General features: G+C 34.8%; 1 long non-coding RNA gene across 1 annotated transcript; it reads left to right on the top strand.

The window, feature by feature from the left end:
* Positions 1-55,663: 55,663 nt before the first annotated feature.
* On the top strand, positions 55,664-204,206 carry LOC307176663. The gene is made up of 6 exons (XR_013824860.1): positions 55,664-55,798; positions 100,202-100,301; positions 190,623-190,707; positions 194,930-195,030; positions 201,084-201,367; positions 204,129-204,206. It is a non-coding gene; the product is annotated as an uncharacterized lncRNA (long non-coding RNA).
* Positions 204,207-288,358: the final 84,152 nt, after the last annotated feature.

The following is a 288,358-nucleotide window of genomic DNA, read 5'->3' as shown; positions in this document are numbered from 1 at the left end:
AGTCAGGCAACTCTAGAAGCACTGTGGTTATTGAAGGGGTATCAGCAAAAAGTGATTAGGGCATTATGTAATAGTTGTGGTAAGAAAGATCAAGGGACTCTGTGCATGAATGAACTGTAGTGAAAATGTGGAGCACAGAATGACTATAGGCATCAGGCTTAAATGACCAGTGGATGGCTGTGCCTCATGCTATGATAGATAATGCAATTTAAAGAGAACAAAGAGGAGTTCCAATTTGGGGTTTGGGAGAGAGGATTAATTATTTTTTGGAAAGCTGGCTTTAATTGTCCGTTAGTGTTTAGATGAAGTTACTTTGCACTTATTTGGTAGGAGGTTGGCTATGTAGATCTGTAGTTTTGATGAAAGCTTTAACTGCACATATAGATTGCGGCTATCCACTGATGTGATATTTAAAGCAGGATTGGTGCAGAGTCAGGTCACTTTGGTAAGGAATACTAGGTGGCTTCCATTCTGATAAATCAGGTGCAGGTTCTGAGTGTCAAGCTTTTATTTGCTGTGTGTGTGATTCAATTGTCTTAATGTCTTATTTGTTGTTGATTTTGTTTTGTTGTTTGTTTTGTTTTGTTTTGCGGTACGCGGGCCTCTCGCTGTCGTGGCCTCTCCCATTGCGGAGCACAGGCTCCGGACGCGCAGGCTCAGCGGCCATGGCTCACGGGCCCAGCCGCTCTGCGGCATGTGGGATCTTCCCAGACCAGGGCACGAACCCGTGTTCCCTGCATCGGCAGGTGGACTCTCAACCACTGCGCCACCAGGGAAGCCCTGTTAATGTTTTTTAAAACAAGAGTTAAAGGAGTCTTAACTACTTTGCTCCATGTTTTTGTAAATATATGAGTATTTTAAGCAGTTTCAGCTACTCCATTAAGGGGTTGTGGAGAGATCACACAGAACGATAAGGGCAGGGTGGTGAGGGGGCATTACTACCATTAAAAGGCAAGAAGAAATAAAAAAGTCTGTGACAATCATCAAGGAAAAGAAGCTAGAAACTATGAGGAAAGTCACTATATATACATAAAGCATATTGCTGGAGAGCTCTGAAATTTTATAAAGGTAAAGCCAAAATTGCACAGGCATTATATTGCAAAAATGTTATAATTTATCTCATTCCTCAGATATTTGTATCTGGTATGATGTTGGTTCAAGTTCAAGTTCAAGCCACAGAAGGTGTAAAGAGAAAATCTGATTCATTTCCCATAAACACAGCCCTTCCTTCTAACACAATGTCTATCACCCATGCTTGCACAACGTACACACACATACACACACATATACACACATGCACAGAGCAACAGCAAGGAGATAAAACTATGTAATAAGGTGGATTGGTACAGCATGAACTGACCATTCACAGCTGCTCTTAAGAGGTTGATTGCTGTTTTATAACTTTCTTCTTCCCCTTCCCCTCTTTCTTCTCCTCTTTTCCTTTTCTTCTTCCTCTTCCTCCTCCATCTTCTCTTTCTCTTCCCTTTCCTCTGTTTTATCTTTTCTTTATCATTGGAAGAGATGAAGGAATGAAGTCTAAGTAATTACAAGCCAAAGCTTGGATATCTGAATATTAAAACCCAAAGCTCAAATGACAAGAACTGACGATAAAGAGACTCAATATTCTCTAAATTGAGTACTAAGAAGCTCTGCTGTGTTTTTGAAATAATAAATTTCCTCCAACTCCCTCCCGCCCCCTCAGAGACTCTGAAGCTCTTAGTGCCCCAATTCAGGCCAGGTTTTCATGTATAACACTAAACTAAAGCAACTTCTGGAACCAGAAGGGTCGCTTCTCTCTTATCAAACCAACCTTATGCATATGCTAAAGCCTGATTATTGCACACATAGAATCATAGACCTTGAAGACATATAACTATTATATTGGATCATTCATAACTATATGATAAATTCTTCTGCTTATTTATTATCATATTGATTTTACTACATAATATACAATTTTTATTTTAATAAATATTGAGTATAAATAAAAATAATTCTCAAGTTTCCCTTGTGATCTCTTAGTCCCTCCATTTTAAAAGAAACTATTTTGCCCTAAGCACCTTGTTTCAAAATTTCCATAGGTTAACATTTTAAAATAATAGAAAAAATGAATACTGTCGCTCATCAGTTCCTTTATGGTAAAATTCTGCTTACTATGTTGCCATACCAGCAACTACAAAATTTTGATTAATGATAAAAAACTTATTTCCTTTTTTTGATTTGTATTAATATATTTGCTAGCTTTCAATTTTCCATTTTTCAGGACAATGCCTCAAGCATTAATACATTATTCAGCTTTATATCTTCAAGTATAAAGTTTTGCTACCACCATTTTCCTAAATATATAGTTAACTCTCAAATATTCACTCAAATATAAAGAGCAGTGAGGTGTGCAATGCAATGTTTTAAATAATATTAAACACCTGACTAGGAAAGCTTTTCCATTTATATTTAATTTATGTATATTTTTCTATTTCTGCATGTTCACTCCAAACAAATAACAAGTAATCCACACTGAAGAACTAATAGAAAATTTATTATACTCTATCCAGTTTTCTGTTGCTCTTCTTTACTCAGCTCCTATCCAAATGCAATTTTACATAGAAAATCAGCTATTTTCTCTCAGTCTAGTGCAAAGTTCTCTCTTTTTTTTTTTTTTTTTTTTTGCGGTACGCGGGCCTCTCACTGTTATGGCCTCTCCCGCTGCGGAGCACAGGCTCCGGACGCGCAGGCTCAGCGGCCATGGCTCACGGGCTCAGCCGCTCCGCGGCATGTGGGATTTTCCTGGACCGGGGCACGAACCCGTGTCCCCTGCATCGGCAGGCGGACTCTCAACCACTGCGCCACCAGGGAAGCCCCAAAGTTCTCTCTTTTAAGAATGTTCTCTAGGGCTAGTTATAAAGAGCTGTTAAGTTCAGGAAATAAACTGAGCAAATCAAAAAGTCAAGATGTTTTAAAAGCATTAAGTGAGTAACATAGATATTAAGAAATTCAGTGTTTCAGTAGAAATGCTTTGTCATACTTAAAAATAGACCATGTATCCCTAAATGCATAAAATCCACATGGAAATTTAACTCCACATTTCCAGACTATTCCAATGGGCAAACTGCAGGAAATATGCTACATAGCTTCAAAAGCAAGGTGCACGCTGAGTCAAAAGTTAGTGAGATTCAATTCTAGAATATAAAAGATACAGAGCCAAAAACCAATAAAATGTATGATACATTTTACTGTTATGTTTCCCAAGATAGTTTGCACCAACTATGAGTCCACTTGCTGTATCTATAAAAGTCTGCCAGTAGGGCTCTCCCTTGCACTATAATTTGGAAACAAAGAATTTAATTAATTTAAATAAATTTTCTTGGAAGAAATGTCAACCTTGAAATCCCTAACAAACCTAAATACATTGAATTCCCAACGCAAATGACTGATGCTTACAACCTTACACTTGCTTGTGCCATTTCTTTATGATCAAATCCTTATTAATCCACTAGTGTTGTTATTTAACATTGAAAGCTATCACTGTTGTTAGTTTAAAAAGAATAAAACGTGCAAAAATGTACATTACAAAAGTTTATAGCATTGATTAAGTGAGCACTGAAGAGAATGCTCATATTTACTTTGAGCTATTGATCGTTTGGGCAAATTCTTATTTTTCGTTATAAAATTGAAAACTTTGCCATAAACTGTTTGTGTTTTGCCTTTTTTAAATAAATAAAGTAATGGGATCAATGGTTCTTTTATGACAAAATGATTACTCATGGGTATAGATCCCTGTGTAATACATGATAATAAGAATATAAACAGGTATACCTCAGTTCTTACGCTTTGCTTTATTGCCCTTTGCAGATATGTCATTTTTTACAAAGTGAAGTTTTGTGGCAACCCTGCACTGAGAAAGTCTATTGGCACCATTTTTCCAACAGTGTTTGCTCACTTCGTGTCTGTGTGTCGCATTTTGTTCATTCTCACAATATTTCAGATTTTTTCATTACTATTATGTTTGTTATGGTGATTTGTGATCAGTGATCTTTGATGTTACTATTGTAATTGTTTTGGGGTGCCACGAGACTCTCCCATATAAGATGGTGAACTTAATCTATAAATGTGTGTGTTCTGACTGCTCTAACAACCAGCTATTACCCCATCTCTCTCTCTTTCCTCTGGCCTCCCTATTTCCTGAAACATGAAGATACTGAAATTAGGCCAATTAATAACCCTACGATGGCCTCTAAGTGTTCAAGTGAAAGGAAGAGTTGCACATTTCTCAGCTTAAATCAGAAGCTAGAAAAGATAAAGCTTTGTGAGAAAGGCAGGTTGTGAATGCAAAGGAAAAGTTCTTGAAGGCAATTCAAAGTGCTACTTCAGTGAACACACAAATGATAAGAAAGCAAAGCAGCCTAATTGCTGATATGGAGAAAGTTTTAGTGGTCTGAGTAGAAGATCAAACCAGCCACAACATTCCCTTAAGACAAAGCCTCATCCAGAGCAAATTTCTAACTCTCTTCAATTCTGTGAAGGCTGAGAAAGGTGAGGAAGCTGCAGAAGAAAAGTCTGAAGCTAGCAGAGGTTGGTTAATGAGGTTTAAGGAGGAAAGTCATCTCCATAACATAAAAATGCAAGGTGAAGCAGCAAGTGCTGATGTAGAAGCTGCAGCAAGTTATCCTGAAGATCAAGCTAAGATAATTAATGAAGGGGACTACACTAAACAAAAGATTTTCAATGTAGACAAAACAGCCTTCTCTTGGAAGAAGATGCCATCTAGGGCTTACAGAGTTACAAAGGAGAATTCAATGCCTGGCTTTGAAGTTTCAAAGGACAGGCTGACTTTCTTGTTAGGGGCTAATGCAACTGGTGACTTTAAGTTGAAACCAATGTTTACTTACCATTCTAAAAATCTGAGAGCCTTTAAGAATTATGCTCAATCTACTCTGCCTATGTTCTATAAAAGGAACAACAAAGCCTGGATGACAGCATGTCTTCTTACAACATGGTTTACTGAATATTGAGCCCACTGTTGAGACCTACTGCTCAAAAAAAGAAAAATAAAAAGGGCTTCCCTGGTGGTGCAGTGGTTAAGAATCGACTTGCCAATGCAGGGGACACGGTTTCGATCCCTGGTCTGGGAAGATCCCACATGCTACGGAGCAACTAAGCCCGTGCGCCAAAACTACTGAGCCTGTGCTCTATAGCACGCAAGCCACAACTACTGAGGCTGAGTGCTACAACCACTGAAGCCCTTGTGTCTAGAGCCCGTGCTCTGCAACACGAGAAGCCACCACAATAAGAAGCCCGTGCACCGCAAAACAGAGTAGCCCCCTCTCGCGGCAACTAGAGAAAGCCCGCATGCAGCAACGAAGACCCAATGCAGCCAAAAATAAATAAATAAATAAATTTTAAAAAAGAAAAAAAAAAGGGCCCCTTTCAAAATATTACTCACTGCTAATGTACTTGGTCACCCAAGAGCTCTGATGGAGATACACAGTGAGATTAATATTGTTTTCATGCCTGCTTACACAACTTCCTTTCTGTAGCCAATGGATCAAGGAGTGATTTTGATTTCCAAGTTTCATTGTTTAAGAAATATATTTTGTAAGGCTAGATCTGCAATAGAGAGTGATTATTCTGATGGATCAGGATAAAATAAATTAAAAACCTTCTAAAACAGATTCACCTTTTTAGATGCCATTAAGGACATTCATGATTCGTGGGAAGAGGTCAAAATGTCAACAGTAACAGGAGTTTGGAAGAAGTGATTCCAACCCTCAGGGATGACTCTGAGGTGTTCAGGACTTCCGTGGAGTGGAGGAAGTAACTGCAGATGTTGTAGAAATAGCAAGAGAATTAAAATTAAAAGTGGAGCCTGAAGATGTGACTGAATTGCTGCCATCTCATGATAAAACTTCCACAGATGAGGAGTTGCTTCTTATGGATGAGCAAAGAAAATGGTTTCTTGAGATGAAATCTACTCTTGGTTAAGATGCTGTCAAGATTGTTGAAATGAGAACAATGGATATAGAATAGTACATAAATTTAGTTGATCAAACAGTGGCAGGGTCTGAAAGTACTGACTCCAATTTTTTGTGGGTTTTTTTGGGCTGCACTGTGTCTTCGTTGCTGCACAGGGGCTTTCTCTAGTCGTGGTGAGCCGGAGTTACTCTTCATTGCGATGCGCAGGCTTCTCATTGCGGTGGCTTCTCTTGTTGCAGAGCATGGGCTCTACGTGTGCAGGCTTTAGTAGTTGTGGCACGTGGGCTCAGTAGTTGTGGCTCACAGGCTCTAGAGCGCAGGCTCAGTAGTTGTGGCACATGGGCTTAGTTGCTCCACGGCATGTGGGATCTTCCCGGACCAGGGATCGAACCCATGTCCCCTGCATTGGCAGGCGGATTCTTTACCACTGCGCCACCAGGGAAGTCTCTTGACTCCAATTTTAAAAGAAGTTCTACAGTGGGTAAAATGCCATCAAACAGCATTGCGTGGTACAGAGAAGTCGTTTGTGAAAGAAAGAGTCAATGGATGAGGCACACTTCATTGCCTTACTTCAAGAAATTGCCACAGTCACCACAATCTTCAACAAACACCACCCTCACCAGTCAACAGTCATCAAATCAAGCTAAGACCCACCATCAGCCAAAAGGTCGTGACTCACTGAAGGCTCAGATGGTGGTTAGCATTTTTTAGCAATAAAGTATTTTTAATTAAGGTACGTATATTGTTTTTTAGAAATAATGCTATTGCACACTTAATAGAATACAGCATAGTATAAACATTACTTTTACATTCATGGGAAACCAAACTTTTTTGTGACTTGCTTTAATGCAAAATTTGCTTTTATTGAGGTGGTCTGGAACCAACTTGCAATATCTGCAAGGTATGCCTGAATTATAAAATAAAGTCTGCCATTAAACTCTAAATAATCTTGTTATTTGACTATTATCTCCTTAGAGTCATTCTAACTGCATAAAGCTTTGTGGCCTTACATGGGTTTTTATTACTTCCTATAGTTGCAGAGAGTTTCTCCTTGTTAAAATTTATTATTATTATTTTTTATATTTCACCTTTTGAGCCCAATCACTTGGTTAACTTTTTAGATATTATAACTCCATTATTTCCTAGAATGAAAAATATTTATTTGGTGTCAGAATAATACAGAGTCATTTCTATATTTTTACCTATGTAGTTAATTATAAATTTGTCTCAACAGTCCTGGTTGAATACACTATTAAGGCTAGATGTTGTCATGAACAAACTGATAGATTATTTACCTAAAATTCAAATGGGTGCTTGAGGTCCTAAAGGACAGGAACATATCATGATAAAGGAGCCTAAGAGGTTATCGACCTATGACCAGACATTTATATGGTATCAATATATTCTGGTTAATGAAAGATGCTATCAACACCAGTGGATGTATGAAGGAAAGTCGTAGATTTTTCAGGGCAGATTAATAATGTTATTCAGGATATATATGATTAGAAACGACCCTATTGCCGGGATTTTTATGTAGTAGACATTTTAACTGTAGTCCACATGGGCAATATATGGTGGCAAATCAATGTGTCTTTGTTTCCATCTGTGTTGTCTCCGGACTGTTTATCAACTCTGCCACCAAGAGCCTGATCACATTTAGGAAAATGAGGCTGTAGTAAAAAAATGTCCTCTTTTATGTGGGTAATATGTTTCTGCACTACAGATTCACTGTGGCGCTAAGAATCAGCTTGATTATAGAAAAATAAATCACTCTCAAATATGCTGAAATTAAGACAATTACAGTTATATACATCCTTTTAATCAAAATAGGCAAATACAATAAATTTAAGCAAATGTGTACTCAAATGATATAATATAAATGGGCAATAAATAATTATATTAAATAAACATTTATAATAATAACGTATGGGCCTTCCTTGAAGATTAAGTTTTTAAACTTTGAGCAAAATGAATAATTTGAAGTTGTAACTTGCTTAGAATGTTTAGGATAGGTAATCACAGATCAGTCATGTATTTGGATGGAATTTGCAGTGCTCCTCTCTATTGCATAAAGTGGACTCAGGTACCAGAGAATAGGATGAAAGGCAATGATCCAGTGTCCTTTATACTAGATCTCACAGTCACCTCCCTTCCCCCCATTGTAATCATTTTAATCTCCGCATCTTAACAATAATGTATGACTCAGTAAGGATTACCCAACCATTGAATTTTTCTGCTTAAGAATTTCATCATGATTGGGCTAATGACTATGCTAAGATAAATGAACAGATTATAAAAGTGGCAGCAGGGCTTCCCTGGTGGCGCAGTGGTAGAGAGTCCGCCTGCCGATGCAGGGGACACGGGTTCGTGCCCCGGTCCGAGAGGATCCCACATGCCGCGGAGTGGCTGGGCCCGTGAGCCATGGCCGCTGAGGCTGCGCGTCCAGAACCTGTGCTCTGCAACGGGAGAGGCCACAGCAGTGAGAGGCCCGCGTACCACAAAAAAAAAAAAAAAAAAAAAAAAGTGGCAGCAGTTCACACAAGAGGCCCATATCAGCTTCAAGAGTTAGAGACTGTCCCATAGCACGCAAATTTCAGTATGTAAGGAAATCTTAAGTAGGAAGATTATTCATTATCTTTTCAGACACCCCTGCCTGTTCCCTAGAAATGTCTACCTTAGGCTGATAAAACATCTAAATTTTTACTTTTTAAAATTATATATGTCTTTACTGTTCATACAGTTGCCTCTGGCCACATGTTGCTATCTAAATTATTCAATGAATCAAAATGAAATGAAATTAAAAATTCAGTTCCTTTGTCATACTAGGCTACTTTCAAGGGTACAATAGCTACATGCAGCTAGTGCTACCATATTGAACAATGCTGATATGGAAGAATTATTTTATATGAAGTCTTTTCATACTTTTTTCTTCCACTTTAGTTGAGATAACTGACATAAAGCACTGTATAAGTTTAAGGTATACAGCATAATAATTTGAGTTATATACATTATGAATGATTACCACAAAAAGTTTACTGAGCATCCATCATCTCGTATACATACAAAATAAAAGAAAAAGAAAAAAATATTTTCCTTGTGATGAGAACTCTTAGGATTTCCTCTTTTAACAACTTTCATATATATATATATATATATATATACACCATACACCAGTGTTAGTTGTATTAATCATGTTGTACATTACATCCCTAGTACTTACTTATCTTATAGCTGGAAGTCTGTACCTTTTTGACCACCTTCATCCAGTTCCCCCTCTCCCTGCTCCTGCCTTCTTATACTGTTTTTATAGTTCCCCTTCATCTTTACTTTTTCAGCTTAAGCCTCGTGCTTTTTTTTTTTTTTTTTGGCTATTTCTTTTCCCCTCAACTATCAGCAGCTCATTTATAAATATATTTCTCATAAACCACTGACAACTTGAATACCTCATAGGGAGTTCAAATGAACACCTCTACAACCCTGGAATGCTTCTAGTCTTTGTTATCTCAGTCAGTGGAAACATCATTCATACAGTTGCTCCAGCTATAATCTTCAGTAACATTCTTTATTGCTCACTTTCCCTCTATTGAGAAGTCCTATCATTTCTATTCTCAAATATGAGGTCTATCCTTCCTAATGTCTACATAAGCCACCATCAGGTCTGAATGAATATGACAGCTTCTTTTTTGATCTCCCTGCTTGTACTCTCATCCTCTAAACCATTTTTCTTTGCATATTAGCTCTGGTAAATATTAAAGATAAAAGAGTCATAACCTGCATGATCCTTGTGCCCTGTATAATCCATTGTTTATGACCTTTGAAGCAGATTACATAATGCCTTTAATAAAACCTATGAAATCTTCTACTTGCAGTAAGCATACCATAGTGGTTAAGAAAGAAGGCTGTAAGTAAGTGTAAGTAAGTAAGTCTGCTAGTTTAGGATCCTGACTCACAGGCTTACTCATGATGCGGTTTTAAACAATTTACTTAAACTGTGTTTCATTTCCTCATTGTTAAATACAGATAGGAATAGTTCCTTTCTCAAAAGACTGTGTGAGGGATACACAAATTAATTCACATGCAGCACTTAGAATGGTTCCTGGCACACAGTAATTGCTCAGTAAATGTTTAATATTATTCTTTCTGGACTGAAAAAAAACAGCATAAACTGGACTCTACCTTCTCTGCTTCCTCTTACTTTCTTGCTCATTCACTGCATTCCAGACTCAATGCATACTCTCTGTTTAATTTTTCTAAGCTGCTGCATTTTTTCCTAGTTCTGGATTTTCACTCAGAGCCTGAAATGCTCTTCCCTGTGTTTTCCATGCTGGCAAGGCTGTTTCTCAGCCTTGTTTGGCTGACTGTCACCTTCTAAATAACTGTCCCCCAAACCTCTGGGTTTCCATCTGTCAGGCCCTATAATTTTATTTCAATTGATTGCTTCCTAATCATTATTAGTATGTTTAATTATTTGTCTATCTTCTTGTTAATTGTCTGCTGTTTTCTCTTGTTCACATCTAGTCCTGGATGCCTCTTATATAAGAGATAACAATAAAAATGCATTGAACTGCTCAATGCAAGCATAAATTAATGACTACTTATTAACCTAACACTTTAAGTATACCACGACCAGAACACAAGAGAGTGGTACTAAAAACATTTCAGTCATTCTTCATATTATTTTTGTATAGTAACACTTAAAATAACAGTTCTTGAGTATTCACTCATAGTGAGTTTATTCTGAGTCAAAATCTCTTTTTCACACACATGTAGCCAACTCTTGGATTTGAGGTTCGATATCTTTTTTATAAGGAAATATTGCTACTGATCATCTCATGAGAGTCAAACTATTGACGTAATGCATAAACTTGGTAATTGTATTCAGAATACAATATTTGATATCCCTCCTAGGTCTTTGTGTAGTACATTAATTGCCAAGTGAATGCCAATGCTTTGTTTCAATAGATAGGCAAGAAGTAACCTGTTAGCATCACAAATCTGAGAATCTGGTAATAAACAGATAGTATTAGTGTATAAGTCCTCATTCTCCCACCCTGAATTGATGATACCTGGGTTCATAAGGCAGTGTCAACCTCATATATCTACCCACTTGCAGGCAAAACCTAGAATGAGTAGATTCTAGAAAATCAATCACTGGTTTGCAGAACAGGTCTAAATTAGGCTGCTCATTACATAGAAACAAGAAAATGAGTTCTACCTCTCTAGGCTCAACCAGGTCCAAGAGGTGATATGATGAAAATTAATGAATTATCGATCCTTTGCCATCTCAACCCCAACTATCAGTATAAATACCCATGTGAATTGTCAGATGTGTGATTTCTCCTGTGTGGAGTTGAGAGTAAGTGTTCACATTCACCTTGGTCTTTTCAGGGAACAGAGCAGAATGGCATTGGATATGTGAGGAGGGGTAGTTAAGGCTTCTCTTCTTGCGTTATTTAAAGTCATTCTTAAATATCTTCCCTAATTCAGAAAAATGCTCCTTCTCTCACGACAGTTTACCCTACCATTTTTTCTCTGAAACAATTCTTTCAGATACTCATATGAGAATAAATTAGGTCTTATCTGAGATGATTTTTTAAAAGCAAGGATTTATGTAAAGATTGCAAACAGCTAAAGATAACTAACTCTTAGCAAAATTAAAAACTCTTTAGTAGAACAGTGAAAATGTTACTAAATAGAGAAAGAGAGAGGTGTGGAAGGAGATCGATGGCTATGAATTCACATTATTCAGATAAAATAAACTATTAAATTTATTTTTAAGGAAATATTTACTGAGAAGTGTTTGAAAATAGTGTGCTATAAACACTGTGATAGATATGAATATGAATAAAACATGTCCCCAACTTCAATGAAATGAGTCTAGTACAAAAGTACAGAAACAGAACGAACACCATCTTATTATATTCCATGTTCTCATTTAATGCTAAATGTATATTTATTGTAATTCTAATAATAGCTGAGAAAAATTATCCTCAGATCAAGTAACTGATTTATTCAAAATCCCATTTGAAGTGAAAATATGGAAACAGAAGTTGAACCCATATGTGCCTGGCTCTAAGGCATATGTTCTCAGTAATGCATCACATAACTATCCAGGAAAGCAAGGTCCATATATCTACCAGGTAAAAGCATTAAGACATATAAACAGATATTTAGAGTACAAGATAAGCACAAGGAAAAACCTATTTGTCTTCAGAGAGAACAGAGAAAACTTGGCACCATGATGATTGAAAAAGGTTTATGAGTTGCTGATTGGCAGAACGGACAATGAAGGATACTTGGAATTTTAATAGGTAGAACTGAAAAGAAAGCCATTTTGGGGGAGTTGGGGGAAGTTCACTGGGAAAGAAACATTCCTTCCTTAAAAATACTCTAGACATTCTTTGTGAGGAATGTTTTAATAACAAGTTTTTTGTGAGATGGTGATTTTATGCTTAGGTGAAAGTCATTTGTCTCTACGGTGGTACTGCTTGAGTAATAAATAAATGATGCAAAAATCAATGGCTGAATCTCATACAGTTATTTCATATAATTGCTGATCAGACAGAAAACTAACACCTGCCTGGTAGATTTACCTTTTGATATGTGTCATATTCCTCTATTTTTTAAGTTTTGGAAGGCAAATGGTTTAACTAATTCTGTACAGAAATACCTATTGTAGTGTAGGTTTCTGCACTATTAATAGAAGTGGATAATCTAGTTTTCAGGTTTAGAATTTAATATCTTGAATAGTGGAGAAATATGATTAAGTGTATAAAAGGGTGTTTGTTCATTAGAGGTAAAGGAGTAGGCTTATATTAAAAAAATTTTCCAGATCTCAAATTCAATACCAACTTTAGAACTTGCTTTTCTCATTTGATAAACTGGTCATTCTTTCAAGTTAATTGTAGACGTGTAGATTTCTATATTGAATGAATGACAATTAACTTATTCATTCTTGAACTGATGTGGACATTAATATTTATGTCTGTTTAACAATTCAAAACAGTGATGTAATATATAGCCTTATGACCATGTCCTTAAATATTGGTGTGGGGTAGTGTAGTGACAGGATAAATCTCCAAAAGAAAAACTGTCACTCAAAACCTGCTTTATGTCTTAGGTTATAAAAGATCTTGCTAGATTTCTCTTGAAATTAACAATCACTCTTAGCTCTTGATATCAGTATGTATGTTGCTCTCTGAATCTTTACAAATATTGGATATTATCACTCTGCAAATAACGTTTGTATTCTTATGAACGAAAGGTAAGCTATATAATTTTTGCTTGTTATAATATGCCGATCATAACTTCTAGAGAAATAAGACATCTTTCCTCTTTCATGAGGTGGGGTGCACACTTGTTTTCCTCTGTACATTGTTTATACATTTGTATTAAACATTGTTTATTGTGTTGTTTATATTTTTTGTATTAATGTGTAAAAATACTGATTTTTTATTAACCCTTTATGATGTATATAATGGGTTGTGATTATTGTTTAATCTTCTCTTTTGAATTTAATTATGATTTAGTTTGGCTCATAGAAATGTTTGATTTTCATATGGTCTATACATGCATCTTTTCCTTCTGGGCTTCTATAGTTTTACTCTTGCTTGTGGAGGTGAGTTCATCCCAACACTACTGAATATCCTTCCAATTTTTCAGTGATTAACATTTCATGTTTAAAGCTTTATCCACCAGGTATGAATTTATGTATACAGCAAAGTAGGGATTTACTTGGGTTTTCCTCCAGATGAGGGACAGTTTTGCCTGGACCACTTATTAAATTGACCATCTTTTTTTCATTGAATTAATTATTCCTTTTTTGTTTTATTCATGCTATGTGTTTAGTTTCTATAATCACATGGACTTAGCCTGTATGTTTTGTTCTGCTGTCTCTTCAAGTTCACTACCAACTGCTTTAACTATAAAGGCATTTAAAAATTTTTAAATGCGTGTGAGTCAAGTACACCTTTACTATTATTCTTCCAATATTTTCCAAGATATTCAGACATTTTCCATTCCATAGTAACCTGAAAGCAATTTTATCCAGTTTTCAAAATATTCCATTCTGTTATTGATTGGAATTACATTTCAAGTTTATATTAATTATCGAAAGGTTGACATGTAAATGTTCTCATCTGGCAGCCTGACATCTCTCCACACTTTCAGGTCCCATTTTTTGTCTTTAATTAAGACCACAGATTTTTGTTCACATTGGACTCATACTTAATTCTTTAACATGCTTTTAGTTACTATTGAGAAGAAGATAAATTTCTATTCATAATTGGCATATAGAAAAGCTAGTATTTGTTGGTAGTATGGGGAAAGCTACTATGTGTGATACAACCATCTCAGATTCTCTTTATATTTGTGGTTTTTTAAATTGTTTATTGTAGGTTTTAGATATTCAGAATTATTTTCTTCACATAATGGCATTTCTTCTTTTCAATCTATATATTGGCTATGTTTTAAAAAATCTTATTATATTAACCATGAGAAAATCAAAAAGAAATAGTTTTGAATAATAATGACTAAGGTGCACCTCTGACTCTCCTCTTATTTTAATGGAGAAATGGCTCAGTTTTGTCCAAATGTTTGTTATTTACTGCTGTGTAAGCCTAATGATAATTAAGTGGTTTCTTGCTTTTTCCATTTGCCTTAGACATTATATTACATTTCACTCCTAAATTTTATCAAATATTTTGTATTGATAACATTGTTTGTTCATGTAATGAATTATGTTACTAGGATCTTAATTTTGGTCTGAATGTTGGGGAAAGGGGGGAATAAGTTTTCACAGTGCCTTATTTTGAATCTCTACTGGATTCAATTCTTAATGTTTTATATATAACATTTGTATGTGAATTTATATTAATTTTATTTGAAAATTTTCATTTTATTTTACTAAATTTTTATATTAATGTTAGGTTCAGAAAATAATTGCAAATGCTTATATTTTTCCATTATCCAGACTATTGTAAATGAACAGAAATTATCTGCTATCCAAAGGAAGCATTTACTTTATCAATAGAATTTGGAAACTTTTTAAATGGCTAATCTATTATTATCCTTTTTCTTTCATGATTATTTCTCAGTTCGTGTTTTGTAACATTTTATAGGTACATTTGGGTATACTACATTTTACTAGAAAATTACTGATTGCCACTAGATTTCAAATAGACTGACAGAATTACAACAAATTTTCTTTGAAATTCATTTTACTATCATTTCGATTTCTTATTTGTGGTTATATCTTCCTTACTAATTTTTATTTATATTTTAGTATTTCTCAATACTAAATACATTTTTATCTCTATTATTGATATTTTCCAAGAATTGGGTTTAGCTTTATTCTTCTTTATTACTATGTGTGTTTTTTTTTCAGTTTCATTAATTTTATAATTAACAATTCCCACATTCTATTGTTTTTGGGTTAATTTTATTTTTCTTTCTTACAGATCTTGCTGTCATATGAAGTACTCTACTTTTAACTAACTTTTGGATAAGTTGCAGTATTGATTTTTATTTTGTCTCTTTAGTAATCATTTGGAATCATTTTATGAAACTTTCAAAGTAATGAATTTCTCCTTTTAATAATCTATGCTTTTAAAATGTATTATATTCCTTTCGATCATACACATACTTTAGTTTTGTAATTTATTTTTGTTTCTTCTTGCTTTTTCAAAAATATATACATACATATATACTCTAAAAAGTGTGCCCAAAATATTTTTTTAATTTAATGCACATTTAGGCAATATTTTATATAAAAACAGCAGGTGAGAAGAGTTGAGAGATTTGTTTTTGGTGGTTTCCTCCTGGATTTGACTTTCAATTCAACCTTTTAATACTCCATGTGCTAACTTCCTCATGAGTAAATTGTATTTATTAACATTACCTAACTCTTAAAACTTATGTGAATATCACATCATCTAAGTGTTTAATACTTACCTCATAAAAATAAACCTGATGTGAGTGTTCAATAATATAAGCTAATATGACATAAACTGAAAATCATGAGAGAATATTTTTAACCAACAAATTTAAACTCCTAGGTAAAACAGACAATTTTCTAGGAAGATATAAATTTTTAAAATTAATTCAAGATAAACTGGCTACTTGTTATAAAACAATAAAAATAAACTTTAAAAAACAAAGATATGTTAGGAATGATATCTATAAAACCACCAAATTTCATAGTAGGTTGTTCCAAAATTCAAGAAATAGAAAATTTTTATTTTATATAAAGACTTTCTGAGTCTAATATTACCTTGATATTGGAATCTTCTTTATATATACCTATCTTTGAAAAGTCATAGAATTCTACAGTGTATTATTTTAAAATGTCTCTGTTTTTGAAATAATCATGCTCCCATCTTGGACTTCAAAGTATTTAATTGGACTTCATAACAATGATAATAGGATTAATTTGATGCTCAGAATAAAAGTGTATTCATAATAAAGTATACTCATAATAGTAAAATTCTGTTTATTCCAAATTCTATTTTATATTTCTTAATCTCCAATCAATTTTTTAGTAAGAACAAATATCTAAAAACAGAAGAAGTACTTTTCTTTGACAAACAGGGTTCTGGGTCCTCAAATACAAAGAATTTGAAGGACTAAACCCACTTTTATTAACCTTCTGGAGTGTATTTCATTGTGTAACTTTTAATGTCTATATTTCATATTTGTGACTTTTCTCTCCCTTATTAGACCATCAGTTTCTTGGAAAGATAAATCATGTAAGACGCTACCTTGATTTTATGAGAAATGCAAATATAAAATGTTCTGCTAAATAAACAATGTAGTTTTAAAAGTATGAGATCAGATTATTAGAACAAGTTTCTCAGTGTAATGACTTCCATATTTGTAATCATCTTCAAGTAATTCAAGCTCGTTAAACTTCAAAAGTCCCAACTTCAAAATTTTCTTCTGATTCAAATAGGCTTCCCTTTTCATTCAATTATAATACCTCTGGAATGACTTTTTCATTGCTGCCTTTGAATGTTATCTTTGTTTTTGTGAGCAATTTTGTTTGCCTATTTCACAGCTTATAATCAATTTTCAACATTTTTTAGTGAGATATTTATCTTTTAACTTCCATTAGTAGTACATTTCATCCAATTTAAAATAGATGATTGGTTATTCACCATTCTTTCCAAACCCTCTCTCAATCATCAGTAGAGAAGTAAACCCCAAATCTGAAATGGAGTAATAAACAGAGAGAGATAAATGATGATAGATAGATAGATAACAGACAGATAATGAATTCTGAATTTTGAAATCACACAAATTATTACCATGTTGTTTAGGAGAAGTACAAATTTGTTTGTCAAAAAAAGTTGATTTTTCTTGAAAATATTCCTCTTTAATGTGCAAACAAATTTTCAGGAGATCTTGTTTAAATGCTTTGACTTTTTTTCAAAGTAAGTGAAACACATGATTATATGCTCATATGGTTAAAATTCAAAGCCATGTTAACCAATGTGTGGTTCTTGAAACAGCATCATCATTACCTTCTGGGAACTTATGAAAATACAGACTTTCCTTCACTTACATAGAAAGAGTAAACATATAAAGCCTTAAGTGAATGTCATTGAAATCATTATTAATCTGTGCAAAAGTGCTGTTTTTTCTTTTTCATCTTATACATTCTTAATTGTATCAACGTAATTTATACATGTTTCATTTTGTTCCATAATTACTACAAATAGTTCTAACTTGCTTCTTCTTGACTCTCAATCATTTGTGTCACATTCAACTTCCATAATCACATCAACTCTTGCCCAACAAACTTTCAGTGATTCTCTATTGTTTACTGAATTAAGCTGTGAAGATACCTCACTTAAAATGGAGTGGGGAAGCCCTGAAGGGAAGACTTTTTCACCTAGGAATTCTATCTCCTGCTTTTAAGAAAAGAAAGAAAGATCCCTCCCTACCCCAGTGACAACGCCCTAACCACTACTTGAAGACAATGAGAAATGGCAACAAATTCTAACTCTTGTTCTGCTCCAATAAAATTTAAAACAACCCTCTCCAATTTCCTCCTAATACCTTATAAAAGCTGATCTTCTCTTTGTTTCTTCGGACTTGCCTGTGGTTTGCCATAGCTTGCTTGTGCTGGGTTACAATTCCTCTGCCATTCCTGAATAAACTCAATTTTGCATTTTTATAATTTGTCAATTATTTTACTTAAGGGTGACAAAACCAAGCTCCTTTGTTTTCTATTTAAGGTTTGCCATTATACACTCCTCAGCTTTTCCTTTTAACATTGTAGGTTATTACTTCTTCATATAAATTCTATATTCCTTGTAATCTGACTGGTCTTTGTTCCTCAAACATGTATTATAATTTCCTAGCTTATTGCCTAATTGTTCAAAATGTTTTAAGGACACAAAAATGGCTTTAAATTTGTATTTGGGTTTGTCTCCTATTCTACAAAAACATTATACCTCAAAGCACTGAGGTATCTTTCAAATAAAAGTGATTTCCATATATTATAAGGAACTGTGAAAAATCAGAAAAATATAGAAAGATAATAATAGGGAATAATTTCATTTTTAACTAGAGTCAAACACCTACATGCAAACTATAGTCAACTTACATTGTATATAAAGAAAGAATGTAGCAAGGGAATTGACATATGTAGTATACATCAGAGTTAAATATTAATTCATATGAGTTTCTAAATGGTAAACATCCATAGCAAATGCAAAAGACAAGAAAACAGGGAGGAAAATGGGTTTTAAACCATTTGGAATTATTTCTTTCATGACATATTCTGTTCTCACATGTACTAATTCAGATTAACATTTTTTTTTCTGTATAAGTGTGACTACGTTTTTTCCACTCCTTTAAGAGATGGGATGAGCTTGTCTAGTAAAATATACTTCATTCCCATCCTTCCAACATTCATGCATTGCACATTGGCCCCTTATCTCCTTTTGTATGCCAGATTCGGATTTTCATACCTCAGCTAGTGAAAGAACATTTTGAGCTATTATATGTTGCTGCCTGCTGGCTGTAACAATTCAGTTTTGTCAAGATCACCAACTTAGTATATGAGTATATGTGTATTTTTGAATGACATATCATTCTTCTCATATAACTTTATACAATGAGTGGGAAATGAAGACAAATATAAAATTATAATATCAGCCTGAAAAGCATGTTTTTTTTATCTTTGATAAAAGTAGAATTTGTGGAAGAAAAATAATAACATGGAAATATGATAGATTATTTGGAAAATATATTATTCTAGACCTTAAAGGAAATTTCAGGGAGGATGCTAATTACTGATTATTGACATTACTTATACACTTACACAAGTGTTCATCTCCTCAGTATATACTTCCACAGTGCACGAGGTTACTTTAATAACAATTTGCTTTTAAATATTTTAAGACTTGAAGAAATTGATTTCTTTTAACAATCTAAGCATGGTTTTGATATCTGGGGTAGCCTAAAAGCTATTTCATTAATAAATATTTCTGCATAAAATATAGCATTTTTCTTACATTTATTTTTGATCTTTGAATTTAGGGAAATCTAATTTACTTGTCTTTTTACTGTGTGCTTTCTAATTGACTAAACATAAATACAACCAAACTTTCATTCATGTTATGCTTTATACTTTCAAAAATCTTTATATAACCTAGTCAGTCAACTGAACATTCTGTTAATATGTAGTCAAAGGCATTTTAATATTGCTGAGCCCCCATAACTGTATATTTGCAAATGCTGGAAGTTCCTTATGACCTTTGTGAAAATTATAAAAATGATTATAAATGCCTGAACAGCTAGACAAAACAAACAGCACCGTGTAGTCCAGGAGTGTGATGTATAAGCCACAGAACATCTGTGCTATCAATGTTTAAATCCATATGAAATCTGCCTTCGTGCAGCAAGGACCCAGTAAGACTAAACACATAATGGTGGTTTTGTGGAACGTGTTGGTCCTAATGCAAGGAAATTCTATCTGAATGTAGTAGGAATCACGACAGATCCACAAAGTCCTGATTGGTGTATAATGCCATTCAGGTATATTATGACTTGTTTAGGTTTCTGTGTGGAGATAATTGCGTTTAAAACAAACAAAAACCATCAGTATATTTTTAAGTTGATCTCAAGTAGCTTATTTTTACATCATATTAAAGAATCTTAAATACATGTATATAACTTTAATGATATCTGAAGTACTCACCATATTAGCTTTTTTTCCCCGTTTCTTATAAATCACCTCTTTGTATGCTTTAGCACGTTCGTAAATTAAGAAGTTAACTCATAGTAAGTAGGGAGTTTTTCAATGCTTCACCCCACTTTTTTTTAACTCAGTATTTCTTAAATATTAAATTGTTACATGTTAAAAATATGATACTGGATCTGCAAGTTAGGAGATAGTTTCACATATAAAACATATTGTTAATGAGAAGGAAGGATTTTGCTGCTCACATTTAACTGTTCTGTGTAAAACTGCATTAGATTTTCCAAAGGTGCCTGACTCTTTCTTAAAGCAGGAGTATGTGAATTAACAGCTAAGAATCATCTTTTGTAAGAACTTTTAGATATAGATATTCTTAAACATTATTCATATAAGCATTAAAGAAAAGCTCATATAAATAATAGCCACAGTGAGCAATGAACATTGCTAGAGAAAAACACAGAAAGTTCTCTGTCTTTTAATTTCATGAAAGCAAGTTAAAAATAACATTAATTCAATAAAATATGCAAGTCCATGCTAAGCTTATTACATAATTTACGTTTATAATAAATTTTTAAGAAGCACTTATTATCTAATTTTTATCATCATAAAACTGAGTCTTAAAAAGGTAAGTAATTCACGGGAGGTGGCACAGCTAGAAGTGGTGAGGCTGTGGTGGGAACCCAAGGCGTCTCACTGTAATACTCTAAACCATGTGTTCTGCTGAATGTTAGGCAGCTAATAATGCCTATTCTCAGGACTGCACTTACCTTTTTCTTTCAACACATTTTCATGCATAGAAAATGCTGTTCCATTGTTTTCTGATTTTGAATTGAAACATAAATAACACAGGAGAAATTTTTCACACTATTTCCAATTGTACTTCTCACATAGAGACTGACAGAAGGAAGTCATTTTATCACATTATGATCAGTCACACTTGCAAATGCCATTTGAAGTGTCAAAGGGAAAAACTCTGCTCTTTCTGCTGTTTTCCTGGATGACTTATCTGTCATTTAATTTTAAAAAGCAAATATATTGACATATAATGGCATTACTGTTTACATATAAGCATAACAGAAAATATGAATCGACATCTTTCTTCCTCACATGATTTAAGTCATACTATCCTCAATTAAAATTTCAAAATCTACCATATATACTGCAATGAACTTGTATAATTTAGACACTTTAATTGATTTTAACTGTAGTTTTCTCTTTTATTTGCATGAGTGAAACAAAAGAAAAATCTGGGGCTTGGAGAGTAGGAAATGGATTAAAAAAATAAATACCTGTATCTCCATTTAATTTCCTGGTAAATATATTTTGGCAATTTTCCCCTACAGAACAGAATTTAAAATGTATACACTCAAAATATGATTATTTCAAAAGCACTGAGATTCGTGATAGAAGGGAAAGGTTTTTAAATGACTACAAGTTCATGATCCTCAGCAACCCCATTAAATTCCTGTGAAAGTTTTAGGAGCCAAAGAATAGACAACTGGACCATATGCCAAATTCACTATTCTCACTGTACCTGTGTATGCATATGCATGTGCACGTGTTTTTGCTTTCTGAGAACATAGCAGCTCTGCTGAACTATATTCCTCTTTTTCATTCTAAGGGAGGCTTAAATTCATGTGGACTCCATAACGGTTGCCATGATATTCTTATAATTGCCTTGTTCTTCATTTCTTACAGTAAAAGGGGCAAACAGTGATCACTACAGGACTAAATCATTGTGTTGGTTAGTGAAACTACTTCCAAAGTATTTTAGTTATTCCTCCCAAGGTACTCTTACTTTAACTCACAATATTAATTGGTTCAATGTAATTCAATTTAACAAATCTACAGAGTGCTTTCTGTGTGCAAAAGAGGCTTGACTGTAGCCTGATTTTCTTCCACACAAATAATCAGCTCTAAGAAATATATCTAATTTTCACGTTGATATTCTGTAAATTATTATTTAAATGTAAAGGATTATTCCATGTTTTTTGGAATATAAGACATGTCTTGTACTGGATTACAATTCTATGTTATTTTCTAGAATTAATGTTCATTTTCTTCAGCTTCTAAACTGTACTAAACTGGTTCTCTTGACACATTTTAAAAATGTTTGCCTAGAGAAGAAAACACAAATTGGACATTGTACTAAATTGATTTTTCCAACTTTAAGGAACCTCATTCCTGTTTCAGAACATTTTTACTTCCTAATTGTGGATGACTTTAGGCTTGGGTCAAACCAACACTTCTGTCTGATTGGAGAAGTATCCTAGAAAAGCCTCACCATCTAATTCATTCTACACCCACCATATACATACATTCCTAAACATTTCTCTCTCAGACCCAAACATACATCTTCATTTCCTATCATGTTTTTTGGATTTAGACACTCAAGACAACCATTTCCATGGAAATTATGAGTGCCAAGTCACTGAGATTATTCCATGCAGATGTGAGCAGGGACCTAAGGTAATTTGTCAGAAACTCGCTCATGCTTAGTGGAGAAAGTTTTCCCTGATAACTGTCTACGTAGTCAGGCCTACTTGGGGAAGTCAGTCATACCTCTGCATAAGTGTGAGTATTCAGAGGAAGAGAGAGTTACTGAAAAGATTAATGGGGACATAACAGAAAGAGTGAAGACATCTATATTGGGTAGAGGAATGGAGCCACTGGGCAGAAAATACGAGGATACTATATCCAACCCTGGCTCCCAATAGCTGTCACTTTGGGTAATCGACAAAGGCCTCTGAGAATATTGCACAGGGTGTTTATATATATAAACCTTAAGTCCCTCCCAATTCTTAACATTTTATTTTCTAAATATATCTCTGCTTCTGTTCCACCTTAAGAAATAATAGCAAGGAAGGCAGAGAAGGGAGAAAATTGTCCATCATTGATCCTGATTATACTATAACTACCAGCATGGAATTTTAATAGTAAGGATGAAAGAAATCACAGCAGATGTTGTGGCATAAATAAAGGAGAGAGAAAAAAGGAAAAGTTCTTTAAACACTCAAACATAAACTCATTGCTATATCTCAAGGCACCACCCATAGCATCTTCTTTTTAAATGTCATCATGGGGAGACTCATAGGTTTCTACTTTTCTACACAGTTGGGGATTGTAGAGAAAATATTTATTTGGGCAAAGTTAATTTTACACATGTAATACCATCTGCTGTCTGTACTGTATATTTTTTGCTCATTCTGAAATGGCTGTGATGTTGTCATGGTGTCTGCAGGTACAGAAAGAAATAAACCACCCATACCCCTAACCACTATTCTCCTTCATTTGTCCTTCCCTTTGAAAACCACAGGGCCATAAAAATATGATTTTCAGAACTGGAATGAAAGATCAGAAGTGATTTTTTTATTATAATGGTAACAACATCCCTGCAAAGTGAGCACTGCCTGGTTGTCATTCTTTGTTGCGTAGAGCCCAGGGTCCAACAATCTGTACTCTGTCCTTCAGAAGATGATTCATCTAATCATTCATTACTGCCTCTTACACTCCTGAAACTCACAAGTATATCATAATCAGTGCTGATTCATTTTATATGTCAATTTAATGGTCTAAGGGATGCCCGGGTAGCTGGTAAAACGTTATTTCTGGGTATGTCTGTGAGGGTGTTTCTGGAAGAGATTAGCATTTGAATCAGTAGACTGAATAAAGAGATTCCCCTCACCAATGTGGATTCCCCTTGTCATCCAATCCACTGGGCACAAAATGGAACAAAAAGGCAAAGGAAGGGTGAAATTTCTCTCTTTTTTGAGTTGGCATACCCTCCCATAGTGGAGTTCCTGATTCTTTCTTTGGCCCTCAGGCTCCAGGACTTACACCAGTGACCCTCTCTGCTTTTCAGGCTTTTAGACTAGGACTGAGTTATATTGTACCTTCCTGTTTCCTAGTTCTCAGCTTTCAGACAGCATATCCTAGGATTTCTTAGGGTCCATAACCACAGAAGCCAATTCCTAAATTAAATTTCCTGTTACATATTTCTATATATAGCCTATTGGTTCTATTTTTCTGGAGAACCTTGCCAATCAGGTTATTAAGAAAGTCACCTTGAAAAATCACATAACCAGCATTCTGATAACAGGATGTTGAAATGGGTGATGTGTTCTCTCAAAGAGCACAGACATGAACTTTACTGCACTTATATTAAAACATCTATGTTCTGTTCTCAAAGGACACTCAGAAACTCTCCAAACCCTGCTTTCTAGGAAAGTCTGGATTGACATTTGTTATTGTGAGAGTAATATACTTTCTTTTATTTGTCTTAATCCCATGGTTTACACATTTGAAGAGTTCACACCTGGGAAGAGAAAAGAGGGTGCTTGGTGAACAACCCAGGCAGTCTTTCTGCTTGTCTGTCTAGCTGCTAGGAAGAGGAGAAAAGTTCTCTTCCAAACAGTGCAGGGAGGAAAGTCCTGAGGCCTTCAGATGCCTGGAACCCCGTTAAACAGCCAGCGCGCGAACCTGCATCATCTGTCACCTGTTGGCAAGGCTGGAGCCCAGCCCCACTGAGACCCCAGCTCTACCCCTGTGAACACAGTTTCCACTACCAGTGCTTATCTCTCTGGGAGACTCCCAGCCTGTCCCCCAAGCCCATGAATTGGTATTTATTTTTGTCCTTTGCTTGATGACTTTTAATTATAGTACTATTGAATTTGGGGGAGTCTATACTTTACTTGTTTATAATTTTTTCCCCTCCTGGTGGAAGCCATAAAAATGTACCACTCAAACCCCATTAGGGATAGGATGTGGCTAACTGACAGTACCAGCTGTCACCCTTGGGATCAAGCACCATATTTCTGCTCAGGTCCCACTACCTGAGATTACTCCCAGCCAATGCCTGGGCAGGGTCCCTGTGGGAGTGCTGGCCCACTCCTGTAGCGCTAACAGGAAGTGCTCTAACAGGTAGCCCTGGCTGCGAACTCTTCACCGTCATGGCAGAAACTGTGCTGAGATGCTGTAACTGCAAGATCCTCTTCCCCTACCCTGTCCTGTCACAGGCCAGCCCTGTATTATAGTCTGCAGGCTCTCTCTGCCAAGGCCTGCTTCCTCTGTTCTCTCCTTCACAGCCAGTTCCCCTAGTAAGTTGCTTGCATTTCTAATCCTGTCTTGGCATCTGCTTCTTGGAGAATCCCAACTGATGGATTCCCTAATCCTGAAAAGCAGTTGATATGGGTCGTCAAAAAGAGAAGAAAATCAACACATACAGAATCAGGTTTAAAAAAAGAAAATGTGAGAGACAGATCTGAAAGACCAAGGAGATATATAGATACTGACCAAGGAGACTCTGGCTAATAAACAATTACAAACCAGTAAAATATTTTAAATGGAAACCATACAAATATTTTTAAAGTATAACTTTCCAATTTCACTCTGAATTTTCTGGCATTTGGGGAAAATGATAAATATAATAAATTATACAGATTTCATATCTGGTTTAAAAGTTTGGCCTCAGCTACAGCCACTTGCCAGTGCCACCCCCTCCTTCCTTTGAGAAACTGTCCCCCCACTTCCTTCTCCCTCCACAGAGCCATGTTTGATTAGCAGCTACTTTTTCTTTCATGACCCTACTCTCTGGGCTGCAGTAACAGGCTGATATATAGATACATGCTCACCACTCTGGACACAGCGAGTGGTTCTGCTACACATGTGACCCAAGACTTGCCAACCAGTGATCTTGCCTAAGATTGTTCAACTATGACTGGAAGGAAGGAGTCCTCTTTGTTCTTCTTCTGGGGCTCTGCAGTTGTGAATGAAAACGCTGTCATAGAGAATGATTAACTAAAATAATAAGATCGGTAACTTGAAAACGACAGAGGTGAGAGATTGAGTGCAGATGGTACTAGAATCATTGATTGCAGTAATTCCTAAGGCTATCTCCAGCCCCGTTCTTGCTGTGGTTTGGCTATGCTATTCAATTAATTAAACATTTTGCTTAAGGCATCCTGAGTTGATGCTCAGTTGCTTGTAAATAAAGAGACTTACCTAGTGTAGTTCTCATTCTAATTCCTTGATATTACTTTCTTCACAGTGTCTCTCTAACTGACATTAAGTGCATTATATCATAGTAAGCACTGTAGACATTTGACAGAATATGACTCTTGCACTTCAGTGGAATATAAAATTAGTTTGTTTCATTGGTTTTAAACATTTTGTCTTCTATTTTATTTTATTTATTAGTTAAGTGCTTAATAAACTTCATTTTTAGAATAGTTTTAGCTTTACAAAAATGTTGCAAGAATTTTACAAAGAATTCTCGTACATGCCACACCTCATTTCTCCTATTGTTAACATCGCTACAGTATATTTGTCAAATTAATGAAATGATGTTGGTACACTGTTACTACCTAAAGTCAATACTGTATTCATATTTCCTCATTTTTTTCCGTTGATGTCTGTATGTGACCCAGAACCACATCTAGATTTCACCACGTTACTTTTAGTAATCATAACTCTTTAGGTTGATTTCTGTTTGTTGTGACAGTTTCTCAAATCTTCCTTGTTTTTTGATGACTTTGGCAGTTTTCAGGAATACTGATCAGGTATCTTCTAGAATACCCTCAATTGGGATTGATCTGATGCTTTTCTCATACTGAGACTATGATTATGGGGTTTGGGGAAGAAGACCACAGAGGAGAAGTGCCATCCTCCTGGCATCATATAAAGGGTATATGCTACTGACATGCATTACAACTGTTGTTAACCTTGACCACCTTGCTAAGGGCGTCTTTGTCAGGTTTCTCTACTATAAAGTTACTCCCCACTCTTTACAAACAGCACCCCTTAGAATGAAGTCACTATGCCCAGACCACACTTAAGGGCTTAAGAGTTATATCCCACCTTCATAGAGTATAATTTTTCTGCACTAGAAATTTTCCCATGCTGCCTCATTTATTTAGTTAATAATTTATTTATATCAGTATAGACTCACAAATACTAATTGTATACACTGGATTATAATTCAATACTATGCTATTTATTTTGTTTCTCAAAACTGTTCCAACATTGGTCATTGGGAGCTGCTTCAGGTTGCCACATGTGTCACTTTTACATGCCCCCATCATTTCGTTTTCTCTGAGCACTTCCTTATTTCTTGGCACTGCAAGATACTCCAGGATCATCTTGTATGTTCCCTGTCCCTGGTCTAAAATCAGCCACTTTTTTCTATTATTTGAAAATGGTATTAGAAACCAAGATCTGTGTGCTGGGGTAGACTCATTTTAATCATTTTAAAGCAAAGCACAAAAAGTTAGTATAAATAGTTAGTATAAATATTACAGATAGGTAGCTAAACATATTAACAGTTAGATGTGCACAGATATATATGTTTAATAAATCAGAGGTTACTGAGACAAAATGTAATTGTTGATATCTTATAAATGGGAACATTTATTATCATAACATATAACTCAATCTCATCTCTGATTTTCTGTTTTCTCCATTAGTTCACCCATTGTTTTTTACACTTCTGGCTTTTCTGTCTAGGTAACCTCAAATTAATAGTCTTTGTTTCTCTCTTAGTTTACAGTGACTCACCTGTAGTAGGTTAGTAAACATTTTGAAAGAGAGGCTAGCCCTGTATGTGTACAAGCCCTTTCATAGAGTTAAATGTCACAACATTGAAGCAGAGATATTTTGGTAATCATTTACCCTGTTCAGAGTTCTTCCTTTTTCTCCCTTTTCTTTGCTTTTGTTTTTAATATTTTATTTTGTTTTAATTTATTTCATGACCCTTAGCTGCATCTTCAATTTTATCTTTTAGTTAGGTTTGACGTCGCAATATGGTTAATATAAATATAGAATCAAACCCACAGGGTTTGTCCTTTATTTTTTTAATTATTACAACATGTAGTAGCAGTTCCAAAGTTGGGGTCATCCCATTCCAATCATGATCCCCATGGATGATAACATTCATTTAGGCATTAAGTTTCAAGAAAAGGCATTAAATTCAATTTAATTTTACCCTATCCCTTAAGGAAAACTGCATTCTCACAGAATATTGAAAATCCTACTCACTTTGTTCAACAATTTAATATGTATGTGACAAGATGGCTTTACTGCAGATCTACGGCTCTGCTGACTATTATGTTCATAAAACCCTCTTCCATTTCTTCAGGCTGTTATTTATTTTCTGACCAAATAAGTCATGATCAGATTTTTTTTTCTAAAATGCATATTGTACATCCTCTGCATCTCATTTCCTGAAATTTAACTCTAATATATTTTATATTTAACTTTGATGCAGTCTGTATAACTTCAGTTTTATGTAATTTTTCATTAATATTATCTATTATTTTTATGTTCAGTTTGGTCTTTCATGTCTCAGTTGTCAAAAGGTAATTTGGACCTATTTTGTGATGGTTCTCTTGTCTAGTTAAAGTAGGAGAAATGGCTTCTACTGAGATATAAAGAGTGTTTATACAATGGAGTTTAAGGAAGAGGATTTTTGATGTGCAGACTTCTCACCAGCCTTACCACAAACTGGCCTTAAATCTTACTTGCCCTTTTCTTTTCAGTGTGCTTCAGAGCTCTGCACCACATGAATCTCCTATAATAGGTATCCAGAGTTGGTTGGTTCTTATAGGTCTTTATCTTCTCTTACCATTCTTTCAGGGATTGTGGGTAGAGAATTCAGGGAGCCTCTCCTTGAGTTTCTGGCCATATAGGAACAGGAAGGCAACAAGCCAAATATGTTGTCCAGTAGAAGGAGAAATTTACCCGATTTCACTCCAGATATTTAAAGGATTATGGCCAATGAGGATTTAAAGATGGAGAAATGTCTTTGCTTCCATGATATGAGTTCTCATAAATTTTATCTCTCATCTGCTGAATATGCTTAAGAAGGAGAGGCAAATATTACAGTAATTTTTAGAACTGTTTATTGGCGTCCTGGAAAGAGGACCCCATTTACTCTGTAGTCTAACTTTTACACTTTTAATGTTTGGTTTTCAAACATATATTCAGGGGCACTTTTATTGCAAATGAGGGAGAGTCTGCATCTGACTGAGGGCATTTTATTTGTTTTCACTTTACTCAGCATCAGTGCTCTTGAAACATGTTTGCCAGTGAGCATGATAGTGGATTATCTATCAATTTCATTGGTATCTTCCTACTCAAACTTTTTCATGTTACTTTAATCAAACTAATTCATCATCCAACTTTCCTTTGATGATCCCAGAGATCTGTATCTGTATATACGAGCATTACATCTTTTCGGACTGATTTTTCCCCATGTTCAGTGTAAGTATTATAACCTCTGTTGGGTTTGATCTAGCTAAATTCTGTATCTTAAATTGAATTTTCAGTTATTTCTAGGAGAACTGAGATTTCACACTGATCAGCACTGCTGAGAGTGAAATCAAAGTAAAGAAAATTCCTAAAGAATTATTATGATATGATATATTCATAGACTCTATTGAATACTGAAAGTGTTACATTAAATTTTATTTTATTGTGATTTATAGAACTACTTGCACCTTTAATGAAGTGTAGCCACAATTCAGGATTTATCAGTTTCATGTGGCAGTTAAATCTATATGTGGCGGGTGGGAGTGTGTTAATGGTCTCCTAAATCAATAGTCGCAACATCCTGTCTAAAAGAGCAGGAAAAATGTTAGGGAAACCATCTAGATTTCAGGTAGTAAGGGCAGGTTATATTTGGGAAGCAGAGTACAATATAACAGAGGACCCAATATGAAAATATTCAACATCAAGGAATCTGATGCAAGACAGTGGTGTCCAATCCGGCAAGTAAAACATAAGATATATTATTATAAGTGCAGAAAAACTGTTATTTGTCATTCATTTTGTCTTCCTACAGATAACTACGAGTTAGTATTTGGGAATGAACTTCAATTTCTAGAGAATGAATTGGAGAAAGCAAGATAGGAAACAAGTTCTGGGAAAGGACTGGGGAACTGGACAGGTTACTAGAATCAGAATGCAGAATCAGGACACCACTGTGGACCAGGGCATGTGGGAGAGATTTACTCATTGTTACTTAAGTGAAAGTGCTTGGTCAATACAACGCATGTATTAAATTAATTAGGGAATCAGTAGTTTGAATTGGTCTTTCTCACACTGTTTCAGAGATTTGACAAGGGCACTATTGGGTCCAACTACAGAACACTGTAGTTACTGTCAGGATGTGGCATTGTTAGTGAACTGAACGGAGAATTTTGCTCGAGAACAATCCCTGTTCATAGCGTGAATGTTCAGTAGTTATTGTAAATTGGATTACCCAACTTCTCTCCATTCTGAAAATGATGAAAATGGGTCCTTTGACTTCTAAAGCCTTGATGAGGAGTAGTCTATAACCTATTGGAAAGGAATTGAGATCTGTTCTATTATTAAAAAAATGATAAAAATATTTCTTACTAGCAAAGGCCAAAACACTAGGGGAAGAGCATAGTGGTGGTTTATTACCTAAAAACAGAATATATAACTTGAGCGAAATTTTGTGGAAGTGCTTGAAGGTAATGCAAATGATTATCTGGCTTAGAAAAGACATTCTTAATAATAGTGGGTATTTCTACATGAAAAACAATCCATTCTCAGATGCTTTTGAGTCATTTCATGTATTCTATAGGCAACTTGTACTTTCTAGACTTTATAAGAATCAGTCATTTCTACTTAATGTTTTTCTGCATAATTTGACTTGGTTGAAAAAGATAAATTCATAGAAGTGAAAAGTGTTACAGTGAAAATGTCCCTGAAAAAAAAGTTTTCCCATGCCTTTATGGGAAAGGCTCGCATACCACTGAGCCTTCAAAAAAAATTATAATAGAAGAGGGAAAAATGTTTAAGTGATATGCTGAAGGAATTGTGAATTCATATGCAGAAGAGTTAGGTCTGAAATTCACACACCTTGATATTCTGTGCACTGTCTAGTGTTCTCATTGATATGGTCTTTGATTTCCTACCTTTTGTTAGTAATATTAGAATAATGAAATGTTTAAAAAATTTCTGGAGTATCTAAAATAGCAATGATGTTTCTTTTAAAGTTATATTTCAATAATTTCTGAAAGTAATATTTGAAATGACATCAATAGAGACATAAATGATATGGTCCTCTTTAATTCCTTTATCATAATAGAAATACTAAAATACTGCCACTCTAAAATAGTGCCCCTGTAAGTTAAATGTTATTTTTTCTTGTATTTAAAAGTATATGAAATATTTTTCCATAAACTGAGCACAAATTAGTGAACACTCTCCAAGATGGCCCTCACTTCTGTCATTAATAGCAAGTTTGGGGGTTCCTAATATCACCCTCAGTTTTGGTAATTTTTTAGAGGGGCTCACAGAACTCACTGAAAGCTATTATGTTCATGGTTATAATTTACTACAGTGAAAATACACAGATCAAAATCAGTCAAGGGAAGAGATACATGTGGAGGAGGATTCCAAAAGTGCAACATTCAGTTTTGCTCTTTCCATAGAGTTGTGGACAACATTAACTCCTCTTAGCAATGATGCATGGCCATATGCACAGAGCACTGCCAACCAGGGAAGTCCTCTCAAGCCTTGGTGTCCTGAGTCTTTATTGGGTTCTCTCAGGTAGACATGGTGGACAGCCCACAAGACTGACCCTGGCCCCCAGCCCCTCTGGAGTTACTGAGTTGATACTTTGTCCCTCAAATCCTCCCACCATAAATCACATTGTTAGATTAGCTGGCATGGCCCAAGGATCCTGGCAAACAAAGACACTTTTATTAGGCAGGACATTCCAAGGCCATAGAGTTTACGTATCAGGAACCAAGGGCAAAGGTCAGACTTCTCTTTGGGCAAGGTTAAATTATTTACTACACACTGAAAAATGTGGGGTTTTTTTTGTTTTTTTCTCTTACATGAAAAATCACTTATGGGCTTCCCTGGTGGCGCAGTGGTTGACAGTCTGCCTGCCGATGCAGGGGACACGGGTTCGTGCCCCGGTCCGGGAAGATCCCACATGCCGCGGAGCTGCTGGGCCCGTGAGCCATGGCCGCTGAGCCTGGGCGTTTGGAGCCTGTGCTCCGCAACGGGAGAGGCCACAACAGTGAGGGGCCCGCTCACCGCAAAAAAAAAAAGCTTTTTTAAAATTAGGAGAAAATAGATACCTGAAAATGCTAGAATAGACACATGATCAGGGATAAACATATCGGTTATCAAAATGAATTTTGTAGCTTTAATTAGCTGACTGGGCACAGGTATTTTTCTGGTCTCTTGTATTGTTATAACAGAAAATTAAGGATCCTCAAAGAAAGAAAGGAGTGAACAGCATCAAAGCCTAACGCAAAATTGAAAAACAAAAATCTAGAATTAAGCTCCTGAAGAATTACAGTAGATGCAGGCAACTAACAGAAAAATAAAATAATAAACTAAATACTTAGGATGTTTATGCCATTAACCACCCACCACCTCATTGTTTTACCCACTTCTTGGAAACTCTTCTCAACTCCATACATTATTTTACAAAGTTAACTCTTCTTCAAGTTAAAAATAAAATTCCTACAAGGAAGCCCTGTCTGATCCTTAAATATTCAGGTAATTTTATTACAACAGCTATACACAAACACACTGTCCTGGAATATATATTAATGAACATACATATATACGCATACGTGTGTGTGTATACACACATACATACACAGAGATATGTATATATGTGTGTTTATACATGCATATGCATATACACACAGAAAGTATATATATGTGTGTATATATATACATATACACATGTATACATGCACACTAGAGAGATGTATATATGTGTATATATGTGCCTGTCATCTCTCACTAACACTGTGCTTTAGCTTTTTAGTCCTTATTGCAAACTGCAGTTGAATATTACTGATCTAATTGTTTCTTCAGGTAAAATCCTCAGGGGCGGAACTATAGTAATCTTGATCATTTTCTTCCTGGCAAGTAGCACAGTGGCTGGTCAATGATGAGCTTCGAATTAATATTTGTTAAAGGTAATATTTGTTGAAAGAATAAATACGTATTATATGTTAAAGTAGTAAAATGTAATGGTAAATCACTTAAGAACCTAGAAAACTGATACCTAGATTTACAGTATGTAAACTGTAAGTCAAATATCAGAGAGGACAATTATGAACTCTTTCAAGAAGATCAGTAATCAGGGGGTTTCCCTGGTGGCGCAGTGGTTGAGAGTCTGCCTGCTGATGCAGGGGACACAGGTTCGTGCCCTGGTGCGGGAAGATCCCACATGCTGCGGAGCGGCTGGGCCCGTGAGCCATGGCCGCTGGGCCTGTGCGTCCAGAGCCTGTGCTCCGCAACAGGAGAGGCCGCAACAGTGAGAGGCCCGCGTACCGCAAAAAAAAAAAAAAAGATCAGTAATCAGACAAGAGAAAATTCAGATAAAATGTCATTGGATGTAGGCATTTTGAGCTTATAAGCAATCTCTAAAAATGCAGCAATTGTAGTTAGAAAGATATTGTTGTGGAAGTATAATCACTAAAGCCAACATGTAATAAATAAGCTACTGTCAGCACCAAAGTCAGCCTTCAATATTGGCTTTGTGGTGCTGGAGCTGGGATCTTGGATACCTCTAATTAGGGTTTGCGAACAATGAGTGCTCGAAGGAGGTTCTGTGGATGGAAGAGAAAGAAAGGATTTGTCCTGCCTGGATTCTAATTGGGGGATTCTTCTCGGCTTCCAGTTCACATGAGCATCACCCCAATATAGCCTGTTCACCCCTGCAGCAAGTATTTCGTTTTGTAGCAGCAGCTGAATCCAGTTACCAGTTTTCCCAAAATGTGCCATACCAGCTTTGTAGCTGGTATGCAACAAACAACTAAGCACAGCCCCCTCCCACAGGGCCCTCCTCCAAGCTCAGGTCCCGCAACACCAGCGGAACAGCTACTCCAACCTCAGAGGTCTTAACTTTCATCTCTGCAGACAAACTCTTCAAGTTTTTAAGTTTTAATAACTCCAACATCTTTCCTTGGTTCCCCTAGCCCTAGGGGTGATAGTTACTTTCTACAGCTGCTACCTCCACACTACATTGGAGTTTTCTGTCTACCTTTTTAGCTTTATACCTAGGTAAAAATTTCTACATCAAGTTCTCTCAGTTACAATAACTGGGTAACTTCAGTTCTTTGATGGAACTCTGATAGAGGGGGAGTATGTATTGAGGAAATAAGTAGAGACTGAATATAGTTTGATAGAAGTGACTTGACAAGGAGAAGAGAGACAGGCTTGACTTAAAATAATTGATGTAAGGCATAGGGAAGATCTGAGGATGTATGGGGACAGAAAGGAAATGCTAGTGGAATGAGAAAGCTTGAGAACTGATGAGGGGGAATGAATGAGGCTGGGGGAATTAATGAGGCTGAAGGCCCCAGAGGCAATAGAAGTCATTTAGTTTAATGGATAAAAAGATGTCATTAGTCTGAAAACAGAGGAAAGTGACATATTCCTTATAAGCAGGAAAAAAAAAAAAACCTCAGGTAAAAAGCAGTTTAATGTTATAGGAAAGTTTTCAAGGGAGAAAGAAAAACACAGGGATAAAAGAGAGAGAGAGAGATTGAGAAATTTAATTCTCATTAAACAAGGTGGTGAACATCTGCCAAAATTAATAAAACAAAGGAATCTGAAAGAGAAGTAAACATTTGGATAGCCAGGTGTGGTCATCAACAGCCAAAATTATAATAGTTTAAATTATATTAGCCAGGACACTTTCAGTTTCAAGTAAAAGAGACCCAATTTGATCAAAAACAATGATAAAACAATAAACTTATTGGTTGAATGTTAGAGTAGCTTTTAAGTTAAAGGGAAAGTCTTGGGAACTTATGATCTAGGGAAACTCACAGGTCAACAAGGGTTAGAACACCGACACAGACACCATTATTCTTCTTATTTTCTATGTCATTTATTTATGCTTCTCTCTGACTCCTGGCTCCATTTACTCTATCTCTGTGATAAGCTTTGTTCATCCAGCAGGAAACATGGCCACAGGAAGCTCCAAGGTCATATGTCTCTTTTCCAGATATAAAAGAGACAACTATTTCAATGTAAGAAACCCAAGTAAAAGATGGCAGGTAGCCTGCCTGACTGAGGTATATGACCTTCAGCAATCACTCTGCCTTGGGATGAGGTTGAGTGATAGCTCAGTTTGGGTCAATGGCCCATGATGTGGAAATGTAGGAAAATTGCAATTCCCACTGAAAACATCCATTGATGGTGTACTAGTTTCTAATGGTTGTGAAACAAATGACCACAAACTTGGTCCTTAAAACAACACAAATTCATTATCTCATAGTCTTTGTAGCTCAGAATTTCAGGTACTGTCAAGCTAGGTTATCTGCACAGGATCTTAGCACTGACAGCAAAGTGCCAGCTAAGCCTCAATGCTCCACTGGAGCTCAGGGTCTTCCCCTAATCTCTGTTTGTGCTTGTTTGTCTTCAAGAATCCAGTTCCTTGCAGGTGTAGGAATGAAATTCCTGTTTTCTTGCTGGCTGTCAGCTGTGGGCCACTCTCCACTTCTAGAGGCCACAATTAGGTCCTAGATATGTGGCCTCTCCCATAGGCAGTTTACAATATGGTTGTTTGATTGTTTCTAGGCTAGCAGGAGAATAACTCAACAATGCTTTACCTTCTTTTCAAGAGCTCACAGGAGTAACTTAGGCATATTTAGAAGAGTCTTTCATTTGATTAACTTAAAGTCAACTGAGTAGGGATCTTGATTAAATCTAAAAAACCCTTTTCCATATTCTACTGATTAATCATGAGAGTAATAGTCCATCATTTTCTGTGGTGCCACCCACATTGAAGAGGAGGATATACAGAACACATACATCAGGGGGTGGGAACCCTGGGGGCCATCTTCGAATTCTGCCTACTAGAGTCCAACTCCTGGCCTCCAATGATTCATGTCACTCCCACAAGCAAATTCATTCACCCCCATTCATATTCATTCACCCCCACTCCCAACACCCCCAAAGAGTCTCATCCTATTATAACGTAAGCTGAAAGTCTAAGCTGTCATCATCTAAATCATCTAAATCAGCTGTGGATGAGGCAGCTCCATGTAATTCATTAGGTACAGCTGCTAGGCACAAGCGCTCTCCATCTGTGGGCATGTGAAACTAAAGAGACAGATTATATGTTCTCAACTATCCTAATGTACAATAGCAGGACAGACATAGATTAACAGTTACACACATTCTGGTTCCAAAAGGTGGGAAAAGGAAAGTAAGAAGGACTATTGGTACGAGTCAGTTGTGAAATCCAGCCAGGAAAACCCAACAGTGTCATCATTAGGTTCAAAGGCATGGGAGTAATTATCCATAGCCTTTGCTGTAGGTCTCTGAGCTCTTGACTCCACTTTTCCTTCCTTTTTCATGGAAGGCAGCACGTGTTTGAGGCTTAGTTCTACTTGTGTTCTTCTCCTTAGAAATTTGGGAGTCCAACAGCTTATTTTTTAAAACTGAGATATAACTGACATATAACAGTACGTTAGTTTAAGGTGTACAACTTATTGATTTGATACCTTACATACTGCAATATGATTACCACCATAGTGTTAGCTAACACCTCTATCACATCACACTATTGGTGTTTTGTGGTGAGAAAAATTAAGATCTAATATCTTAACACCTTTGAAGTTTATAATATGGTTTTGTTGAATACAATCACTATACTGTGCATTCAATCTCCAGAACTTATCTACTAGTTGCAAGTCTGTACTCTTAAACAATATAACTCAATAACAAAAAACAAACAATCCAATTTAAAATAAATGGGCAGAGGAACTGAATAGTCATTTTTCCACAGAAGACATCTACGTGGCCAACAGATGCATGGAAAGATGCTCAACAGCATTAATCACCAAGGAAATGAAAATCAAAACCACAATAAGACATTACCTCACACCTGTCAGAATGGCTATCATGAAGAAGGCAAGAAATCACAAGTGTTGGAAAGGATGTGGAGAAAACGGGAACCCTTATGCACTGCTGGTAGAAATGCAAATTGGTGCAGACACTGGAAAACAGTATGCAAAAATTAAAAATAAAACTACCATATGGTCAAACTTCTGGGTATATATGCAAAGGGAATGCAAACAAGATATTGAAAAGATATCTGAATATATTACAGCATTATTCACCATAGGCAAGATATGGGAACAACACAAGTGTCCATCAAAAAATAAAGACAATGTGGTATATATAGATACAATGGAGTATTATTCAGCCAAAAGCTTACTTTAATTTCATCTTTATTCTGTCCTTTCAGTCTAAGCTGGTATTTCTGCTAGAACAATTTTTCTCAAAAGCTTTCTGGATCTTGTATGAATTTCACCAGGTTTTGCTCCATTAGTCAGAGGCATACTTATGAGACTTTCTGAGATAATCTCTTCACTATCTTTGCTTTTTAGTGGATGGTTGAGGTACAACACACTTAAGCTTCCTAGAGAACCTCTAGTTTGAGAGGATTTGTAAAGCACATCCTTAATCGCTTGAAAAGTCCCTTTATGTTATTGAATACTTTGAGTTTTGGTCTTTCTGAGATGTTAGCAAAAGGTTATATAGTGACACATCAGCTTTTTCTCTATGGTGAATTTCTAGTAGCCATTTCTGAATTTTAGAATCTTCTGCCATTCAAAGAAATTAGAAGTTTCAAAATCATACATCCCTGGCTCCTTTTTAACAGCTCTTGCCTCAATTTATATCTCCCCTCATGCATTTTATTCTAAGTAGCAAGAAGAAACCAAATAGCACCACTGACACTTTGGTTAGAAATTTCTTTTTTTAAAACCAAAAATTATAATTTATTTTTTAATAATGTATTTATTTTCTGATCTTGATGGAAATTTATTTTTTTCAGTTTTACTGAGATATAATTGATATACAGCACTAAGTTTAAGGTATACAGCATACTGATTAGACTTACATATACTGTGAACTGATTACAACAGTAAGTTTAATTAACATCAATCATCTCATATAGATACAAAAAAAAGAAAAAAAAATCCTTACCATGAGAACTCTTAGGATTTACTCTCTTAACAACTTCCAAATATCCCTTACAGCTGCCTTAACTATAGTCATCATGTTTTACATTATATCCCTAGTAGAATCTCTTTACCTACCTTAGTTCATCACTTCAAAATTCTTCTTTCAACATGAGTGCAGTTTTGCTAAGTTCTCTGCCACTACATGATAAGGATACCCCTTCTTCAAATTCCAATAACATGTTTTTGACTTCAATTTGAGCCTTCTCAGGCAGCATCCTTAGAGCACCAATTTCTACTAGTAGTCTGTTCAAGCAATATAGGCTTTCTCTCTTATGCTCATCAAAATTATTCTACTCCCCACCTATTGTCTGATTCCAAAGCTGCTCCCAAATTTTAAGTGTTTGTATTAGCAGCACCCCACTTCCAAAATACCAACATTTGTATTAGTTTTATTTTAATGTTAAAACAAATTACCACAAATTTATCAGCTTAAATGAACACAAAATTATTGTCCCAGTATCTGTAGATCAGAAGTTCCAAGAATAACATAATTGGGTTGTCTTTTTAGGACCTCATGAAACAGAAATCAAAGTGCCAGCTGGGGTACTTTTCTCATCTGGAACTTTGGGTCCTCATCAAATTTCATTCAGATGAATGGCAAAATTCAGTTCCTTGTGGCATTAGCACTGAGATCCCTATCTTGCCACCTTTTGGCTCCTAGAGGATTCTAGAGGCTTCCTTCCGATCTTAGCCTTGGGGCCTCCTCCATAGGTAGTTTACAACATACATGATTATTTGCTTTCTTTCAGGCCTACAGGAGATCTTTTCAATGATACCTCATCGTCATCTTCGTTTAAAGATCTCACCTGGGTAGGTCAGGGCTACCCTCAAAGTCAATGGCTTAGTGACCTAATTATGTAAGTGATATCCCGTTATACTCACTGCTCTCACCCACACTGAAGGGGAGGGAATTATTAGAATGGGAATATTGGGGGCCTTCTTAGAACTCTTCCTACCCAGATGGAGACAGAAGCAATTTTTCACACCCTCCCTTCCAAGAGCATTACTGCTTCCTTAAGTGGGGATTTTATTGTAAAGTCAATATTATTGATATCTATTAAATGCCTGTTCTTTACCCCAGTCATTTTCAACTAAACAAATGGCCCTATCCAGTTTATTGGTCCAGACCAAAAAAAGTCACTCTCAATACCTCTCTTTTTCTCACATCCACTATGTCATATGTTAACAGGCCCTGTCTTCAACTCCTAATCCAAACAGCAGCAGCATCCCTCATGGCACTTGCAGTAGCAGGAAGGTCTACTGCTTCTACTCCGGACTCCTTACAATCTACTCTTCATACTGTAGCCAGTATTATCTTCTGAAACCACTCCCATGTATATTAAAATATAATCAGATCATGTAAATAAATTAAATTTTTTAAGTAAACATTTTCAATTACTATCAGTTGAACTCAGAATAATACAAAGTCCAAACTATGTATCATGTTCCACAAGTCAGTATATGGTCTAATCCCTGTCTACATAATCTCCAATGTCATCTCTTATCACTCTCCCCACCCAATTCATTCACCCATTTCCAGTCACATTTTTCATTTCTGCATTAGGATATTTTTTCTTTCAGTTTTATTGAGATATAATTTACACACAGCACTGTATAAGTTTAAGGTGACAACATAATGATCTGACTTATATACATCATGAAACAATTACCACAATAGGCTTAGTGAACATCCATCATCTCATATAGATATAACACTAAAGAAATAGAAAAAAAGAATTGTTTTTCCTTGTGATGAAAACTCTTAGGATTTACTCACTTAACAACTTTCATCTGTGACATACAGCAATATTAATTATCTTTATCAAGTTTTATATTACATCCCTAGTACTTACTTACCTTATAACTGGAAGTCTGTACCTTTTGACTACCTTCATCTAATCCTCCCCCACCCCCGGCCTATGGTAGTCAAAAACCTGATCTCTTTTTCTATGAGTTTTTGCTTTTTTTTTTTTTTTGCAGTACATGGGCCTCTCACTGTTGTGGCCTCTACCGTTGTGGAGCACAGGCTCCGGACGCGCAGGCTCAGCGACCATGGCTCACGGGCCCAGCCGCTCCGCGGCATGTGGGATCCTCCCGGACCGGGGCACGAACCTGCGGCCCCTGCATCGGCAGGCGGACCCTCAACCACTGCGCCACCAGGGAAGCCCTTTTTTTTAAGTATAATTGACCTACAACAATATGCTAGCTCCTGGCACACACCATAGTGCTTTAATATTCTACACAGTTCAAAATGATCACCATGATAAGCTAATTGTCATTTGTCACCAAATATATTACATCATTATTAACTATATTCCCTACACTGTACATTTCATGCCTGTGACTTTTTTTTTGGTAACAAAGTTTGGAAGTCTTAATCTCCTTCACCTGTTTCTCTCTTCTCCCCTGCCCCCTCCCTGTGGCAACCATCTGATTGTTTTCTGTATCTATGACTGTTTGTTTAGTTATGTTTATTCGTTTGTTTTGTTTTTTAGATTCTACGTATAAGTGAAATTATACAGTATTTGTTTTTCTCTGACTTCACTTAGCTTAATACCCTCTAGGTCCATCTATGTTGTTGCAAATGGCAAGATTTCATTTTTTAAGGCTAAGTGATATTCATATATATATCACATCTTATTTATCCATTCGTCTATTGATGAGCACTTTGGTTGCTTCCTTATGTTGGCTGTTGTAAATAATGCTGCAATGATACAGGGGTGCATATTTTTCTTTTCATATAAAAACTCACCACCTTGATACTGGCATGACTTTTTTTTAAAATCATTCTATTTTGTTCTCTGACCATTCTACCTAAATTGCAAACTCTCATTTACACTCTTTCTGATACAAGTAACTAGCATTTATTTTGTCTTGCCTCTTTCTGAAAAAAATAATTCTTCTCTATATGTCCCTAACTTCTACTCTCACTTTCAATGTTACCTCTATTCCCACAGAGGGCTCAGTTCATCCCTGCACCTGGTGTCTCACCCTATCTCAAGGAGCCAATGTTTGCTTCAGCTCTGGCTCTCAAGATTTCAGTCCACACTGAGACTCTGCCCCTCACATGAGTTGAACTATTCAGTCCTCTTTGAGGGGAAGCGGGTAATGATGGAAGCAGTGCAATGGTAATGCTAAGATAAACCTCAGGAAAAATTAGATAATGAAATGTTAACACAACTTTTTGTCTAATATGTAAACTAAGCCTCAGATATGTTATATGAAAGTTGTTTGTCTCTGTTATTTCTATGATTTTTGTGACCCAGAATTAGTTTTACTTTTAGCTTGTCACATTGTTAAACTTCATTTAATTTAGGGGATTATGCTGCATATATTTAAATGCACATATTTTATTTACATTGCTAAAATTACTTTTAGCAACCTGAGGTAGTTTCAAAATTTATGTAAGTAAATGTTTACGCTTAAATACAGTAAAAATGCTTACAAACTTTTTAAGGTAAATGTATTCAAAGGGATTAAGAAAAGTAATTTACACTTATTTAAATACACATTGCAAGATAAGTTTTTATTCAAATGGAGAAGCACTCTAATAAAATACTTGATCAATATTCCATAGACCATTATGTTACTTACAGATTCTTATGATGAATTTCTGTAAATGCAATAGGAAGTTGTCGGTATGTGTGGAAGTACGTGTACATAAAAGTATTAATGTAGATCACAGAGGTTTAAAACACAATCTGATTTCAAGTCTTGTTTTTGAATACAAGTCACAGAGTGTACTAGCTGTGTAGCTCTTAAAAAGTTACTTTTCCTTTTTAGACTTCAGTTTTCTCATCTGTTAGATAGAAATAATAATGTCTAAAACAGAATTTTGTGGAGATTAGACTTATGTGATGTCCTTTACTAGCACTGTTCACATAGTAAATTCATAGTAAGCATATAATCAGGCATATAATTATAACAGAGTAATGGTTTGGAAGCAGTTAGTTTTCTATTGATGCCACAACAAATTATCACACATTTAGCATCTTAAAACAACACACGTTTACTATCTTGTAGTTCTCTATGTCAGAAGCCTAACAGGTTTCTCTAGGCTAAAATACATATGTTGGGAAGATAGAATTACTTCCTAGAGGCTCTAGGAGAGAATCTATTTCCTTACTTATTTGAGTTGTTGACAGAATTCAGTTCACTGAGGCTGTAGGATGGAGGTCCCCATTTCCCTCTCAGCTGAGTTTTGCTCTCTGCTTCTAGAAGCTGCCTATATTTCTTGGTTCATGGCCCTTTCCTCTATTCCCCTTTCAATCTCTTCTACCTCTTCTGCCGCATCTCTTTGACCCACTCTTCTGCCTTCCTCTAACACTTGTAAAGGCCCACATGATTACATTGGGTCCGCCTAGATAATCCAGAATATTTTGCATGTTTTAAGCTCTTTAACCTTGATTCCATTTGTAAGGTCTTTTTTTTTTTTTTTTCATTTATATTAACACATTCTCAGGTTCTAGGGATTAGAATGTAGAGATCTTTAGGTGGGCATTATTCTGCCTGTCATAGTCAACATTCTTTAAGAATGCTGCAAAGGTGTTTTATACAAAATCTGACTTAAAATATCAGTTTAAAATATTTTCCAACTTTCCATATCTCTAATAACTAACTTTGTACTCAGTTATAGAATCATGTACACACAAGCATCACTGGAGATTGACTACATTAATACTAAGCAATGAACAATATATAATTTAGTATCAGAATTAAAACACATATTAGAAGATTCAAACACACACATATATTCACATCCATCCATCCATGCTTAAAATTAATATACAGATCTAAGTACAAGATGATTTTTAACTCTTTCAGCCTCATCTGGGAATCAACGTTTCTCTTCTTGAGGGATGTGAGCAAGGGTAACTTCACAATTCTATTTGCATCTGATATTTATTGTTCTCTTTTGTTTCTTGGTTCTAAATTTTGACATGTTTATTTGTCTCAAATCAGTCTTCATCAGTAATCATTTTCCTTTTACAGCAAATGTTTTACCAAGTTTTCTCAATGTATTTGCCTATACTTATAAGAAATTCAGGTGCTGGCTATAGGTTCTTCATCATCTGATTTTCTAGAGCTCTGACTATATCCCCCCTTTTTTCCCCTATTATCTGATGCACAATATCATCTTATCTGGAAACTTAAAGGGGGATATTTCTTTCTCTCAGTTTTGATAAAACTGTGTGTGTGCCTGTCACAACTGCCTTTGACCTCAAAGGAAAAATTTCATCTTCGTACTCCAATGCCAAGAGGGGAGTTATAAAGATTGACCTAGTTTTAGGGGAAAGCAAACAACATCTAGGCTAAGTCATACCTGGAGAGTATTTCACAAAGTGCAGAAAACATTTATTCTATCTATGTATAACTGTTTTGTCCCAGAATTTAACACTCCTGCTGACTGCAGCCATCTGGGTGTTGCAGTTTCACTGTCCTATGTGCACTTCTGTATTCTGCTGTCCTTCATGGTTGTAGATTTTTACAAATGTAATCCTGGCCTAGAGAAGCATGCCCTATCTAGCAGCTTTCAATAGCTAATGATTATAGGGAGAAATAAATAACATGAGCTAAATGCTTTTTTAAATGACTATTCACTATTTATACACTCTATTTTATTGCTATGGAGTGGATAAATTCAACTAAAACATTAATTTAGTACTTACTGATCTCAGCTTCTTATGGGCCTGTGATTTAACTCAGAACTTATTTTTTTCTTCATTTCTTTTGTAAATTCCAAAATTGATATAAGCATTTAAAAATTAAAGAACAGTGTTGAAAAACTTCTCCTAATCCCTAATCCTATTTCTTGGAAATCATGATATTTGATAATTTCTGTTATTTATTCTTCTGGTAATCACCATTTTAATTGTAAGTAATATGTTTACAATTTCCTATCTATCAACATCAAGCCTATCTTTTTACACTCTACTACAAGAGATGAGATAGGTAGCTGACCTGCATAATCTTCTCTTCCCACTTGCCCATTACTTCCAATCTTTGTTAGATTTATTTTTATTTTGTTTTTCCTTTTTATCACTCTTATAAATCTGAATACTGTGTTACAATGTAAATTGAACCATCAAGTTTACATAGTATATTTTTACTTCTCTTTATATGAAATGCTACAACTAGCACTGCTGTATCTCTCCAACCTCTCCGCCCCTCTTCCTCTCAGCTCCTGAATGACATCATTTCTTTCACAATGTCAGTATTTATAACATTTACATTTCATTACATGGCTATAATTCTTTCATACTCTGTCTTTGATTCTAAAAAACAAAAGGTCATAAACACTTTTTATTACAATGTAGTGATGTAAATATTACCTGCTGAATAACAGTATTATTGGACTTATAGAGGACACAAAATCAGCTTTCTCTAAAACTTACTCGTTCTAAGGAGATTAGTTTAATCACTTTTTAAATATTGTATTAACTGCATAAAGCCAGGTAACCTTTTAATTTCCTTCACATCTAGACCACAAGTTATATTGCCAAATTTTTTCCATAACATTTTTCATTTCTATTGTTGACTGAAGCATGTAAGGCTTTCTTCACCACATCTCTGAGATCATCAAGTCGTTTTGTTCTACTAATTATTAAATAGTGAATTTTAGATTGATTGCACTCTAAATCTGTTGTAAAATGTCATCCAAAGATTTGTTTTTAAGACACTGCTGGATGAGATATATAGTATCTTCAGTGTAAATTGTAAAAAAAAACCCAAACAAACAAAAAACACTCTTCATAGATTTGTTTGGCTGTGTTTACTTATTTTTCAATTTCAGTTGTTAATTTGTTGTCTTTTTCCTCCCTGGAGAATTAGGCTTGAGATCACAAAGGACCAGAAGATGGGTGGGATGGTGTCTGTCATTACAACACTGAATGAGAAACACTATTTTATATTCTAGAATTGGTCCGCAAGCAAAAACCCCAGCTGCCCAAGGAGAGCTACTGGGGAGAAGTGTACCAGGGTACTGAACAGACTGTTTTTAGAAGAGAGCTCCCTGTCTAATTTCCAGATTGGCGTAGAAACTGAGCCCCTTAGTGGTGGTGAAATCTCTTTGTATCTACCTTTCTGTATAGAAAATGACAAATGTTTCAAATGCCAAAATTTTGCGAGCTAATAGATGAAATTTTGAGAATTGCTCCAGTCATTTTCTGATTATAGCTCAGAAAGCTCTCAGATTCTAGCAACAGTTATTATTAGTCTAAATTTTTTATGTATTTCATGAGATACATCTTTTCCGAGTTGTCACAGATATATTATGATAATTTAGTAGAAACATGTTAAGGGTTGCTAACCCCACACCATTTCCCCAATTTTAAATGTTTCCATTTTTAAAAGTATTTTTGATTTATATAAAAATATTGTGTATATCTTCAAATTTTGAAGGGGTGTTATTCTTCTCTGGTGTGAGGTGAATAACTGTGAATGAGGTCTTTTATCATGAAGACTGCAAGGTCAGTCATGACTCATCCCTCTAATGATAATGTCCAGTAGCAAAACACTGTCTACAAAGGAGAATTTCATGCTTTTATATTTCCACTTAAATTAAAAGTAGAACTGTACCTAAGGCTAGAATCTATTATCTAAGAAGAACTACCAAAGTAAAGAAATGGCAGGTATTAAAAATAACTTGTGTGCAAAATGATGTTTGAAGTTTATGGCAAAGTTTATAGCAGTGATGCTCCTTGATTTGGGGACTTTATATATACTGCCTATTGCATTTAAAAGTTTTTAATGCATTCTAATATGTAGAAAATGTTTTTAAAGTGTTATACTTTTTACTAATTTGTGTATGAGCATTTATTCCCTGCAATGCTACACTGTATAAACAGTTCCCAAAACATACTCAGATTTATTGGACAGAATCTGGGTTCTGCTGTAAATATGTGAAAAACTATGCTTCCTATTAGCCCATATTATATTCAGCAAAATAAATAGAAATTAACATGCAGTGCTTTTGTAATAAATGACTGTTTTCATTAATATAAATTGAGAAGACATTTATAAAACTGCCTATTAGAGTATCTGTAAGAGAGCTGGTGCTTAATAACTGCCTTACCTTATGCTACTATAATGAAAAGAAGAAACACTTTCAATCAGAGCAATAAAATTTTGCACCAGGAAAAGAACTTTGTTTCATCCAATCAGAGTTTTTAGCCTCAGGCAAAGTAAACATAGCAATAAATCTTTATTTAGTTCATCTATCTGCAAAAACAGCATTATGTACTTAAAAGTTCTTAGAAGGAAATCTGTAATGACTTAACAGAATGCAGCACGTTTTCTGGGCTGAATCCATAAGTAATAAACTGCAGGAATTTATAGAGTTTGAAATTACACATCAAACTTTTCTTAAGAGTAAGTTGCATAGAACAGCAGTAACCTATCATTTATATTTTACTATTTACAACCTAAATATTCTATGCTACATTTGGTAGTTACACATTATCCTTCTACTGAAACTCTTCACTCCACTAAATTATAACAGTTCTCCAAAACAAACTGAAGTGTGATAATGAGTTTGTTATTTGTACCTTACAGTTCAATAGCTGTGGAATAAAAATAAGAAGGATTTCTTGTTTGCTTAAGGTAGATTTTTAGAATATACAAAAATACTTTTGTGAAATTTAAGACCATTTATTTGAATTGCATGGATAGAAACAATTTAAACGTAAATTTTCTTAAGGTAAATGATCAGTATTTTTTCAAGCATGTAATGAGATTGCACTTCTGTCCTCATTTTATGATTAATACATAAGTTGGTTTTAAATATTTAAACTAAATATACAAATTGCTTGTTTATAACAGTTCAGTAGCTGTTTTTAAGTCAAGGATATTTTTCAAGTAACACATCTAAATGTTTCAGACAATTCAAATTCTGGATTGTGGATGAAGCCTCATTTGAATTCAAAGAAAAGAGATTTTCAATTTATAAGGGAGATTATTCTTTTCCATTTTATTTCCGACAAAACAGGAGCAATAACTTTTTTGAAGCAAAATTAGTGCTTTAAACTAAGAAGTTTTAACTACAGAAATGATTAATCAATTAACATTTGGATATGCTAAAAAGTACTCAATAATTTAACATGACAGTGTGCCACTCTGGCATATTGATTATTTTGAATTAAAGTTATTTAAGAAACAGCTGGTACAAGAAGGACACTCTGACCTTCCTTTATCCCCCTGAAAGCGGAAATAAATCTCCCTTGTGAAAGATACCCTCCCTATACCAGAAGGGTAGAAGGCATCCTTATCACCAGGGACAGGGAATTTAGGGCTGAGAAGGCTATATAAATAAACATGCTACTTCTTCACTAATTTACTATCCCGAGCCCAAACTTTTGTCTTGTCAATTATTCACAAATTTAGTGTTTCTTTGTCTAAAAGGTATACAAGCCACCTGCTTTGGTTACTTCTTTTGAGTCTCATATATTTGGGGGTCCCGTACATATGAAATTAAATTTGTTTTTCTCTTGTTAATGTTTTATGTCAATTTAATTGTTAGACCAATCAAAGAACCTTGCTGAGAAGAAAGGAAAAGTTTTTCTCCCCTACAAATATCACAATGTATACTACTTATAAATTTGTGGTTTGGAAACGATAATAATATTATATTTTATACAACTTTCCTTTTAAAAAGGTGTTATTTTCTACCAATTTTAAAGGCAAAGAGCTACAAATGGTCCTGTTGTTCTATCTGTTCCTATTAGTAATAATATTTTTGGAAATGGAGAATAGCATGGGGTGTGGCATTTCACTGTATGTAATAAAGTGTGCAGTTTTAGATCTATATCTCCTCCATTTTTTCATATTTAAAATATCTGAAGACCTGGTTTTTAAAGTTCCCTTCTTAAAATATCAGAAAGAGAAATGCTTCTCGACTTTATGGATAGGGTCAGAACAGCCCAGAATCACCCTTCATTTTTGAAAATTGTTTAAAGGAATCAGCAATTCTACTATTTTTAACTTGTCTCAGATTCAGAATCATAAAAAGTTATTATGAGGAAAACAGGAAGGACATTTTAGATAGGAAGCTCTCTTTTGATTTTCTTACCACCAGTAGCAACTTCACTAATAAAGGTTTTTCCATCTTTATGACTATAACCGTTAAATTTACTTTTGCTCCTTATTCAGTACAGTTCTATGCACTCCATGCACCTTTCCTCCCGCATCCTCCTACCCACACCTGGATATCACTGCCTAGGGAAGTAGATATCTGGTCCATACAGAAATGGCATCAGATTTTATTACAGTGTGAAAAATCTCGTCACAATCATGGTTACAGAGGTCAGCTCTGAACAGTTATATCATTAACTTCTCCATCCGGCTTTTTGCAATATTTGGGTTGCTGTCATTTCTCAGTTGCAAGTAGATCCAATGCTTGATAGAGTGTTCATCTTTCCAGAGCTACCTCAATTTATATTTTAATGAAATACTTCGAAGTAAAAAGTAGAAGTTTCTCAAATGACAGTTTCTAGTAACCCAAGACTGTAGCTACACTCCATGTACTGGAAAACTAGAAATCACCTGAGTTTAACTGTATCAATCTTTTGTCTCCCTCTCAACTCATTCTTTATTCTCTTACAATTCTTCTTGTGATAATCTATCTCCATTTACAGAAGCCTGGTTTTCACCTACATCAAATGCTTTTTAATATTTCTGACACATAATATATCTCCATGCATTATGAATTTATATTTAAAACACATACAATTGTATGAATAAACTATATAACAAACACAAAATACTTATTTTTGTAATACAAAGGATACATACAATGTAAACAATTGGAAAGATATGCTGTATATTACTGTCGAAAATTCCACAAATTTCTACCCTTGATAGCATCCTTCACCAACATGACATCTTAAGAATATTCTGGGCCTGCTGAATAAAGGTGCCCTCTATGTAGAGCTGGATGAACTCCAGGTAGTTTATATGCTGTTGTCGGCAGAGTATATAGATTTATACATCATCCCTTATTTTGACAGTGTGCTAATATGGAGTTGAGCCAACATACAGACCTTGCACTGTACATGTGGCTCTGCCCCTTGAGGGGCTGGGACACCCTACACCACTGTGCTTGTACCTCAGACAATAAAAATATGCAAGAGAGAAGACTGTAAAAGTTGTAAGCTTTATTCAGGAATATTTCACAGCAGACTAGAAATTCTATAATATTTGAGTCTCCTATTTGAGTGGTTTGAGGTCAAGTCTGACTTTAGTGAAATTCCTGGTGAGAGGAACTCTCAAATAACTTAGCTTTTTCCTTCATCTTACTCTCCTTCTCTTGGTCACCATACCTTGACTGCCAACCCTACTTCAGCAATATGCAGATTGCTGTTGAATACTGTTTTCCACAAGCAATTCACCTTAAAGAAGTTGTTAATAAGAACAATGTACATTTATTTTTTAAAGATAAGAAATAAAAAATAGAAGGAGCTTCTTGTATGTCTTCATAGGATTGTAAGTCATTATCATTAGCCTAGGATATGACTTTGAGTTTTCTTGTATGGAATGCTGATTCCATTAATGTAGGAACCTAATCCAGAACACTGACTTGCTGTATTGTAACTCAAAGGTGACCACTGGGCTTCCCTGGTGGTGCAGTGGTTAAGATCTGCCTGCCAATGCAGGAGACACGGGTTCGAGCCCTGGTTTGGGAAGATCCCACATGCCGCGGGGTAACTAAGCCCTTGCGCCACAACTGCTGAGCCTGTGCTCTAGACCCGGTGAGCCACAACTACTGAAGCTCGCAGTCTTAGAGCCTGGGCTCTGCAACAAGAGAAAGCACCGTAATGAGAAGCCCACGCACTGCAACAAAGATCCAACACAGCCAAAAATAAATAAATTTAAAAAAAAAAAGGTGACCACTGAATGAAACCTAATACCAATTTATTGATTTACATTGAAAAATAAATGAAAATTAAATGAAAAATAAATGAAAAATAGCAAATACAGTGTGGAGCATTATTTTCCTAGACTATGATGTGAAGAGTGTACTCTCTCAGGATATAAGAAAGAAGCTCTGCTTCTTACCAAATAAAGCTAATATAAAATTCTTGGTGAATATAAAGTCATGCTAAAGAGAAATGGACAATCCTAATAAATACTAATAAGTTTACCATCCATATATTCATTTACTATGCAAAATTAACTAAGCACCTAAAAGGTGGAAGGCACACTACCTAATGCTACGAATATACTGGTTAAAAAAAGACTTTTTATGAATCCTAAATGAATAATGGCAGATCATAAAATTCTCTATCCTTTTTATTGCTAATGATTATGGCACATTCTAAACACCTTAAGGTTATCAATCTTAAATTATAAACATATAACATATTGCATATTTTTAACTTTTTATTTTTTTAAATTTTTTTAAAATTTATTTTTATTTTATTTATTTATTTATTTTTGGCTGCATTGGGTCTTTGTTGCTGCGCATGGGCTTTCTCTAGTTGCGGCGAGCGGGGGCTACTCTTTGTTGTGGTGCGCAGGCTTCTCACTGCGGTGGCTTCTCTTGTTGCAGAGCATGGGCTCTACGTGTGCAGGCTCCAGTAGTTGTGGCTCACAGGCTCTAGAGTGCAGGCTCAGTAGTTGTGGCACACGGGCTTAGGTGCTCCGCGGCATGTGGGATCATCCCGGACCAGGGCTTGAATCCATGTCCCCTGTGTTGGCAGGAAGATTCTTAACCACTGCACCACTAGGGAAGTCCCTTAACTTTTTAATTTGAAATAATTATAGATTCACAGGAAGTTGTAAAAATAGTAAAGAGATAGTGTACTATTAACCCAGTTTTTCCCAGTTGGTGACATCTTATGTAAATACAGTTGACAAACATTCTCTCATTGATCAAACTCTAGCCAGGCTCTTCTGAGCCTTCTTCTCTACTAGGCCTCAATCCTGGCCTATAAAGACTTGAACAAACACTAGATTCTAACAGAGAAAGGCCTCATCGCTAGGTTGACCATAGTCTCTCATAAAATGCCTGCCTGAGCAAACTCAAGGTTGCCAAAAGAAATTACTGTTTCTTCCAGTCAACAGCTGAAGGTAGGGCCCCTGTCTCCCAGTCTCTGTGGGAAGATAGGAGCCTAACTTTGATAAGGATCAGTTAGGAAACCCAAATGTGTTTCACAGGGACTAACCCCCATTTCCAGAGTTTTGTAATTTTTCACTTTCCTGACTCTACTGAGCCCCTGTTCATCTCCCTCCATAATCCTTCATTTTCTCTTTAAAATACCCAGTCATTTATGAAAAGAACAAAAATTCAGTTCATGCTGTACTCTTTTCCCTATTGCAATAGTATACACTAATTAAAATCTGTCCTCACCATCTTAACTAGTATCCAGATTTGTCCATCTTTGACATAGTCAAAACCAGAAAAGTGACATTGGTACAATCCACAGACCTTATTCAGATTTCACCAGTTTTACCTGCGCTTGTGTGTGTGTGTGTGTGTGTGTGTATGTTGGAGTGTGTGTGTGTGTGAGTGCATGCACACACTTGTAGTTTGATGTAATTTATACCACACTCAAGATACAGAACTGTTCTATCACGACAAGATCCCTCTTGCTACCTTTTCATAGTTTATACCTTTCATTCACATCTCCTTCCAGCCTATCCTTATAATTTTGCCATTTAAAAGAATGTCACATAAATGCAATCACACAATACATATTCTTTTTGAGTAAGGCTTTTTTTTCTTTCAGCAAAATTCCTTTGAGATTACTCTAAATTGTTCTGGGTACAAACAGTTAGTTCCTGATTATTGTCAAATAGTGTTTCATGATATGGATGCACCCCAGTTTGTTTAAACATTAATCCAGTGAAGGACATTTTGGTTGTTTTCAGTTTGTGGCTATTACAAATAAAGTGTCACATGCAGGTTTTTGTATCAATGTAAGTTTTCTCTGGGATAAAAGGCTAGTAGTGAGATTGTTGTCATATGTTAAGAGCATTTTTAGTTTCCATTGTTTTTTTTTAAAAACTGCCAAAATATTTTCCGGAGTGGTTGTGCCATTTTACATTCTCACCACCAATGTATGAGAAATCGTTTCTCTCTATCCTTACCACCATTTGGTGACATATTGCATTTTACTGTGGAGTAATTAGCTTATCTTGGTGAGACAGGTCATATTAACAGCACATTATATTACTGGAGTAGATATTTATATAAATGATAAATTTAAGGTACTCAAATTTGCAAATATAGTATATTTAAGTAAAAAATGTTATTTTTCACATTGTAATGTGTTGCTGCATATGCTTTTGACATAATTGGCAGAACACAGACAAAATCTGCAGAACTGCATGAGAAGGAATAAAACTGCTGTTATTTGGAAAGTTTATAATGAAATGTCATAGTATCAATAATGGAAGAATACTAAGCTAAGAGATAATACTAAAGTAAGTTATAAATTTGGTTGGATAGGGAAGCATTTGACAATTATTCATCTTTGACAGTTTAAGAATTCCTTAGCTAATAGTCAAAGTGCATTAAGTAGTCCACAATGCGGTTTCCACCAATGACGCTTTTCTCTTTCACTTTGCCTTTTGGAAGTTTTCAAGTCCTACTGCTGCTTAAACACTTAATTCATTTCAACATTTTGTGTGTTCAGTTACTGTGAAATGCTACAGTCAACTAAGAATATATTGGCCTATACTTTTTCATTAATTTTTATGTGACAAAATGGGTATGTGTACATATATTGTTGAATATTACATATGATAGCATATGTATGTGTATATCTATACCTATATGTATAATGTACATACATTCATATGTGTATGTGTACATTTTTTCCTCAATAAAAATAGTCAAGATATATTGGGCACTTTTTATGTACTAGGCATTGTTATACAACTTAACAGGCATACTATCCCATTAATTACCAAACCATCATACAATATATTTTAAAGTGAAGACTCAGACTTGCTAAGTTTGAACCTAGAGGCTACATTATTATCCACTACATGAGAGTCTATTAACTTCAACAGGGAGAGAGAGAGAGAGAGAGAGAGAGACAGGGAGAAAGAAAACAGATCTGAATAAATTAGACACTAAGTTCAAAGGCGTATTAAATTGAACCATTTAAAAAGCCTTGCAGCTTTGATAGATTGGTTGACATCCCCTCCACCTCCAAACTCACACACACTTTGAATGATTTTCTGAACAGAATCTAAAAGACTTTTATAGTGCTTCTTGAAAGCATTTACACTTGTGGTTCCTCTATATTATTTATCATTATAGATTCTGGTTATTTATAAAAACTTGATGATAAAAATCTACTGCCCCAAATTCCTTTCAAACTTCTTGAATTTCTATGCATAAATCCAGACTAGTACATTACATAATTCTTTATTTTTCAGTGAAACTATATATAGCTTCAGCTTTTCCTTATTTAACTCTCCTGACTCTACTGATTACAAATTATATATTTACATTTATTCATCTGTGTGAAAGACAAGAGGAATAGTGTTTCTTTTATAACGGCATCTAAGTCAATCATTATTTCCAGTTACTCCATTTATTACTATTTACACAAATTAATGTTGGCATATTATATGTGGAAAACAGTGTGTCTCTTAATTTATCTAGAAGGTCATATTTTTATTCCCTAAATTGCAATCATTGGTTTTAATTTTAAAAAGAGAGAGGTCAAGAAATCGGATTGTTTACACCAAATGTCATTCATTAATTGGTTTCTTCAATACTGTGGGAAGTCAGTGTAACCAATGCAGTAGCCTTAATTTTAAGGCTAAAAGAGAACAGATCAAGAAACATATTGACTCTAGTTAATAACCCTGTATCGTACACTTGAAATTTGCTAAGCAAGTTGATCTTCAGTGTTCTTACCTCACACACACACACACACACACACACACACACACACACAAATATAACTCTGTGACGTGATGGACATGTTACGTTAATTAGCTTGATTAGGTATATGTTACGTTAATTAGCTTGATTATTCACAATGTATACCTGTACCAAAGCGTCACATTGTACACCTTAAATACATGCAATTTTATTTGACAAGTATACCTCAATAAAGCTGGGGAAACACTATGCCCTATGTTGTGACTCTGAAGGGACTTCTCAGGTTCCTGGTGTTCACCCGCTTGTGGAATCCCATGACCGCCCTCAAAGCTGAGCCTTAGGACCCGGTTTCCTTTCCCGCCGGAGGTTTTCCCGCCAGAACCCTGTGGGCAGTTAACTTGCCTTGAATTGGAAAACGGTCTGCATTTACACCTGTAAATTTATTCACCCTTTTACTGTCTAACACGTTTTGGAACGCAGTTCTCAACCCTTTAAGAAATGAAAACGGATTTTGGTTTCCTACCTTCGCGTGAGAACCTTCGGCCCAGGCGCCGGAAGTCCCGGCTAGGAGCGCGGGTCTCAGCCTGCGGCGCGTTGGGAGCGGGAAGCGGGCGGGCGCCGAGCCCTGAGAGGAGCCGGGTGTCCTCAGCTCACACCGTGTCCCTGTCTGCGGCTCGGTCTGTCGGTGGAGGACACGCCCCAGCAGTCCCGGTCCGTCATCTCAGGAGCATCTCCGCTCCACCTCGGAGCCGAACTAAAAGCCTTCCCCGGGGCCGGCTGAGGCTGTGGTGACCAAAGCTGTGATGGCTGAGGCTGAACGGCCACCAGCAGGCGACGCCACGGAAGAGCGGCACCCACTGGCCCTCGCGGACCTGCTGCCCCTCAAGGTTCAGGTCCAGGAAGTGGACGCAGCACTTCCGGGGAAGGAAGCTTCCAGGCGCGCGGGGTGTGGCGTTTTTTCCGAGCGCCCAGCCTCTGCGCAGGCAGCGTTCTCTGTGAGGCGCCAGGCCGGCAGCACCGGAGGGAGCGCTTGGTGGCTGCTTGGCTTGCTTATTAACCGTGGGCTGTAGCAAAGCGACGGACGCTGCTCAGTGCTAATACGTTACCTCAGACTCCATCTTGCTAGCAGACTGCTCTAGAAAATCTTGGGGGCCTTAAAGAAGCGGTGGCCCTGTGGGGAAAGACCATGTGGCCAGGAAGTGTGGGCTGCCTTCGGGAAAGGCTGGTGGCCTCCAGGAGCTAAGGGCTCACTATCGGCGGAAGGTGCCTCCAGTCAGTAGGCGGCAAGAAAGTGGGGCCTGGGCTTCCCTGGTGGCGCAGTGGTTAAGAATCCGCCTGCCAATTCAGGGGACACGAGTTCGAGCTTTGGTCCGGGAAGTTCCCACATGCCGCAGGGCAACTAAGCCTGTGTACCACAACTACTGAGCCTGCGCTTTAGAGCCCGTGAGCCACAACTATGGAAGCCCATACGCCTAGAGCCCGTGCTCCGCAACCAGAGAAGCCACCACAATCAGAAGCCTGTGCTCCTTAACAAAGAGTAGCCCCCGCTCACCGCAGCTAGAGAAAGCCTATGCACAGCAATGAAGACCCAACGCAGCCAAAAATAAATAATTTAAAAAAAAAGAAAAAAAAGAAGCTAGGGCCAGCCATCTCCATGAGTCTGGGAGTGGACTCGTCTAACCATGGAGCCACAGTTGGGAGGTTACCTCGATTGCAGCTTTGTGAGACCCTAAGCAGAAGACGCAGGTAAGCCTTGCCTGGCCGGCTGATCTGCAGAAATTGTAAGATAATAAATGTCTGCTGTTCGCAGTTGCTGAGTTTTTGGTAATTTGTTATGCCAGAATAGAAAACTAATATAAAACTGATTTCAGGCGGAAAATGGAAAGGCAACTTTCTAAAATACTGTGTAGCATGTATCCTCAATGACAGGTTTCAGTGAAGGAAAAGAGGTTTAAAAGAAGTAATCGACACCTTAGTTGCTATCAAATTACTCTCACATAAGAGAATCATGGAAAATCAACCTGGGAGAGATGACACATCTTCAGCCCAACCAGGAAAGAGAAGCAGGTTTTAATAGCTAATTGACAAACCATTTCTTGCCTTTATAAGGAGTTAGTTTCAGAAGCAAGAGAAATTTCTAAATTTCCCTCAGTAAGGGAAATTGCAAGAGCTGTTGGGTACCTCGTTACAAATTTTAATAGGAGTTACTAGTTCAAATGCCCCATTGTGGCCATGAAATAAATAAATGAGATGTGGCAAGAATAAATGCTTATGCAATCATTATGTCAAGAAGGGATTCTGTTAACTAGGGTGTGTGTGTCCTACTAGGTAGCTTTTGTTCAGCCTGTGGCCAGCAGTTGCTGTGTGGGATTCTCTGCTTTTAGCTGGGTTTTCCAGCCTTTTAGGAGATTTCAGAAGCATGTGTTTGTAAATATCAAATAAAATATATAGTTTAAAAGTATACTTAAAACTGTTTTAAGTAGAGTTCTAAAGTTAAAAACAGAGTTCTAAAGTTGCTCCAAGATTTCTGGCCCCTAATAAACACACACGTCTTACAAAACAAAAACAAAAACAACAACTAACTTAGTTTTAGTCTACTTTGCTAGCAGCTTTGTTTTTAGATATTTGACTATAGAGAGACCCCATATCTCATAAAGCTTATTAATCCCCTTTGGACCATTGAGCACTTTTTTTTTTCAGTTAATTTAAGCTAATAAAAAGGAAAAAACAAAAACAGTTCACCCATTTCTTCCACCTCCTTTGCTTCTGGTACCCACCAGTCTTTTCTCTGTATCCATGAGTATGGTTTATTTATTTATTTATTTATTTATTTATTTATTTTTAAGATTCCACATATGAGAGAGATCATCCATAATTTGTCTTCTCTTATTTCACTTAGCGTAATGCCCTTGTCGCAAATGGCAGATTTTATCATTAACGGGTGTTAAATCATACTAGTTTTTTGTATTTATTGAAGTAATTGGGTTTTTTCCCCATTTTTCTGTTTCTGTGTTGAATTAAATGATTTTTACTCTTGCATTCTCTTGGTATACACGGCATTTGGTCATGATGCATATATTATTCTTTTTATGTATAGATAGATTCAATTTGATAATATATTGGTTAAGATTTTCGACTGTGATTATGAGAGAGGTTGCCTCTGATTGTTGTTCTTTTGATATCCTAGTAAGATTTTGGAATTGAGAATTTGCTGACCTCATAAAACCAAGTGAGAAGGAAATATATATGTGTGTGTGTCTTTGTGTACATGTACAAAAACTGTGGTTTTATATATACATAAAATTTGGCAGAGAAAACATCTGGGATTTGATAACTTGTAAATATTTTAATCACATATTTGTATTTTAGTTGATATGGAACTATTCAGTTTTTCTATTTTTTATTCTGTTTGGAATGTTTTCTCATTTTTATTTCCCGGGCCTAAAATCTGTGACAGCCAAAATTGGTGATCAGCTTCTTAGCTCATGATTAGATATTTTGTGCTGGACTTTCCAGCTTCCACTTAAATTTGGCAGGTGCTTTGAAAGAATTTCTTTGCCACATTCTCTCTTGAGCTCTAAATGAAAAAAAATAAAATAAAAAAAATTCTACCTTATGTTAAAAGGGTGTATTGTTTACAGAGAGTTTTTCAGTAGCAAATTTAGTTGGAATGTGTCTATATTTCTACCCTGAAGCTACCTTGGCTTAAACTAATTTTGGCTGATGTTAAATTGAGGGAGGAAAGACTAATTTGATATACCTCTGCCCCCTGCCACTTTGGTTTTGTTTTTTAATCCTGGGAGGAGAGTGACTACCTGTCCATGTCCCACACGGATAACTTTGCTGCATAAGCATTCCCAAACTTCCTTACTCAAAAGTTGTTTATTTGTAAGAGCTTTGCTCTCATAGTCAAGTGAACCATAGATTCCAGCCATGTGGAGTGACAACGGAAGATCAAATAAATAATGAATAAATCCTAGTAGGTTCCATCATGGATACCTGCCAAGGAATAAGAGTTAGATGTTCACTTTTTTTCACTGCCTTAGCACTATGGAAGATCCCAGGATTATATGGGACCCATAAAAGAGAGAGGGTAGGCTACATAGACTGATGAACTCTCAAATTGACTGAGATTAATTTTTTGCCAACTGACAATGTAAAGATTAAAGAAAAGAGTTTAAGTTATATTTTTGAATGCGGGAGTTTGAAGGAGAGATTTGTATCCACTCTACACACACATACACACACACACTTGATTTTTCTTATGAATATTGAATATAGTATTCATATCTTTTTTTAAATGTATCATGTTTCCATTTGCGTTTTGGTACATATATATCTACTTTATTCATTTGAAATGCTTCGAAGTATTTTATAGCATAGGTAGAGTATAATTTATCTAACCATCTCCGTAGGGATGGGTACTAGGAGCATTTCCTCTTTTTGTATCAAAAACAATATTGTGAGATCCTTAGTAACTATTCCTTTTACTTCTGTGGGAAAAGTGAATAACTGGCCAAAGAGAATATGCATTTATCACTGTAAGATAGCCTAGTAGATTCAATAAACAACTCATGATTGCTTTCCAAAATTTCTTGAAGACATTCATTTTTACTTATTTTTCTGTAGTCAAAAATAAGCTACGTGAAATCCAAACCAAGTTATATATGGGTGTAATTGTTTTAAATTTCAGTCTGCCTAAATAATATAAGGGGGAACGTTTATATTTTCAGGTACTGTGCTCTTTTTTAATAGCTTGTTTTTGGTCTTTTTTTTATTATTGAGTTTTAAAATTAAGGTTACTAATAAGCCCATCAGTAAATGGAGTTCCCTAATGACAGATTTTTATTCATAATAATGTTTTTCCCTGGTCATTATACTAATTACATATCCTTTTATTTTTCATTGAGATCTTTAGCAGCCTAAATAATACTTCCTAAGGAGATAGATTGACTGTGAACAACTTGAACAATAAGTTCTCAGCACAAACACTTAATTTGACTTTAGTAAAAATTTATAGTGTAAAAGGAATACTTATAAATGACAGCTATCTAATGTTTCAGATGCTTCCTCCTGCATCACTGTGCACATCAAGACTATGACTAACTCAAATTTAACTGAATATTTGTAAGATGATGATGTATTTTACACAAGAATAATTTCCACTTGATTATCAACTTGACAAGTAAATATTAGACCTAAAATGAGCATTGGTATATGGTGAAGTGGCTAGTAAAAGTGCCTGCAGTTAGAGTGGTAAAATATTTTCACATATCTTTCAGAATTTTTATGAAATGTTTATATTAAATATGTAGCAATTTTCATTAGGATATTTTCATGCAGTGTTATAAATGTTTTGTTTTGGAATATTTTGCTAAAACTTCCATCTCCCTTTATACACCTCTTTTTTCTGTGTTTTTTTAATATAATTAAACAGTATGAAAATGCCATTCGTGAGATCCAGTTGTAATATGAATGGAGATAACATTTGAAAAGATAATATAATGCATGATTTATTTATTTTGTTCTTTCAAAGCTGTTTAAGGATCACTTACAATAACAGTTACTATGGCAGAGCAAGAATAATGTTAGGTTGAAACAGAGGCCATGTCTCCTTTGCTCCCAGCAAATACAATTCACCAAATTTTATAAGAAATAAACCTGCTGTCATGCAACAGCTTGTGAGAATAAGAATGTATAGTAATGATTAATATTAAATACTGTATGGGAAGTTAAAAAAAAAATTCTGACTCCTATGCCAGCCAGAATTTTATGTGTTGGTGACAGATCAATTTCTGTATCAGTAAACAAGTGGAATGCTCCTTATTGTGCAATGGTGTCACATTCTTTTAGCTTATATAGTTGCTATGTAAAATTTTGAGAATGAGTATCAAATATTTGGAACTGGGATTGGAGGCTGAATGAGGAGAAAACATGAGGACTGTTTGGGACTGACCTATAGAGGTCTTGGTTAAGGCTCCTGAGAAGTCCAGCTAAGGCTGCAAGGCTAAAGCATTTCTCATGTGAACAGAGTATTATTTCTGTTTTCTATAATACCTCATTTTAGTTTCAGATTGAAAGGAAAACAGTGAAGAAAATCTTTGATATTTTCTGAAGGGAAGAAGTGTGTAAAATATGTAAGTTGGACAACGAAGTAAAAAAGAGAATTCAAAAGTAAACCTAAGGACAGGAAGTGCCAACACCCAAATTTATAAACGTTGGGAGCAGAACTTTTTGTTTCATAATTCATTATCACCAGAAAAGTACAGGCAGTACAGGCAGTATACCAGGATATGCAAATAGAAGCCTCATGATGAACTCATTTCTGTGGAAATGGCTACTATAAAATATTTAGCTCATAGATGGAAAATTCTGTAAAAATTAGCAATTCAAGCCTGAAGACCTGGAGAGAACAAAAACCTGAAGCTATTCTTTTATTCTTTTTTCTTTCTTCAATTTGACCTCATTATTCCTTCACCTTTCCAAAAATTATTTGCTATTTTCTCAGACTTACAATAGTAAGTATGTACAGATGAAAACATGAGGCCTTCAGAATGTTTAAGGCCTCAAGACTCATGAAATAGATGTGTAAAAATTAAACTTTTTTAAAGTAATGGGAATTCGATGTTTGACCTATTTTCTAAACTTTTTTAATAGGGAAGAGAAGTTAGCCAAGTGAACAAGGTTAAGACCCTGAACAGAAAAATGCTTTAATATTTTATTCCCAATTCCTATGCAGCACCAAGATATGTGATGGGCCATATGACCCACATGATTAAGGGGTTGATTTTATGCAGATTATTGTATAGGAAGATGATCATTAATGAGGAAAGTCTCAAAGAAAAGGAAGAGGGTTTGGGGTTTTGTAGAGGCAGATAAAGGAATCATATTTTAATTTATAGGAGTTGTGAGCACGAATGGACAGTAAGTCATACTGTGAAGGGCGGTTCTTCTGAGATTAGCTCCTTCTTCAACGCGAAAGTGTGTGTGTTGGATGGGGTCAGGAGTTCTTAAGCATCACTCATCTCTGGGAACATAGAGCCCAGGTTAAATTCCACATTCATTTTATATGACCTCTGTTCAACAGCAAAAGTACTTTTAACTGCATTGTCTGTTGTTTTGTTCAGTATCCACTGAATAAGGTCCCAAGTGATAAATTCCTTTTAAAAGTCATTTCTAAGAAATAATACTAATTATCCTGAGGAATTGATTTTTTTCCTTTTATTATGTAATGGAAATTATATGAAACCAATATAGTTTTGTCTGTAGCTAATCTGAGAGCTAAATTGAATACTCAATTACAGTGACTATATATATATGTCCGATAGTATGTATTGTTCTCCATTATTTCCATAGTATTATTCATAAGTACTCTGTATTAGCAGTTTTATTGTTTGAATGTATTTTTTACCATCACCCATATCTTTTTGGAAGGAAACAACATAGAAGCACTACTCATAGCTCAATGAAAACTAGGGCTAATCAGCTCCTTTTTGTTGCTTCCTTAAAGCTTAACTCATATTTGTTGAAATAATTTATTTATGAAATATAAAGAATTTTGAATTGGGTCTGTAGGGGGGCCACGATAGCAGAACAAGAATTATGTAACTTTTGGTGACAATGGCTATATAGGAATTACCAGAGTGAAGAGGTATTTGGCAAAGGAAGATAAGATAAATGGTTAGGGAATAAATGAATAATTCCAAAAACCATATTATCTCAATGATACACAAAATCAGTGCTTATATCAAAACTCCTCAGAAATAATTGTGAAGTCTCCTTTTGCACTATTGTCATAGTCTGGGCTCTCATCACTTGTCTAAGAGATTGGGAATGTCAAAAGTAAGAACTTGAAAATGACTCAGAGACAACTTATTTGGGTAATTGGCATTCCTTCTACTAATCCTCTTATTACATTTCTGTACATTTTTATACTTCACCTTTTCATATCATAGCAACAAGTAAATATTCATTGAGAAGAGAAAAGTAATTGATGACTTGATTACCTGCTCTATACCAAATAACATTTATATACATTATCTCTTTAGGTTATGATATCTGTGAGATCACACTGTTCATAGCAGTGCTACTAAAATTGTGGCCTGACATTATTTGGAAACTAATTGAAAATATATATTATGAGGTCCTATCCCAGATCAAAAAAAATCAGTCTCTGGAATCTGTAGCTTAACAACCTATCCAGGTGATTCTTATAAAACTAAAATTTGAAAAACTCTGATTTATGCCATTGTACTGAAAAGAAAAGGGTCAGAAATAATAAGCAATCAGCCCGATGTCATACAGCTAGTGAGTTGTAGAATGGGAGTGGGTACTGAAATGATCAGGCTCCCTCTTTTCATCAGATGCTCCTGTATCTTTACTTCACTAATTCATAAATCATTTCTGTAACCAGCCTGCCTGCTCAGTCTCTCTCATTTCACCTTTTCTTTGACCTCATCAGCCCCATCAAAATATTGATCTCCCTACTTCCTCCTTATTGAACAGAACTTCTAATTTTACTTCCTTCTCTTTGAAGTTTAGATCCATGGTGAGTCATTTCAACTGCTTTCTAATTTCCTAACCTCGCTTACTTGATTTTCCTTGTGTGATACCTCATTGGTGAAACTCCCAAGTCATGTATACCTGAATATCAGCAGATATTCTGAGTGCACCTGGGCAGCTTGACAATGCTGGGGGTAATTAATACTACTTGCAGCATAGGATCCATAATGATCACCAGCCACAACTAGATCTCAGCAATGCCACATGTTACTCAGTTTTTCTCTGTTGATTCTCCATTATAGTTTTCACAATGTCTGTTTTAATTTTCTGTACTTGTCTCAAATTGTGCTGACTCTGCCACACTCTTTCTCTCGAGACATGACTTTGCCTGTTTCTCAGATGAAATAGAGACAATTATATAGCGACATCTTCACATCTTAAATGCACCGACCTAAATAAATTTGTACCATACGCTGTCTCTCTCCTTTCACAGTGGAAAAGGGATGCAGTTTCTTCATCTTCTCTTAACTTTTTATTTTATACTATCACCATTTAAGTAAATTTAAGGCTTTCTTATATCATAAAACTTAGCTCAGTAAATAACACTGCCCATCACTCAATTGCATAATCCAGAGTTCTAGGAATTATATTGGATTCCTCATTTTACATTCATTCATTTAATAAACATATATTAAACTATATGTTCAACATACTGTTCTTATAAATATCTGTGTAGTGTTTCTTTTCTACTTACTCCTAATCAGTTTCCATGTATCCACCTTGTCACCGTTAATTTTTTTTCCTATCTGCCTCTAGAGTGGAAAGAAAAAATAAAATTCATCATTACATTCCATTTTGAATGTCATTTTATTTCCTCTGAGAACAAGTATATATCCTTGGAAGAGCTTGAGTGTCTGGTTTTGACTGCCTTTTTAGATTTGAAACTCTCTCCCTTTCTTTCTTCCATCCAACTTGGAATCCATTCTTTAAATTCAACACGTTCTTTATTTGCCTCTAGATCCTTAACTGTTTGTTTCTTCTGTTTGAACCCTCCCATAATTCATTGCTACCAAACCTTTTCGTTGTCATCTTTGTACTGTCTCATAAGGAGGACAAAGGCTCGTGTCCATATGGTATACTACCAAATCAGACTTGTGGTTCATTTCAAAGGATGCATCGTATGTCAAGGTATATTCAGTGTTTATAGTCTCTGTATTAAAAGATAATTTTCAAAAGAAGGTGTCATATGAATATAAAATATAGATTTGTTTAGGATTTTATTTAATAAATTATTAAGATGATGTTTTAACCAGGTTAATGGAGACTCCAAAGAACAGACACATTTATTGTTCAGGAATTTCAAAATGAATGTGCATATGGAAGCAATGAAGGATGTTTACATGGTGCTGCAGGGAAGTCAATTGAATAGACTGAATTGGAAAGAATTTTGCATATCAGCAGTAATATTTTTTCACTGCTGTCACATACCTACAACTTACAGAGTTGTAAAATAGCTCCAAAGAAAGGAAAGCTTAGAATTGAATAGCCTTGAAGAGTGTATTGTGCAGTGCACATGGAAGCAAAAATTTTTCTCTGCACCCAGTATATTGTCAAATCCAAAGAGATAGATAAGCTGTCTGCTTTGTCCACAAAATATTTTCCTAGAATCTATTAAAGTATCTACCTTATAATAGATATAAAATTGTTCATTAAAAATTAGATTATCTCCCCTAAATTTTCAACTATAGACCATACCTCTTTTTTGAGATTTAAGCCAAAATATCTAACTCCTCCAGTAGATAGTCCATCTGCATACACACAGGCATCTCAAACATGGCAATATCAAAACATATCATATTTTCATGAAACTACATATTTCTTCAGTATTCCAGAGCAGTTAATGATTTTGTGGCCTAGACTGAGTTAACAATTCAACAAAGTATCTAGATTCCCAAGATTAAAATCTATATGTCATCCTGGAACTATGTACCTGGCATCTCAGACATACAGATATAGTTAATTTATAAGTTATTTTCAATTTATAGACTTAATACTTTTATATCATATCACCCAGCATTTATATCTTAATAACTGTGAAACTCCTATCTATATGTGACACATGATTCTGTGATTTTCCACTTTTCACATCTTATAACATCAGACATCCTATTGACCTGTTAAGCTCCATCTCAGTACTCTCCTCTGTGAAGACTGTCTTCTGTCAACTCCATCTTACAATCCATTCTTCAATCCCTTCCAGAGTAAGGAGAACTGCTTATTTCAACCTTTGTGCTACCACAATATTTAGCACTTGATACATTCCTCTACTATGATACTTCACATGCTTCACTGGAATTATTTTGATAAAAGTCTGTCTTATTAATCTGTAATATTTGAGGAGATAGAAAACGTCTTATTAATCTGTAATATTTGAGGAGATAGAAAACGTACACCTTTTATCTTTGAAACTCAGTTTGCTAACACTAAATAAATCAACAAAATAATGAATAATATACAAATAAACCAATTCCTCTTCCTTTTAAAAAAGAGAACTGGGCTTCCCTGGTGGCGCAGTGGTTGAGAGTCCACCTGCCGATGCAGGGGACACGGGTTCGTGCCCCAGTCCGGGAGGATCCCACATGCCGCAGAGCAGCTGGGCCTGTGAGCCACGGCCGGCCGCTGAGCCTGCGCGTCCGGAGCCTGTGCTCCGCAACGGGAGAGGCCACGGCAGTGAGAGGCCCGCGTACCGAAAATAAATAAATAAATAAATAAATAAATAAATAAATAAATAAATAAATAAGAGAACTATCTAGATTCACCTTCTGTTGGAGAATAAAAGTCTCCTTCAGGACAATATACGAGGGGGAAGATAAAAATTCAACTAAATTTCTTGAGGTTTCAAAAGCATTTTCAATCTCAAAAACCATAATGGTGAAAGAAATACATGTATGGGGTTCAAGGTTGTAATTGGTGCCAAACCATGACCAACAGCTTTTTGCTTAAAATGGATATCATAAATGTTTCAATCACTGTGGAATAGAAGACATCAAAGGAGATTTTGTCTGGAAATGCTGCTTTCTAAACAGCATAGTCATGTAATTTGTTTTTCTTTTTCAACAAAGTAGTGTCAAATTGCAGTGTAATAGCTCAGCATGGAGACATCTCCAATGGTGAATTTCACCAGGGTTATGGAGTCAGAGCTATAAGAACTAGCAGATGACTTTGGCTCCTCCTAACTCATTTCTCTTAGAAATTGTGGAAAGATTGCAGAGTATAAACAAATTTTACAGAAAATGAAACACTCTCTGAGGCAGAATGACAGGATTTATTTGTATATTATAAAAAAGAAACTAAACTTTTCTAACAAGTTGCCTTTTCCTCATAGCCCTGACCTCTGACCTGCACATAGCACAGTTTGATCTTGTTCTTTTTGTCTTTTTCTCCATTATCTTTGCTGTTACAGTCAAGTACCTACTTCATCCATGTGAGTTTTTAGTAGGAGCATAGGTTTTGTACATTCAGAAATTTTTTTAGAGTGGTCAGAGATGGAATAAGAAATCCTATTTCTAACTAGTTCAGTATTTTATGGAGTATGTAGCACAAAACATTAGTATTGTGAGATTTCAATATTTGGGAGTAAATTTTTGATAAAATTAATCAGATTCCTTTTTTAAAGGTTATTTTTTTCAGGTTATTTAATATAATGTGCTTTCCAAGTCTCCATGGGAGCAAAGAGCACAACTCTCTTTTCAGTCACATTTGATGATGCAGCCCTTTTCTTAAGAATCAATTCCAGACAAACATAGTTTATAGAATGTAATAGGAAATGATACTCTACTCATATAATCTTGTTTTGGAAACAAACATAATCAAAACGCATCTCGGGCTTCCCTGGTGGCGCAGTGGTTGAGAGTCTGCCTGCTGATGCAGGGGACACGGGTTCGTGCCCCGGTCCGGGAGGATCCCACATGCCGCGGAGCGGCTGGGCCCGTGAGCCATGGCCACTGAGGCTGTTCATCCGGAGCCTGTGCTCCGCAACGGGAGAGGCCACAACAGTGAGAGGCCCGCGTACCTCAAAAAAAACAAAAAACAAACGAAAAAATAACGCATCTCATCTTTTAGTATTTAATAATGATGACTTCCTCTCATTTTTTCACCTTCTGTAATTTTTATTTTTAGAAATGTATCTAACAAAAGGATAAATATGATACGTAGTACTCTATAAACATAGACACACACAAATATATTTTTCTATTGTTCATGGTTATTCTTAATCTTGGCCAGGCTTATTTTTCTATAGACTTGCCCAAAGACTTTGGAACTCGCCTTTCTCGTGGTCTGAGCAATGAACGCACAATTGGTCGGTGATCAGATACGAAGTACACTTTGGAGAACGTTAGAAAAAATATATATTAATTTATTTTAATATAGATAGAGGATAGAAAAAAGCAAATAAGAGGGCAGACAATTTTAATAGCTTTTAATTTATTTTTTACTCCGTGCCATTGGCTGCACTAGGGACATAACTAATAGGTATCATTTATTTTCCACAAGAACCCTAGGACAAGGAAATCACCATTACCTCCATGTCATAGATGAGGAGACTTAAAATTCTATAGTTAGGTATTTGACTATAATTTCCCAGCAAGCAACAGAGCAGGACCAGGACTGAGGCAAACTGACCCTGGAGCCCACATTCTCTGGTAATCAGTGGCTGCGTTGTCCCACATCAGCCTTCATTATGCAATGCTTAAAGGCAGGAGTGATTGCTTTAGGACTTCAGCAATGAGCAAGGTTTTGTAGAGGTCCAAGTCAGTGGAAAACCACAGAAGAGATGAGAGAAGATGCCTGCTGCTCACTTCATTGCCACTATCCTTGATATGAGGAAAGGAAGCTCTCCTGAGTTACCAGTTTGTTTCCATGCCCTGCTGAGGAGGAATCCTTGACATATGGAATGCAGTTTCAGTGGAGATGAGAGTAACATAGAGTCCCTATTCTATGAGACTTGGGGTGTCCTGTTAATAACCTCATCTCTCAGGCCATTGGGACATTACCAAAACTATGAAAGCTTTCCATTTTTTTCATCTTTTCTACGGGGCTGCCCCAGTACCCTCACAGAGACCTAAGGAGTACTTGTTCCACCCCTAAAGGTGAAGGGATAATGGTGTGGCAGACATCCCAACCAGTCCTAGGAGCTTGATAATGGTTTTGACAAACAAGTTCCAAGAGGAAATCAGACCAACATTCAAAATACTTTGTACACACTCTCCAACAAGGATATACCAATTGTCTAACCATTCCAAAAGAGAAGTTGGTTTCTATACAAATTGCCTCGTTTATATTTTTTTAAAGTTCAGGCTTTTTAAAAAAACAAAGACCTATAATGGCTCATTAGTCATGAATACTAAACATTCTCAAATTTGATATCTTAAAATGTCGACTTTTGAGACCAGTATTTCCCCAATCTCCATTCTCTCTCTTTAACTTTGTTCCCTGGAAAAATTCTCAGAACAGTACTGTTGCCTCCACTGCTTTTTCTTCCAGTCTGAACTTAACTCTTTGTTATTTTTTCTCCTACTAATTTTCTGAAACTACTGTCTTTGAGAGCTCAATTCACCAATGACCTCCTAATTAACAAATTCAGCAGTCTCTTCTAAGTCCTTACTTGACTAGACCTCTCCATAGCAATCAAAATCACAGACCACTTGTTCCTTCTTGAAAAGCTCTTATAACTGGAAGAAGAAAATGACTCTCTCTTCCCCATAGAGAGATAGGGGAGAAGAATGGCCCTTGGCTAAGAATTTAATCAAGTACATATAAGAAGTAATTTCAAAGCCTCCACCTGGTCTTAGTGTAGCTAAGGTAGCATGCTGTAGAGATTTATGGGTCAGCATTAGCCAATTTATTATTCCAGGTAGATCTGAAATAGCACATTTGAAAAGGGGGTGTGGTTTGGAAAGATGAAGGAGAGGAAGCATCATGGCAATGCATAATAAGGAGGCCATACTGACTCCATTACAGTTATGTGAACTTGTAAGTTACGAAGTAATTGGGAAAGAGTTTATTTTTTCCTCTATAGAGTTAGCACTGTTCTAGAGGAATATGTATGTGTATAGGCGCATATGAGAGTGAGATTTTCAACATGTAATAGTCGGAAAATTGGAGGAACAGAATGTTTGTGATGCCATCTGAATTTTGGAAAACAACTTAAGGGTACAATGTTAAAGTGCCTAGGGCCCCTCTTGGTTTGCATGAAGGAATCCTGTGAAAAATAGATAATTCCCTAGTAGTCCATTTAGGCCTACTTGTTATTCTAACCTGACTATGACTAGGATAGTGACATTTAATCTGAGAGGAGGTCAACCTTTGTAGATTGACTGTGGAAGGAGTAATTTTTGCTAAAACCAATGTAAAAAAGCAATGGAAACATCAACAAAGATGCCAAATGTGTTTGGTTTATGTATCTGTCTCTCCTCTCTCAACATTGGAAATTTAGCATGTTGCCTGCTAAACTGGAAATGGGCATTCTAGACCACTTGTAGTTACCCTAATGAATTCATAAAAATGTAACTATAAAAGACCAACAAAGTCCTCTTTTTTTTTCTTCATGGTAAACCTTGAAAATGTGAGCAATAAAAAGATTTACGTGATTTTCTACTTGCCCACCCCACACATTTGGTTCTTAGCCAGTTAAGCATCAGGGGCCAGCCACTGTGGACAGCATCACCAGGGGCCCCTTGCTCACTGGATTCTGATTAAGTTTAACAAATAGAAAGCACTAACATGAGATTAGAAGGCGAGAGTAAAGACAGATTCTTCATTCTTCTTTGCTTTGAGTATACTTTTTTCTCTGTGCTGCTGCTTCTCTCCGCAACGGGAGCTGGGGAGCCCTTCCTCCACTAGTTTAAGTTCTCACTGAGGAGTTTTAAAGTATTTTCTGTCCTCCTCCCTTCAAGTGTACAGATAGTAATGGCTCCCTAACATTGTTAGTATCTGGATGTCTCACTGTATCTTATTTGCTTCTTTAACCCTGCCTGTAACTCTTAATCAATCTCTTTATATTAATTATATGAAGCAATTTTTATTTTCTTCCACGGCTGTCACCAATCCACATTGTGTCCTTGTTTTTGATGGTGTGAGTTTTTATTTTTTAATTCTTGCTATTTTGTTTTGTTTTGGTTTTATGGCCTTGGTTTAGTATCTCTAGTCTACACTGTATCCTTGATTGTCAAGGACATTGTATTCAGTTTGTCCTTCTCATCCCTTTCATCCTCCTTCCTCCACTTTAAAAGTGGTTTTCACCAGAAATTATTTTAATGTTATGTTATATGAATACCCCCACAGGGTTAAAATGAGTGACAATAGCTCATAAATAGATCAAAGTACTCCCTCCCAGGTAATATCCTAATATGTCTACTGAGCAGTGGTATTGTGCTGGGAAGAGCCCTGCAATTTAAGAAAGAAGATCAGCACCTGACCTGAGTTCTGTCTTTGATTATCTCATATTGCAAAGACCTATTAAACGCCTAAACTTTTATGTTAAGAACAAGCACTTGTTGATCTGAGATCTCAAAAATGATTAATCACCTTAACTTAAAGTATACTTTGAATGGATAATACATAGCAGAATAAGGACATTGTGAGGATAGAGCAGGTAGTTTCTAACCACTAAAAAACATTTGTGGAAAATTCTAAAGACACAACAAAAGAATTGTTAGAACTAATAAATGAATTCAGTAAAGTTGCAGTATACAAAATCAACATACAAAATCCTTGTGTTTTTATATACAACAACAAACTATCCACAAAGGCAAATGAGAAAATAATCATATTCACACATAACAATGAAAAGAATAAAATACCTAGGAATAGACTTAACCAAAGAGGTAAAAGACTTGTAACTAAAAATTGTAAGCATTAATAAAGGATATTCAAGAAGACACAGGTAAATGGAAAGACATCCCATGTTTATGGATTGGAAGAATTAATACTATTAAAATGTCCTTAACTACCCAAAACTATCTACAGACTCAGTGCAATCCTTATGAAAATCTCAAACAATAGCATTCTTTATAGAAATAGAGAAAACAATCCTAGAGTTCATATGGAACTACAAATGACCCAAATAGCCAAAGCAATCTTGAGGAAGAAAAAACATAGCCACAGGCATCACACTTCCTGATTTCAAAATACATTGCAAAACCAAGTAATAAAAACAATATAGCACTAGACCAATGGAACAGAACAGAGAGCTCAGGAATAAATCCATGAATTTTCTTTAAATTGGTATTCAACAAGGGTGTCAAAAGTACACATGAGGGAAAAATAATCTATTCAGTAAATTGTGCTGGAAAAATTGGACATTCACATGCAGAAGAATTAACTTGGATCATTGTCTCACGCCCATATATATAAACATAACTAGTTTTATTGGACTTTGCTTTATTGTGCTTCACAGATACTGTGTTTTTTACAATTGAAGGTTTGTGGCAACCCTCCATCATGTAAGTCTGTTGGCACCATTTTCCAACAGTGTTTGCTTACTTCGTACCTCTATGTCACATTTTGGCAATTCTTGCAATATTTCAAACTTTTTTGTTATTAATATATTTGTTATGGTGATCTGTGATCAGTGATTTTTGATGTTACTACTATGACTTACTGAGGGCTCAGATGTTTTACCAATAAAGTATTTTTAAATTAAGGTATGTACATTGTTTTTTAGACATAATGCTGTTACACACTTAATAGACCATAGTACAGTGTAAGCATAACTTTTGTGTGCACTGGGAAAGCAAAAAATCTGTGTGACTTTTTTTATTGCAATATTTGCTTTATTGTGATCATCTGAAACTGAACCTGCATTATCTCGGAGGTATGCATGTACAAATGTAAATCAGCTCAAAATGTTGATTAATGATTTCAATGTAAGACCTGAAACCATAAAACTGCTAGGAAGAAACATAGGGAAAATGCTTCTTGACATTGGTCTGGGAAATAGCTTTTTGGATGTGATCCCAAAAACATAGGTAACAAAAGTAAAAATAGACAAATGGGGCTACATTAAACTGAAAAGCTTATGCACAGCAAAGAAAACAATCAACAGAGTGAAAAGGCAACCTATAGAATGGTGGGAAATTTTGGGTTGGCCAAAAAGTTCGTTCGGGCTTTTCCATAGCATCTTACAGAAAAACCCGACTGAACTTTTTGGCCACCCCAATATTTGCAAGCCATACATCTGATAAGGGCTTAATATCAAAAATATGTAAGGAAGTCACACAACTCAACAGCAAAAAAAAAAAAAAAAAAAAAAAAAAATTCAATTAAAAATGGGCAAAGGATCTGAATATACTTTTCTTAAAAGAAGACATACAAATGAACAGCAGGTTTATTAAAAGGTGCTCAACATTGCTAATCATCAGGGAAATGCAAGTCAAAGCAATAATGAGCTATCATGTCACACCTGTTAAGATCGTTGTTATCAAAAAGACAAGTGATGTTAGTGAGGATGTGGAGAAAAGGGAACACTTGTACACTGCTGATAGGAATGTAAATTGCCATTATAGAAAACAGTACTAAAGTTCCTCAAAAAATTAAAATAGCAGTACCATATGATCAGGTAATCCCACTTCTTGGTATTCATCCAAAGGAAATGAAATCAGTATTTAAGATACTTGCGCTCTATTGTTCCTTGCAGTATTATTCACAGTAGCCAGGGTGTGGAAACAATCTAAATGTTTGTTGACAGATACATTTCTAAATAAAATGGTATTTCTATATCTTTACCTTCTTGCCAACACTTATTGTGTTATCATATGTACATATATGTTTATATGTTTATAAATGTATACACACAGAATATTATTCAGTCTTTAAAAACAAGGAAATTCTGGCATTTGTGACAACATGGATGAACCTAGAGAATATTATGCTAAGTGAAATAAGTTGAACACAGAAAGGCAAACACTTTATGATCTCACTTATATGTGGAATCTAATATAGTCAGACTCAGAAGCAGAGACCAGAAAGGTAGTTACCAGGGTCTGGGGGGGAGGGGGAAATGGGGGGGATGCTGGCCGAAGGTTACAGTGATTTATTTATGTAAGATTTGGGCTTCCCTGGTGGCACAGTGGTTGAGAGTCTGCTTGCCGATGCAGAGGACACGGGTTTGTGCCCCCACATGCCGCGGAGCGGCTGGGCCCGTGAGCCATGGCCGCTGAGCCTGTGCGTCCGGAGCCTGCGCTCCACAACGGGAGAGGCCACAACAGTGAGAGGCCCGTGTACGGAAAAAAAAAAAAAAATAAAGATTAATATGTTCTGGAGATCAAATATATAGTATAGAGTAGGAACCCTAACAATACTGTATTATATACTTGACATTTGCTAAGAGGGTAGATCTTAAGTGCTCTCACCACACACACACAAATAACTACCTGAAGTGATGGATATTTAATTAGCTTGCTTGTGGTGATCATTTATTTCACAATGTGTACATGTATCAAAACATCAAATTGTATACCTAAATGTATACACATTTTTTGTCAATTAGCCCTCAGTAAACTAGAAAAAATGAGCATATGATTTCGTTTTATTATTTCCTTTTGTGTTAGACTTTATTTTCATTCTATTTCCATGCAGTGATTTTTTTTTTTGAGGAATTTGACTAACACAGCTTACACTACAGTGTCTATTACTTAGTCGTTACCTAAATATGTGTGAAATTGAATTAAACTTTGTGCAGATTGTTTTAAATTGAAGAACATATGTTCTGTAATTCCTAGCATGAAATTCTCAGGGACCAACTGTTTATTTGTCACACTACTAAGTATATTGATAGATTGATACCATATGCTCAAATTGCACTACCCTTAGATAAAACAGTAAACCTTGTTAATATCTCTGGAATTACCCAGGAAATTTGGGAATAATAAAAAGCTCATTCATTTCAGATTTTTAATCAGTACAATTTAATGTTTAATCAAATTTTTAATATTCAAAAATTCATATCATGCAGGCATACTAAATCTGTTTTGTGAGTGCTGTGACTTATTTGGAAAATATTAAAGGCTAAATTGTACACATAGGGTGAACTTTATTTTCTAATATCTCAAAATAGTTTAAGTGAAGGAAATAAATGCATATAAATCATAATGAGCTCATATAAAATGGTGTTGTCTTATTAATACTGAAGAAATTCTCATATGCTCCCTCTAACATAATTGAAGTATATGAGCATTAGAGCCACAGCTAGCTTTTGTAGTATTGATATTTGCTCAACTATCAATGTGTAATTTTGTTCTGTCAGAGAGTGTATCATCATATTATGAGACTCCATTGTTCTTGAGTCAGTAGAGTTTATTTTAGATGGAAAATAAATTTAATCACATTTTTACCTAGTTTGTTGTATTTCTTTGCTGCTCTTGTTGATAAAGGTTGATAGTGAAACAGTTAAGTAAACAGAAAGTTTCTAAGAAGAAGCACTGAAGTGCATATGATCTAACATAATGTGCTTCACAGAAACTAGAAATTGGATTAATACTGCTTGCTCATGCTTGAAGCACAGAAAATTGCTCAAAGGCAGGTAGATGGAGAGTGAAAATCTAAAAATAAAATTCCCAGTGGAAATGAGGATTTTCACAGTTTAGACTGGATGATTCTAGGATATGAGTCTCAAGACACAGAAGAAAACCTTACAAGCAGGATATTTAAGAATAGTATAAATTGCATATATATATGTATATATGTATATAAGTTATATATATATATATATAGTGCGCACGCGTGTGTGTGTGTGTGGGTGGGTGGATGGGTGGAGAGAGAGAGATAAGAGAGAGACTGAGAGAGATGCTATGAGAATCTGAAAAACAACAAAAGTAAAACTATTTTTCGTTTGTAGCCAAGTGTTATTATTTATCCATCATACCTATGATTTCTTATATAGACTTCTACCAATAGACTTTCAAAATTTAGCCTACTGTTATCTTAATTAAAAAATGCAATGGACCTCGGCATCATTTTTGTTTATTTTTCTTTAATAATATCTAGATGGGGATATATTCTCCTTATGGTTTATACTTATTAACTTCTGGAAAGCTCAGGTGTCTAACTGCTGCAATTACAATATCTACAGATAAATCAGCTCAACTGTACATAATGTGATGAATTATCACAGTAATTATGAAAAAAAGGATGAATTCTGAATTAAAATAAGTCTAAAAATATTGCATTGTGCATAGCATTGAAATAAATTCCTAACCAGAAAATGTGTTAAGTAATCAGGTTTAATACATATCTTTTACCATAAGGAAAAATGTATAAAACTAGTGGTTTTTATTGTCAGCGTAGTCATATACTATCTAGTAATTTAGTATAAATACAAGAACTAAATATGCCTGTTTATTAAGAATGCATCTATTATGTTTTCCTCTGTTTAATTCTAGAAATTCTGCCTACATCATAAGCAAATAATGTTTAAAGTGATAAGACTTAACTATCTCTTTTTCTCTAGTGAAAAAAGAGAAAATGTTTAAAAATATTATTGTCTCCTTCATAACCAACACCAACACACATAGTACACAATTTCATAATTTCCTGATAATTTATAATGTCTTTATTTCAATAAACCTTAAATACATGAACTACAATATCAATACAAACTCTTTATTCTGGAAGGGATTCTTAGACTATATGTCATGATTCTTCCATATTAGACTTAGGTGGAGGAGGTAACCAACTTGAAAGGGGTTAAGCTTTTTTCTTTCACAGTTTATGAAATTTGACTACATTGATGTATTTTCTGCTTGTCTATCCAATGGTTCTATAAGTTAGCTTTAAAGAAAATTATAAAGTGACTTCTTTTTCTTTAGACTAGAAAGAAAAAAGCTCTGGAGTGATTCAGTAATGTGCTTAAACTTTGAAGACTAGAGAAATCTCAGGCATGCCAAAAGATTGCTTCTTCTGTACAACCTCACCATGAATTTGCTGGGTGACCTTCGCTGTTACCCAACACCTTACCCATAAGTGGAGAGGATCAGTGATGTTGCAGGGCCCTTCTCAGGCTATAAATACATTTTTAGAGAAAGGATTGTGACAGCTGTTCTTCATTTTCACTGATAAGAAAGCAAAAATACAAAAGAAAAAGAAAATCGACCTACATTTCAGGAAGGTTTAGTATATCAAGAAAAGGTAAGAACTTGAATGAACTCTAGGAATCAGTGATGGCAGTGACCTAATGGCAGGTCCTTTTGGAAAAATAGAAATCCTTTAAACAATCGTATATGCCCATCTCAATGAGAGTTTAGAATCAAGTTAGTTTTGTCATAGATACATAAGATAGAAAATTAACATTTCAATTTTTATGAAACTAATATATAAACATCATGCTAACTGACATATATTAGGGAAGAACTGTCTTCAATATCAACATTATGAATTCATAAATAATTTCAGGGGATAATCCAATTTATTTTTAAGTCCTGGCATGAATCTCTGTACACCAGTAAATAGAAGCTGTATACCAAAGAATATATCCCACAGAGTGTATAGCCATGGTTGACATGTTTCCCCATTTACATTAAAAATATCTGTATGCTTTTCTTCCTCATTCTAACATCTCCTAAATTTGTCAATCTCCTAAACATAGTACTAACAATAAATTAGAATACAGGACTACAGTTTGATTGTTAAACATTCCACTAAGAATAAATAAACTGATCTTATTCTTTTCCAAGGAATTTTCACTTCCTCCCATTTTTAGAAGTGGAAGTATTTCTGCTTGAGCAAAATAAATAAATATATTTAAACACAGGAGAAAATAAAGATGTCAACAGAAGTTTCTTGGAATTGTCATAGTGTTCAAAACAAACCATTTTAATTCTGAAGTAAAACAAAAAGAACTTTCAACTTAAGAAGGAAAAGACCTTAATTACATACATTTGAAAACTCTTGTAACTATGAGTGAATGCTCCTAGTGTGCCAAATGACTGAGTCAGACTATTCTAAAGTCAGACTATTCTAAGATTATATCGTTTAGTTTGATTGAACATACCATAAATCACCTTAAGAAAATTTAAAGAAAAATTAGCAGTCTTATTTCATTAAAAAAATCATATACTTAAAATATTTTTAAGACAATTTTAATCAGTAATAACACCTTTTTAGGATTTATAAACATTTTTTTCTTTAAGAATAGTTACTCATTTTTTAAAGATAATATCAGTGTTCTGCATCTATTTTATCTGAATATGATTTATATCTATTATTATTTTTAATTTCTGCATTTTATTCATCTAGAGTTCTCAAGGACACTTATAAATTCTCACAAGTGTTAAATTATTAGTGGGAAAAAACACCCTAATACTACCATAATTTTATGCTGCAAAATTATTACAGTGTTTTGCATACTTTAAATGCCTTATGGATAGTATTTTTATTTTTGCTGATTTGAAAGAATAAAGCAGTGCCTTCCACTTAACCAAAAGAAAGATTTCCTTTACACTTGGTATTTAGAGCACAGGTACATGGCCAGAAATAAGGGAAAGTGGCTTGGTAGGGCATTGACTGCCTCATGGTTTACAAACTTAAAGGGAGAGTGACAGAACTGCCTTAGATATATGGGATTTTAGAATTGCTCATAAAATTAAGTTTATTGATTTGAATAGCTTGGTTAGAAGGGACTGTAGATCAGAAGCCTCACGTGGAATCAATCAGGCTAGAAGGAGAAAGAACACTGCAAGTATAACCTGGAATGCTTATCCTTTAGAGGTACCTGGAAGAATAGAAATTTAATAGGCAACGAAAAATGGAGCTTAAGGAATTATTTAATACAGGAAGCATGTGATTTACAGCATATAATATCCTCTGAGCGTCACTGTAAACCTGCTCCAGATTGTAAAAGAGCAAGCAAGTCAGAGCCACAGAGGAGAGCACAGCAACAGGGGTGCAGAGGGCAAAGTGGAGAGATTAATGCATAGAGGATTGGTGCCAACCAGCACTCACCAGCCTGAGAGGCTTGTCTGCTCACCCGCTGAGGCAGGTGGGGGCTGGGAGCTGAGGCTCGGGTGTCGGAAGTCAGATCCCAGGGAGAGGATTGGGGTTGGCTGCATGAACACAGCCTGAAGGGGGCTAGTGCGCCACAGCTAGCAGGGAAGGAATCCAGGAAAAAGTCTGGAACTACTTAAGAGTCAAGAGACCATTGTTTTGGGGTGCGCGAGGAGAGGTGATTCAGAGCACCGCCTAAATGAGCTTCAGAGACGGGTGCAGGCCACAGCTATCAGCGTGGACAACAGAGATGGGCATGAAATGCTAATGCTGCTGCTGCAGCCACCAAGAATCCTGTGTGCAAGCAAAGGTCACTATCCACACCTTCCTTCTGGGGAGCCTGTGCAGCCTGCCACTACCAGGGTCCCGTCACCCAGGGTCAGCCTCCCCAGGAGAACACAAGGCATGCCTCAGGCTGTTGCAACGTCACGCCTGCCTCCATGGCAGCAGGCTCAACACGCATTCCGTACCCCTCCCTCCCCCAAGCCTGAGTGAGCCAGAGCTCCCTAATCAACCACTGCTTTAACCCCCTTCTGTCTGGGTGAAGAAGAGATGTTAGAGGACAACCTACATGCAGAGGCGGGGCCAAATCCAAAGCTGAACCCCAGGTGCTATGTGAACAAAGAAGAGAAAGGGAAATTTCTCCATGCAGCCTCAGGAGCAGCGGATTAAATCTCCAAAATCAACTTGATGTACCCTGCATCTGTGGAACACCTACATAGGCAACGAATCATCCCAAAATTGAGGTGGTGGACTTTGGGAGCAACTGTAGACTTGGGGTTTGCTGTATGCGACTGACTAGTTTCTGATTTATATGGTTATCTTAGTTTAGTTATTAGCTCCTGTTATCATTGGCAGATTTGTTTATTGGTTACTATCTTCTTTTTTCTCTTTAAAATTTAATAATTAAAAAAATTATTTTATTATTAAAAAATTTATTTTATTAAAAAAATTTAATAAAATTAAAAATTAAATTTTTAAAAAATTTAATTTTTAAATTAAAAAAATTAAAAAAATTAAAAAAATTAATTAAATTAAAAAAATTAAAAAAATTAAAAAATTATTAAAAAAATTTATTTTTAAATTAAAAAAATTATTTTATTATTCTTTTCCTTTTTCTTTCTTTCCTTTTTTTTCTCCCTTTTATTCTGAGACGTGTGGCTGACAGGGTCTTGGTGCTCCGGCCAGGTGTCAGGCCTGAGCCTCTGAGGTGGGAGAGCTGAGTTCAGGATATTGGACTACCAGAGACCTCCTGACCCACGTAATATCAGTCAGTGAGAGCTCTCCCAGAATCTCCATCTCAATGCTAAGACCCAGCGCCACTCAATGACCAGCAAGTTCCAGTGCTGGACACCCCATGCCAAACAACTAACAAGTCAGGAACACAACCCCACCCATTAGCAGAGAGGCTGCCTAAAGTCATACTAATTTCACAGACACCCCAAAACACAAAACTGGACGCCATCCTGCCCACCAGAAAGACAAGATCCAGCCTCATCCACCAGAACACAAGCACCAGTCCCCCCCACCAGGAAGCCTGCACAAGCCACTGAACCAACCTTACCCACTGGGGGCAGACACAAGAAAACAACAGGAACAACAAATCTGCAGCCTGCAAAAAGGAAACCCCAAACACAGTAAGTTAAGCAAAATGAGAAGATAGAGAGATACTCAGCAGATGAAGCAGCAAGGTAAAAATCCACCAGGCCAAACAAATGAAGAGGAAATAGGCAGTTTATCTGAAAAAGAATTCAGAGTAGTGATAGTAAAGATGATCCAAAATCTTGGAGATAGAATGGAGAAAATAAAAGAAACGTATAACAAAGGCCCAGAAGAACTAAACAGCAAGCAGAGAATGATGGACAACATACTAAATGAAGTTAAAAATTCTCTAGAAGGAATGAATAGCAGAATAACTGAGGCAGAAGAACGGATAAGTGTCCTGGAAGATAAAATAGTGGAAATAACTACCGCAAAGCAGAATAAAGAAAAAAGAATGAAAAGAATTGAGGACAGTCTCAGAAAACTCCGGGAAAACATTAAATGCACCACCACTCGAATTATAGGCGTCCCTGAAGAAGAAGAGAACAAGAAAGGGACTGAGAAAATATTTGAAGAGATTATTGAAGTTGAAAACTTCAATAGGAATAGGAAGTTGAAATAGGAAGTTGAAGTTCAACTTCAATAGGAAGTTGAAACTTCCCTAATATGGGAAAGGAAATAGCCACCCAAATCCAGGAAGTGCAGAGAGTCCCATACAGGATAAATCCAAGGAGAAAAGTGCCAAGACACATATTACTCAAACTATCAAAAATTAAAAACAAAGAAAAAATATTAAAAGCAGCAAGGGAAGAGCAACAAATAACATACAAGGGAATCCCCATAAGGTTAACAGCTGATCTTTCAGCAGAAACTCTGCAAGACAGCAGGGAGTGGCAGGACATATTTAAAGTGATAAAAGGGAAAAACCTACAACCAGTATTACTCTACCCAGCAAGGATATCATTTAGATTCGACAGAGAAGTTAAAACTTTTACAGACAAGCAAAAGCTAAGAGAATTTAAACCAACTTTACAACAAATGCTAAAGGAACTTCTCTAGGCAAGTAACACAAGAGAAAGAAAAGCCCTACAAAAACAAACCCAAAACAGTTAAGAAAATGGTAATAGGAATATACGTATTGATAGTTACCTTAAATATAAATGGATTAATGCTACATCAAAAGACATAGATTGGCTGAATGGATACAGAAAGAAGCCCCATACATGTGCTGTCTACAAGAGACCCACTTCAGACCTAGGGACACATACAGACTGAAAGTGAGGGGATGGAAAAAGCTGTTCCATGCCAACAGAAATCAAAAGAAAGCTGGAGTAGCAAGTCGCCTATCAGATAAAATAGACTTTAAAATAAAGACTATTACAAGAGAAAAATAAGGACACTACATACTCATCAAGGGATCGATCCAAGAAGAAGATATAACAATTGTAAATATTTATGCACCCAACATAGGAGCACCTCAATACATAAGGCAAATGCTAACAGCCATAAAAGGGGAAATCAACAGTAACACAATCATAGTAGGCGACTTTAACACCCCACTTTCACCAATGGATGGATCAACCAAAATGAAAATAAATAAGGAAACACAAACTTTAAATGTTACATTAAACAAGATTGACTTAATTGATACTTATAGGACATTCCATCAAAAAACAACAGAATACACTTTCTTCTGAAGTGCTCATGGAACATTCTCCAGGATCATATCTTGGGTCACAAATCAAGCCGTGGTAAATTTAAGAAAATTGAAATCATATCAACTATCTTTTCCAACCACAATGCTATGAGACTATATATCAAACTATAAAAATACAAACACATAGAGGCTAAACAATATGCTACTAAATAACCAAGAAATCACTGAAGAAATCAAAGAGGAAATCAAAAAATACCTAGAAACAAATGACAATTAAAACACGACAGCCCAAAACCTCTGGGATGCAGCAAAAGCATTTCTAAGAAGGAAGTTTATAGCAATAAAATTCTACCTCAAGAAACAAGAAAAAATCTCAAATAAACCTAACCTTACACCTAAAGCAATTAGAGAAAGAACAAAAAAAACCCCAAAGTTAGGGTTTCCCTGGTGGCGCAGTGGTTGGGGGTCCGCCTGCCGATGCGGGGGACACGGGTTCGTGCCCCGGTCCAGGAGGATCCCGCATGCCGCGGAGCGGGTGCGCCCGTGGGCCGTGGGTGCTGGGCCTGCGCGTCCGGAGCCATTGCTCCGCAATGGGGGGGGCCGCAGCGGTGGGGGGCCCGCGTGCCGCAAAAAAAAAAAAAAAAAAAAACCCAAAGTTAACAGAAGGAAAGAAATCAAAAAGATCAGATCAGAAATAAATGAAAAAGGAATGAAAGAAACAATAGCAAATATCAATAAAACTAAAAGCTGGTTCTTTGAGAAGAAAAACAAAATTGAAAAGCCGTTAACTACACTCATCAAGAAAAAAAGGGAGAAGATTCCAAATCAACAGAATTAGAAATGAAAAAGGAGAAGTAACAACAGACCCTGCAGAAATACAAAGGTTCATGAGAGATTACTACAAGCAACAATATGCTAATAAAATGGACAACCTGGAAAAAATGGACAAACTCTTAGAAAAGCACAACCTTCCAAGACTGAACCAGGAAGAAATAGAAAATATAAACAGACCAATCTCAAGCACTGAAATTGAAACTGTGATTAAAAATCTTCCAACAAACAAAAGCTGAGGACGAGATGTATTCACAGGCAAATTCTATCAAACATTTAGAGAAGATCTAACACCTATCCTTCTCAAACTCTTCCAAAATATAGCAGAGGGAGGAACACTCCCAAACTCATTCTACGATACCACCATCACCCTGATACCAAAACCAGACAAAGATGTTACAAAAAAAAGAAAACTACAGGCCAGTATCACTGATGAATATAACATGGAGAAATCCTCAAGAAAATACTAGCAAACAGAAGCCAGCAGCACATTAAAAGGATCATACACCATGATCAAGTGGGGCTTATCCCAGGAATGCAAAAATTTTTCAATATATGCAAATCATTCAGTGTGATACACCATGTTAACAAATTGAAGGAGAAAAACCATATGATCATTTCAATAGATGCAGAAAAAGCTTTCAACAAAATTCAACACCCATTTATGATAAAAACCCTCCAGAAAGTAGGCATAGAGGGAACTTAACCTCAGCAAAATAAAGGCCATATATGACAAACCCACAGCCAGCATCATTCTTAGTGGTGAAAAACTGAAACCATTTCCACTAAGATCAGGAACAAGACAAGGTGGCCCACCCTCACCAATAGTATTCAACATAGTTCTGGAAGTTTTAGCCACAGCAATGAGAGAAGAAAAATAAATAAAGGGAATCTAAATCAGAAAAGAAGTAAAACTGTCACTGTTTGCAGAGGACATACTATACATAGAGAATCCTAAAGATGCTACCAGAAAACTACTAGAGCTAATCAATGAATTTGGTAAATTAGCAGGATACAAATCAACGCACAGAACTCTCTTGCATTCCTATACACTAATGATGAAAAATCTGAAAGAGAAATTAAGGAAACACTCCCATTTACCATTGCTAACAAAAAGAATAAAATACCTAGGAATAAACCTACCTAAGGAGACAAAAGACCTGTATGCAGAAAACTGTAAGACACTGATGAAAGAAATTAAAGATAATACAAACAGATGGAGAGATATACCATGTTCTTGGATTGAAAGAATCAAAATTGTGAAAATGACTATACTGCCCAGAGCATTCTACAGATTCAATTCAATCCCTCTCAAACTACCACTGACGTTTTTCACAGAACTAGAACAAAATATTATACAATTTGTATGGAAACACAAAGGACCCCGATAGCCAAAGCAATCTTGAGAAAGAAAAATGGAGCTGGAGGAATCAGGCTCCTGAACTTCAGACTATACTAGAAAGCTGCAGTAATCAAGACAGTATTGTACTGGCAAAAAAACCATAAATATAGATCAACGGAACAAGATAGAAAGCTGAGATAAATGAAAGTCAAATGAAAAAAGAAGCAGCATACTGAAAAATAAATGAACGTATGGAATTCTAAATTATATATCAAGTTCAACATTAGAGTTAATTTTATAAAGTAAAGCAAATCAATTACCAATCAAACCAATTAACATACTCATACATCAAAAAAATAATAAAACACCTTCTATGCATGAGATGTTGTGCTGAATACAGAGGTTATGGGTGGAAAGACAGTTTTAAGGAAAGAAGGAGATCAGAAGTTTTCCAAAAAATTATATATAATCTCTTGAAGTTGTGGCAGTTCTCACATTGTCTTTTACTTCACTATCAATACTGTGTTTTTTTTCAGGGAAGAAGCTTTCACTTTTAATTTTATATTTGCTAAATGAAGCATAAAAAGGCATGCCCAATTAGTTACTTAATAAATATCTTTATTTTACAGCTTTGTTGAGATTTTATATATATATATATATGTATATATATATACACATATATATATATCATAAATTTCCCCAATTTAAAATGTGTAGTTGAGTGATTTTTAGTATTTTCAAGGTTTGCAACCATCATCACAATCTAGTTTTAGAATATTTTCATCACCTAACCCCCCAAATCTCATAAACATTAGCAGCCACACTTTATTCCAGTTTCCCACCCTGCACCCTTGCCACCCCAGACCCTACTCCTCATCGCAGCCCCAGGCAACCACTAATAAGCTTTCTCTCTTTGTATTTGCTTAATCTGATATTTTACATAAATGGAATCATTCAATATTGTGACTGGCTTCTTTCACTTAGCATAGTGTTTTCAAGGTTCTTCCGTATTGTAACATGTATTAACGCTTCATTCTTTTCCTCTGCTAAATGATATTCCAGTTTATGGATATATCACGTATGTTTATCCATGAATAGGTAATCACTTTGATTGCTTTTACATTTTCACGATGAATTCATTTACCAGATTTTGTGTAGACTTAGGTTTTCATTTCTCTTGGGTCTATATTTAAGGGTCGGATTGCTGGTTTTTATGGTAACTATATTTAACTTTTTGAGGAACTGCCAAGCAATTTTCCAAATGGCTGTGCCATTTCATATTCTGCTAGCAACATATCAAGTTTCCAATTTCTCCACATCTTCATCAACACTTATTATTGTCTGTCTCTTTTCTTTTAGGCATCCTAGTGCATAGTAAGTAGTGTCTCATTGTAGTTTTGATTTGCATTTTCCTAATGATTAATGAGGTTGAGCATCTTTTCATACATTTATTGCCTAATTGTGTACTTTTTGAGCAACGTCTATTCAAATTCTTTACCCATTTGGTCACTTGATGTTGGAAGAGGTTATCTAGGATATATGACTGCCAGTTGACCTGATAACTGGACCCAGGCATTTGGAGGTTTCTTACCCCTCCTCTGTCCCAGGAATGTACATTTTGCCCAATGTTCCCATACTAGGAGCTACTTCAAGGATGCAGCCTTGAGAGAGAAATGTGTTACTGAGATCATCTGGACTGTATAGTGACTGAACCCCATTTTGGCCTATATAAACTTCTAAGATTCTGGCAGGGAGATGTGGAGAGCTACTCTTCTTACTTCCACCCAAGAGAAGCCTCATATGTAAGTTCCCTTGCTTATTAAAATTGCTGCCTACCAATCTGGAGTGGTCTGTCTCTTTCTCTGGTTTCTCCTTGCCCTCTGTGTATGGGCCAGTTTCGAATTTCATCCCTGGAACTCCTGAGGTTGTGAACCAACACTTTACTAATTATTGTTGAGTTGTAAGATTGTCTGGATACAAGGCCCTTGTCAGATATTTGATTGGAAAATGTTGTCTCTCATTTTGCAATCTGACTTTTCACTTTCTTAATGTTTTTTGGTGCACAAAGTTTTTAATTTTGATTAAATCCAAATTATCTATTTTATTTCTATGCCAGTTGTGCTTTTAGTGTATGTGGAATTTATGAGACCATTGCCTAACCCAAGGTCATGAAGATTTACTCTGATGTTTTCTTCTGTGAATTTTATTTTAACTTTAAGTTTAGATCTGGGACCATTTTTGAGTTAATATTTGTGTATGGTTTAAAGAAGGCATCCAAATTCATTCTTTGAACGTGGATATTCAGTTGTCCTATCACTTTGTGTGAAAAGACTGTTCATCCTCCATTGCATAGTCTTGGCACCTTTGTTGACTATCAATTGACCATAAATATAAAAACTTCTGTAACCTCAATTCTATTCCATTGTTCTATTGTATATTCTTATACCAGTACCATACAGCCTTGATTAGTATAATTTGTTGTATGTTTGTATGATTTTGTGTACTTGAGGAGAATGTATATTTTGCTATTGTAGAGTTGAGTGTTCTATAAATGTCTGTTAGATCTAGTTCTATAAATGTCTGCTATTGTAGGGTGCAGTGTTCTATAAATGTCTGTTAGATCTATATAATATTGCTCAAGTCTTCTATTTCTTTGTTGAGCTTTTCCTTAGTTATTATTCCTTTTGTTATTGAAAGTGGGGTATTGAAGTCTCCAACTGTTACTGTTTAATGGTTGGTTCGTGTAGCCCACCCCCCAGCTGAGCTCAGCTCTCTGAGTTAAATTTTCAAAAAATCACCACAGTCTGAGAATAGAGATTTTGTAGGAAATTGCAAGTTCAGACAAAATATTGACTGTGTTCTGGGTGTGGTGCTTTTAAGGGAGCTCCAAAAGAGGTCAAATCTCTCCATTGCCTGAAATGTTGACCTTAAGCTACTATGCCACTGAGCTGGAGAAAGAAAGTGATTTTTCACTGTTTTAGGGAGAGATGGAAAAGTTCCTGAGGTCTTCACTCTGCCATTCCAGAACTATATGTAAGATTATTGAACAATACTAACATTTATGAGGAGAAAGTTCTTTTAATTCTTCAGTGGAGCAAATCAGTCTTGATTCCATATTTTGTAGGGTTCTCTAGGAGGATTTAAGGTAATTATAGTTACATTTAGGGAGCAGTAAATAGATACATCTTTTGAAAAAGCTATTATTTATTTTACAGAACCAAACCTTCAGGGTGATTGTACCTTGGAGGGTCATCTTAGTCCATTTTAGCTTCAACTTATAGTTCTAAAACCCAAATGGAGCAGAATATATAGAGATAGTTCAACTCAGACGAACTGATTTAAACTAACAAATCTGAAGAAAAGTGTAAAGTGCAAATATTAATATAATTTACATTGGTCAATATACCTTATAGAGGAGCCTAAATATTCAAATCATCAATATAGCTTGTGAGTTCCTAAAAGTATATCCAAAAATATAGTTATAATACTGTTTGATTAACAAGAGAAATAATAACTCTTAACAATATTAAAAATAAAGGTTATATCACTTTTTATGTCTAGGTACTATACTACATTTTTTTCTATTATCCTGTTGTATTCTCCCAAATCTTCACATAATGTTTATAATAATTATTGCCACTTATAGAAAAAGGGAACTGAAGAGTCAGAGAGATTAAAAAACTCTCCTGTGTAGTTAGATATTTGATAGCCTACTAGTGATTGAAACCCTAATTTGCCTTTCTTTGGCTAATAGTATCCACTTCAATTTGCTGTTTTTAGAGGACCATGTCTGGCAAATACACATACACTTGTATTAAGGAAACCTTTCTCCTAAAAAGAGCCTGGTAAATACTCCATTCACGTTCTCTCATCTCTAAATGGCCCATCTTTCTAAATTTCTAGGCATCAGTCAATGCCACCAGTGAAAGCTTTTTCTCCTTCATATGCTACATCCAAAAAAATCAGCGAATATTTTAAATTTTACCTTCTCGATGTATTTTTCTGTACCATAGTAATCCATTTTTATCATTACTACCCAAGTACAGGCCTTCAACATTTCTTGCCTGGATCACCTTATTCAATTCCCTAATTGATTTCTTTTCTAAGCATATTTGACTTGTTTAGTCCACCCTTTACATTGTAGCCATTGTCATCTTTCTATAATGCAAATTTGACACTTAAATCTTTAGTTGTAATACTTCAGTGCCCCCTTCTATCCCAAAAGGAGTCATAAACACATAGATTATGATCTCAGCATCATCTGGGAGAGTACGTAAGAATTATCAGGGTAATCACCTGAAGAAATGCTCCTATCACATTGCCAAATACATGATGGAGATTCAAAAAGTATTTGTAGAATAAACAAATGAATGCGTGAATGAATGAATGAGTAAATGAACACCAAAGTAAAAGAAGATGAAGTAGTTGGAAGAAGTAGAAATGCTTCAGCCCTTTCCTGGATAATGCCGTGGTCAAGGAAGTGAGAAAATCATGACATGATCTTTACACAGAAATGTTACTGGGGTTATTTCCTTCCTTTTTGTTTTTTCCTGCATTTCTAAATTTTTTTCTCAAAATATCCTCTTGGAGATTGGAAAAAAAAAAAAATAGGCAAACAGGTCTTCTACTTCTGGCCAAGATGGAATATGAGGGACAAGATACATACTACTGTATGAACCAACTTAAAAAAATGCAAAAACACTTGAAACAACAACCTTCAAGACACTGAACATCAGGCAACAAAGGGCAGTGAGACTGAAAGAAAGGAAACCTACAAGGTGAGTACTACAGTTGTCCTAGCTGACAGCATTGAGAGAGCCATAAGGTGGCTTCCAGGCCATAGGTGAAGTGGAGGAGGATCCAGCAAAGCTTGGCATATTCCCTGAGCTAAACAGGTGGAGTTAGCCAGGGACACTAAAGTGGCTAGAGTTCATAAAACAGAATTGTGAAGAGAAGAGAGCTACATGAGAGAAAATTCTGGATCTGCATAGCATCCTCTTCAAGTACTCAGCAGAGTACTGGTCAGAGCAGGCAAGTGAGGGCACTCAGTGATGACTTACCCTACCAGGGACGTTTAACTTCTTCACTATTAACTTCTGATTACCCCAGTGGAGAATTTTTGGTAGAAGACTAGAATTTTGTTAAGATGTTCCCCTCTGTTGACTCAATATTTCTTGGTCAGTATGTTGTTGTTTTTTTGTACCCTGGATTCAATTTAAGATTTTAATATTGGCTTATAGAATCTGAAAGTGTGCTAATGAAAGAAATTCCACACTTTACCTTCCCACTATGCTTAAAGCTACTACCATATTTTTATAAGTACCATAAAGTAAATGTCCAGTTATTTTCTTGCACAAGATAAGCAAAATTTTGTGTTTTCCTGAGTGAGAAGATGAAACATTACCATTTCATGAAATTTTCAAAATTAATAATTAGTCTTATGCTACTAAAATTTACATATAATACCTGTAATTAAATGCTGATGAATAAAATTTAATATAAAATGCTCTTTCATTGATAGTATACTTCATGATTTTAAGCTCAATTTTTACCTGTATTAAAGTGAAAGGTATCTTCTAAGTAAATAGTGTAAAATAAAGTAGATTATAATAAACATTTATTGATATATAAGATAGTATTTATTTTTATTTTTTTTGTGGTATGCGGGCCTCTCACTGTTGTGGCCTCTCCCGTTGCAGAGCACAGGCTCCAGGCACGCAGGCTCAGCAGCCATGGCTCACGGGCCCAGCCGCTCCACGGCATGTGGGATTTTCCCGGACCAGGGCACGAACCCATGTCCCCTGCCTCGGCAGGCGGACTCTCAACCACTGCGCCACCGGGGAAGCCCATAAGATAGTATTTTTTAAAACAGAAAAAGTGGCATTACTCCCATGCTTTCTCTTTAATTAGAGATATAACATGTCATTTTGAGAGATTATGTGTGAAATAAATGTAAAATATGTAATTTTATTATACTGATTTGAATTTAAAAGAAAATTTTTTCTTAAAATTGTAAAATCATGTGAACCTTAATAACATGTTAAACTATTGCTTTTTTAACAAATCCATCCATATATTTCAAAACAAACTTTTTTTTTTTTTTTGCCGTACGCGGGCCTCTCACCGTCGTGGCCTCTCCCGTTGCGGAGCACAGGCTCCGGACGCGCAGGCTCAGCGGCCATGGCTCACTGGGCCTAGCCGCTCCGCGGCATGTGGGATTTTCCTGGACCGGGGCACGAACCCGTGTCCCCTGCATCGGCAGGCGGACTGTCAACCACTGCGCCACCAGGGAAGCCCCAAAACAAACATATTTTTAAATTCCAATATCAAGTTCAAAATATTAATGAGTTCTTGGTAGCTGTGATAGTGTTCAAACTCAAACTTATTTTTAAAGAAAATATATTAAAATGTTTTTAATATGATTTTCAGGAAGAGTAAAACATATAGATCATGAAACCTGCTGAGAAGCTTGTGTTGTGCTGAATATATAACAATATATTTAGTGTACTACTGCTTCGGTGTCATTAATGGTACTCTAGAATATGTAAGATTTAGAGTGTCTTCTTAAGTCCTTAACTTACTACCAGGCAGTGCCTTGGGCCACAGGGAGATAAAAATCCCCTTGGTGATACTGCAAATGTCACTAAGAACCCTCCTATTTTAAGAAATCCATTACAGAATTCCAAATACTTAAGTTGAAAATGGTAAGAAAGGAAATCAAGGAAAAAAGTAAATGAAATTGTTGAATGTCTTTGGCTGACCTTATATAATGTACACAATGCAACCAAATACTATAAGGGCTGGAGAAGTGATAAATGATGAAGGGAAAATGAGATGAAACTGAGGATGACGTCCATGGGTAAAATGCATGCCATTAAGACCAACCAACTGTGATGATTAAAATTTTGATAGCAATTTGATCCTAGCATTGTAAAGACAAAGACAAAAGATCTACATGAATAGTTACATGATTCACCATGTTCATTACTTTCCTATTGCTACTTTAACAAATTACCACAAACTTAATGGTTTAAAATAACACAAATGTATTGTCTTACAGTCAGGGAAGTCAGAAGTCCCAAATGGGTTTTACTGCTCTGAACAAAGTATTGGCAGGGCTGAAATCCTTTTGGAGGCTCTAGGGAAAAATCCACATTCTTATCATTTTCAGCTTCTAAAACTGCGATCCTTGCTCAGGGCCCCTTTCTTGAACATCTTCAAAGCCATCAGTATAGCATCTTCAAATCTCTCTCTGTCCCTTTGCTTCTGGGATAATCTCTCTTTCTTCTCTTTCATGGTCATATTTCCCTCTGTGTCTCTCTTACAAGGACCCACTGGGATAATGCAGGAAAGTCTCCTCAACTCAGAATTTTTACTCACATCTTTAAGATCCCCTCTGCTATATCAGGTAATATGTACAGGTTCTAGGAATTAGAATCTAGATATCATTGGGGGTCATTATTCAGCTTACAACAATTCCAAAACAAAATCATTTACTCAAGAGAAAAAAAGATTACATTTTTGCCATTCTACATAAGGAAGACATGATAAAAAATATAATGATCTCTGACAGGGAAATCATCCAAAGAATAAAATCCAAATGATAGCATTGACTTCTTTTCTAAAGTCATTTTATGGTACAATGACTATAGAATATTAAAGAAAACTGTAGTTGTTTCTTTTTTTCACTTTTATATTATCTAAAATTTAATTCGTTAAAAACCTTTTGGTTCACTTTTATTTTAATTAGCTGTGTGGTATTATTTATATGTAGGGAACATTATATAGAGCTGCTTATTTTTCCCTGGAAAAAATATATACCAAAAAATTTATTTATAGCAAAACTTTGAGGTGCTTAAACATAATTAACAAAGCATTAACTATAATAAAAAAGATTTAAATGTAATCTTTATTTTTAACAACTTTATTGGAGTATAATCGCTTTACAACGTTCTGTTAGTTTCTGCTGTATAACAAAGTGAATCAGCTATACATATAAATATATCCCCATATCCCCTCCCTCTTGCATCTCCCTCCCACCCTCTGAATCCCACAACTCTAGGTGGTCACAAAGCACCGAGCTGATCTCCCCGTGCGATGCAGGTGCTTCCCACTAGCTATCTCTTTTACATTTGGTAATGTATATATGTCAATGCCTCTCTCTCACTTAGTCCCAACTTACCCTTCCCCCTCCCCGTATCCTCAAGTCCATCTAGGTCTTTATTCCTGTCTTGCCCCTAGGTTCATCAGAACATATTTTCTTATTTTTTTTTAGATTCCATATATATGTGTTAGCATACAGTATTTGTTTTTCTCTTTCTGACTTACTTGAGTCTGTATGACAGATTCTAGGTCCATCCACCTCACTACAAATAACTCAATTTCGTTTCTTTTTATGGCTGAGTAACATTTCATTGTATATATGTGCCACATCTTCTTTATCCATTCATCTGTTGATGGTTCCATGTCCTGGCTATTGTAAGTAGTGCTGCAATGAACATTGTGGTACATGACACTTTTTGAATTATGGTTATCTCAGGGTATATGCCCAGTAGTGGGATTGCTGGGTCATATGGTAGTTCTCTTTTTTGTTTTTTAAGGAACCTCCATACTGCTCTCCATAGTGGCTGTATCAACTTATATCCCCACCGACAGTGCAAGATGGTTCCCTTTTATCCACACCTTCTCCAGCATTTATTGTTTCTAGATTTTTTGATAATGGCCCTTCTGACTAGTGTGAGGTGATACCTCATTGTACTTTTGATTTGCATTTCTCTAATGATTAGTGATGTTGATAATCCTTTCATGTGTTTGTTGGAAATCTGTATATCTTTGGAGAAATGTCTGTTTAGATCTTCTGCCCATTTTTGGATTGGGTTGTTTGTTTTTTTGATATTGAGCTGCATGAGCTGCTTGTATATTTTGGAGATTAATCCTTTCTCAGTTGCTTCGTTTGCAGATATTTTCTCCCATTCTGAGGGTCGTCTTTTTGTCTTGTTTATGGTTTCCTTTGCTGTGCAAAAGCTTTTAAGTTTCATTAGGTCCCATTTGTTTATTTTTGTTTTTATTTCCATTTCTCTAAGAGGTGGGTCAAAAAGGATCTTGCTGTGATTTATGTCATAGAGTGTTCTGCCTATGTTTTCCTCTAAGAGTTTTACAGTGTCTGGCCTTACATTTAGGTCCTTAATCCATTTAGAGTTTACTTTTGTTTATGGTGTTAAGGAGTGTTCCAATTTCATTCTTTATCATGTAAAAAGCTGTCCAGTTTTCCCATCACCACTTATTGAAGAGTCTGTCTTTTCTCCATTGTATATTCTTGCCTCCTTTATCAAAGATAAGGTGACCATATGTGCATGGGTTTATCTCGGGCTTTCTATCCTGTTCCATTGATCTATATTTCTGGGGTTTCTTTTGCCAGTACTATACTGTCTTGATGACTGTAGCTTTGTAGTATAGTCTGAAGTCAGGGAAGCTGATTCCTCCAGCTCCATTTTTCTTTCTCAAGATTGCTTTGGCTATTGGGGGTCTTTTGTGTTTCCATACAAATTGTACAGTTTTTTGTTCTACTTCTGTGAAAAATGTCATTGGTAGTTTGAGAGGGATTGCATTGAATCTCTAGATTGCTCTGGGTAGTATAGTCATTTTCACAATTTTGATTCTTCCAAACCAAGAACATGGTATATCTCTCCATCTGTTTGTATCATCTTAAATTTCTTTCATCAGTGGCTTATAGTTTTCTTCAAACAGGTCTTTTGTCTCCTTAGGTAGGTTTATTCCTAGGTATTTTATTCTATTTGTTTCAATGGTAAATGGGAGTGTTTCCTTAATTTCTCTTTCAGATGTTTTATCATTAGTGTATAGGAATGCAAGAGATTTCTGTGCATTAATTTTGTATCCTGCTACTTTACCAAATTCATTGATGAGCTCTAGTAGTTTTCTGGTAGCAGCTTCAGGATTCTCTATGTATAGTGTCATGTCATCCGCAAACAGTGACAGCTTTGCTTCTCCTTTTCCGATTTGGATTCCTTTTATTCATTTTTCTTCTCTGATTGCTTTGGCTAAAACTTCCAAAACTATGTTGAATAATAGTGGTGAGAGTGGGCAACCTTGTCTTGTTCTTGATCTTAGTGGAAATGGTTTCAGGTTTTCACCATTGAGAACGACGTTCGCTGTGGGTTTGTCATATATGGCCTTTATTATGTTGAGGTAAGTTCCTTCTGTGCCTACTCTCTGGAGAGTTTTTATCATAAATGGGTGTTGAATTTTGTCAAAAGCTTTTTCTGCATCTATTGAGATTATCATATGGTTTTTATCCTTCAGTTTGTTAATATGATGTATCACATTGATTGATTTGTATATATTGAAGAATCCTTGCATTCCTGGGATAAACCCCACTTGATCAGGGTGTATGATCCTTTTAATGTGCTGTTGGATCTGTATGGTAGTATTTTGTTGAGGATATTTGCATCTTTGTTCAGCAGTGATATTGGCCTGTAGTTTTCTTTTTTTGTAACATCTTTGTCTGGTTCTGGTATCAGCATGGCGGTGGCCTCGTAGAATGAGTGTTCCTCCCTCTGATATATTTTGGAAGAGTTTGAGAAGGATAGATGTTAACTCTTTTCTAAATGTTTGATAGAATTCGCCTGTGAAGCCAACCAGTCCTGGGCTTTTGTTTGCTAGAAAATTTTCAATCCCAGTTTCAATTTCAGTGCTTGTGTTTAGTCTGTTTATATTTTCTATTTCCTCCTGGTTGTCTCAGAAGATTGTGCTCTTCTAAGAATTTGTCCATTTCTTCCAGATTGTCCATTTTATTGGCATATAGTTGCTTGTAGTAATCTCTCATGATTCTTTGTATTTCTGCAATGTCAGTTGTTACTTCTCCTTTTTCATTTCTAATTCTGTTGATTTTGAGTCTTCCTTTTTTTCTTGATGAGTCTGGCTAATGGTTTATCAATTTTGTTTACCTTCTCAAAGAACCAGCTTTTAGTTTTATTTATCTTTGCTATTGTTTCCTTCATTTCTTTTTCATTTGTTTCTGATCTGATCTTTATGATTTCTTTACTTCTGGTAACTTTGGGGTTTTTTTGTTCTTTTTCTCTAATTGCTTTAGGTGTAAGGTTAGCTTGTTTATTTGAGATTTTTCTTGTTTCTTGAGGTAGGATTGTATTGCTATAAAATTCCCTCTTAGACTGGTTTTGCTGCATCCCGTAAGTTTTGGATCGTGATGTTTTCATCGTCATTTGTTTCTAGGTATTTTTTAATTTCCTCTTTGATTTCTTTTTTTGATTTCCTCTTTGATTTCTTCAGTGATCTGTTGATTTTTTAGTAGTGTATTGCTTAGCCTCCATGTGTTTGTATTTTTTACAGTTTATTTCCTGTAATTGATATCTAGTCTCATAGCATTGTGGTTGGAAAAGATACTTGATACAATTTCAATTTTCTTAGATTTACCAAGGCTTGGTCTGTGATCCAAGATATGATCTATGCTGGAGAATGTTCCAAGAGCACTTGAGAAGAAAGTTTATTCTGTTGTTTTTGGATGGAATGTCCTCTAAATATCAATGACGTCCATCTTGTTTTATTTGTCATTTAAAGCTTTTGTTTCCTTATTTATTTTCATTTTGGATGATCTGTCCATTGGAGAAAGTGGGGTGTTAAAGTCCCCTACTATTATTGTGTTACTGTCGATTTCCCCTTTTATGGCTGTTAGCATTTGCCTTGTGTTTTGAGGTGCTCCTCTGTTGGGTGCATAAATATTTACAATTGTTATGTCTTCTTGGATTGATCCCTTGATCATTTTGCAATGTCCTTCTTTGTCTCTTGTAATAGTCTTTATTTTAAAGTCCATTTTGTTTGATATGAGCATTGCTAGTTCAGGTTTCTTTTGATTTCCATTTGCATGGGATATCTTTTTCCATCCCCTTACTTTCAGTCTGTATGTGTCTCTAGGTCTGAAGTGTGTCTCTGGTAGCAGCATACATAGAGGACAGGTCTTGTTTTTGTATCCATTCAGCCAGTCTGTGTCTTTTGGTTGGAGCATTTAATCCATTTACATTTAAGGTAATTATTGATATGTATATTCCTATTACCATTTTCTTAATTGTTTTGTTTTTGTAGGTTTTTTTTCCTTCCCTTGTGTTCCCTGCCTAGAGAAACTCCTTTAGCATTGTTGTAAAGCTGGTTTTGTTGTGCTGAATTCTCTTAGCTTTTGCTTGGCTAAAGGTTTTAATTTCTCTGTCAAATCTGAATGAAATCCTTGCTGGGCAGAGTAATCTTGATTGTAGGTTTAAATATGTCCTGCCACTCCCTTTTAGCTTGCAGAGTTTCTGCTGAAAGATCAACTGTTAACCTTATCTGGATTCCTTTGTATGTTATTTGTTGCTTTTCCCATGCGCTTTTAGTATTTTTTCTTTGTATTTCATTTTTAATAGTTTGATTAATATATGTCCTGGCATGTTTCTCCTTGGATTTATCCTCTATTGGACTCTCTGTGCCTCCTGGAATTTGGTGGCTATTCCCTTTCTCATGTTTGCAAAGTTTTCAACTATAGTCTCTTCAAATATTTTCTCATACCCTTTTTCTCTTCTTCTTCTGGGACTCCTATAACTCGAATGTTGGTATGTTTAATGTTGTCCCAGAAGTTTCTGAGACTGTCCTCAATTCTTTTCATTCTTTATTCTTTATTCTGCTCTGCAGTAGTTATTTCCACTATTTTATCTTTGAGGTCACGTATCCGTTCTTTTGCCTCAGTTATTCTGCTATTGATTCTTTCTAGAGAATTTTTAATTTCATTTATTGTGTTATTCATCATTGTTTGTTTGCTCTTTACTTCTTCTAGGTCCTTGTTAAACATTTCTTTTATTTTCTCCATTCTATTTACAAGATTTTGCATCATCTTTACTATCATTACTCTGAATTCTTTTTCAGGTAGACTGCCTATTTTCTCTTCATTTGTTTGGTCTGGTGGGTTTTTACCTTGCTCCTTCATCTGCTGCATATTTCTCTGACTTCACTTTTTTCTTGACTTCCTGTGTTTGGAGTCTCCTTTTCACAGACTGCAGGTTCGTAGTTCCCATTGTTTTTAGTGTTTGCCCCCAGTGGGTAAGGTTGGTTTAGTGGCTTGTGGAGGCTTCTTGGTGTAGGCGAATGGCACCTGTGTTCTGGTGGGTTAGGCTGGATCTTGTGTTTCTGGTGGGCAGGGCTGCATCTGGTGGTGTGTGTTGGGTATCTATGAACTTAGTATTACTTTAGGCAGCCTCTCTGCTAATGGGTGGGGTTGTGTTCCTGTCTTGCTAGTTGATTGGCATGGGGCATTCAGCACTGGAGCTTGCTGGCCATTGGGTGGAACCGGGTCTTAGCTTTGAGACAGAGATCTCTGGGGAAGCTCTCGCCAATTGATATTACCTGGGGCCGGGAGGTCTCTGGTGGTTCAGTGTCCTGAGCGCGGCTCTCCCACTTCAGAGGCTCAGGCCTGACTCCAGGCCAGAGCACCAAGACCCTGTCAGCCACATGGCTCAGAGGAAAAGGGAGAAAAAAAGAAATAAAAAATTTTTTTAATAATAATAATAAAATTAAATTTTAAAAATAAAATAAGTAATATAAAAAGATTAAAAAATTATTAAAATTAAAAAGCAATAAAAAAGAAGAGAGCAACCAAACCAATAAACAAATCCACCAATGATAACAAGTGCTAAAAGTTTTACTAAGATAAACATAAAAATCAGAAAAAAATCAGTCGCACACAGCAAACTCCAAGTCTACAGTTGCTCCCAAAGTCCACTGCCTTAATTTTGGGTTGATTCATTATCTATTCAGGTATTCCACAGATGCAGGGTACCTCAAGTTGATTGTGGGGATTTAATTCACTGCTACTGAGGCTGCATGGAGAATTTTCCATTTCTCTTCTTTATTGGCACAGCTCCTGTGGTTCAGCTTTGGTTTTGGCCCCACCTCTGCGTGTAGGTTGCCCTCAGGCTTCTGCTCCTGCCCAGACAGGTGGGGTTTAAAGCAGTGACTGATTAGGTGGCTCTGACTCACTCATGCTGGCAGGAGGGTAGGGTACGGTAGTTATAATTGTAATGCAGGGGGAGCCTGTGGTGGCAGAGGCCGGTGTGACGTTGCGACAGCCTGAGGCACGCACAGTGTGTTCTCCTGAGGAAGTTATCCCTGGATCATGGGACCCTGGCAGTGGCGTGCTGCACAGGCTCCAGGAGGGGGGGTTCGGGAGGAGGAGGGTGTGTGGATAGTGACCTCTGCTTGCACAGAGGATTCTTGGTGGCTGCAGCAGCTGTATTAGCAGTTCACGCCCATCTCTGGTGTCAGAGCTGATGGCCGCGGCTTGCGCCCATCTCTGGAGCTCGTTTAGGCGGTACTCTGCCTTCTGTGGGCAGACAGAGAAGGAATTGCCTCTCCTCACGCACTCTGAAACAATGGTCTCTTGTCTCTTAGGCAGGTCTGGAGTTTTTCCCAGACTCCCTCCTGGCTAGCTGTGACACCCAAGCCCCCTTCAGGCTGTGTTCACGCAGCCAACCACAGTCCTCTTCCTGGGGCCTGACCTCCGAAGCTAGAGCCTCAGCTCAGCTCCCAGCCCCCACCCGCGCCGGTAGGTGAGCAGACAAGCCTCCCAGGCTGGTGAGTGCTGGTCGGCACCGATCCTCTGTGTGGGAATCTCTCCGCTTTGTCCTCCGCACCCCTGTTGCTGCGCTGTCCTCTGTGGCTCCAAAACTACCGCCCCCCGCTCCCACTCCCTGTCTCTGCCAGTGAAGAGGCTTCCTAGTGTGTGGAAACTTTTCCTCCTTCACAGCTCCCTCCCCAAGGTGTAGGTCCCATCCGTATTCTTTTGTCTCGGTTTTTTCTTTTCTCTTTTGCCCTACCCAGGTACGTGGGCAATTTCTTGCCTTTTGGGAGGTCTGAGGTCTTCTGCCAGCGTTCAGTAGGTGTTCTGTAGGAGTTGTTCCACGTGTAGATGTACTTTTGATGTGTTTGTGGGGAGGAAGGTGATCTCCGTGTCTTACTCCTCCTCCATCTTGAAGGTCAAAAACGGTAGTTTTAAAAAGTCATACTAAAGGTTTCAATCTTGATAAATTATTCTCTTCTGTTTTGGCTTAATTCAAAGATAGATTTTGATGAATTCTTCCAGAAAAATTATGTGTACTATAGTAGAGAAGATATAAAGTGTTCTGTCCAAAACTATGGCCATATACTTTTAACCTTGGAATGGATGCTTAGTTAAATCTAATTTAATAATACTTACTTTTTCTGACTGTCAATATAATAGGCATTCTACCGAGATATATAAAAGTAAATAGCTGTATTTATTACAACACTGTAAAAGCAGAAGATCATAGAAAAAAGGACAAAAACATTTATCTAATAAGCTAAAATACAGTTAGATATACATTATGAATGCATTATAAATGTAAAGAGAATATTTTCCCCATAAAAATCTGACCTGTATGCTCTGTAAAAACAATAAGTGAGGAATATGAGTCACATTGGATGTGCTTATGACAATTGCAGAATGTTTCCAAAGCCTGGAAAAATAGGAAGTAATTCGTTTATTGTTTTCCATTCATTTTATGTGGGATTCTTTGACTCTATAAAAGCTATATTCTCCTCTGCTTGATGTGTACAAATGTCTTGAAACCAGTACACCCTAAGGCCAAGGCCTATTTCCCCCCAAATCTAAATAATAATGTAATATGCCCACAATTCGAGATTCTTCAGGCATCCTATGTATTTTGCACATAGATATATTACTGTAGAAGATCTTTGCATTCTCACTTCTCTGCAATGAAATTAAAACCCAGCATTTTTTAAAAAATAAATTTATTTATTTATTTATTTATTTATGACTGCATTGGGTCTTCGTTGCTGCAAGCAGGCTTTCTCTAGTTCCGGCAAGCGGGGGCTGCTCTTCGTTGTGGTGCCTAGGCTTCTCATTGCGGTGGCTTCTCTTGTTCCGGAGCTTGGGCCCTAGGCACACGGGCTTCAGTAGTTGTGGCATGCGGGCTCTGTAGTTGTGGCTCACGGGCTCTAGAGTGCAGGCTCAGTAGTTGTTGTGCACAGGCTTAGTTGCTCTGTGGCATGTGGGAGCTTCCCAGACCAGGGATTGAACCCGTGTCCCCTGCATTGACAGGAGGATTCTTAACCCCTGAGCCACCAGGGAAGTCCCCAGCATTTTATTTTATTTTATTTATTTTAATTTATTTTTTTGACTGTGTTGGGTCTTCATTGCTACACACAGGCTTTTCTCTAGTTGCACTGAGCAGGCCTCTCATTGCGGTGGCCCCTCCTTGTTGTGGAGCATGGGCTCTAGGCACACGGGCTTCAGTAGCTGTGGCTCATGGGTGCCAGAGCACAGGCTTAGTAGCTGTGGCACATGGGCCAAGTTGCTCTGCAGCATGTGGGATCCTCCCCGACCAAGGCTTGAACCCATGTCCCCTGCATTGTCAGGCAGAATCTCAACCACTGTGGCACCAGGGAAGTCCCCCAGAATTTTAAATGAGACAAAATAGACAAGCTTGATTCAACAAAGATTATGCAGAATACTAGTCATATTTATTTTTACACTTAAGTCTATACTTAAGGAAGAGCTATATTTTACATAAAGCTATATTTAAGGAAGAGGCCTCTGTCTTCCATACAAAGATTGACAAACAAGTGTATAATTGTATGACTTCATTCATTAGATCATCACTGTTCTAACAATTTGTTATAAAAAGTGAAAATGATAGGCAAGGATCCCTTCATTTCTGTAGCTTATATCTTACTGAGTGATTCAGAGGAAGTAAACAAAATTAATATTTTTTGTTATTAAAATAACTGCCGTGAAGAGAGTGGGTCAAGAAACTAGACATGAGATGAGGAGCATAACTTTGGGGTTAAAACTTAAAACACTCTGGAGAAGGTAGATTTCATTGAGACGGTGATTCAAGCAAAATTATTGCAAATATTTTGGAATTATGGAGAGAAAGACGCAATGCCTGGTGTTGAGAAATAACAAGGAGACCAGTGTCGCTGGGCTGAGTGAGGATTGTAGAAGATTGTTTAAATTAAAATGTAAGTTTTAAGATAAGCATATATCATTTTTGATTTCACTCCTTGGCCATATTATCTGTGTATCTGCAGGCTATTCAGTTTTAAATACCATCCCTCTGCCTTTCTGCTCAGTTACTTTCAGTTTCTATGTGAAAAGAAGTTGTGTCCTAAATAAACATGTTCGTGTCCCCAACAGGTAGCATAGTGCCTGATGAAAAATATACCTTCAATAAATAGGAGCTGATGGATGGAATGGATGAAAATATAGAAACTTATCACCAAAAACTCGAATCAAGGTAAATAATTTTTCAATTTGTTTTTCACCAACGGGTTGTTTAGTTAGAATAGCCATGTTCTTTCTACATCCTAAATATAAGCAGAGTCCATTATGTTTTTTCCCATTGGAGTGAAATTTATATAAACTTGAGATTACTTAAATATGTTTAGTTTATTGGAACACTTCTGAAAGGGAAAGTACTATGGGCTGGTTGCCTAAGGGTTAGTGATTATACTTTTACATCAAAGTATTTTCTGCCATGGTTCATCAAATTAAAAGCCAAGTTCAGTAACTCATAAGAAAATGCAATCCCTTTCTGAAGCTTCTTTCTTTTGAAGATTTTATAGATAAAGTAGCATTTTTTTCCTTTTGCCCATTGCCAAGTGCCAATTCTATAATATTTGTATTCAGTAAACTTACTCTTTTTATAAAATATTTTATATCACACAATAAATTAGTTACTCATGTATATTCAACATTGAAAAAAGCTTAAATGTTTATCACAACTTCTGGCTAGAGTAACTTCTACTAATAAGTGAAACAGTAAAATATTTTATCTCATAATTGCCAAAAATTTAACCTTCTCTAGTTCTTTGGCAAACTGCTCCAAAGCCAAAATTATATAAAACCCACAGTTTAGGCAGCATCATATAAGAAAAAGAACAAGTAAGTTAAACTCAGAAAAAGTAGTATTCCTGTGTTTGCTCAGCTAAAGTTCTCTGTTTGAAACTGGGGAAATTATTTAATATGGTTATATCTCTATTTCCTTAATGAAAAATGACAGTCATGAGAATCAATATATTGGGATGTTTCATAGACTAGGATGACAAAAGTGATTATGTAGCATGTTTTAAACTTCTAATAATGCATTTTCTGACCATGCTTCTATAAACTAGATCAGTTTGGAAGCTACTTACATGAACTTGAATATCTTAATATATATTAAGCAATTCACTTTTTCTTACACTAGTTTAGTACATTAGTATTCTTATGTTAGTTTAGAGAGTTAAGTACTCATTGGCAATCCACCCAGTTGTTAGAAAACTTTATTACTGTGCTTTCTTGTTTTGTATTTTGACAAATCCTATAGTATTTGGATATAATGTTGCCCACGATAAATGATAATGCATTAGTTAGGCATATGATAATTAAAATCACAAACATACACAACAAAATTGTAGTATGTTTGAAGGTTTAGAGTACCAAAACAAGGAATTTTCAAATATAGAACTAATTAAAATGAAGAAGCACATCCACTCTCATGTATTACATTTATCCTCCTGATCATTTGCTGGATTAATTTATTTTTGAGTGGGGGTTGAGGGCCACTGAGTAGGAAAAGTATAAGATAGGAGATGCTGGGCATTAATTTCTGACCACCAAACAATAAATATATTGGGTTATGTTGTGTGAGAGTTCGTGTGTTAAGAGAACTATCCATGGTATTCATGTAGAATATTATTTAAATCTTTATGATAGAATATATTTTAATAGAATGATGATCTTGCTCATTTTCTAAAATAGGTAATAAGCTCCTTATGGTATTTTTTCATTCTTACCTTTTATTTCCACTATTAATGATTAATCAGCGGAGTTTCACATATAATGTCATGTGCATAATATAAATACAACTCTGTAATAATGTTCTGAAAGAGCCTTTTCAGGAAACGACAAATATGAAATAGTTACTCAAAAAACATTATCACTTTACAGTATATCAAATAGATTTCTGAGTGCTGAGCAAGCAAACATACACAGATGCAGAAACAAAAACAAAAACAAATGAATGGAACTTATAAAGAGTGGTAACAAAAACATTTAGCATGCATTTGTTTGCTTATCAAATGACCACTTCTGTTATTTCACTTATTTTTAATTTCATTTAATCAAAATACTTCTTCAAATTAAATGTTGGGTAAATCTCCATTTAATATATTTTATCAGAAATCATTTTTTCTTTTAGTAAATTTTATAAAGTACTTTCGCTTTGCTAAGTTCTACATTGAACTCTGGAGAACAAGAATGTACATGATAAATATGGCCTTTTCTCATGTGCAAAAGCAGTGAGGCAAGATAAATACTATAGTTTGGGGAACTGGAAGTCGTTCTGGTACTGGAGTATAATATGCAAGAAAGTTTGGAGAGGAAGGAAAGGGCCAGATCCTGAAGAGTTGTTTTACACACTTCAGAGAATTTGAGTTTAAATATTCCAGGCAGTGGAATAAAGTGCTAATTGTTTGCTTTTGTACATGGAAGTGATTTTAGGTATCGGTAAAAACTTTTGGTGTAGAATTAAGCAATTCTGTGTGTGGTGAACAGAATATGCACTCTAAAGGCATTTTTCAGTGCCTAAGATCTGGATATACCTTGTACCAAGATAATGGAAAATGATTGCCCTGAAGCATGATGCAAAAGCACTGAGTATGTGGAAAATACTTAGGTAGTGTGTTTTCTTTACCCATCTGTGAAAATGCTAACAAGAAAGGTGTAAGTGTAAATTATGTAGGAGTATTTCACATATAATGTGGGGCTTGAGTAATATATTTTATTAAGTACCAAGAAAAATAAGTCAGTAGGATTTGTTTTATACTGATTTTTAATGATGGTTATTTACATAACTCTTTATAAACATACATTTAAGCTATTTTTTCTATACAACATATGCATGATAAATTTTTATTTAAGTTTGCTACTGCAATTAATACATATATTTTCTTGGGTGAGGGAATAAAAAATGTATATTTTATTTTGCATTAGCAACTAGATGCTAAAATGCCAGGGTTTAATAATTAGCACAGAACTTATTGCTGTACTTTGTATTCCTTCAACTGTCTTTAGATGGTCTGTTTCTGCCTCTCTTTCATTTATTTAATCCCTTGTTATATTAATCCTTTAAATTTCCTTTGATAATTATGACAGAACTTTAGGTCACACATCCTTTTTTGATCAATACGTTTTGGAATTTTCCTTTTCACGTTATCTTCAGATTATTTGTCTTCCAAGTTTATTTTATACTATCTAAAACATATTTCCCGTTAACTTGCAATCACATCATGATACAAACTAAAATGACAGCAGTTTCCAAAGTACTTTGTAGTAGTTTACATAAATCTACTATTTTGAGTTTTTAAAACAACACAGATTGTTCCTTCTGCATTAATAATGAAACAGAAATTCAGGACCTTCAAGTGAATAACCTAAATAATCTGATAGAGGAACAGCTAAAAGTTCTCGATTCCATTCTTTACCAAATGTTTACTTGTTGATTTTAATGTATAGATGAGTTGGTTGATGGTTTTTTTTCTCTCCAAAGCCTTTTGCTCCCTCAAAAGGTAAATGTTTGCAACTATTGAGGAAGGTCAGAAAATATTGTGCAAGCACTAAAGGCAGTCACAATTTGAGAAATAGTAATATTGGTGAAACACATACACACAGCTTCATAAATTCTAGTGCTATTTCAAAAAATAATAAAAATAGTAATCAGTAGAGTTATAGCTTATTCTAAATTTACATAAATACAAACATTGTTTCAGTGCAGATGACAAAATGCCTGACAAGTATTAAAGTGTGTAAATTCAGTGAATGCTATGAAACTATATCGTAAATAAATGGGTTTACAATGTGTAAAATTATGAAAGAAACTTTTATATTTAGGAAAATTGTTTATTTTAGTAATTTTGGAATTTTTAATATGTAAATTGTATAGCATAATGTACATATAAGATGGGATTCAAATGCAGTATTTTAAATAGGAAAATTATAATATTTTGAATTATGCTAATAATATATGAATGCTCCAGCAATTTTCTAGGTATATTCTAGTTGCCTTAACAAAAAAATAAGCTTATACTGTATAATCACACACAAAACCCATGAAGTATACATTTTTTTCATCTCATAATTTATAGCAGAGAAAATTCATGCATTTTCTATATATATAAAACATATAGTTATAACATGCATTTTTTAGTGGTTTAAAAATCTGTGCTAAGTTTTTTTATTATGCAGTATGTATTCAATATATAATATGAGCTTTCAATTCAAAATCTGATACCTAGAATATTTACAAAATATTGGTTTTGTGTTAGAATGTGAAAGTCAGAGATATAAATTTGCACATTTTGTTTAGAAACTATCACTTAAAATGTTAAATATGTGTCTAGTCTTCAATCACATTAAAGATACATTTTAGCTGAAAGCAGAGACTAAACAATTGGCTCCTAAGGGGATCTTCTTAATGACTCTGCAGATCCTAAAGTCAGGAATAGTGCTATAGACTCTAAATATTATAAAAAAAAAGAACACTTCCGTCTATTATTCACCTATAACTCCCTTTTCCTCAAAACTTCAAGCAAGTTCTTTATTATAGGGCATTAAATTCATATACTAGGGTAATTTTAGGAAATCATTGGAGTAAGATTTTTTTTTGCAGTTGAAAATTGTCAAGTCTTGTTCAGTTATTTTACCATCTGTCCTTCTATTTTGACCTACTCTGTTGGTCATTTGGGCTCTGTTGAAAATCTTTCAGGAAGGCATCATAGTCCTATCCAGATGGGTGTCAGCTTGAAAATCCCAACTGCAGCTGTGTTCAAACAGACCATGACACATACTGTTGACAAGTCCCCTCTTTTATAAATTTCATGGCATGTTGATGACTCTGACTAGAGCAGCTGCTCTTTGGCTTATACTTTTGTGAAAGATAATAAGTTTCACATTATTCATTATTATTCATGACTTAAAAGTATTCTTCTAATGTTCTAAATACTTTTATAAATCAGGCATCTTAATTTCTACAATGTTGGCTTCCAAAATTTTTCTTTCTAAACATGTGGATCTTATATCATTTATTTTATAACTTTTGATAATTTTAAGTTAACAAAATATGCCAAAAATATTTTATATTTCTATGTGAAATTCAAATCTGCGGATATGGAATTCATTTTTAAATACTCACTTGGTTTAAGAATATTTACTTAATATTTAAAGATTACATTAGTCTGTTGTGAAAAATTGATTCCAAGGAATATATCATTAACACTTAATTGTGATGATCAATCAACAAATGTATAGTGAGTGTTTCATAGTTATCTAGCACTATCTTAGGTATGTAGTTAGGTTAAAAGTATCACTTTATTTGTAATTTAGTTAGGAAGACAAGAGTAACAATAATACAAAAGAAAATAACTCTGAGCAGCATATATTAAGTTCTAAATTGTATGGTACAAAGAATAAAAGAAATAATGAGAAAGTATGGTGATGTAACTTCTAAAAATTTCTTTCACCTGTGTGTCTTTTTAAATTAATTTTTATTGGAGTATAGTTGATTTACAATGTTGTGTTAGTTTCTGCTGTACAGCAAAGTGAATCAGTTATACATATACATATATCCACTCTTTTTTAGATTCTGTTCCCATATAGTTCATTACAGAGTATTAAGTAGAGTTTCCTGTGCTATGCAGTAGGTTCTTATTAGTTATCTATTTTATATATAGTAGTGTGTATATGTCAATCCCAATCTCTCAATTTATCTCCCCACCACCACTTTCCCTTTTGGTAACCATAAGTTTGTTTTCTACCTCTGTGACTCTATTTCTGTTTTGTAAATAGATTCATTTGTACCATTTTTTCAGATTCCACATATAAGCGATATGATATGTGTCTTTGTCTGACTTACTTTACTCAATATGACAATCTCTGGGTCCATCCATGTCGCTGTAAATGGCATTATTTCATTCTTTTTTATAGCTGTGTAACATTCCATTGTGTATACGTACCACATCTTCTTTATCCATTCCTCCGTCGATGGACATTTAGGTTGCTTCTATGTCCTGGCTATTGTAAATAGTGCTGCAATGAGCATTGGGGTACATGTATCTTTTTGAATTATCATTTTTTTCGGATATATGCCCAGGAGTGAGATTGCTGAAGCTCAATATCAAAAAAACAGACAACCCAATTAAAAAAATGGGTGGAAGATCTAAACAGACATTTCTCCAGAGAAGACATATGGATGGACAAGAGGCACATGAAAAGATGCTCAACATCACTAATTATTAGGGAAGTGCAAATCAAAACTACAATGAGGTATCACCTCACACCCATCAGAATGGCCATCATTAAAAAGTATACAAACAATAAATGCTGGAGAGGGTGTGGAGAAAAGGGAACCCTCCTACACTGTTGGTGGGAATGTAAATTGGTACAGCCACTATGGAGAACAGTATAGAGGTTCCTTAAAAAACTAAAAATAGAGCTACCATATGATCCAGCAATCCCACTCCTGGGCATATACCCAGAGAAAACAATAACATGTGTATGTATCTTTTTTAGTCCCACCATATTTTGCTTCATTATATTAGTTTTGATTTAACAGTTATCTTCCTTGATAAATGATATATTCTTTAAGATGGGACATTTTCTTTTTCATCATAGCAAATGTCAAAAATGATCTGTAAGAACTGATTGTCCCTCATGCCTTCAGCTGCTTTCATTAGAATTTCATAGGACAATGGCAGAATGTAGTCATGGAAATGAGCATCAAAGACAAGAAGAGGCATGAGAAGTAAGGGAGCAGTCTATCCAAGTTCTGAAAACAAAGAAGCAAACCCAGACAGATTGGTTCTGAATGTGAAAACAGGGATCAGACATGAGCTTAGATGGGAGAGTTATTGTCACAAAAGTTGGAACATATCCAAGATAGAGTCAGAATTAGAATAGATCAAAAACAAGATATTACACGTGAAATTAAGAAGTAAGACTATGGAATGAATCTGTGTTGTATCTAATCCCTGCTTTACTTAACAGCGTTTAGAAAGTCACCTGCATTTCTGAACATATGTTTGCCCATCTCTAAATGAGATTATAATATTTTTATCAAATGGTTTTGATGTAAGAATTAAATATGATATGAATGTAATGGACAAGGAACTAAAACTAAAATTATGGAAGTGAACATGTGGTAGCTAGAAATAAAGAAACAAATTACAGCAGGATGCCAGACTCTTGCATGAAAGTCACTGAGAATTTTTTAAAAAGTCCCTGTAATCAGCAGGTCCATGGAGAATGCACTGAATAAACAGGTGCTTGACACATTATAGTTGATTAATATTTGTTAGATAATAATTAAACAAATGAATAGTAGAACTGACTGCCATAAAAGTTTTCATAAGAAATAGAATATTATCCTGTTTCAAATCACTCCAGATGATATGCAAATGTTGAAAGTATTCCTGATGTTTGCTAGTTTTGCTGTGTTTGTTTTATTTTGAGTTATCCAGATATATAGACATGTCTTGGGCAGATTATTGAATGGAAGTTATGGTAGCTTAAATATCTCCTGCATCATATCTATTTCATGCACTACATATTAAAGTTCACAAGTTATGAGTGACTTTTCCAGTCCTTAACACCCAATGCACATTGGGTCTCCATATTAAATTTTCAGAACTTGATGAAGGATGTTATCAAATTCATTGTATTTTATGGACAAATGTTCATTATTTCCAAAACTTGAAATGACCCTAGCAAGTAGAATTCCTTTTTCCAGCTCGGTAGAAGATGTATATTTGTTAAGGCAAGAGAGAGATGGACTTCAAGTCTAACATGGAAGATCTCTATAGTACCTACACACTATCAGTGTATATTTTCTAATATTTTTATATTAGAGAGTGTCCTGCATATTTCACATCAGGTATCCATTCATACATCCTGAATTGCAAATGTTCAAATACATTTTTCTCTTGTGGGTTACTTTTGTAGGTTCTTTGGAACTTTGTTATCTGGGAGCTAAACTTACTGTTTGTTGTTAATTCCCCTGTAGATCATATATGTCTCCCTCATGTCCTGATCTGAGATCAACCCTTCCTTTTGATGCCCCTTTTCCAAAGCCAGTCCTCTTGGGTAGGGTTTTTCAAAAAATTTCTAACTTGAGTTCTTTCCAGAGGACCTAGATAAGCCCACAGAAAACACATAGCTTTGCCCCATGTTGGTCATCTCACATTAACTCTCCCATCTCTGTTACAGGGAGATGAAACTGGCCTCTGATTTTCAGAATTTCCCAGGAAAGAGTCAGGCATAGGATTCTTTGATTTTTCTGTCTCTAACTTCAGAGAGTTAGAAATTTAGGTGAAAGAAAAGAACACAATGTTTTACAACCCCTCCACCCCCAGCCTCCAAGGTCTGGAGCTCTTTAAAAAGTATCCTGATCATCTTCTGACCAGTGACCTATATATATAGGCTAAATTTTGTTATTTGTGTAAGAGATAGAACTGATGATCTTTGAGCAACTCTTATGAATAAGTCCTTCTAATAACTTTCTTTAAAATATACTTTTCGTTGACTCCTCTCTATATTTAATCTGCTTCTTAAATATTCTTCATATCTGTCGACTTCTCTTCACTCCATACTGTTATGGGTCGAATTCTGCCCACACCAAAAGAGGTGCTTAAGTCCTAATGTTGTGTACCTGTAAATGTGATCTTATTTGAGAACAGTGTCTTTGTAAATGTAACTAAATTAAGATGAGGTCATTATGGTGGGCTCTAATCCAGTATTACTGGGGTTCTAATAAGAAGAGAAGAGACAAAAACACATAGACTCCCAGAGAAGAGGTCATGCAATGACAGAGGCAGAGATTGAAGTGATATGTCTGTAAGTCAAGGAATGCCAAAGCTTGCTGGCAACCCTGGAAGCTAAGTGAAAGGCATGGAACAGATTCTCTGCTAGAGCCTTCAGAGAGAGCATGATCCTGCCAATACCTTGATTTAAGACTTATAGCCTCCAAAACTTTGAGACACTAAATTTTTGATGTTTTAAGCCACGCAGTTTGTGCTACTTTGTTACAGCAGCCCTAGTAAACTAATACACACACTAAACTCCTACTGTCTCTTACCTGGGGAACCACACACCTTGCTGCTGGGTTCACTCTACCCATCTGGGTTCCTACGTACTTCACACTGTATTCTCTAGACTAGCAGTGTCCAGTAGAACTTTCGCCATAGTGAAAATATTCTATATTTGTGCTGTCCACTGTGGTAGCCAACAGCCTCATGTAGCTATTGAACAGTTAGAAACAACTAGTGCAACTTTATTGACAAGCACAGTAGCTAATATATTGGAAACCACAGTTCTAGATAATATAGTCATATTAAAAACTAAATTTTTAATGTCATGGCATCAAGTTTCTCTTAAAATAATTAAAGTATTTAACGTAACCAATAAGACTCCCCAAGCATTTTTAGCGGGTATCCCCTTTGTCAGTAGTAATCCACCTCACTCTCTTTCTACCAGTTTTAGTATACCATGCTCCATTCCACCCCAGACGTTTGTACATCCATACTTGTGGCGATTTCCTCTTTCCTGTGATAATTGGCCCCAATTCATCCTTTATATGTCAGTTTACTCTCTCTGAGATCCCCAACTAGACCATATCCACTCATAATATGCTACCGTACACCACACTTTTTATTGTACTAACCAGAGTTAAATTTTTCCTTTCGTGTGATTATATTTTATCTGCTTCCCCATAAATATTAAATGTCATGAAGCTAAAAACATGTGTTCTTGGTCCACCATAAAAATCAAAACATGCCCGGCATGTGGTAGGCACTTAAACTGTTAGTTGGAAGAATAAACGAAGTTACCTTTATCTCACATGGATTTTTAATTAATAATTTGTACTACTTCATTGAATAATTTATTATCCAACCTTTAAAATCTAACAGGCATCCTTCTCAGGTTTAAAATGGAATTTAACTAATTCATCCACTACTGACTTATCATTAAAAAAAACTATGCAAATACAGAAGAAGGCCAACACTCTCAATAGCATTAGAAGCCAATACTCATAAGCAATTAATACCAAAATCTAGATGGGATTGACACTAATTAAAAAGCAGATGGAATGGGATGGAGGTAAAGTCAACCTAGGCATTTGCTTTTGGCATACCCAGGCTTTACTCTATGAAAGAGATACCATATTAAATAGGTAAGAAGGTATTTAATGTCTCTCCTACCATCTGGTCCCTGACTTTAAAATCCAGTCTACTTTTGTGTAGAAAATCTTGTCTCCTTCATTACTCTGTGAGGCAAAGAACTGCTTTCTTCACCACCTCAAATTCTACCATAATATTTGATAATCAAAATATTGAAATAAAAGAAAATAACTTCACTTAATCAGTTAATGAAACACTGATTAAAACACTGTGCATTATGGGAATTTATAGCAATAAATGGCAATGTGTGTGGATTATAGGGGTATTTTTAGGGAAAGGGATTGTAGGTAACCTATGATGTAAGGAAAGATTTCCTGTAAATAAAACTGCAGACCCAGATGACTTCAACAGTGAATTCTACCATTTAATGAAGAAATAATACCAGTTCTTCAAAAATTCTTCCAGAAAATAGATGGGGTAGAACTATTTCCCAAATATTTTTACAAAAGCAGTAATATTCTGATATTACACTGGTAGAGGAGCATATCATGAGCAGAAAGACCTCATCAGGAAAAATAAAGAAACAAAAACTACAGCAAAATATTCCTGTAAGTCTGTAAGTCTGTTTCTGTTTTGTAAATAAGTTCATTTGTATCATTGTTTTAGATTCTGCGTATAAGTGATGTCATATGATATTTGTCTTTCTCTGTGACTTATTTCATTTAGTATGATAATCTCCAGGTCCATCCATGTTGCTGCCAATGGCATTATTTCATTCTTTTTAATGGTGAGAAATATTTCATTGTATATATGTACAACATCTACTTTATCCATCATCTGTCAATGGACAGTTAGGTTTAGACCATTTGTTAATATATTATCGTCAATCTAGTTATGACTGTCACCAAATATGTAATGAGGGTGGAAAACATGCAATATTTAGTGAATCATCATCATCATAAGACAATTTCATATTTAATTCAAAGTTTGGTAGAAATTTTATTCTTAAAGATTATTATTTCATAAATTGAAGGAATATTTTGTTAACAATTATCACATACACAAATATACTATTTCTGTGGGTTGAAAACATTAAAATGTTTTCTATAGCACGGCTGCCAGGAATTCTAAATAAGTGGATATGAATTATATTTCTCAAGCTTCACTGGCAATGAAGTATTTTTCCAGGCGTGTTTAATGGGTCGTATATTTATTAAAGCTTAAATTTGGAGAAAACTAGTTTACAGTTATTTCTCCTCTTGTACTGAAAATGATATAGAACATATTTTCTGTATGATTCACCTTCTGAAACCCTACCAATGATTTAAAAACAAATTTTTCATGATGACTACTACTTTGTTGTTCTAGTATTGTGGATATCTCAGTTCTTTGAGATGTGTGAACACTTACTTAGCTCATATTCTGAAAGCAAAACACTTGACATTCAAAAGCTTTTAGAATCTAGGATAAAATAACCTTCCAACATACTCTATGAATAACATTTGACATTTAAAAGAGAATTTTCAAAATGCCCCTTTCAACATTTAGACATTACATTGTGAGGGCATGATGCCTGGCATTTTTGCAGCCATCGTGTGATAATAAGGGTTTGTAAGAAGAGGGGGAGCATATAGAAAGAGAGAGATAGAAAGAGAAAGAGGAAGAGAAATATAGAACAAATAAAAGCATTTTATTTTCTCATTCATAAGTAAGATCAACAGACCTGTGTATTACCAGCATTTCTTGCACAGGTCTGTAGCAAATGCCCAATCTTAACATAGGACACCTATGGTGATTTTTCTTTCTTTTTCTCCTTCTTCATCCTCCTCCTTCTCTTCCTTCTCTTCTTTTCCTTCTTTTTCTCCTTCTCCTTCTCCTTCTTAATGCTGGTCCACTTCATTGTGTATCAGTATTTAGATACTGCCTTTCTACATTCATCAGCAAAAAAATTGGATTCTAAAACCCAACTGTATCCTTATTATTATAATGGGAGCAAAACAAAAGAAGAGGATTCCATGCTGCTTGCACTAGTAAATTTTTGTTGTACTTAACTCATACATAGTCCTATACAATGCTCATATTTCTTTTTGTCTGCTCTCTTTAACCAGTTAAATCCTTTGCACAAGTATATTATCAGCATTATTCTTCATTCACTTAGCATATGGGTTGTTTGATTTTTGAAGATTATATTTTTTATATATATATCTCCAAAAATGCACATTTAAAGAACACTATTTATAACTTTTAGGTTTCCTAGTGTTTAGATCTTTGACTGAGGGCTTTTTATCATGTCAGCATGATATTAACAGTACATTCCATCTTATTCTTTTTAAACTGACAAATGGTTTTTCTTTATTTTGTTAACTCTAAATCCTCATGCACGGTATTGGCAAAGAAGAATGTGCAAGAATTACAATGCTACATTCACTCAAATCATCTCTATTCTTAGGTTTTTCCAGCTCAACATGATACCCTGCAGGATTTGACATCTCAGTGGAGCAAAGGACTGCATTCACCAGTAGGATAAATATCATAAGTAGGATGAATTCATCCTATATTCAGCAGTAGGACACACAAAATGAAAATTTTAATCAATAAATTACAGTATACTACAGTCATTCATTTTGCAGTTTTAGATGGTTTGGATGATAATTGATGTACATAGCATTATGATAAAGCAGCAAATAACAACACTAATTGTTATGTGAGAAAGGCAGAAGAAATTTACCACTTGCATTGGGAACAGAAATCCAAATACATAATGAGCTTCAACTCAGAGTTCATAGTTTTCTTCTTGTCAAATCCACACTGTTCTTCCACTTAGGAAATTCTAATTTCAGTAGTTTTTTAAAAAAATGTCTTATAATTAGAATGTTAAAAAACATATTTGAAATGATAAAATGTGGAAGAATACCAAAGCACAGTGAGAATTGTATCTGTTTACTACAGACTTTGTTTTGACATTCTGTCAGCATAAATTAACTAACTTGCTTTCAGGAAAATTACAAAAAGATTTGATTATATTACATTCACGATATATATATAGAGAGAGGCTATATATATACACACACATACACATATATAGAGGCTATATATAGAGAGAGAGAGAGAAAGAGAGAGAGAGAGAGAGAAGCTATAATGTTCAAACTCACTTAGTTCTCCCCATTTAAGTTGTATCAGCTTTTCCTATCCTTTGATATGGTCTCCTGGAAAATCCCTTGTTTCATTCCTTAGACTAAATGTTCAGCATTATTTCTTTAGCTTAGAACCATATTTCTTCTACGAATGAAATAAAAAAGCCCTCCACTATGTTCCAAAAAACTATTTTGAGTAGGTTTTAGAATGTCAGGCTAGTATACACTGGGTCTGGAGAAATGGAGAAACTGCTAACCTAGCTGTATTAAGTAGCCTGATCTATGATGCTATTTTTAATTTAGAATGCTTAGATTTATGTTTTCCCAAGTCATATTATATATAAAATTAAAAGTTTGTTCAAGCAAACCCTTAAAGTCATATGCTTTAAAAATATATTTATTTTAGATGTAAAAACATGCAAAATGTATCAATTATATTTGTACAATTTAAAAAGTTTTGAAAAATATATATAGTCATGCAACCATCACTATAATTTTACATCACTATAATTGGACCATTTCCGTCAAGTTAAAATGTCCACTCCTGCTTCTTTGCAGTCATGTCTCCCCTTCCAAGTCTGTCCTTTCACATCTGATCTTACTTCATAGACTTTGCCTTTCTTAGAATGTCATAAAAATACGGTCAATCCATTTGCAGTCTTTCGTATCTAAATTATTTCACATATCTTAATGCTTTTGAGATTCATCCATGTTGTTGCATGTATCAGTAGTTCATTCTTTTCTGTTAGACATTTGTTTATTCCAGATTTTAGACATTACAGATTTAGATTATTGTTTGGATAAAACCATATTTTAATTCATATTATGACCACCAGGAATATTTTGCTGTAGTTTTTGTTTATTTTTCCTGATGAGGTCTTTCTGCTCATGATATGTTCCTCTACCAGTGTAATATCAGAATATTACTGCTTTTGTAAAAATATTTGGGAAATAGTTCTACCCCATCTATTTTCTGGAAGAATTTTTGAAGAACTGGTATTATTTCTTCATTAAATGGTAGAATTCACTGTTGAAGTCATCTGGGTCTGCAGTTTTATTTACAGGACAGATTTTAACTATAGGTTCAGTTTCTTTAATTGATACAGATATATGCATGATGTCTATTTTTTAATTGAATTTAGGTAGATTCCTTACATATTATAATACTCTTATTGTTATTTCATAAGTGTCTGGCACGGAGTCTATGGACCTTTGAAGTGTTATATTTGTTTATTATTTTTCCTGAGATACAGAGCCTCTGTAATCAGTAATCAGAATTCTTAAACATACAGGCGTATATTGTTCTCAAACCGAGCTGTTTCTTTTGGAGTAGGCACAGATGTCTCTGGATTTTAAAGTTCAAAGTGTCTTTTCCCATAAACCAGATCATAGGGAAAATTTCACCAGTGAAAGACATCTGGTCCTGAAATTTGTGGGAAAGTTTTAAATTAAGGATGAATTATGTTATATATGTTTAGGAGAATACAGATTTTCAGTTTCTACTTGTGTCAGTTTTGGAAAGATAAGTACATGTGTTATTTCAAGGATTGTCCATATCATCTACATTTTCAAACTTTTTGGCATGCAGTTGTTCAAAATATCCCTTTTTTACCACTGGTTTTCTATTTTACAAACATCTCTTGGCAGGCACTGATATTCAAAATCCCCCACGCACCAGATTTGTCACTTTTGTTCCACCTCTTAAACTTGTAACAGCTGCTTTTTCTCAGGTGCACTGAGAATGAAAGAGCCGCTTTACATTAGGAGGTACCCTGAGGGCAGAATCAGAATCGAAGTTTGTACTCCCCTCTCTGCTTCCTTTCTCTCTGGGGTCTTGACCTTATAAGTCCTTTTTGATTTGAAGATTCTTATACTTCCTAACATTATTTTTTTTTTCTGTTTTTTGTTGCTTCTGTTTGCCATCATCAGTTCTGGTGGCTTCAAATGAGCTAGTCCACAGTAGTCTCATGTACCCTACTGTGAGGAGAAATATGGATCAATGGGGCCCTGCTGCCATAATGTGAATTCTTCACTGTGGTGGTGCTTAGAACATGCTTCCCATGGTTGTTCCAACCAGTGACCAAGCACAGCGGGATGGTATCGTATGTCTATTCCTGTGAGCTGTGGGCTTCCTCTGATAGGTGATTTTTGCTCGAGGACTCCCTATATAAGCCTTGCCAAATTTTCTTCATATTGCATTGTGTAGGGGAGGAAAATTTTTCCTCTGTGCTTTTAGGTTCTTTTGGCTGATCTCATAATCAAATTGACAGATTAACAGGAGAAAAATAAATAAATTTAACTTCGTACATTCAGAGACCCCATAGGTATAGAACCTAAGAAGTGACTAAAGCAGGCTGTTTCTATGTCTTTTTAGACAAAGAATCAATTGTTTGTGAAGATTTGACAAAACAAAGGGGTTTTTCTTGGGGTAGCAAATTAATGAAGAAGTAACAAAATTTGTTTATACAGCTTTCTTGGCCTTGAATTCCCTCTTGCTGATGATAAGGATGCCATCCATCTTCCCAGCATAGGGAGGACACTTTCCCGTTGGAGCTTTGTTTCCTGCTTTCAAAGAGAACAGAGGGGGGTCAGAGTTTTCTTCTTGTACCAGCTTTTTCTCAAGTAACTTTAATTCACAGTAATCAATATGGCTGAGTAATATTCCATTGTATATATGTGCCACTTCTTTATCCATTCATCTGTCGATGGACACTTAGGTTGCTTCCACGTCCTGGCTATTACTCAGACATAAAAAGAAATGAAATTGAGCTATTTGTAGCAAGGTGGATGGACCTAGAGACTGTCATACAGAGTGAAGTAAGTCAGAAAAAGAAAAATAAATACCATATGCTAACACATATATATGGAATCTAAAAAAAAAAAAATGGTTCTGATGAACCTAGGGGCAGGACAGGAATAAAGACGCAGACATAGAGAATGGACTTGAGGACACAGGGAGGGGGAAGGGTAAACTGGGATGAAGTGAGAGAGTGGCATGGACATATACACACTACCAAATGTAAAATAGCTAGCTAGTGGGAAGCAGCCGCATAGCACAGGGAGATCAGCTCTGTGCTTTGTGTCCACCTAGAGGGGTGGGATAGGGAGGGTGGGAGGGAGACGCAAGAGGGAGGAGATACGGGGATGTATGTATATGTATAGCTGATTCACTTTGTTATATAGCAGAAACTAAGAAGTGTAAAGCAATTTTACTCTAATAAAGATGTTAAAAAAAATAATCAATATGCCACCTTGGCATATTTTGGGGTGGCCTGCCCCAAGATTTATCAATTTTGTAGTCTAAAAGCTTCCTTTCCTTTTTCCCTCTCCTTCACAAAGATCAGATCTTCATTGTAGTCTCATGGCTCTCCCAACCTCCTTAAGCCCCCTCTTCTTTTCCTTCAGAGGCATTTACCCCAGTAAATCTCTTGTACCTCTTGAGTGTCTAATGCCATCTTGATACCTGTTTCTCATATTACCCAACTAAAACAAGTGGTACAAAGGATGTTCTAAGAAAATCAGTGGTGAAGTGGGGATTTGGGACTTGTCCACTCCCTCCTGGTGGGTGAAAAGGATGCCATCCCTGTTCATAGGTGAAGCCCAGATTGTTCTTGGCACAAGGTTGCAGCTCAATTGCTCTGCCAGTAGATTTTAACCAGGCTTTGATATCAGTTAAGCCAAAACTGGCTCATTTCTTACATAAACAGAATGGCAAGGTTGGAGCCTACATTTGGACCCAAAGGCTTGGACCTAGCTGCTGCTGCCTCTGAATGATTAACTGGTCAGACCCTAATATGGCACTATCCCTAAAAAGAGACCAAAAGACCACTTGAAAAATTGACCATAGTGAGCCTCTCTCATCTTTGAAGAGGATGGATACCTATTCTGGGAACAGGTCTGCTTTCCCTACCTGCAAAGTCTGAGCTAACACCATTCTCTGGGGCTTAAGGCATGAATCATTGATTGTTAATTTCAACATGGTGGATGCATTCCACCCTCCTTCTACTCCACCCCCTCAAAGACAGCCTCTCTTCTTTGTGTGACTAATATTGCATATACTGGTGTCACCTAATCATAAAGCATGAACAGTTTTCAAATTTAGAATGCAAATATTAGAAAATAGTGAAATTCTTGTTAGTGCTGCTTATAGAATATTTGCATAAATAGTAGATAATATCCTACTTCTGTTTAATTATGACTGCACAGCTATTAGTATTACATCTTAAAAATCAGTGATTTTTAAAATCTTTACCAAACACCATCAGTTCTCTATATTTCCTATATATTTTTTACCATCTTTATTGGAATATAATTGCTTTACAATGGTGTGTTAGTTTCTGCTTTGAAACAAAGTGAATCAGCTATATGTATACATATATCCGCATATCTCCTCCCCTTGCTCCTATATTTTTTTATATATTTCTTCTTTGCATTAGCCTCTTAAAGCATGTTTCCCCCAATTAGAACTCTAACAGAGGGAGTTAAGGAAAGCAAAGATAAACTAGTATCAGGAATAGGAAGGCTTGAGTACCGTCAACCCTGAAGTTTGGGGTAGATAATTTAGAAACAATATTTTAATATGCAAGAAGAGTTAATATAAATCTAGTCAAAAAGGGAAACTGACCATTCGATTCATAGTTACTGACTGTCTTCAAAGTGTCTGGTGTTTGAAATGTTGGGAATATATTAATGAATGAAATTTGCAATGATTCATTTAAAGAACTAATGACTCATTCCAATTGATCTCTTTTCCCCATTTTTTTAAAAACGCGCTGACATACAAAAGCAATAGAAGAAAAGCCAGGCAATACTTGACACAGAAACATCATACTCTTAATTTTTCCCCTCATTCAGGTGCCCTTGTTTCATTTCGAGGACATATTTCCAGATTGGCTTTTGATATTGTCATGAGATAAATCCAGTATCATTTATTTGTTATTCCAAAATGTGTAGAAATATTTACTGGGGCAGCTATACATTTTCCCTCATTTTAATTAGATTTATTTTCTGCTTGTAGTTTTTCCACAAAAGAAAATAAAAATCTGAAATTGCGCCACATTATTTCCAGTTTAAGTTTCATGTAGATTCACTTTATTTCTAGGCAGTTTGCATATCTAATATTTTATTTCCAGGTACTGACAAACAGCTGTAGTATAAACAAGCACAGTTCACCTGTTAGCTCAGTATAAGAGACATTGTCCATTTCTGAGCAGGTCCATTTTTAAAAATCAATTCTGATAAAATATCTCTAAATACACTAAACATTTTTTCTTATAAATCTCTGTTACATTGTGACAAGTCATGCTTTCTAACTTCTCACATTACACAGTGCACTGAACTGAACTCCAAGTGTTTGTTGAACACTGAAACAGATCTATCAGTGTTTGTAAGCAAGTGGCAATAATCTATTTTCTGGGAACAGTGAAACAAGTTGATACTTAGTATTCACATTACAATGAATTTGAAATGTTGATTTAGCATCCTAGTTTATCTTGATGGTTACCCACACATTCACTTTTCTAATTCTTGAATTATAAAAGTAAATATATCTGTTTTCCTATATAATAAAAGTATTCTCCCACCTTTTCTTTTGCTAGGTACATAGATTTTCATCTCTGCAGTTATTGTTTTATATATTTTTTGTTCTGGCTCCCTTAATTTTTGATTCTTATAAGTGATATATCTCTACCTGTGGATCAGCATTAAGATTTTTTATTCCTCTGAATACCTTTTACTATCTATCTTTTTTAATACTTGAAATTGTGTCTCATATGGAGTTATCACCAAATAGCATCATCCTCAAATAAATGTTATCTACTTATCCAAATTAAGCTTTTTCCTTTTAAGGGAGAAAAACTTATTTTAAGGAGATAGTTCCATGTCTGGCCGAGTCAAAGCTTAGTATATTTAATCATGATTATAAGTGTTTTTCTTTTTTTTCCATTTCTTGAACACCAATTATTTACCAAAATCTGTTATTTAAGTTTCAGTGTTAAATTTCATTATTGTTGATGTTGTCATTATTTGTTTGACTCATTGTTCATATAGTGTTCTATTAGTGAAATGTATATATTTTTGACTAATATAAAAATATACATTAAACTTTTTATATTGAGATAATTTTAGACTTACAGAGAGTTGTAAAAATACACAAGGAGTTTTCACAAACCTTTAACCCAACTCCCTTTATGTTAGTATCTTGCCTATCTGTAGATCAATTATCAAAATTAAGAAATTACCTTTGGTATAATGCCACAAACTAAACTAGAGAATTTATTCATATTTTGCCAGGTTTTTTCCATTAATAATCCTTTCTGGCCAAGATCCAACCCAGAATCCCACATTGCATTTAGTGTCACACTTCCTTAACCTCCTCCAGTCTTGACAGCTTTCAGTCTTCTCTTGTCTTACACAACCTTGAAACTTTTGAAATATATGGGCCAGTTATTATATAGAATGTCCCTCAATTTGAATTTGTCTCATTACTTTCTTATTATTAAATTGAGGCTATGTATAATTTAAGAAAGATAGCAGGAAGGTTGTGTTTCATTACTGTGTCCTATCAGGGGCTACATTATGTCTGTATATGTTACTGGTGATATTAATCTCAATAATTTGTTTAAGGTGGTATCTGCCGTGATATAAACTTACTGTTTTCCTTGGAACTTATTAAGTGCTTTGGAGAGAGATTTTGAGATTATGCAAATACTCTATTTCTGCTTACACATTCATCCCCTAAATTTATCATCCACCAGTGGATCTTGCCTGCAACAGTTTTTCTTAAGTTATTCTAAAGGGGGTTTTCTGTTTTCATCTATATCTAAGAGGCAAAATTCTTCTGTAAGAAAGAGTTGCCACTTCTCCATGTATTTATCCAGTTTTTATTTATGCAAGTATGGATTCATATTTTGGGCTCATTCAGTTTAGCTATTATGACGTTTTATTTATTTATTTATTCATTCAATCATTCAATTGCATGGATGTGCTAGTTTGTATATTCATTTCATTAGTTTTCTATGATCTTGGATTTGTGGTTTGATGTGTGTAATTAATTTTAAGAAGTTTGTAGCCGTTGTTTCTTCATATATCTCTTCTATTCCCTTCTCTCTCTCTCTCTCTCTCTCTCTTTCTCTCCCCCACACTTCTGAGATTCAAATTACACATATATTAGATGGGTTGACAATGTCCCATGAGTTTTGGATAGTGTCTTTTGGTACTTTTTCACTCACTTTTCTCCTTGTGTTTCTGTTTGCACAATTTCTATTGACCGATCTTCAAGTTCACTGAATCTTTTGTCAACAGTGTTTAGAGTATAGATGAGCACATCCAAAGCACCTCTCATGTCTCTTACTCTGGTTATTATTTCTAGCATTTCCATTTTAGTCTTTCCTGTAATTTTTATTTCTCTGGTTAAATGGCCCATTTGAATTTGCATATTTATCACCTTTTACAATAGAGCATTAACACATTTTTTAACATCTTTATTGGAGTATAATTGCTTTACAATGGTGTGTTCGTTTCTGCTTTATAAAAAAGTGAATCAGCTATATATATACATATATCCCATTATCTCTTCCCTCTTGTGTCTCCCTCCCTCACACCCTCCCTATCCCACCCCTCTAGGTGGTCACAAAGCACCGAGCTGATCTCCCTGTGCTATGCAGCTGCTTCCCACTAGCTATCTATTTTACATTTGGTAGTATATATAAGTCCATGCCACTCTCTCACTTTGTCCCAGCTTACCCTTCCCCCTCCCTGTGTCCTCAAGTCCATTCTCTAGTAGCTCAATATGAAAAAAAGAAACAACCCAATCCAAAAATGGGCAGAAGACATAAATAGACATTTCTCCAAAGAAGATATACAGATTGCCAACAAACACATGAAAGAATGCTCAACATCGTTAATCATTAGATAAATGAAAATCAAAACTACAATAAGATATCACCTCACACCAGTCAGAATGGCCATCATCAAAAAATCTACAAACAATAAATGCTGGAGAGGGTGTGGAGAAAAGGGAACCCTCTTGCACTGTTGGTGGGAATGTAAATTGATATGGCCACTATGGAGAATAGTATGGAGGTTCCTTAAAAAACTAAAAATAGGACTACCATACGACCCAGCAATCCCACTACTGGGCATATACCCTGAGAAAACCATAATTCAAAAAGAGTCATGTACCACAATGTTCATTGCAGCTCTGTTTACAATAGCCAGGACATGGAAGCAACCTAAGTGTCCATCGACAGATGAATGGATAAAGAAGATGTGGCACATATATACTATGGAATATTACTCAGCCATAAAAATAAACAAAATTGAGTTATTTGTAGTGAGGTGGATGGACCTAGAGTCTGTCATACAGAGTGAAGTAAGTCAGAAAGAGAAAAACAAATACCGTATGCTAACACATATATATGGAATCTAAAAAAAAAAAAAAAAATGGTCATGAAGATCCTAGGGGCAAGACAGGGATAAAGACGTAGACCTACTAACACATTACTAATAATAGTTGTTTTATATATTTTGTTGGACAGTTCCTTTATCTTTGTCATAATTAAGTATGGTTCTAATGATTCCCTTGTCTTTTCAGAGTGGGTCTTTCCTTGCCTTTTCATATGCCTTGCAATTTTCTTGAATCCAGATATCCTCTTCAGGATAGTAGTGATGTCATCAAAAGCTATTATGCCCCACAATGGGCATGGCTTTCCTTCTGATAGGACTTTATTGTGGGCTTTTGAGATAATCTAGGTAGAAATTTGACTAGGGCTGAGGGTTGTTGTTGTTGGTATGGCTACCATCACTATGCCCTAGGTGCGATATCTGTTCTAAAAAAAAAATAAAATGTATCTTTATATATCAAATGTCCTTAGGAAACTGAATAAAATACAGTCGCTTTCTACTGACAAGAATATAGTTAGTAATACACGAATTATTTTCTTTCTCCTTAAGAAAAGCCAAGGCTAAATCTCAGTAAACATGTTGCTTTAAATAAGAAAGCAGTCTTAACAGCATGCATTGTCATGGCACGTGTTCAGTTTTTTAATTGAACTCCATTAAAAAGTCTTCATAAAATAGACATGAAAAGCAAGAAGAATGATTAGAGAATAAATAAAATGGAGTATATATATATATACATTCTATTAACTCAAATTATGAGTAAATCTCAATTATATAATCTGTATTAATACTTTTATTTTCTTAAATTGAACATAAAGTAATTCAAATAGTATTAGTAAAGAACTTCTATTATTACATAATATCCTTGCTTAAAATGTAAAATTCTAGTAAATTTTTGTCTTAGTTCATAAAAAGAATGATTTTTTTTACTGTGTATGAGTATAATGCATATACATTTCCAATGAAATCTCTGAAACAAAAAATAAAAGGAATAATTACACAAAGGTATTTTACACACCATTTAACACAGGCAGAGAGTACTTCTCAGATACATATATATTCACATATATATTTTAATTTTGATATTAAGTCAGCTTGTGTTATAATGACTTCAGAATTAGATTGAATGTTCAGAAGAAAACCGAAAAGAGTTTGCAGGGCATGTGATGATTTAGTATATACAAAATAAATGAATTGACTCCAATTCCTTACCACCATAATTTTTAAGATGATTAATAAATGTAGTTTAATTAGTTAATGAAAATAAACTTTAGCATTTGATTTAAAATACTAAGATATAAAAGGACTCACTAAAGAATTCTAAATTTGCACCATTTACAGCTATACAAAGGAATAAAAATTTATTAAAATTTCTCTGAAAAGTTCTCTGAAATTTTTATTAGTTGTTTATCAATAGTTTAAGATCTATTAAATCTCTAGATTAATCCATAATATTAAAAATAGTGATATAAATATTTTTACTTTAAATTTTATAAAAATATGATGCAGGGCTTCCCTGGTGGCGCAGTGGTTGAGAGTCCGCCTGCCGATGCAGGGGACACGGGTTCGTGCCCCAGTCCGGGAAGATCTCACATGCCGCGGAGTGACTGGGCCCATGAGCCATGGCCGCTGAGCCTGCGCTCCGCAATGGGAGAGGCCGCAACAGTGAGAGGCCCGTGTACCGAAAACAGACAAACAAACAAACAACAACAAAAAATATGATGCAGTCATCCCTTGATATCCATAGGGGTTAGATTCCAGGAACTCCCCAAAGATACCAAAATTTGTGGATGCTCAAGTCCCTTATATAATATGGCGTGGTATTTACATATAACCTACATACATTCTCCTATATACTTTAAATGATGTCTAGATTACTTATGACACCTAATACAATGTAAATGCTATGTAAATAGTTTTTGGCCAGGACTTTCCTGGTGGCGCAGTGGTTAAGAATCCTCCTGCCAATGCAGGGGACACAGGTTCAAGCCCTGGTCCAGGAAGATCCCACATGCCGCAGAGCAACTAAGCCCGTGCGCCACAACTACTGAGCCTGCACTCTAGAACCCGTGAGCCACAACTACTGATCCCACGTGCCACAACTACTGAAGCCCATGCACCTAGAGCATGTGCTCTGCAACAAGAGAAGCCACCATAATAAGAAGCACACGCACCTCAACAAAGAGTAGCCCCCGCTCGCCGCAACAAGAAAAAGCCCACACGCAGCAACGAAGACCCAACGCAGCCAAAAATAGATTAATTTATTTTTAAAAAAATAGTTGTTGGCATGCAGAAAATTCAGGTTTTGCTTTTTGGAACTTTCTGGAACTGTTTTCCTTTACAACTACTAGATTAGGTGGTCATTTGAAATGAAACTAACTGGGGAAGTATTAGTACTCTTGTTGGTTGTCTTGTTTGTTTTTATTAATACTATGGCTCTTGGGCCTTGTTTAGCCTAACATACATATCCAGGAAAGAGAAAGGTTAATTCTTAAAGTGAGACATTAGAGGAACCCTATACCACATAGAATTCCAGAGAAATTTGTAAAATGTTCCCATTTGTACTAAAGAAAACTAAGAGGGAGTCCATTTTTGAAGGGTTTTGCTGTCTGTTTGCTTTGGTGTAGATATTAAAAGATGACTCCATAGAAGATTGGTCACTTTTGCCAATGTCCTAGTGTTGCATGTACTTATGGGCCACAGCAACCTTGGCTTACCTGTATCCACACTAGTGTATCTCTCCAAGGGTGAAGCCTGGACCTTGGCATCATATAGCATTTTCTACTGAAACTTCACACCTTCTTATCACAACTGATTCCTGATTAGCTTAGTTCCAATGCAGCGAATACTCACCCAAGGTTATAGTTTTAGCCTGGGATTCCCCCAAAACTAGAGCCTGAGATAAGGGCTTGTACACACTTCAGAGAAGAGGAATGAGGGACTTGTGAGAATGAAGGAATGAGAAAAAGTTAATATTAGTTGTGTTATTGAGCATGTTGTCAGGGTCACTGGAAAACTGGGGATCAATCAAGTGAGACCAGTTCCTACCTGAGACCATTCAAGGTAGATGGAAACTTCTTCTTAGAAGTGTACACTTGAGTACCTGACAGGAAGATATATTTTTCCACTGGCTTTTGTTCCCATTGATTGATGATTAGCAGTAGTATTAACACATTTTAGTTATACATTGTAAGTAATAAAAATGATCTGTCAAAGTGCATGAATATATTTAAAGATAATACTGCAAGCCTTGTAGTAATATCACCATGGAGTGGCTGAAATGATTTTGCTAATGCAATAGGAATTCCCCTAATGAAAAGTTCTTGTAAGTTTTATATATATATATATATATATATATATATATACACATATATATACACACACATACATATATACTTTGCTTTGAAATATATTCAAGATTATTTGCTTACTGATGCAATAAATTATCTCTTTCTCTCTCACTATTGTTCTCAGTCTCATTCATTTCTCTGTCTCTGTTTTAAAAAAAAAACAGAAACAATTATAAAACATTGACATTTAACAAAATACTTTAGGGAATAATAAAAATAAATAAATAAGTGAGCATTGAGGACATAATGTACCAAATAGATACTAATTTATGAAACAATATCTGAAAATCAAATAGATGTCTGAGTTTACATATGATAGTAACAACACACAATATCAAATATGTCTAGAATGGAGATTACCTAAGCTCTAAAGTAAAACATATATTTCAAGGTTGAAAAAGAATTGTAAATGAAAATAGATATATTTTGATGAAATGCTTTGCAAGGGATAAATTTTGGAAATGTGAAGAATGACTCTGAATAAAATATGTCATACCTCATATGTAAGCCATAATACAACAGAAATCATGAAATGGAACACTGATAAGCAGGAAATGTTTTTGTTGTCATAAGATATTTTGTTTATGAAACAAAGAATTCCAAAGAATAATATAAAATATTTAGGCAGTATAAATCTTCTTTACAATACATTTTGTGAAACAACCTATGAAATTGGTTTTCCCTATTATATGTTAGAATTTCTTTTAAGACTTTAAGAAGTACCTGTTTTTTTTTCTTTCAATCATAGGAAAAACTTATATGAAATTATGAAAAAGAATTAATTTCTCTCAATGTCTAGTGTGTACCAAGTACTTTGAATGATTTTCTGATTTTCTCTTCAAAAAGCACCCCTTCTACTGTTTTCTCTCTCAGGAATGGAAAAATCACTTACCGTGATTTTTAGAAGTCACAGTCCTTCACACTTTGTTCTCCCTCATCCTACATACTTCCAAATCCAATTCTTCACTAAAACATACTAACTTGATTTTTTTCTTGAATCAATCACTCCTCTGTGTCCCTTTGAAAAAAATATTGGCTTACATTTCTATCATACTCTATCTTGGGTGTTGTAATAATGATCTAATTGATCTGCATACATGTATAGTGGGTGCCACAATTGTTCGTCATGATACAGTCATGGTGCTTTTTTATTTTTTTGCTTTTATTATTTATTTGTTGGGAAGTGGAGAGAGAAATCAGACTGTGTCACCAATACCTGCTGCTTACCATATTATTTGCTCCAAAATAAAGGCTTGTGTTATAAAGCCCTATATCTTCTAGATCACAATTACTTGTCTAGGCTTATCTGGGACAAATCCCTTCTTTGTTTACTTCAGTCTTCTCTCAAGCCTTTAAGATATGAAAATTCGTCCCAGAGCATGGTGGTTTCACCTAGTACAATAACAGTGACACAAAATTATAGTTAATGTTCATCAGCTTGGTGAATAAAATTGTATACTATGTACTAATCATATTTCAAGCTTCCAGATAATTTTTCTCCTCTATATTTGAAGATAATAATATTATCTAGCTTTTAAAAATGTTGTGAAAGTTCAGTAAGATAATACAAAGTAAAGTGCCTAGAACAGTACTGAGGATAGAGTAAGTGCTCATTAAATGTTCGTTATTGCGGAAGTAACTTTGTGGTGGTTAACATCACCGGCTCTGGAGACAGACTGCATGTACAAAATTCCTGTCTGACCTAGGATTTGCATGGCTGTGAGTAAATTACTTACACTTCTCCTACCTCATTACTTTTTAATATAATATAAGGATAGTAACCATTCCTATATCATACAAGTGTTAAAAGGATACAATGTGTTAATAAATTGGGAGTTACAGAGATATATCTTCCATGTTGTAAGCACTATATAAGCATTTTCTACTGTTATTTTAAATTATTGTTATTATTAACGTGATAATGTAGTGTACACTAAAAAATTTTACCTGCTATTTCTCCAATTAATATTGTAAAAATATTTCTACCAGAAGTAAAGTGAACAATGAAGGTTTTAATGAGTATCTCTTATATGAACAAATAAGGATGGTTCTGGATAGACTAACTCTTACTCATTCTGGTAGGTATGGCCAGGAAGATGTACCTTCCTCTCCCCTCAGCTTCAGTCACGAGTTACAGAATTTCTCAGGGAGAGGCTGGCCTTCAGCATTTTCATCCCCCGCAACTGGTATTGGGAAAACTGTATAGACACATGCAAAAGAATGAGGTTGGACCATTACCTTACACCATATATAAAAATTAACTCAAAATGAAATACTTAAAACTATAACATTTCTAGAAGACAATATAGGGGAAAAGCTTCATTACATTGGATTTGACTTTGATTTCTTGGGTATGACATCAAAAGCACAGGCAATAAAAGCAAAAATGGAAAATGGGAGTGCATCAAATTTTTGAAATTCTGTGCATCAAAGGAAACATTCAACAGAGTGAAAAGGCAGCCTACTGAATGGGAGAAAATATTTGCAAGTCAAATATCTAATAGGGGACTAATATCCAGAATACATAAATAACTCCTGCAACTCAACAATGAAAAAAACTAATAGCCCATTTTAAAAAGGGCAAAGGATTTGAACAGACATTTCTTCAGTGAAGATATACACATGGCTAACAAGCATATGCATACATGCTCAACACCACTAATCATTTCAGAAATGCATATCAAAACCACAATAAAGTATCATTTCATATTCATCAGGATGGCTATTATTTAATTTAAAAAAAACCAGAATATAACAAGTGTTGGCAAGGATGTGGGGAAATTGAAACCCTGTGCACTATTGATGGGAATGTAAAATGGTGCAGCTGTTATGGAAAACAGTGCGAAATGTCTTCAAAAAATTAAAAATAGAATTTCCGTATGATCCAGCAATGTCACTTCTGGTTATATAGCCAAAATAATTGAAAGCAGGAACTTTAATAGATATTTTTACACGCCTGCAGACTATTAGCGAGTCCTGTTAGTTCTACCTCTAAAATATATCTCAGACCAGACCACTTCTCATCACGTCCACTCCTATCATCATGTGGCATCCCAACCTCCACCCCACATAGCAACATGAGGGATCGTTTTTGTTTGTTGTTTTTGTATGAAGATGGTTATAAGTATGCATTGAAAATGTCACATCAGTGAGTAGCAATCTTTACTTAATTCTAAATGTTTCATTCTTATTCTGATATGTATCACATAAGACTAATAAAAAAGCCTACAAAAATGACTTGTGTGTGTGTGTGTGGTATGCGGACTCTCACTGTTGTGGCCTCTCCCGTTGCGGGGCACAGGCTCCGGACGCGCAGGCTCAGCGGCCATGGCTCACGGGCCCAGCCGCTCCACGGCATGTGGGATCTTCCCGGACTGGGGCACGAACCCGTGTCCCCTGCATCAGCAGGTGGACTCTAAAGCACTGCGCCACCAGGGAAGCCCCAAAAATGATTTTTTAAATTACTAAACATTTCTGCCTGTGCCTGGGTTAGATTCCTAGCCTCTTTACTTTCTATCTATATAACATGAGACACCTTGAAACTTGATTTCATTAAAAAATAGATTCTCCAATATGTGGTTCCTTTGAGGATAAAAATGACATAACTTTTAACTTGTTCCAATGAAAAGTCAATCTTCCATTCGAGCAGAGATTAGATAATCACACAATTTTAGAAATTACTCAAAGCAAATAAGAACATCATGTAATAAGTCTAAAATATAAAGTTTTTAAATGGACATTTTATAGAAAACTAAAATAAATATAAAATATCTAAATGACTACCAAATTTTCATGTTAACAGATGAATTAAGGGTGAAAAATTGTTTATGGAACATACCCATATTGTTAGAGAAAATCAATAAAGAAAATTTATAATTTCCAAACAGGATTTGTTTTGAAAAGTTGCAAAAAGTGTCCTGTTAAAAGAATCACAAATTATAACATGAAACTTTGTTCACAGTCAATGTACCATAAATGAAATCTGAAAACACAGAATGAGACTCTAGAATTAAAGCTTCTGTTTTTTTTCCAAAGAGTAACTGAGTATGGTGATAGTGAATAATTGCATGTAAAGCAAAATCCTATTTCTTTCTCAAAGCAAAAATCATATGTGCTAGAAAAAATGAAATTTTCTGCCAATATATTATAAAGAAAATGACTAGCTATACACAAATTCAATAAAGGATTAATAATGGTATTTGGTATACAAACCAGGCAATAACTTAAGTTGCTTTCCATTAGAAGTGTCATTTGATATTGTGAAGCTGTGTCACTATCCACACAAATCCTAGGAGTAGATTGAAAATTGTGCTAAGTAGGGCTGACTAAACAGAAAAAAAAATTGTATAAATAATTGTCATTTAAACATTTCATGTGCCAATTGGAGAATGCTCAATGGATTTATCAATAACTTAAGCCTGAGAAAGTGTGACCCACTTACATATATTTGTTTCAGCAGTAGCAGAAAATAAAGTTTTAGTTTATTCTAACTCCTCTCAGCCATCCTTGATGGCTTAGTGATATAATGCAGAGGTGATTTTCTTACTTTTTTTTCATTAAAATATTTGTATTTCTCCTTTATGTTTGATTAAGAGTATTACTGGATTTAGAACACTTGGTTGATAATATTATCTTTTGTGAACATAAATGTATAATCCCACTGTATTCTGATTATAATTTTGTGTTTGTGTGGTAAAATGTGACATAAAATTTACAGATTTAACCATTTTTAAGTGTACAGTTCTGTGATAGCAAACACATTCACTTCGTTGCACAATCTACTAACAACCATCTCTAAAACTTTTTATCTTCCCAAATTGAAACCATATACCCATTATTTTATATATATATATATCTTTATTGGAGTATAATTGCTTTACAATGTTGTATTCGTTTCTGCTGTGCAGCAATGTGAATCAGCTATATGTATACTTATATCCTCGTATTCCCTCCCTCTTGAGTCTCCCTCCCACCCTCCCTATCCCACCCCTCCAGGTGGTCACAAAGCAAGGAGCTGATCTGCCTGTGCTATGCGGCTGCTTCCCACTAGCTATCTATTTTACATTTGGTAATGTACATATGTCAATGCCACCCTCTCACTTCGTGCCAGCTTCGCCTTCCCCCACCGTGTTCTCAAGTCCGTTCTCTACATCTGCATCTTATTCTTGCACTGCCCCTAGATTCATCAGTATGTTTTGTTTTTTTTTTTTTAGATTCCATACCATATACCCGTTAAATAATAACTCCCCGTCTCCCTCCACTCCAGTCCTGAGCAGTCATCATTCTGTATTCTGTCTGTGAGCTGACAATTCCAGTTACCTCATATAAGTTTAGTTATACATTATTTGTCCTTTTGTGACAGGCTTAATTCACTTAATTAATGTGTCAGAGTACACTCATGGTACTGTTGCAGTACTCATATAAATGCACAGTCCCTTAATAGAGTTGCCGAGAGAAGTTCTATAGACATTAAAGAGAGAAGACCCTGTGTATGACCCAACTCAGAGGTTTTCAACTGGGGTGACTTTACAGCCGAAGAGCTATTTGACAATATCTGGAGACATTTGTGGATGTCACACTAAAGGGGGCAGTGCTATTGGCATCTAATTGATAGAGTCCAGGTGTGCCGATAAACATATGCTACAACCCTCCGGAGCAAAGAAATATTCATCCTGTACGCATCTCTTGTATGGGTAAATTTTCTAAGATTTGAATATTTGCACAGAAAGTTTTTGAATCACAAAAAATACAGGAAATTGTACATTTTAAAAGTCACATTGTATTTATAATGATAAAAGATTAATAAATCTAGTACCGAAAATATTGTTAAACATCAAAGATATTCTATATTAACATCAATACACTATTTTATCCAATAAATATACTAATAATAATGACTTTCTGGTGTCACTGAGAGTTTGATTAGGTATAATTTTAGTTTTTTAAAATACAAAAATGCAAAGATAAAAATAATCCCCATCTATCTAAAATGTATCAAAAAATTTCGCATTCCACCAAGACATCATATAACAGCAGTGAGTCATTCATTTCTTTATGTTGTGTAGTACATAGTGGTTAAAACTAGTTTCATTACTTTCACTTTCACAGTACAACATTTACTTAGTAAATAGGCTGAAAATTAGGAGTACAGTTTTTCATTTGGTTATCATACAGGCTATGTCCACTTAATATATCACACTCTATACCAGATATAACTTATAGCAAAACAGCTCAGAAATGTGCATCCTCTTAGTAGAAGAATCCATAAATAACATATAATAAGCAATTGCATGTAAACTGATTATCACAGTTTGATTCAGTGGCTATATATGATTTTAATGTTTTTGCTGCCAGATGTGCTCAAAACAGCCATAATGTACTCTGCTTCACTGAGTGTCCAAGATGTTTTCATTTTCGAACTGTAATAGAGTACTTTTAAAAAGGCAGAACAAAATAGAAAAATAGTAGTCATTCAGTAAATTGAAGCTCTTTTGGGAACAGGGACATTGTGACCTTGCGCTTTTCCCATTCGAGTTAAATGTTTGTTAAAAAAATGAAAGTGCACACGTTTCAACTCAGATAAATATTTAAATATAATACTTTTATATTTTTATTACTAAAACTCTATCCATGAAATATCTAATGTCTATAACTTTATCAAGGATGTTATAAAGCATTTCCATGTACATTAACCTAATTTGGCCTTGTAACATGAATGCCAGCTCTTACTACTTGCATTTAATCAATAAATAAAATGAGTTTCAAGGAATTGGACTGATTTACCAAGGCTTGTCACAGAGCAAACAAATAATAACAATAAATAAAATTATTTTAAATTGAGATTGAATGATTGTTGTTTTTCCTAATATGCTGTAGCTAAATTTTATTAATATTTCAGTATATTAGTTAACTACAAAAATGGAAGTTAGTGATACATTTTAAAATGATACATTTTAGAGATCAGCTCCGTGCTTTGTGACTACCTAGAGGGGTGGGATAGAGAGGATGGGAGGGAGATGCAAGAGGTAGGGGATATGGGGATATATGTATACGTATAGCTGATTCACTTTGTGATACAGCAGAAACTAACACACCATTGTAAAGCAATTATACTCCAATAAAGATGTTAAAAAATAAGTAAATGATACAATGTAAAATGGGGAATATTACATATGTTTATTAAATAAGAATGCATTTATTTATTGAGTCATCTATTTTAAAATCCATGTACTGATTAGACAAATATAATGTTACTACAAGTTTGTATCCAACATGTATACCTGAAATAAATCTGATCTCTCTGGAGACTATCAGGCGAAAAAGTGAAGACATATTATATATATGTAATATATTACAAATAATATATAAATATATTTTCCTATGAAAACTAGTCATCAGAATTCCCAATCTATATAGGAGAAAAAGGAATTATAAATGTTATGAAAGTGTAAATTCTAATATTAAAAGAAAAATTATGGGTAATTTTAAAAAGTAAAAGAAGTTCCAACTAGACTGAGTGGGCAAGCGGTAACATGATTTGTTTGCAAAATGGTTCTATGCAAGCTCCTTTGCAGTGTGATTTGGCCGCTCCTCTTATTAACAGTAGAGACAATTTCCTCACCTCTGCATTCTGGACTGGCCTTGTGTCTTGTCTTGATCAATAGAATGTGGAAGGAGTGAGGTTTTATAAGTCCAAAGCCTAGGCCTCAAGAAACCCTTATAGCTTCTACTTTTGCCCTCTGGGAACACAGTCCTGAAGTGGCCATTTGAAGAGGTGAGGTCTAGCCTACTGGAGGATGTAAGGCTTATGGAGAAGAACTAAGGTTTCCAAGCCAATAGACAGTGCCACTTCCAGGCATGAGAGTGAGACCATCTTAGATCATAAAGCTCAAGTCTCAAGGCACCATAGGAATGCATCCTCACAAGTGATTTCAGAGAAAACCAGCAGAAGTAGTGCCCAGCCGACTCAAGTTCAATTGCTAACCCACTGAATTGGGAGCAATTAAAAACAGTGGTTGTCTTAACCTAATAAGTTTGAAGGTGATTTTTTATACAGAAGTAGGTAAATGCAGAGGGTTTCCTGAGGAAGTAATTAATGTCTGCTAAATTTCGCAATACTGTGACAAAGTAGTGTCAAAGGTAGTAAGGACAGAGGGGAGAGCAAAGCTTTCAAAGATGCTGTGGGTTGTTTGTTGGAAACTGCAAACATTTTATTATTTCTGGAGCGAAGCCAGGTATATGAAGAGACATGCCCTCAGAGTTTGACAGAGACTTTATATATTGATAATTTATAGAATTTGGGATTTTATAGAGAAGCAAATGAGCATTACTGAAATATTTTAAAGCATGGGTGTGACCTTATTTTATCTGTTTAACTAGTCACTCCATCAACCAAGTCTACATACAAACTTTGAGAAAGAATATCGGCCAGTGGGCCAAATATTTCAGTGGTTTAGCAAGAGATGATGGAGAACTAAAGTAGGGGGTAATAATAATAAGTTTTTGAAAGAGAAGATAAATATTCAACCAAAGATTAGATCATTTGGTGTTAAAGACATTTCATATGTGAAAAATAATTATAAATGTGGAGTGCATAAAATTGCAATATATTCTAATTTCAAAAGGTAATATTACATAAAAGACCAAAGGCTCTATCACATATCTTGCAGAAAATAAAGTAATAAATTAAAACGAGATAAACAGCAGCACATAATTTTAATTTGCTAGTATTTTTGCAATACAGATAATTCAATAAAAAAGGATAATATATCAAAACTAATAATCTGAAATTCATAATTTCTTGTTCAGTTTATAAACTTTGTAGTTTATGAAGAACAGTGTTATGGCATAAGAATAAAGAAATTTTAAAAATCACTGGAAACATCAGCAAATATATACTGAATTTTTCCTGTTAGGTAGACAGAGTTCTGTGAAATTTTTCTTTATAAATAAAGAGCTGGAATAGGAGCATAAAAAGTGATCATCCTTCTCTCTACACAAATGTAAGATAAAGGATATTCAGATACCTTAGAGGAGATTGAGAATTGCACTGCATTATAAATAAATGAATAACCTGGAGTCTGTGGTGTTTGTCATACATAGTTGTAATATCTAACATTAAATATGTGTTATCACTGTCTGAAATGGGGAAAAGTAGCATACTTCCTAATACTTTTCAGTAAGTATTCTAGAATGCATCATCCTTCCCATTGTCCTACATTCAATAAAATAAAATCAAGTAATAGAAGTAATTATTCTCCAGAACTAGGTTTTTATTGTGTTGGATTTCCTTTATGGCACCTTTGCCTGTCAGAATATTTGAAAGTTCTGAGTGTGGCTGTTGTCTGTTGTATAGATTATTACATGAATCTTTGAACAAACACCTATCTTTTATTCACATTTAAACAAGTAGAAACTAATTATGAGTGTGAAATCCATTATCTCTTAGTGATGAAGACTGCCATAATATTGAATTTGAAAACATAACAATATCTCAGAATGAGTTTTCTTTATCCTAGTTTCACAGGGTGGCTATATGAACTTGACAGAAAATGATTTATACAAGTGAGAATATTCTTTATTAAAGGTCTAAATAAAGGGAAATTCTTGCCAAAAACAAAAGAACGACAACAACAAAAATTCACAGGTATAAGCTATATGTATTTCTTCTATTTCAAACACTTTTACTCAGAACCCAAAAAAAATGAATGGGATCTGTTCCTCACTTGCATATAAGCAGTCATCATGACAAAGTGACCTTCAATACTGAACTGGATTTCAGAATATCTGCATTCTCTTCTTGACTCCAACTTAGTAAGACACTGAACATGTCACCTAATCATTTTCATTGTGAGCTTCCTTGGGGATAAATATTATTCAGCCTAGCTATATGATGTGCTTTCAGAGACAGGAAAAAAATGCAGACTTCCTTCAGGGAACAATTCCATGCTGATGCTGCCTTAGTAATTGAAAGCCAAATTATGTATTCAGTGCTATTTGTGTGAGGGCAACACCTGAACATATTACCAGCCAGTAAAACATTTCTTCTAATATTTGCTCAGATTATCTAACTATACTTACAGAAGAGTATTGAGATAAACCTGAGGTTAGGAAATAAAGACAGATAAATGGAATGAAGCACTGACTGTAGATCCAGATGAATCTACTGAAGTTATGATAGCAGTTTGTATGTTTGTGTGTGTAAAAAGACAGAGAAAGAAAATTGCTGCAAAGAATCTAAATTTTACGTAATTAGGTTTGTGTTACTTAAAGCCAGAATAGAATACCTCTTTATTCATTGTTTTCCTAATAACTGGTACAAGGTCTGAGATCTCTCTCTCACTCTATCTCTTTCTCTGCAAACACACACACACACACACACACACACACACACACACACACAGGTGTAATAATTTTGACTAGAAAAATTTAGGAATATACACAAAATATAAGTAAAAATTAATCAAAACTAAAATACTTTTTGAGGCATATGTGAAGAAGTGAAAAAACTACCGTTCCTCAAACGCATTCCAATCCTTGTCTCCAAATGTAATCATTAATCAGGTTTTAATAGATATTGATTAATAAATGTTCCTTAAAATAGGGATCATTTTAAGTACCTTTAAAGATGTTAATAAGATGCATTTTTATACAATCATTTATTCTTTTAATGCTAGCAGTGTTACAGTAAGATTTATTTCATGAAGATACTTTTGGGATAAAATAAGCATATTGTCTGCCCCTCTTCCATGATATTCCTCATTAATATCATCGTTAGATAATAACTAAGATGAACATAGTGCCTACTATGTGCTACATACTATTTCAGTAGCTTTACAAACATTGACGTAATCCTTATAATAAATCTTTGATTTATTATAACTATTATAAGGAATCAAAGATAAAAGAACTCATTTTTACAGAAAAAGAAACTAAGACAATGAGAGCAACTGATGTTCCAGAAAGTTATAACGATAGTAAGAGGTGAGACTGCGACCATAGTCTCCCAGCTGAGTTTTTACACACCATTCTAATATGCTTACACTCAGATGATAGGATTTGATAACCACGAATGTTGAGAGGTCTAATTTACAACTAGCCAAACTATCAAATTACTGCCATAAAAATTTTGTGTTAATTATTCAAAAAAGCCATCATTTGTATTAATTTTCAGTGAATCAGATTTTTTATGATATATACTCAAAGACAGCAAATTATTTCATAAAGATTCTTGCTTTATCTTAGTTACAACACATGGTTACAAATTCAGAAGGAGAACACTCATATGCAGCCATCTAAATGCTCAAACACACTGCTGTCAGTAGTCTGGTTTATTGCTTTTAATTATATTTTATTTTTTTATTATTTAGGAGACATAATGTGAGGTTATTTTAAACAGAGTTGTTGGCACAGTTTACTCCTTTCTCCTGATATATTAAAAAATAACCCTGGATCAAACTGTACCATCAATGAGCTGAATATTTAGAAAACATTATTTGCCCCTTTACAAAATATATTCATATGACTTGCTCTAATTATTTTTATACAAATTATTCACTGAGGCCTGCTTCATCTTCTAGTTTGCCCTGGAGTGAACTGTAAGAATTAAGGACAAGGAAAAATATTTCATCCAAATCATTCTTCTTTCATTCTCATTATTTGATAGAATTTGTGTGCATTTTGTGGATTTACATTTTCTGTATTTTACTTTCTCTTATTTTCCCTTCAACCTGCTTTTGTTATTAATTCATTTTTAATCTGTTGCATTATATTTACATACAATCTGTTGCATTGTGCACATGCATATGCATTTACAAGAGATTTATAAACTACAACTTATTTGTAATTATGTGTATAAATAATTTGGGATAATAGAGAAGTGTCTAGGTAAACAAGTTAAATATATAATAGTATTATCATATCACATATATTAGTGCCTTGTTTTTATTTAGAATATTATAAGCACTTTCCATTATACCATACAATTTGGGTACATTTAATTTTCAATGTATGTACCCAGTTTCACTAATCTACTGTCAAAAACATGTACCAGGTATTTGTTTCTGATCAGTGATATATCATTCAAACTTCATAACATTCATTTTTCATAGAAATATAACCTCAGACCACCTGTAGGTGGTAAGCAAAGTTTACTTCCACTGGTGACTACCACTTGTGGCCTCTCTTGACAGCTGTATTTATTCTGAATCTAATCAGTACTCTCCAAACTCCTCATCAGCTCCTGCCTTCAACCAATGTGGTATCAAGTAACTACTATAGATTTTAATATATATTTCACAGAACTAATTTAAAGTATTCTAGACTTGTATTAGCCATGAAAGCAAATATTTCTCAAGAATTTCCCATCAAAGTCTGACATTGAGGCCCATCACTCTATTAGAGTGGGCATTCAAATATCTCATGATATAGAAAAGTCATCTTTTAACAGCAGCTACATCCTCTGTCCTCCGTACAGGAAGAGTTGTTTTGTGAGGTAAATGCTTTGATCTGCATAATGGCATGAGGATAATCTCTCCAAAGGCTATTTTAATTTAAAAATGTTTTTGTTGTTCTGTCAGGTGCTGCCCTAAGTTTTAAAAGGAGGATAATCTTGGATAAAGGAAAACTTTACATTTCCTGATAAGAGTGAAATTTTATAGTCTATTGGAGACAGAAGAGAAATATTATAGGTTGGGAAAAATAAGAGATTGTGATTTTAAAAAGTTACATAATGAACAGTAAATTCAATTTTTGCTTTGATGAATACCATTATGATACTCTGTTCTGTGTTCCTATGAGATTTTCAGTAATGTCTCTATCTGTTTTGAGGTATATGACCAAATGCTGAGTATGAATGAGTTCAGTGTTGGAACAGAACAATAGCAATTCTGCTATTTTATATACATTCTAACTTGATTGCACTGTTATTTCTTGAATGTGAAGATAGTCTCATGTTCTCCAAATGTTTCCTCCTGGAGCTCAAAGATACTTAAGCAAATAGACATTTTTTTTTAATTGACAAGGCTTATTATTCAAGGAAAATAATGTTTCCACTTACATGTATTTTAATAATATTTATTTTCTCACAGTTGTAATTAACAGATAGTATTTCTTAAGCCTTATACTCAATCTACACATCTCATTCTATTTATAAATGAAAAAAGTTTTTTGGTAGAATTAAGTACACTTAAGTCTTCACTTGTTCTTTGGTTTATGCTCAATTAACTTGTAAATTTGACAGATTAAATGTTCCTAGCCATCTAACACCATTTATAAACTTCATTACATTCTCATGACACTTCAGATTACAATTACAAATTTAAAATATCTAATTATTTCAAGCACTTCAAAACACTTAATAAGTGAGACTTTAAGAGCCGATATGCAGTATTTATGCAGTTTGCCAAATTCTATTCACCTGCCAAAGAGACCACAGGCATGCCACAAAGTGAAGAATTTTTTAGTTTAAAACCCTAAGTTGTGATGATAGGGAGTAGAGTCTGAAAGAACATATAGCACGAGTGAGGATGAATTATTTTTCGTGATGCCATTGATAAAGTTTGACTGAGTGACATTACAACAGCAATAGGATATTTGTAGATCTGATCCCATGTGTTTCTCAGTAAGTTTCCATGGATAACTAATATACAAAAATAAATAGGAAGAGATATACACACACACAAATGATGCCAGGCTCTCACCAGTTATTAACAAATGTCTCATAAATTTGATGTTACTATAATTACATGTTTTAAATTTCTTTTTATGCTAATGAGCTTTCTACTATTGGATATAAATGCTAGAGTTATCATGATAATAACTAACAGAAATGACCTTGAGAATTTAATACCTTTATCTAAAATCTTTGTACCAATATTGTTAAAATAATTGTATAGGTTTTTTTTTCATTTTTTTGCTCTATTAAGTTACTCTCTCAGGGTCGGTCACCTATACAAACTGGATTGAAAAAAAATGAGAATTTTCCATTGACAAAGATGGCATATGTAAGAAGGTATAATCATTATATTTGAAATATAAAATAATTAACTTTAATAAAGGCTTAATTATACACATATATGTGTACAAACAGTATAATTTGACATGTTTTAGGATATTTACTCTTTTAGAATGTCTACTTTTTATGATTGCTTTATTTTATTATTAATAACAATGATAAAGGATTGCTAAAGTTTTTGAGCACTTACTAGGTGTTAAGCATTATTCTCAGTGCTTTCTAGGTTTTAATTGAGCTAAACCTCACAGTAATTATAGGCAAAGTTACTATAGTTATTCCTAATTTACAGATGAGGAAACTAAAACCCCCAAGATGTTCAGTGATTTGCCATTTAGTTTTATTTCTAATCTTCAAAATTATTTCTTACATAGTACAAAATGGTTCCTTGAAATTATTTAATTTAGATTTTGTCCAGCCTTAAATGCTTTTGTGGTCATTTTGTAATTTTTATATTTCAAGTGAAAAGGAAGCTTTCTTGATCTTTTTATCATTGTAGTGAAACTAAAAGCTTTTATTTTTACTCTGCATTCATGAATCATATCATTTAATATGTGACTGATCACTAATTTCTTTCACTTTGTAAACCTTGTTTTTGTCACCAGTTGTGTTATCCTAGCAACAAGTATTTAAAACATTCACCATCTTTTTCTAAGTTTTGAAAAAATGTAGGATGAAGCACTCAAGGGGAGCTGAACTCAATGCTCAAGCTTTTTAAAAGAAAGCTTTCTAGAGATAGACATATAGATAGATATAGATAGATAGATAAAATTTCACCTATATTGGTTTATTCTTATTTTCTCTCTTGAATCAGTTATGCAAAGGATTCTATACTTTCCTTTAAATATTCATATTTCTTGGCATAAAGTGTTCAATGAAATTTTCTTAATTTTAAAAGTTTCATTCATAAGTTCTCCCGCATGGGGGAAATTACAGGCTAAGAGTGTCTGTCTGATGTCTCTCTATATATGTGCTTTATCTTACTCTCTTTTATAATCCCACTATACTCAGTAGATTTTTTATTTCTATTTCTTAAGGTATTATATGTGTATGTGTTAACTTCATTGTTTTTTTGTGTCTACTTTAATTTATCTTTTAATTTTGTAATTAAATTATTCCTTAAGTGTATCACATTGTAAACTTTCAATATATTGAGTGAATTAATCGTTGAATGAATGAATCACCTGACATACTAATTTACTTAGTCTTGTGCAGATTTCTTAGAATATATATTACATTTTATATTAATTATTCATATATATATATATATGGATCTTAAGAATCTTAAATATATGTCTCATTCAACATTACATTACCTTTACCTAGCAGGGTGCCTGGAACATAAAACCTACCCAGTAAAAATTGGTTAAATTGAGTTAGATTTTCTTTGTGGTCCTTTCATTTATTTTTTTTTTAATGTCACTGGCAATGGCAAAAACCTGGATGTACTGTATTTCCTAATCATAGATCTTTGCTTATTTTTTTCTCTTATTGAGTTATGTTAAAGTCTCCAGTTACATACATATATTTTCTTTCTACTAGCATTTCTACTAATTTAGCCCTTTCAATATAACACTAATTGGTGCATGATGATTAACAATTTATTGTTTCACTTCTAATAACTATCTATGTTTTTGCCTAGCAAATTTCTTTCTTTTCTTCCTGTTAATAGAAAACCCCATCTCATGCCAATTCCCCATTTACACATTCATGTATAAGTGATATATATTTTAATATATTCATAAAACATACATGTATTTTTAAATATTTGCAAAATGGATATATTTTTATTAGCTAAAAGTAAATATAACTAAAAGTAAAAACAATTATTTGGCCATTTTATTCACTTCAGGGACACAAGCACTTGCTGATCATCAGAGTTACACTGATATTTTACTTTCTTGAGGTCTGACTTTGACCTAGGCCTTTGTTTGTTAAACTCCTATTTTTTCAATAAATATTATTTTCTTAATTACTCAGTTATTGTTACTTGAGATCAGAGAAAACTAATAAAAATAATGAATATGTAATAAGAAAGAATTTGATTTAGAGTGTGCAGATAAGATATCCTTGGTGTTATGTGTGGTATTAGGCCAGGATTGAGAAAACAGCCAGAGGTTCCTACTAACCATATGATAGACATATTTCAAGGGTTTGAGGAAGCTTGAGCCATAGCAAAAGATAAGTGGTTCTATTTGTGCATTAGAAAATTTAAGGGCAGAATTGCATGCTCTGCTGGCCCTCACCAAATGCTCATATCCTGTTATGTCATTTCAGTACACATTGCTTCTGGCCAGAAATGTTAACTTGCAGCAGAATTTAAAAAAAAAAAAAAAAAGTAAGCACGGACATTTGTTTTTTAAGTATCTGTTTTTAACGATATAGTCAGGACTGACCCTTCTGTGGCTTGAGGTACTAGAGTTTATGTTTTAAATAATTTCAGATGCACTCTAAATTTTTAATAAAATTAATCTTCATCTCCGTATCTGTTACCAAACCATGCTGTACATTGTTGAAATAGACTAGCATACACCTTGAGCAGCATTTTTGAATTACTGTATAATTTTCATATTCTGATCATCATAACATACATTATTCTCTTCTCGGAAATTATCAAAATCTTATGTAAGATCCTTGGAAAAAAATAATATTTGTAGTGAATATATTTCAGAGGCTCCATATAGTACTTAAAAATATGTTCTTTTTTAAATTCCTTAAAAAACAATGAGATATATATTATTATTCCAAATGCTAACGGTTATAAAACAAGATGGAATTATAGGCATCTGTTGTTTTTAATTATCAGTCATTTATAGAAACACATAAATTGTGGGACTTCCCTGGTGGCACAGGGGTTGTGAGTCCGCCTGCCAGTGCAGGGGACATGGGTTTGATCCCTGGTCCGGGGGGATTCCCACATGCTATGGAGCAACTAAGCCTGTGCACCACAACTACTGAGCCTGTGCTCCTCAGCCCACGAGGCAGAACTACTGAAGCCTGTGCACCAAGAGCCCTTGATCCGCAACAAGAGAAGCCATCGCAATGAAAAGCCTTCACCACAACGAAGAGTAGCCCCCACTTGCTGCAACTAGAGAAAGCCTGTGCGCAGCATCAAGGACCCAACACAGCCAAAAATAAATAAATAAAATAAAATAAAATAAAAAGTTTTAAAGAACCAACAAATTGTAACTTCCAAATCCTTTGTTTCTTGCCTATTTAAGTTTTGTGTATTTCAAACACCTCACTCTTGTCCTTTTTGTTGTAGTATTGGTTTTAATAATACAAACTTAGCTTTGTGTACTAGATATTACATTAATTTTGCTTCCCATCAAGTTAATTTTTTCTTCTATGGACACAAATATTCTAAAGACAGGAACAAAGTGTAACTACTTCTCAAGCTAAGCTCATTTTTTTGTTATTTTATTTCTCATCCAATTTTAATTAACCACAGTTCTATGCAGATTATCAAAACTCTATTTCAGTCAGTCATATTATTTTTTGTATATTAAAATGATATTTTAAGGATTGGTGCTTTATTTGTCCATCACTGAGAGATAAAAAGAAATTCAGTTGTTTATATGTTCTGAAGTAAAAATCATTCTTGAAAAGTTTGGACTACTATTACATGTTTTTTGGTCACTGTGCCTCACTAATTATTTTTATTTACTAATAATTTCTAAAGACCAAATGCCAGAAGTTGTTTTGTTTTGTTATTTTTCAAAAATGGTAATCTTCTTTCCCAGTCTTTCCCTCTGTGCTCAATTGCCTTCTACCAGTCATTTCTGTTAAACTTTGTTTCTTTAAACTTCGTGTGAGATTTGCCCTGGCCTACCAAATATAAATTATGGAACAGATGAAAAAAATTAAATAAGAATACAATATCAAATGAGTTTAATCTTCAAAATTTTTAACAGTAAATAGTCATTTAGTTTATTAAAACATAAAGTATCACTTTCAAATTGTATCGGATCATCTTTTTCTTTTTTAAAACGTCATTCAAGACTATTGCTTATGGATATGATGTCGTAGTTGGAGGCAGATTATTGTTAATTGCAAGGAGAACAACTAGAAAAGCCTGATAAATTACAAACAGACAGAAAAAAAAAAAAGGAAAAGAAAAAGCTTTGAAGAGAACTGCTAAAGTAATCAGGACTTCAGGGCACAAAATTCCAGAAAAGAGGCGTCAGTCATCTACAACTGTTTATTTGTTCATGGCATTTAGGTGTGGAGTAAGAGTCAGAGTACATACTGAGGATAACTCTAAGAAGCAGAAATGTGAACAGATATTTAGGTAACCTCTTGGGGGCAAGGCAGACTGAAATCATATTCTTGAGGGGCTAGGATTCAGGTTAGAAGGAAGGATAGGAGAAGTGAATCACACACTCGGCCAAATATCTACTTAGGACATTTTCCCATATTCAGCATGGGGAATATACTAGGAAGGTATGCTAGAAATATTTGAGAACTAAAGCAGTGTTCTTAAGAATCTTGTAATTCTGAAGAGACAAAGATCACCCTTAGTAGGAATCAAGCAGGAAGAGCCCCAGCATTCACCCTAGACTCTCAGTTTAAAACATACCAGAGGCCTATTTCCTAGGTAATAGTAAGACACAGAGGCATATGGACCCTTACAATTATCGTAAGTAGGCCTTGAGTAGCTCAGTATCTTATTAGACTAAGGAGATTAATGCCCATTAGACCTCCCTAGCAAGGAGAGGGTCAACCTTTTGGAAGAAGATAATCACCCAGACTCTACATTGTTATATTTTGCAGTTTCTATATTTTATTAAAAATAATAGCCATGCAGAAAAACAAAAATACATGGCCATAAGCCATGAAAAATAACACAATAGACTGAACTAAGAAGTAACCTAGATATTTAAATTGCTGGAAATACTGCTCAGCCATGAGGAAGAAAGAAATCCTGCCATTTGCAACATGTATGGACCTTGAGGGAATCATGCTAAGTGTGATAAGTCTGACAGAGACAGACAGATACTGTATAAACTCACTTACATGTGGAATCTGAAAAAGCCAAACTCATAGAAACAAAGTAGAATGGTGGTTACCAAGTGCTGGGAGGTGGGGCAATTGGGAGATATGAGTCAAAGAGTACAAACTTCCAATTAGAAGATGAGTATGTATGTTCTGGAGATCTAATGCAGGGCATTGTGATTATAGTTAACAATACTGTGTTATATACTTCAAAGTTGTTAAGAGACTAGATCTTAGATTTTCTCACCACAAAAAAGAAATTATAATTGTATGACATGATGGAAGTGTTAGTTAACGCTACAGTAGTAGATGGTATTACAATATATAAATGTATTAAATCAACAGAATTTGCACCTTGAACTTACACAATGTTATACATCAATTATATCCCATATTGAAAATTGCTGGAAAATATATATATACACACACCCACACTCAAGAAAATAAAAATTTGGACAATTTTTTTTAGTCTATATAGTGATAAAATGGGCATTCTTTAATAGAATCCACTTAAGAAGAAAATGAATGGGTTCTGCTAATGGGAAAATATACATATTACAGCACAGTAGGGGGAAATGAAGAAAAACAGCAAATAAAAGCATTAAAAAGTGAAAATTGGCAAAAATATATACACTTAATTGAAGTGCAAGGAAATGAAGACAGAGAAAGAATGTACAGAAGTAGAAGTATGAAGTAGTAATGGCTGAGAATTTTTCCAAACTGATGAAAAAGATAAACCCAAAGTTATGAGATACTACCTAATCCAAGCCAGTTGAATTTAAATAACACCAAGGCACAATAAAATAAAAATGCTGAAAACAAAAGACAAAGAAATATGCATTCATTTATTTAGATCTTCTATTTATTTTATCTGCTTAAATATATATTTACATTTTCAATTCTTCATGGCTGGTATATATGGAAAGGCAAATGAGTTTTGTGTTTTAACTTGTATCTTATAACATTGCTATACCTTCTTATTAATTCCAGCAGGTTTTTTTTTTTTTTTTTTTTTTGTAATTTCTTTGGGGTTTTCTAAATGGGTAATCATGCTATTTGTAAATAAAGAGAGATTTATTTTTTCCTTTTCAATCCATATACCTTCTTTTTTTCACTTGTCTTTTGCACTGGCTAGGACATTCACTGCAATGTTGAATAAGAGTGGTGAGATATCCTTGCATTTTTATTGATCTTCAGCTGAAATTTTCTAGTGACTCACTGTTAAGTATGATGTTAACCGAAGATATAGATGTTCTTTATCAAGCTGAGGAAGTTGCCCTCTACTGAGAGTTTTTTGGGAATTTTAATCATGAATGGGTATTGAATCTTTGTCAAATCATTTTTCTGCATCTATTGATTAGATTATAAGATTTTTCTTCTTTAGCCTAGTTACAGCATTCTCAATATATTTTCCTGAAGGCTTGTCTCATATTGACTAAGTTTTTTTTCTCCCTTAAGTAGGATAGGAAAGTTGAAGGATGTCAAAGGTTGAGGAATTCGTTTTACAGCTGTGCTCTGGCAAGTCTTTTTTTCTTGGAGAGTAACATTTTTTAAGGTGAAGTCTCTGGGCATGTTGCAAATGCTTACTCATCTTCTGCCTCTGCCAGAGTCATGAAGGGATCTTCCTTGGATCCTCACTGTGAGAAGCTGGTGGGGTTTCTGGAAAACCCCCCCGAAAAGCCTGCCATCCACAGGAGTTCTCATTCTCTTAATAGTTCACACTCCATCTCCAACAATTCATCAGAATTGCTATTTAATTTCTCTTTTCAGTTTATTGCTCCAACTCCAGATTTAGTTGCTACATCTGTCTTGCTGCACCTGTCTCTCCAGATTTCAAAGTGGAGATTTTCCTTGTGACTTCAATTCTCCAATGAGTCCAAGAAAAGTCATTGATTTTCAGTATTTCCAGGTTTTCTACTTGTAAGGGCAGAAGTGATACTTTCAAACTCTTCAGATGTCAGATCAGAGACTGAAAGTCAGTTGATTTTCATAAAGTAAGTATTTTGGTATTTTTCATGCTGCGGAATAGGTGATAGGAAGGTACTGCCAACAGTTCAAATCTGACCTACCACTTGTTTTTGTAAATACAGTTTTATTTGAATACAGCGATGCCTATTAATTTATGTATTATTTGTGGGTGGCTATTTATCAGTCTTGAATTATTAGATTGGCTGTTTACTATCTGGATTTTTACATACAAATTTGCTGACTCCTGCTATTGAATAATGTTTTGTCATCTTGTTACCAAACCCAACTTGTCTCCTTGACCATGTGTAGTAAAGCCAATTTACTGACACCAGTTGTGGTGAAGGAAAAGTGCAGCATTTATTGCAAGACTGAGCAAGGAGTACAGATGGCTAATGCTCAAAAGATCTGAACTACACTATGGATGTCAAGGATAGGGTTTTTAAATATAGGGTAGGGGAGAGGGACTCAGGGTGCCTGATCAGCTCCTGGACATTCTTCTGATTGGTTGATGATGAAGGAATCGGGAGTCAACATCATCAGCCTTCTGGTTCCAACCCGTCTAGGGTCTATACGCTTGTAGTTGAGTTCGTCCACCTCGTGGGGGTTCCAGTAACTGAAAAACAACTCAAGGATATGGCTCAGGATATTATCTATGGCCCCTGAGGAGGAACTAAAGGTCCTTGACTTTGTTTAATGGCTAAACTATTGTTACTTTGTCTTTTTTAAAAAAAATATTTATTTATTTGATCTATTTTTTTGGCTGCATTGGGTGTTAATTGCAGCATGCGGGATCTTTGTTGAGGCATGCAGGTCTTTTGTTGTGGTGCATGGGCTCTTCGTTGCAGTGCACGGGCTTCTCTCTAGTTGTGGCATGCAGGTTTTCTCTCTCTAGTTGTGGCATGCAGGTTTTCTCTCTCTAGTTGTGGCACATGGGCTCCAGGGAGAGTGGGCTCTGTAGTTTGTGGCACGTGGGCTCCTCTCTAGTTGAGGCACCTGGACTCAGTAGTTGTGCGTGGGCTTAGTTGCCCTGCGGCATGTGGGATCTTAGTTCCCTGACCAGGGATTGAACCCACATCCCCTGTATTAGAAGGTGGATTCTTTATTACTGGACCACCAGGGAAGTCCCTATCTTTATTTTAAGTTGCTTGACTGTTTTTCTTTGTTTGTGCATTTTCTCACATCTCTGATTAAATTCGCTCTTTGGAATTGGGGAAGGCCTAAGAGGCTAAAGATTTTCAACAAAGAGGCAGGCAGAGGACATGGGGGTTCTGTCCCAGGAAGGCCCTATAGGATCCTGCTTGGTTACAATCCATTGAAAAGTATAGCAGGTATTAAAAAAAAAAAATCTTAGGAGCAGCAAAACGTAATCTTAAGGGAAGTTTATATTTGGAATGATAGTGTAATATTTCTAATAAAATATCTGTGAATATCATAATACATAGAGTCATTTTACTGAAAAAAAGTCTTTGTTTTATAGATTAAATGACATATACCAGATAGATTGTCAAATAATAATATAGATAAAAGGAACGGTGAGTGGTAGAAGTAATAAAAAAGGAATTAAAATTCCAGAGATGAATGATTTCTTCCAGGGTGAGCTGAGAATCTTTGACCTTTTACTTCCCTAGGGATATTTGTTAATTCTGAATGTGGTCAGGGCAGAAGGCCTTTATTGTAGGAAAGATAAAGCAACAGAACTTTTGTAATTGTATGGGGTGGTCATTACAAATGGGAAAATGAAATATCCCCAAAATACACAGCTAGCTTGTCCCACAGGATATTTGCTGAATTCTCAGAAGAGGCAGGAGGCTGGGGATGAGAAGGACAGGGGGCTTCTGCTGGAAGCAGAAAGATTGAGTAACATTTCTCAGCATTTCACCAAGCTACAGATGAGAACCTGTTAGGGGAAAGCAGTGTGCTACAAACTTGTGGCTGGCCTCCCTTTGCAATGCATTTGTCACGTTTTCAATATACGTGGGGCAGAGAGTAAGAACTAAGTACAAAAATTCTGACAGACTGATTTCTTCAGTTTGTCAGGGCTATAGCAAGAGATAGAGACAGAGAGACAAAGAGAGAGATCAATGCACAAGAATCAGAGGTATATATAGTAACACTAAAGCTGTGAACCAGTCCAGTGTTGGCTAAGTTCTTAGTGGATTAATGTGATCTGGCCTCACCCAACCTTCTATGGAAAAGAGTTCCTCTTTCTGCAGTCACTAAAATTCTATTACATACAAGGTCCAGAGTAGGAGAAAACAGTTAATAGATATGTGAAGAGGCAGAAAACTGTTACTGATATTTAAGTGAGAAAAACTAAAACAAACAGTAGAAGAAAACTCAAAGCCATCAAGATATTGAAGGTAGCTGGCAAGACTTTTAAATTAACTGTGATTAATATGCTAAATAAGGCAAAGAAAAAAAATGAACAAAATAGACAAGATGGAAAATTTCAACAGAATTCTAAAAAAAAAAAATAAATGTGCATCTAGAACTTAAAAAACACATCTGAAATTAAGAAGACATTGGATGTGTTTAACTACAGAATGGTATCACTGGTGATATCTTACAAACCTTAATGTAAGAAACGTTAATCTTCACATCACTTAGATAAAAGAGAAAAAAAGGGAAAAAAACATGTTTCTCAACTTTTTGTAAGAGAGTGGCATAATCATTTTACAAATACCAGATAGGGACATTGCAATAAAAGAAAATTATAAGCTGATACTTCTTATATTCATATAGTATTTTTAGGAAATGCAAGCATAGTTTTACACTTTAAAATCAACCAACATAATAGACAAACAGAATAAAAGAAAAGAATCGTATGATCATCTCAATATATACAGAAAAGCATTTGCTAAAATTCAACAAATGTGCATTATTTAAAAAAAAAAAAAGCCTAAAAACTCTCAAAGTAAGAATAAAGTGGAAGAGAGAGAACTCCCTTAATTGATTATGGGTAATTTTTTAAAGTACAGCTGACATCCTATTCAGGGTAAAATTTTGAACCACCTTTCCCTTGATATGAGAAGCAAAAATAATGACATCCATTTCCCCTGCTTTATTCACATTGTACTGGAGGTCCTAACAATTGCAATAAAGCAATAAAAAGAGTTTTAAAGTTTGGAAAAGAAAAAGTAAAACTTTCATTACTCACAGTTGATTTTTTTGGTATCTAGAAACATATTCCTCATTAAAAACAACTAACTAGATTTAGTAAGTATATTTAGTGAGGTCATTGGATTTAAGTGCAACACAAAAAAATCACTATTTTCTATATACTAGCAACAAAGAGGTAAACCTTTAAACCTTAACTTTCCTTCAAGATTCTCTTATGTACCTTGCAGAATTTCATAAACATTTAAAAAATATATTGTCCATTTACACAAACACACACGCACACACAGGAATATACACACACAATTCTAAAATTTTGATTGGTATAGCATCACATCTAGAGACAATTTAATTGAAATCTCAACAATATATTGTCTTCCAAGTTATGAATATTGCATATCTGTCCCTTTGCTAGATATTTTTTTATATGCACATGATGTTTTTTTCAATAAATGATGTTAGATCAATTTGATATCTGTATTTATAGAAATGAACCTTGTCCCCTATTTAATTCTATACAAAGAAAACTTGACCTCTTTTCATCTAGGTTCTCAGCTGGGACTCTGTAACAAAAAGATAGATTAGCAACAACAATAAAAACCCAAACAGTTTATTAATGTGTGCAGCACATATCACACAAGAAAAAACCTTAATAAAAAGGTAACTCAAAGTTGTGGCTGAGAATTCCAACTTATATAGCTTCTTTTAAAAAAGAACAATAAATTCATAGAGAAATGATAGGACAACGTAGCAGTCCAGGCTTCCTTGGGCAGCAAATGGGAAACTAAATATATGGGAGGAAACTAATGGAGTAAGTTTTGCTTGCAGATTTTTCTGGTGCTATCTCTGGGCTAACAAGAGGCTATCTCCAGTAAAAGAAGGATTTATGTCTTGTCTTAGGTAGAAGGGGGAAAGCTTTTAATGTATTTGATGCTTCTTAATTGCCTTCAGCTCAAAATGATTTTATCAATATGTCAATTTTTATGTCATTTTGGGGTGGTATATTATGGTTTCCTTCAGGGAAATGGGCAGGTTTAAAACTAGAGATGTTAAAAATTCAAGGGCTGTTTATTCCAAAATTTTTTTCAATTAAAAAAGTAAATATGTTTTATTCCAAAATTTTAATGCAGGGAATATCATGGTATCAATGAAAAAGTGATTGTTCTTCATGTAGTATTTTTCATTGTTAAAGCAAATGTAATTTAATCAGCATATATGAAATATTTTGTAGAAACAGATTCATTTCCACGATGTAGAGCCGTGATACAGTTTCTGACTTTGCCAAGTCTTAGCTGTTATGGTCATGGTCATTTCATAAAACAATAATTTCACTTTTGTTTTCAAAATTTTACACATATTTCATGTAGAAAGATTGGGTGTGCTAAATAACAATCTAGTAATAATTTTGCATGGATTGATTATGAATACCTTTGTAAGTGTTATAAATAAGCCTATATGAAAAAATTTTTGATATCCTAAATATGGAAGCTGTACCTGTGTATTAGTAAGGTTCTCCAGCGAAACAGAATCAATAGGTTATATATACTGGTATCCCCTACTTTTTGAAAGTTCACTTTACACCACTTCGCTTTTATGAAAGACTTACATTAGTACCTGTTTCCACTAACTGAAAGAAATCAGAAGAAGATTTTTGATTTTACAGAAAAGGTAAAATGTGAAATAGTGTTTAGCATTTGTTTTGCAGTGACGGATTTTAGAGGCAACATATCCCCCGAGCAGTGAAAGTGGCACTGCCAAGCTCCTTCTCTGGGAACTAATACTCAGCATCTCAGCATCAAGTTGCCATAGCGTTAAACTCTGAGAGCATCTGTGCCTTAGCTCCATTTATTTTGTTCATCCAATAACAAGATATGTCCTAAGATAATTGTTTCTTTGCTTTATGTCATTTTACTTACGAAAGGTTTCATAGGAATGCTCTATAGTCAGATAGCTGAAGATTATAAAATATTTATCATAAAGTATTATCTCACATGGATATGGAGGCAGAGAAGTCCCACAGTCCACCATCTGCAAGCTGGAGACCCAGGAAAGCTACTGATGTAGTTTGAAGGCCTAAGAGACAGCTGATGGTATAGATTCCAGTCTGAATCTAAAGCCCTAAGAAACAGGAGTGCCAAAGGCAGGAGATGATTGATATCCAGCTCAGCAGTTAGGCAGAGATAATTCAGTCTTCCCCACCTTTTTGTTCTATTCAGGCCACTCAATGGATTGGGCAGTGCCCACATTGGGGAGGACCATCTGCTTTATTCAGCCCACCAATTCAAATGCTAATCTCTTTCAGAAATACTCTCATAGACAAACGCAGAAAAAAATGTTTACCCAGCTCTCTGGGCATTCTGTGGCACAGTAAAGATGACACATAAAGTTAACCATCACAATCTGTACATGATGAATAGCTTTGTATGTGAAATAACTGAGGTTATCAATGATAAATTGCTCAAGATTAAGCTACTTAAGTTACTTAGCACTAAGTTAATTGAGGTTAATAAACACTCTCAAACTTTTACATATCATGTTATGTCCCAATTAAGTGTAACTATTCTCTGTCAGTTGCCTTTTTCAAGAATTGGGTGAATAAATCTGTGCTCCTCAAAACTTCCATAATACAGTATAAAAACCTCTCTTAATAGGTAAATACATAACTTTTTGACTGCATTGTTGTCTCAAAAAAGATTCGGCTAAATCATTTGGAATAACTTTTCATTCTTACAAGCAAAGCAAGTACATACCTCTAAAATGTAAATGATAAGGGCACACAACTCAAGCGACTCCAACAAAAACGATCTTTTAAATGAATATCTTATTTTTATGTACTTTATCAAGTGCAAAAATAACTGTAATCAAACTTCAATTAAAATATCATCAGATGCCTTCAAATAAGCATAAATATGAAAAAGAGCAAATTGGCAATGACTAGAATGATGTATTTACTACCATGCAAACCTAAGCTACAGTTATTTTCAGGCAGGAAATTGTTATACATATTTTACAGATGAAGAAATTGGAAACTACAAGCAAGACTGAAATGTCATTAAATTATAGAGTTAGATTAAATAATATTTCTTACTCTAAAATATGTAGTTGGGCTTCCCTGGTGGCGCAGTGGTTGAGAATCCACCTGCCAATGCAGGGGACACAGGTTCGTGCCCCGGTCCGAGAAGATCCCACATGCCGCGGAGCGGCTGGGCCCGTGAGCCATGGCCGCTGGGCCTGCGCGTCCGGAGCCTGTGCTCCGCAACGGGAGAGGCCACAACAGTGAGAGGCCCGCGTACAGCAAAAAAAAATAAATAAATAAAATAAAATATGTAGTTAATGCTCTAGTTTATTAGCCCTTGAAAGTAAAGTAAAAAGATTAATAAACCAAAACATATTTTTAGTTCACTTAATTGTAAATATATATTTGGTTTTGTATTTATTTTTCTCTAATTACTTTTAGACTATTTCACAAACTAATTAACATATATATCTAGACATCATATAACTTTCTGAGACACATACGGATGGATTTTACAGCTGTTTGAGGTTGTTATGGCATATGTTAACTTTCTGCAAATGAAAGATATGTAATTGATATTATTATTTTCCTTGATTCATATTTTATGGTTTTTAGTTGACTCTGAAATAGGTAGAATTTCCTTTCCCAAATTATATTTCAGAATTTTAATGCTTGCGAAGGTTTATATTATATGAAATCATTTGAATCTAGCACTTGTTTAATCAGTGTTTTGCAAAAGATCCTTGATAAAAATAAGTCTTCTCTTAAAGAGAAGAGTACTTGTCCAAAAACCTAAGCAATATTTTAAATATATTTTTAATGGGAAAATCATGACTTTATGTTTCATAAAGAAGTAATAAAAATGTTTATAATTAGAAAAATTACCCAAAGAAATAGGAACGACCTTCCTACTACAACTCCTAGACCCTAACATTCCTTGTATTGAAAGAGTAAACACTTAAAGAATATTAATGCCTACAGATATAGTAAGTAACTTAGTAGAAATAATCACCCAGCAAGAAGGAAGAGGGATGTGTTAACATGAGGAGGCAAAAGTGTACATATGTTCATAACCTTCAGTTATCTATAAAGAAAAAATGAGTATAAAGCTAAATTATCCATGATGTTTACTTATCCCCCTTTAAGTTTTATTTTATTATCCTTTATTTGAAATCCTATGGTACAACTCCAACAATGTGTTCTTTATTCTATAATCTCGTACATCATTTTCTACTCCTTCTTGTAGGCATATCTTTTTACTTTGTGAATAACTTATGAGCTTCTTCAATAACAGGGCCATATTCTTTCATTTTCCCACCGACTTTGTGCAGTGTTCAATTATTTATTGGATAGAGAGATAAACTGATAGATGGCATAATAATTTACATGTCTATATTTTATATACCATCATATATATGTACAGATAGATGTATATGCTTGAAACTTTTCATCTCTGGGGAATGGCAATGAAAAAGTATCTTATTGTTGATAAGCCTGTTACGGTTACTGCTACTATCTGCCCCCATCATTCCATATACTCAGAAGTTTCTGTGTACCGCAGTAATGAGGACATTTCTAATTTCAAATCAAATTAGTCTAAGCTCACAAACAAGAAGCAGAGGTTAGTTTCTCTAGGTCTCCTTAAATTATTCATGATTAAACTTGCACTTTCTGAATGCTTGTGCACAATGTTTGTGTTCTCTTGTGAGTCATATTAAGGTTATTAATTTTTTGTAGTGGCAATAAATACAAAACAGGAAATGTGCTGAAATCTTTCCTAAAAAGAATTAAGATAAATAATAGAATAAAACGAGTTATTTTGAAGTACCTATTTGAATAACAAAGGACTAAAAATAAATATGTGCATTAGCTTACAAATAGACTCTATATCTTATTAAGCATAGAGCAGTCTAACATGTATAGAAGCGGATGATGATTATTTTGGTTAGAATATATATGTGTGTGTGTGTGTGTGTGTGTGTATATATATATATATATACACACACACACACACACACATATATATATATCAAGATGTAGTAATGTAGTAGCTGCTTGTGTCCATGTAATTATCTCCCTACACATTATATTATTATTTTATACATATACATATAGAATTATATATAATACATATTAACAGTGTAGTCACTGCTTGCGTCCATGTAATTAAGTCCTTATACTTGAGTCTTTACTAAATGATGAAATGTACTTGCCATGATTGTCCTCCTTTAGCGTCTAAATTAATTCTGCCACATTTGAAAGATATGATCAGTATAGCATATCGATATATAGTGGTATCATAAAATATATTCAAGTACAGCTCTGAAGTGCAAGAAAATGGAGCTATGCTGTTTTGTTTATAACTGATTAGTCCTCCTTCAAAAGTTATCAACAATGGAAAAGCAGTTTCATTCAGTGTAGTTCATCATCATCAATGTAATTAGGTTTAAAGCCCTTTAAGTAACATAATCTTCCTAGGTAAAAATGATAAGTTTCTCAGAGTTTCATCCACACCGCTGTCCACGGCTCCTCTCTGTGGAACTTGATGGTCTCTTGATGATAAGGTAAATAAGGACTCATACTGCCTCATGATTTGGGGAGGGTTTCTTTGGATCTACATGGCTCTGTGTGGTTCTACATGGTCTTTCATTTGAATCCTCTGTTTTTCTGGTATTGACCAGGCTAAGGGTGCTCAAAGTTATTAGTGGGTATTAACCATGATCTGGTTCACTGAGCTTGGTTGGAACCCAGTACAGTAATTCTTCCTGGTGATTTAACCAGTTTAACAGCTCTTAGCTTTGATCTGTTGTCCTTCTGAGATTGGCTCTATTGTCCTGGCCCAGGTGGCTCACTTGTGTTCCCTTTGCTGAGTGCTACCTCTGTGTCGCCATGCTTTTATACTCCAGAATACCACCCAGTGGGACTTTCAACTGTTTGGGGGATCCATACACAACACAGTAAGCAGTCAGGAAAGCTAAACCTCAAGGCCTCTCTGTCTCAAGCTGTACTGCAGATTTACTTTGATGTGACTGAAACCTTGGTTGGACAGGACATTGTATGTTATCAAAATTAGAAAACCAGTTAGTTAATTTGATAGACTTGAAGATTATCATTTAACATTAGATGTCATTGCACACCATCCAAAGCAAGAGTGAGAAAAGCTAAGGTAGGGGAGAAATAAAATGGAAAACAAACAAACAAAACAAAACAAAAAACCTATTAGTGACAGAGAATTAAAGGAATATCATATTTAAAATGGCGTTTACTTTTCAATTGACAATGAAAGAATTTAGATAGCCTAATGCCCTGAGGGAAAAAATTAGTAGCTCATAATATTAGTCTATTTAACTGAACTTATAGTAATAATTGAAAATACATGACTATATTACTCTTCTGTCTCTAGATCTATTTTAAGATAGAGTAAAAATCGCTTGGTCCTTTTGCTATATTTTACTAATGTAGGAATTTAAAATTTCACACAAAGTAGTTTCTCTGGATGTATCCACGCATTCTAAAAGGATGGTTCAACCTACTGTGTTCCTTTACAATTGTTGATATATACCAAACTTACTGTAAATAAATAACAAAGTGTACTTGAAAGTAGTAAAATAATGTTCTCAAAATGTCAGTATGCTTTTTATTAATTATCTACTACATTATAGTCTCTACTAATAATTGATTATATGTATATATCATAAAGTATACATGTAAAATACATTTTAATTTAGCCATTTATGCCATTAGTTGAATGGAAGAAATGAGATATTTGAGGATTAGAAACACTTATTATTTTCATCATCAAATTAATAACTAAGTACATAATGTGATTAGAGAGGAAACTTTAGAACTCTCATCTAGAAAATAGTTTTTCTTCTAATTTTCATAGTTCATGAATTGTATTGATAAGATTTCAGGTTCCATTTTAAAAGTAGGTATCACAAGAAGAGTGAAGTAAAAAACCTTTATAATTCATTGTACTGTTCACTGTGTGTCAATATGTTATACATATTTAATAAACATTGTATTAATACATATTAATATATGTATTTAAAATATGTTTTCCAACCATGAGCCCACTGGACTGTGAGATTGAGGTAAACAGAGGGAAAAAAAGAACTGATATAACTAGCATTTTTTACATGATACCCTGGATAATCAGGAAAGAAAATAAGAGTTTAAGTTACTTGGAAATTTTTCTAGAACACAATATAAACATTCCAACTTAGTTTTGCATAGGTTTTCATTGTTGTTTGGTGATTATTGTTTTATAAAATATTCAGAAAGTTTTAATATGAAGGAAGAATAATCAGTAACTGACAAACATAAGATTAATCCTTCAACAAAAACACAAGAACAAATCATTATCACAAAGACTAAGAAAAATGAATATCTGGCATCATAAATAAGTGTGAATTAGGTGATTTGGTACTAACACCCTCCTTGAATTCTGGCTCAGGTTTGAAAATGTCAGCAAGCGTTTATCCATTTGGCCTGGGTTGCTTGCTGTGCTTAAATTCCTTCTCTCAGTAGGACTCTTTTAGCATTCACTATACTAATTCAAATTCTTTACATTCTAAAACAATGGGAATAATGACATGCTAGGCTAGTCTACTGGATATTACTGCACATGTTCTACATGTATTTCTTTTAAGAAACTAGGGAAACAAAAAGTAAATTAAATAACATGGCTTTTCCAACTAGGTAGTTATATTATCCTTTAAATAAAAGATTCAAGAAGTTTATAATATCTACTTATTTTTGATTAGAAAAAATAGTATTCATATGACCATGTTTTGATTCATTGGCTACTCTTATCAAAGTCAAATATTATTTATAATAATCCATGACTAATTATGCCAACAATAGATTATATTAAATGGTTACAGTTAAATTCATTTTAAATAGTTTTATATTTCTATTATTAAACAGAAATCCTTGTTAAATAAGGGAATGAAGGAAATAGAGCAAAAGTAGTACAATTAGCACATGATTTATATTATAAAGTTTGTCAGATTATATCATCCCTCCATTATTTATAAAGAGTTGTTACACAGCTGGGGAAATCAAGCAGTCATAAATTTCAGGAACAATGCTTCCATGAAAGCCATGTCTTGTATCTTGTATATTTCCTATGCTAATCATAGCATATCATACTGAAATTATAACTGCAGTAATGGATTGGAAGGTAACTGCTTTAATTCATTTCTTCATGCATTCAATCATTCATTCCAGTTATGATAGCAACCAATTCTTAGAAGCTTAACAATACTGCTCCCAGAATGAAAGTAGGAATTAATGCAGAACATATAGGCATTGCAGGGATATAAACTGCCATTAAATATTAGATGGTTTATATATCTTTTCATTTTAAAGCTCTGTCATATTTACCATTAATTTTGAAGACCCCAAGACTCCACCTAGCCATGATTCACTAACCCAGTTTTATATCTAGTCTAATAAATCAACTAAAGTTCAAGTAGGGCCTTGAATAATATGTTTTATTATGGAACTCTATATAAATCATGTTCTGAGTGGAGGGCTTTTATCCTTGTTAACCAAAAGAGGCAAACTGAGCTCAGTTTATTTTCAAAAGGGTAACCCTGAATTTCTTCCAGTTACAAACCTATTCCTTTTTGGGTATGTTTTTAAAAATAACTTCACTTGCTTTCTAATTAAAAGCTAAGAATGCATTCTTCCAATAGCTGATTTGGAAATAACTTTTAAAATAGTCCCCTATTAAACATTGTCTTCAGTTATTTCAGCAAATCCAGGAAAAGAAATCTGAACAATTTTATTTTTTACGCATTATCATATTTTATACAAACTGTGGATCTATATCCAGGCTGTTGTATATTATGTTAATTTCTGATGATAAACACATGCTGAAAAACATTTAAGCATATAGAAACTCATATAGAAAAACATGATATCAATCTAACTTAACACCCAGCACCCAGGGAAATTACATGACAAGCAGCAATACTCTGTACAATATACTCAGAAATGTGTATGTGTGTGTGTAAATCGTACATTTAAAAATGAAATAATAGTTTAACACCTGCCTTATACAATCAGATCTAATCTATTTATGCCTTGAATACCTGTTTACATGAGTCACCACAAGGAACCTAGGGTGTTCAAGTCATTTCCTGCACCATATCCTATAACTCCATGTAGCTCTGTACATCTACTTTCCATCACATGTTCCATTCCCCTATAGCTGTTGAAATCTTCCCAATATTATCTCTAAAAATGATCATAGTTTACAGTTATATCCTTTTACTTTTTCAATGCTTCCTCCCTTTTTATTCTAAATGAAACCAGGATTTCCCTTAAAATGTTGCATCCCTTGCCAATGTTTCAAGTGGTAACTAATTTATCCCAACTGGACCTCTTCTTAAAATATCCAGATCCTTCTCTCTCCTTTTCTCTAAAAACACACAACACTGAATATCATTAGAATTTACTACCAGGCAGCACCCACTCTAATTCCTTAAAAAAATTAGCTTTTGGCTCAGCATCGCTATTTCCAAGAATTAGTCCTATCATAATTATTGATGAATTTAATAATCAATTAATTCATCTTTGCAATACCAGGACATCCTACCCCTTAATCTCTTTTCCATGAATATTGTCTTCCACTTAATCACAATTACTGATTCTCCATTGCCATACCCCTTAGTTCTTGTTATTTCCTGAAAGAGAAACTTCCATAATCATAATTTTGAGCACCCATTTACTAATGTCACTTTATTTCAATCCTACTTCTACTCTAAATAATTGTGACTTCACTAAAACCTAAAATTTTACATTTTTTTAGTTTATCTCATGCTCCTTGTATTAGTTTGCTAAGGATGCCACAAAAAGGTATCACATACTGGTAGCTTAAAACAAAAAATTATTTTCTCACAGTTCTGAAGGCTAGAAGGACAAGATCAAGGTGTTGGCAGGGTTGGTTCCTTCTAAGAGTTGTGAGAAAAGGATCTATTCTAGACCTATCTTTGGTTTGTAGATGGCCATATTTTGCCTGTGTCTTCACATTATTTTCCCTCTGTGTCTGTGTCCAAATTTCCTCTTCTTATAAGGGTACCAGTCATATTTGATTAGAGCCCACCCCAATAACTCACTTTAATTACTTCTGTAAAGACACTACAACTCACTTTAATTAGTTCTGTAAAGACACTATCTCCAAATATGGTCACATTCTGATGTACTTGGGCTTTAGACTTCAACATATGAATTTTGGTGAGGGGCACAATTCAGTCCATAACACCCCTAATTACCTCACTTCCTTTCTATTTTAGATTCTAATAGGTCTTAATTAAAACTATTTCTTTGTCTACTATCCTTTGCTCTTTTCCCTTTTCTCATACAAACCTGCCCAAGTTTAATGCTTGTTAAGGGCACTCTTGACCTACTCTGTACCAACAAAATAAAAACAAAGGAATGGAGAAAAACACGTGAGCGTGCTGACTAGTCTCACTTTAAAAATATGGACCACCTGTGGAGGAAAGGGAACCCTAGTACACTGTCTGTGAGAATGTTAATTGGTGCAGCCACTATGGAATACAGTATGGAGTTTCCTCCAAAACCTAAAAATAGAACTACCATACGATCCAGCAGTTCTACTCCTGAGTATATATCCAAAGAAAGGAAAACACGAATTTGAAAAGTTCATACATCCCAATGCTTATTTCAGCATTATTTATAATAGCCAGGGTATGGAAGCAACCTAAGTACCCATCAAGAGATGAATGGAAAAAGATGATAAAGAAGATGTGTATTAATCAGCCATAGAAAGAATGAAACTCTGCCATTTGCAACAACATGAATGGACCTAGAGGGTATAATTCTTGATAAAATAAGTCAGACAGAAAAAGACAAATACTATATGTTATCACTTATATGCAGAATCTGAAAAATTAAAAAAATGAATATAACAAAGTAGAAGCAGACACAGTTATAGAGAACAAACTAGTAGTTAACAGAGGGGAGAGAGAGAAAGAACAGGCAAGATAGGGGTAGGGGATTAAGAGGTACAAACTACTATGTATAAAATAAATAAGCTACGGGAAATATGGCCATTATTGTATAATAAATTTAAATGAAATATTATCTATAAAGATATTGAATCACCGTGTTGTACCCTTAAAACTAACGTAATATTGTAAATCAACTATACCTCAATAAAAAAGTTTGAAAAATGGACCACCCACCTCTAGATGACCCTTCTGTGTCATATATTGATATATATAACACCTACCACACTTCCTTAGGTCACTGATTCTCATACTTGTCTGTGCATTGTGATACAGAGACACACTCCAGATCAGTTAAATCAGAATTGTATAATTGCACAATTCTGTTTTTTTTCAATTTCATAGATAATTTCAGTGTGCAGTCAGGTTTGAGAACCACCAATCTAGGCCATTCACTAACCATACTCTTAGATTGATTAATATTTCATACCTTCTCTATTCTCTTCAATTTTCAATACCTCCACTCCCTTCTTCATAAATAGAAACAATCATTAGGGAAATTCCACCACCACTCCCCATGTTAACCCACTTATTGATCTGACGCTTTAACATTGCCTTCCTTTCTAGGGATACTATTGGTGTCTATCTACTAGCCAATGTCTTTCAGGCCACTCAGAGTGAAGTCCACGGTCTCTACAATATTCTCATCTTTTTTTTTTTTTTTTAATCATAGTCTTTGAGTTTTTGAAACTCTGCTTTGAGGTCTTGTTTTATTAATTCATGGCATTCTGTTTAGTCATAACTTCATTTGCTCTGTAGTAAATTTTTTCTAAGGATATTCCTTCATTTCTTTCTATTCTTTTATTTTTCTTTTCTCATTTTTCTTGTAGCATCTTTGTGCAACTCCTAGACAGGTTTCTTTTTTACCATTATTTACCCTGAAACGGTGTTCATTTAATTTGACCACCTATTTTCAGAGATATTTTATGACATGGAAGTCCAAACCGTGATCCAGACTTATAGGAATGCTTAGTACAGAGTTTTGTATGTCAGTTAATTATTTTAGCAGTGAAAATAAGAGTGGAATAGATCCTGCAGGCAGCATCTCTGCTCCCTTTTCCTTCTTGTAGTGCATCATTTACCCTGGAGCATTGCTTTTTGCAATATTTGTCTGTGCTCTGCAGCTTTTAGTGTTATTTGTGAGAGCCATCATATACATCATATAAACTCTCCCCCAGTTGACATCACCTTCTCTTAAAGTCATTCAGTCTCAGGTATTTCCTATTTTAAGTAAAAGTAGAGCTTGCATTCCTGTTTTACATTCTCCCTCATACATTTGAATGTTTTCTAAGAGGAGAAAGAGGAAACCATCATCTTTACTAAATCATTTAAAATATGAAATTTCAAAACATACATTTAAATGGTTTCTTAATGTAGGAAAATTTTTCATAGAAAGATTGATTACTATAAATTTCAGTTAAAATTTCCTGATGCCTTATATTACCAACAATTGTACATTTAATAAAGTATTTAAGAAGTATTTCCTATTTTCTTTGTATAAAAGGCTTACTATGTTTGTGTTTCTAAATATACCATTGAAATCGCATTTTACATATGCTCTGAAACTATTCAGGTATAAGGGCATAGAGATTTTAAATCTGAAGGCCAGAATTTGCCTCTCTTTACAAGAGGAGACTGAGATCTGCACTAGTTTTAGGATATTTCATATAAAGGATATGCCAGAATTTCTTTAATATGGCTAATGAACATCATGTTGTATTAGACATCAATTCATTCAAATCCATGCCTAGAGCATTAGTGAAACTTGGAGAAGCAAACTAATGACCTGGATATATCACTAATTAATGATATAGCCACAGATTTTTACATCATTTGGAATATTGAAAAGTAATTCACCAAAGTTTTTCATATATGATAGTAGAAAGTTTAATAATTAATAAGCCCTAACTACTACAAGTACATTCATACCTCATATTAAAACATGATTTTCCTCATAATATGATATAAATATTTTATTCTTATTGAATACCATAAGCATTTAAAAATCATTTTATAGTGCTTTAGGCAATAATTTTTTAACCACAGAATGGGAGTGATTTGATATATGCACATGTGCTTATGTCTTTCCTTCTCAGAAATTTCATGGAATATGAAATTTATTTATATCTTGGAATTTTGCATTGCACATTAAATTGTTTAAATGCATGTGGGAGTTACTTAATGTGTTTGTTTTTTATAAGTCAAAATCTGTTAGTTATATGAGGTAGTAATTAGTGGTATAATGCAGGTAAGCCAGGGGGAATAGACAAGAGCTTGATCCAAAACTCATATGTCTGGACCTATATGGTTAAAAGAGGAATAAGCCTATTCAACATTCTTTTGAAAGGGGACTTATTTCTTTTTCCTAAATGATAAAATGATAAGAGACAAACTTAACATAGTAAATAAACATTTTTGGTGTTAGGAAGAAGATTAACTTTGAGCACATCAACATTTTCATCTCTATCTCCAGGAACAGCTACAAAAGTAATCAAACCCATGTCTAATTAAAGACAGGTTGAGATGGGCAGATGTGTATTTAAAACTAAACACATTTAAGTCCTCAAGATATAAAATTCCTGTTTTTCTATCTCTTATATAATCTGTGGCACAAAAATATGCAAGGTACAGTTAAGATTATATTTCTGGCTTTTTTTGGTACCTTTTGGGAACAAGTTTATGGAGAATAAAATCTATGGTGCCTAAAAAGGGAAGATGATACATAGGGAAACAATGGAAGCACTCAATGAAAGAGAAAATAACACCCAGCTGAAGTAGCACTCTTCTGAGAGTGAAAGAGGGCATACAACAGCACTGATATTGTTGATTGGAGATGATTGAAGTCTTTTGGCCTATGCCTCTCTATATTCACCTCTATATTAAGAATAAGAAAGTGTAAAGAAAGCTGAATGAGGAAGACTACCTTTTCTTTGTAGAGCCCTTTCATGCTACTGGCAATAACTGCCTCTTTGTCTCTAAATGTAGTTGTGTTTTTCTGGCCTGGAGGTTACTGCAAATCTTGCTAATCAACTACTTGTTGGTCTAAGAGTTCCCTAACTCGCATAAGGAAAATTTTATTTCTTAAAACTCAGTACCTACTGAAGCATATTAAATTATTAAACTCCAATCTAAAAGAAAAAACAATGCTCTAGAGAGACAAATAGACAAATACTTCATAAGAATATAATGCTAGTGTTGTCATTTTAACAAATAACTAAATTCATTTTTATAGGAAATGGAAGAAAACAAATGAAAATGAAGACATTTCACAAATGATATTAATACCTAAATTGGTCTTAAATTTTGAGAAAAAGTTTTATAACAACTATTAGAATGTTTTAGTTATTGATATATTTGGACTTTGTGGATCTCACTTAGGAAGTATAAATTTACTAACTAATAAAGATGAGGGAGATCAGCATTCTTATATGAACTTTTGTTGCTTTAAACCTAAGTAGGTTACAACATTTGCATTTCATGCTGTGAATATAATTTAATTTAATCTCTCCAGTCATATAGGTCTTAGTCTACATGTTAAAAGATGTAATATTCGGGCTTCCCTGGTGGCGTAGTGGTTGAGAGTCCGCCTGCCGATGCAGGGGACACGGGTTCGTGCCCCGGTCTGGGAAGATCCCACATGCCGCGGAGCGGCTGGGCCCGTGAGCCATGGCCGCGGAGCCTGTGCGTCCGGAGCCTGTGCTCCGCAAAAGATGTAATATTCACCATGATTCCATTTGCTACAACTCTCCTGACTGAACTCTTTATTTTGATTATTCATTTATGTGAGCAGATATTAAGCCTACTAATACTCTTGGTTTGTTAAATTAATTCAAGAGATTAGAGAAATAGAAGAGGTATTATAGGCTCATAGCTAAATGCACAATAGTGCACATTTTATCTTTGTAGTGCAAAAGTAAGTTTTATCATCATGTACTAATATAAAAGGTTTTGTCGCTAAATGTTTTTGATTTGTAAAGACACAGCCCACTTTTTACACAATAGGGATTATAATGAAAACTCTCAGAATGGCATCTCTTTTCTTCTATAGCTATAGGGAAAGACGCACATCATCATATCATAAGCAACCAAGGGAACATACTCTAAAACTGAAAAAAAATTAAATAAAACCAGTTTTTTTCCATGAATTTGCTCTGATAGGAACTCAAAGAACATTTTGAATTTAAGGCAAAAGTAATGTCCATATTCTTCAATGTTAAAGGTCAACTCGTAACCCAGAGCAAGCAGAAGAAAGAAATAATAAAGGCCAGAGTAGAAATCGATGAACTTGAAAACAGAAAGAATAGTAGAGGAAAATCAAGAAAATCAAATGCTGTTTCAGTTCTTGGAAGACTCAATAAAACAGATAAATCTCAAGCCCGTCTAACCAAGAATAAAAAAGAGAAAATTCAAGTTGTCAATATCAGGAAGAAAAGAAAGAATACTGTCACAGTCTTTATAGATATCAAAAGGATATGGGACTTCACTGGTGGCACAGTGGTTAAGAATCTGCCTGCCAGTTCCAGGGACATGGGTTCGATCTCTGCTCAGGGAAGATCCCACGTGCTGCAGAGCAGCTAAGCCCCGTGTGCCACAACTACTGAACCTGTGCTCTACAGCCTGAGAGCCACAAGTACTGGAGCCCGCACCTACAGCCCGTACTCTGCAACAAGAGAAGCCACTGCCATGAGAAGCCCACGCACCGCAACTAGAGAAAGCCTGCATGCAGCAATGAAAACCCAACGCAGCCAAAGATAAATAAATAAATTTATATTAAAAAGGTATTAAAAGGATAATAAGGAAATAAAAAAACAATTTTATGCACATAAATTCAAAACCTTGGAATTGACAAATATTTCTAAAGACAAAATCTTGCAAAATAAATAACCCAAATAGCCCTATACTTATAAAAGAAATTGAATTTCTATTTAAAAACTTTGCAAAAAAAGTAAATCCTGGACCCAGGTGATTTTATTAGTGAGTATAAAGAGGAAATAATATCAATTCTACACAGTTTCTTCCAGAAAACAAAACAGAGGGAAACATTTGCCAAATCATTGCTGAGATCAGCTTATTATAAAATGAAAAACAGACAAAGATATTACAAGAAAAGAAAACCTAAACCAATATAATTTATGAACATAGATAAAATTCTTTTCAACAAATTACTAGCAAATTGAATCAAACAATATATAAAAAGAATAATACATCAAGACAAAGTAGAGACTTGCCTCAAGAGTGAAAGACTGTTTCACTGTTTGGAAATCAATTAATTTCACCCTAATAGTAGACTAAACAAGAAAAAAAAATGTTTATCAACAGAATGATGTGGAAAAAGCATTTGACAAAATTTAATGTTCATTCATGATAAAAACTCTCAGCAAAATAGGAATAGAAGGGAACTTCCTTCACTTGATAGAGGGCCTCTATGAGAAACCATAGCACTAACATCATATTCAATGGTAAAAGACTGAAAGTGTTGCCCCTATGATTGGAATATAGGCAAAGATTGTCTTCTCTTACCCCTTCACCATACTTGAATTCCTAGACAGTGAATAAGGGATAGATGGAAAACAGACTGTATACTAGGAACTGAATATTTATGTCCCCCCCACCAATTCACGTGTTGAAACACTAACCCCCAAGGTGATAGATTAGGAAGTGGGGCTTTGGGCGATTAGGTCATGAGAGTGGAGTCCTCATAAATGGGATTAGTGTTCCCACAGATATCCCTCACCCCTCCCACCATGTGAAGATACAGTGGGAAGTCATCAGTTTGCAACCTGAAAGAGGACCTTCACCACAATTGGACTTACCCTGTTCTTACACTTACAGCCTTCAGAATTGTGAGAAGTTAATTTCTGTAGTGTATAAGCCATTCAATATATGGTATTTTTGTTATAGCAAAACAAATGGACAGAAGCACTAGATAAGACAAAATAAAATTGTGTATAAAAATACCGAAAAAGAAAGAAGACCTACCAATATACTATATGAACTAATAAAATAGTTTAGAAGTATCACAGGAGACAAAGTCAACCTACAGTTATCACTGCATTTTTTAAATTGTGGTGAAAAAACACATAATATGAGATCTAACCTGTTAAATTTTCAAGTGTAGAGTACAATGTTGTACAGTAGAGCTTTTTCAACATGCATGACTGCAACTTTTTACACACTGAACAGCAACTGCCCATCTCCCACTCCCCTCAGGCCTTGGCAAACACCATTCCACTTTCTGCTTCAATGAGTTTGACTACTTTACAAACTTCATGTATGTGGAATCATACAGTTTTTGTCCTTCTGTGGCTGACTTATTTCACTTAGCATAATTTCCTCAAGGTTCATTCATGATGTAGTATATAACACGATTTTCTTCATTTTTTATGACAATAATAATCTGTGTTATGTATATGCCACATTTTCTTCATTCATCATCAAAGAACATTTAGATTGTTTCCACTTCCTGGGTACTGTAATGAACATGAAATTGCAAATATCTTCTTGAGATCCTGTTTTCCATTCTTTTGGATAAATACCCAGAAGAAGGATTGCTGGATAATATGGTAGTTCTAATTTTAAGTTTTTTGAAGAATCTTCACCAACAGTACACAGGGGTTCCAATTTCTTCACATCCTCATCAACAATTGTTAATGTCTTTACTTGATAGTAGTGTTCCAAGGTTAATTGCTTAGTTTTGACAGATGTTAACACAGGGATAGCTGTGAAAGACATTCAGAAACTCTCTGTAATATTCTTGTGCAACCCTTTTTTAAGTCAAAAATTATCTTAAAAATAACTGCCAAATTAAAGCTGCGGACTTTGAAAAATAAATACACTCAAACACTTTCGCTCTATGCTTTCTAGATTACATCATTTAAATTTTACTTTTCAAAGAGATCCTTAATACTGTTTTTATGAAATCTAGCAGTTAATATGAGTAGAAATTTTTTTAAAAAAAATTTTAATGATTGTATTGTATTTATAGAGCATTTCAGAAGGGTAGCTGATCTCTTCAGGAAGACACAAGAACTGAGCCATCGGTGAAACACTATTTTGTTCTTCCAATTCCTCTCCAGTTTCCTTATAAGTCTGTATAAGCTAACATAATCCTACAGGATACAGGGAGATAGATACTGGCTTTAATAACTGAAGCCAAAAGGAAAACAGGTGACCCATAGCCAACTGCAATTGGGTCATAGTGATTTTTCTGTCATATCATTTATAAGACATTTAATTTTCTGATGAAGCTTATAATGCCACTCAGCTCAGCTTATGGCATGCATGACAGCCTTCCTGCACACCATACTAGAAGCCTCACATTAGGTTCTCACAAACAATAACGTGGCTTATTGAAAAACAATACTTGCTTGACATTTTTCCTGTAGTGTCATTAGTTTTCAATTGTAGTGTTTTTATCTAATCAAAGTGTGACACCTATGAAATAACACAGGTAGCATCAGGATGATCGGGAGAGTTAGGTTCTTTCAGCCAGAACAGTTTTTTCTTACACGGCAGCTTCCTTTGTCACCCTGGCATTTTCAATTGCAGGAATTTGGCTGTGAGAGGTGAAAGTTTGAATCTGATCTGGTCTGCCTCTCTTAATAATGTACTTGAAAGTGACATGAAACTTTTCAAGTTTTTAGAAATAACCGTTAAAAAAAAACAGTAGAATAACTTTTATCCTTCACTGAATGTTTTAAACCTGTTCCCTGTTGGGGGAAAAAGGCAGGTTTTAAGAAAAAAAAAAAAAAATCCCTGCATTGTTGAAAATGCATCAGTCTCCCAGGGCTTCATTGTCAGTTTCCACCACTGTATTGAAAGACAGTCCTGTCAGATTTGAGGCTCGTGGTTATCTGCTTCAGGTGATGCAATTGAAAATGCCATTTTGATGAAGAATAGACAGATACAATCTCTTCCAATTTGAAGGAAACCAGGCAAAGGCATTAAGGGGCTTTATCAATGTTAATTATAAGCTGGGACAAATGATTAGTGTTGTGAATATAATGTTATTATATTGCTTTTCTCAAAACAAAGTTATATTAATCAAATCATCTTACAGAAGAATGCTTAACTGGAATGAAATTTATGAGATTGTTTTCCTTTTCTCTCATGAAGAAGGTACCAAAATATACTCTAAATATAGTTATTTAGAAGGTTGAAATATGTGGTAGATTATCAGAATACTTCTCTCCAATGCATTTAGCCTAGTCTACCTTTGTGTGGTATCTTACTACTCTGATTCTGACCTGGGTCACATTGCTTGTTTTGACCAATAGAGCAATAGCTAACGTGTTGCAAGCAGGAAGGTGAAAAATGTTTGCATAATGAAAACCCTTCAATTACCACCATATAATGAAACCCAAGCTTGAATGTGTAATGAAAAACAGACACAGATGGCTCCTTTTTTCTGATCACCCTGTCTAATGGCCAGCCTATGATGAAAAGCATAGATGAGTGGAATGATACAGACACACAAGTGACGCCAGTCAAAACAAGAAGTAGAGATGCCCAGCTTAGCCCAATACAAATTGTTTGAAGCCAGTATATTTGGGGTGTTTTTAATGATGCTAAATTTTAATAGCTACAGTATAAAACACTTAGCAATCACCTGCAGTGTCTTTCTCAGAATGATTCATCAACCTGAGGCATGCAGAAGGATAAATATAGGGTGAATGGCACATTGCATTGGAAATAGAATATGTAACCAGAACCTTTGTGCCTGAATTATACAAAAGGGAAATAGTCAGAGTCCTGGGAACAATGTCCAGGAAAGCAAAATGGCCACGTTTATTGGCTTGTGTGGTAGTGGGCTACTGATGCATTCCATGGATTATGAGGCAAGCTGGTGCAATGAGGTTTGGTTTACAAGTCACCTGTACTATTTTAGATCAATCTCCAATAATTTTAATATGTAACAGCGTAAAACAATAACATGTATTGTTAAAAGCAGATCTCATTTGGATCTTGATTAGGACAAACTGGTTGTAAATACACATTTTTAGTCAATCAGAAAAAAATTGAAATAGAATAGTCAGTAGTGATATTTATTTTTATTAAATGTGATACCAGTATTATAGAATTACTAAATGTCATTACCTACAAAAGATGTCTAATGAGGCATTTAATAGTTAAATGATTTGATGTCTTGGGTTTACTTTAAAACACTCTAGCCACCTGCCTCCTGCAGAAAGGGGGAGATCAATGAAATAAGCATGGCAGACTGTTGATGATTGTTAAAACAGAATTATGCATACACAAGTTCTCATTATGCCATTCTCTGTACTTTTGTGTGTGTTTTTAAAATGTTCACATTTCAAAAAGTAGAAATAGTAAAGTAAAACATTATGATTCTCTCTAATTCTTTTTCAAAATCCATGGCATTATCAACCTGACGAAACTTTTGTTTTCTCTTTACTCAGAGGTGGAAAACAGATTCTGACACGTCTTTGAACATTACCAGCCCCTAGCATTCTTGAGATATTTTGAAGACTTTGTAGCCCTAGAGGGATATATTTCCTGTTAATGGGGCAGGTGGAAGCTCAAGCAATTAACTGGGAGAAAAATGATGCTACAATATTTTTACTTTATATGTTTAGCAGTTCAGGCTGGTTATATTTCATTGTAAATTTTTTTCTCTCTGAAAGAATCCCTCTAAAATTACTTGATATCATTTTACAATATTAAATCAGAATTGATATTTTGCTGTATTATTCTATAGCCCTATATCACAGAATTCAACTAATATCTTTCCATGACAAGAATGCAATGGAGTGTGAAAGAGAAACTGGTACACTGAAAACAATTTTGATGAGAAAAATATAAAAAAAGCAAAAAAAAAATTTTAATGAAGTGATATCAGTTAGTCCTTATTCAGCTACTACTAGGAATAAGTATATACTATATGACACGAATAGTTGGATTCCAAAAATTTGAGAATGTATAAAATAGATAAAACCCCAGATATCATATTTATGGTTTATCATGCAGCACAGACACTAAACCAATAAACATGGGACATGGAAATGCAAAACAGAGAAACTAGGAGTTCTTTTATATATATATAGTTCTTAATGAAATGAGATTTTATCAGAAAGGCTGATATATACAGATTGTAAAGGTCCTTGGAAACCATGTTGTGAAAATTGGGAATTCAATAATGAATCTTAAAGGAACTATTTTTATGTTTTTAAATTTTGCTTTAGCTGTAGCTTATAAGTGATAAACATAAAATATGCCATAATGATAGATGTAATAGTAAGATGAGCCTTTTAATAAAAGTAGGGTTATAGTGTAAAAATATAATGTTATAAATGTATATAATTTTAATATTAAAGATACATGATTAGATTCAACATGTTATAGAACTTAAAACTTCACAGTCATAAGAATCCTAAAATGATATAAAAGATATGAGTTTTTGATTCATTCACATTAAATATAAATGTCCTAATTATAGGGTTAATCATCTTTAATTCTTGCAATTATATCATAAGTTTATAATATCTGATGTAATTTGTTGATATTTCCAAATATTTATACAACTGTTGCTTCAAAAATATTGTATAATGCCTTTTACATATTTCATAATATAAATAATTATACATATTTTTGATTTACATAATTAGTGGAGGGCATAACAAAATCTAAAAGCTGGTAACAGAAAGCAAGTATAACTAGATTTCATCTGCAAAATTTGTTGTTTCAAAAATGTGTGACCATGATGTTAATCTTCAAATTTCAGTTGAGAAACATATGAATATTTTGAAAATTTAGATTAACTCAATTTTATGATTTTCCAAATATCTTTAGAAACATATTTTAAAAAATACCTTTTAAAATGCAATAGTGTTTATAAATTTTAAAAAAATAACATGGTGATTTTTTTTTCTCATAGAAAAATCTAAGCATAGAAAATTCTTACGCAGTATTCTAAAATCACATAAAGTAATAAACCTTTCTGTTAGCATCAGATCCCTCAATGACAATTGCTTGCAGACACTTGTCCTTCTTGAGAAAACAGGTGGGGAATTCACTGCAAAAAAAATACAGAAAGAGAAATGTCTGTAATTTAGATAATTCAGTGTTAGCAGATAGGAGTTATGAAAACTCTAGTCATACCAGATGTTAAATTCAGCTGCCAATCAGGACAAAGAAGGGATATATGACTCAGAATTCATGGCAAAGGGAAAACACTTCTGGAATGTCAGAGTAAGACCATCTGAAAATCTGCTGTTCCATAAAAGCAATAAGGAAAACTTGCAAAACAAATTGAAAATCATCAAATGTTCTTAACTCAAGAAATTAACTAAAGGTTAGCAAAAATCAGGTGATCATTTATTCAGGAAAAATGGCTGACCTCTTTAAGAATAGCAGAAATTGTGACATTTTACCTTGCCCTATTTCCTGTGGGATTGTCTTAACTTCCAAAATCCTCAAACCATGATATTGTGAAACCAGCCACTGGAAGGAGCAGATTGAATTTGAAGTTTCCCAAAAGGGCCATGCTCAGAGAATTTGTCTATTTGACATGTCTGGAAACTTCCTGGAAAAGCTCCATTTACAGGGCTTGTCTTTATTTGATCTGACTCAGAACACTCTCAGTGGGAGAAGTTCTATACCCATGGTGTTGGTTAAAAACAATCAGAAGAATTATTTAACATTGTGAAATAATTGCTTGAGTCTGTGATACCAACTAGAGCAAAGAATAAGCTACCTAAACAGGTTAAAAGGAAGATCTGTAAATTATATGTTCATAGAGGGCTTTGAAAAACTCCAACGTATTCCTGAATATCTAGAAGACCACACATATGCGCAGAGATGTGAATATGGCAAAGAAGGTAAAGAGTAAGTCCTAATCTCTCACCTCTGGCTGATTATGTGCAAAAACAGGAAATGAAGGCTAAGACAGAGTTGTAAATAGCCATAGAATTAAGGCATGCTTCAAAATGTACACAGTACTTGTAAAAAGGTGGGAGACATTGATTCAAGGCATTTAAGGAAATGCAGTAGTAGAAGTTAATGCAGTAGTAATTTCAGTGGCCACACATGACACATAATTTAGACTTTACAGAATTATTACAGAAATCAATTAAAGAAAAAAATCCATTGGCAGTAGCAAAAACAACAGTAACAGCACAACAAAAGCAGACAACAAATAGAGGAGAGAGGATCTGACTTCCAAAGTTTCTTATTATTTATTTTAAATGTCCAGTTTTCAACAGAAAATTATGAGACATGCAAAGAAATATGGGCATATGGCTCATACACAGGGTAAAAATGTATTCACAAAACTATCCCTGAGAAATTTCAGATGTTGTTGCACTTACTAAAGCAATACATTAAATCAAGTGTCATAAATATATGAAATTAAAAAAAGATCTTTTCTAATGAATTAAAGGAAAGTATGAGAATGATATATCACCAAAGAAAGAAATCCATAAAAATTTGAAAATATGAAAATGATCAAACAGGAATTCTGGTTTGAACAATGTAATAACTGAAATGAAAAAAAATCATTACATGGGCTGAAAAGATTGGAACTGGCAGAAGAAATAATCATCAAAGTTGAATATAGGTTACTGAAAGTTATCCAGATTGAGGAACACAAAGAAAAAAGAATGAAGAAAAACTAGCCATCTCAGTGACCAATGGGGACACTGTCAAGCATACCAACATACACAGAGTGGGGGTCCCAGAATACAGCTGAGAAGCAATAGAAATAATATTTGAATAAGTAATGGCTAAAAATATGTCTGAAAACCTCCTAAAATTAGATTAAGAACTAATTTACACATCCAGAAGTCAACAAACTTGAATTGACAAAACTCAGTGAGATCCACACCCATATACAGAATAGTCAAATTGTGGAAAGCCAAGGATATTTTTGAAAATATCAAGTGATAAATGACTCCGCATGTACACATGGTCCTATATAGATTAACAATAGACTTCTCCTCAAAAACTGTGGAGGTCAGAAGCTAATGAAATGACGTATTAAAAGCACTGAAAGAAAAAAAAAGTTAACCCAGCAGTCTATATCCAACAAAATTATCCTTTAATAATGAAGAAGAAATTAAAGCATTCTTAGGAAAACAAAAATGGAAGAATTCTTTACTGGTGGACCTGCCCCACAAGAAATATTAAGTTTGGCCCTCAGGCTGCAATGAAAGGACACCAAACAATAGCTAGAATACAAGTGCAGAATTAAGGACCACTGGGAAAGTCAACTACATGGATAAGTAAAAAGATGATAAATTTATTTTTCAAACTCTTTTCTTCTTCCATCTGTTTGAAAAGACTGCTGCATAAAGCAATAATTATACAACTGTCTTGATGGAGTTACAGTATGTAAAGATGTAATTTGTATGATGAAATAATAACACAAAATAAGAGAGTGGAAGGAGTTATACTGCAGCAAAATTTTTGTAGCATGCTACTGGAAATATGTAAGTATCAACATTAATCCAAAATAATTATAAAAATTAAGATGTTATTTATAATTGGGAAGAAAACTTTTAAGAAAATAAGTCAAAAAACATATGTTAAATGAAAAGAGGTAATTAAAATAGTGCACTGGAACATATTTATTTAATATGACAAAGGTAGTAGTGGAGGAATAGGGGAATTTCTCTTTTCATTGTATAGAACTGCAACAGATTTCTGTATATTAATTTTGTATCCTGCAACTTTACCAAATTCATTGATGAGCTCTAGTAGTTTCCTGGTAGCATGTTTAGGATTTTCTATGAATAGTATTGTGTCATCTGCAAACAGTGACATTTTTACTTCTTCCTTTGCATTTGGATTCCTTTTATTTGTTTTTCTTCTTTGATTTCTGTGGCTAGGGCTTCTTTTGTATGGAAACACAAAAGACCCTGAATAGCCAAAATAATCTTGAGAAAGAAAAACAGAACTGGAGGAATCATGCTCCCTCACTTCAGACTATACTACAAAGCTACAATAATCAAAAGAGTATGCTACTGGCCCAAAAACAGACACATGGATCAATGGAACAGAATAGAAAGCCCAGAAGTAAACCCACACACTTATGATCAATTAATCTATGACAAAGGAGGCAAGAATATACAATGGAGAAAGGACAGTCCCTTCGATAAGTGGTGCTGGGAAAACTGGACAGCTACTTGTAAAAGAATGAAATTAGAATATTCTCTAACACTGTATATAAAAAATAAACTCAAAATGGATTAAAGACCTAAATGTAAGACCAGATACCATAAAACTCCTAGAGGAAAACACAGGCAGTACACTCTTTGACATAAATCTCAGCAATATTTTTTAGATCCATCTCCTAAAGCAAATGAAACAAAAGCAAAAATAAACAAATTAAACTTAAAAGCATTTTGCATAGCAAAGGAAACCATTGGCAAAACAAAAACAACTTACTGAATGGGAGAAGATATTTGCAAATGGTATGACTGATAAGGGGTTACTAGCCAACATATATAAGCAGTTCATACAACTCAACATCAGAAAAAAATAAGCAACCCAATTTAAAAATGGGCAGAAGAATTGAATAGACAGTTTTCGAAAGAGGAAATGCAGATGGCCAACAGACACATCAAAAGGTTCACAACATCGCTAATCATCAGGGAAATGCAAATCAAAACCACAATGAGATATCACCTCACATCTGTCAGAATGGCTATCATCAAAAAGAACACAGATAACAAATGTTGGCAAGGAGGTGGGGAAAAGGGAACCCTCCTTCAGTACTGTTGGTGGGAATGTAAATTGGTGCAGCCACACTGAAAACACTATGGAGGTTTCTCAAAAAAACACAAATAGGACTACCATCTGACCCAGCAAAACAAATAATTGGAAAAGATACATGAACCCCAATGTTCATAGCAGCATTATTTACAATTGCCAAGGTATAGAAGCAGTCTAAGTGTCCATTAACAGATGAATGGGTAAAGATTTGGTATACATATATACATGGGATATTAGCCATAAAAAAGAATGAAATTTTGCCACCCATTTGCCACATGGATTGAGTTGGAGGACATTATGCTAAGTGAAATAAGTCAGACAGAGGAAGACAAATACTGTATGATACCACTTACATGTGGAATCTAAAATATGCAACAAACTACTGAATAAAACAAAAAAGAAGCAGACTCACAGATATAGAGAACAAATTAGTGATTACCAGAGAGAAGGGAACAGGGGCAATATAGAAAATAAAAGAAAGATTTGCCCAATGCTTTTTAAAAATGATCCAATTTTATGCTATCTTTAAGAGGTAACCTTTAGATTCAGACATAATAGGTTGAAGGTTAAAAAATATGGAAAAAATTACATCATGCTAATATGTACTGAAAAAAAGGTACAATGGCAGTAGTAATATTAGCTAAAGAGACTTAAAGACAAAAAATATTACTAATGTTGAGGAAGGATATTTTATAATGATAGAAGTCTCCATCAAGAAGACATAAGTGTTAGAGACCTTCAAGATGGCAGAGGATTAAGAGGTGGAGATCACCTTCCTCCCCATAAATACATCAAAAAATACATCTACATGTGGAACAACTCCTACAGAACACCTACTGAACGCTGGCAGAAGACCTCAGACTTCCCCAAAGGCAAGAAACTCCCCACGTACCTGGGTAGGGCAAAAGAAAAAACAGAGACAAAAGAATAGGAACAGGGCCCGCACCTCTGGGAGGGAGCTCTGAAGGAAGAAAAGTTTCCACACACTAGGGAGCCCCTTCACTGGTGGGAAGGTGGGGATGGGAGAAGCTCTAGAGGCACAGAGGAGAGCACAGCAACAGGAGTGCAGAGGGCAAAGCGGAGAGATTTCCACACAGAGGATCGGTGCCGACCAGCACTCACCTGCCTGGGAGGTTTCTCTGCTCACCTGCCAGGGCAGGCGGGGGCTGGGAGTTGAGCTGAGGCTCGGGCGTCAGAGGTCAGACCCCAGGGAGAGGACTGGGGTTGGCTGAGTGAAGACAGCCTGAAGGGGGCTAGTGTGCCACAGCTAGCTAGAGGGAGTCCAAGAAAAAGTCTGCACCTGCCAGAGAGGCAAGAGACCTTTGTTTCAGCATGCGCAAGGAGAGTGGATTCCTTCTCAGTGTGCCCACAGAAGGCAGAGCACCGCCTAAGCGATCTCCAGAGATGGGTGTGAGCTGCAGCTATCAACTCAGACCCCAGAGACTGGCATGAACCACTAAGGCTGATGCCGCTGCCACCAAGAACCCTGGGTGCAATCACAGGTCACTATCCACACACCCCGCCGGGAGTCTGTGCAGCACACCACCACCAGGGTCCCGTGATCCAGGGACAATTTCCCCAGGAGAACACACAGCGCACCTCAGGCTGCTGCAACATCACGCTGGCCTCTGCCACCTCAGGCTTACCCCACATTCCAATTATGACTACCGTACCCTTCCCTCCCCCCAGCCTGAGTGTGCAAGAGAGCCCTAATCAGTGGCTCCTTTAACCCCTTCATGTCAGGGTGGGGAACAGACCCCTAACGGTGGCCTACACACAGAGGTGGGGCCAAAACAAAGCTGAACCCCCAGATCTGTGCAAACAAAGAAGAGAAAGGGAAATTTCTCTGTGCAGCCTCAGGAGTAGCAGATTAAATCCCCACAATCAATATGATAAACCCTGCATCTGAAGAATACCTGAATAGACATCGAATGTTGCCAAAATTGATGCGGTGGACATTGGGAGCAACTGTAGACATGGGCTTTCCTTTCTAAATCTAATTTGTTTCCGGTTTTATGTTTATCTAAGTTTAATACTTAGTGCTTACTATCATTGGTGGATCTGTTTATTGGTTTGGATGTTCTCTTTCTGTTTTTTTTAATATATATATGTACTTTTTTCCTTTTTCTCTTTCTGTGAGTGTGTATGTGTATGTTTCTTTGTCTGAGTTTGTCTGTATAGCTTTGCTTTTACCATTTGTCCTAGGGTTCTGTCTGTTCGTTTTTTTGCTTTTGTTTTTGTTTTTTTCTCTCTTTGTTTTCTTCTGAGCTGTGTGGCTGGCAGGGTCTTGGTGCTCCGGTTGGGTGTCGGGCCTGAGCTTCAGAGGTTGGAAGGCTGGGTCCAGGACATTGGACCAACAGAAACCTCCCAGCCCCAAGTAATATCAGTCAGTGAGAGCTCTCCCAGAGATATCTGTCTCAACACAAATACCCCGCTCCACCCAACGGCCAACAAGTTCCAGTGCTGGACGTTCCATGCCAAACAAATAGCAAGACAGGAACACAACCCCACCCATTAGCAGAGAGGCTGCCTAAAGTCATACTAAGTTCACAGATACTGCAAAACACACCACCGGACGCAGCGCTGCCTACCAGAAAGACAAGATACAGCCCCAACCACAAGAACACAGGCACCAGTCCCCTACACTAGGGAGCCTACACAAGCCACTGAATCAACCTCACCCACTGGGAGCAGACACCAAAAATAACAGGAACTACGAACCTACAGCCTGTGAAAAGGAGACCCCCAAGCACAGTAAGTTAAACAAAATGAGAAGACACAGAATATGCAGCAGATGAAGGAGTAAGGTAAAAAAACCACCAGACCAAACAAATGAAGAGGAAGTAGGCAGTCTACCTGAAAAAGAATTCAGAGTAATGATAGCAAACATGATCCAAAATGTTGGAAATAGAATGGAGAAAATACAAGAAATATTTAACAAAGACCTAGAGGAAGTAAAGAGCAAACAATGATGAACAACAAAATAAATGATATTAAAAATTCTCTAGAAGGAATCAATAGCAGATTAACTGAGGCAGAATGGATAAGTGACCTGGAAGATAAAATAGTGGAAATAACTGCCACAGAGCAGTATAAAGAAAAAAGAATTAACAGAATTGAGGACAGTCTCAGAGACCTCTGGGACAACATTAAATGCCCAACATTCGAATTATAGGGGTCCCAGAAGAAGAAGAGAAAAAGAAAGGGTCTGAGAAAATATTTGATGAGATTATAGTTGAAAACTTCCCTAACATGTGAAAGGAAATAGTCAATCAAGTCCAGGAAACACAGAGTCCCAAACAGGATAAATCCAAGGGGAAACACACCAACACACATATTAATTAAACTATCAAAAATTAAAAACAAAGAAAAAATATTAAAAGCAGCAAGGAAAAAACAAGTAACATACAACGGAAACCCCATAAGGTTAAGAGCTAATCTTTCAGCAGAAACTCTGCAAGCCAGAAGGGAGTGGCAGGACATATTTAAAGTGATGAAAGGGAAAAACATACAACCAAGATGACTCTAACCAGCAAGGATCTCATTCAGATTCGATGGAGAAATTAAAATCTTTACAGTCAAACAAAAACTAAGAGAATTCAGCACCACAAAACCAACTTTACAACAAATGCTAAAGGAACTTCTCTAGGCAGGAAAGACAAGAGAAGGAAAAGACCTACAATAACAAACCCAAAACAATTAAGAAAACAGTAATAGGAACATACATATCGATAATTACCTTAAATGTAAATGGATTAAATGCTCCCACCAAAAGACACAGACTGGCTAAATGGATACAAAAAGAAGACCCATATATATGCTGTCTAAAAGAGACCCATTTCAGACCTAGGGACACATGCAGACTAAAAGTGAGGGGATGGAAAAGATATTCCATGCAAATGGAAATCAAAAGAAAGCTAGAGTAGCAATACTCATATCAGACAAAGTAGACTTTAAAAAAAGAGTATTACAAGAGACAAAGAAAGACATTACAAAAAGATCAAGGGATCAATCCAAGAAGATATAACAATTGTAAATATTTATGCACCCAGTATAGGTGCACTTCAATACATAAGGCAAATGCTACCAGCCATAAAAGGGGAAATTGACAGTAACACAATAATAGTAAGGGACTTTAACACCCCACTTTCTCCAATGGACAGATCATCCAAAATGAAAATAAATAAGGAAACACAAGCTTTAAATGACACATTAAACAAGATGGACTTCATTGATATTTATAGGACATTCCATCCAAAAACAACAGAATACACTTTCTTCTCGAGTGCTCTTGGAACATTCTCCAGCATAGATCATATCTTGGACCACAAATCAAGTCCTGGTAATTTAAGAAAATTGAAATCATATCAAGTATCTTTTCCGACCACAACAGTATGAGACAAGGTAACAATTACAGGGAAAAAAGCTGTAAAAAATACAAACACAATGGAGGCTATACAATACACTACTAAATAACCAAGAGATCACTAAAGAAATCAAAGAGGAACTCAACAAACATCTAGAAACAAAAGACAATGAAAACACGATGACCCAAAACCTATGGGATGCAGCAAAAGCAGTTCTAAGAGGGAATTTTATAGCAATATAATCCTACCTCAAAAAACAAGAAAAATCTCAAACAACCTAAACTTACACCTAAAGCAATTAGAGAAGGAAGAACAACAAAAAATCCAAAGTTAGCAGAAGGAAAGAAATTATTAAAATCAGAACAGAAATAAATGAAAAGGAAATGAAGGAATCAATAGCAAAGATCATAAAACTAAAAACTGGTTCTTTGAGAAGATAAACAAAATTGTTAAACCATTAGCCAGAGTCATCAAGAAAAAAAGGGAGAAGACTTAAATCAATAGAATTAGACATGAAAAAGGAGAACTAACAACTGACACTGCAGAAATACAAAAGATCATGAGAGATTACTACAAGCAACTATATACCAATAAAATGGACAACCTGGAAGAAATGGACAAATTCTTAGAAAAGTACAAACTTCCAACTGAACCAGGAAGAAATAGAAAATATGAATAGACCAACTACAAGTACTGAAATTGAAACTGTGATTAAAAATCTTCCAACAAAGAAAAGCCCAAGACCAGATGGCTTCACAGGCGAATTCTATCAAACATTTAGGGAACAGCTAACACCTATCCTTCTCAAACTCTTCCAAAATATAGCAGAGGGAGGAACACTCATTCTACAAGGCCACCATCACCCTGATACAAAAACCAGAAAAAGATGTCACAAAAAAAGAAAACTACAGGCCAATATCACTGATGAACATAGATGAGATGCACAAATCCTCAACAAAATACTAGGAAACAGAATCTAACAGCACATTAAAAGGATCATACACCATGATCAAGTAGGGTTTATATCAGGAATGTAAGGATTCTTCAGTATATGCAAATCAGTCAATGTGATACACCATATTAACAAACTGAGGGATAAAAACCATATGATAATCTCAAAAGACACAGAAAAGCTTTCGACAAAATTCAACACCCATTTATGATAAAAACCCTCCAGAAAGTAGGCATAGAGGGAAATTCCTCAACATAATAAAGGCCATATATGACAAACGCACAGCCAACATCATTCTCAATGGTGAAAAACTGAAACTATTTCCTCTAAGATCAGGAACAAGACAAGGTTGTTCTCTCTCACCACTATTACTCAACATAGTTTTGGAAGTTTTAGCCACAGCAATCAGAGAAGAAAAAGGAATCCAAATCGGAAATGAGGAAGTAAAGCTGTCACTGTTTTCAGATGGCATGATACTATACATAGAGAATCCTAAAGATGCTACCAGAAAACTACCAGAGCTAATCAATGAATTCAGTAAAGTAGCAGGATACAAAATTAATGCACAGAAATCACTGTCATTCCTATACACTAATGATGAAAAATCTGAAAGAGGAATTAAGAAAACACTCCCATTTACCATTGCAACATAAACAATAAAATACCTAGGGATAAACCTACCTAAGGAGACAAAAGACATGTATGTAGAAAACTATGACACTGATGAAAGAAACTAAAGATGATACAAACAGATGGAAAGGTATACCATGTTCCTGGATTTGAAGAATCAACATTGTGAAAATGACTGTAGTACCCAAAGTAATCTACAGATTCGTTGCTATCCCTATCAAACTACCATTGGCATTTTTCTTAGATCTAGAACAAAAAATTTCGCAATTTGTTTGGAAAGACAAAAGGCCCCGAATAGCCAAAGCAATCTTGAGAAAGAAAAAACAGAGCTGAGGAATTAGTCTCCCAGACTTTAGACTGTACTACAAAGCTACAGTGTTCAAGACAGTATGGTACTGGCACAAAAACATAAATATAGATTAATGGAACAGGATAGAAAGCCCAGAGATAAACCCACACACATATGGTCACCATATTTTTGATAAAGGAGGCAAGAATACACAATTGAGAAAATGCAGCCTCTTCAATAAATGGTGCTGCAAAAACTGGACAGCTTTTTACATGTAAAAGAATGAAATTAGAACACTCCCTAACACCATACACAAAAATAAACTCAAAATGGATTAAAGACCTAAATGTAAGGCCAGACACTATAGAACTCTTAGAGGAAAACATAGGCAGAACACTCTATGACATACATCACAGCAAGATCCTTTTTGACCCACCTCCTAGAGAAATGGAAATAAAAACAAAAATTTAAAAATGGGACCTAATGAAACTTAAAAGCTTTTGCATAACAAAGGAAACCATAAACAAGACGAAAAGACAACACTCAGAATGGGAGAAAATATTTGCAAATGAAGCAACTGACAAAGGATTAATCTCCAAAATTTACAGGCAGCTCTTGCAGCTCAATATCAAAAAACGAAACAACCCAATCCAAAAATGGGCAGAAGACCTAAATAAACATTTCTCCAAAGAAGATATACAGATTGCCAACAAACACGTGAAAGGATGCTCAACATCACTAATCATTAGAGAAATGCAAATCAAAACTACAATGTGGTATCACCTCACACTGGTCCGAATGGCCATCATCAAAATGTCTACAAACAATAAATGCTGGAGAGGGTGTGGAGAAAAGCGAACCCTCTTGCACTGTTGGAGGGAATGTAAGTTGATACAGCCACTATGGAGAACAGTATGGAGGCTCCTTAAAAAGCTAAAAATATAACTACCATATGACCCAGCAATCCCACTACTAGGCATATACCTGGAGAAAACCATAATTCAAAAAGAGTCATGTACCACAATGTTCATTGCAGCTCTATTTACAATAGCCAGGACATGGAAGCAACCTAAGTGTCCATCGACAAATGAATGGATAAAGAAGATGTGGCACATATATACAATGGAATATTATTCAGCGATAAAAGGAAACGAAACTGAGTTTTCTGTAGTGATGTGGATGGACCTAGAGTCTGTCATACAGAGTGAAGTAAGTCAGAAAGAGAAAAACAAAATCTGTATGGTTACACATATATATGGAATCTAAAAAAAATAAAATAAAGGTTCTGAAGAACCTAGGGGCAGGACAGGAATAAAGACGCAGACACAGAGAATGGACTTGAGGATATAGGAAGAGGGTAGTGTAAGCTGGGACGAAGTGAGAGAGTTGCCTGGACATATATACACTACCAAATGTGAAATAGATAGCTAGTGGGAAGCAGCCACATAGCACAGGGAGATCAGCCTGGTGCTTTGTGACTACCTCGAGGGGTAGGATAGGGAGAGAGACGCACAAGCGAGGAGATATGGGAATATATATGTATAGCTGAATAACTTTGTTATACAGCAGAAACTAACACACCATTGTAAAGCAATTATACTCCAATAAAGATGTTAAAAAAAATCATACTTATTTTGTTTCTGGAAAATAAGACATTTCTAATTGAGAACATTGAATATGTGTTGTTATCATACACTATTTTCAAGTGTTCTATGTTATTTTTCTGTGTTTTGCTTTAAACATTTCAACATGCTACACATTTTAAGAGTAAAAAATATCCTGATAGGTAAACAAAATTCTCATCTTTGGGAATTTATTAAGAGTATAATAGAGGGCTTCCCTGGTGGCGCAGTGGTTGAGAGTCCGCCTGCCAATGCAGGGGACACGGGTTTGTGCCCTGGTCCGGGAAGATCCCACATACCATGCGGCGGCTAGGCCCGTGAGCCATGGCCACTGAGCCTGCACATCCGGAGCCTGTGCTCCACAACGGGAGAGGCCACAGCAGTGAGAGGCCCGCGTACCGCAAAAAAAAAAAAAAAAAAAAAGAGTATAATAGAAAAAGACAATCCAATGTAGTTTTAGATTTCCAGTGGAATTTGAATTTCGGCTGGAAATGTCACTAACTGAATGGCCAAAAATTATAGTCACAGGTGTAGTAATATAGAAGGATTAAAGAAATGTGTAGAGAGACAGATATGAAACCTTCTGTGAGGGACAAAGAGGACGTATCACAATGTCAAATATAAAGTGAATTTCAGCATATAACTTCATTTCTTGCCACCTTATCCTTGTCGTATCACAGCCACCAACCACCATCACTCACACTGAACCATTCTCTATTTCATGTTATAACTGCTTCTATCAATCTATCTTGGAAAGAATTCTCATTTAACCCCTCTTCTCTTGCTAACTGCTTCTTTTCTACCATTACTCTTTCCTCTGAACATTTCTGAAGGAAATGAACTGTCTGTTATAAGAAAATATCTCATTCTTGGCACATATGTACAGCACATGAAGGGAAATTACTTTGAAACCAGATGCTATTCTTTCTCCCTTCTCTGTTGATGGTTTTGTGTATTTTTTATTTTAAATATCAGTGCCTATAAATTTAATATATTTTAAATTTTCCCCAGGGATTTTTAAACTTCTTAATTTGAAAAGTATTTTATGTATAATATCTTCAAGGTAGTAAAAATCATTCAAATCAGAGTTGTTTATTTTTTGTACTGTAGTCTTATAAAATAAATGTGTGAATGTTTATGAAAATTCATGAGATAATAATGTAGGGTTTTTTTCATAGTTAATTCTATTTATCCTAAGTCATCTAATTTAACCATTACTGAAAACCTTATTAAATGTTTTTAAATAAACACTATGTCGTGAAGTTCTTTCAACAAGGCAATTCAGATGAAAAAGAAAATTAACATTTTGTTTTCTTTTTCAAAAATAAAGGATGTAATTTCAATTAGAAAAATAGTGTCATACTTAAAATTTATTTGAACTTTTTACTGAAGTTGATAAACAAAACCATTTCATTGAAGTTTCACATGACACTCAAATGTAACCAAATAATTGTAGTTTCTTTTTATTAAATAATTGAATTGCTTTTCTTACAGCCCCTCCATTCAAAATATGATGATGAACTAACATAAACCATTTTTTAAGGATACATATCTAGTCTTTTAGATTTCTTGGCTCTTTCTTATTTCTTCTTTTCTAACGTGGCATCTGGAAATTGGGGAAGGGGCTTACACTATTTCATGTGCAGAAGAGGACCCTAAGGTTATCTGCAGGTCTCTGTATTATCCACCATGTCCTGTTCCTTCCACTAGGATATTCTTTTCTGCTTTGTTGTTGACTGCCTAGCTGTCGAGATAGGATCCCTATCCTCCGTAGTGACTCAGTCCTACCTGGGTTCTCACTGGTTCTGTGTATATGCTGAGCTAGCTTCATGGGTGTGTGACCTGTGCAGTCATGCACAGCCCATACTCAGAAGGGCCTTACCCTTGGTTTAATGCTGCTGTCACCATACTGAAATTCTTTTAAAAATGTAGCAAGAGGTACCTCATTTTCATTTTGCACCTAGCCCCATGAATATGTTGCCAGTTTGGTGTATATGTTTGTGTTCTAGCAGTGACTCTCATTGTCTCTCAGTATGAGAAGGTTGCTCTAGGATATCTGGTCACAGAACACAGCAAATTCTCCTTCAAGCTACCACTATATCTTATTCATGGGTAGCACCTTAAACGGCATTCTTTGTCCCTCTGTGGGGACAGGGTGGTCTCTCTGGGTAATCTTCAAGCCACAAGAGAATTGAGGTTGGCTCAGAAGGACCTAGTTGGTTAGTCTCTCAGCCTACATGTGGAGTTGATGGTTTTCAGTGTTCCCTTCAACCTATCACCCAGGCCTCACGCTTTGATACTACAGTCCATGTACAGGATGCCAGGCAGTTGGATGATCAATTCCTCTACCTCTTTTCTTCTGCTCACAATTGTGCAGTTCTCAAAGAATAGGCTTTCTATACCTTCTGTATCATTTCTGTTTTTGTCTCTTTACTGCAGTGTGGAATTAACACTTTATGATGTAGTTGACTCTGCCTTCTTAATATACTGGTGCTAAGGGAATTCAAATATAATTTTTTTCTCTTAATAAGGGATACGTTTCAGAAATATCTGTGTTCTAAAAATTAAATATTTAAATGATTTTATTACTACTAGGTTAATTTTAGGTTTTAACACATATTGTGTTAACTGCATTGAAATACCCATACTACAAAATAACAAACAAAAACATCATTTTCCTCTCTTGTACATTTCAGTTAAAACAACCTCCTCTCTACACCACTCTTCACAGATGGAGGTGTAGAGATGGGAGTGGTTGCTTTTGTTTTATTATTTTTTATTTATTTTTGTCTGTGTTGGGTGTTAGTTGTGGTATGCAGGATCATCGTTGAGGCACGCAGGATCTTTCATTGTGGCTCATAGACTCTTCGTTGTGGTGTGTGGGTTTCTCTCTAGTTGTGGCACACAGACTCCAGGGCATGTGGGCTCTGTAGTTGTGGCATGCGGATTCCAGAGCACATGGGCTCTAGTTTGTGATATGTGGGCTCTAGTTGAAGCGCACAAATTCAGTAATTGTGGCACGTGGGCTTAGTTGCCCTGAAGCATGTGGGATCTTAGTTCCCTGACCAGGGATTGAACCCGCATCCCCTGCATTGTAAGGCAGATTCTTTACACTGGACCACCAGGGAAGTCCCTAGGGAGTAGTTGCTTTTGAATTGTTGAATTTGGAATACATAGAAATTGAAGAAGTTAGTGTTCACCTTTTCACTATTAAAATAGTAATTTGGAGCAAAATCCTTATTCTGAAAAGTAGTAGGCTAGAGAGAGGGTTGTTTTAACTGAAATGTACAAGAGAAGAAAATATTTTTGTTTGTTATTTTGTAGTATGGGTATTTCAATGCAGTTAACTCAATATGTGTTAAAACCTAATAAAATCATTTAAATATTTAAATTTTAGAACACAGATATCTGGAATATTAAGAGCTTACTTTTCCACTCTTAGCATAAAGATTGTGTTGCTTGGCGATATAAAATTTTCTTACAAAAGACACTAACATTAAATAAATTCTCACACATTAGCCAGTAAAAATAAAGTTTTCTTCTCCTCTCCTACTTTGAGAAGTGATTTTACAAAACAAGATTATTTTAATGTTCCACTTCTAACTGCATTTAGTTATTAGTAGTCAGATTGTTATTGCTGCTCATGAACCATTAGGGTCCTCACATTAGACAAACATTCTATTGAAATGTGTCAGATCAATTGAAAAATATACCTGGCAATAAAGGAGCTCCTAGATTTATCAGAATTAGAGCAAATCAAAGAGAGTCACAAATTCACATGAGAAGAGTTAATCCCATTTGAATTCACTTCTACTCGAATCTTTTAAATTGTTCATATTCAAGTCACTTGGAAGAAATAAGTTATTTTCCAGCTTGCCATAACTGATGTTCATAAGCATAATTCTCTAGAGATAAGAAATTAACTATTTTTAATATTTTATTAAAGATTATATTATGTTCTTCTAAAGAGCTTCATTAGTATTATGTATGATATATATTAATATTTATAAATGTTCCATTCAATAAAATAAAATAGAAATTAAAATCAAATGAGAAATATTTATTGCAAGACTTTAGATTGAATAAGTCTGTTAACCTAAGATTGAATAAATCTGATTGAAAGAGAAATAAAACAAAGATGCTTATTGAAAGATCTTCTTGAAAGATAAATAAAACAAAGATGCTGATCAATAGATCAGAAAGATAAGAAGCTTAAAATCAATGGTTGAATATAAAGAGCATAGAATATTGTTAAAAATATTCCTGGAACACATTATAGCACACAATATGACACATTATATTTCTAATAATCAAATAAATTCACCAAGATGTGTTTATTGAGCTCATAACTATCAACAAAATGTAATTTTCTCTATTATTATATAAAATTGAGTTAATTTATACATACCTTGGTAACACCAAGATATTTTGACTTTCCACTACCGTCACCCCAACTCTGCACTTTTCTTTACCCAATGAACTATTAAGTCTTGCAAAAATAAGTTAGAAAAGCTAATATCAAGCTACCAAACTTTAAAAATTCTTTACAATAGCTCTTTTTATTCCTTTCAATCCAATAATCTGAAATTACTATCAATACTAAAACTCTTATCATGTTCTCATGATACATTTAGATGTAACTCTAAATATCACAGACTTATCACTAGTGACTTTAATGTTCCCTTTTGTCTTTTCTTCTCTTGAGATTTTGTTCTTACTTACTTTCCTAAAGTAATTTTGTGTTTCCTACAGTTTATAGAAGCCCTACTATCTGAGTCATTAGACATCTGAACTTGTCATCTTTGTTCTTCTCTAAAGAGGTACATATAATTCTTAGCTCAAAATAAATTTTCCCTCAATTATCTATAAATGGTGTTCAAATATCTTCTAGCTTCTACTGTTGAAAATGAAAAAGCTTATTAGTCTGCCTTTTCTAGGTAATTTGTTCTTGTTATATATACATGTATTCTTGTTATATACACATATATGTTCTTGTTATATTATATATATACACATATACTTGCATTAGATTTTCTGTTTCTTCTTTTGATCCATAAATGTCACCATAATTCATCTGGGCATATGCCTTTTCTAATTAAAATGCCAGGAACTTAGAGATCCATTTCAGTTCTAACACTGGAATATTTATTTAGCTAAAATACATTTTCTTCTATTAATTATTAAGATTTATTAGTCCAGCATCTGTTCATTTTATCAATTCTAAAATTTCTACTTGCACAGTAGGTCTCTAGGGTTTTTCCTTCAAATGCATTTCTTTTCAATTGTAGATTTTATTTCTTCATATCCTTGCTTCATTGAGAGATATTTTATCTTTTTGACATCTGTAGCCTTAATTCACTTCTAAGAAATGACCATTTTGTTTTTATTGCTTATATTTAAAGTTTTAAATATGACATGATATGATTTTTCATTTCATAAAGTCATTTTATCTTGAAATAGTCTTCTCTCATATTTTAACATAATTTCCTGGTTTCCACTTTAACTATATTAACTCTGATTACTAATGTCACAGTCTCAGACAGGCATTATCCTGACCACCTTGTCTACAAAAGCAATCCCTCTCTCCCAGAGTCATGCTATCAATTATTTCTATATATTATTTTTATTAGTAGCACTTATACATATTTCTTACCATATTAAATATTTATTGGTTTGCTTTTTAAATTTTACCTAACAAAATATAAGCTACTTACAGCAGGGAGTTTTTCAGTCATGTTGGGAACCGTACCACTGGTCATTCAGGAAATGAATAGATAAGGTCCTCAAAACTTCTCATTATTTTTGTAATTATAATTATTTTGCTCCTTATTTGCTCCCCCCCAATAAAATGCAGGAAAAGCAAAAGCAAATATTGCCCATATACAAAGGGTAAGTTTTATTTCACTCAAAAAGAAAGTCTCCTTCCAATGTAAGGGTCCCATAAATTAGCTCCTCAAATATACTTATGAAGCCGATAGGCAATGCAATCCTCATCAACACACTGCTGAAGGGATTCAATACACATGTCAAAATTCTCATGTCACCTGATAAATGTGTGTCTTTTCCACACTTGTTTCTGGGTTCCCTGGCTTCTCAGGCAATGATAACAACTCCTATAATAAATACTCTACAGAAATTGTTGACAAGCTTAAATTCCACTTCACCTAAAAGAGAATTCTTAATTTATTTGTTGAATCTTTTTATTAAGGACTTGGGAAAGAGAGAAGGCTTCAATCTTTTTTGGCCTCTCTTCTTATTGCTTTATAAATCACGATATTTTATTAAAGAGCACTTTTTTAAAAACATTTTAAAATACTTTGTGTACTCATTGTTTTTAATTCAAAGAAATGTCACCAATAGTCAATACTTTAAATTTTATTTTAATAAAAATTTGAATATTACACCAGAAAAGTTTTTAAGACATCCAATGCAATTTCCTCATTATATAGATGAAGAAACTAAGGCTGGGAGAGGTTAAGAGACTATTTGCTAGCTCATGACAGATGTGAAATTGTCAAACAGGACATCTTTTGCACAGCTTGTGCTCTGCTTAATACACCAAGCTGAATCATAATAAAATTTTACTGTAGATATATTGGCAATTAATATGGGAAGGTGTCTTTCTCTTAGAATTTTAAATCAATAATTTAAAAATACAATTAATTATATGGGTAATCTTATGGAAAATTTATTTTTAATACTTTTAGTTTTTGAAAATTTATTATATTAAAATTTTACCAAAGGAACGATGGCAATTATTCCAGAAAATATGCATGTATATGTATGTCTGCATATGTGTGCATGCAAAATTGCACTGCAACCTCTTTGTCATTTATAACTTCCAGATTTTCCTAAACAGATAAATTGGCTCATCCTACTTTGTCACAATTCAGCTCAGTGAACGTATTTCATCCTTTTAATCCCTCATTTTAAGTCTAACTTCCTAGCTCCTTAATCATACTACTGAATTTTCTTAAAAGCCCTTTCCCTTTGTCAGCATCTTTATGACACTAAAGTGTCTCAGACTGAAGACAGCATAACAGGTGTGTGACCTTATCAACGCTTTTGTTTATTGCTTATTTTTCACCTGTCACAAAAATATAATGGAAACCTGATATGACAGGGAACTTTAAATGTATGGGTTGGCATTGCTTTATTTAAATGGAAGACCTCTGTTTCTCCATGGAATATGTAATTATAGCACATCTTTAAAATTATCATCCCATATACTACGACACAAATCTGTGACATTTCATATATTATTTAAATATTTTTTTGAGTTCACAATAGCTGAGTGTTCTCAGTTAACAGTTAATGTCCAACTCTACAAATTTCAGTTCTGCAAGGTTACTATAAAAGGTTTCCTAATGTAAAAACACAGCAATCTTCCATTTTGCATTTGAAAATAATTGATTCTTGAAAACCTGGAGCTTTTGTACAAAGAATAACTACTAGGTTTGCAAACAAAGTTTTCAAATGATATCTGGAACTAAATTATCAGCATTTACTAAACACTTGAGTGTTTGATAAAAGTAAGAAAAATAAATGACTTTTGTAATTCTTTCCAAAGTATGAAATTTGAGGGTTAACCAGAAGGTAACTTCAATGATCTTGCCAAAAAGGGAGAAAGTGTGAAAGAGAGAGAGAGAGAGAGAGAAAGGAAACATTAAAGAAGTTAGCTTTTCTCTCTGTTCTTTAAAGAAGGAAGAGGAGTGTTGCCCATGAAATGGGAGATCACTAAAGATGATGTTTCAGGAAACAGAAGCTTATCATCTACTTTTTCAACAGGTTATGAAAAAAAGCAGTTTGTGGCATACTTTGGTAAGAAGAGAGTGCCGGGAAACTCCTGGTGTGTAAGAAGAAGGACCCAAAGGTATGTAAGGGATGATAAACGCAGCAGTAGGTGGTGCATTGACAAGCAGTCATTGGCCAGGATGGGAAATGTGCACACAAACAGGGGAGGGTGCTATGACTGGCAAGGGAGTTAGGCACCTTCTGGGGTGCCTTCTACCCCTTAGTAGTAGAATAGAACCCTAGATTCCTTGCCAGTCACTGCTTCTGGAAGCAGACTACAAGAGCTTCTTCTCATCATCCAATGATCCTTTTCCACTTCCCTCCAACAACCTGCTTCAGTAGTCTCAAAGGGGTCAGGAACCTGCTTCCTTGTTGGGTTCTTCCTGACCTCTACCTGAAGGTAAATCACTGTAACCACTACAGTGCCTTGGGCATGGCGGCCCTGCAAATATATCTCTGTAGGGCAGCCCAAGATCAATGGTTCTTTACAGGGAAATTTATGAGCCTGTGGCATCAGAAGAAATATCTCTCACAAACATACAAATATATACATGCATTTGTTAAATATGTATATTCTTTTAATCAGTTTTTATAAACCTTAGAAATTACATTGTAGAGATGACTTTGTCAAAGTTAATCACAGATGCTTTATAATTTTCATTTTTATTTACCACTGTATTGCCTACCCTGGTCACACTTGTATAAACAAAATGGATAAGTATTCCTTAATTAATGTTTATTATATGTTGTCATTATGTGGAACATTTGATTAATTCTAATAGCATGTTTCAGTATTATAAAGCAGGGTTGTTAGTATTCTTTTCTAGGTTTTGAAAATTAGTGTAACTCTTCATTTTTATCTGCCACTTATTCCTGAAGCTTGATGAATTAACTAGCTGACCTCTCAAGTTGCATTTTAATGTTAATAATGAATTATAGCTTGGCAAATGCTGTGTGCAATATGGTATCTGCACATTATGAACTAAATAATGATAATATAAAAAATAATTTTAGAGTATGAATAGATTGTTTCTAAGATTTAAAGGAAATAAAATTGTACAATAATTTGTGGCTTTTTGTAGATCTACAGAATCAAAATTAAATTAAAAATTGAATATTAATTCAAGTCACAATATGCAATTTATTTCTATCTTCATATCCTAATTAGGACACTTTTGAATTTATTCTGCAAATATATTAACATACAGACTTGGAACAAAAGTCACATTTAAATTATACGACAGTAATGAGAAAGATTCCAAAAATATGCCTACATAAGTATCAACAGACTATTATTTTTGACCTGGCTTACATGAGTGTGAGGACTGGCAAATCCAAAATCTGTAGGGTAGACCAGAGCAGTCTAGAGACTCTCAGGCAGGAGCTGATATTAGAGGCAGATTTTCTTCTTCCTCGGGGAAACCCTGTTTTTGCTCTCAAGGTCTTCTATTGATTGAATGAGACCCACCCAGATAAAAGAGGATAATCTCCTTTACATATGGGCAATTGATTGTAGATGTTAACCACATCTACAAATTACCTTCATAGCAATACCTAGATTAGCATTTAATTAAAAACCTGGATACTATAGCCTACCCAAGTTGACACACAGAACTTACCATCACTGTCCACCCTTTGTCACCTTGGCACCATACACATCTTTTTAAATCATACTTAAACTCCAAATAAAGACAATAGCAAAGTCAGAGTTCACCTAGCATGATACAGCAATTCTGATCCAACTGAAAACATTCTAACACTTTTCCCAAGAGAGGATTTAAAGTCCTTGGGTGATGTTCATTCTTACTGATATCCTGCAACTTAAAAATACTATCATTTAATTTAATTATTATTAATGAATGTTATGTTAGATTATACGGGGATAAGAAAGGGAAGAAGACAGAAATGCATGCTATATACACACAAATATATTCATAATAAATATATTTATATTCATAAGGAAGAAATACTCTTTAATAATTACAGTCCTGGGCTTCCCTGGTGGCGCAGTGGTTGAGAGTCCTCCTGCCGATGCAGGGGACACGGGTTCGTGCCCCAGTCCGGGAAGATCCCACATGCCGCGGAGTGGCTGGGCCCGGGAGCCATGGCCGCTGGGCCTGCGCGTCCGGAGCCTGTGCTCCACAATGGGAGAGGCCGAAGCAGTGAGAGGCCGGCATACCGCAAAAAAAAAAAAAAAGAAAAAAAAATTACAGTCTTCATTCTGCAACTGCTTAGTTGCACACTGTAACTTGTATTTATAAGTACCTTCTTTCATTACCCATTCCATAGTCTCTTTGTCCTCAATGAGTACCTCAGCTGGTCATTGATCTTTGTGTGGTGCAGTAAACAAAACTTTTATTCCTCAAAGGTATGGGGCATTTAACTAGTCCTGCCTGAATCGGGTTGTTGTAATTCTCCATTTTCTTTAATGTCATAAGTTATTGCCAGTGTTGGTAATTGAAGTGTGATCACCTGCATCACCTTAAGAAAATTGTGTCAAGACAAATTAAAATTTATCACCCAGAAATTTCATGATGTGCAATATATGTACCTGAAATTTATTTTAAAAATATATAATGATAAATGTATGCTTACATGTAGAGGCATACCTCATTTTATTGCACTTTGTTTTATTGAGCTTTGCAAATAAGTGGTTTTTTTACAGAATGAAGGTTTGCATCAAGCAAGTCTATCAGTGCCATTTTTCCAATAGACATTTGCTCACTTCATGTCTCTGTGTCACATTTTGGTAATTTTTACAATATTTCAAAAATTTTCATTGGTATTATATTTGTTGTGGTGATCTGTGGTCAGTGATCTTTGACGTTACTACTAAGACTCACTGAAGGCTCAGATGACGGTTAGCATCTTTTAAGCAACAAAATATTTTTATATTAAGGTATGTATATTGTTTTTTTAGACATAAATTGCACACTTAATAGACTACAGTATAGCATAAACAACTTTTATATGTACTGGGAAACCAAAAATTTTGTGTGACTTGCTTTATTGTGATATTCACTTTATTGTGGTAGTCTGGAATCAAATGTGCAGTGTCTTCAAGGTATGTCTGTATATGATGTTTGGTTGTAGTAATGAATGTGTTGCCAAAACATAAAAACACAGCAAAATAGTTAAAAGTAAACTTGAATGCCCACCAAAAGGGAAAATACAAAATATATTTTATTACAATAAAAAGAAAACTTTAATGGCTTGTAATTCCACACCATATCTTTCATTGTTATCATCCACTCACCTCTTTTCATCCTGGTACCCATACTACATATACATATACATAAGCTTCTACTATACTAGAGTAGTTACTATTCTCACTACTTATCATCATTTTGGTCTCTATACCTCCCCATACTAAACCATTATCATTATACCCATTTACTCTTTCTTAGTGAATTCATACTTATTTTTAAGATTGTATTGCATTGTGAAATCTAGATATTGACAGATATGTACTGATTCTTTCACTTTGCAACATCCTTGTGTTATAGAATATTTCATATTTTATGATAACTGGCATTTATCTCCAATACAATCTGTGCTTCTTTTGGAAATTAATGTTGTATATTTCAAAGTATGTACTACTAGCACAGCATCAGACACCTAGGAACTGCCCTGAATAATTACAAAATAAATGAATGCTTATAGATATGTGCAAAGTAATATGTGACTAGGACTGCACACATTTCTGCTAGTATTTAAATGTAAACAAATGCATTTTAAATGTACATAAAAGGATATTAACAAAACATATTTGATTTTCATAATACTAAGTTGCGTTACCATTTTAGGTTAGTAAGTTTTGCTTAAGTCAGGAATATGTAATTAAATGATAAATAATATAATAGAGATTGAATAATTTGTAAACTGTTTTTCTGGAGACATAAATAAACAGTAACTGAATTCCTAGAAGTCGTCACATAAAAAAAGCATATAAACAGAAAGCATTTTTATCATTATACAGTGTCTCTGAATTAAAATGTTTTGAAATGACATTTATCCAGCCATTTTTCTGAATTATTCTGATTACATATTAAAACTTGTATAATTTTATCAATAATTTGGTTGCAGGATTAAATAAGTTGATTGTAATGTTGTTTTGTTGCCTTACAAATTTCATGGATTTAGAGTTAAATCGATGAAATCTTAAAATAACTGCCAATATCAGTCTTGCAACTGTTTTATTACATGCTTACTAAGTTTCAGGAATGTATTAGACTATTCATATTAATTTATCTAATCTTATAACTTACAAGGTAGTTATTTTTGTTATTATTATTTTTTAGATGAACCAGTTGATTGTCACAGAAGTTTAGTGTCCTTAACTTCACATTACTGCTACCGCTCCAGCCAGGAATAGAATGCATGCGTGTAAAACTGCAGTCAGGTCTGTTTCCTGGATACCATATTTTGTTTGTGTTTTTGTTTACCCATAAAATGCACATACCTGCATCAAAATTTTGTGGAAAATAGTTTACTACTCAATATGTGGGTATTATATTATCATAACATTTTAGAAACAAAAAAGGCTACCACAAATTCTCACTTTAAAGAAATTAAGGTCCATAGATGAAGCTTGACAAGTTCGGTGGCGCAAATTTCTGTACTAAAATATTCTTACGTTACTTGCAAGTCTTTATGGGGAAAACAAAACCAAAAAACTTAACATAATTAATGCTAATTTTGTTAACCTATAATCCCTGAAAGTGGGGTTGTGCTGGTTATTTGCCTATCTCCTTATACACTGTGGATAGTCGCTGCTTGCTGCTTCAGTGTTCTATCTTACTTTCAGCTTTCCAACAAAAGTATAACCAATTCCCTGTATTCTGATCATTAAAAGGCAAACTAGACTTGAACCTATCCAGTACTGATCAGTGCTTGACCAGGAATATTTTATTTTTAAATCTAACCTAGTATTTTGTTTCTTCATGAAGACTTTTTTGTTAGTGATACTTATTTATATTATATAGAGTAGTATTTTTAATATTAAAAGAGATACTTTGATTTTTCATCATTAAAATAAGATAAATAAAAAAGTATGTAATCATATATCCACACTTGTATAGATCTCACTAAGCAATTAATCATGGTATTTTAAACATTTCTGTCCTGCCTCCATCAGTGCTGACATCCCAGACGGTAGCTAATCTTCACAGCTCCCTGTGTTCCTATGGTCGTTCTTGCTTTTCACTCCCTGTCGTAATGTCCTTTCTCTTGTGCTTGTTGACCCTTTGCAAACTTGAAGGGAGTTAGCCTGAGGCCTGAATATGAGGCTTCAACTTTGATATTCTGTTTTGCAAAACTACAAAGATATTTTGGTACCCTTTCTGGCAAAATGTCCATTTTTCCTTTAATTGTATATATTCCAGAATTGATCATAATTACTATAAGTATAGTGTACATATGATAGAAACAAGGACCTGTTTATTAATATATTTCCATCCTTGAAATTACTTAACATGGTATTTTATGTATTAATTGAATTCAATTGAATAATACAAATATAATAACTATAAAAATCTCCCTTTAAAGAAATACTGTAGAAACCAATACGGCCTGTATTGCCAACAATACCTGCATCCAAAATGCAGAAAATGCATTTTCTAGTAAACATGGGAATAAAAATAAATCAACTAATTAAGACCAATTTATAAGTAAATAATAATGAGATTTTTAGCTAAATTCTTAATTCAGTTTACTCACCTTTCTGTAAATGCTACAAGAAATTGAAAGTCACAAAATACACTGCTAAATAAAAATTGGGGGCTTTCTTTTAACATTGAATAACTTCAGTAGACAATTTTATAACCATAAAAGTGCTTTGTTTTTGTAAAGTAAACAGTACAAGAAAACCTTACACAAAATAGCATAAGAAAATATTATTTAAAATTTAAGCAAAAATAATATATAACTACGTTTTTACCAGTAAATATTGATTTTAGCTTTAGGAATCATAGTTTTAGCTGAAGTGTTTGACTTTTTTTTTTTTTTTTTTTTGCGGTACATGGGCCTCTCACTGTTGTGGCCTCTCCTGTTGTGGAGCACAGGCTCCGGACGCACAGGCTCAGCGGCCATGGCTCACGGGCCTAGCCGCTCCGCAGCATGTGGGATCTTCCCAGACCGGGGCACGAACCCGTGTCCCCTGCATTGGCAGGTGGACTCTCAACCACTGCGCCACCAGGGAAGCCCTGACTCTTATTTTTGGACCGCTGTATTTTCTTTTTGTCCAGATGGGTGTCATCTAGCACCACCCACTTCTAATTTGTTACAATGATATTTTAAAATTTCTTAGAATATGCAATATTTAGAAAATGCTTTTCCTCTCAGATAAAGACTAAATTTTGCCATAAGGATCTCAACTTCAAAAATATATTCAATTTGCTATTTTTCTCTATAACTAGTTTTTCCCCACAATTTTTTCCTGAGGGAATGTTTATTAAGCTTCTAGTTCATTCAACAGATATTGGTACTTACTGATCAGATACAGCCTAGGCACTAATATTTCAGTGACAAATTAAAAAGGGTCTACTCCCATGTTTGGCTTACAGAATTTGGGGACCTAAATATTAAACAAATGAATGTGCAGTTAAACATGTAACTTTAATTGTGATGAATACTATAAAGATCACATGTAAAAAGTCCCACTGCAGAACATTTGCTTACTTCTGTGTCACATTTCAGGATCGAAGAACAATGCTTAGCACAGCATACATAGTCAATTAATATTTTTAAGCAAATAATTTTTAAAAAGCAATTTGCTCTTTGATTTCTAAAGAGTACAAAACCTAATCTCTTTTAATAGAGAACACACAGTCCGACTATGGAAACAAGACATATATGCAAAATTAAAGAACAGTTAGGGGTATAACATATCAAAACAATAGCAAAATGTGCACATAAGATATTTCCCAGAAATCAGTTCCACACGAATTATTCTTCTGAAGGTAATTCCTCTGGCATTTATAAGATGAAGAGCTCTGTTCAAGTTGAAGGGCTGAAGAATTGCTTGATCCAAAAATTGGAGTATTTGTGTTGGAAGTTTACGACAGAGAATTATTTATTAAAAGGGAAAGGACGTTACTGTGGCCATTTAGAACTGGTGAAATACAGGAAGGCGAAAGTAAGGATAAATTGAGCAAATAGAGTTAAACTATAAAAGTAAGAGGAGTAAAAGGGTAATTTTTCATTTTGTTGCTCCTGGTTGAAGCAAGATTTTCTAATAACTTAGAAGTAGCCATAGAATAATAAAATTAATCATTTTTACATAGCAGTCAACACTTTCCTGTCAAAGCATAGTTATTATTGTGAACTGAAATGTTTGGACCTCTTTCCAAATTCCTACCTTGAAATCTTAACCCCCATTGTGATGGTATTAGGAAGTGATGTCTTTGGGAGGTGTAGAGCTCACATAAGTGGGATCAATGCCCTTATAAAAGAGACTCCAAAGAACTCTCTCATCTTTTCCACCCTGAAGACACAGTGATATCAGACTAAATTTAAGAAGCAGATTTCTTCTATTAAGACAAGCTATTAAACAAGCATCAAAAGATGAAAATAATTTATTAGAGAAGGATCATACCTCTTGCATTTGTATATATTGTATAAGATGGTAGCAAACAGTAAACTAAACAGCTACACTTATGAAAATAGAATTTATGAAGGCCCTATACTTTAAAGTATCAATAGAGATAGAAGACTAAAAAGCACTGAAAATAATCTTATCAACTACAACTAAAGACTATTGGGTAACAATGGACAATATAAAAGAGATTAAATAAACAATGAACAACTAGGAAGATGGCAGAAGATTTCCAAACCAGAGTTGTTTATAGAACAGTTATAGACTGTTTTTAAGTGTTGATAATGTGAGAATTACAATATTATCATATCTTCTATGTAATTGTACATAGATTATTTTGTAAATTCTCAACCTCAATGAAAAACAGTGATTTTACAAAGCTCCAAATTAAAAAAAAACAAAAAGCATAGACTATTATAAAGAAGATATAACAGGTGAATCAAATAACGTTTCAAAAAACTTCCTAGTTAAACAATGTACACAGCAACATTTTACAATGTGATCCTTAAAGAGGAAGATTATACATTGCAGAGAAAAGCTGCATTTTGGTATAGAGACACACAAGTTTATCCTAGGTATGTCATCCTGGAAACATCTTTATTTTTTTGAACCTCAGTGTCTTCAAATTAGACATTTTTAAAATTAATGACTAATCAGAGTATCGTATTCAATAGTATATTGTATCTTGGCATATAGTGTATACTGATATTGAAGTATTGTGCAGTGGGTACAAAAGCCAAGTAAAAGAGGATAAATAGCAAATAGTGTTGGAAAGAAACAGAACCTACTTTAGTTTTTGAGTTTAGACTCATTCTTACACAAGATTAATACCACTTTCAAAAAGAGAATTGTGATTTTTGTCATTCTAGGCCACTGCTTCTTAGAGTCAAACTTGATTTTTAATATATCCTGTTCAACTTTTGTAGAAAAAGTTCGATAGATAGATAGATATAGATAAAACACTAAGTATAGCCTCATTTCTAGGCCCAAGTTCAAACCCAGATGTTCTTCCTATCAGATAACACTTGTCAATCATTCTAACCTAGCATTGATCTTTTATGCTGCCCAGGTCATGGCTTAACATGTTTTCAAATTTTTAACTTTATTCAATTTTTATAGTATAGTTTTAATTTTCAGAGTTACTACTGAATCTCAGGGAAAAAATAAATATGCATTATTTGTGATGTTCAGATTTTCAAAAACGTTTTCAAGGCCATGATCGTTAATGACTGTATAATCATTATAATTTTATAGACATAATATCTACCTATTGTTAAACTACCCTCTACAGGATTACATTTAAAATCATAAACAGCAAAAGAAAATATTTTTCAGTCTTCTTCAATAATTAATTTTTGTTCCTAAGAATTTGCTGTACTAAAATAATTTTGCTTGTGTTTACACACTTCCGGATTTGAATCATATATTATTCATGTAGGCCTTAAGGGAAAACTGTTCCATTAAAATAAAAATGAAGTCCGTAAAATCTAATTAGAAAATAATTACCAAGAATGCAAAGAAGTAAGAAATATTTCAGACTGTTAAAAATGTTTCTTCTGTATAAGTCTTCCATTTGGTTATGACTGTTTATATTGAATTGAGGGATTCAATATTTAATGTGGATTTAGTACATCTAATAAAATTCTGGAATCAATTTCTTCTCTTACATGAGGCTGACTCCAGTTGCATTCACTTGGGAGTGTGCCCTCACTCATATTCCACTGGGGAAACAGAAGCAAGTCCATCAGAGAGAATCTTTATCAATTCTTCTTTGTAAAAACTCATATATTTTGATAATAAAGTAGAGAAGCATTTTAATTTTGACAAGCTAAATTCATCTCCATTGCAAAGGAGAATTTATTTTAATTTGTACATAAGGATAACATTATGAAAAACCAATTATACAAAATAAGAATACAAATAAAAGAAAATATTATGTCAACTTATGAAACACCTAAAGCAGCAAATTCAGAAGCATGGCAATGCCAAAATTTTGGAACATTTTAAAAAACTATCTTACATTGAGCGAAAATGTGAAAAATAAGTTTGACTGTTTTCAGATTTTTTTAATGTGAAAAGAATGTATGAGTATTTCACAATTTATTCAGAGTTTGTGATTGCCTCACATAAGGTCACAATAAATGTATAAACATTGTAGAGGAAAAGCTGACTTTGTATGGCCTTTCCTTTCCTATTGTGCACAGTAGAGGGTAGAGGTGGTGGAGAAAGAGCTCTCTCTTTTCCTCTTCATATATGGCCACTAATCGTGTCGTGAGGGCCCCAACCGCACGACCAGATTTAACCCTAATGACCTCCCAAAGACCCCAGCTTGAAATACCATCACACTGGAGGTTAGGGCTTCAATATAAGAATTTGGGGGGGACACAAACATTCAATCTATAACAAGACATCAAAAGATTGGGCTAAAAGATATATGGCAAGTATTCCTATATTCTAAAATGGAATACTAGGTACCCTTTAGGGATTTAAGAAAGAAGTGGTTGAACTTTTTATTTATTTATTTTAAGTACTGTTTTCATAATTACTTCTATCCTCAGTCTATCTTCCTATTGAGGGTATAAAAGAGTTGAAGTTAACGAGGAAAGAAAAAAGTACACTTGAAAAGAAAAATTGATGCTCCCTGTCTTTTTCCTTCTTCTGCTTATGAGTGGACAGATAGGACATCTCTCATCATGCTGACAAATATCCCTGGAGTTTGGGAACAGTAAACAATGTTCAACTCCTGTCTGGGTAGCCTGAGGTTTTCATATCTTCCTAAGATGGCAAAATAGGGAGAAAGGAAAGACTTCATTGGAAGCTAGCTACACTTGTATAATTTTGGATTGTTTCTCATATACCAGATGTGTGCCTTGCAAAGAGGGAGCCAGGCTGATGACATTTAAAGTGCTGCTTCAGACGATTGTCTGGAAGAGACAAAAGCAAACCTCTGGATGTCCAGGCACTGAGAAAATCATAAACACTCAGCCTAAGAAAATACATTGCTTTGGTCAAGAAAATGGAATTTCAATATTCTCTGAGCAGTCAAGTTTCAAGTTAAGAAACTTAAAATGTACCCTAATATACAGTTATCTTTGGCCAGATTCCAAGCCCTGAGGGAGCCAAAATTAAATCATTATACAACCAGGTGAGTAAAAATGTTTCTGCCCTTTAAACTTTCTTTTCTAACCTCCTCTTTCACTGTTTCCCCAGGGAGGTCATGCTTCACGCTTAATAAGCAAGGGAGAAAAATAAAAGACCAAAGTAAGGAAAGAGGAAAAAGTCTCCCAAACATCTATTTCCTATTTAGATCTCCAGCTGGAAATAGGCCCAAGTCAGTGAAAAAGAAAATCTTTAAACAAAATTTAGTTTCACTATTACACAGGATAATTTAATTATTGATGACATAAATCTTTTGTGAGGCTGAAAGTAACTGAGGAATTTTTGTTGTTGTATTGAGAAACCACAAAAGTAATGAAAAATTCCTTGAATTTTATCAGAAGAAGGGAAATAATTAGCCTCTCAGAATGGGTTTATTCAAGAAGCATGACAAAAGATAATGTTTTCTCTTGTATCCTGTGGAGTCCCACTCTGTCTAAATTTTGACTCAGCATAAAATGAAGAATATGGCACAGTACTTCTGATACACTAAGACCTAAATATTGTATAATTATAATTCATCTTAACAACAAGTAGTGGTATCTGGGACACGTTAATAATTTGAATGAAAAAAAATTCTCTTAATTTCTCATAGTATTCTGTCTCTCCCAGGAGCTTAGACCTAAGTACTGAACTTAGCTGAAGGCTTTCCACAAACTGAAGGCTTTCCACAAACTGAAGGCTTTCCACAAAATTTTAAGAAATTCCGTATATATTAACTAGTTTAGTCTTCACAACAATGGGTATATGTGAGGAAACAGAAACAAGGGAAATTAAGTGGGATGGCAAAAATTAGAGTGATAAGTATCAGAGCCAGGATTTGAGCAATGGACATGTCGATTCATAACTTTATCTTAAATGCCATGCTTTATTGTTTAATTTGTGATGTCAGGTGGTCTGGAGTGGTTGAACAACAAATTCCCAAGGATGAAATGTTTATGTCCATTTACGGAAATCATTGTTTCAGCCTCCTTAATTTCATCATGCAATTTGAATTCATCTGAACCATGTTAGGAAAATCTCTTAACAAACTCATCAGCAGTTCCTGATACTTCAGTTGTTGATCATCCTCAGAAAAATACTATATTTTTCAAATTCTCAGTGCCCTCACACTTTTGTTTGTTGATCTGACATAGGTTCAAGTATTTAGTTAGATTATCTATCAAAATAATTTTTGTCAATTGCCTTATAGTTTTAAAAATTATATAATCATTGAGATAGCGAGATGAAGTATTAAAGTGTTACTAAGAATTATCTCTTACATCTGAAAAATTTCAAGAAATGTATTTTTACTTGAATTCTTGACTGGCTGGCATTATTAATACTCTTGATTTGTGTTTGAATTTGTCTGATGTGTTGTCAGTATCTTCAAAGATAGTGTTTATTTATGAAATATTCCATATACATCTGTGATAGTTAGATTGTGATAGTTAGATTAACGCTCACCGAAGATGTGCACATCGTAATCCCTGGTGTTATGCCTTCAAATATGTTAGCATCACACAGGAAAAGGAAATTAAAGCTGCAGATGGAATTAAATTTCTAACCAGCTAACCTTAAAATAGAGAATTGTGCTGAGGGTAAGTGACTCCAGAAATCCAAAAGCCGAGGGAATATTTTAAAGGACAGTATGCTTTGCCCATGTTATATCGATAGCATTGGGGTGACGAGTCTCCAAAGATAAGGGCCTCCCCAGAAGTGAAAAATAAAAAAGAAAGATAAAAGAAGTTGTAAAAATAATAATAACTAAAAGTTTCCCCCACCTTATACCGTCTTTGGGACTTTATAATGTCCCAAAGAAAATGGCACTTTATACTGTCTTTGGGACCTAGAAATGAGGAAGCCACTCATCTAGGTAAGAAGTAGCTAGTCCCCTGAAAGGAAATTTCTCTCATCCCATTCTGGAGGGAAACTATCAAGTCGCAAATTGGGGTTGAGTTAAACTGAAAGAAAAAGCCAAACTGACCACCCACATTTTCCAGATAATAGGTAGCTGCCATCAATAGACCTTAGCAAAAGGAAAAAGAGGGGAAGGCTTAGCTACTTGTGAAGACTGGAACATGCAGATTTTAATCTCTATACAGAGACCATATCACAACTTAAAGTTTCTTTAATGATGTTATTACTCAGAATACTCATGGAACTTGCTGAGTTTTCAACCAGAAATTTACTACCAGGGAGGAGAAGGATAAATTTACTACAAATATAGTTAGAGGATGACAAGAGAAAACAGTTTGCATTATGATTAAATAAAAAGTTATGTCTATTCTACATATTTGATATAGTTAAGTAAAATGTATATTAACAGGTAAAAAATAGTTTAAAAATGGAATATTTCTTGGAGACTACCCCGCCTTGAATGCCTATATCTCTTATTCCACAACATTAACTAGTATTATGGATTTTGTTTTCAGCTTTTTCTCCCATTTTGTAATAGTGTTAGGTATATGTTAATATTGAACAACTACAATATAGAAAGCGCCATCAGTATTAAACATTTCTGGGTTCATTGTATTCATATTTTCGTACTTTGAAATGCAGATATTTTAATAAGCTTTTATTTTAAAATCAATGAATGAAAAAGAATATTACAAAAAGAATGTCTCTATGTGTAAAACTCTGCTTTGCTGTACAGCAGAGATTGGCACAGCATTGTAAATCAACTCGACTTCAGTAAAAAAAAATAAATTAAAAGGAATAAAATAAATGAATATATTTAGTGTTGTAATGTTATTAAATGTGTATTACAGCTTGCATTCAACTCGATCTTTGAATCGCAGACAATTTTGTTTGCACAACGATGAACTATCAATAGAGACTACAAATAAGTAAGTCATGGGCTTTTATTATCAATATAAGGATAATCTATTTGAAAAAAATATATTTGTATTTTCTTTATATATATATCTCATATATGTAAACACATGTGTATATATGTATATGTGTATATGAAATTTAAAAATAGAAACCTGAATAAGAAAGCTATACAATACTAGAATTAAAACTTTCAAGCTCTATTCACATTTTAAAGTAAATCTTCTTTACTGAGAAAATTACTCTGGTAACACATCAATCTGAGTACAACTAAAAATTCAATCTAAATCTCTAAAGCTATATGTTGTAGTTAGATAAAATAGGCAGCCTATTTATCACTTGGTTTTATCAACTGAGTTAAGATTTGTAACAATCCATAAAGACAAATTGAGGAAAAGTTGTTATTTTTTTAGAAATTTGAGAATTATTACCCCTCTAAAAAATGTGATATAACATGAATTTTAATAATATCTGTTTAGAAATTTCATGATACTGTGAAGCACTTAATGACTGCCTTGAGATATCAACATTGCTTCTACTCCCTTAAAAGAATTTTTACCAGTATGCAATTAGTATTTGCCAAATTATCAATCATTTCAGTGTCCCTATGCTTGTAAATATTTAAGCATTATATCTAATCTCACTCCATTCAGTCAAAAAATGGTTAACTGTGAAAAGACTCTATAGATATTACATTACGTGTTTGCCACCAAATATTACAGTGTTGACAACTTAATTTTTATTATTTAAGGTATAATCTCTATGATCACTTTGCTCCATCATAAAAATCTGTGTAGAAAATATCACCATTGTCCATTTAAACTTGTATTTATTTTATCTTATTTTAAACTTAAATTACCATTTAATCTTTTCTCTGAAATATTTCTAACATTTTTAGTGAGCATTGAATAAGAATTTGTATATGTTCATTCATTCACCAGATGTTTTTAGCAACTCTTCCTTCTGAGCACCAGAAAATATGGTATACACTAAAGAGAAAATGATGAAACATAAAATATAGGCTCTACTCTTACTAAAACTTAGATGGTTTGCTAGTATCAGTGCATTAAAGACTGGTTATTTTATATTCGATAGGAATATTTTTAAAATCAGGATTATTTCTTTATTCAGCAAAATGAATGACTAAATTTGAGCATGCATTAAGTACCAGGATAAAATTATATATATGAAACCTATTCATTTCCTTTCTCCTCAGTCTCTAACAAAAAGAATAGATTATTCTATTTCCAGGATAATTCTACTAATTAACAAATTATGCTGGAGGCCAGAAAGAATACATATATCATTTGAAGAGAAATAGTTAACAGAGCTATTCTCAATCCCCTATGATACAAACATAACATATTAGTAACATACAGAGACTATGTATTTTGCAGGGGAGAATGATTTCATCTGACCAAAACTTTTAACATGCTTGCAGCTGTCTATACAAACACAGTAAAAAGGTAAAGGGCTTCCAACATGAACCTTCAGAGAGATATAGTAGCTGGCATCACCAGAAACTGGAATATATGTTTCAAATGATCATAGTATATTATGTAAACCATATTTATGAATTTTCCCGTTCTCAACTGTGGATTCAAAGCTGACAGGAGTAGACTTTAAAACATAAATTTTTAAATTAAAATCAAGAGTTTTCTGATCAAATATTATCGTCCATTTAAGTAGTGTTAACATGTTTAAAAATCTCAGAAAAATAATCACATACTCGTTATTTCTAGAATATACAGTGGAAAAACTGTGATTATAGTGCACAATGAGGAAAAGAATCAGAATCTAATTTTGAATCCTCAATGGAATTCAGATTTCTTAAATGCAAATTCCAGTATTCAAAACCATATTTATTTTCACTTTAATGCTTACTTTTTAATATTATATTTTTAAAGATTTTATTAACTTTCTAAACAGAGTACTACTTCTTTTAGAATAATTATTGTTTGGGAAAATTATATTATTTAAATTATATCATTTAAATATGGGTATTTTGGTACTTGCACTTCTTGGCTTTTGTTCCATTAATATATATCAAAGTAATGTGTAAAATTTATGTGACATTTATCATTGTCACAGATTATTAAATTATAGAACAGAATATTTTCTAATGAAACAAATCCATTAATCTTTATCTACATCTGCAGTATTTTTTACCAATTGCCTTGACTGTCTTTTCTTAAAACTCTAATATATGAAAATCTAGAGTATTCCACAAATAAAAGTGTCTACATATCTCTTTGTGTGCTGCATTTCACCAAACCTATTTCAGAAATAGGTTTATATCAAAGCAAATAAAATGTGGATAGACATGGCAAATAACTACATAAATTATAATAGCCATAAACAAAATGATCGACCACATTTCTAAATAATTCTAGTCAGTAAATCTAGCTTTGTAAAGTATATAATTTATATATGTACTATATTCACCAAATGAAATTAATAAATACTCATGAGCAATGTTGTTAATGCTAGTTAATAATGGCTTGTGAATCCTATCTACCACATGGAAGAACAAAGAGAGAATTTGATCATTCTAATTGTATTTGAGGCTGCATCATTGCACCTTCACTGCATACCTTTCACATCTTAAATCATAAGAAGGCAGTGTCTAGAGCTTCAAGGCACCAAGTGTGCATCTGTGCACAGTAGTCTTGTGTTTGCTTCTATCCTTCAGGCATTGTGCACAAGAATACACTGGTTTTGCATGCAGAGGGAAGTCAGATCACATAATTTGTAAACCCCTGTTCTTCTACTTAGTGCTAACTTAGGGTTCAAAAGTGCGTTTAATCTCTATAGCTCAGTTTATTCATTTGAAAAATGGGAATAAAATTAGTGTAATATTGCATAGTATTCTTGTAAAAGATATTCTTGCATAGTATATCTTAGATATGCGCAAACTATCGTGCTTAGCTCATGTAACTAATCAAAAGCATAGCTCAATTTAATGTTACTATTGGATTGATTAAATTCTTATTAATTTAATATAGTTATTTAATAACATCAGTGAAACTATTTCATTGCAAAATGAATAACTAGGTTTTTTATAATGATATCAATTTTAAAACGTACTTAAAAATACTACCTGTTAGATCTTATTATAATCAAGAGAAGTGTGACTTTGTGGGCTCAAATGATTGAAGTTAAAGCCAAAAAAAACCACATTTACTCATAAATATTATTGTCTCTACTTAGATATTAAAGATTACATTAGCTTTGTTTGACACAGAGAACATAAACAGATTTTTAAAGAGTCATCACCCAATCATGTCTAAACATTGTGAAATCAGTCTAGAGTGCTTAGAGCGAACCCATGTCTGAAGGAAAGGTATGTATTCCCCGCAGCATTCACAGTTAACTCCAGGGAAAGCTCATTTCTTTTTATCACAAAGGAAGGTAAAATTGGGAAAAACTTAATTGTCAGAGCCAATAAGATTACCTGAAGCTATAATAGAAGAGAAGCTAACTAGCGGGGGTGGGTGAGGGGAAGAAACAAAAACATTTATGAAGCATTGCAAATGACCTACTCCAAAGAGGATATAAATATCTCTGAATAAACATGATGTATTTTTTACTGATGAAATTGAATTTTATGTATAAAAAGTCCTTCTGATCAGTTATTATTATAATCCATCTAATTAGAGTTAAAGCTACAAGAACAGGTGTGGACATTTTTAATTCTTAATGAATTTCACTGGGAATGCTTTACACATTTACTTTTGAACTAACTAAATTAGATTTCTCAGAGTTATCCATCTTAGTAGCTCAACATATTTCTTCTTTACTCCTTCACAGTCTATTATTCAGGCAGCTAAAATTAAAAGTTGGCTAATATAGAAAAAGTTATTCATTTTTATTTATTAATTCAACCGATACTTATTGAGCACTAGTTGTACCAGACACTAGGAATACAGTGATGAAGAAAACATATTTTTTCATGAAGCTTACTTTCTTGAAGGAGGTTGAAAGTAATCAAGATAAATACGTAAAATGTACAACATAAGTCATAAAAGCAAAGGAGAAAAGTTAAGCAGGGAAAGGAGAATAGGAGGATGTTGAGGAGCTGTTGCAATAGCTCCAAATTTGGAACCTGAGCTACTGGAAGATCAGGTTTACCATTTACAAAAATATAGAAGACTGTGGAAAGAGCAGATGTGTGGGGAATAGCAGGAGATCAGCTCCAGGTGCATTAAATTGCTGATGCTTGTTTGATATTCATTTGGATTCATGAGTCTGTTGTTCAAAGGAGAGATGTAGGCTAGAAATAGAAATTTGTGAATGATTAATATAAGTATGTATATGGTATATAAAATGAGGGAAATGGGAAATGATGAAACTGTAAGACATCACCAAAGGAGTAAATATAAATACTGATAGAAAGATACTCAGTTTAAGGACTGAGCAGACTCCAGTGTTAATATGTTGGTATATTTAGATGAGGGTAATCCAGCAGAGTTTACCCAGGAATATTAGCTAGAGATAGAAGGAAAACAAGTTCAGGTAAAGAAAGATGAGTATTCAGCAACATGGAGTGGGTTCAAGGGAGCCTGGAAAGAGATTAGATATAGCTTATGTAGAAATTGGACACAGTGTATATGGAAATTTCTTTTAAGGAGTCTTGTGTAAAGAGAAGGATTGGGGCTATAAAAGCCTAGAAAGTGGAATCAGTAGTGAATTTATTTTTTATTTTTTCATTGAGTGAGAGAAATTATAGAATGTTTGGATGGTTATGGGAACAATCTAGAAGAAAAGAAATATCTGATGATACAGAAGCAATAAAGGGATGACATTGTAAGGGTAAATAGAGATTGAAAGAAAAAATAATAATTTTCCTTATGATAAAAGGGAAAAAGTCTCCTCTCTCTGCCCCTTTCTTACAACATTTTTAGATAGAATTTTTTTTTGGTCATTGTAAATTCTTTCTCTACCCCTTTGGTGTGTACGTAAATCATTTTAAAAGCTAAATAAATCTCTTGCTGGTTTTACAGCCAAGGAGTGTTTTTCTCAAGGACCTAGGAGGCATCCCTTTGAAATGTAACCATCAAGGAATATAAAGCTCTTATCTCCCACTTTCTGAGGGAAGGTGGGTGCCTAATTTCAGTAGATGCCACACTCCAAATTACAAAACTGCCTTATGTCATAAAGATACAAGAAGTTTATTTTCCTTTGGATAAAGCCAATTAGCTAACACAGGTGGTCACAATTACCAGGTGACTTTAGAATGAACTATGTGTAACCAATGGTGCTATCAAGTCCTCTTACTTGAGGAATAGTTTGTCTTGAGAGCATGTATACAATGGTTTGTATCTGCTTGGCTTATATAAAAGAGTGAGATTTCTGTCTATCTTTAGTGGACTGCCTTTGATATACATCACATTCTGGTTTAATTCTTATTCAATAATAAAACTGTTTTCTTTCTCTTCTTTTGTGAAGTGGTTTTCTGGGTTGGCAGGAAGTTTTGTGTTTAGTTATATTTTCCCAACAGTATCCAGTGACCAAATAGAGAGGTTGGCCTTAACTAGGAGCTGAGATGGTTCGTCTTTATACAGGGAGAAGGTACAGTCTATGGCCACAAATAAGACAAGTATGTAGTATTAAAAACAGGACAGCAGGCCCCCCAAAACTTGTTTATGCTAAGCCCCACATTGCCAAAATTGGAGGTAACATAATTACAGTTTTGGCTCTCCCAGAATTGGAATCTTAAACCAGTCAATGAGTAATCCTTCGATCAGCACTAGTTAGGTCATCTGACTGATAGACTTCTGCCATTTCCCAAAGGAAAGCAACTTTGCAATAACCAACCTGCTTTTTTTTTTTTTAACCTAATATAACTTATTTGTCCCTGCTCCTTTCTGCTTATAAAAGTTTTTTTTTTTTTTTTTGGACAGACCCTTGAAGCTCCTTTCTGTCTGCTGGGCTGGATGCTGCCTGATTCAAATCAATTTTTGCTCAAATAGACTTAAAGTTTTCAGTATGCCTCAGGTTATCTTTTAACAATAAGGATGGTGGTAGAAACTTAATGGAAACTCTCTTTTAACTGTCTCTCTTTTCTCAGTGAAAAAAGAAAGGCCAACAATGGCATGTGGTGTTTGATGTGCAAAAGTCTGAGATTGTAAATGGTCAACTAGGAGAGTGAGGGTGGGGGTGGGAGATAGAGGTCAAGGAATACAGTACTTTTCTAGACATTGCTAAGGTCCACACGGAAGAAGTGTTAATTAAACTGAGACCAGTCCATGTAGAGGTATTTTTCTCCCAATATGCTAAAGCACAATAGTCCTTGTACCAGCTTGGTGGAGAGTTATTAGATTATGTTGTAGACAATAAGCATGAAAACAATGAATGGAAAGAGGGTCAAGTCACTGGGGGTTTTAAGCAAGTGACTGATTATAGTGATTGATCGTGGAATTTAAACAGATTTAGATATATTAGTCACTTAAAACATATTAATTACCTACTAGAGACCAGGCACTGGAATAGAATATAAACAAGAGAGTGTCCTTTATGTTCTACGAGAGACAGCACTGTAAATGTACACACTTGGATAAGTGAGCTATTATCAGAAGCGTTAAATTCAAGGGAAGGCTATCAAAAAGGAAGATATGATAGACTTATAGCATGGAAGTGGTCTTTGAGCCTAAAGTCAGAGTGAGCCTGACTGCAGAGAGCACATTTGAATTGAGACCTGAACCCCAAACTGGCCACCCTTGGAAAATTTGAGGGAATCACATTCTCAAAAAAAGTAAAAGTGGTAGTGAGGACAAAGGTAGAATGACCTTGACACATAGAGGGAGTTCAAGTGTCTGCTGTATAGTCAGTAAAGGATTACAGATCTGGGAAGGTTAGACTACGTAGAGAATGGATCGGGGGGTCAGGAGTCAAGGCTGGGAAATCTGAGCAGAATTGCAGTGGGGGTGGAGGTGAGAAATGATAGTGATTTAGACTAGGGCTTTAGGAGTATAGGTGACAAAAATTATCAGATTCAGTTGTATTCTGGAGAGAGGACCCACAAATATTAATGAAGAATTGAAAACGGGGGTAAAGCAAATAAAGGAGATGGGCCTAATTGACAAATAAGTGTTGGCCATCAGGAACTGGGTATTTGTTAGTGCTAGTTTTCTGAGTTCAGCAAAACTTGGGATAAGAGTCAATTAGGTCTCCATAACAATTTCATGTTATTTTTTTTCTTTCAACTATATACTTAAGAAGACTTTTTTTTTTAAACTGTAGTTCTCTTTGTTAAACCCTAACCTATGATTTCAGTTGCAGTGCTTAGTATGCTAACCAAGTCTTACCTCAGAAATGCGTATCTCCTCCCTTCTGTCTCAGTATTTTCTTGAGAGTTCTAGAAACCCTAATCCTCCAGCTAAGAGAATCTTGGAAGTTTAGAGAAACAAAACACTTAGTGACAGCCCTCTATCAATGGACCTTGGGAGCAATGGGTAAATATCCCAAACGCCTGTCCTTCAGATGAACAGTCATAAGAGGTCATCTGAATTCCTTTCAGAGGGCCTGGTGTAATTGACTATTCAGTGGCTACATCAGCAATCTCAATAATACACCTTATATTGCCTTTTCCCCTTTCTGTCTTGCCCTGTCTGCTCCCTTACTCTTGCTTCATGGTATCATCTTCCAAATAAACTAGATGTATCTTAATTCCTGTCTTAGGTTCTACTTTTAGGGTAACCTGAAATAAATCATATACTTTTATAAAGGATAAAAATAAAAAATAAAAATCCCATCCATTAAGGATAGAAATAAATTCTAAAAAAAAATTACAGAGATTAAAAGAGAAAAAAGAAAATCAAATTTGTTTTAGAAAAGTGAGAAGGTAAAAGGATTTTAAACCTAGAATTCTATACTTAGCCTGAGTAAACAACTAGTATGAAAACAAAATATATTTTTAGACATGCAGTGTCTTAGGATATGTATTTCTGAAAGATTAACCCATGGATGTACTCAGCAAAACATTAACAAGAAATGAATTGAAAAAATACAGTGAACAAAAGCATCATCTGTTCTGGTGATAATTAGGGTCTTGTAATTGCTCACTACTCAGTTACTCAGTAGAGTAACTCTGAGTAACTGAGATATCTTGGTAGCAGTTCAGGGAACACATTTGAGGATATACTTACAGGAAATTCAAAGATCAACGATGTCTGCCTGTTAAGTACTGAGGCTCAGTGTATGGTCTTGTGTTCAGTACTCTTAAGACCTGTGATAAAACATGGTGGTAAAAATAAGTTTTTCAGGCTCCTGAAGATTTGTCTTAACTTCTTAGTGTTTTCTGGTAGTAAGAAAAAAGTGCAAGCATGTTCTCTCAGAATACTGTTTCAATGTACAATATATATTATCATACAGATTTTTTAAAAAAGTAACACAATAAGATAAAAACTAAACAGAAGTAACAATTCTTATTATTAATTGCAATGCAGCAATATACTGTCATTCTAACCCCACTTTGGATACCACTGCTACACAGGCTTAAATTCAAAGGCTAATTTCTAATGCAGGTTGAGTTCCATTTAACTTTACAATGAAGAAGAATGTTGAGATATGAAATATGATTTTCTTGTTTGATATCCTTTTTACCTGTTGGGAAACATACTGGGAAGCTCCATGTTTCTTAACTTTTGGGCAAGTCTGTGGGCATGTGGAATGCAAAAAAAGTACTTTAAAATACTCTCTTTTCTGTCTTTTTTTCCCCATTATAAACTTTTTGAGGAGAAGCCTGCCTGAAATGAGAGAGAATATAGTGATTTAAGCAAGGGAGTCTGGTGGAGGGTGAAGATAAAGAAGAAGAGGAGGGAGCAAGGGAGGAAGAGAAAGTCTGTGAGACAGTTTGAGATTTCCTCAGACCACAATGAGAATTTCCAGAAATATCCCAGAACTCTTTAGGACTCTTCCCTGATTTTCAGCTGTTCACTGAATATCTGGTAGGACCCCAAAATGTCTTTGTGATACATGGAAGGGTTCTAGAATTCTGAACTTTGCCAAATAGTTTTGTAACCCAAATATAGAACAGCAGTGGACTGGAAGGGAACATGGGGGGCTAGAATAAAGGGGATATTATCAGTTACTATTAAACTGACAATTGGAGGGGACCCTCAGACACTTTGGCCCCAAGAAACCAAGTTCTGCCCTCATGGCTAAAGGAGACCAATGCTAATAGTGCAAATTAAAAGTTCCATCCCCCTGTTGGAATAATGCTTAATATTAAGATCAAGTTGGTTTATCAGAAATAAGTAGGGGAACTATTTCTTGCTCTTATGATTTTTAAACTAAAATTCATAGCAGTTTCATTACTTGCCTCATTCCTAGACATTCAGTCATAGGGTGGGGAAAAAAAGTGGAACTGGAGTTATATTAGCATAAAAAATGAGTCCAATCTGAATATATATTGGACTGATTTGCTTCAACCTCTTCTGTGACTGCAGTTGAAGCTGATTTGCTTCAGCCTCTTCTGTGACTGTGAAGAATTGAATTAAAGACTGCTGACTGAACCATGTGTGTAGGCCAAAACTAAAGGGTTAAAGCAAAGATGTAGAAAGTGTTGTAAAATGACAGTAATGAGATATGTGTGTATTTAATCTTGACCTTTATGAGTTTTTGTTTATTTATTTTAATTTGAACACATTTAGACAGGTATTTTGGTTTTCAGTTCCAATGAAGCTTATCCCAAGGCAAATATTCAAACGCACGTAGTTTGACTGGTGATGCAGAAAACTCTGGCAAGGAATATGGAAGTGAGACAGAGAAGGAAAGAGATCCAACATCGGGTGCACTATCAATTAAGCTACTACTGTGGGTAATTGAAGTTTAATCTTGCTGGTGAATTCTGAGAGCAAGCATAAAACAAGCACCTCAGAGTTATCCCTCCCAAGGGACAAGGGAGCTGGAATGTTGGTACACAAACGTCCATCATTCATTGGTTAAGGACTTTTCCTTGGGAACCTTAATCTTAGCACATCTGGTTGTCTGTGTGTATGCTGAACATAGCCAGAAAAAGCCCGCAGGCAAAAAGAATCAAATGCTGGCATTTGGAAGCCAGCTCAAATACAGTGAAGTGAGGGTGGGGAATTAAGGAAAGCATAAGCAATATTTTTATCACAGAACCTACTTTCTCATCCCTATTTTCTCATGTCTGAGTGCTTCATTTACTTATATAGGTTACAACATGACCTTAAGAGGCCTCTGAATTCACAACTTCTGACATCACCAACTCCTTGATAATCCTGATTAGAAACTTCTTACTTATTATCTTAAACAATGCTAGAAATGAGTTTTTAGAAGAGTTTTGAAGGGAAAATCACATCCAAATGAACTTCTGTCCAATTAGCATTTGAGCGTAAGTATCTGCATGCAATTCAAAATTCTCTTGCGAGGGGAAAATGCCACAGAAATGTTCTCTGAAAGATGAATAGATAATTGATAACTTAGAAAAAGTATTTAAAAAATTTCTTTAACGTTCTGACATTAGAAGTTATTTGTTTAATTAATAGATATCCTTTATGTATATTTTTCATATTCAAGCTTTTATGCCACTTGTAAAATTGAACCAAAATTATAGGTCATTCATAAGGTTAATAGAAGAAATAAAAAAGTAATTCACATTTACTAGTCCTTGCTTTGGTTGTGAATTGATCTGGAACTTGTGGAGCTATGGAAAAGGATATAGTTCTGAAGTCCTATGTCCATTTGAGTTCTATTTGATTCAGTTAATACTTATATAAGCAAAAGAAATTTGGGGCAAACTTTTGATTATTAAAATCTTGAAAAATGAACAAAAATAACAAATCAAATCATCAAAATGCATTATATGAGTAAATGCTAAATATACTGACTGTTACCCGTTTTTAAATGACCATTATTTACCATCCATTCATTTATTCAAAACCCATGCATGCCTACATTATAGATCTTAAGGATACTGTATACATTTGTTATAACAATAGTGACAGAGCCTGGAACTTTCTTTGGCCAAGCCACCTAAGTGCAAATACAAGCATTTATATTTAAAATCTCTTTGATGTGACAAACGTTTTTAGCATTTAAAAAATATTAAACCTAGTTATCTATTTATTATTTTTTACTAATGTGTGTATAAGTGAATACTATAAGTTTTTTTTTAATACTATAAGTTTTGATGCATAAATCATCATGAATGACTGCAATGATGGTATTTTCAACCTTACTGCTTCCAAAAACAATTGGAAAAGATACTAAAAAGATGATCATTTGAAACTAAAAGGTTTGGTTATAATTCTTCATCTTAAACTTGATCAAAGAAGATAAAATAAATTATATTTTAATTTAATTTTATGGTATTCTACATTTATTAAAGTACAAAAAAACATTGAAAAAAGATAATTAGAAACAAATTATTTGACAATATTAAATTTAAAGGTACAAGAAGGTATAGAATTTTAGAATTTGAATAGATCTTAGAAATAATCTTGTTGGAATCGTTCTTCTTGCAAGTGAGAAAAAAGACACTCAGCTTATTGACATGCCCAAGCTGAAGTAGTCAGATAGAATTTTAGAATTTGAATAGATCTTAGAAATAATCTTGTTGGAATCATTCTTCTTGCAAGTGAGAAAAAAGACACTCAGCTTATTGACATGCCCAAGCTGAAGTAGTCAGTGTCAGCACCAACATTTGAGCGCAGATTTCCTTTCTCCAAAGTTTATGTACAATGTATCATTGCTTTATTAAGGCTGGCAAGGGATCCACTGTTCTGCAAACATCCTTAATTATGTTTTTTCACCCACGATAGAGACAATATCTCTGTATTCCCCAAACTATGCAGCACTGGTGATCTAGCATCTACAGCCCTGATTATAGTCCTGTCGTAAATGGAGCAGGATATGTTAAATGTTTATTGGGAGCACACACACAGCAAGGATTTAAGCTGTTTGTGGATGTGTATGCTCTAGATTATAAATAAATCTCTGCATAGCACAACATGGCAATCTAACAATACTCAGCCCTCCCAGTGACCTTAAATGAAAAGCCCCAGGCATCTTCACCCAGCCACTTACTTATTCCATTAGATAATATTTTGGCAGATGGAATGAGAGAGGAGAAGCTCTAGCTGTATGGTTTACTGAAGTGGTGAAAATGAAAAATAGGGAAAGCATATCTGTACAGACTGAAAAGTAATAGTGGATGATCCTTCCACTGAAAATAATGAATGATTAGTTCCTTCACCAAGAGAATTGTCTATTAGGCTTAACTGTTAAAATCTTAATATAAATCATATAGAGCCAGTTATTTCCTAAATCCAAACTACTGTTTGCTAATCATCTCTTAAACTTATATTAACCAGTTTAGGGTTCAATTTGTTGAATCAAGACTTTGTTTTAAATTTAGTTTATTCAGCAACTTTTGTACTACACACTCATTGCGTCCTATATGGATAAATATAAAAATTTCATAACCTTAAGTGTATTACCATAACATTCATAAACATAAGACTTAAAGATATTTACTACAAAAGCATTACATGTTAACAATAGAATTAAATGTCCCATTTAATTGCATTTAGGAAACGAATTTCAACTTTGTACACAAAGCTGCCTATGTAATATCTGATTTGAATTGTAAATGTACATTGTTAGTCATAAGCATAATATACTGAGCCATTACTCAACAACAAAAAATCATATTGCAAAGATTTTTTTGAAAGGAGTTTGCCAGTAGCTGTAAGACACACTTTTTCCCTAAAGATTTTATGTTAAACAATATTAAATATTTTACAAACATTCTTTTTCAGCATATCAAAGTTAGCACCTGCAAAATTGAGTTAATCCTTGTTCAATTTTAACTAAGTCTTACAGTAGCATGGCAGTGGGTAAAATATGTAAGAGCATTTTGAAAATGACCAGTCTACAAATATTATTTCTAGTAAAGTGTTTAAGACATAAATATTAAAAAAATAATTCTAAGCATAGATAGTCCAATAAGCAAACCCTTACTGGGAAAGATGCTTTTCAGCAAAGTAAATGAATTACTATTTTTTGGCTGATCACTTATTTTTGATTCTGGTAACACAGTGGTGCTCCTGAGCTCTGAAAAATTTTTTCTTTCATTGATCTTGTTAGGAGATTTTACCCCATAAATTAATTTAACATACTTTCATTACTTACTTGGCAAACCCTCAATTTTAATATGGTTTTGCACATACCTGTAAACAAAGAGAAATATAAAGAAGTTTGTGTTATTTTAGTATTCTCCCAGAGTTTGATCGGACATTCAAGATCATCAAACACAAATTTTCTACTTTTTATGTGCGGGAAGTACAATTTTAAATGATTTGCCCTATGTTCAGTAAATAAGTTATAGCAAAATCAGATTAACAAAGAGAGCCATCTGAGGAACATGATGGATGCTGGAGTCAGAAAATGAGTTTGACTCAAAGATTTGCCATTTACTGCATCTATGATTTAGGGTCTCTGCTATTTATTACCTTCCTGCTTAGATTCTACATGTGAGAAACTATATAAATAAAAGTAGCATCAAATTTAAAGAATGTTATCTCATGCTCTTAAAGCAAATCAAAATTTCCAAATTCATTTGTAAAATTACTTGGATATTGTAAAAAAATTATGTATTCCAGCTCAAAGTATATGAGCATCTTATGTTAGCTTATTTAAAACTGCAAATAAACAAAAAAAAATTCACATAGCTTTTTACTAGACATTTCATTTTCTGGAAATGAAAGCTGGTCTTGGTTGATGCCATAGAGGTCCCATTAGTCTAAAATGTAAAATTCATATGAACAATGAAGAAATGTCACCTTTTCATTGAAAAACTGTAGAGAATTGCTAAGTAGTTGATTGGTCAAATAACTAGGGTGTTTTCAAAACAACTTACATAAACTATAGCAGGGCAGATAATTTTATTGTATGAATAAAGAACACAGGATGTTTAGACATATTCTATACTTTTTAATTAAAATAAATCGTGGAAGAATCCTAAGGATTAAAGCATTAGTCATCATTTTAATTTTTGAGTCTCCAGTTTTACTGCTTGGCGTATTTTAGTGCAAAGTAGGTAACTTAAAATTTTAACTCTTCTAACATCTATGTGGTAGATGTTTCACTTCTGTCGGTAAAAATTGCCATTCACTCTATAATTTGTGTTTTCTCAAGTTTGGGGAAATGGATTACAATAATTGTAAAAAAAAAAAAAAAAAAAGCCAACTCTCTCCATGTTAATCATCTTCTCACTAACAGATTGCTCAGTTGCCCCCAGTTTTTCTCAATGTATTTCTTTCAGTTTCCAGAACATTGTTTCTAACATGACATTGTCCCTTCATTCATTCTTTGAAACTTGCCTTTGTAACATTTCTGCATTTGTAGCCTAGAAAGGACATCTGTCTCTAGAGGACCTGTACTATGAAACTTCTTTTAAGTTACTGATACTGAAATAAGGCTGTGAGTACCATTCTGCATCACAATTGAAGTCACTGTCATATAAGTACTGAAAAATCTGCTAGTACAACTAAAATTTTGTTGCAAGTTCTTTTAGTCTTTATTCATATTTCCATTTCAGCATTCTTTCCCTTGGACATGGGTGTGGGCCTCTGACGGAGGTGTGATAAATTGAGTGACAGATATTCTACCCAAATGGCACCTTTTCCCAGTTACACTTACTAGGTCCCTTACACAGATAGAACCCTCTGTCTGATAGACCAATTCCTTACAGCATGTTATATATGGGAAAATATTTAATCCCTTAATCTGTTATTAATTCACCTAATATTTATTATGCACCCACTATAGAACTTCAAGATTATAGCTGGACAATATACTCACAAAAGAATTAGAGTATAAAGTGATATGTGCAGGAGGGAGTGTTGGTTAACATTACATATTTAAAACCAAGTGCCCGAGTTTCTGTCTGTATAACCTTAGACAAGTTATTTAGCTTTACTAAATATCAGTTTATTCAACTATACTAATGAGGTTAATAGTGGTAGTTCATATGGATGAGGTCAGAACTCGATGAAATTTTACGTGTGAAACTTAGTAGATGTGTACCTAACACATAAAATGCATTTTTATTTTTACTATTATTTTATGCTTATTATTCCCAATAATATTCAAATCTAGAGAGCGGTATTTCATTTGAGTTTAGGAAAAACATTTAAGCTCAGAAAACAATAAATACAGAGTGTGAGTGAAGATATATAGAGTCAGTGAAGGTAGAAGTAACAGCACTGGCAAAACAATGTATGATTAATAGAAAAAATTAGAAAGAAAATCAACTTCCTGCTCTAATTTTGCCCAGTCACTCCAGAGGTTCTTAAAAGAGAAAAGATGAAGGGGAAATATCCAGAGGGAAAAAAAGAAAAAAATTATGTGAAATTAGAAGAAAATTATAAAACTTTAACTTGATTTACTTAATCTTACAATTATAGTTTAAAATATTATCTCTACATAGAATATTCTAGAAAACAATAAAGCACACCTTTCAAATTTATACAAAACCAGTTGAAAAAATTAGAATTTTAAATGGGATCACAGCAATTATACATGGAAAGATTGTTAATCGGACATTATGGCTATTGCCACTGCTTTATCAAAACTATATGCCAGCAAACATGCCTAACAGAATTAATGTGCCTTCCACAGAATTGGAAAATTGGGATTTTCTTGGTTTGTATAGACATTGTTTAAGTTGTGAGGACAATACAAAACAAATGTGCATATGCAATGACACCAAATATAACATTTTGGTCAAAACTGCTTTTAGAGCACCATTAAAAATTGCTGCTTTTAGAAGCAAGTAAAAGGTTTTATGTGGAGCCTTTTCCATGCAAAAAAATGGAAATATTCCTATGGAAATACAATATTCCTATGATTCTGAAGTCTGAATAAATTATGGCATATTTCCATTTGGGGAATTGCACACTTAACCAATACTGTATAATTATCAGTTTAGTTTACAAAGAGGCACCAGATGGAATTTGCATAATGTTTCCAGTGCCATCCTTGTCAATTATTCTGGCAAGCAAACCAATCAGGTAACAAGGATGGACAATTAAGCCAAAGAAGAGAAAAATGGTTTTGTGTCTTCATATGGCTCAATTCTCATCTTAGTGAATGAAATACACAGAAAATTTTATATCCGATGATCACAAAGTTAATGACTCACCCATTTTCAATTCATTTTCAAATCTTTTAGAATGTGGTCTTTAATATCACTTAAATGGGAAACCCTTTAATTTTAAAAGAGTATTTTAAATACCTTTCATATTAATTTAAAATTTAAAATCATTTACATTCCTTAATAACTTGAACTATTTATTAATTAAATAGTTAATTTATTAAATTAATAATTTATTCTTTAAATTAATAATTTATTAGTTAAATCAATTCATTAAAAATGAATAAAAATTGGAAAAACTAAGGAGAACCAAGTATTAAAGATTTTCATTTTCTACAGTTTACTCAATGGATATAAATGCATGCATAGTTTTATAGATGTGAACGAACACAACATGGTAAATCAACTATACTCCAATAAAAAATTTTTTTTAAATATACAGCTGGTCAATAAAACGTAGAAAATCTAATACTTTCTAAAGGGTATATATTCTGGTGGAGAAAGAGAAGTATGCCAAGTAACACATACATATATATCTACATATATAAACCTGCAAATGATTTCAGCCCACTCTACCTTGATAAAATCCTAGTTATGGTTGACTTTACAAAATGAGAGTAGAACAAAGTTTGTTTGTTTGTTTAATTTAAATTTGTTTTGTGAAAGCAAAATAGGAGTACACCTTCAATGATACACAATAGCCCTTTCAAAATGTCATTAGTTCTTGGCATTCAACCTCTCAACTGAGCACATTCAGCAATGAAAGAAATGATGGCAATGATCCCTTGCCATACAAGTTCTAGGAAATTCTAACCCAGTGTCATAAAATTCTTGTCTTCAAATATTACCCTTCATGTCCTTATTCATAATTTCAGTGACATGCATCTTATTTCTAGTCCAGGTTTTTCACTTCACCTGCTAGAAAACACATTTACATAAAAGATGATTTTATGAAATATAAAAATGCCATGGGGAGGAAGTGTGGGAAAGATCAAGCTCAAATCCTCTATTGAGTTGTTAAAGCTCAGATTCTTTTATTCTAATTACATATCACATTTTTCTAATTATTTAATGAAAGGCATTGCTTGTTGTCTACAGTGTATCATGGATTTCCAATAGAAGTATTCCCTTTTTTCTATATTACATTTGAATGAATCATACTGCTTGTGAATCGATTTCTATCTCCCCCGAATAAAAAACAAAGCAGCAGACTTAACATGATTAGAGACTCATTACGCACTATCATTTGAAGCACTGGAGCTCTTCTATGTTTATTTACTGGTTTCCTTAAAAAACAGTTCTGTTTGGCTTTTAACCGGAAGGCAGCACATCATAGTGGTTAAGAATGTGGTAATTAAAGTCAAATATACATCAACAGTTTATTCTGACACTTAATATAGAATTTTTCAAAGTAATTCAATTTGTCAAACTTTAAATTTCATAATCTTTCAAATGGGGATAATGATAACTCCTTCTCCAGTTTGCAAGACTTAAAATGATTTATAGTCTATCAAAATAATTAAATAGTAGCTATTAATAATTAGCACTAGAAAATATTAGTGAGAGATGTTTGTGACAGTGTGTATCAGGCAGGTTTACTAAGAGGAAGATGGTCTCCTATATACGCAAGATATTTTTTCAGTGAGGTTTTAATGATCAACATTTAGTTTTTCCCTATCATGTCAGTTTTAGGAAATTTCATGTTATGTTAATATAATTACTTCCAGTTCATTAAATAATTTACAAGTTCTTAAAGTACAATCAGCCTGTGATTATGTTTTTTCCCACTTTTTGTAACAGTTTATCTTGGATTTGTAATTGCCTCCATGTATTTATAAAATTGCAAGCTTATCTACAACATAAACAGTTCCATCATACTTGTCAAAATAAGAAATATAAGGAGCCAAGTGTCATGGCTACAGGGTTAACATATAAACTAGAAAAAATGAAATAATATTAGTCAAACAGGAACGAGGATAACATAATAGAAAGCAGGACACAGAACAAAACATTAAAGCTTGTGTTTAAATTAATGTAGGTATGAAAGAAAGCATTCTCCCCATATACATAGATGAGAAAAAGGTATATTCAAGGTTTAATGGTCAGAGAGAGGACATGGCTCAGGATGAGGTAGGCACAACACAATCAGATACTAAATAAATTGAAAAGATAAGGGCACTGTGTGGGATGAGGACTGTGCAGGGAGCAAGAGAGGGTACATGAGCACAGGAAATGACACAGTAAAAAAAAAAACGGAAACGTAAAGCAATAGAAAACAACTATTCATGTGTATCAAAGGCAGTATAGTGAAAACATAGTTCAGACTTTAGAGATATGAACTCTATTCTAATGCCAATTCAATTATTATATGTGTAAAGGTGGTTACTACTCAAGTCCGCTCATTTATACAATAGAAAAGATAAAATTCTCTCTGGCTGTTAGCAAATGATAATTATTATTATTGATGTTGTGGATTGATACAGGCAAGGGATGATCCAGGTATTAAGGTGCCTGAAACTTATACAACTGTGGTGCCTTCTTAGGAAAATAATGCAAATTACAGTTACCAATTTACATAGACTAAGAGTTTAGAATGAGAAAGTAAATCACAACAAATTACAAAACCCACAAACTTAGCAAAGTCAAAAAAAAAAAACCACCCCAAAACAAAACAATTTTACTAATAAAAATCTCAACACAGCTGTAGGATACATTTTTCTAAAAACCAGTGCCACAGTTTATGACCATTTCTTCATGGGACAGTGATTTCACAATATAATTTTAAAGAAATTATAGAAAGACAGTTTGTTCTTTCTTCTAACATGCTTGATTAAAATTTACTTTTACATTATTAAAGAGAAATAGGTTTAGGAAAAATTCATTCAGGCTCACAACTCAATACTGGAAACATCATTCATGATTATTGTTAAATTTGGCAAAATCGTTACCAAGTTTCTTTCGCTTAGACTGTAAAAGCACAGGGCACTCACTGCAAGTTTTCAATTGCTGTGATGTCTTAATTACTGGCTGAATTAATGCTGGTAATTAGTTTATCAAAGATGACCCTATAGTTTTACTTATATGATGGATTTTATGATATCTTTGTCAATCTCAGTATTTTGTATCAAACCAGTAAGAAACAGATCTTTGGCCAATAAGATTATAAAACACAAAGTTGTAAAGGAAGAAAGATCTAAAATAAATGACCTAAGAGTCCATCTCAAAATTTTAAAAAAGAGAAACAAAGCAAGTCCAAAGTAAGTAGAATGAAGAAAATAAAATTAGAGCCAAAAAACCACCCCCAAAACAATGAAATAAAATACAGAGTAACAAAGTTAAAACCTATTTCATTGAAAAGTTCAAAAAAAAAAAAAAAGCCCTTAGTTGAAAAGAGAAAACAGCAATCAATAATATAAAAACATTACATTAAATAATAAGCCCTTAGTTTAAGAGAAAATACCAATCTATAATATAAGAATTACATATCCTACAGACCTTAATAGGTAATACAAATATATTATAAAGCATATTAGGTCAACAAAACTGGAAACTTAGATGAAATGAGAAAATTCCTTTAAGACATAAACTTCCTAAATTCACTAAAGAAGGAGATAACCTGAGTAATTCCGTATCTATTAAACAATTTTATTTACAGTTAAAAATAAACATTCTTTCCATGAGAAAGAAAAATTCCACATTTATTTGGCTTCAATATTGAATTCTATTGAATATTTAAAGAGGAAATAATACCAATTCTCCATCAAATACCAAATAAAACAAATTCAGAAAATGGAAGATGCCAATTTCCAACTCATTTTATGAAAAGTGTTATCCTTATATCAAAAACAGATAAGATGAATTCCCTAGTGCCATAGTGGTTAGGAATCTGCCTGCCAATGCAGGGGATATGGGTTTGAGCCCTGGTCTGGGGAGATCCCACATGCCACAGAGCAGCTAAGCCCTTGTGCCACGACTACTGAGCCTGCGCTCTAGAGCCCGTGAACCACAACCACTGAGCCCGCATGCCACAACTACTGAAGCCCACACACCTAGAGCCTATGCTCTGCAACAAGAGAAGTCACCACAATGAGAAACCCGCGCACCGCAACGAAGAGTAGCCCCCACTCGCCGCAACTAGAGAAAGCCCGCACGCAGCAACAAAGACCCAATGCAGCCAAAACTAAATTAATTAATTTTAAAAACCAGATAAGAACATTACAAGGAAAGGAAATGACAAACTAATATCCCTTATAAGCACAACTGCAATATTAGACAGTTGAATCTAACAATATATAACATGGACAAGATATCATAAACAAGTGGTATTTATTCCAGAAATACAAAGTTAATTGACATTAGAAAAATAATATAACTTACAACACAATAGACTAGGGAAAAAAGGAAAATTTAAAAAAAAAGGCTTTTTGATTATTTGACAAAATCCCACATCAAGAAATGATAAGTAAACTAATACAAAGTGAAACTTAATCTGATAATAAATATTTACAAAAATTGTATGATGAACATCTTATTACAGTGTTAAATTGAACCTTTTGATTGTAAAATTGGAAAAAATTTACTCATCTCTTTTCTATTCAACATTATGAAATGGATATGAAAATATTAAAAGCATAAGTATCAGAAAGGAGAAATAAAGCTATTCATGCAAGAATATCCATTCCCTCAGAAGCAAAACTGCTCTAATTCCTTTCAACATATGTTAGTTATTCTTTTGTATCTATTTGTTTAAACACAATGTTTTTGAGGTACTTCAGAGTTGTGGAATGTGCCAGAGGTTCCTTTTTTCTAGAAGATTTGTAAATTTAGCTTTCACATTTAGGTCTATGATTCATAATAAGTTAATGTTTGTGTATGGTATGAGATACGAGTTGAAGTTCATAATTTTCCTTATAGAAAGCCTGTTGTTTCAGTAATATTTATCTTAAAAACTTTTATTTTCCCATTGATTTACTTTGGCCTTTATGTTGAAAATAACTTGACCACATAAGTATGAATATATTTCTGGAATCTATATTCTATTCCATTTGTCTATATTTATTCCAATTTTATACTGCCTTGAGTATTTGTATTAGCAACTCATGACTTCAGTAATAAATTACCACAAATTTTGTGACTGAAAACAACAGAAATTTATCTGTCACAGTTCTGGAGGCCAGAAATCCAAAACCAGTTTTACTGAGCTGAAATATAGATGCCAGCAAAGCTGTGCTCCTTCTGGAGTCTCTCAGGGAGAATCCATTCGCTGTTTTGTCCAGCTTCTGGTAGCTGCCAGCATTCCTTGACTGGTGGCCTCATCACTCCAATCTCTGCCTCCATGGTCACGTGGCCTTCTCCTTCTCTGTGTGTCTGTTTAATTGTTACCCATTCTATCAAATCAGGTGGACCCTGACTGGGTCCTTTACTTGCCTGGTGCTACTCGTGTCAGAAAGAGACCAGGTTCTGCAAAGCAGAGCAGAAACTTTATTCGTTGATCAAAGAATGGGGAAGGGAGAGCTCATGCTTTAAAGAACCCTTCTCCCTGAAGGAGGGAAGCCAGAAATCTTTTAAGTGGTAAGAGATGGGTGCACCACCAGAATTTGTGGAAAGAGGTGGAGAGTTCCAGAAATAGCCTGAGCTTGTGCAGTCCTTTGTGCATGGCACTAATTGTTTCTGGCAAAGTACCAGTCCCCGCTTTGGATGGAGATCCTAGGATGGTAATGAAGCAAAGGGAACTTTTAGACACTTAGAGTCTCATCTACACAGTGCTGCCCTTGTGGTCAGGCTGGAACTGATTCAGGACGGTTGACTGTTGGCATTTTGGGCGTTTCTGGCTCAGGCTGGTTCTGCAGTTTTTCTTATGTGGCCTTCTGCCTTAGTTTCTGTTAAGCAAGAACAGCTGTGAGCATAGATTAATGGATTGTGGTGTGAGAAAAAAAGAGAAAGCAGGTTACCCTCTGTACAGCTGTGGGTCTCTTCCTGGTGACATAATCTCCACTTGCTTCTCTTTTATTAGGATGGGGGGATACCATTTAGAGCCAACCCAAATCATATAGAATTATCTCCTCATCTCAAGATCCTTAAATTAATCACAGCAGCAAAGATCCTTTTTCCAAGGTAAAATTTACAGGTTTCAGGTACTAGATGTGGACATACTTTGGGGAGACCATTTTTCAGTCTACTACAGTAAAAGACCTCCAGTTTAGATCTTTCTTTTCAAGAATGTTTTGCTGTTACAGATCTTTGTATTTTAAGATTCATTTTAGGGGCAGCTTTTAATTTTTCCAAAATGATTCACTGGAATTTTGATGGGGTTGTCTTACTTCTATAGATTACTTTAGGAAAAATTGTCATCTTAAAAATATTGTCTTCAACTCCATGATCCTGTTATAGCTGTTGACTGCAGAAAAACAAACAACCTGGAAGTTTTGAGTTATATTTTATTCATGGGCCTTACTGAAGACTACAGCCTGGGAGACAGCCTCTGAGGTATCTCTGAAGAACTGTTCCAGAGAAGTAGGGGAGGAGCCAGTATATATACGAGTTTTGCTGAAAAAAAAAATGTAGTTGAACATCAAAAGTTTACTGCTAATCACAAAAAACAGACATCTCAAGTTAGTGATTATAATGCTTTTCTATGTATGGGAAGGTGTAAGATTCTGAGCTCCTTGAAATTATTCCTTAGATAAGCATCTTAACTACCTAGGGCCAGTATCCTGCTTTTTTCCATCCTGAATTACTCTCTGAGTGTACCGTCAGCAGTGGCTGCAGTGGTTGATGGCTTGGTGGCGGGCAACATTTGCTGTTTGTCCGCATAGCTCTCCATTTATTTAGGCCTTTAATCTCTCTCAGCAATATTTTGTATTTGTTATTGAACAAGTATTACACATATTTCACTGTGTTCATCCTTGGGTATTTTAGGATTCTTGATATTATTGAAATCTAAGTACTTTAGATTTCTTAATTTCCATGTATTATAAATTTTTAAACTTGTAATTTTTTATATAGCATCTATATAACTAGATAAATAAGTAGTATCATACTGAAAAGACAGCTGTTTATCTATCTTATAATGTGGTAAATATTATCAAAGAGATGAAACGAAGAAACTCTTGAATAATCCAATACTTCTGGGGAAGTTGGAGGTGACTTTACCAAGTAAATGACATTTAACTTGATATAGTTTTTTCTAATGTTGGCTCTTTGCAGTACCCATCTATTTATTTCAATCATTTTGTAATTAACATTCACTTTAGATTTTCTAAAGTCCTCTCACTCACTGAATATACATGAACTTCTTCATTTTATTTCCTAATACTTAGTGATCAGAACTGAGACTAGGTTTCAAAGGTACTGTAGCTGAGATATAAACATAAAATAGGAATAAATATAAGGCACCCACTCTCAGAATGGGAAGGGGGAGGTTAATTGATACTTGTTTGCTCTCTCTAAAGAAGTTTATTAAAGGTTGTGTTTATTTATTTATCCCCCCCCAAAAGGTTTTCAACCAAAATAAAAGAGAAACTTTTATTAAATAACTAGATAATTCAGCCAAATGCTTTAACATATGTTCCTATGATTGAAACTTGGCTAATTGATGCATTCTTTCTTTTACTTCACCCATCTGGATAAAGTCTCCTGTATTAGAGCATGTAAAATTTTTTTCAAAATATTTTTTTCAGCAGAGAGAAAATAAAATATAGAGTAATATTACTCCATGTTGGTAAATAAAATATTTTTGAGGGGAAAAATATGCCTTAGATATTAATACAGTGTCAAGAGGAAGTAGATCTAATACAGACTTACTACTTCTATGATAACTTGATCATGTCAGGGTATCATAAGTATGCACTTCGGTAAATAAGAGGATTTGGTTCCAAAACCTGAAAGCCGATATTGTGATGACAAATAACAGACCTTGTATGTCCGAGCTCCCACAGAGAATTCAACTACATCTTCATTACTGAAGTGATACTATTTTAAAAGTAGTTTATTTAGATACACAACTGAGTTGTGAATTCTATAAAATGGTAGTTTTGTACAGGGTTAAATGTGCACGGTTTTCACTGGAACAATTTTAAAAACTGGCCTCCAATTATTTTCAGTCAGTCACTGTTTAAAGAATCATGACAGTCACTCTAGAAGAATGAGAAATTGTTGCTGAATTTAGCACTTAGTAATTAGATTATGTTATTAGAAGAGTGCTAAGTTTCACTCATTGAAATTTAACAGACTTCTGAGACCTCTTGCTGAGGGTACTTGATTCTATCCCCATGGAAACTGTTCCTGCCTTGACAAATAACCTGTAAGTAGCTTTTGAAAAACTTGAGTGTTCCAGTTTTAAACCTTTGCTATTGGTGAAAATGTTGAGCAAAACAAAGACTTCAGGTGATATTTCCCTTTCCTGAATTTTTTTATTTTACAGCTAGTAAAATCTAGGCTTTGTATGTAAGAAAAATAATTCTCAAAAAACCAAATTTGTATGAATAAATTCTTGGTATTTTACACTGTAATGTGAAATGGTATAATACCATTTTGTAGCTAGACTCTAGTAAATAAAAGATATTATTTTTCAAACCTTAGGGCAATGAAGTAAAGATATAAAAATAAATTTTAAATAATAACCCAACAGTGTAGATAAAATGGAATAACAATAATACTCCATTAATACAAAAGCAAGAAGAAAAATGGGAGAAAGGGGAAAAAATATACAGGTGAGGTTTGTATAACTATCTTGTATCTTGGAATCTAGCTAAACATCAGATTGAGTAGCTTTTTTTTGTAGATTCCATTAGATTTCTACCTTCTTTAGTTATCTGAATAACTTTTACTTTTATTTTTTAAACATACTACTCTTATTATTATATAATTTTTTCATGACCCAAACTTCTGTTAGTCAATCATCAGGATACAATTTAAACAGATTATCTTGTCATGAAATATTTGTTTCCTTCTCTTACCAAGTTGCCTGATGAAGTAATAATCTCAAAAAAACTCGTCAAACAAGAGACTGTCTTTACTCTCTTGGCTTACTCAGCCCTCTTTGTGACAGAATCTAAACCATAATTGACAACCAAATCATAATTAAGTCTTCGCCACTAATTCCTTGCAGAGTTATAGGAAACTTGTAATCCTCCCTAACTATGACCAGTTTCAACTGGCTTTTAAAGTGTTTGTTAAATTCCCTCCAGCTGGGGAAAGGGGGGGATTTTTATAGGTGTCTCCGTGAATAAATTGTCTACCTTCCATAGCTTTGAGACACTTAACTTTTAATCAAATCCATAAACAACTAGGTCTATTGTCCACTGTATGTTACTATATAATAATTCATTCCCCTTTATATTTTTCCATCCAACAAGTTTCAGAAAGTTATCTGATACCACATACTTTCCCTCTAATATGGCTTCTCAAATAACCACTTCTGTAAACTCAGATTGAGCTGGTATGATAATGACAAAAGTTAGGTTATTAGAACCTAAATGGTTCTTCGTTATAAATCTTCAGAAGTTCAAACAGAGAAAAAAACAATAATGTGATGAGATAGCAGGCAAGAATCTTCTTTTAAAAAAGAGAAAAACTATGTATGTCATTGACTTACTTTAGCTGTTAAAACATTTAATGCAGTCTCTCATATTCTGTAATAATGTAGCTAAAATGTAGCCCATTATTCAGAGTTAATGTAAACAACAGTATAATTATGGTAACTTGAAGTTGGTCAGGTGGAAAGTAAGGTTTTAATTATGAAGTTTCCATTTTCCAATGAGATTTCTCAGCTTCCATGTACAGTTTACTATGCTTTCCCTCTCTACCTAGCATATTCAAGAATCTATGAAATATATGTTTAAAATCACACATAATGTGAAGACTCACTATACTTTTCCTAGAAAGCCACAAATTTTGGATCACCTGATTTAATTTTATACACATGTTCATAATAAATATATCAGACAACAATTTATTGGATGCCCACATATTTCCGGATAGCAAATGTGATTAGCACAATTAGAAAGCAAATAGAAATGAGGCCATTGAAATGGTGGGCAGGCTGTTGACTGTCCACTGTATCCCACTGACCCTAACCTGATGTCTTTTTTTAGGGTCAGATTGCTAAAGAGAAAATTCAGCCCTGTTCAGAGATGCACAGATGTTAGAATTTGTGCAAGCTAATGAAGCCTGTCAGTATAGCACAAATATTCAGTGCAGCACAGATGGAACTGTGCAACAGCTAGAGTGTACATTCTGTGGAGGCTTAGAAGGTTGTACTTATTTTTTTCTATTAGTCATTGCTTTATCCCAAGTGAATGTAATAATACGTGGCAAATAATAGTTGCTCAATAAATATTTGTTGAATGAATTAAAATAAGTAGATAAATGCATCAAGGGAACATAATTAAACAAATAAATATTGAAATAGCTCCCCCTCCACCATCATTCAATACATGCCGGGTGAAAGTTATTGGATAAAGGAATAATACCAATCATATACCTTTGGAATCACACCTCTACTGTGATCTTGGAAAAAATATATTCATACCTCCAAATAGATCTTAGGAAAGAAATAGCACTAAAAAATTACTGTCCCCCCCCAAAAAAAGATAAAGATTACTGTCACATAGTAGGAAAAGCATGACTTCAGAAATTTGGAAGGCAATATTAAAGCTTGGTCAACTTGTAGTTGTGTTATCTACAGTGCAATCTTTAACTGATCATGTGAGGTCCCCTATCTCTAAAGCCAGGGTATTTATACATACCTCTCTCATTGTTTTAATTTTCCTGATACATGATGAACATATAAAATCATTTTTGATTAAATGAGAATCATGACTTTATAATTTTAAAAATTATTGTTTATGTCCCACGTGGAATAGTTTAGCAAAAGTGAATGTAGTTCATGCGCATTGTTAGTTCAGGCACCTATATACTATAATTTAGGGGACCTCTTCTGATAAGTGATAATGTTGGTTTGAATGGGACAAATTCTCTAGTGCCTCATTTGTTTCCTTTGGAATCACACCTGAAATTTGGTGGCTTCAGCAGCCTAAAGAAATTTAGAAGAGCCTAAAATCATGGCAGTTAAAGGAGTTTAGAAGCATGGCGGTATATGTGTGTAGAGGGGAATAGTGTTGCTGCTAATATTTTGTGAAAAATAAGATCAATTTTATTCCTTTTATACCACCCCATCTGGACATAAATTCTAGCTTCCCGGATCATATTTTCTTGCTGTACCAGAGTTACATGATCTAGTAATATATAATGCTATAGGATCATGTTGTATAATCTAGCTTCTATTGTGTTTTATTTTTTGCTGAACCTTGCATATATTTAATGTGTCAACAGAGCCACCCTCTCCATGGCCTGCCATAAATAATCATTCAGTTGGGGATATAACTGGCAATAGATTGATCACAACTATTTTCTGATTGTACAAAGGTATACAGCTACCTCTTTAATCTGGAAAAATTATATTTGTATTCCATATTCTAAACTTTTTATCAAAATTTGTGAAAGATGACTATGTTAAAAAAGTCTTGCCCCAATCTTTATTGATAGATTTAGGTATCCATTTTTGGCTCTAAAGATAAATCCAGATAAAATGGCTTAGGTGATATCAAGGTGTAAATGTGCTCCTTTCTCCCTCCCTCCCTTCCTTCCTTCCTTCCCTCCCTCCCTTCTTCCTTCCGTCCCTCATCTCTCCTTCTCTCTTTCTTCCCTTCTCTCTCCTTTCCTCTTCTTCCTCTTTTTCTTCTCACTGTTGTGGCCTCTCCCGTTGCGGAGCACAGGCTCCAGATGTGCAGGCTCAGCGGCCATGGCTCACGGGCCTAGCTGCTCCGCGGCATGTGGGATTTTCCTGGACCAGGACACCATCGGCAGGCGGACTCTCAACCACTGCGCCACCAGGGAAGCCCCGCCTCTTCTTATAACTACTAATTAGAGGTTATCCATTTCATTTTTGTCTTCAAGCCGATACTTTAGTAACCAAGTCTAAAATCCTTCATCTTTTATAGCTGTTCCATGCTGATAAGTTTAGCATTCGTTCCTTCAACTACAATTAATAGCTATTGTTTTGGGAGAAGGCTTAGTTCTCAATTTCCAAACTATATGTTCATAAAAAATTAAGCTTCCCTTTATATCATAAACATGCTCAGGGTTTGCAAAAATAAGTAGGCAGATCCAAGATATAAGGTAATCCTGAAAAATGGCATTGGTCTCATCTATGGCCATATTACTAGCTTGCTGGTTGGACTGAGTATCCATTTTTACAAAACAAATTATTTTGTTTATTTTGCCTCTCTAACTGGATTGGTCTTATTGATGAAGTGATCAGAGAAATCAGATTGATTGAAGCATGCTTTCCAAAACAAGCTTGTACCCAGTAATAGAATGATGAAGCTGTCCCTACATTTTTTTTTCAGTTACAACTATATCAAAGTGATATTAGAGCAATGGATTTCTGAAGTGGGAGATAAAATTCTGAATTCTTCCTCTGAAAATTGTACTCAATGACCCTTTCTATCATGATTCATATCTAGTCAGAGACTGGCTCAGATTTTTGCCTTTGTTGGTATGAATTTGTGTCAATATTTCTTCTGAGATAATTGTGGACCTTCTCTTTCTCTGCCTATCGCTCCCTCTATACCCCATGTTATCAGAGGCACTTTGGGTTTCAGGAAGCAATAGGACATGGACAGGGTGTTGCCACATAAGCACCAATGAAAAGGTCTGCATACTAGGGTTGCTAATCCCACCATCTCCATTCCCTTTAACTATTTTCACTTTTGGATCACCTCATACAGGAGTTATCATCTCCTAGCTTCTGTTCCTTGAAATATTTTTTATTTACTACACCCCAGACCTTGTGACCCTAGTGCCTTCAGGGTATAGCCTGTTGACAAAAATGGTTGGATGAAGGAGAAAGTTGGATGAAGACAATGAATAGAACATCCCGTTTTACCCACTATATGTTCTTTCTGCCTTATAGCCTACTCCTTACATACCTTAGAACTAGGAGAAGCAACTAGCCTCCTCTGATCGTTTTTTCCTTAAAGAAAAGCCAGACAATGGGATTCTAAGCTACAGCCTGACCATCCATTTTTCCTTTCCTATTTTAATCCACTGTTCAAATCTCTCTAGGTTGTTTGGATTTCCTAATTGTTCCAAATTATAGAGCATTTGTCCCAGGAAAATGCCACTGAGCTTCAGCATCACACAAACATATCATTACAATAATTGTGACATAATATAAACATGCTCTCAGTTTTTTAAATATTCAATAAAGTATAAACCACATATACTTCAAGAATATGTTGGCAGTGTAAGCTACTATATTTTTGGTAAAGACACAGAAACTACAGGGTAAATGCAAACCGTAAGGTTGAAGGAAAATTACGTTTCATTTCAAATACTATAATATATTGTTTATTTATCAATCTGTAAGTTTTCTTTTAACATTTAAAGTCAGTTAAGTCATTGGTATTTTAGAAGAGTTAACCTCAATAATGTATATAATTTACAGGATAACTTGTATATGTATACACTGAGATAAAATATATTCAGTGATCATTAAATAGGCATATATTAATTTTATCTGAATTTTTAAAAACTAGGCATCAATATTCTATAGGGTCTTAAAGGTTGTATAGTCAACAATTACCTTCACAATCCTCTGGTAGAAAATCATTATTCTTACCATGTAATATAGGTGAAGAAACTTACAGGTTTAATGCCTTAGCCAATGATATACAGAAAGACAGCTACAGCAAGGGTCAACAATCAGAATTTATTTGAAGATGTCACTTTCAAACTGCTGTTTCACATTGACCTCTGAAAGAAAATCAATTATATAGAGCTTACTGGCTTAGGGAATGTCAATGCAATGCAGTTTAATTAATCATTAAACCTGTACTGTCTATTTTACTAGTCTGTAGTTTACTGTGAATAGTAATGCAGAATAAAAAACACATCTGGAGAATAAGGAAAGGTTTATTTATTGGAATATCTACTACACATTAGTAACATTTCTACTGAAGTGCTTTCCTATCACACTGAATACATTTTTTTAAAGGTTTAAATTTATTGAATGACACTGAAGCAGAAAGTGGAAGAGATCATTATTCTATCATATCAAATGTAGAGAGCTATTGTTATGACTTCTGGAATTGCATTAAAATACGAAGGGAAATGAGCCTTCTCAATAAAGAATAACGGACTCAAAGGACAGCTGGAGTGACAGAAAGAACTAACTGACTTTCCCAATTCCAGACAATTTACTCTCTGACAAAAGAAGCCATATATATTTTGGGGAATGAGGAGCATTATTTTCTTTTGGAACTGCATACAGAAAGAAAGTGGGATTCATCCAGTGAATCCTTTTATAAAGAAGAAAATATTACAACAAACACGGTGCATTCAACTAAATATACTAAAGACACAAAAATTTTTATCAAATGAATACTTTTTGAATTGAATATCATCAAAATGGAAATCATAACATTAACTTGTAATTTACCTAAATAATTTCAGTGGGAACTGAAACCATCTAAAAGAATGTCTAAGAATTCCTATAAACAGAGTTCTAGGAATTCTTAAGCTGACATTTTGTAGGAGCTGGACTGAAATAATTTCATAATTTAATTTGTTATACTACTTGTGCAAATATTGTATTATTTGGGTTAAAAATAAAATGTTAGAAATAGCATAGGAGGGAGGGAATGGAAGAAAGTTCTCTATATAAGATCATGTAGGTTATGCGTTGCACAACTCCACGTGGCACCATTTATATATGGTAGAATATGGAATGTGGTCCTGCAAATATTCACATCATGGCCCTGGAAAGAGGGTTACTGTATTTTCTCTAATTTATTATAGAATTGGACTTTTATATTTAAGAACTCTGGTGCCACTATACTCAATTAAATACTGCAGAATCTTCTGTCCCTCTTTCTGTGCTTTGTTCTAGCCAATTCCTTTAGATCTGTTTTCTAGTACTCCTGAAATGTCTTCTTTACTCTAAAATTAGCTTAAGTTTTCCATTGAATTTTTGTTTTTCTATTTCAAAAATCACATTTAATAATTCTAGTTATCCTATTCACTTCTTTTAAAAATTTTGCCCCTTCATATTTTTTCCTGTCCTTTGATTATGATTTTATTTTTTATATATTTGTTTATACATTTGATGCAAATAATTTTATAGACTTTTTCAGCTTGTTCTCTCATCATAAGTTGTTTTGTTGTTCTTAATCCAATTTATTATTTATGGTGTATCCCCCTATGGATGACTGATATCTGTGTCTTTTGTAATTTCAGATAATACAATTATCTTCAGTAGATTGGAGTGTGTTTTGTTACTTTTGACTCTTATAGTCTCTAAGTTCCTTCCAAAGCAGTGAGTGGTTTTATGGACTTTTTTGGGAGGAGAGCGGAGCTGCAGTGACTTTACTATAAATGGACCAGATTTTGCATTCTCTTTTCTCCTCCCTGAATTCCTATAACATGCAGTCAGTATGAATTTTCATCCTTCAGTTGTATATGGAATACATTCAGGAATTACATTTTTCATAGGAGACATTTCTCCCATCTCCCAGCATCAAGACACATGATAGACTTTCTGTTACTTTCCTAGGTCCATGTGCAGATTTTCTCTAGTGTAATTCTCATGAGAGAACAATCTGTCTTGGACTATGTTTTGCAGCACTGATTTTGGTTCTAGTTTCCAACCTCATTTTTTAGGCCCAAGGTCATACTTCGTGCCCTCTATAGGTACTTTATTAAACCCCAGCTCTATCAAATAGGTCATAGGGCTTACCTATCCTCTCTTCCAATTGTCATGAGGTTATCTTCTGCTTTGGATTACCATATTTTTATAACATTTTCTAGGATTTATTTTTAGTTTGGCAGTGTATTATAAAATAAGGGAGGGTGTGTATCTGCATATCCTAGGTTCAGTATGTTTCCAATACTTAAATAAGTTCATAACTACTTTTTGTGTTGTTAGGACAATCTGCATGACTTCTTCCCTGAATCACATCCCTGTTCATCCTATTGTATTTTCCCGTCCCCCTTTCTCACAGTCACCTGGTTATCTGTTTACTTATGCACAGGTATTTATATTTACTATTTGTAATGAAACTAAAGCATCACTGTCTCTTGCTGTAGGGATATTAAAGATCATGTCTTTCAACTTTTTTTCTGTTGTTTAGGAAAAAAGGAACTCAAACCTAGAAGAGTCAAATTATTTCCTTGGTGTTATTCAGCATGATATACCTGGCACCATTTCACTAAAACAGTTTCTGATTCTGCAAATGAAAAACCTATGGATCATTTGTAGTAGACATTATATCAATAAAATTTGGGAAATTTTATATCACTTTACTGAAGTAGCTTCAGAATTACTACCTGTGTTCCCCAAACACAGATCTTTGTTAAACTGAAGTTGTGATAAGAATAAGAGGCATGAAAGTGTTTTAAACTACTTTAGAACAGCAACTTTGATTTCTGTTCCCATCCTTGGCTTTTATTAAGGCCTGTGAATGTTGGAAAATGGTTGTATGAATTTTTAATGTTTTGTTTAATATTCCTAAATGGTTCTGGTCATATTAAATATTTTTAATTTAGGTTTTAAAATATAAATATTAAAAATGTTATTATAACTAAAGCTTAGTTTTAATATATGAATGCACATATATCACACATTTTTTTTCAACTTTCAAGAGTTGCTCAAAAAAGCAGATTTCTAGTTTCCAACCTAGAACAACGAACTGGAAATTTTGAAAATGCACACATCCTAAACCAATGAATTATAAACTTAGAAAATGTCCACAACCCATCTTCTATACGTTATTTTTTTAGAACTAGGGACATGCAGAATGTAGCACAAAAATATTAGCATGTCATAACAGGTTGATTATCTTTTGCCTCATATTTTGCCTATCATCCACATCTCCTGAAATCCCAAGCTAAACCCACTAACCCCACCTTAAGGGAATTTTGTGTATCTTATGTGTTCCTGAAGATTCCATATCATCTCACATTCTTCCATCTGCACAAGCAGGTTTCTTCTCATGGAAGGTACTTAGAATTCTCCTGACAAAGCTTGGCTTATCTCTGAAACATCAATTCAGATACCAACTGATTTATGAAATTTCATAGACGCTTTTTTTTTTTTTTTTTTTTTTTTTTTTGCGGTAGGCGGGCCTGTCACTGTTGTGGCCTCTCCCGTTGCGGAGCACAGGCTCCAGACGCGCAGGCTCAGCGGCCATGGCTCACGAGCCCAGCCACCCCGCGGCATGTGGGATCTTCCCGGACCGGGGCACGAACCCGTGTCCCCTGCTTCGGCAGGCGGACTCTCAACCACTGCGCCACCAGGGAAGCCCCATAGACCCTTTTTTGGTGGTACTGATACCTGGGAAGAAAATGAAGCATGTTTTGAGGCATTAAGCTATGTTAGAAACCCCATTTAATAACCACAACAACACTGTGAATGTGCATGGTGACCTTTAAGTGATATTAATAAAACACCTTTTAATTATGTAAAAGATAGCCAACTAGTCTCTCTGTGTCATCAAGCTTCTGATCCTCTAAACGAGCGGTACCCAACTTTTTGGCACCAGGGACCAGTTTCGTGGAAGACAATTTTTCCACGGACTGGGGGGCGGGTAGTTTTGGGATGATTCGGGTGCATTACATTTATTGTGCACTTTTCTATTATTATTACATTGTAATATATAATAAAATAATTATACAACTCGCTATAATGCAGAATCAGTGGCGGCCCTGAGCTTGTTTTCCTGCAACTAGGGATAGTCCCATCTGGGGGTGTTGGGACCACCTCAGCTCCACCTCAGATCATCAGGCATTAGATTCTCATAGGGAGCAGGCAACCTAGATCCCTCACATGTGCAGTTCACAGTAGGGTTTGCGCTCCTATGAGAATCTAATGCCGCCGCTGATCTGACAAGAGGGGGATCTCAGGTGGTAATGTGAGTGATGAGGAGCGGCTGTAAATACAGATGAAGCTTCGCTGGGTCCCTCACCCACTGCTCACCTCCTGCTGTGTGGCCTGGTTCCTAACATGCCACCTACTGGTAGTGGGCCATGGCCCAGGGCTTAGGGACCCCTGCTCTAAACTACTCACTCTGCACCGCGTGACTCAACCTCTGACCTCTGAAGTTTATGGCTCATTCACAAGACCTGAGGAGTTATACACTCTGTGGATTATTCTTTATTCCATCATTAGCCAGGGAGTTTTGTAAGGACAGGAATGTTTCACAAACTGATGAAACTGAGTTGTAGTATAAGAAACCTTTTGTTTGACTAATTAAGATAAAACAAAAAACAAAATGAAAAATAAAAACAAAGTGAAACAAAAATGTCTCTCCTAACTCAAGGCAATATGCTCTTACTTATTTTCCTGCTATGGGACCAGGATCTTATGATCTCTCTGAGGGTCTTTGCTCACTTAGTTTTCTTTTCTTTTTTTTATGATTTATTAAAGTGGTAAATTATACTATAAAATGGTAAATTATGTTAGATTTCCTAATGTTGAAACTTTCATCACTAATATGAATCTCACTTGGTCACCATGTATTATTCCTTTAATGTGCTGATAGGAACTTCTGGCTAATATTTTTTATTACATTAAGATTTGTAATCAAAATTCCCTGTAATTTTACTTTCCTTTTCTTTTTTCCCCCAGTTTTATGGAGATATAATTGACATATAACATTTTAATTGTTTTAGGTATCCAAGATAATCTGATATATGTATAATTGCAAACTGATTACTACAATTTTAGTTAATATCCATCACCTTGCATAGTTACAGATTTTCTATTTTTCTTGTGATGAGTACTTTTAAGATCTACTTAGCCACTTTCAAATATACAATACAGTATTGTTAACTGTAGTCACCATGCTATAAACTACATCCCAGAACTTATTTATCTCATAACTGGAAGTTTATACCTTTTGATCACCTTCACCCATTTTTGTCTACCCCCTACCCTCCCCCTGGCAATCAGCAATCTGTTCTCTATATCTATGCATTTAGTTTTTTCAGATTCTGCTTATAAGGGAGGTCATACAGATTTTGTCTTTCTCTGATTATTTCATTTAGCATAATGCCCTCAAGGTCCATCCATATTGTTACAGATGGCAGAATTTTCTTCTTTTTTATGACTGGATAATGTTCCATTGTATATATTTATTATATATGTACATTATACATTATATACATATGCACACATATATAAAATGTTATATATTTTATCACATAGTTTTTAGCCATTCATCTGTCAAAGAACATGTAGGTTGTTTCTATGTGTTGGCTATTGTAAATAATGCTGCAGAGAATATGAGGGTGCAGATATTTCAAGATAGTCGTTTCATTTCCTTTAGGTATATGCCCAAAAGTAGAATTGCAGGATCTTCTGGTATTGAGTTCTATTTTTAATTTTTTGAGGAATCTCCATGATGTTTTCCATTGTGACTGCATCAGTTTACTTTCCCATCAACAGTGCACAGATGTTCCCTTTTCATCACTTACTTTTCTTGCCCAGAAATAAAAACACAGAAAAAAAATATTTTAAATTAAATTTTATTTTTATTGAGATATAATTGACATACAACATTGTGTAAGTTTAAGGTGTACAACATGTTAATTTGATACATTTATGTATTACAATATGATTCCCACCATAGCATTAGCTGACATCTATATCACATCACAAAATTAACATTTATTTTTTGTGGTGAGAACACTTAAAATGTAGTCTCATAGCAACTTTGAAATATTCATCTTTAATCACAAAATATATGCATGTTTTAAATGCAATTCAACAATACAGCAGTATTTTTAAAAACTCTCTAAAAGGACACATTGAAGATAAGGTTTACTGAAATACTTCTACAATTCATGTTCTAGGCAGTATAATCTATAAATGTATCTTTTAGAAGCACTAACATAATTGCTCACTGATATAAGAGAAAAGAAATAAAAGGAAATTAAAACCATCTTAAAGACATCAACCGAGGCTTCTGAGAAAAAAAACTATTAGTCCTATTCTAATCCTAATTCCTAAAGCTAACCATTCTTAATAGTTTCATATGTATTCATCCAATATTAATACCTATAAAAATACAATTAAAATATATTTTAACAAAAAGGAATCATGTTATAAATATTACTTTTTAATGCACTTTTTCACTTAACAGCACAATATAAACTATATTTCTTGCTATTCCCACTCGTAGAGCTCAACTGTATTATTTTAACAGACATAATGTTTACATTATTTTACAAACTTTCAGAAAGTAACTCCATTTGTTACAGTATATTTAACTGATGTTTTATGATGACTTACTACTTCAAAAATATAGAAATGTTGAAAACAAAAGCAATTTACAGATATATACATATATGTATACATACATATATATATATATATGTATACATACATACATATATATATATATATATATATATATATATATGCTTGAAAACAAGAAAGGGGAATATCCAGATGCTAGCAAAAAAGAGAACTCAAAGCCACAGTGGTAAGCTGGAATTAAAGTTGTATTAGCATTTGGATATACTTTGATTTTTTCATTTTTTAAAAATATTTTATTATTTTGGGGGGGCGCGTTGGGTCTTTGTTGCTGTGCATGGGCTTTCTCTAGTTGCAGCGAGCGGGGGCTACTCTTCATTGTGGTGTGTGGGCTTCTCATGCCGGTGGCTTCTCTTGTTGCGAAGCACAGGCTCTAGGCATGTGCGCTCTAGAGCGCAGGCTCAGTAATTGTGGTGCACAGTCTTAGTTGCTCCACAGCATGTGGGATCTTCCCGGACCAGGAATCAAACCCATGTCCCCCGCACTGGCAGGCAGATTCTTAACCACTGTGCCACCAGGGAAGTCCCAGCATTTGGATATACTTTGACCTGATATGTGCTTAGATGCTTAACTAGTGTAAAAAATTGATAAAACAGAAACCTCAATTAAATAGAGTCAGGAGACCAGAAGGCAAAACTCTCAAGCCATGTGATGAGAGCAGAACCTACTAGGAAGAAAAACGATTCCTTTTCTTTCCTGGCAAGGATTCAGCCAATGAAAAGACATGGACACTTTTTTTTACTACAGCCCTCCCAACTTCCCTTCCCCTCTGCAAAAGTACTTTCCTTCCCTTGCCATGTAGGGACTTGCACATGGCTCACCACGGTTGTAGACCCCAAACTGCAATTCTTTCCTGATCCCAAATGAACCCATCTTTGCTGGAGAAATATCTGGCAGTCTGTTTCTTTAGGTCAACACTAGTATGGAGATCAGACCCATGCATGGTTATAGCTAAAACTGATCAACTTATAAAGCTGGGAGCTGAGCATAGTTGTCTTATCTATGAATGGAGAACCCTTGTTAATGAACTTACATGCTGCAATCACAAAGCATGCATAGAAACTTATTGCCAACTGTCAATTATAAAACAAATCCAGACTTAGGTAAGGAGAGACTTTATTTGGAAAGACAATTTCAAAAAAGAGAACACTCTGATCTCAGGATCTGCAAGTGTCTCAAAATTATACAGAAAAAGGGTTTCTTTTAATAGGAAGGGGTAATTGGGGTAAGTAGGAACTTTGTGGGGAAGTGGGGCAAGCAGCTGGGGGTGAACATACAGCATCAATGGAGTAGGTTAACAGAAAATATTCTCCTCTCTAATGAGCTGATTCTGAGAAGGAATTGTGAAGGGGGTGTTCTGCACCTTAGTGCTTTCATAAACCTGGGTTAAACCAAATTCAGGGGCCTGAGGGGAGGAGAGAAGTTGATTAAACTTTAGTCAAGCCAAGTCATTGGTTCAGTTACACTCAACTGTGAGCACTTGGTTAGTGCCTCCTGTGATTTGAGATAAAGTCTGCCCTTAACACTGTTAGGGATAGAACAGGAGTCATCATGAGGTTGAAACTGGTCAAAGTAGTTTTCAGGGATGGGCTAACCTTTGTGTTCTGTTGGCTTTGAAGGACAAGTTGTGTCAGCTGTTGAGCATATTGTCAGACTGACAACTGTTGTAGGGCCTTAAATATCAGGGGCTAGACAACAGATATGCAAAGAATATAATAAAAAGAATGCTTACTAAAGATTGAATAAGTGAGTACAACCAAGAAGTAAGATTCGAGAAGTTTGAGGGAAAGTGAGATTTCAGAACCAAAGTGTCCTTAGATGGCAGAGAGAGGGTGACAGTGGCAATCTGACAGATTTCCCACATTGTGGTCTGAATGGTTTCTGTGATAGCATAGACACCAAGGAAGTTTGGGGAAAATATACGTAAAGCAGTTGCTCTGATCATTGTGCAAGTGTTCTTACAGGAAGCTAGAATTATGTCCACTGCCACACAAATTTGAAAGACTACCCTGAGTTTTTGTAGTTCTTTGGTGATAGTGTCAATGGTTTCACTAAGATTACCCACAGACATGTCATTCCCTTAAGCAAAGTAAGGGAAATACTGGAGACTCAGTGAATTTCTTAAATGGCTCACACAACAATAACACCAAGCAAAAGAAGTTGTCCATTCTAAGTCTGTGACGATGATGAGTTCTTCAAGGTATACATCAAATCTTGATCTTCAGCTTGCAGTGCTTCTTAGACCTCAGTAAGACATTAGACAGTTAGGTTTTAGTTCTCAGAGACACCAAGTCAGGAGGCAGAGAGGAAAATTTAAAATGTTAGTTTGTTTACAGATTTTGTAGCCAGATATTGGAGGAAAATGGAAGAATCGAAAATTTGGTAACGGTTGACAATTTGTGTAAGTTGACAACATTCAGCCCGACCTAGAGGTGGGTAACAAAACTGATTTTTCCACATTGGGAGAGGAAATGTAAACTAGAAAAATATGCTATGATTTTCTTTTTACAATTTCTTTTATTGAGGTATAATTGATATAGAATATTACATAAGTTTCAGGTGTACAAAATAGTGATTCACAATTTTTAAAGATTATACTCCATTTATGGTTATTATAAAATATTGGCTTTATTCTCTGTGCTGTACAATATATCCTTGTAGCTTATTTATATTATACATAGTAGTTTGTACTCCTTAATCCCCTAGGATTTTCTACTGAAATATACAATTGTTATTCAACAGTTACCGCCCTTTTTATCAAAGAAAATTTCGAAGAATGGTTATTCTTGATCACAAAATAAGGCTGGTCTCATTAGATTTGGCCTCATCATTTATATATGTGCAACAAGAATGGTAATTTACCCTACAAAAATTTACTTCAGTTTGCTTTGCTGGAAGTTTATATAAGAAATCTCAGATTGCACTTCTATAATCCTCTTGAGGTGAGGAAACTAAGCCAAGAGCCCCTTTTACTTTATTTGCAAAACCTATAGATTTGCATGAATTCCTCTCTTCTCAGGGTCCCCCAAATATCCTAAGATTCCTGGGTTTGACAGGAAGTGACCTTCCCACCTGAAAAGCTAGGAACCCAGATACCAAGCCATTTTCCTAAGAAAGCTTTGTATGCGATGACTCCATTAAGTCAATCTTAGCTACTTAAAAGTGATGGTCATATTTGATTAAGTGACCAACATTTTAAGATATGATGTCATTCAAAGCCTTGACTGCATAACTAACGTTTCTAGTTAACAAGCAGTACAGACTCTTATTGTCCTCAAGGACAGAATCTATACAAATTATATTGCCATGAAAATAAGAATACTTATAAGAGATTTCAAATTTAAGAGGTGCTAAACAGAAAGAAAGGAAAAATGTTTTATCTCTGTTTACAAAAGTATAGTCTACTAAATTTTATGTGTTAGTTTATGTGTAAAATAGTTAAAAGAATAAAGAAGGGGTATTTTATGTCCAGAGAATAAAACATTAAATCATCAGCAATATTTCAAACAAAACCATAATTATCCTTCATCAATCAGTTTATTCATTCCTATGTAATTAATTTTTGTTTTCCTTGATTTGGGGTTAGCATTCTCATAATCTCATCTGCTTTTTTTATACACCAGAATTCTAGATATCATGATTCAGTCCACTGCTATTGTCTCAAAATTATTTAAGTTAATCCATCAGAAGTCTTGTCCAAGAGTGCTTGGCTGGTATAGTAATTTCTTGTTTGGTCTCTAAAACAGTCCTTTTCTTGTTGAAGATCTGGCTTATAGCTGACTTGAAAATGTTTTTAGGCAAGCATAGGAGTAAAACAAAAACTAGGTGTAGATGACAAAAGGCTTAAAATGGCTGTGGTTAGCTTACTGATAACCTTTAAAAGTTAAAGAACTAATGAGAGTTCACACACTACTATATATAGAATAGATAACTAATAAGGAACTACTGTATAGCACAGAGAACTCTACTCAATACTCTGTAATGGCCTATATGGGAAAATAATCTAAAAAAGAGTAGATATATGTATATGTATAACGGATTCACTTTGCTGTACACCTGAAACTAACACAAAATTGTAAATCAACTATACCCTAATAAAAATTAAAAACAATAATGTAACTGACAAGACAATTTGAAAAACAAAGTTAATTCAAAACAGTTTAGATAAAATATCTAATAAACATAATTATTAATCCTATTTTCAAAGAAGATTAGGTATTACCTCTAATGTATGAAAATGAATGAACATGATCTTTACAGATAAAAATCTTAAAACATAACATTCAGCAATCCCAGGACATAATGTATTATGAATATACGAAGAATATATTTAGAATATATGAAGACTATATTAAGATTATTAAATAAACGCATTCACTAAGTCTGGAGTAGGTCCAAAACTTCTTTGAATTAATAAAACTTCATAAGTAAGTGATATATATCTCCAAGTGCAAACAATAAGCATAGAATATACTGAATTCAAATTAAAGAGGTTAAATAGTGACCAAGTTGATATTTTTAAAAATAACTGAAATTATGACTGACAATGCTATATTGTTGTCCAATATCTGGCAAAACAACACAGGATTCTGACTAATAGAAATATACCATGGACACGGAGGACATGGATAAAATTCTAGGACCCTGATACAATTTCTGAGATATTTATATTAATAATAATTTATTTACACAAATATTACCTGGAGAAGGCTAAGTATCTCTTCAGATTTGACAACACTTCTCATGAATTTTACAGTATATCAAAAAAAACCTAGTCATTTCTAGCACCTCTCTTTTTACATGATAAAAGAACAAATCCTCTGTAATTTTCCAGGACTCTAGAAAATGCCAAAGACAGTTTTATGCACAAAATATATCACGTAGAACTTGCTTTGAGAGAGGCAAAATGTTAAAAGTTACCAGAAGTTCTGAACATTTGCTTAAATAAATCATAGGTCAGTAAGAAATTCTTGGCTATCCATTTGACCAAAGTGACAAAACATTATTTTAAAAGTAAATATATGTTGTTGTGGAGCACACTTTTTGTTGCCTTCTGTTGCATTGTGGGAGTTCTTTATATTTGCTTAATAAGTATCTCTTTTTCTTTGACTTTCCTGTCTGTTGATTATCAGTTTTTAATTTAATGTTATCTAATTTATAATTTTCATTGGTTTACATTTCCTTTTGTTCTCCAGCAGAACTATTTTTCTATTTTAAGCCACAAAGATGTTCTCTTTTGTTTTCTTAATAAATTTATTAGTTTTAAAACTTAAAGAAAATAAACATAGTGGGCACTTCTGGTATTAGAGCCTGAGGAGCTCCATGGACCTGCTTCTCAGCACAACTGGTAAAAATTATTAAAAAGAAAAAAAAAGTCTCTGGAAATGCCTCTAGCGGCATAAAACAAATGCAAAAACATTTATTCAAGAGAATATACTAAAACTCAGTAAGAATTATGAGAGACTGTGGTATCTGAACCAAGTATCATGCTCTCCATTCTCATCCCATCTTTGTGAGATGAAAATTCTACTCCAGACTGGTTCAGCCAAAAACATAGGTCTCCCTCTCTTTTCACAGAACCCAGTAAGAGGGTTGTGCTTCCACGAGGGGTGAGACAACATGTCTCATCCTGCCCCCAGCTACTTGTTGCTAAGTTCTTGGTAAGTGTGGCTGAGAGGTGGAGGTCCCATTTTTCCACTGAACTCCCACTCATGAGGCAGAAGATCCGCCCGAGGCACAGTGCCAGTGAGAATTCTGGGGTCCTGATCACCTTTGCTCTGACTCACAGGGTGGGTGTTCCACGTCATGATAGGCAAGCCAGAGAGACCTGGGGCTGCTGCCTTCTCCATCTACTGAGCACTCAAGTTCCTAAAGTGGGGACATCACTCAGAAAGAAGCACATCATTGTTCCCACCCCCCAGCAGCAAGCACTGTGGCTTAGGGATTTTGTTTCAGAAAAACAGTCTGTAGAGCAGAGCTCCAATCCCTCCCTGGGAACTAAACATCTCTATTCTGATTATTGTCATATTCCCTTAACTGGTCTTCTGCTCTTAGTTCCCTGCAGTTTAGTCTCAAGAAGGCAGTTAGAAGCTTGGGGTTTGTTCAATTAATATGGAAAATATCAATGAATTAAAGTGGTATGAAACTTTAAAATAGAACTATGGACATAGAATTATATTACACTGAAATGGTGTTGTATAAAGGCTAAGGATACCCTCCTGATTTTTATTCTATCTATGTCATTTATTAACAGGGTGATCTTAGGCAAGTGATATAATCTCCTTTTAATTTCAATTTGTTCTTCTAAAGGAGAAAGCTAATAATACTTTCCCAGTGAGTTGTTAGCACAGAACCTAATAAAACGTGTTCCTAAAATGGTGGCAATAATTATTATCATTAGAAAAACTGGACTTCTGAATTGTAAAATATGACTAAAGTTCATTGTTACCAGCTCCCAGCCCCCATGCAACATTTCCTCAAGAGGCATATAAATATCAATACAGCCAATATACATGCAAACACATTTTCATTCCCAGACAGAAAAGTCTCTTTTGATGGTCCCAGAACAAGTGTGAACAATTATTTGGGATCATTAACTCTGAATTGTGTTAAGAAGAATAAGCAAACTCTGCATGTGAGAAACTAGTTCATTTACCTTACAAAACAATAAAAGCAAATTTCTTATGGGGAGGGTAGCAGGACTGGCAGCAGTATGCTATAATAAGAAAATATACTGAATTCAGAAAGACTTGACTATGTGTATACATATACATAATCTAGATTTACATATATAATTCTAGATAGATCAGTAGATCAACTGATAGATTTACAGTCTATTTACTGATCAATCCATCTTCTTTGGGGGAACAAAAGGAAGTAATATTTCCATACTTTACTTTTGTCATCTATAAAAAATGGCTGATTATAAGATTTTATTACTTTTAGTTCTTCTGAAGTATCTTCTAAAGAGTGCCTTGTCTTACCCAGTTCCAGTTAAAAAATAATTTTCAGATAGTTGAATGGGTGCTATCTTTCCAAATACTGTCCTAAATATTATACACTATTGAGGCATTTGTTTGTGTGGGGAGAAGGCAGAACAGTATAGTTTTAGATGGTTATCTATCTATGTGCCATCACCAGATTTGGCCATCTTTTCTCAGAGTCCTCAATTACAGCTACAGGCAGGTTACTGAGACATGCCATTCTTCATTCTATAAAACAAGGCCTTTTATGCATTTTAGCCTATTTAATTATGTCAATTTTTCTTTATACTTTAGTGGGTATCATGGAACCCAGATTATTAGGTTGATTCAGGATCTCATTGTCCCAAAGGAAACTTACTGAGACTGGCTAAGGCACTTAAGACACTTTCTACCTTGTAGTGTCATTTAGATATTTTATGTTAGTGGAATTTTTTCATCTATCAAGTTGTAACAGGGAGAGTTGCCATAAATTTCTTTTCTCTCATCCTCTCTGAACTAATGGGCAGTGTGGTCAAAATTCTATCCACCCAGGGACCCACTAACATAGAAGATTTTTTTTTTTTTCCTTTTGATCCTCTAGCTCTACCTACTTGGAAAAGAATGAACAGATTTGGAAAGTTTAGGTTGCATTGCATCCATTAGGCAAATTTCACGTCGTAAGTTTCCTTCAGCATTGCCATCTCCCTCAATACAAAAATATTGTTCTTAATTTTTTAACATCTATTGCCTGATGTAAAAAACTATTTCTTTACAGTACAGTTATCTCAATGCAGTAGCCAAAAAGACACAAAAAAGAAAATCAGATAGTATTCCAAAATATACTCCTACTAGACTTCCCATCCCATTGAATCTTTCAGTTTGACTTCTGCATTATTAAAATATGCCCTTCATGTTAAATTGACAAATAACCCAGTTTTCAGGGCTCTAAAGGCTTTTCAGGTTTAGAGTTGGCTTCTCTGGGTCTTATAACTAGATACAGACATCCTAAAATGAGCACTTCAACTTACTGACCATAGCAGATAAAACATTGTCCACTACATTAATATTTAAGGTCTTAAATGGATATATGATAACTTTAATAAGGGAAAAAAATCTTATTACTATAATTATTAATGTTTTCCAGTTAAGATATATTCTGTGACTCTCTTATTCAAAAGGATCATAATAGTTCAACCCACTGATTTTTTTTCCTTGATAATATGTATATAGAGAGGAAGTCAGACAAATTACAGGCCAAAAAAAAGTTCATTAAAAACCTTCAGGTTTTTAAACTTTATTGTCTAAGTATATTCTAAAAACTATTTGCTTAAAATTTTTCTAAGTGTAAGAATTTAGATTGTTTGAATGCTTTTGCTATCATAAACACTGCATATACTTTCACAGACTTAAAGAGAACTTTCTTAATTAAATTCCTCTACAAACAGACATGCCAGGGCAAAGATGCACATATAAACTTTCAATAGATAATGCCAACTTACTCCTCAAGTGTGGCAACAGTCACCTTCCATTAAAAGTTGTGTTTGACATGATTTATTCTCCCAAATTTTAACTAATAGTTTTAAACAATGTCTTAATTTTTATTCCAATATAGTAACTGAGAAATGGTATTTTGTTTTCATTTTTCTTATAATTTTCATATATTTATTGACTTTTTACATTTTCTTTTCTTGAGTTTCACTTTTATCTCATACTACTTTTATTATATTCTGTTTCTTTTTAAAACATTAAAAATATATTAGATAGTATTGATATAATAATATACATAGTATGGTAATGTAGATAGTAATCCTTTACCTGTTATGTAGATTCCAGTTATTTTCTGTTATCATCATTATTTTTAAGACATTTCAGTAATCCTCTCTTTAACTATTGTTTAACTTACTTATTTTAAGTTGTTCTTTTATTATAGAGACTGTGAGCTTTATTTGATAGTAATTCTACTTGGTCCTTTATCAAATCTAGCTTCTATTTATGATATTGCGAATTATTGCATTACAGTGTCTATTAGTTTTTAGCCATGATATTCTGTATTACTGTATTTTCATTTCTAACTTCTTAAATGTCTCTGAGAGCATTTTAACATAAATGAATTAAGTCTCTTCCAGATTGCTCGATTATCTTTAGTTCCCGGGGTGTGAATTTGCCAACTCACTGATGTATGAACTGTCTCAGTTTTGACCGGGTGCTTATTATTACTAATAACTTACTCATGACTTGACTCAGTCAAGCTTTAGCGAATCTTCAGAAGTTTCCTCCCGCAAACTCCCGATTTTGGCTTGACTCCAAGCTTCAACAATTAGTATGGCCTAGAACATTACCACTTAACAGCTCATTCCTAGAATTGGCTGACCACAGATAACATTTCCTGTTAAATGGCCATGATCAGGCTGTCTGCTCACCTCCACTTCACAAAGTTCTTTTCAGTCCTGTTTGGTTTTGTTTTTATCCTTGTTCCTTTGTTTTTTTGACTGTCACTTTCCCTGACCATACCAGCTGTTAAATTCCATTAATTGCAAGCTGATTGCTCTAATGTTTTCAATAATGCCTTGGGACATAAAGTGCCTCAGGGAATAATCCAATCAAATTTGAGCACTTAGAAGGGAAAGTTCCTGAGATTAGCGGTTTAGTCTTGTTCTGACCATAGGAGGGCTTTTCCACTTGTCTTTCACTGTTTCTCTTTGGCAAACAAACTGGTTTACTGTTTGGTCCATTTCTCAAATGAATGTACCCATCTGTGCTAATTGTCTTTCACTACAACTTCCACTGTTTCAAGAGGTTCTGTAGGTTTGAATATCTCCACACTCTGTTGTGAATAAAATCAGTCCAGTGTGGTGGCAGTGAAAACGTGGTGAGAAGCATTCAGATTCTGTTGTATGTTTCAATAGGATTTGATAATGAATTAGGAATGGAATGTGTAAGAAAGACAGTAATCAAGGATGGTTTCAGGATTTGTGGCATGATGGCCTAAACAGATAAGGCTTCTATTAACTGAGCTCGGGAGTATTTTGGGATCAGCAAAGGGCATGTTAAAGATGAGATGCTTTTTGGGCTCCTGAATTGGTTTGGGTTCATTCAGGAAAACAGAAATTTGCTTCAGAACTCCATTCGATATAGAAATTAGAATGTATAGTGTTGTTGGATGAGATGGAAGTTAGGGTGCAGTGGCCAAGGTAATCACTACTGAAAGTCAAGGAAGTTGTGGCTAAGGCAGGCAAATGGACACTAAAGCACTGAACCCGTAGTTTTTATTCACTGGGAAAGTTTCAAATCTCATGACTTACTGATAAACCTTGCACTGTCACAGTCCTTAGCAATAAAGCAGGTGAATCTCAAGTGCTCGCCTATCTGGCTGACTCTCTTGTCTGCCCATACATCTGGCTGCCACTTCCATGAGAGAATAATAACCTTCCTTTTTTTCTACCATCTAAATATTCTGTGAGTTCTTCTCATTGGTAATCCTATCCCAGAAGCATAGAGGGAAATAGATGCCAGAAAATATAGTTCTTAGCTGTTCCTCACCATACAGAGGGGACCTTAGAAGGGAATCTTGGTGATGCCAAGTTGCAAAGAAATAATCCATTACAGGCATACTTCGTAGCTATTGCCAGTTCAGTTCCAGATTACTGCAATAAAGTGAATAGCGCAGTAAAACAAGTAAAATATATTTTTTTGGTTTCCCTGTACTTATAAAAGTTATGTTTATACTATACGGTAGTCTATTAAGTGTGCAATAGCATTATGTCTTAAAAAAAGTATATACCCTAATTTAAAATACTGTATTCCTAAAAAATGTTAACCATCATCTGAGCCTTCAGTAAGTCATAGTAGTAACAAAAAGATTAGTGATCATAGACCACCAAATATAATAATAATGAAAATTTGAAATTTTGCGAGAATTACCAAAATGTGACACAAAGACACAAAGTGAGCAAATGCTGTTGGAAAAAATGATCCTATAGACTTGTTCAGTTCAGGGTCACCACAAACCTTCTATTTGTTAAAAAAATAAAAAGCAATATCTGCAAAGTACAATAAAATGAGGTATGCCTATACAACTTCCTGATCAAAATATCAGTAAGCACTTGGATGGAGAAATCTGTTTTTCAGAGAATGAGTTACTATTAGAGTTGTAAGTTTGGTAGTTGTGTTGGTTTCCTAGGGCTGTCATAACAAAGTATTACAAACTGAGAAGCTTAAAAAAAAGAAATTTATTATCTCACCTTTCTGCAAGCTAGACGTCCAAAATCAAGCTGTCATCAAAGCCACACCCCTTCTGAGACTGGGTAGAATGCTTCCTTGCCTCTTCTTAGTTTCTGCAAGTGGAATTCCCTGGTTTATAGCTGCATCCCTCCAATCTCTGGTTGTGTCATCATCATAACATTCTCCCTGTGTTTCTCTGTCTTCACGTGGGATTTTCCTCTTCTTGTAAGGAGACCATTCATACTGTATTCGGAGCAACCCTAATGACCTATCAAAACTTGATTACGTCTGCAAAGACATGATTATATCTGTTTCTGAATAAGGTCACAATCACAGGTATCAGGAGTTAGGAGTTCAACATATTTTGGGGACAGGAAACAGTTCAACCCATAGCAGTATTTTTCAGAGTGTTGAGAGTATCCAAAGCCAAAGGCTGGATAAAAACAGTGGAAGAGAATTTAAGTAAGGAAGAGAAGTGGTCCACAGATTTTCATTTGGCTCACAGAATAGGAGATAAGAAGGAATCACCAAAGAAGATTGAGAAACCGTGGTCATTAGGGAGGAGGGTCTATTTGTTCTCTATTGCTGCTTTAACAAATTACTACAACTTAGTAGATAAAACAATACAACTTTATTATCTTATGGTTTTGAAGGTCAGAAGTTTAAAATGTGTCTTATGAACTAAATCACTGTGTTTCCAGGGCTGCACTCCTTTTGGGCAATTTTAAGGCAGAATGTTTCCTTGCCTAATCCAACTTTTAGAGGCTACCTGAATTCCTTGGCTCATATCCCTCTTCCATTTTAAAAGCCAGTAATGGCCAGTCAGTTTTTTCCCACATGTTCTTGCTCTGACCCTGACTCTTCTGCCTTACTCTTCCACATTTAAAGGACACTTGTGCTTACATTGGGCTTATCTGGATAATCCTGCATAATCTCCCTATTTTAAGGTCCATTTATTAGAAAACAATTATATTTGCCATGTAACATAATGTATTCACGGATTCTGGGGATTAGGACATGGGTATCCTTAGGGGAACCATTATTCTGCTTACCACAGAGGGAAGCTGGAGAGTATGGTGTTCTTAGGTCCCAATGTTACAAAGAGGAGAAAATGATCAAGCATGGTTGAGTTTTGCTCATTACCTAATTAGGTTAATTAGTTTACTTGCTGATGGTTCAGTGAGGTTGTAAAATGAAAATTGAATTTGGATTTAGCATCAGGGAGGACATTAGCAACATAATAATACAAGTTCATGTGTATTGTTTTGGGTGAAAGTAATGCAAGCAATAATGATAACAGAAAATATAGATACAGCAAGTGCTGACAACTCTTTCTAATATTTATTGCAAGTAACTGATGTATCAGTTATTGAGCGTTAATATAATCCTCACAAAAGCTGTATTTAATAAAGGGGACACTTGTTATTCACATCTCTCTGTAACATGCTAGAGAAATACTGATCATGATATGGTTTATTTCCATTATTAATATATTTTAAAAATAATATTTCAAGGAATGCTGTATGGTATGAAACTATCCAAATTAATGTGGTGGTAGATGTGATATTGTAATTCTGCATATTTCTTGGTCTACCATATTTTAGGAATGAGGCTTGAAGTTTTAAACTTCCTTTTATTTTGGAGGGAATTTCTTTAACAGATTTTATTTCTTTTTGTAGAGTATTAGGAGATGACTAAAAATATATTCATACTTTAAAGATGACCTATTATTAAAAGAGAGTATCAGTGAAATATAAAGATGAAGATGGAAGGTTTCTAATAGCTCTGTTAAACTGTAGCATTGATTTAGTATGTTATAGGCTTTATTATGTTGAATAGTCATCATTTTTAAATCATACTTTCTGATAGCTGCAGGTTCTAAATTCATTTCTACCAATTAGTTGCTATTTGCCTTTTATAATGTATCTAAATAACTCACTGCTTCAACTTCCTCATTTGTAAATGAACTGTAAGCATACTGATTTATTATATTATGTTATAGTCATGCAAAACTGAGTATAACGTATATATTATGAAAAATATATAAAATTATTATTATTACTTTATTTTAAAATGGCAAACAAGAAATTCAGATGGCATTGTCCATTAAAAAACAGCAAGAGGGGGCTTCCCTGCTGGCGCAGTGGTTGAGAGTCCGCCTGCCGATGCAGGGGACACGGGTTCGTGCCCCGGTCCGGGAAGATCCCACATGCCGCCAAGTGGCTGGGCCCGTGAGCCATGGCCACTGAGCCTGCGCGTCCGGAGCCTATGCTCCGCAACAGGAGAGGCGACAACAGTGAGAGGCCCGTGTACCACAAAAAGAAAAAAAGAACAGCAAGATATTTTTGTGGGGGAGGGATGCAGAATCAGTTACTGACTCATAGATACAGAATTTCATGATGTTTCCTACTAGGGCATTGCTAAAGATCGCATAGAGAGAAATTTTTATATAGGTTTATTATTTTTTATATAAATAAAAATTTGGAAAACCAATTAATTAAATAAGAAAAAATAGGCAGGTCCTTTAAACAAATGTAAGGTCTGAATGTTGGCAATATATTTTAATTATCATACATTATTGCTTTTAGGAGTACATAATTTTTCATATGGGTTGATGAATATTTAGTTATAAAATGTATTTATATTTCTATACTTGACTTTTCAACTTGGCTTAAACAGATTCAAAAGTTCTTTTTAGAAAAATCAGATTTTTAAATTTTCCTGTATCAAAAATATTTCCTGTATCAAAAATATTTGTGTACTCAATATGTGCCAAGCACTATTCTGAGTATATAGCAATTAAAGGAAAACAAAAACAGAAAAAAAAGAAAAAGAAAACCTGCCCTCATGCCACTTAGATTCTGTGGGGGAAGACAGATTTTGAGTACAAATTGAAATATAAAAATTTGTATTAACATCTGTTGACACAATTTATTTATAAACAGTCTGTAATAAGAATAGAAAAGAGTTTTATTCAAGCCAAACTGAGGACTATAGCCTAAGAGACACAGATTCAAAAAGCACTTGAACTGTGTTCTGCCAGACTGCAAAATTGAGGAGGCTTATATAGGCAAAAACCACAAAGTTACATAAGTTGTTTGTCAAGAATTAGGATTGGAGCCAGCAAGAAGTAAGAATATCTGTTAAGCAAGGATTGGTTAGGGTCTGAAATTGTTCTATAGTTAGAAGGGGAAATCTTGAAACCATAAGGTTGCAGCTGCCAGCTGCTAACAGATACTGTTTGGAAAACAGCTAGTAGTGTCCTTGATTTGATTTGATTCAGTTCAGAATATTCAAGTTCTTAGCGATGCAGGAGTATTTCTGAAACCACATCCACAATGGCCAACCGGCTCCATTTTGGATATCTGAACAACAGTTTTACACCTTGCCAGAGCAAAGAACAAAAATCAAATATGACAGGGTACATTCTTTCAAGTTTCTAAAGTGACAGTTTAGCATGTATGCAGCAAGTCAACATGACCTTGATGTCTGGGAAGGGAACCTTATCTTTTAAGGAGTACTAGCATGGGCATTATAGAAAAGGCGGGGGGCATTTATTCCTGGTCTTCAAAATGGACATACTAAACAATCTGGTAAATGCATTCTCTTCTTTAATGGTTAAAGCATATGTACAATGTATGTTTGACAGGCCACAGACAGACTGTTCTAATTAACGTAAAGTTCAAGCCTAATCATGTATAATCCAGAATGACTTCTTCCCCATAAGTGAAAATTTCTTCCATAACATCTATTTAACACATGTGGATTTTTAAATAAATTTTTAATACTAAAGCTAAATCTGATAATTTTGAGGAGCTATCACAAGACCATATTTATGCCACTTTTTAATGAATTCTTATATCTGTGTTTGAACATCATGATTGAGACAATTGAAAAGTTATCCAAATAATGGTAACACACTTATAACTCCTTATGCACATTGAGGCATCAATGAAATTTGAAGGAATATTATATTTTTATACATTTTATTAAAATTACAAAATGGTCATCACAGGACATAAATTTATAAATAAAATAATTAAGTGCTGTTTTGAAGTAACAATTAATATAATGACTTTAATAAACAAATGTCACACACAAATTATATTCTGAATAGTTACCTCAGTTTGTTTTGTTTAATCTTTTTGGTATATAACTATCATGTTTTCAAGGTATTGAATGTTTTCCATAAACATGTATAAAAAGTTTTAAAGTAGTTTCTGAAAATGTATTATTTATTTATCCCCTGAACATTTAATTATTTTGAATATCAAATGAATGTTTGCTTCTTATTATTCCCTAATACTTTTAAAACTACTTTAAAAGCACTATTTTTATGAACTTTTAAACTACATTACATCACTGTACAATCACAAATTGTATGCATGTAGTTGCGATGTAAACAGTCAGAGCTTTTCACAAAATGTATAATTAACCAATTTTCAAAATTGCTTTTTCTCTCTGGACTTACTAATAGGATGCAACACATTTTGCTACAAAAATTTTCTAAAGATTATTCTGTCATATTTTAGCACTATCTGAATAATTGAATGCATTAGGAGTCTAGGAATTACAGCAAGAATCTACATTAATCCCCACCAAGGCTGAGTTAGGCTTATAGTAGAAGCCCTGAAGGACTCTATGTTCTTAATTACTACTCCCTTTTTTCTGGAAATAGAACTCCTCTGGTGATGAGCAGCTGCAGAAAAATCCATCACTAAGGCACTCTTAAAGTTTATAATTGTTACCAGTGACCTTTCCATGAACCCAGGTTTAAGGACATGTTAATCAAAAGACTGTATAATATTTAAGAAGCTAACTTAACTAAAATGGTAAACATTAAAATAATCAAGTTGCTTGGTATAAAAAGCAACTCCTTCTAGGTAACCTGTCAGCATATAAAAGAGCAATTTTTATTTTTGTTTCTAAGCTGAACCTTCTCAAAAGAGACCTTTATTTTTTTTGTCAGAGATAATATTATTGTAAAGACATTTTTAAAAAACAGTCACAATAGACCTAAATTTGTTTAGCTAGAAATCAACTTCTTAAAATATTTAAGATTTTAATATGAACATTTTATTTTTAAATTCTGATAGAATCTTTGATAAATATTTATAAACTTAGGCAAACTTAACTATGGTTTTATCGTCCTCACCCTAGCTCCTCTTGATTTGTTTCATTTCTAGAATGACTTTGAGAGATGACAACACAGTAATCTCTAAGAACCTCCAAATCATGAGATTGTAATAGACTTGATATCGCTCAGCCCAAGGCATAATTGAAGTCAAAATTTTTTCTTTGCCTGTCATTTTTTGCACTGTCAATAAGTTTGCAGTATTGCCTGTATTAGGCACAATGATATTTCAGTCTTTTGTAAACTGCCTCTAGTGTAGGTGTCTTTAACTCTTATGAACAATAAATATAATAGAGGACATTCATCAGTTTATTTCAACATTTGTCAAGGTTTCTGGGGTCTGAAATGTGTTCAAATTTTGTCAAGTTCTTAACTGAGCTTACCCTATTGAAGAGAGTAAATAAGAAATAAAAATGAAATGTCCATTTCCTTTTCAATGAAAATAGAAACTCAATTTCTGATATTCTTCTTCTTGGTTTTTAAAGTGTCACTGAAACACTTTGTTTGCAAATGCCATGATTTTACCTTTCCATCTTGTGTTCCTTGTTATCTCCTTTGATGTCCCGAACTTTCTATGTTGAGTCTTGTGAAACTTGCAAAAGTTTTCAGAATTCCTGTCCTATTAGTTAGGATACTTCTGTTACAAATAGCAGAAAATTAAATCAAATACATTCTAACAAAACAAAACGGAACAGGAGATTGACTGACTTAAATTGGTGAACCACTGGACCACCAAAAATGGAGTGGCTCTAGTCACAGCTGTAGTCAGGGATTTGAACATTGTAACATTCCATGTTTATATCATGTTTTCATATCTCTCAGATCGTCAGATTCACTTTCTCAGAGTACCTTCTCTACAAGAGACCTGACTGCCTGATATACCCTAGGTTGCTATTTTCTAAAATACAACTTCAGAGGACTCACCAAAATGTCTACATTTACAACGGGTTCACAGCTTAATTCTTGTCACTTACATACCTGCTATAAATACTGAAACAAAGTTCAAATTATTTGTGTTAACAAAACAGGTGATTGTAGTTACAAGTTATTGTGGTCACTCCATAGTTGTGGCATTACCTTGTTTATAAAATCACCCTAATAAGACTAAATCTTTGAATTTACCAGCTTGAGGCCTTATAACTTAGAACAAGGTAAAATAAAACTTTGACATGTCCTCATGCCTGAATTATTTAGAAAATGTGTTTTAGCTGTTATTGCTTCTTAAGACAAAGTACCCATTACATATCAATGTATTATGGTGACTTCTTCTCTTCAACATGGCCACCAATAAAGTATTACTTTATTTAATTCCTTGAAGCAGTCTTATATGGGTATTGTAAGAAATTGGGCCAGATGTGATTATTGACCATAACTATAGATTTCAGTCCTCCTGGCAGACAAGTTAAGATTCTTATCCACCATGGGACCTAGAAAAGGATATCTCTTATGACTGGATGATTTCGTTTAATGAATATCTAATTTATATGTATATTTTAAGTCATTTTTGTTCTTACACATTATAATTATCAGTGGAAATATAATTATGTTGATAAAATATGTTAATTGCTACTGCATTTCAAATAATATATTTTGGTTATTGATTATTCAGATAATTTGCAAATGTAGAACTAATATGTCAAAAATTCCATAATAAAAAAAGATATGTAGTTACCACTTGCCACATTTTTCTCAGATAACTTACAAGAGCAGAACTAATACTACAAACAAAATTCTCTCATGTAAAAGCTATGTAGTTAACACTTTTCTAGTCACTCTAGATACAAAAACAAAAAATTAAATGAAATAACTTTAAAAATAAATAACAAGTATAAATGCCGAAGATAACGTACCTTATCTAAAAGCATTGATATAAAAAATGATGTTCAACGCTAATATCCTTTATGGATAGGTAACAGATGATATCCATCATCCTATGAAATCCTTCAACCTTCCAATCTTTCTGTCAATGTAATCTCTATTGTTACCATAACTGGACAATATTTTATATGCTATGTATATTCCATCACCCAAACAGAGTATAATCCCCTTGAGTATAAACCATATTTTAAAAGTGTCCATATCTACAAGACTAACTAGCACAAACCCTATATCTATCAGAATCTATGACTCTTAGAACCTCCCTGGCGGTCCAGTGGTTGGGACTCTGCGCTTCCAGTAAAGGGGGTGCAGGTTCAATCCCTGGTCAGGGAAGTAGGATCCCACATGCCGCACAGCAGAGTGAAAAAAAAAAAACAAAACATGAATCTATTATTCTTTTCCTTACTATAATCAATATGGGACAGAGGATCTCCTGAAATATACTTCAAATTAATATTATTATATAATACTTACTAGTCATCACTTTAAAACCCAAATAATAAATTTCTCAGTAAGAGTATTAGAAACAAGGCATTGTCTAAAAACTACTGTATTGTTGGAGGCAGTAGTAATCTTTAGACTACATTTATAATTATAGGAGTCTACAAAGAACTATACTGATGCTCAAGGCTGAAACTAGAAAAATCAGGCAGCACCAAAACAGACAAGTCTACTACAAATATGCATGCAAAATAAATTTTTATCACAGAGTGATTAAAAACCCTGAGACAGAAGAAGCAAGCAAGAAGAACTACAATTCTGCAGCCTTTGAAATGAAAACCACATTCACAGAAAGACAAAATGAAAAGGCAGAGGTCTGTGTATCAGATGAAGGAACAAGATAAAACCCCAGAAAAACAACTAAATGAAGTGGAGACAGGCAACTTTCCAAAAAAGAATTCAGAATAATGATGGTGAAGATGATACAGGACCTCACAAAAAGAATGGAGGCAAAGATCGAGAAGATGGAAGAAATGTTTAACAAAGACCTAGAAGAATTAAAGAACAAACACCTACAAGAATTAAAGAACAAACAAACAGAGATGAACAATACAATAACTGAAATGAAAAATACACTAGAAGGAATCAATAGCAGAATAACTGACGCAGAAGAACGGATAAGTGACCTGGAAGACACAATGGTGGAATTCACTGCTGCAGAACAGAATAAAGAAACAAGAATGAAAAGAAATGAAGACAGCCTAAGAGACCACTGGGACAACATTAAATGCAACAACAGTCATGTAATAGGGGTCCCAGAAGGAGAAGAGAGAGAGAAAGGACCCAAGAAAATATATGAAGAGATTATAGTCAAAAACTTCCCTACAATGGGAAAGAAAAAAGCCACCCAAGTCCAGGAAGCACAGAGAGTCCCAGGCAGGATAAACCCAAACAGAAACATGCCAATATACATAGTAATCAAGTTGACAAAAACTAAAGACAAAGAAAAATTACTAAATGCAACAAGGGACAAATGACAAATAACATACAAGGGAACTCCCATAAGGTTAACAGCTGATCTCTCAGCAGAAACTCTACAAGCCAGAAGGGAGTGGCACGATTATTTAAAGTGATGAAAGGGAAGAAGCTACAACCAAGTTTACTCTACCCAGCAAGGACTTCATTCAGATTTGATGGAGAAATTAAATTTTTACAACCAAGCAAAGGCTAGGAGAATTCAGCACCACCAAAGCAGCTCTACAACACATATTAAAGGAACTTCTCTAAGGAACATACATATTAATAATTACCTTAAACATGAATGGATTAAATGCTCCAACCAAAAGACACAGGCTCACTGAATGGATACTAAAACAAGACCCATATATATGCTGTCTACAAGAGACCCACTTCAGACCTAGGGACACATACAGACTGAAAGTGAGGGGATGGAAAAAGATATTCCATGCAAATGGAAATCAAAAGAAAGCTGGAGTAGCAATACTCATATCTGATAAAATAGATTTTAAAATAAATAATGTTACAAGAGACAAGGAAGGACACTATGTAATGATCAAAGGATCAATCCAAGAAGAAGATATAACAATTATAAATATATATGCACCCAACGTAGGAGCACCTCAATACATAAGGCAAATGCTAACAGCTATAAAGGAGGAAATAGATAGTAACACAATAATAGTGGGGGACATCAACAACTCACTTACACCAATGGACAGATCATCCAGACGGAAAATTAATAAGGAAGCAAAAGCTTTAAATGACACCATAGACCAGATAGATTTAATTGATATTTATAGGACATTCTATCCGAAAATAGGTTACACTTTCGTCTCAAGTTCACATGGAACATTCTCCAGGATAGATCACATCTTGGGTCATAAATCAAGCCTCAGTAAATTGAAGAGAATTGAAATCATATGAAGCAACTTTTCCGACCACAACACTATGAGATTAGAAATCAGTTACAGGGGAAAAAAAAAAAAAAACCTAAAAAACACAAACACATGGGGTAAAAAACACAAGCACATGGGGGCTAAACAATACGTTACTAAATAACCAAGAGATCACTGAAGAAATCAGAAAATACCTAGAAACAATTGACAATGAAAACACAACGACCCAAAACCTGTGGGATGCAGCAAAAGCAGTTCTAAGAGGGAAGTTTATAGCAATACAATCCTACCTCAGAAACAAGAAAAATCTCAAATAAACAATCAAACCTTACAGCTAAAGAAACTAGAGAAAGAAGAACAATCAAAACCAAAAGTTAGTAGAAGGAAAGAAATCATAAAAATCAGAGCATAAATAGAAACAAAGAAAACAATAGCAAAGATCAATAAAAGTAAAAGCTGGTTCTTTGAGAAGATAATATTGATAAACCATTAGCCAGACTCATCAAGAAAAAGAGGGAGAGGACTCAAATCAATAAAATTAGAAATGAAAAAGGAGAAGTTACAATGGACACCACAGAAATACAAAGCATCCTAAGAGACTACTACAGGCAACTCTATGCCAATAAAATGGACAACCTGGAAAAACGGACAAATTCCTAGAAAGGTATAACCTTCCAAAACTGAACCAGGAAGAAATAGAAAATATGAACAGACCAATCACAAGCACTGAAATTGAAACTGTGATTAAAAATCTTCCAAAAAACAAAAGTCCAGGACCAGATGGCTTCACAGGTGAATTCTATCAAACATTTAGATGACAGCTAACACCCATCCATCTCAACGTCTTCCAAAAAATTGCAGAGGAAGGAACACTCCCAAACTCATTCTATGACACCAACTTAACCCTGATACCAAAAACAGAGATACTATAAAATGATTACAGGCCAATATCACTGATGAATATAGATGCAAAAATCCTCAACAAAATACTAGCAAACAAAATCCAACAACACATTAAAAGGATCATACACTATGATCAAGTGAGATTTATCCCAAGAATGCAAGCATTCTTCAATATATTCAAATCAATCATTGTGATGCATCATATTAACAAACTGAAAAATAAAAACCATATGATCATCTCAATAGATACAGAAAAAGCTTTGACAAAATTCAACACCCATTTATGATAAAAACTCTCCAGAAAGTGGGCATAGAGGGAACCTACCTCAACGTAATAAAGGCCATATACGACAAACCCACAGCAAACATCATTCTCAATGGTGAAAAACTGAAAGCATTTCCTCTAAGATCAGGAACAAGACAAGGATGTCCACTCTCGCCATTATTATGCAACATAGTTTTGGAAGTCGTAGCCATGGCAATCAGAGAAGAAAAAGAAATAAAGAGAATACAAATTGGAAAAGGAGAAGTAAAACTGTCACTCTTTGCAGATGACATGATACTATACATAGAGACACCTAAAGATGTCACCAGAAAACTACTAGAGCTATTCAATGAATTTGGTAAAGTTCCAGGATACAAAATTAATGCACAGAAATCTCTTGCATTCCTATACACTAACAATGAAACACCAGAAAGAAAAATTAAGGAAAAACTCTCATTCACCATTGCAACAAAAGGAATAAAATACCTAGGAATAAACCTACCTAAGGAGGTAAAAGACCTGTACTCAGAAAACTATAATACACTGATGAAAGAAATCAAAGATAACACAACCAGATGGAGAGATATACCATGTTCTTGGATTGGAAGAATCAATGTTGTGAAAATGACTCTACTACCCAAAGCAATCTACAGATGCAATGCAATCACTATCAAATTACCAATGGCATTATTTACAGAACTAGAACAAAGAAATCTTAAAATTTGTATGGAGACACAAAAGACCCCAAATAGCCAAAGCAATATTGAGGGAAAAAAATGGAGCTGGGGGAATCAGGCTCCCTGACTTCACACTATACTACAAAGCTACAGTAATCAAGACAATATGGTATTGGCACAAAAACAGAAATATAGGTCAATGGAACAGGATGGAAAGCCCATAGATTAACCCATGTACCTATGGTCAACTAATCTATGACAAGAGGCAAGGATATACAATGGAGAAAAGATGGTCTCTCCAGTAAGTGGTGCTGGGAAAACTGGACAGCTACATGTAAAAGAATTAAATTAGAGCACTCCTTAACACCATACACAAAAATAAACTCAAAATGGATTAAAGACCTAAATGTAAGACCAGACACTATAAAACTCTTAGAGGAAAACATAGGAAGAACACTCTTTGACATAAATCACAGCAAGATCTTTTTTGACCCACCTCCTACAGTAATGGAAATAAAAACAAAAATAAACAAATGGGACCTAATGAAACTTGAAAACTTTTGCACGGCTAAGGAAAATATAAACAAGATAAAAAGACAGCCCTCAGAATGGGAGAAAATATTTTCAAACAAATCAGTGGACAAACGATTAATCTCAAAAATATATAACTAGCTCATGCAGCTCAATATTAGAAAAACAAACAACTCAATCAAACAATGGGCAGAAGACCTAAATAGACATCTCTCCAAATAAGACGTACAGATGGCCAAGAGGCACATGAAAAGATGCTTAACATCACAAATTATTAGACAAATTCAAATTAAAACTACAATGGGGTATCACCTCACACCGGTTAGAGTGGGCATCATCGGAAAATCTACAAACAACAAATGCTGGAGAGGGTGTGGAGAAAGGGAGCCCTCTTGCACTGCTGGTGGGAATGTCAGTTGATACAGCCACTATGGAGGACAGTATGGAGCTCCTTAAAAAACTAAAAATAGAATTACCATATGACCCAGCAATCCCACTACTGGGCATATACCCAGAGAAAAACATAGTTCAAGAAGACACATGCACCCCAATGTTCATTGCAGCACTATTTACAATAGCCAGGTCATGGAAGCAACCTAAATGCCCATCGACAGACAAATGGATAAAGAAGTTGTGGTACATATATACAATGGAATATTACTCAGCCATAAAAAGGAAAGAAATTGGGTCATTTGTAGAGATGTGAATGGACCTAGAGACTGTCATACAAAGTGAAGTAAGTCAGAAAGAGAAAAACAAATATTGCATATTAATGCATACATGTGGAATCTAGAAAAATGGCAAATGAACTGGTTTGTAAGGCAGAAATAGAGACATAGATGTAGAGAACAAACATATGGACACCAAGGGGGGAAAGCGGGGTGGGGGGTAGGGTGGGGGGCTGGTGGTTGTGGGATGAATTGGGAGGTTGGGATTGACATATATACACTAATATGTATAAAATAGACAACTAATAAGAACCTGCTGTATAAAAAATAAATAAATAAAATTCAGAAAATGAAAATAAAAATCCATTTAAATAAGTATTTTCTTAGATCATAACCACATTTAGGAGCTTTAAAAAAAACCTTATTTCTGCATTATGATTTATTCATTAACTTATTCCTTCTATGGTGAATAATGTAGCAAACAGGTTGTGCATAGCTCATCAATTAATTCTAGGGATACTACTCCTGACAGCTGAAGTGTTTGTTGAGACATTTAGTATGATTTTGCAAGTTCTGAATATCTTTCAGAAATACCATCCTCCTCACATTCTTTTCTTTAATTCGATTTAACAATGTGTTTCCATTTAACCTTAGAATTCATCTGGCTTCCATGACCATTTTCTTGTAATTTTGAAAATTCTCTCCGTTGCAGATGGAAGACATTCACCAAATAAATTTTCTATCAACAAGAGGCAATGGAGGGGGACAGAGAATGATTCAGTTTAATTTCACTCATCTCAGTCCTTTCATTCATCCAACAAACATATATTGGATAGACCTTGAGATATAAAGAAATGCTAAAATATGGACTTAGATTTTAAGATGCATATATTTTAATATGAGAAATTAAGCAAACCAGTGTTTATAAAACAGTTTTAGAAGTGGGGGGGGGGCTACTGCTGATTATTGAAAAGAAACGACAATCTGATCAAAAGAACAATCTGATATTTGAAGATTAACTGACATTAGGACAATGAAGTAAAGGACTGAAGCATTTCAGGCAAAGGAGACAGCATTTAAAATGCCTGAAACATAAAACAATATGACATATTATGTAATCAGGAAAGAGTATAGGCAGGATCTAAACTTCTGTTAATGATTAAGATGTGACCCAACTGATTCTCCAAAGGAAACCACTATAAAACTTGGATATAAAACAAAAAACAGCATTGGTGAACAAAAAGAAGCAGATTCTCATGGAGTTACATGTTCATAGGAGTGGAATTTTACAAAGTACTTTCCAACATTTTGTGGATTTTACCTTGAGGTCATGCACTGTCGGTGCAGCATATGAGGGGGCAGTGGTAGTAGGAAGTCCACAGTTTTGTGGCCTGAAAAATTAGAGAACTGAATATAGGGAGTCACTGGTTGCTGCAAAGAAAAGGGAAAATTGTGAAAGGAAAAGAGCCAAAAATTCTCGAATTCTATACACTATATCTCTGTCTGACCCCTCAACCACACGTCTGGAACAGACTAAAATAAAACTCAGCTAAAAACAAAAGATCTGAAATGAGACCAAAGATGTAGCCCAAGAAACAGTTTCTGATTCAAGTCCAATTAAAATAATTGAATGTTAAAGCAGAAGAAACAAGTCTCAAGTGAGAAAAATAAAATAATCCCCTCTCTCCACAAGTTGATATCCATAATTTCAAGAATGCAATCTAAAATTACCTGATATATGAAAAAATGAGTGAATAGAAATCATTCTCAAAAGAAAACAAAATAAATTGAAACCAATGAAAAGAAGATCCTGATATTGAAAGTATCAGAAAACATGTTAAAGTAGGTATTATAACTATTCCAAATAAAATTTAATGCAATATGCTCCTGACGAAGGGAAAGGGAAATTCTCAGCAGACATATAGATATGATAGAAAGGAAGCAAATGGGAAGTTTAGACCTGAAAAATACAATATCGGATATAAAAAGTTTACTGGATGAGCTTAGCAGCTTAAAGGACATGGCAGAGGAAAGATAAAGTGACCTTGAAGATACTGCAATAAAAATTGCCCAATGTGAAGAACAAAAAGAAAACAATAGTGTAAACAATGAACAGAGCATGGAGACTAGCTAGATAATATCAAAACAGTCAAACATCTGTATAATTAAAATCTCAGAAAAGAAGAGAAAGAAAAATTGGAAGGGGGAAATTATATGTATACACATATACACAAACATATGTACAAACACATATATATGCACACAAATATGTACACACCCATATATATGTGTATCAGATCATTTGAAGATGTAACTCCTGGTGTTTTTCCATGTTTGATTATATAAATTTTGACATTCAGTTCATAGAGTTTGACTAATTTTTAAGTTTACTCTCCACCTTGTGATTTTGAAAAAAATCTCTGTGTGTGTACATAGTCTCTCTCTCTCTCTCTCCATATATATATATATATATATATATATATATATACATACACATATATATGCATACATATATGTGATTATGCATGTGTGTATATATACTAGTAGATGTATTTTATATGTGTGTGTGTATATATGTATATATACATCTACTAGTATATACACACACATACATTTGTAAGTTTTAATTCTGTTAATCAACTAAACAATATACCTTGTAAGAGAAATACAGGTAAAAATATGGACCAGCTTCAGATTTTAAGTCCAACTTGCCATTGCTTTACTCTAAACTGCCCTCTAGTTGACAGTGATTGTAAAAGAGTTGAGGGTGAAGCATCTGTACCCTCCAACCTTAAAGCCATAAAAGGCAACACAGAAACTGATGCTCTGATTGGTAGGTGTCATGTGGTGCTACCATTTCTAGCTAAGGATATACATTATTTAGTTTGTTTGAAATAGTTGTGTAATTTCTTCAAATTTAAGACTGCCAAAAAGGTCCCTTATTATTTGATCAATTTTCTTTGTTATTTATAACTATTGGTCGTGTTAACTTTGAACATTTGGTTGAGGTACTAACTGCCATAACTGTTTCATTGTAAAAGTTTATTTTTCCCTTTTGAGTATATTATTACCAAAGAATTTAGACCCCAAAGTTTTTACATCAATTTAGCATCCTAGCCTTAGTCAACTTTTGCACTGGGGTTGCAAAGTTCAGTTTTTCTAGTTTTAGTTCTATCTTTGCTTGCTACATTTGTTTCCTGCTTTCTTCTGCAAAGAAGCAGTTTCCATTAGGTAAATTTTTAACTTATAATAGATCTTGGAGAATTGCTGGGGAACATAGAAATTCAGCAGAGAGAATGAGACAGGGAGAGGTTGTGAACCAACTGAAAAGACTTTCCCAGAGATAGCTCTAATGAATGAAAATCAAACAGCACTTTTCAAAGCTGCAGTGGCAGAATCAATACTAAGAACTGTCACAAAACCACTCAGTACTGATTTGTCTAGATTTGAAAGATCAGCACAGACGACCGCATGCCTTATTAGGGGATTTAAAATGTATACAATTATTCTAGTTTTGGAAGAAAATATGGCAGTTTCTTAATCCACATGCCTGGGAGATTTATACAGTTAGAGTGCTTATGGAAAGAATATGGAAGATGAGACTTACTATAGATATTAGGCAGGAAGAAAACACATTAAAGTCTGAGTTGTATTGTGGATTGATAGATTATTTCTTTATTGGGACCACACTGTCGAGTGAGAAGTTGTAAAAGATTGTTTGAACAATTGACAATTTGGTAGACCTAAAATATAAAGTATATTATATACAATGAAAGAAATCTCAAGAGAATATAAAATGGAGCATATGACAACAATAAATAATGTAATTTAAAATGTAAATAAGGGTCCGATTTTATGCCTAAGAAGTAGAAAGCTGGAAAGTGTTTCTATCATAAGAACAGCAAAAAAGAAAGATAATCTTTAAAAAAATGTTTAAACCCATCAAATATTTGACATTGCAGAGCGATGAGATAGCCTAAAATCTAAAGAAAGATGCATGTAAGGAGATACGGAGCCCAAAGACTGGCTCACTTATGTCAGAGGGTAAGGGGAAGGTAGTACTGCCTTCTAAGTGAGTAAGAAAAATTTAGTTACAATTCTTAGTTCATTGCTAAAGACTGACGTGGCTTAGCATGACAGCGGCAGACATATCGGAGATTTTTTAGCCATACTTGGGCTTATCATGATGAAACACCACAAGACACATGCACGAGAGTTTGAAGGATGGGAGGGAGTCTAGATGAAGTCATCCACATTGCATGAGCCTTGAGGAAGGTAGAAGCGGCCACCAGGGAAAAGGCAAAAAACCTGATCAAAACTCTTCTCTCCTAAGGAAAAAATCCTGAAATAAAAAGCGGATGGGCACCAAACCCTCTGGACCACAAGGTAGACTTTAGTTGTATTGTAGATGGAAAAGGGGGAAAAGGTCTGTCCTTCAGGCTATGGCCAGTTGTAGGCCATATAATTTCCTTGGACATGGCAGTGGGTGGTGAAGATAGTCTCCATTTCTGGGCATCCTTAGCTTTTAGAATACCCTGTTTTCTTTGGTCTCACAAGAGGCATTTCTCATTGATTCTGCATTTTCTCCAACAGACTAGCTTCACTGAGTAGCTTTACTTCACTGAGTAAAGGCAAGAGCCATCTACCGCAGGGGAAGAATAACAAAGAGAAAGATACTCTCTGAGGAACTTATACACAAAAAGTCCTAAAGTTGAGGATGGAATAGGAATATTGAGGGAAAACTCTAGCAAACCAGGCCACTCTCCAATTATAGGTAACAATAGATGTCTTTGATATAAGTGTTAAACCCATAATAAACATTACAGAAACAAAACCAATCACAAGTCTATTACTGATTGGAATAATTCAATCCCCTATATTAGTGGCCTAGCAAGATATTGATATTCAAAGTCATAAATATAATTTATCTCAGACTCAAATGTTCCTCACATTATTTAGCATGCAAGAAACACATGGTACACACAAAAATGCAAGGTAAAAACCCATTATAAAGGTAAAGATCAATAAAATAAAACAGAATCAGTGATGAAGTAGATGTTGGAACAACTCTAGCCATCCTCTTTCACCTAAGGTGGAGAAAAGAACTGAAAACACTTTTGAAATTCACAGTCCAGAGGCATAGTCTCACTGAAGACTAAGACAATTGTAGGACTATAGAATACTTTCTCTCCCCCAACACCTTACCACCGCATTACTGAAGGCCTATTTACAGCAGTCCCTTTTACCTGGTATAGCACGTCCAGCTATCAAAAACATTACGAGTCATACCACAAGGCAAAATACCCAATTTGAAGAGACAGAGCAAGCATCAGAACCAGACATGGAAGGAATGTTGGAATTATCAGAGTAGGAATTTAAAACAACTATCATTAATACTCGAAGGGTTTTAATGGATAGACAGCATGCAAGAACAGGTAGGCTTTGTAAGCAGACAGATGGAAGCCTAAGAAGGAACCAGAAAGAAAGATTAGAGATCAAACACACTGTAATAGAAATGAAAAATGCATTTGATAGGCTTACTAGCACATGATATGGCTGAGGACAGAATTTCTGAGCTTGAGGATATCTCAATAGAAACCTTCAAAGCTGAAAAGCAAAGAGAACAAAGACTGAAAAAAAAAAGAACAAAACAGCCAAGGACTGTGGGAAACCTATGAAAAGTGTAACATAGGTATAATTCGAATACCAGAATGAGAAGACAGAAAGGAACGGAAGAAATATTTGAAGCTATAATGACTGAGGATTTCCCCAAATTAGTTAATAGCATCAACATTAATCTAATAACAAAAGTAGGAGACAACATTATAAGAGAAGAAACATAAGGGAAAAAAAACAATGTATCAATCTTGGATCATAAATTGTGACAAATGTATGATTCTAATAAAAGATGTTAATCATAGGGAAAATTGGGTGTGAGATATAAAAGACCTCTCATGTTTGCATTTTTTCTGTAAATCCAGAACCATTCTAATATAAGAAGTTTATTAACAGTTCTACACTTAATATCTTATTTATTGTCAAATGACTGAATTTTTTTCCACTGAGTGTCAAGCAAGGTGTATATAGCCTACTTTTCCGGTTATTTTTTACTTTTTAACATCTTTATTGGAGTATAATTGCTTTACAATGCTGTGTTGATTTCTGCTGTATAACAAACTGAATCAGCTGTAAGTATACATATATCCCCATATCTCCTCCCTCTCGCGTCTCCCTCCCTCCCACCTTCCCTAGCCCACTGCTCCAGGAGGTCACAAAGCACTGAGCTGATCTCCCCATGCAATGCAGCTGCTTCCCACTAGCTGTCTATTTTACATTTAGTAGTGTATATATGTCAATGCTACTCTCTCACTTCGTCCCAGATAAACCTTCCCCCTTCCTGTGTCCTCAAGTCCATTCTTTACATCTGTGTCTTTATTCCTATCCTGCCCCTAGGTTCATCAGAACCATTTTTTTAAATTTTCCATATATATGTGTTAGCGTACGGTGTTTCTTTTTCTCTTTCTGACTTACTTCACTCTGTATGACAGACTCTAGGTCCATCCACCTCACTACAAATAACTCAATTTCATTAATTTTTATGGTTGAGTAATATTCCATTGTATATATGTGCCACATCTTCTTAATCCATTGATCTGTCGATGGACACTTAGGTTGCTTCCATGTCCTGGCTATTGTAAAGAGTGCTGCAAGGAATATTGTGGTACATGACTCTTTTTCAATTATGGTTTTCTCAGGGTATATGCACAGTAGTGGGATTGTTGGGTCATGTGGTAGTTCTATTTTTAGTTTTTTACGGAACCTCCATACTGTTCTCCATAGTGGCTGTATCAGTTTACATTCCCACCAAAAGTGCAAGAGGGTTCACTTTTCTCAACACCCTCTCCAGCATTTATTGTTTGTAGATTTTTTGATGAGGGCCATTCCAATGAGTGTGAGGTGATACCTCATTGTGGTTTTGATTTGCATTTCTCTAATGATTAGTGATGTTGAGCATCCTTTCATGTGTTTGTTGGCAGTCTGTATATCTTCTTTGGAGAAATGTCTGTTTAGGTCTTCTGCCCATTTTTGGATTGGGTTGTTTGTTTTTTGCTATTGAGCTGCATGAGCTGCTTGTATATTTTGGAGATTAATCCTTTGTCAGTTGCTTCATTTGCAAATATTTTCTCCCATTGTAAGGGTTGTCTTTTGGTCTTGTTTATGGTTTCCTTTGTTGTGCAAAAGCTTTTAAGTTTCATTAGGTCCCAATTGTTTATTTTTTATTTCCCTTTCTCTAGGAGGTGGGTCAAAAGGATCTTGCTGTGATTTATGTCATAGAGTGTTCTGCCTGTGTTTTCCTCTAAGAGTTTTATAGTGTCTTGCCTTACATTTAGGTCTTTAATCCATTTTGAGTTTATTTTTATGTATGGTGTTAGGGAGTGTTCTAATTTCATTCTTTTACATGTAGCTGTCCAGTTTTCGCAGCACCACTTATTGAAGAGGCCGTCTTTTCTCCATTGTATATTCTTGCCTCCTTTATCAAAAATAAGATGACCGTGTGTGTGTGGGTTTATCTCTGGGCTTTCTATCCTGTTCCATTGATTTATACCTCTGTTTTTTGCCAGTACCACACTGTCTTGATTACTGTAGATTTGTACTATACTCTGAAGTCAGGGTGTCTGATTCCTACAGCTCCATTTTTCTTTCTCAGGATTGCTTTGGTTATTGGAGGTCTTTTGTGTTTCCATACAAATTGTGAAAAATTTTTTTCTAGTTCTGTGAAAAATGCCATTGGTATTTAGATAGGGATTGCATTGACTCTGTAGATTGCTTTGGGTAGTATAGTCATTTTCACAGTGTTGATTCTTCCAATCCAAATACATCATATATCACTCCATCTATTTATATCATCTTTAGTTTCTTTCATCAGTGTCTTATAATTTTGTGCATACAGGTCTTTTGTCTCCTTAGGTAGGTTTATTCCTAGGTATTTTATTATTTTTGTTGCAATGGTAAATGGGCGTGTTTCCTTAATTTCTCTTTCAGATTTTTTATCATTAGTGTATAGGAATGCAAGAGATTCCTATGCATTAATTTTGTATCCTGCTACTTTACCAAATTCATTGATTAGCTCTAGTAGTTTTCAAGTAGCATCTTTAAGATTCTCTATGTATTGTATCATGTCATCTGCAAACAGTGACAGGTTTACTTCTTCTTTTCTGATTTGGATTCCTTTTATTGCTTTTTCTTCTCTGATTGCTGTGGTTAAAACTTCCAAAACTATGTTGAGTAATAGTGGAGAGGGTGGGCATCCTTGTCTTGTTCCAGATTTTACAAGAAGTGGTTTCAGTTTTTCACCATTGAGAATGATGTTGGCTGTGGGTTTGCCATATATGGCCTTTATTATGTTGAGGTTAGTTCCCTCTATGCCTACTTTCTGGAGAGTTTTTTTAAATAACTTTATTTATTTATTTGGTTTTGTTGGGTCTTCATTGCTGTGCATGGGCTTTCTCTAGTTGCAGAGAGTGAGGGCTACTCTTTGTTGTGGTGCATGGGCTTCTCCTTGAAGTGGCTTCTCTTCTTGCAGAGCATGGGCTCCAGGCACGCAGGCTCAGTAGTTGTGGCACATGGGCTTAGTTGCTCTGTGGCATGTGGGATCTTCCCAGATCAGGGCTCGAACCCGTGTCCCCTGCAATGGCAGGCAGATTCTTAACCACTGTGCCACCAGGGAAGCCCTGGAGAGTTTTTATCATAAATGGGAGTTGAATTTTATTGAAAGCTTTTTCTGCATCTATTGAGATTATCATAAGGTTTTTATCCTTCAATTTGTTAATATGGTGTATCACATTGATTGATTTGCATATAGTGAAGAATCCATGAATTCCTGGGATAAACCCAACTTCATCATGGTGTATGATCCTTTAAATGTGCTGTTGGATTCTGTTTGCTAGTATTTTGTTGAGAATTTTTGCATCTATGTTCATCAGTGATATTGGCCTGTAGTTTTCTTTCTTTATGACATCTTTGTCTGGTTTTGGTATCAAGGTGATGGTAGACTTGTAGAATGAGTTTGGGAGTGCTCCTCCATCTGCTGTATTTTGGAAGAGTTTGAGAAGGATAGGTGTTAGCTCTTCTCTAAATGTTTGATAGAATTTGCCTATGAGCCATCTGGTCCTGGACTTCTGTTTGTTGGAAGATTTTTAATCAGAGTTTCAATTTCAGTGCATGTGATTGGTCTCTTTACAGTTTCGATTTCTTCCTGGTTCAGTCTCAGAAGATTGTGCTTTTCTAAGAATTTGTCCATTTCTTCCAGGTTTTCCATTTTATTGGCATATAGTTGTTTGTAGTGATCCATAATGATTCTTTGTATTTCTGCAGTGTCCATTGTTACTTCTCCTTTTTCATTTCTAATTCTGTTGATATGAGTCTTCACCCTTGTTTTCTTGATGAGTCTGGCTAGTGGTTTATCATTTTTGTTTATTTTCTCAAAGAACCAGCTTTTAGTTTTATTGATCTTTGCTATTGTTTTCTTCATTTCTTTTTCATTTATTTCTAATCTGATCTTTCTGACTACTTTCTTTCTGTTAACTTTGAGGTTTTTTGTTCTTCTTTCTCTAACTGCTTTAGGTGTAATGTTAGGTTGTTTATTTGAGATTTTTCTTGTTTCTTGAAGTAAGATTGTATTGCTATAAACTTCCCTCTTAGAACTGCCTTTGCTGCATCCCATAGGTTTTTGGTCCTCGTTTTTTCATTGTCATTTGTTTCCAGATATTTCTTTACTTCCTCTTTGATTTCTTCAGTGATCTCTTGGTTATTTAGTAGCATATTGTTTAGCCTCCATGTGTTTGTGTTTTGTACAGTCTTTTTTCCTGTAATTGATATCTAGTCTCATAGCATTGTGGTCAGAAAAGATACTTGATATGATTTCAATTTTCTTAAATTTACCAAGGCTTCATATGTGACCCAAAATTGATCTATGCTACAGAATGTTCCATGAGTACTTCAGAAGAAAGTGTATTCTGTTGTTTTTAGATGGAATGTCCTATAAAGATCAATTAAGTCCATCTTGTTTTATGTGTCATTTAAAGCTTGTGTTTCCTTATTTATTTTCACTTTGGATGATCTGTCCATTGATGAAACTAGGGTGTTAAAGTCCCCTACTGTGACTGTGTTACTGTCAATTTCCCCTTTTATGGCTGTTAGCATTTGCCTTATGTATTGAGGTGCTCCCATGTTGGGTGCATACATATTTACAATTGTTATATCTTCTTCTTGGATTGATCCCTTGGTCATTATGAATTGTCCTTCTTTGTCTCTTGTTATAGTCTTTATTTTAAAGTCTATTTTTTCTAATATGTGAATTGCTACTCCAGTTCTCTTTTGATATCCATTTGCACAGAACATCTTTTTCCATCCCCTCACTTTTAGACTGTATGTGTCCCTAGGTCTGAAATGGGTGTCTTATAGGCAGCGTATATATGGGTCTTGTTTTTGTATCCAGTCAGCCTGTCTATGTCTTTTGGTGGGAGCATTTAATCCATTTACATTTAAGGTAATTATTGATATGTATGTTCCTATTACCATTTTCTTAATTGTTTTGGGTTTGTTATCGTAGGTATTTTCCTTCTCTTGTGTTTCCTACCTAGAGAATTCCTTTTAGCATTTGTTGTAAAGCTGGTTTGGTGGTGCTGAATTCTCTCAGCTTTTGCTTGTCTGTAAAGGTTTTAATTTCCCCATCAAATCTGAATGAGATCCTTGCTGGGTAGAGTAATCTTGGTTGTAGGTTTTTCCCTTTCATCACTTTAAATATGTCCTGCCACTCCCTTATGGCTTGCAGAGTTTCTGCTGAAAGATCAGCTGTTAACCTTATGGGGATTCCCTTGTATGTTATTTGTTGCTTTTCCCTTGCTGCTTTTGATATTTTTTCTTTTATTTAGTTTTTGATAGTTTGATTAATATGACTCTTTGTGTGTTTCTCCTTGGATTTATCCTGTATGGGACTCTCTGCTTCCTGGACTTGATTGACTATTTCCTTTCCCATATTAAGGAAGTTTTCAACTATAATCTCTTCAAATACTTTCTCAAACCCTCTCTTTTTCTCTTCTTCTTCTGGGACTGCTATAATCCGAATGTTGGTGTGTTTAATGTTGTCCCAGACATCTCTTGGACTGTCCACAATTCTTTTCATTCTTTTTTCTTTATTCTGCCCTGTGGCAGTTATTTCCACTACTTTATCTTCCAGGACACTTATCTGTTCTTTTGCCTCAGTTATTCTGCAGTTGATTCCTTCCAGAGAAATTTTAATTTCATTTACTGTGTTGTTCATCATTGTTTGTTTGCTTTTTAGTTCTTCTAGGTCCTTTTTAAGTGTTTCTTGTATTTTCTCCATTCTATTTCCAAGATTTTGGATCATCTTTACTATCATTACTCTGAATTCTTTTTCAGGTAGACTGCCTGTTTCCTCTTCATTTGTTAGGTCTGGTGGGTTTTTACCTTGCTCCTTCATCTGCTTCATATTTCTCTATCTTCCCATTTTCCTTAACTTACTGTGTTTGGGGTCTCCTTTTTGCAGGCTGCAGGTTCGTAGTTCCCATTGTTTTTGGTGTCTGCCCCGAGTGGGTTAGGTTGGTTCAGTGGCTTGTGTAGGCTTGCCTGTGTTCTGGTGGGTGGGGCTGGATCTTGTCTTTGTGGTGGGCAGGGTGAGTCCAGTCATGTATTTTGTGATGTGTGTGAATTTAGTATGATTTTAGGCAGCCTGTTTTCTAAGGGGTGGGGTTATGTTCCTGTCTTGCTAGTTGTTTGCCATCGGACGTCCAGCACTGGAGCTTGCTGGCCGTTGGGTAGAGCTGGGTCTTAGAGTTAAGACAGAGACCTCTGGGAGAGCTCTCACTGATTGATATTACGTGGGGCCAGGACGTCTCTGGTGGTCCAATGTCTTGAACTCAGCTTTCTCACCTCAGAGGCTCAGGCCTGACACCAGGCCAGAGCACCAAGACCCTGTCAACCACATGGATCAGAATAAAAGGGAGAAAAAAAGGAAAAATAATTGTAATTAAAAATTTTTTTTTAATATTACATTAAAAAAATTAAAAAGTAATAAAATAAAGAAGAGAACAATGAAACCAATAAACAAATCCACCAATGATAACAAGAGCTAAAAACTATACTAAGATAAACATAAAAATCAGAAACAAGTCAGTCACAGACAACAAACCCGAAGTCTACAGTTGCTCCCAAAGTCCACTGCCTCAATTTTGGAAACATTCGTTATCTATTCAGGTATTCCACAGATGCAAGGTACCTCCAGTTGATTGTAGGGATTTAATCTGCCGCTCCTGAGGCTGCTGGGAGAGATTTCCCTTTCTCTTCATTATTCTCACAGTTCCTGGGGTTCAGCTTTGGTTTTGCCCCCAGCTCTGTGTGTAGATTCCCCTCAGGCATCTGTTCCTGGCCATACAGTATGGGGTTAAAGCAGCAGCTGATTAGAGGGCTCTGGCTCACGCAGGCCAGTGGAGGGACGGGTATCATAGTTATAATTGGAACGCAGGGCGAGCCTGCAGCGGCAGAGGCCAGCATGAATTTGCAACAGCCTGAGGAGCGCTGTGTGTTCTCTTGGGGATGTTGTCCCTGAATCACTGGACCCTGGCAGTGACGTGCTGCACAGACTCCTGGGGGTGTGTGGATAGTGACCTGCTCTTGCACACAGGATTCTTGGTAGCAGCAGCAGCGTTAGAGTTTCATGCCCGTTTCTGGTGTCTGAGTTGATAGCCACAGTTCACGCCCGTCTCTGGAGCTCATTTAGTCAGTGCTCTGGCTTCTTTGGTCAGATGGGGAAGAAATCCCCTCTCCTCACACACCCCGAAATAATGGTTTCTTGCCTCTTAGCCAGGTCCAGAGTTTTTCCCGGACTCCCTCCCAGCTAGCTGTGGCGCACTAGCCCCCTCAGGCTGTGTTCACGCAGCCAACTCCAGTCCTCTCCCTGGGATCTAACCTCCAAAGCCCGAGCCCCAAAGCCTGAGCCTCAGCTCCCAGCCCCCACCCACCCGTCAGGTGAGCAGACAAGACTCTCAGGCTGGTGAGTGCTGGTCTGCACTGATCCTCTGTGCTGGAATCTCTCCGATTTGTCCTCCGCACCCATGTTGCTGCACTCTCTTCCATGGCTCCGAAAACTTCCCCCCGCCCACCCCGCATCTCTACCAGTGAAGGGGCTTCCTAGTATGTGGAAACCTTTCCTCCTTCACAGCTCCCTCCCTCCCTCGCAGGTCCCATCCCTATTCTTTTGTCTCTGTTTTTCCTTTTTTCGTTTGCCCTACCCAGGTACCTTGGGAGTTTCTTGCCTTTGGGGAAGTCTGAGGTCTTCTGCCAGCGTTCAGTAGGTGTTTTGTAGGAGTTGTTCCACGTGTAGATCTATTTCTGATGTATTTGTGGGGAGAAAGGTGATCTCCACCTCTTACTCCTCCATCATTTTGAAGGTCTCCTAACTGCTTCTTGATCAGTCCATTCTGCTTCAAGTCATTTATGCCTTGAGTCACGTGTACTGTGTCCAGATGGTCTCAGTACCACAGTGCTATCTCAAGGCTGCCTCTGTGAAGTGGCTCCCACTCTTTTCTGGTTATTTTTAACATCAAAATGGAGTTCCTAGCTAGTGCAATGAGCAAATAAACAAAATGCAAGTCATACAGTTTAGGAAAGTAACAAAACTCTCTCTGCTCGCAGAAAATATGATTCAATACATAGAAAATCCCAAAGAATTTATCAATAAGCTGCTAGATCTAATTAGTGAATTTAATAATGTTTCAAGCTATAAGGTAAATATATAAAAATCCATTACATTTCTATGTAACAATAATAAATATTTGATTACTGAGATTAAAAAAAAATAATACAATTCTAACAACATCACAAAACATGGAATATATGAGTATAAATATAACAAAATGTATTCCGGATCTACGCTAAAAACTACAAAGGAGCAATAAAAGAAATTAAAGAAGAGCCAAATGAAAAGAACTTGATACCATTGTCATTAATAGGAACATGTAACACTGTCCATTTTCCCCAAATTGTTGTAATGATTTAACATAATTCCCCAAAAAGTCCCACTAGTATTTTTAGTAAAAATCAACAAGGTGATTCAAAAATGCAAAATTTAGTTCTCTTGTGGCCAGATCATTAGTTGCTCTTGGGGAGGGATGAACTCTGGAATTAACACACTTAACACCTTACTATTTTCCTTCTCTTCCTGAAAATACGCTAAATATGCATTGATTTCTTTATTTATTGCATGCCTTAGCTATCCTGCTCATTATCTTCAGCTGTGAAGGGCAATGGTAGTATCATTTATGCAAATCCAAAATAAAACAAAGAAGAAGACAGGAATGTTAGCACCAAACTTGCTTGGTTGTCCAGAGAGAATGTTCTTGTTATGATGTGGCTTTTCTTTCTTTAATACTCAGCAATCAAGTTTCCAAGTGATCCTCAATTCCCTGGGGACTTGTTACTACATCAGTTCAGAGAGATGAAAAATAAGAGAGCTGTAGAAGGCACACTACTTCTTAAAGTCTTGTTCCCAAAGTGGTACACATCACTTCCACTCCCATTCCACTTGGTTACATGTCCAAGAAGTGTAGTGCAGAAGACAAATGAATGTATATTGGTAAACATCTAGCAATTTCTGCCATGAATAGGTAGAGTTGGTTCCATCTCTGGTCATTCCTGAAGAATGATGGGTAGGAAGAGTAGGCTGATGTGAAATCTAGGAAGAGAAATTGCATGTGCTAAGGTCTGGAGGCAGGGAAGAGCTTAGAACATTTCAAATGTGAATAAAAACCTGTGTGCCCAACAGGGAGAGTAGTGAAAATCAGTGTTGGAAAAGTAGCAAGGGCCAAATCAACCAGGATATTTGTACAGTGTTTTATAAAAGTTTTACACTGCATTATTGTTGCAGTGAAAAGCTGTTTAATTGATGTTAACCAGACAGAAAGTGAATCAATTTTTGCATGTCTTAGGGATCATTGTCCATTGAATGAAGAATTAGCATGAAGCTATGCTATATGCAAGGACAACTAGGAAACTTTGACTAAGAGAACAGTAATGAAGATAAGAATAAGTGCTATATGGATTGCAGTGATGTTTATAAGGTGAAATCAGTATAAAATGGTTGAGTCACACTTGCAAGTTAAGCCTGAATAAGGTAGACATATGTCCTCAAATATTTGAAAAGATGTCATGTAGTAATGTTCTGTGTTATTATTTGGAGTTGTTCTTTGTACATTTCCTTGCATAGAGTACATCCTTGATAAATACATTTTAAATGAATGAGTGCTTTAAAGTACAGAAAAAGTACAACACTAAGGACAGGAAAGGGAAGAATAGCTGCAGTGGATGAACTATATTTGGCTCAATATAAAAAAAAAAGAATGTTATGAAAATAGGAAAGTATTCTTAACATTAAACCGGATGCCTTGGAAGTCAATGCCCTCTTCATAAAATCATCAGGTTGGGTTATCTGAGGTTAGACATTGGATCACAGAGGAAGAACTTCCTACTTAGCAGAAGCTCTAGGAAGCTCTGTTCAGTTTTAATGGCTAAGGAAACTTTGTTCTAAAATGAGGATTTGACATCAATGCAGGCAAAACGAAAGTCCAACACGAGAGTAAGTGCTTGCAGGTCATCTTCCTCTCAGTACTCACCTGGCTTTACATTCAGTGAACAGTGGCAGTGAGTTAGTATTAGCATGAAAGGTAGCATGTGCAATAACAGGTGGTCCACCTATGGCAAAAATAAAGAGCATCTAAACTTTCATTCTGTACGTGTCATTCATGTATCACTTTATCTAAAAGAGGTAGTGTTTAGATCCCCCTAATATGACTCACTTGATGAGCAATACATTTTACTTTAAAATTATGCACTTTGTGTGACTAAATCAACCTGAAAATTGATACTTGGTATAAAAACACATTTATATTATAATATTTTTTGGAAAAAGTTATTAGAGTCTTGATTGAAACTATTACCTACTGTGAAAATTAGAAAGATTTTTAATTAACGTTATTGAAGCTGTTTAGATAGTGATAACTGATGAAAACCCTTTTTATTTTTTTTTGTTTTTATTATTAAGATTTGCTTAATGGAATTCAGTATATAACAAGTTCACCTCAATTGTTTAATTTTTAAAGTGCATTTTACTGATATATCCTTCATTATAAAAATTCTACTTTCAAGATGGAAAATCCCTTCAAATCTAAATGGCAATTAAATAAAATAGGTTAGGTTGATCCTCTGCCTCAAGGGACAGGAAGAGTAGGTCTGAGTCAAAATATAATGGGAAAGGAAGGGTTGTGACATAAAGTGAAGCAGAAGAATGTGACATGTGCTCTTAAAAGTTTCATTAACAACTTAAAAGTAATTTTTTTTTTAAGTTGGAGCTCAGATATTAGCATTTGTTCAAACAGTAGATTTTACCTTATTATAGTTGTATAAATCAGCAAAAGACACCAAACATTTTCTTTGTTATTCCTTTTCCTCTTTCTGTTACAACAACATAAGTGAATTGAGTTTTTATGGACATTCTCTGTTGGGATCAATAATGTGTGTGACAACTGTCAAAGCATATAGCCCAGGGGTCTGAAGTTTTACTGAAGAGGACACTGGCCTGAAAACTGAAACAGTGACCCTCAGAAGTGATATTTTACTATCTGCTGATAATAGATTTTGGGGAAAACTACTTTAAGTGTGGGACTCCAGTCAAACTTCACCATCGTCTTTCTCCCAATATATTTCCACTTAGATACAAAAAAAAAATTATAGACTTAATCTACAAAAGTTTTGAAACACTATGTTGTACACCTGAAACTAATATAATATTTTAATCAACCATACTTCAATTTTAAAAAATCATAGACTTGCAACGATTCTTCTTTCCTTAGAACATTCAGAGAAAAAAAGATTTTGATTAGTTCTGGCTAGTCAGATTCATGGCTAGTTCTAAGTCAGCCCATAGTAATGCCTAGTTCTCCTGTATTTTCTGGTTCTCATCAAGGCGCATGGCTTACTTTTGACTTTGCTGCTCTGCAAATCTGTATATTGTGGTTACCTTTCTCTACAGTTCTGGTAATTCCACACGTCTGCAAGCCACACTGGAGAACTGATGTGGACAAGCCATACTCTTTTATTAACGAACTCTAGCTTCCCTAGAATGCTACCACCTTTAGTCTCTTTTCGGTAGTAGGCTTTCAGAGAAAGGTTGAGCATAGTTAATTGTAATATCAGCATCATCCAGAATATAGTATACCTCCTCTTTTCTAGTTGCTTGGGCACGTTTAGCTCTGCCATCCCTAGGCTCTTTTTTTTTTTTAGCATTATTTTTTTTTAAGATTTATTATTTATTTGTTTTTGGCTACGTCGGGTCTTAGGTGCAGACACAGGATCTTCATTGAGGCATGTAGGATCTTTCATTGTGGCACACGGGTTTTGTCTTCTATAGTTGTGGCGCGTGGGCTCCAGAGCGCGTAGGATCTGTAGTTTGCAGCTCGCAGTCTCTCTAGTTGAGGTACGCAAGCTCAGTAGTTGTAGCACGTGGACTTAGTTGCCCTGCGGCATGTGGGATCTTAGTTCCCTGACCAGGGACTGAACCCGTGTCCCCTGAATCATAAGACGGATTCTTTACCACTGGACCACCAGGGAAGTCCTCATCCCTAAGCTCTTGGCCTTCAACAACATATCTCTAGAATATTCAGGTGCCCTACTGAACAATTTGGGCCTTCTGCTTCTGGGTTCTACCCTGAACAATAAAATATGGTGGTTTTCAGTTACAAGTTTTCTGAGCTACCAGTGTCATCAATCGCTTTGGTATATCTGCTCACTTTGGCCCATGACTAGAGAATTTACATATACATATATGTAAAATTAAAATATATTTTCAGGTTTTGTCCTGAAAATCCTTAGCACTGTCTCACATGGAACTCTGTGATCTCTTTGGACTGCATAAGTAGTCTGTGATAGAAACAGATGACATATGCTCTTGTGCTTTATGCTGTAAACCAGCAGTTTTCAACTGGTGGTATCTAGTGGGTGAAGGCCAGAAATGCTGCTAAACATCCTACAGTGCAAGGACAGAACTCCACAAAAAGAATCATCCAACCCAATACGCTAAGAGTGTTGAGGTTGAGAAACTTTGCTGTAATTAACAGATGATCCCCTCTACTATAATCCTCTGTGTGACATGCCCAGATGCTGGTGCAGTGTAATTCATTCATAACCATTAAGTATTATCTATTAGTATAAATTGATAGTGGATATTTTTGTCAAATAATGGTTATATAATTAAGAATACCTTGCATAAGTATAACAGTTTAGAGATTAGAATTTACCTTTCAAATTTTTATCTTAAAAATTCATCAAAATAAGACTTGAAAAAGATACTGTTTTCCCCATATTTAGACAAGGAGAATCAATATTAGCTATAACTAAGCCTTAGCTAATATCCAATCCATTCCCTTATTCTTCAGATGCAAGAACTAAAAATAAATAAAGTAGATTTCTCAGAATTGCATTACTAGATAATATAAGAATAAATATCAAACAAAAATGAATCACCTTCTTAAAAGATGCTGTGGATTCTCCATCCAGATCCCATTTAAAGAGCGAGTGTACTAATTCCCAGCAGCTGTGAGAGTTGGGTACTATCTACTCACTACCATCACCTCCTTCTCTTTCAACCCCATGCCAGCTTCTCCAGAGAATTAACCACAACTATGAGATCCACCTTACCCTGGGAAACTTCATTCACCTAACCCCCACACCTGGGGTGGCCAGTAGCCAGTGGCTCACTGATGTATATAGAAAGGAGTATGGATTCTTTTCCTTATTTGGAGGCAACTCTAGCTAGATTTTATCTGAGACTACATACTTGCCCATTTCCTTTCCATTCCCTCTTCTTTTCATTCCCTCTATGGTGGGGTTTTATGAAGCACATTCTATAAATTATGTGCATCTGGATAATTTCTCCTTCTTTTTCTTGGAAACCTAACCTAAAACATTTGATACTCTGCCTTCCCCTCCACCACACCAGAATCTAGAGCTACATCTCTGTATGAGACAACTAGGCAAGATCTAGGACTGCTATATGCCAATGGAATGGCAAAAGCTATTTAGCCTGTACAGGCAGGAATTAGAAGAGTAGAGTAGGAGAGAATCCCAAGAATGCAAGATGAAGAGAGGAAAAACACAGTTAACCCTCAAGAGCAGACTCTGTGGATGGTATTCTAGTGTGGCATTACTTACTGGCCAATGGACCCCTTCATTATTTATTGCATAGCATTACAGTGAATAGTTGCTAAGCCTTTCACCTGTGGTGAACCAGAGGAATACAAGTGAAAGGGAATGCCCAATGTCATACTATATCTCTGGCATTTAAAGAAAGTTTAGAGTATCAATAAACATAGGTATCAGTAAGCTTAGGGTATCAATAAACTCATGAATATTAAATCCAGTTTAGACTCATTTGCATAATAATCACAATCATGGCATAATAGGTAGAGCAATTCATTCACTTAACTCTTTACTCTTCTTTTTCTTTATATTTATTTTTATATTTATTTTTGGCTGTGTTGGGTCTTCGTTTCTGTGAGAGGGCTTTCTCTAATTGCGGCAAGCGGTGGCCACTCTTCATCACGGTGCGCAGGCCTCTCACTATTGCAGCCTCTCTTGTTGTGGAGCACAGCCTCCAGACGCGCAGGCTCAGTAGTTAGTGAGTTGCTAATCTAGCAACGGGTCTACTTGCTCCGTGGCATGTGGGATCTTTCCAGACCAGGGCTCGAACCTGTGTCCCCTGCATTGGCAGGCAGATTCTCAACCACTGTGCCACCAGGGAAGCCCCTACCCTTCTTAGTTGAAAGACAGATTTAAAAAGTAGTTGAAAGCCTACCTTGCTTAAGGACTGTGCAAAAATCTCAAGGGAGAAGATGTCTCACAAGATAATAATGCTTGCAGCACTATTTACCATAGCCAGAACATGGAAGCAACCTAAGTGTCCATCGACAGATGAATGGATAAAGATGTGGCACATATATACGATGGAATATTACTCAGCCATAAAAAGAAACGAAACTGAGTTATTTGTAGTGAGGTCGATGGACCTAGAATCTGTCATACAAAGTGAAGTCAGAAAGAGAAAACAAATACCGTACGCTAACACATATATATAGAATATTAAAAAAAAAGGTTCTGATGAAACTAGGGGCAGGACAGGAATAAAGACACAGACGTAGAGAATGGACTTGAGGACATGGGGAGGGAGAAGGGTAAGCTGGGATGAAGTGAGAGAGTAGCATTGACATATATACACTACCAAATGTAAAATGGATGGCTAGTGGGAAGCAGCTGCATGGCACAGGGAGATCAGCTTGGTGCTTTGCAACCACTTAGTGGGGTGGGATAAGGAGGGTGGGAGGGAGATGCAGGAGGGAGGGGATATGGGAATATACATATACATATAGTTGATTCACTTTGTTATACAACAGAAACTAACACAACACTGTAAAACAATTATACTCCCATAAAGATGTTAAAAAAAAAATAGATGGTAATGCTGCTTTCCTCAGACTCTACCCATATCTCCTCACCACTGGACCAAGAACTAGGGTCAAATCTCTACATGAATTGACTTGGAAAGTTTCGGGTTTGCTAAAGAAATAGAAAGATTATAAACCAAAGAAGCTACAAGACGTGGCTATCATGGATCTGGGAGAGTAGGACTAGCAGTGCCTCCTGAGGGGACTGGATTAAAGGGGGTAAAAAGTAAAGTTGAATTAAAATGGTTCGCTAGGATAGGGTCACTCTTCCATTATACAGAGTTTAACATCATGAAAGGATTTCAGGATATGGTTATAATATGCTGTCAGGGCAGCTCATGCAAGTTTGGGGAAAGAATTGGCTCACCTTAATGAAGTAGAGATGTAAGAAGTGTCATGACAAACTGTGGAAGAAGAGACCAAAAGGCTCAGACAATTGGGTGTGCTACTATTTAAATGTGCAAGCTACAATGGGGCTACTGGAAAAACCACTAACTTCTACTGACTAGATATTAAAATCTCCTATGCTGGAAAATTCTATTTATGGATAGTGAAAGGATCTCAGAAGGGCCTTAGGAATTCTTTATCTAAGTTGATAAAGAACATAGAGGTGAGGGAAGCATAAGCTTGCTTGAGAAGATCAGCAGTGGCTGTTAAACTTGGTAGGCCAGGATTGATAGTAGAAGATACTATTATACAATTCTGTGTGTGTGTGTGTGTGTGTGTGTGTGTGTGTGTGTGTGTGTGTGTGTGTGTGTGCATTATGAGTATGCCTCTCTCTTTTCTGTTAGAAGACTGTACCGGGGTTCTGTTGAATATATTGGATTTTTCAAAAATCCTTTTTTTTTAATTGAGGTATAATTGGCATATAACATTGTATTAGTTACAGGTGTATAATATAATGATTTGATATTTGAATACATGGCAAAACGATCACCATGTCTATTTAATGTCTGTCACCATTCATAGTTACAAAATTTTTTCTTTCTTGTGATATAAACTTTTATTCTGTTAGCAACTTCCAAATATACAGTATTAATAACTGGACTTACCATGCTGTACATTACATTTCCATGGCATATAGTCACCATGTTGTACATTATATCCGCATGATATAATGTTGTACATTACATCCCCAATCTTTAATTTTAACTTTGACTTTATAGCTTTTCAGCTTCATTATTAGTATTTTTCTCTTGTATTTTTATTTCTCTTGTAATCATTTGTCAAATTTTCGCATGGGTGTTCTGTAAATGCAGTTCTATTTATCAGTGAAATTGAGACAGGCTGGGACCTGGGACTCTTTGCAGCAGTGCTGCAATGCTTGCACCTGGACAAATGTCTCCTCAAGCAACAAAATACAAAGAAACTATAAGGGACTAAAAATAACTGTGTGCATGCAAAGTTGTGGCAAATTCTGGACAAAAGATACAAAAAGACCAAAAAAGCTCAACTGTCACTTCTGAAGAGCCCAGAGCAAAAGGAGGGGTTCGGGAGAAAAACCAGGGAACCGGGCATGCCCGCTGCACTCAACATCACAAAGGGGTGGGCAAACCACCTGAACCACCCCTCCAGCCCGACCCCTGGACACATTCCTACTCTCACTCCCATATAAGGAACCTGTTCGCCCTGCCTCGGAGCAAACCATCAAGGGAACTTGTTTTTGATCCCCCTTACTGCAGCATGGGCCCCATTCTACCTATACATTACAACCTGTATGATTTCTTATTTTGGAATACACATATTTTTCTATATTGTAAACCAATGCTCAGTTCCTCTACAGTGTTTCATGTTTTGTTTTGTTTTCGCTGGTAGTGTGCAATATATTTTATAGCATAAATAAAATATTTAGGTAATACTGGTGTTTAAATTAAATCAAGTTTCTTATTTATTTCATATTAAATTCTACATGCATTTATTTATTTATTTATTTTATTTTTGTGGTACACGGGCCTCTCACTGCTGTGGCCTCTCCCGTTGTGGAGCACAGACTCCAGACACGCAGGCTCAGCAGCCATGGCTCACGGGCCCAGCCGCTCCGCGGCATGTGGGATCTTCCCGGACCGGGGCACGAACCCGTGTCCCCTGCATCGGCAGGTGGACTCTCAACCACTGCGCCACCAGGGAAGCTTGCATTTTTATTTTTATGTAATTAACTGGTCAAGCTCTGAGAAGAGTGGGTGTGGATTTCCCTGTTACTAGTATCACTACACTTGGCCTCTATTATCATGAACACATTGAACTATATACCTTTTCCCTTCCTTTCAACCCTTGGGTGCCATTTTACTTTTAGGTGAAATCCTTATAAATAGTAAAAATATAAATTTAGCTTTGGTCAATTTGATTCTCCAACAAGGGAAGTGAAGGCATTCTTGTTTACCATGGCAACTAATATATTCATTTTTATTCCTACTATCTCAAAAAGTGGTTTATTCCTGCTAGCCATTTTATTTTTTATTGTACTTTCATTTTGTAGTAATTACATCCTATTATAATTGTATTCTATTTTCAGGTACTTAAATATGCTATCCACTTCCAGAAAGACACAGCCTTTGTTGTTTTTTATTAATTAGTTCAACTTTCATCCCTAGAGTTCCATTATAGTTAGTTAATGAGGTAATTATCCTTGTTAAATTGTGAATCTCTTGGAACTAGAATTTTGCATTGTTTCTATCTCATTCTCTGATATCAGAACAGTTCATGCCACACAGGCTGAACTCAAGGGGATACAAGTAAATAGATTATTTCCTAGATCCTATTGCAATAATCTTCAAATCTCTTTGAGGGTCATGTCTTCTTTAGTACCCATCTTTTACTCACCAGTGCAAGGCTTCCTACTTTAATTAGTTCTGTTAGAAATACATCACCATGATTATTAATTCCTTCACCAATAAATCCTCATTGTTCTTATAACATTTCCTAATCAATTCCTATTGAATTACGCTCTGCCTTTCATCTAATTTGTAGTTGGTTTCTGTTTACCCATTGTCTAATTATTCCCTTCTGTTTTCAAATCTCTCTCAATCCATGTCTCTTCAGAGTTTAATTGATGGTTTATTTTCAGTTCCATTCAAGGTACATATACAAACATGGACATATTGAAACTGCATTCAGTAATTATCTAATACATTAGTAAATAATAAAAATGCAGAGCATTAGGGCAATAGTTATATTTCCAAAGAACATGCAAAGTTTAGAATTGCCTTTATTGAAACTAAATGTATGCTTGAGCTATTCTAAAAATGTGTTTTCACTTTGAACAAAGTTAATTAAAGATTGTGTCCATTTAAACAATATAAGGTCCCACTTGACAGGATTAAATTCTCACAGCTTCAGTCATGTGTTTATTTTTTTTTTCGTATTTATTTTTTAACATCTTTATTGGAGTATAATTGCTTTACGTTGTTGTGTTAGTTTCTGCTGTATAACAAAGTGAATCAGCTATATGTATACTTATATACCTATATCCCCTCCCTCTTGCATATCCCTCCCACCTC

This window comes from Stenella coeruleoalba, assembly GCF_951394435.1.
Source record: "Stenella coeruleoalba genome assembly, chromosome: 18".
Taxonomy (NCBI): domain Eukaryota; kingdom Metazoa; phylum Chordata; class Mammalia; order Artiodactyla; family Delphinidae; genus Stenella; species Stenella coeruleoalba.
This window is presented reverse-complemented; position numbering and strand designations above follow the sequence as displayed.